At 43.6% G+C, this 233730-nt stretch overlaps 5 protein-coding genes and 2 long non-coding RNA genes across 16 annotated transcripts; 3 read left to right on the top strand and 4 right to left on the bottom strand.

Moving 5' to 3' along the window:
* Positions 1-35416: 35416 nt before the first annotated feature.
* LOC118399646 (ribosome biogenesis protein bop1-like) lies at positions 35417-123938 on the bottom strand. 2 transcript variants are annotated; one of them, XM_052472707.1, is made up of 16 exons: positions 123770-123938; positions 123108-123362; positions 112242-112382; positions 59445-59599; positions 59193-59310; positions 57129-57230; positions 54934-55146; positions 54494-54655; positions 54259-54339; positions 53488-53557; positions 40910-41042; positions 40348-40528; positions 37630-37921; positions 37249-37333; positions 36994-37101; positions 35417-36493 (listed from the first exon to the last, which is right to left on the bottom strand). In XM_052472707.1, exons 1-16 carry the CDS (start codon positions 123866-123868, stop codon positions 36340-36342), a joined length of 2349 nt encoding a protein of 782 aa, XP_052328667.1. In that variant the 5' UTR covers positions 123869-123938; the 3' UTR covers positions 35417-36339. The 2 variants fall into 2 exon arrangements, with proteins under 2 accessions (XP_052328667.1, XP_052328668.1); XM_052472708.1 differs by having other exon boundaries at positions 112242-112379.
* Positions 38631-39448, bottom strand: LOC127909963 (uncharacterized). 2 transcript variants are annotated; one of them, XR_008073167.1, is made up of 3 exons: positions 39120-39448; positions 38902-38974; positions 38631-38865 (listed from the first exon to the last, which is right to left on the bottom strand). It is a non-coding gene; the product is annotated as an uncharacterized LOC127909963 (long non-coding RNA). The 2 variants fall into 2 exon arrangements; XR_008073168.1 differs by having other exon boundaries at positions 39156-39448.
* Positions 88809-97496, top strand: LOC118399648 (basic helix-loop-helix transcription factor scleraxis-like). The gene is made up of 2 exons (XM_035795907.2): positions 88809-89857; positions 96727-97496. Exons 1-2 carry the CDS (start codon positions 89258-89260, stop codon positions 96760-96762), a joined length of 636 nt encoding a protein of 211 aa, XP_035651800.1. The 5' UTR covers positions 88809-89257; the 3' UTR covers positions 96763-97496.
* LOC127909962 (uncharacterized) lies at positions 117376-118218 on the top strand. Its single transcript, XR_008073166.1, has 3 exons — positions 117376-117731; positions 117909-117980; positions 118036-118218. It is a non-coding gene; the product is annotated as an uncharacterized LOC127909962 (long non-coding RNA).
* A 286-nt stretch (positions 123939-124224) lies between the features above and the next one.
* LOC118399647 (heat shock factor protein 1-like) lies at positions 124225-153732 on the top strand. 3 transcript variants are annotated; one of them, XM_052472710.1, is made up of 14 exons: positions 124225-124621; positions 127635-127743; positions 129183-129319; positions 129899-130023; positions 135505-135580; positions 142118-142179; positions 142271-142367; positions 142862-142998; positions 143090-143314; positions 144320-144394; positions 145094-145199; positions 145567-145620; positions 146941-147001; positions 150884-153732. In XM_052472710.1, the coding sequence occupies exons 1-14, from the start codon at positions 124496-124498 to the stop codon at positions 151069-151071; spliced, it is 1578 nt and encodes a 525-aa protein (XP_052328670.1). In that variant the 5' UTR covers positions 124225-124495; the 3' UTR covers positions 151072-153732. The 3 variants fall into 3 exon arrangements, with proteins under 3 accessions (XP_052328670.1, XP_052328669.1, XP_052328671.1); XM_052472709.1 differs by having other exon boundaries at positions 124226-124621; positions 150881-153732; XM_052472711.1 differs by lacking the exon at positions 144320-144394 and having other exon boundaries at positions 124226-124621; positions 150881-153732.
* A 21718-nt stretch (positions 153733-175450) lies between these two features.
* Positions 175451-190317, bottom strand: LOC118399079 (cylicin-2-like). The gene is made up of 5 exons (XM_035794840.2): positions 190160-190317; positions 182257-182318; positions 176621-176656; positions 176449-176502; positions 175451-176294 (listed from the first exon to the last, which is right to left on the bottom strand). Exons 1-5 carry the CDS (start codon positions 190168-190170, stop codon positions 175474-175476), a joined length of 984 nt encoding a protein of 327 aa, XP_035650733.2. The 5' UTR covers positions 190171-190317; the 3' UTR covers positions 175451-175473.
* Positions 190318-209932: 19615 nt separating this feature from the next.
* Positions 209933-221561, bottom strand: LOC118399004 (otolith matrix protein OMM-64-like). 6 transcript variants are annotated; one of them, XM_052472701.1, is made up of 20 exons: positions 221450-221561; positions 220594-220655; positions 220027-220050; positions 219514-219579; positions 219364-219405; positions 218263-218298; positions 218091-218144; positions 217238-217282; positions 215951-216064; positions 215125-215157; positions 214934-214999; positions 214765-214830; positions 213081-214583; positions 212649-212687; positions 212440-212496; positions 212265-212318; positions 212120-212179; positions 211566-211631; positions 210832-210913; positions 209933-210730 (listed from the first exon to the last, which is right to left on the bottom strand). In XM_052472701.1, exons 1-19 carry the CDS (start codon positions 221458-221460, stop codon positions 210885-210887), a joined length of 2427 nt encoding a protein of 808 aa, XP_052328661.1. In that variant the 5' UTR covers positions 221461-221561; the 3' UTR covers positions 209933-210730; positions 210832-210884. The 6 variants fall into 6 exon arrangements, with proteins under 6 accessions (XP_052328661.1, XP_052328663.1, XP_052328665.1 ...); XM_052472703.1 differs by having other exon boundaries at positions 212440-212490; XM_052472705.1 differs by having other exon boundaries at positions 213207-214583.
* Between the last annotated feature and the right edge of the window lie 12169 nt (positions 221562-233730).

Raw genomic sequence — 233730 nt, 5'->3', positions numbered from 1 at the left:
AACCGCTCTCCTTGATGATCCGATAAATGGTTGTTTTAGGTGCAATCTTACTGGCAGCAATATCCTTGCCTGTGAAGCCCTGTTTGTGCAAAGCAATGATGATGGCACGTGTTTCCTTGCAGGTAACCATGGTTGACAGAGGAAGAACAATGATTCCAAGCACCACCCTCCTTTTGAAGCTTCCAGTCTGTTATTCGAACTCAATCAGCATGACAGAGTAATCTCCAGCCTTGTCCTCGTTAACACTCACACCTGTGTTAACGAGAGAATCGCTGACATGATGTCAGCTGGTCCTTTTGTGGCAGGGCTGAAATGCAGTGGAAATGTTTTTGAGGGATTCAGTTCATTTGCATGGCAAAGAGGGACTTTGCAATTCATTACAATTCATCTGATCACTCTTCATAACATTCTGGAGTATATGCAAATTGCCATCATATAAACTGAGGCAGCAGACTTTGTGAAAATTAATATTTGTGTCATTCTCAAAAGCTTTAGGCCACGACTGTAGTGTTGGATTGGAGAAGTGGGTTTAAGGGCCAGAGAAGTGTTGTTGTTTTTTTAAACACATTTTACAGACCAGGGCCTGTATACAAAAAGTATCTCAAAGTAGGAGTGCTGTTCTAGGATCAGTTTTGCTTTTCTAAATCTTTCTCAAGGAATACGATTACTTAGACGAGACGGACCTGATCGTAGATCCGCACTCCTACGCCAAGATGCTTTATGAATATGGCCCCTGTTGATCACTGGCAGAATGCCTAGGGAAACTGGGTGGTGGAACGGTAGCTCTTTCCTGATGAGTTGGACCAGTTTGCGGGGATTCTTCTCATGGTAGGGCAGCTTCCCTGTGACCATGGCATACAGAAACACCCTTATGAATAGAAGAGACATGGGACCAACTAACTTCCAGTAAGCAGAAAATGGTTGTGTTCAAAACTATGACAGTGATATGTGATGCCCCTTTGCTGTGTTATTTATTGGTAACATGACTGTCAACATACACAGTAGGTAACTATTATACTGGTACACTGGGACCAATGAGTAGGCTAGTTCTGTAGAAGTCATTGGATGATACTCATTTAGCTATTTAATGAAGTGTGAGACTTGTTCTAGAATGTGTCCCAAATGCCCCTCCTATTACTTATAAAGTGCACTACTTTTTACAAGAGCCCTATAGGCCCAGGTCAAACGTAGTGCACTATATAGGGAATAGGGAGCCATTTGAGACCCACATCTCTGATGACTCACAGGCTCCACAGGTCAGCTTGTTCTTCGTTGTATTTGTGAGACAGCAGGATCTCTGGGGCAGTGTTGGCCACCGAGCCACAGAATGTGTTCATCAAGCACTCCTGTCTGTGTCGTGGTTGGCATAGCCAAAGTCTACCAGGCACAGCACAATCAGCATACACACACACACAGAGTCAGTGATGCACAGGGTTTACTATAAAATGGATTAAAAAACACTGTCTGATGAGGTGGGTAGTGGAATGCATAGTTATCTTACCAGTCAATTTCACAAATCCTTGCTCATCCAACAGTATGTTTTCACATTTTAAGTCTCTGGAAAGGAATAGGAAATACATGAAAAAATACAGGTGTTGTAAGCCATTGTGACTGCAAGAAATAGTGACTAATCTGGGTGTGGCAGGCAGCAACAGTGCTTGATTGATGTGGTATTACCTGTGTTTGGTTGCTGTGGTATTATTACCTGTGTTTAGTTGCTATGGTATTACTTGTATTTGGCTGTGGTATTACCTGTGTTTTGTTGTGGTATTACCTGTGTTTTTTTGCTGTGGTATTACCTGTGTTTGGTTGCTATGGTATTACCTGTGTTTGGTTGCTGTGGTATTACCTGTGTTTGGTTGCTGTGGTATTACCTGTGTTTGGTTGTGGTATTACTTGTGTTTTGTTGTGGTATTACCTGTGTTTGGTTGTGGTATTACCTGTGTTTTGTTGCTGTGGTATTACCTGTGTTTGGTTGCTATGGTATTACCTGTGTTTGGTTGCTGTGGTATTACCTGTGTTTGGTTGCTGTGGTATTACCTGTGTTTGGTTGCTATGGTATTACCTGTGTTTGGTTGCTGTATTATTACCTGTGTTTGGTTGTGGTATTACCTGTGTTTTGTTGCTGTGGTATTACCTGTGTTTGGTTGCTATGGTAATACCTGTGTTTGGTTGCTGCGGTATTACCTGTGTTTGGTTGCTATAGTATTACCTGTGTTTGGTTGCTGTGGTATTACCTGTGTTTGGTTGCTGTTGTATTACCTGCAAACTACAATGATTGTTGTGGTTTTACTCAACAACATATGATGCTGTTGGCATTACCTGTGATTTTGCAGATATAGAATCAGATTGTTGCAGCAACAGCAGTGAGGTGTTACCTGTCTACTATGTGGTTGTTATGATAGACAGTGAGGTGTTACCTGTCTACTATGTGGTTGTTATGACAGACAGTGAGGTGTTACCTGTCTACTATGTGGTTGTTATGACACACAGTGAGGTGTTACCTGTCTACTATGTGGTTGTTATGACAGACAGTGAAATATTACTTGTCTACTATGTGGTTGTTATGACAGACAGTGAAATATTACTTGTCTACTATGTGGTTGTTATGACAGACAGTGAAATGTTACTTGTCTACTATGTGGTTGTTATGACACACAGTGAAATGTTACTTGTCTACTATGTGGTTGTTATGACAGACAGTGAAATGTTACTTGTCTACTATGTGGTTGTTATGACACACAGTGAAATGTTACTTGTCTACTATGTGGTTGTTATGACAGACAGTGAAATGTTACTTGTCTACTATGTGGTTGTTATGACAGACAGTGAGGTGTTACCTGTCTACTATGTGGTTGTTATGACAGACAGTGAAATGTTACTTGTCTACTATGTGGTTGTTATGACAGACAGTGAAATGTTACTTGTCTACTATCTCCTCGTGGCCACATCTCTTTTCCTGTGCAGGTATTTGATATATATCCATGTAATATTTAGCTGTAAGCATGCCCACACTCAAGGTGTGAACTTGCTGAAATGATGACAATATATTTGGAACCTTCCCCATGACAACATGAATGACATTGTACAAACTAATTCTACAATAGAATGTTGAGGTGGTTCTCTTTGCTTCAACATGAATGGAATGGAACCATTTGCTGATAATCCATTGTTACAGGCTGGAGTGTAATATTTATTAGCTTATCATTATTTGCTGTCTAGCTACAGTACCGTAATTAAGGCTTTTACAGTGCATTCAGTGTATTCACAACTCAACATATTTTCCTTCCACTAATGATTTCATTCTCCTCGCCAAAAATAGCCAAATAGAGTGATGATTTAAAATGTGATGAATCAAAATGTCTGGCCAACAGGAGTGACGGACGACTCGTGAGACCAGCTCATTAGGAATGCATGACAAGGAAAACATGGGTCACGTCCCAAATGGCAACATATTCCCTTTATAGTGCACTACTTTTATCCAGGGCACATAGGGCTTTGGTCAAAAGTAGTGCACTATATAGGGAACAAGGTGCCATTTGGGATGCACACTTGGCCCAGGCCCACATTAATATACAGGGCTGAAAACAATTAAGAGTATGACATTGACTTAGTTATTCCCGCTGGAGAGGCCAGTTTGAGGAAGAGACACATCATAAGTGTAAGCGATATATCAATAGCTCATGGTTCACCATCCAGGCCAATTTAGTTTCAGCACTGCATACTTGGGCCAGTTGAAGTTAGCCTCGGAGGTGAATGCTGTTCTGGCCTATGTGATGTTGTGGCCATAATGCATTAGCCTTTTCATTTGTATAACTGCTAAGACGAATACTGATGTGCATATGGCCTGGCCAATAGAAGAGAAAATTGTCAAGTCAAATGGAATATAAAATGAGGTGAGCCAACTACTTTCTCAGATTGTGTTTATTTAAGGTTCTGATGCCAACTACTTTCTCAGATTGTGTTTATTTAAGGTTCTGATGCCAACTACTTTCTCAGATTGTGTTTATTTAAGGTTCTGATGCCAACTACTTTCTCAGATTGTGTTTATGTAAGGTTCTGATGCCATGATATATTGATCTATGATATATTCAATGTACAGGGTTTTTAATGCTCTTGCTCACAATAACATTCACAGACTTACAAAACATTTTTTATTGTCACGTGCAGTGAAATGTGATGTTTTACAGAGTCAGCCATAGTAGTACAGCGCCCCTGGAGCAAATTAGAGTTAAGTGCCTTGCTCAAGGGCACATCGACAGATTTGTATACCTTGTCGGCTTGCGTAATCAAAACAAGATATTTTTGGCTATTGTCCATACGCTCTAACCGCTAGTCTACCTGCCGTCCAAGTACGCTGACAAGTGTATATACAGTGCCTTGCGAAAGTATTCGGCCCCCTTGAACTCTGCGACCTTTTGCCACATTTCAGGCTTCAAACATAAAGATATAAAACTGTATTTTTTTGTGAAGAATCAACAACAAGTGGGACACAATCATGAAGTGGAACGACATTTATTGGATATTTAAAACTTTTTTAACAAATCAAAAACTGAAAAATTGGGCGTGCAAAATTATTCAGCCCCTTTACTTTCAGTGCAGCAAACTCTCTCCAGAAGTTCAGTGAGGATCTCTGAATGATCCAATGTTGACCAAAATGACTAATGATGATAAATACAATCCACCTGTGTGTAATCAAGTCTCCGTATAAATGCACCTGCACTGTGATAGTCTCAGAGGTCCGTTAAAAGCGCAGAGAGCATCATGAAGAACAAGGAACACACCAGGCAGGTCCGAGATACTGTTGTGAAGAAGTTTAAAGCCGGATTTGGATACAAAAAGATTTCCCAAGCTTTAAACATCCCAAGGAGCACTGTGCAAGCGATATTATTGAAATGGAAGGAGTATCAGACCACTGCAAATCTACCAAGACCTGGCCGTCCCTCTAAACTTTCAGCTCATACAAGGAGAAGACTGATCAGAGATGCAGCCAAGAGGCCCATGATCACTCTGGATGAACTGCAGAGATCTACAGCTGAGGTGGGACACTCTGTCCATAGGACAACAATCAGTCGTATATTGCACAAATCTGGCCTTTATGGAAGAGTGGCAAGAAGAAAGACATTTCTTAAAGATATCCATAAAAAGTGTTGTTTAAAGTTTGCCACAAGCCACCTGGGAGACACACCAAACATGTGGAAGAAGGTGCTCTGGTCAGATGAAACCAAAATTGAACTTTTTGGCAACAATGCAAAACGTTATGTTTGGCGTAAAAGCAACACAGCTCATCACCCTGAACACACCATCCCCACTGTCAAACATGGTGGTGGCAGCATCATGGTTTGGGCCTGCTTTTCTTCAGCAGGGACAGGGAAGATGGTTAAAATTGATGGGAAGATGGATGGAGCCAAATACAGGACCATTCTGGAAGAAAACCTGATGGAGTCTGCAAAAGACCTGAGACTGGGACGGAGATTTGTCTTTCAACAAGACAATGATCCAAAACATAAAGCAAAATTGACAATGGAATGGTTCAAAAATAAACATATCCAGGTGTTAGAATGGCCAAGTCAAAGTCCAGACCTGAATCCAATCGAGAATCTGTGGAAAGAACTGAAAACTGCTGTTCACAAATGCTCTCCATCCAACCTCACTAAGCTCGAGCTGTTTTGCAAGGAGGAATGGGAAAAAAATTCAGTCTCTCGATGTGCAAAACTGATAGAGACATACCCCAAGCGACTTACAGCTGTAATCGCAGCAAAAGGTGGCGCTACAAAGTATTAACTTAAGGGGGCTGAATAATTTTGCACGCCCAATTTTTCAGTTTTTGATTTGTTAAAAAAGTTTGAAATATCCAATAAATGTCGTTCCACTTCATGATTGTGTCCCACATGTTGTTGATTCTTCACAAAAAAAATACAGTTTTATATCTTTATGTTTGAAGCCTGAAATGTGGCAAAAGGTTGCAAAGTTCAAGGGGGCCGAATACTTTCGCAAGGCACTGTATATACAAGTATATTTAAGCAATAAGGCACAAGGGGTGTGGTATATGGCCAATATACCACGGATAAGGGCTGTTCTAATGCACGACGCAATGTGGAGTGCCTGGATACCACCATTAGCCGTGGTATATTGGCCATATACCACAAACCCCAGAGGTACCTTATTGCTATTATAAACAGATTACCAATGTAATTAGGGCAGTAAAAATACACATTTTGTCATAATCCTGGTATACGGTCTGATATACCACAGCTGTCAGCCAATCAGCATTCAGGGCTGTACTGACAAGTGTATACTGACAAGTGTATATCGCCATAGCTTGTGGTATATCACCCTCTTGTGGACAACTATGAAGTGATTTTATCTTACCAGCATGGACAGTGCATTCAGAAAGTATTCACACCCCTTGACTTTTTACACATTTTGTTGTGTAACAAAGTGGGATTCAAATGGATTTATTGTCATTATTGTCAATGATCTACACAAACTACACTGTAATGTCAAAGTGGAAGAAAATGTTTAACATTTGTAAAAAAAAAAAAAGTATGAATTAGCCTTTAAATAGCTTGTAAAATTCCAGAAAATGATGTCATGGCTTTAGAAGCTTCTGATAGGCTAATTGACATCATTTGAGTCAATTGGAGGTGTACCTGTGGATATATCTCAAGGCCTACCTTAAAACTCATTGCCTCTTTGCTTAAAATCAAAATAAATCATCCAATGCCTGAAGGTAACACGCTCATCTGTACAAACAATAGTACGCAAGTATAAACACCATGGGACCACGCAGCCGTTCTGTCTCCTTGAGATGAACGTACTTTGATGCGAAAGGGGCAAATCAATCCCAGAACAACAGCAAAGGACCTTGTGAAGATGCTAGAGGAAACAGGTACAAAAGTATCTATATCCACAGTACAACAAGTCCTATATCGACAGAATCTGAAAGGCTGCTCAGCAAGGAAGAAGCCACTGCTCCAAAACCGCCATAAAAAAGCCAGACTACGGTTTGCAACTGCACATGGGGACAAAGATTGTACTTTTTGGTGAAATGTCCTCCGGTCAGTTGAAAGTGTTTGGCCTTAATGGCCATCGTTATGTTTGGAGGAAAAAGGGGGAGGCTTGCAAGCAGAAGAACACCTTCACAACTGTGAAGCACGGGGGTTGTGGGGGTGTTTTTCTGCAGGAGGGACTGGTGCACTTCACAAAATAGATGGCATCATGAGGCAGGACAATTACGTGGATATATTGAGGCAACATCTCAAGACATCAGTCAGGAAGTTAAAGCTTGGTCGCAAATGGTCTTTCAAATGGACAATGACCCCAAGCATACTTCCAAAGTTGTGGCAAAATAGCTTAAGGACAACAAAGTCAAGGTATTGGAGTGGCCGTCACAAAGCCCTGACCTCATCCTATAAGGGCGGCAGGGTAGCCTAGTGGTTAGAGCGTTGGACTAGTAACCGGAAGGAAGGTCTGTCGTTCTGCCCCTGAACAGGCAGTTAACCCACTGTTCCTAGGCCGTCATTGAAAATAAGAATTTGTTCTTAACTGACTTGCCTAGTTAAATAAAGGTAAAATAAAATAGAACATTTGTGAGCAGAACTGAAAAAGAGTGTGCGAGCAAGGAGGCCTACAAACCTGACTCAGTTAGACCAGCTCTGTCAGGAGGAATGGCACAAAAATTCCCCCAACTTATTGTGGGAAGCTTGTGGGAGGCTACCCGAAACGTTTGACCCAAGTTAAACAATTTAAAGGCAATGCTACCAAATACTAATTGAGTGTATGTAAACTTCTGACCCACTGGGAATGTGATGAAAGAAATAAAAGCTGAAATAAATCATTCTCTCTACTATTATTCTGACATTTCACATTCTTAAAATAAAGTGGTGATCCAAACTGACCTAAGACAGGGAATTTTTACAAGGATTAAATGTCAGAAATTGTGAAAACTGAGTTTAAATGTATTTGGCTAAGGTGTATGTAAACTTCCGACTTCAACTGTGTATATATATATATTTTACTATTTGAAGCTGGTTGAGAGAATGCCAAGAGTGTGCAAAGCTGTCATCAAGGCAAAGGGTGGCTACTTTGAAAAACGATTTTTTAAAGTTAACACCTTTTTTGGTTACCACATGATTCCATATGTGTTATTTCATAGTTCTGATGTCTTCACTATTATTCTACAATATAGAAAATAGTACAAATAAAGAAAAACCCTTGAATGAGTAGGTGTGTCCAAACTTTTGATTGGTACTGTATATATAAATAAACAAATATTTTTAAAATATATTTTCCTTTATTCTTTTCCATTAACCCTGCCCACCCCTACCCTAATTGGAGTAAACTCATGAACACCAACTCTTAGGCTTCTACTTCCACCTTATACATACTATATACATTTTACGCACCCTCTTCAAAAGAGGTGCACTATATAGGGAATAGGGTGCCATTTGAGACGTACCAGTGGACAAGGAAGTAGAGCCGCAACACGTCACATCAGTACCGCAACTTTGGTTTTAGAAGTGGGGAGGGGGATAAACACTCCAAACAGCCTGCCTGACCGCTCATCCGAATGTGGGTTAAAACTGTTGGGGAATCCCCAGTGAAAGTTGCGTCTGCGTCACATTACTCTACTTTCACTATTGCTCTCCACACATCCTATTTCTCTTGGCTCCTTCAGGAGCTGGAAATGAAACTTTCTACTGTACTTAATAATACCCTGGTTTATCTTGGAGCCTTAATTGTTGAAACCGATGACCAGGAAGTAAATCTGGGTGTTTGTGTTCGACAGCGGGTTTTGATCAGTAGCTGCAGATTTACCATCACCTGAACATTAATGCTCTCAGAAGGAACTTGAAACCTTGAGAGGCTGGATTCCAGGGGAGAGACTAGTTGGAGATTTGGTTTTGATGGCATAAGAGTTCATCATGTGAACAGAAAGCGGGGTGACATTTTATTGGTGACTACGTGTATGTAGTATGGATGGAGCGCCCTGAGTCTATATGTACCATGCTAATGTCCTTATAGAAGAAAAGGTGTAGCTGGTTTGGGAATGATAGACTTATCTGTGCTAAACAGCAGTCTGTGGGCCTATCTGGTGTTGCAGCCAACAAGTCCTGTGTATAGAATAATTTGAAAGTAATCATTTGAAACTCCAAATACTGGACAGATTATTGAGAGGGGTAGGCCTAAAATCACTGGACAGATTATAGAGAGGGGTAGGCATAACATCTCTGACTATAGAGAGGGGCAGGCATAACATCTCTGATTATAGAGAGGGGTAGGCATAACATCTCTGATTATAGAGAGGAGTAGGTATAACATTACTGGACAGATTATAGAGAGGGGGATAGGCCTAACATTACTGGATAGATTACAGAGGGATAGGCCTAAAATTACTGGACAGATGACAGAAAGGGGTAGGCCTAACATCACTGGACAGATTATAGAGAGGGGTAGGCATAACATCTCTGACTATAGAGAGGGGCAGGCATAACATCTCTGATTATAGAGAGGGGTAGGCATAACATCTCTGATTATAGAGAGGGGTAGGCATAACATCTCTGATTATAGAGAGGAGTAGGCCTAAAATCACTGGACAGATTATAGAGAGGGGTAGGCATAACATCTCTGATTATAGAGAGGAGTAGGCCTAAAATCACTGGACAGATTATAGAGAGGGGTAGGCATAACATCTCTGATTATAGAGAGGAGTAGGCCTAAAATCACTGGACAGATTATAGAGAGGGGTAGGCATAACATCTCTGATTATAGAGAGGGGTAGGTATAACATCACTGATTACAGAGAGGGGTAGGTATAACATCACTGATTATAGAGAGGAGTAGGCCTAAAATCACTGGACAGATTATAGAGAGGAGTAGGCCTAAAATCACTGGACAGATTATAGAGAGGAGTAGGCATAACATTACTGGACAGATTATAGAGAGGGGGGTAGGCCTAACATTACTGGACAGATTATAGAGAGGGGGATAGGCCTAACATTACTGGACAGATTATAGAGAGGGGGATAGGCCTAAAATTACTGGACAGATTACAGAGGGATAGGCCAAACATTACTGGACAGATTACGGAGGGATAGGCCTAACATTACCGGACAGATTACAGATAGGGGGAGGTATAACATTACTGGATAGATTATAGAGAGGGCGTAGGCCTAAAATCACTAGACAGATTATAGAGAGGAGTAGGTATAACATTACTGGACAGATTATAGGGAGGGGGATAGGCCTAACATTACTGGATAGATTACAGAGGGATAGGCCTAAAATTACTGGACAGATGACAGAAAGGGGTAGGCCTAACATTACTGGATAGATTATAGAGGGATAGGCCTAACATTACCGGACAGATTATAGAGAGGAGTAGGCATAACATTACTGGACAGATTATAGAGCGGGGGATAGTCCTAACATTACTGGACAGATTATAGAGAGGAGTAGGCATAACATTACTGGACAGATTATAGAGAGGGGGATAGGCCTAACATTACTGGACAGATTATAGAGAGGAGTAGGCATAACATTACTGGACAGATTATAGAGAGGGGGATAGGCCTAACATTACTGGACAGATTATAGAGAGGGGGATAGGCCTAACATTACTGGACAGATTATAGAGAGGAGTAGGCATAACATTACTGGACAGATTATAGAGAGGGGGATAGGCCTAACATTACTGGACAGATTATAGAGAGGAGTAGGCATAACATTACTGGACAGATTATAGAGAGGGGGATAGGCCTAACATTACTGGACAGATTATAGAGAGGAGTAGGCATAACATTACTGGACAGATTATAGAGAGGGGGATAGGCCTAACATTACTGGACAGATTATAGAGAGGAGTAGGCATAACATTACTGGACAGATTACAGAGGGATAGGCCTAAAATTACTGGACAGATTACAGATAGGGGTAGGCCTAACATTACTGGATAGATTATAGAGAGGGGGTAGGCCTAAAATCACTAGACAGATTATAGAGAGGAGTAGGCCTAACATTACTGGACAGATGACAGAAAGGGGTAGGCCTAACATTACTGGATAGATTATAGAGGGATAGGCCTACCATTACTGGACAGATTACAGAGAGGGGTAGGACTAACATCACTGGACAGATTATAGAGAGTGGTAAGTAGGCCTAACATCATTGGACAAATTATAGAGAGGGGTAGGAATAACATCACTGGACAGATTATAGAGAGTGGTAAGTAGGCCTAACATCATTGGACAAATTATAGAGAGGGGTAGGAATAACATCACTGGACAGATTATAGAGAGGGGTAGGAATAACATCACTGGACAGATTATAGAGAGGGGCAAACCTAACATTACTGGACAGATTACAGAGAGGGGTAGGCCTAACATTACTGGACAGATTACAGAGAGGGGTAGGCCTAACATTACTGGACAGATTACAGAGAGGGGTAAACCTAACATTCCTGGACAGATTACAGAGAAGGGTAGGCCTAACATTACTGTATAGGTTATAAAGAGGGGTAGGCCAAACATCCCTGGACAGATTATAGGGAGGTGTAGGCCTAAAATAACTGGACAGATTGTAGAGAGGGGTAGGCCAAACAACATTGGATAGATTATAGAGAGGGGTAGGCCTAACAACATTGGACAGATTATAGAGAGGGGTAGGCCTAACAACATTGGACAGATTATAGAGAGTGGTAGGCCTAACATCACTGGACAGATTATAGAGAGGGGTAGATTTACATAACTGGACAGATTGTAGAGAGGAGTAGGCCTAACATTACATTGGACAGATTACAGAGAGGGGTAGGACTAACATTACTGGATAGATTATAGAGAGGGGTAGGCCTAACATTACTGGACAGATTACAGAGAGGGGTAGGACTAACATCACTGGACAGATTATAGAGAGTGGTAATTACTGGCCTAACATCATTGGACAGATTACAGAGAGGGGTAAACCTAACATTACTGGACAGATTACAGAGAAGGGTAGATTTACATTACTGTATAGGTTATACAGATTACAGATAGGGTAGGCCAAACATCCCTGGACAGATTATAGAGAGGGGGTAGGCCTAAAATCACTAGACAGATTATAGAGAGGAGTAGGTATAACATTACTGGACAGATTATAGAGAGGGGGTAGGCCTAACATTACTGGACAGATTATAGAGGGATAGGCCTAACATTACTGGACAGATGACAGAAAGGGGTAGGCCTAACATTACTGGATAGATTATAGAGGGGTAGGCCTAACATTACCGGACAGAATACAGAGAGGGGTAGGACTAACATTACTGGATAGATTATAGAGAGGGGGTAGGCCTAACATTACTGGACAGATTACAGAGAGGGGTAGGACTAACATCACTGGACAGATTATAGAGAGTGGTAAGTAGGCCTAACATCATTGGACAGATTACAGAGAGGGGTAAACCTAACATTACTGGACAGATTACAGAGAAGGGTAGATTTACATTACTGTATAGGTTATAAAGAGGGGTAGGCCAAACATCCCTGGACAGATTATAGGGAGGTGTAGGCCTAAAATAACTGGACAGATTACAGAGAGGGGTAGATTTACATAACTGGACAGATTATAGAGAGGGGTAGGCCAAACAACATTGGACAGATTATAGAGAGGGGTAGGCCTAACAACAAACAACATTGGACAGATTATAGAGAGGGGTAGGCCTAACAACATTGGACAGATTATAGAGAGGGGTAGGCCTAACAACATTGGACAGATTATAGAGAGGGGTAGGCCTAACATCACTGGACAGATTATAGCGGGGTAGGCCTAACATCACTGGACAGATTATAGAGGGGTAGGCCGAACAACATTGGACAGATTATAGAGAGGGGTAGGCCTAACATCACTGGACAGATTATAGAGGGGTAGGCCTAACATCACTGGACAGATTATAGAGAAGGGTAGGCCTAATATTACTGGGCAGATTTTAGAGACAGGTAGGCTTAACATCAGTAGACATATTATTGAGAGGGGTTGGCCTAACATCACTGGACAGATTATAGAGAGGGGTAGATTTACATAACTGGACAGATTGTAGAGAGGGGTAGGCCAAACAACATTGGACAGATTATAGAGAGGGGTAGGCCTAACAACATTGGACAGATTATAGAGAGTGGTAGGCCTAACATCACTGGACAGATTATAGAGAGGGGTAGGCCTAACATCACTGGACAGATTATAGAGAGGGGGATAGGCCAAACATTACTGGACAGATTATAGAGAGGAGTAGGCATAACATTACTGGACAGATTATAGAGAGGGGGATAGGCCTAACATTACTGGATAGATTACAGAGGGATAGGCCTAAAATTACTGGACAGATGACAGAAAGGGGTAGGCCTAACATTACTGGATAGATTATAGAGAGGGGGATAGGCATAACATTACCGGACAGATTATAGAGAGGAGTAGGCATAACATTACTGGAGAGATTACAGAGGGATAGGCCTACAATTACTCGACAGATTACAGATAGGGGTAGGCCTAACATTACTGGATAGATTATAGAGAGGGGGTAGGCCTAAAATCACTAGACAGATTATAGAGAGGAGTAGGTATAACATTACTGGACAGATTATAGAGAGGGGGTAGGCCTAACATTACTGGACAGATTATAGAGGGATAGGCCTAACATTACTGGACAGATGACAGAAAGGGGTAGGCCTAACATTACTGGATAGATTATAGAGGGGTAGGCCTAACATTACCGGACAGAATACAGAGAGGGGTAGGACTAACATTACTGGATAGATTATAGAGAGGGGGTAGGCCTAACATTACTGGACAGATTACAGAGAGGGGTAGGCCTAACAACATTGGACAGATTATAGAGAGGGGTAGGCCTAACAACATTGGACAGATTATAGAGAGGGGTAGGCCTAACATCACTGGACAGATTATAGAGGGGTAGGCCTAACATCACTGGACAGATTATAGAGGGGTAGGCCGAACAACATTGGACAGATTATAGAGAGGGGTAGGCCTAACATCACTGGACAGATTATAGAGGGGTAGGCCTAACATCACTGGACAGATTATAGAGAAGGGTAGGCCTAATATTACTGGGCAGATTTTAGAGACAGGTAGGCTTAACATCAGTAGACATATTATTGAGAGGGGTTGGCCTAACATCACTGGACAGATTATAGAGAGGGTTATTAATACATTTGGGCCAGATAACTCACACCAGAATCGGCCTGAGCTCAATCCCCGCATCCTACTCATAAGTAATAGTGCCGAAGGCGGGCCAGACTCTGGCCACATGACGTCGGCGATCAAGTGCCCCGACTCCCAGCCGGAATCGGCCAGATCCACTGTGCTACACCTAGGGCACAGAGTTTTTCAGTAACAGTGTACAACTGGGGCCCAGAGTGTTTCTGGGTCAAGACAGGTCACATAGTCAGGAGAAATTCCTGCCCTTATTTGTGATTCCACCCTGATAAAAAAAACAACTTTGTTTCGCATATAAATCATCAATACTATTAGGTTTTTCTAGGGACCCATTTTGAGCAGTCCCCATATTTTACAGTGAAATTGCAGTTTGATCAACTCTCCTCAACATAGGGCTATGGCAAAGAGTAGCGCCGTAGACCAAACAAATGTGGAGATGGAACAGGTGGTAAGAGTATTATCCAAAAAGAAGTCGGAAACCAGATGGACACACGCCACCAAAAACAATCTGCTCCGATTCATGCGGCAGGGTAAACGAGGAAGAATGACAAATGACATAAAGTAAGTCAAATCGGGTAGCTGCTGAAGTAAACATCTGATAGGATGAGCTTTTTAGCTTCTTTATTTATTTCAGGAGGGTTATGGAGGTGTAGGTTGTGATATTTCTGTTTTCCTTTGGTATGTACCCCCTCCACCCTGTCCCTCCCTCCCTCCCTCCCTCCCTGAAGACGGGTGGTATCAGTCACTCACACAGGAAGGCCTCTGAAATGCCATTTCAGTACCATTTTCATTTTAGGAATGCAATTTCAGTTCCATTTCAGAGTATGGTCAAAAGTTGTCATTTCAAAAGTAGTGCACTATATAGGGAATAGGATTGCCATTTCAGCTGCAGCCACAGGACCATCCCTGAGGGGGTGACCCAGATTGCTTCTCTGGAGAACATAGCTCAGGGGACGCTCTCAAAATATTTCTACTTCAAGATAAACAAACCGATAAACAGTGTAACAAAAATCCACTTTATGTTTGAGTGTGTGTGAGTGAGAGACGGGAACCGGGAGGGCTCATAGAAAGGGCCCACCAGGCCTCAGACCTCACCGCACGTCACTGCAAACAGGGTGTATGCAATAGAGAAAAAGCTCATTGACAAAGTAGCAAGCATCAAGGTTACATCAGGTCTGTTTGAACGAAGTCTGATTGACTCCAAGACCCAAATACTGATTGTTATGCTTCGGAAAACTGTGCCGTCCAATTTGAGCACCCTAACTGTGAACGTACACTGAGCAGAGGCAACGAGTGATATACTCCTGAAATTATCCTTCACCTTCTCATGAGTTGTGAACTAAATTTGACATATCATAAACCCTGTCCTTCCATAAATCTGAGGAACACCAGTGTTTGGGCCTTGCCTATAGAGCTCCTGTTTCTCCTAGAAACTCAGGCAGTGTCTTTCCTTGCCAAATGGCTCCAGACTGACTCAAGGCCACTTTCTGGCCAACTCACTGTGCATTGCACCACTAGTTCGGGGACTTAGATACCCTTTTTTACTGCACTATTTTACTACCTAATTGGGCTTTCTCTTATTGACCACAGAGAATGTATCTTTGTGTTTAAACAGCTGTTAACTACAATTCGCTATCTCTGGAGTACCGTCAACACTTTGTGAAAAACGGGGGTCCCACCCAGACCCAGTTCTCTCCCAGTTGCCTCACTACGTGATCCCTGCCAGTTCCCAAACCACTGAATTTCATCTTAAATATTTGTTATTCTGCAAATGAGCCACTGTTCCCACTCTGGTTAAATGTGTCAACTAAACTATAACCATAAATGACACAATCAGCCAGTAATGTCTGATCCTGGCCTGTCTAAAGTCTGAATGAAACATGCTGTGATGAGTAATAGTGTTTGGATAACCAAGCCCTTAATTGCCAGGTCAAAATGGGTCTTTGTGGCACTAAAAGGCATGGGACCCTACGACGTTCACAGAGTTCTTTGTACACCAAAATGTCTGTCGGAACCAGTCCAGAAACACTCAAAGTCCTTCATATAGGGGACGTACCATCTAAGAGGTTGAATCTCCAAAAGCAATAACTCATTCTTCCCCCTAACTTGAGGAAAGTAGTATATTTATATTGGTTACTAAAGGCCCTTAAAATGTACTGTTACTGATACCTTTGTCTTTAATTTCATTGTTTTACATAAAATGATATCTGGCAAACTCCATAAGAGGCTACTTCGGCCCGCATCTATCCAGCTGTATGGGCAGACAGGATGTTTATATATGAATTATTTATTTACCTATCACTGCATTAGAAAACATCGGATGGAGTTAGATTTCATTGTTAAACATAAAATAATATTTGGAAAACGCCATAGGAGGCCTGCGTCCATCCAGTTGTTTGGACAGACAGGTCGTTTATCTATTTATTCATTATTTATTTACCTATCACTAAGTTATTCCTATTGTTGCTGTCTGAAACGGTGAGCCATATTAAAGCCACATGTGTAGCTTATTAGCATGATATTAGGTCTGAGTCCTGAGTCACTCTGCTCTGTCGAGGTTCACTTCCTGATCTGCCTGCTCTCGCTGGCCTTTCGCCAGGGGTAAATGACAGTGACACAGCTGAGGGGTCTGCTACCTGGCTTGGCGAGGTCTCAGGTTCGACATCCTGTAGAGCTGTGAACGGACTGTGTCACAGAGGGCTGATCAAGATGGATAGAAGGTCCACAGTGGAGGGAGGGTCAGCGCCAGGGTTATTCCCTCATTATTATGGCCCAAAGTGCTCTAGATTAGAAGGGTCTGTGTACTGCACTCCGCTGCACGCTCCCTCTATGACACATTAAGATACACAGTGTTCTGCAGCTTTGACTCTGTGGCTTTGGTTTTCCGCTCCAAACACCATCTGATTACTTCAACGAGAGGCTGGAGGGAAGCTGGGGAGGGGCTTGGCAAGGGGGAGGCTGGGGAAAGCCTGGGGAGAGGCTGGGCCCGGGGAGAGGCTGGGGAGGGCCTAGGCCTGGGGAGAGGCTGGAGAGAGCCTGGGGAGAGGCAGGGCCCGGGGAGAGGCTGGGCAGAGCCTGGGCCTGGGGAGAGGCTGGAGAGAGGATGGGCCTTGGGAGAAGCTGGGCCTGGGGAGAGACTGGAGAGAGGATTGGCCTTGGGAGAGACTAGGCCTTGGGAGAGGATGGGCCTTGGGAGAGGATGGGCCTTGGGAGAGGATGGGCCTAGGTAGAGACTGGGCCTGGGGAGAGGATGGGCCTTGGGAGAGGATGGGCCTTGGGAGAGGATGGGCCTTGAGAGAGGCTGGAGAGAGGATGGGCCTTGGGAGAGGATTGGCCTTGGGAGAGGATGGGCCTTGGGAGAGGATGGGCCTTGGGAGAGGATGGGCCTTGGGAGAGGCTGGAGAGAGGATGGGCCTTGGGAGAGACTGGGCCTGGGGAGAGACTGGAGAGAGGATTGGCCTTGAGAGAGACTAGGCCTTGGGAGAGGATGGGCCTTGGGAGAGGATGGGCCTTGAGAGAGGCTGGAGAGAGGATGGGCCTTGGGAGAGGCTGGGCCTTGGGAGAGGATGGGCCTTGGAAGAGGATGGGCCTAGGTAGAGACTGGGCCTGGGGAGAGACTGAAAAGAGGATGGGCCTAGGGAGAGGCTGGGCCTAGGGAGAGGCTGGGCCTAGGGAGAAAAAGTCGGAGCTCTAGAAAGAGATCCCGAGTTCCCGACTTGGATTTTTTTTTCTGAGAGTTCCCAGTTGTCTTGAACACACTGATGTCGGAAGACTGAGATTTTTGAGTTTCCAGTTCCCAGTTGTCTTGAACTCACTGATGTCGGAAGACTGAGATTTTTGAGTTTCCAGTTCCCAGTTGTCTTGAACACACTGATGTCGGAAGACTGAGATTTTTGAGTTTCCAGTTCCCAGTTGTCTTGAACACGGCATTAATGCCCAGAGGGAGAGGGAATGGTGTTTATTCCCTTTGAGTCAGGAACCAAAACTCCTCCGTAGTGACGCATGAATGTATTCGGTCACATGACAGCTCGATCAGCTGTTCGATTTCACTTACGGGCATGTCAACTGAGCCAGGATCACATTCAAACGGATTGGAAATAGGTCCCAAAGTGCTCTTCCAAGCGTTGGAGGTGAGCAGTCATCACTGGTGTGGGACACTTACTGATGCTGTTTTCTGTTAGTAACATGCACAGCCGCGGTTGGCTTTTGAATGACTCTCTCTCCAATAAGAATGATTTCCTCAGAATCCACTGATTCGGTCACTCATCTGTAGATTGTTTTTGTATCCCCTGTATGCTTGTGTTCATTCCGTTTTCCAAATATGTCTGTTACGTAGGCAAGGACACACATTTTACATCCATTGTGAATGACAACAGTTCCTCTATCAATGTGAATAATCTTTCCAACACTCCCTCTCGATAACCACCAAGCCTTAGTGTGAAATAGAACATTGTCACGCTCTGATCCCGTATCTCCACATAGTTTAGTGAACAGGCGCACGCTCTGATCCCGTATGTCCACATAGTTCAGTGAACAGGCGTACGCTCTGATCCCGTATCTCCACATAGTTTAGTGAACATTGTCACGCTCTAATCCCGTATCTCCACATAGTTCAGTGAACATTGTCACGCTCTGATCCCGTATCTCCACATAGTTCAGTGAACATTGTCACGCTCTGATCCCGTATCTCCACATAGTTTAGTGAACAGGCGCACGCTCTGATCCCGTATCTCCACATAGTTTAGTGAACAGGCGCACGCTCTGATCCCGTATCTCCACATAGTTTAGTGAACAGGCGCACGCTCTGATCCCGTATCTCCACATAGTTTAGTGAACAGGCGCACGCTCTGATCCCGTATCTCCACATAGTTTAGTGAACAGGCGCACGCTCTGATCCCGTATCTCCACATAGTTTAGTGAACAGGCGCACGCTCTGATCCCGTATCTCCACATAGTTTTGTGAACAGGCGCACGCTCTGATCCCGTATCTCCACATAGTTTTGTGAACAGGCGCACGCTCTGATCCCGTATCTCCACATAGTTTTGTGAACAGGCGCACGCTCTGATCCCGTATCTCCACATAGTTTAGTGAACAGGCGCACGCTCTGATCCCGTATCTCCACATAGTTCAGTGAACATTGTCACGCTCTGATCCCGTATCTCCACATAGTTCAGTGAACATTGTCACGCTCTGATCCCGTATCTCCACATAGTTTTGTGAACAGGCGCACGCTCTGATCCCGTATCTCCACATAGTTTAGTGAACAGGCGCACGCTCTGGTCCCGTATCTCCACATAGTTTAGTGAACAGGCGCACGCTCTGATCCCGTATCTCCACATAGTTTAGTGAACAGGCGCACGCTCTGGTCCCGTATCTCCACATAGTTTTGTGAACAGGCGCACGCTCTGGTCCCGTATCTCCACATAGTTCAGTGAACATTGTCACGCTCTGATCCCGTATCTCCACATAGTTTAGTGAACAGGCGCACGCTCTGATCCCATATCTCCACATAGTTTAGTGAACAGGCGCACGCTCTGATCCCGTATCTCCACATAGTTTTGTGAACAGGCGCACGCTCTGATCCCGTATCTCCACATAGTTCAGTGAACATTGTCACGCTCTGATCCCGTATCTCCACATAGTTTTGTGAACAGGCGCACGCTCTGATCCCGTATCTCCACATAGTTCAGTGAACATTGTCACGCTCTGATCCCGTATCTCCACATAGTTTTGTGAACAGGCGCACGCTCTGATCCCGTATCTCCACATAGTTCAGTGAACATTGTCACGCTCTGATCCCATATCTCCACATAGTTCAGTGAACATTGTCACGCTCTGATCCCGTATCTCCACATAGTTTTGTGAACAGGCGCACGCTCTGATCCCGTATCTCCACATAGTTTTGTGAACAGGCGCACGCAGTAGATGTGATTTGATGTGGTTTACAATCAAAGTTACTTGCTGCAGTGTATCTCTGAGTTCTGTGCTCGGCTCTTTGTTTTCACCATATCAATTGCGACCAGTAATATCGACGTGTTCCGCGACCCCCTTTAGTTTGGGAACCACTGCTGTAAAGCAACATGTTACCGTCAGATCTTGTTGAAGGCAATCCCAGACATGTGTCCTGCACTTTCTCTTACAGTAAATACACAATGACAGACTCAAACTCAGCAAACTGCACTTTCTCTCATGACAGGCCATTTCACATTAGTGAAACAGTGACAATACCAATACCAGTGACAATATTGATGTTGTCAGAGCGGGCCCTCTCATCATGATGTCCTGTGGTCCTGCTATAACTGTGTAGACTACTCAGAGGGCCAGTCTGAGGAAGACAGCATCTGTCTCCCATTTAGCATCTGTCTCCCTCCTCCAGTACGATACATGCCCTTAACAGCCCCTCTGGAATCCCCCCTCCAGAGCCAGGCACGCTTCAGCGCCATCGCGCCCACATCTTATGGTGGCCAGATTAATTGCATTCGATATGAATTGTATTTCACTTAGCCCCTACATCAAGTGTTCGATTTACAGCCATTGTAAATGCATATAATTGTTGAGATTCTTTTTTTCTTCAAACACAGCCGTTGAGGTATCTTTTATACTGAACAAAAATATAAGCGCAACATGCAACAATTTCAACAATGTTACTGAGTTACAGTAAATCAGTCAATTGAAATTTTAAAAATTAGGTCCTAATCCATGGATTTCACTTGACTGGGCAGTGGAACAGCCATGGGTGTCAATCATAATGATTTTATCCCCACAAAAGGGCTTGATTACAGACAGAAATACTCCACAGTTTCATCAGCTGTCCGGGTAGCTGGTCTCAGACAATCCCACAGGTGAAGAAGCAGGATGTGGAGGTCCTGGGCTGGCGTGGTTACACATGGTCTGCGGTTATGAGGCCGGTTGGAATCTGATTGAATAATTGCGTTGGAGGCGGCTTATGGTAGAGAAATGAACGTTCAATTCTCTGGCAACAGCTCTGGTGGACATGCCTGCGGTCAGCATGCCAATTGCACGCTCCCTAAAAACTTGAGATATCTGTGGCATTGTGTTGTGTGACAAAATTGCACATTTTAGAGTGGCCTTTTATTGTCCCCAGCACGATGTGTACCTGTGTAATGATCATGCTGTTTAATCAGCTTCTTGATATGCCACACGTGTGAGGTGACTGGAGTATCTTGACAAAGTAAAAATACTCACAAACAGGGATGTAAACAAATTTGTGCACAAATTTTGAGAGAAAGAAGCATTTTGGGATCTTTTATTTCAGCTCATGAAACATGGGACCAACACTTTACATGTTGTGTTTATATTTTTGTTCAGTGTAAATCAGCCAAACCTCTTATGGAATAAACATTCAACATGATAAGACAGTAAAACTCAATCATACTGAAGAAATATAATTTTATGACAAATGCAGTAACACAATCCCTGGAGAGTGCTTTCTCATGAGAACCCTAGGTAATTGAGAAGTCTAGTAATGAAGAAATGAGGGGTTATTGGATGTAAGAGTATCCCATCATTACCCTGTTAACCCGTCCCTCTTTATTGGAGGGATCAGCCCGAGTCCTCTAAAGCTGTGTGGGGTCACACACACACACACACGCACACGCACACGCATGCACACACACACACACGCACACGCACACGCACGCACACGCATGCACACACCACACACAAACACATATTTTCTATCCTCGTGGGGACCTAAAATTGATTTCAATTCAAAATCTAACCCCTAACCCCTAACCCTAATTGTAACCTTACCCATACCTAGCTTAAAATATAATGGTCCTTGTTTTACTATCCTTGTGGGGGCTTTGAGGGATTTCAGATCCCCACAAGGATAGAAGAACCAACGGTAGGCATGATCCTTCTGCCTCACCCAAAGTAGAGCCCACCTAAAGCTGTGTCTGAAATGGCACCCTATATAGTGCACTACTTTTGCAGAAGAAGTGCTATATATAGCGAATAGGGTGCCATTTCAGACACATCCTCAGTCTTGCGCTGGCTACAAGTGTAACACCTGCCCTGGTATGGGACAGTTCAGTACTCTGTGACTTAGTCTGATGCTAGCTAGCTAAACAGGGGAATTGTCCTGCTCCATGCTCACATTCACTTAATTTCATACCAGCGAAAGAGCTGCTGTCCAACAAACACATGCTTCATTTTCAGTGATCCGCTACAGGTCGCGTGGGCACTCACCGGTAATTGACACCCAGCTCCAGACCTCCCTCTTCCCGCCCCCCTCTCTCTCCTCCCTGTGCACCAACCCTGGGCCCTGATCCCAGGACGAGCAGCGGGAGGGAGCGCTGGACAAACAAAAACAAACAAACAGAGAACCTGCTTCCTGTTCCTGTAAGCATCTCCTCACAAAACATTAAGAATCTAGACCAGCAGAGCAATAGGGAGCTCACTTACCCTGCAGGGACTTGGACCGGCTAGCCCAGCGCAGAGTGCAGTTAGCTAGCATCACCTAACTGAGAACAGAGCTCCACAAAGAAGACACCTTAAAAGAGTTCAGACAGACTGAGTCTGTCTGCTTTCCTGGGTATGAAAGATGCATTGTGTGTTTAAGAGGACAGGGGAACTAGCTCTCTCTCTCTCTCTCTGATGGTGTGATTCATTCAAAGGGCTAGCTCAGGCTCCATCTCCCACTTCCACCCCAGCCACCCCCAGTCTTCCTGAATCCTGCCTGAGGGGAGAGCACTTTCAGGGGGCTGTCCAGGTAAGGATTTAGGGTCTCTGATTTAAGGCCCTGGGGGGACCCCACAGCTGGGTTGGGGATTAGACCCAGGGCTGGGGAAGGAAGGTTTGGGAATGGTGGGGGGGGATAAATCAGGGACTTTTGTTCAAAACTCAAGGAGGGGATGATGAGAGGAAGGGAAGGGATGAGAGGACAAGAGAGTAAGAGAGAATTGACCAGGGTTAAAACCTACAATCAGAGAGTTGAATAAAGCCCTACAGGGGGTTTCTCTGTATTAGTTATTTCGAACCCCTTGTTCATTCGTCTTTTTTTGTGTGTAAAAAGACAACAAACTCAAACAGTCAAGGTCAGGGTTTCAAACCAAAACTGTGGTTGAGGCCTAGAGCCACACACACACACGCTCACACACGCTCTCTCTCTCTCACACACACACACACACACACACACACACACACACACACACACACACACACACACACACACACACACACACACACACACACACACACACACACACACACACACACACACACACACACACACACACACACACACACACACACACACACACACACACACACACACACACTCCCCCAAGTACTTAAACGTGTTGAGTCTCCGACAGAGACTGAGTGATGTTGCACACCGCCCCTGGAGGGCTGGAGAGACACCGCGGGGAGGGAAGGCTGATCCCCAAACCAGCCGCAGGCCCAGGGACAATATGACTACAACTGCTTTTCAAACAGAGATACATAATGATAGTTTTAACTATGCTACTTCCAGGGGAACAAATTGTTACTTTGATGGTGAAAAAATGACTACTTTTCAAAACCTTTTGAATACAGATCTCATAAAGTAACTATTTTTTAAAACTATTTGAATATAGATCTGAGAAAGCAACAACTTAAAAACAAGGAAGTGAAACTATTGTATTGGCTGCTCACATCAACAACAAATTAGAATGGTCCAAACACACCAAGACAGTCGTGAAGAGGGTACGACAAAGCCTATTCCCCCTCAGGAAACTAAAAAGATTTGGCATGGGTCCTGAGATCCTCAAAAGGTTCTACAGCTGCAACATCGAGAGTATCCTGACCGGTTGCATCACTGCCTGGTATGGCAATTGCTCGGCCTCTGACCGCAAGGCACTACAGAGGGTAGTGCGTACGGCCCAGTACATCACTGGGGCTAAGCTGCCTGCCATCCAGGACCTCTACACCAGGCGGTGTCAGAGGAAGGTCCTAAAAATTGTCAAAGACCCCAGCAACCCCAGTCATAGACTGTTCTCTCTACTACCGCATGGCAAGCGGTACCGGAGTGCCAAGTCTAGGACAAAAAGGCTTCTCTACAGTTTTTACCCCCAAGCCATAAGACTCCTGAACAGGTAATCAAATGGCTATCCGGACTATTTGCATTGTGTGCCCCTCCCAACCCCCCCAACCCTTATTTTTACACTGCTGCTACTCTCTGTTTCTCATATATGCATAGTCACTTTAACTATACATTCATGTACATACTACCTCAATTGGGCCGACCAACCAGTGCTCCTGCACATTGGCTAACCGGACTATCTGCATTGTGTCCCGCCACCCACTAACCCCTCTTTTACGCTACTGCTACTCTCTGTTCATCATATATGCGTCGTCACTTTAATGATACCTACATGTACATACAGTGAGGGAAACAAGTATTCGATCCCCTGCTGATTTTGTACGTTTGCCCACTGATAAAGAAATTATCAGTCTATAATTGTAATGGTAGGTTTATTTGAACTGTGAGAGACAGAATAACAACAAAAGAATCAAGAAAAACGCATGTCAAAAATGTTATAAATTGATATGCATTTTAATGAGGGAAATACTTATTTGACCCCTCTCAATCAGGGGTACACACTCTTAAAGGGAGTGCTGCTAAATCTCAGTTTGGTACCTGTATAAAAGACACCTCTCCACAGAAGCAATCATTCAATCAGATTCCAAACTCTCCACCATGGCCAAGACCAAATAGCTCTCCAAGGATGTCAGGGACAAGATTGTAGACCTACACAAGGCTGGAATGGGCTACAAGACCATCGCCAAGCAGCTTGGTGAGAAGGTGACAACAGTTGGTGCGATTATTTGCAAATGGAAGAAACACAAAAGAACTGTCAATCTCCCTCGGCCTGGGGATCCATGCAAGATCTCACCTCGTGGAGTTGCAAAGATCATGAGAACGGTGAGGAATCAGCCCAGAAATACATGGGAGGATCTTGACAATGATCTCAAGGCAGCTGGGACCATAGTCACAAAGAAAACAATTGGTGAAGGACTGAAATCCTGCAGCGCCCGCAATGTCCCCCTGCTCAAGAAAGCCCATATACATGTCCATCTGAAGTTTGCCATTGAACATCTGAATGATTCAGAGGACAACTGGGTGAAAGTGTTGTGGTCAGATGAGACCAAACTGGAGCTCTTTGGCTTCAACTCAACTCGCCGTGTTTGGAGGAAGAGGAATGCTGCCTATGACCCCAAGAACACCATCCCCACCGTCAAACATGGAGGTGGAAACATTATGGTTTGGGGGTGTTTTTCTGCTAAGGGGACAGGACAACTTCATCGCATCAAAAGGGACGATGGACGGGGCCATGTACCGTCAAATCTTGGGTGAGAACCTCCTTCCCTCAGCCAGGGCATTGAAAATAGGTCGTGGATGGGTATTCCATCATGACAATGACCCAAAACACACGGCCAAGGCAACAAAGGAGTGGCTCAAGAAGAAGCACATTAAGGTCCTGGAGTTGGCCTAGCCAGTCTCCAGACCTTAATCCCATAGAAAATCTGTGGAGGGAGTTGAAGGTTCGAGTTGCCAAACGTCAGCCTCGAAACCTTAATGACTTGGAGAAGATCTGCAAAGAGGAGTGGGACAAAATCCCTCCTGAGATGTGTGCAAACCTGGTGGCCAACTACAAGAAACGTCTGATGTCTGTGATTGCCAACAAGGGTTTTGCCACCAAGTACTAAGTCATGTTTTGCAGAGGGGTCAAATACTTATTTCCCTCATTAAAATGCAAATCAATTTCTAACATTTTTGACATGCGTTTTTCTGGATTTTTTTGTTGTTATTCTGTCTCTTCCTGTTCAAATAAACCTACCATTACAATTATAGAATTATATTATAAAAAAAAGTATACATACTGATAATTTCTTTGTCAGTTGGCAAACATACTTTTCCCCCTCACTGAACTACCTCGATCAGCCTAACTAACCGGTGTCTGTATGTAGCCTCGCTACTTTTATAGCCTCACTACTGTATATAGCCTGTCTTTTTACTTTTTTTTCTTTACTTACCTATTGTTCACCTAATACCTTTTTTTGCACAATTGGTTAGAGCCTGTAAGTAAGCATTTCCCTGTTGTTGTCGGCGCACGTGACAAATAAACTTTGATTTGATATTATGTTTGGGGCAAAGCCAATACAACCCATCGCGAAGTAACACTCTTTAAATTTTCAAGCATGGTGGTTGCCGCATCATGTTATGGGTATGCTTGTCATTGGCAAGAACTAGGGATGGCAAGGATAAAAAGAAACAGAATAGAGTTAAGCACAGGCAAAATCCTAGAGGAAAACCTGGTTCAGTCTTTCTGCCTCGAATTAGTCCTCTTGGAAGTTTTTTTCTTGGTGAGCCCTTCTCATGATTTTTTTGTCATTGTTGTTATGCATTCCTCCTGAAGCGTGAAGGTCCACCTGATCTATTACCTTCAAATATTATACGGGTGTCTGAGAGGTATTCAAAATAACCTTCTCTGAGACCTGTATTTCAATATCAAAGAAAATAGTTGCCTTTTAATTGAAGCTCTACATATACCATATTAGACTACCTTGAGTATTGGAAAAGTTGTTATTTTCAAATAAACTACAAAATACAACTACTTTCTGCCCAGGTCTGGTCTGAAATGTTCACTCATGACTGCACGGCCAGGCACGACTCCAACACCATCATTACATTTGCAGATGATCACCGACAACAACGAAACAGCCTATAGGGAGGAGGTCAGAGACTTGGCCGTGTGGTGCCAGGACAACAACCTCTCCCTCAATGTGATCAAGACAAAGGAGATGATTGTGGACTAGAGGAAAAACAGGAGCGAGCACACCCCCATTCTCATCGACGGGGCTGCAGTGGAGCAGGTCGAGAGCTTCAAGATCCTTGGTGTCCACATCACCAATAGACTAACATGGTCCAGCACACCATGACAGTCGTGAAGCAGGCGCAACAAAACCTATTCCCCCTCAAGAGACTGAAAAGATGGGTCCTCAGATCCTCAAAAGTTCTACAGTTGTACCATCGAGAGCATGGTTGCATCACCGCCTGGTTTGGTAACTGCTCAGCCTCCAACCGCAAGGCACTACAGAGGGTAGTGTGAACAGCCCAGTACATCACTGGGGCCAAGCTTCCTGCCATCCAGGACCTATATACCAGGCGGTGTCAGAGGAAGGCCTTGAAAATTGTCAAAGACTCCAGCCACCCTTGTCATAGACTGTTCTCTCTGCTACCACACGGCAAGCGGTACCGGCGCGCCAAGTCTAGGTCCTAGAGGCTCCTTTTTTTTGTTTTTTTTTTGTGAATTTTACCCCTTTTTCTCCCCAATTTCGTTTAGTAGCTACTATCTTGTCTCATCGCTACAACTCCCGTACGGGCTCGGGAGAGACGAAGGTTGAAAGTCATGCGTCCTCCGATACACAACCCAACCAAGCCGCACTGCTTCTTAACACATCGCCATCCACCCTGGAAGCAAACCGCACAAATGTGTCTGAGGAAACACCGTGCACCTGGCAACCTTGGTTAGCGCACACTGCGCTCGGCCCGCCACAGGAGTCGCTGGTGCGCGATGAGACAAGGATTTCCCTATCAGCCAAACCCTCCCTAACCCGGACGACGCTAGGCCAATTGTGCATCGCCCCACGGACCTCCCGGTCACGGCTGGTTACCACAGAGCCTGGGCGCAAACTCAGAGTCTCTGGCGCAGTGGTTAAGGGCGCTCTACTGCAGCGCCAGCTGCGCCAACAGAGACCGTGGGTTCGCGCCCAGGCTCTGTCGTAACCGCTGCAGTACAGCGCCCTTAACCACTGCGCCACCCAGGAGGCCCCCTAGAGGCTTCTAAACAGCTTCTACCCACAAGCCATAAGACCTCTGAACAGCTCATCAAATTGCTACCCAGACTATTCACATTGACCCCCCCTCCACACCACTGCCCCCCCCTTCCCCTCTCCACACCACTGCCACTCTCTGTTGTCATCTATGCATAGTCACTTTAATAACTCTACCTACATGTACATACTACCTCAATAACCGGTACACCCGCACATTGACACCCCCCTTCCCCTTCCCCTCTCCACACCACTGCCACTCTCTGTTGTCATCTATGCATAGTCACTTTAATAACTCTACCTACATGTACATACTACCTCAATAACCGGTACACCCGCACATTGACACCCCCTTCCCCTTCCCCTCTCCACACCACTGCCACTCTCTGTTGTCATCTATGCATAGTCACTTTAATGAACTCTACCTACATGTACATACTACCTCAATAACCGATGCCCCCGCACATTGACTCTGTACCAGCATCCCCCTGTATATATTGTTATTTTAATTACTTGTTACTTTTATCTTTTATTCTTATCTGTATTTTTGAAACTGCACTGTCGACTTGGGGCTCGTAAGTAAGCATTTCACTGTAAGGTCTGCACCTGTTGTATTCGGAGCATGTGACTAATACAATTTGATTTGATGTGGCGGCCCCAAATGGTCCAAAGTAGTGCACTATATAGGGAATAGGGCTCTGGTCTAAAGTAGTGCACTATATAGGGAATAGGGCTCTGGTCTAAAGTAGTGCACTATATAGGGAATAGGGAGCCATTTGGGATGTAATTTGGGGCTTCGGCCTGATTTTCCACCTTCTTCCCAACGTGTGCACTTGTGCACTTCTTGTGGATTTGAAACCACTTCCAGACAATTATTACACTAATCCAATGCTTTGACATCTAAGAGAGGAGAGAAGGGTGAAGGGTGGAGAATTAGGACGCAGCCTGGGACAACATGAATGGGACCCAAACAGGCTGCAGGCTTCTGATATACACAGAGCCATATAAGAACTGCCTGGTGAAAACTGGTAATCTGCTGGATTCATGAGTGCTATAGCTAAGCTAGTTACCCACATCCTGTTTTGAGAGAGATGCCGATGTCAATTTACGGAAGAATCATGGCCGTCATAGAGGGATCGTGCCCAGTAGTGGGTACCGAGGTATTTTTATGGTTGTCGGTTGGCTAATACTCCAGCTAACTCCTAATACTCCCCTAAAGCCACAACCCAGACTGTAACAGCCCTCCCTGTTCCTGCCTTCAAGATATGATGAAAGACCTAGAAGAGGTGAACTGTACTCTACCTTTTTTAATTTGACTAGCTAGTCCACATGTAATATCAATCTGTGACAATCAGGTTATCCCTCTAAATTACATAATTTCACTGGTATGAGATAAATACAATCATGGTTTCAAAACAACACCATAGAAAGGAACTAGTGACAGTTCCATATTTTGGGTAAGGGGGAGACAATTTGACATTGTAAAAATGAAAGTTAAAGTGTGGTTCCATCTTTTTTTAAATGAACAAAATACACTTTTGATACAGTATGTACATATGGTACAGTATAGGCCTACAGTACAATAACAGATTTGCTACCATATAGGAAACACTTAAAAGTGATCTGAAACCCCGTTGAGTTATACACATACACACACACACACACACACACACACACACACACACACACACACACACACACACACACACACACACACACACACACACACACACAAAACCCAGCCTGACGGATGCCAGTGTAGGTGTGAATGTCACCCAAGCTGCATCCCCATTTCTCCCTCTCTTCCTGTTCACCTCGGCTGCACTCCCCCTCAACCCCCTGGAGGAAGTCCTCTGTGTCCAGATAATAAAAGACTGCTGCTGGGTGCAGCCAGTCCTCGTTACTTTAATCCTTCTCACCCCCCTAAAAGATTTAGATGCACTATTGTAAAGTGGCTGTTCCACTGGATGTCATAAGGTGAATGCACCAATTTGTAAGTCGCTCTGGATAAGAGCGTCTGCTAAATGACTTAAATGTAAATGTAAATGTAAATGTTACTGGCACGCGGAGGGCAGGAGACTGCTGCTGGGTGCAGCCAGTCCTCGTTACTGGCAAGCGGAGGGCAGGAGACTGCTGCTGGGTGCCGCCAGTCCTCGTTACTGGCACACGGAGGGCAGGAGACTGCTGCTGGGTGCAGCCAGTCCTCGTTACTGGCAAGCGGAGGGCAGGAGACTGCTGCTGGGTGCCGCCAGTCCTCGTTACTGGCACGCGGAGGGCAGGGGACTGCTGCTGGGTGCAGCCAGTCCTCGTTACTGGCAAGCGGAGGGCAGGAGACTGCTGCTGGGTGCCGCCAGTCCTCGTTACTGGCACGCGGAGGGCAGGGGACTGCTGCTGGGTGCAGCCAGTCCTCGTTACTGGCAAGCGGAGGGCAGGAGACTGCTGCTGGGTGCAGCCAGTCCTCGTTACTGTCAAGCGGAGGGCAGGAGACTGCTGCTGGGTGCCGCCAGTCCTCGTTACTGGCACGCGGAGGGCAGGAGACTGCTGCTTCAGCTTGGGCCTGACCTGCCCTTCCTCCATATCAAATGTGGTGCTTAAAGTAACCAGAGAGTGGCCTTTTACTTTTCTTTAGATGAGCTCAGGCAACTAAATTTCACTGTGGTTTACTTCCACCACCGTCTGCACGGCTGGAGCACCATGATGTCATCGGGCCTGGGCTGTAGTAAGGACATGTGCAGGCAAGCAGAGCACAGAAAAAAGGTTAGCCCTATTTAGGGGTAATTTATAACAGATCTAAATTAAGCTGACTGCCAAGAGTTCACAGAGCTGTTTTCCCTCCAATTAAAGACTGTAAACTCCCAAAAGTTTGGATTTTGCAGGTGCCGCAAATTGGGGTCAAGGAGTATCAAATCTGGCCACTCTCTGTCTTTCGATGAAAGATAACCCGTTTCAACTGCCTGTGGGGGCTTTGGTTCCTCGCATGTTTTTTAGTAACCCCTCCCGCCCTAAGGAGAGAGAAAGAAAATAGCACAGGAATGTTTTTCACGCTACATCTGCCAAAGTCTTCAAAGTGGAAGAAGGGCTCCATTGTCAGCGAGGGAAAGCAGACAGACGAAACAAGATTGAAGACCTGTGAAAGAGAACGCCTTGGCCTGGCCTACTGTACACTGGCCTGGGCCTCAGAGCTCTGTGTGCCTCTCACTGTCTGTCTGTTGACTATTGTGTCACCAAGCCTCTGGGAAAGACCAGATCAACCTGTATGTGTGTGTGCGCATGCGTGCGTCCCATCCCTCTATGAGACCTTTGTTTATGAGGGAGTCTATTCCTGGTCCAGGGACACATGATAGATTAGGTCCATTTTGGGGCAGAATCTGTGATCAAATGTGCCCGTCGAAGTTAACAAAACTTAGTCGCTGCTATAGTAGCTAAAGACTTATTTTGTTGAGGTGAGTGGGTGCTATAATTAAAGGACTCTGCAGGACCCTGTATTGTTCATACATATTGTACCAATAGAGCTAGCTGAGTGTGGTGTATGTCATCGCAGACCTATGATAAAAAATTAACTCAGAGAGGAAGAAATGTGAGGCTCACCAAAAACCATTCAAAACCAAAAGTGGCTCATAGTTCCAATCCTAGAGATTCCAAAAGGAAAACCTCATCTCTTAGCGGTGGTCTTGATGAAGTAAAAAACAACGAAGGAAAAGACAGGGCCACAAACATCAAATGCGAGGAAAATATTAACGTGCCCTCATAATGTCAGTAATTTGTTTGGCTGCTACCGTTTGGAGTGACTCAATGTTTGAATAGCAAAGGCTCTTAAAAATCTGGATTTCAACCCTCTTTTTGCATTCTCTCTCTCTTTTCTGCATCTTTAGCTCATATTTTTCTTCCTGTCATGTACGTTCATCCCTCATCGTTGCTGGCTACCTCAGAGAGAGGACGAAGCCACTAAAAACACCCCAATAACTACAAATCACCACATTGTTCAACATCATTACACAGACGGTTCAAATCTTGCCTGTTCAGTGTAGACCACTTTGTAGTGAAGACGTGAATTCCAAAACGAGTTCATTATGACACTGTAATAACACATCAGTGTTCCATAGTTAGTCTGAATGGTAGCCAGCAATGGAATACCCACATGGGCAGCCTCGTCCAAAGCTGCTGACAATCACAGAAAACCCAGAGAGCCCATTGGGGCAACCAATCCCCAGAGCTACGAGGTTCCCAAATTAACTTTATGGAAGCGAGATCTCAAGGAGCCTCAGAACACAGGCAGGAGAGACTGGGGCTCAAATTTTTTCCACTTATCCTGGAATGTGACCTTCCCCAAGCCCAGTTTCTCTACACCGACCGCATATTTGCTGTTTGTTTTGATCACGCTCCCTTAGGGTGAAAAAAAACTGAAAAGGAGGAAGAGAAGGCAAGAAAGAGCGATGGAAACACTTGCCGTCTGCCAGAACTGCAGCAATTTATTTTAAAACTATTCAGAGTGATGCAATGGGAGTGTTATTGGGTTTCACTGACAGGAAAACCACAGGTACACACACACACAGCTCAGTGTTGTGGGTGAGACACACAGTAACAGACATCCAAGGCTTATCCAAAGAGTCTGTGCTTTTCAGACTGCTTCAGTGCCACCGTCTAGTCTTCCACAGAAACGGAGGAGAACCGTAATGACAGAACTACAGAGACACAGAGGGGCATTTATCTTACATAGGAAGCCACATACAACACAAAACATACACACATAATAATGGGCCATGACAAAACATTTAAAATGGAGGCTCTTGGTGGGGCCCCCATGCAGGCAGGGCTAGGTTCAAAGCTCCGTGGCAGTGGGGCCCCTGCTCAGAGTATGTGTGAGTGTAACGGTGGGGACTCTGGGCAGGGCTCAAAGTGGTGTGGCAGTGGTGAGTCAGAGGAACAGAGCAGAAAGTCATTAAAAGGTCATCAAGTCTTAAGTCTGACGTCATCTCAGAGTTTCAGACAGAGGTTTTCCCTTTGGAATTTGTCTCATGACATTTTCAGTTTTGATGTAGGTCGAGGAGGTGCCTCCCGCCGAACCCAGTCTTAGCCTTGAGGCCCTGCCTGGGCTGATGTTCTTACAGAGTTCCACCTGTCTCTCCGGGTACTGGCAACCGACCAGCAAATTATTATTTCATTTATTTTTCTCCCCAATTTCATGGTATCCAATTGGTAGTTACAGTCTTGTCCCATCGCAGCAACTCCCTATGGACTCGGGAGAGGCGAAGGTCGAGAGCCAAGCCTCACTGCTTCTTGACATACTGCTCAGCTTAACCCGGAAGCCAGCCGCACCAATGTGTTGGTGGGAACACCATCCAGCAGGCGACCAAGTCAGCTTGCAGGCCCCCTGCCCACCACAAGGAGTCGCTAGAGCGCGATGGGATAAGGAAATCCTGGCCGGTCAAAGCCTCCCCTAACCTGGATGACGCTGAGCCAAATGTGCACCGTCTACAGTGCCTTAGACCGCTGTGCCACTCGGGAGGCCCTACCCGTCAGCTAATAACATGCTCTGACTGAGCCCACATGGCCTTGTGAAACCCTCTGATTTTCTTATGCCATGTATGGAACCAATCCCTTTGCGTTGATATTTATTTTTATGCGTGTCCATTTCCTCTGTCCCGGTACAACTTGGGAGACCTGGGAAAAACAGGACTTCAAAACGGGGGCAGCTGCAATCAATATGATGGTTTCCCAGGCTACTGCCAGTGTTAATTGATAAATGTGGTAAAACGAACCAAGGCCAACATTTTCCTGCTTTGCTTTTTTTGAAAGTGGAAATTCAAGAGTGGAAACAGATTAAATGGTGAGGGAGAGACTGAAATACACTTTGAGGCATTGGAGTTGTTCACCAATCTCATGCATGTGTGCAATATCAAAGCCCTTCCATACTTACTCGGACTGCTCCTTAAATGGATCTTCTCATTTTTTGTTCCCCGTCAGCAACAAGAAGCTTCAGGGGGAAACTAATGTCACTGCCCTCTGAATGGGCTTTCGTGGCAACAGCTAAAGTTTTCCATCTCTTTAGCTCTAGCATGCTTTCCAGGACAAAGGGAATGAAGAAACTTCATCTAAACTAACACTAGAAAAACAACCTTATATTTGTCCTGTCAAACAGTTTTGTGGTTTAAAGTAGTTGGCTTTTATTTATTTCCATTTGGACCCTAATTGAGAGTTGATTTGAAGACCACCCGAGTCATTCTACATGTATATATGGTGTTCAGTGAAGAAACAAACTGCCATCTGTCAGAGCTGCTGTAGACAAGTGGTTTGAAGTGAACCAATTGCATTCTATTCCCCAAATCCATTAAAAGCCTCCTCCCCATTGTGAACATGCCAAGTGTGTTAAAAGCCTTACGGATCAATCAACTCTTTGAATATTAGCATAATATTGGCCAATGACTAGTATGAGTGTTAGTGATTTCAATACAAATCCTGGCACAATATTGGCCAAATCAATTGACGAGAGCAAACCTAACCCACAAACCAGGAAGAGGATATTCCAAAAACGGATTAGGTGTAAGAGGAAATGTAGGGTTAACGGCTAGAAATGCTAGACGGTTTATACAATGACCTGGCATTTGATTCATGGCCATACATTGTGATAAACAACATAACACTCTAACAGCTGAGGTACAAATATCTAGGGCCCAGGCTAGAACATAGACATTATCTAGAACATGAGTATCACTCAGCTGTACCGTCTACTTCTGATCCCCCACAGTCGCGGTTGTCATTGTTCGTATTGTAATCTAGAACATCGCATACAGCATTGCTTTGAAGACAATGTCAACACTTCTCAAATCACATTTCATTCACAATGCTTTCAGAGTCCGACCATAGCTAAAACATTGACCGTTTCTGAGCCAGAAACCTTCTGTGACCATGTACAGTGAAGCCATGAATGTTTAACCAGCTCAGACAGCAGTGCAGTACACTGTATCCACTGGACTGGGCTGAGACCCAAATGGCATCCTATTCCCTATATAGTGCAATACTTTTGACCAGAGCCCATTTGTCAAATGTCGTGCTTCAGAGACCTATGGGCCCTGGCCAAAAGTAGTGCACTACATAGGGAATAGAGTGTAATTTCAGGCAAAGGCTCTGATAGAGCGCTGTGTGATTGTGTGATAGAAACACAGGTGTGCAGTGTAGCACAGCACGGCCCTGACAGAGACTGATCTATAATCCACCACTTTGTGATGGCTCTCGTCTGGAGCCGAGATGAGCAGGAAAACTCACATCCATGGTTGCATTTATTTCAGAGGTTTTGAGTTCACCCTCCCTGACCTGGCGATGCAAAAGAGAATGAAGAGCGAGACTCGAACAAAACACACTTCAGACACCTCAGGGAACACCAGTTTTAATTATAAAGAAATACTTGTAGCAGACAAAGTTGTTGTGAAAAGCAGTCAGAAGGTTTTACAATTCAAACGAGGTTAAAAAAAGACTCATATATCATAACACTAGTCTGATGTCATTGACAGTAGTCCTCCGGAACCTCAACAGAACATTCACCCCAAACACTCAGAGAGATTTACACATATACTTATAGGACAGGGTCCTTCTGGGGGCCCACAACAGCTTTGTTCTCCATAGTTGTTTCTATTGGCAAGTTCCTTCTCTGGATATACAGTATATTTTGTCACATGGGATGTCTGAAGTGTCCAAGCATTAGTGGTTCCACTCTTATGCGCTGCTATGAGGCAGCTGTACAGAGCAGCTACAGAGATGGAAATGGGCTTTCCTGCCCAGTCCAGATGACATGATTTTACAGTCTCAGTTTCACTGAGAGAGAGAGAGAGAGAGAGAGAGAGAAATTATGGCTGTGTGGTTGGTGTTCTCTTAGCTTGGACAAATACTAACATGGCTACTAAACATGTGGATAATATGCATGAAATCAGGCACTTGTTTGAGTCTTCCCTCAGGGATAGCTATCAGAGGACAGGGGAGGAGTCTGGGAAGCATTTTAAATACACACATATCTCCAAATCAGCCTCTGTTGGTCATTTGTTTTCAGGTGAGGCTGCAGGTTAAAACAAGCTGCGGTCAGGTACTTCAATGTGGTCTGGCTCAAGTCACACCATGTTCCCTACATAGTGCTCCACCCACATAGGGGCCCTGTTCAAAAGTAGTGCACCGTCTCAGGAATAGGGTGCCATTTGAGATGTAACCAGAGGTATCCCTATTTCCTATATAGTGCACAGCTTTTGTCACTATATAGGGAATATGGAGTAATTTGACGTAACCAAGGTGACAGTAGAGATGGTTTAGGTGAAGAGGCGGATGGTGGCGTCAGCCCCTGAGGAGAACACCCAGGGCTGGGTGGGGTGGAAGGTCACGTCTAGGACCCCCAGGTCGTGGGTGATCTGGTGACCCTTGAGTACCTTGACTGGAACAATGAGAGGGTTCTGGAGCAGGTCACTGTGAGAGAAAGAGAGGTAGGGGAAGAGGGAGAGATAACAAAAGAAAGATAGATGGATAGAGATGAGTTATGACATCAGAACACTGCAGAAGATGGAACACAGCCGTTGTGGGTTATACTGTCTAAATAAAAAGGTAGAATACAGGTAACAGTCTGTACAAAAGGCATCGACATTTCGGCGAGTTGGAAACAGGCCAAAAAAAACATTCCATCTTTGGTTGTAATTTAAAGAGAACTAATTAGAGGGAGACTGGTGAAGGGGTTGGACCGAGAGATGTGTTGCCCTTACGGTACACGCTTCATTTCCCCTTACTAAAATAGATGTTTATGACCTAACTGGCTCTATGGTTGTGGATATGTGATGGAGGACAGTAAAAAATGGGTTCAGAGACATTGAGAGAGAGCGAGACTTGAGAGACAGACAGAAGAGAGAAGTGAGGAAGATTAAAGAGAGAGAGAAGAGGTAATATTGTATTGTACAGTAGGTGTGATGACTCACTTGTAGACCATGCCGTGACAGATGATCACACTGCCATCATCAGCACCAGAGGCGAATAGGGGGTAGTGTTTGTGATAGGCCACGCCCCTCAAAGCCTTCTTGTGGTGCCTGGGACAAAACAGACAAAAAAAACTTCAGAACCACTAAAACACAGATCTTACGAATAACCATCATTTAACAAAAACCCATGATCAGAAAATATGATTCATTGTCAATAACTCCAAATGAATAAGTGAATGGATGGTGTTCACTCACCGCAGCATCTTGTAGGGTTTGGTGGAGAGGTCCAGATCAAACCAGGCTAGTCTGCAGTCATAGCTGCCACAGATCAGGTTATCACCTGACCAGGAAGATTAAGGAGGGAAATGTAGAGATGGGTCAGAACAACTCAATATCCTGGATTCTCTAAGTAGCCGTAGATCAAAACGTATTTAAACAATTTGATCCAATATGACGGTGGTCCAGATATTCCACTCATCTCAGACTTCTCTATCGATCATATTAACACTTTGAATTCTTGAGAATGAACTTCAAATCAAACTTTATTGAAAGTGCATTTCACCTTCACTCCACACCCTTTCAGTACAACATAATTCTTCTCTGAGGGTGACCTGTGACCTCTGGCGCGGCACTAACCTCCAGGGTGAATGGCCATGCTGGAGATCCACTTGCAGTTGGTCATCAGCTTCTTGGTCAGCTCTTGCTTGATGAGGTTGTAGACGCGCACGTAGCGCTGCGTGGCCACGAAGAAGTAGGGCCGCAGTGGGTGGAAGGAGACGCACTGCACCAGGCCCTTGTTCTTGCGGAAGGGGTTCTGCGTCCGTCGCTTGCTCACCTGGTGGATGAGCACCTGCAGGTTGCTGCTGTTGTCAGGCATGACGCTGGCCAGGTAGTCACCCTTACCGTGCCAAACTACCTGCTTCACTGCCTGGAGGAGAGAGTAAAAAGGAGAGAGCGAGAGAGGGAAAAGGAGAGAGATAAGGAGAGAGAGGAGGAGAGAGGAGAAGAGAAGGAGAGAAAAGGAAGGAAGCAGGGAGGGAGAAAAAAGGAAGGAAGCAGGGAGGGAGAGAAAAGGAAGGAAGCAGGGAGGGAGAGAAAAGGAAGGAAGCAGGGAGGGAGAGAAAAGGAAGGACGCAGGGAGGGAGAGAAAAGGAAGGAAGCAGGGAGGGAGAGAAAAGGAAGGACGCAGGGAGGGAGAGAAAAGGAAGGAAGCAGGGAGGGGAAAAGGAAGGAAGCAGGGAGGGGAAAAGGAAGGAAGCAGGGAGGGGAAAAGGAAGAAAGGAAGCAGGGAGGGAGAGAGGGATAAAAAGAGAGCAGGAGGAGATATTACTACTTACTATACACTATTATAGTAACGCATTATAATACATGTTTTATAGTGCATCTAGGACGACAGCTAAGGTACATTAATCCAATGATAACCTCTCCAGACACTTTAAAATCTCCCTGCAGTTATTTTAGCTTCTATTAGTATTGTAGGCTTTCCAACTGCCATAAGCATTCTGTGACAATAAAATATATATTTGTTTTAATTGGGGGAAAAAAATAGAGAACTCTTATATTTCTTCCCATTTACTTGAGGAAAAAGGTTAACCACAATCTACTACGGTTTTGCCAATCCTGAAAGGCATCCAAGCTACAGCTCACATGTTAGAACGTTTGTGTCTTTACCCCCAGTAAACCTATGTCTGATCGTCATCACAGGGGTTCCCAGTATCTCCATTGGAATATGTTTCTATCTGGTATTCGGAGGTCCCTGTAAACCTTGGTCAGGTTCCTAGGGAGGTACTAAAGATAAACCTTGGTCAGGTTCCTAGGGAGGTACTAAGGATAAACCTTGGTCAGGTTCCTAGGGAGGTACTAAGGATAAACCTTGCTCAGGTTCCTAGGGAGGTACTAAAGATAAACCTTGGTCAGGTTCCTAGGGGAGGTACTAAGGATAAACCTTGGTCAGGTTCCTAGGGAGGTACTAAGGATAAACCTTGGTACTAGGGATAAACCTTGGTCAGGTTCCTAGGGAGGTACTAAAGATAAACCTTGGTCAGGTTCCTAGGGTCAGGTTCCTACTAAGGATAAACCTTGGTCAGGTTCCTAGGGAGGTACTTGGTCAGGTTCCTAGGATAAACCTTGGTCAGGTTCCTAGGGAGGTACTAAGGATAAACCTTGGTCAGGTTCCTAGGGAGGTACTAAGGATAAACCTTGGTCAGGTTCCTAGGGAGGTACTAAGGATAAACCTTGGTCAGGTTCCTAGGGAGGTACTAAGGATAAACCTTGGTCAGGTTCCTAGGGAGGTACTAAGGATAAACCTTGGTCAGGTTCCTAGGGAGGTACTAAGGATAAACCTTGGTCAGGTTCCTAGGGAGGTACTAAGGATAAACCTTGGTCAGGTTCCTAGGGAGGTACTAAAGATAAACCTTGGTCAGGTTCCTAGGGAGGTACTAAGGATAAACCTTGGTCAGGTTCCTAAACCTTGGGGTTCCTAGGTACTAAGGATAAACCTTGGTCAGGTTCCTAGGGAGGTACTAGGATAAACCGTGGGCAGGTTCCTACTAAGGATAAACCTTGGTCAGGTTCCTGGGGAGGTACTAAAGATAAACCTTGGTCAGGTTCCTAGGGAGGTACTAAGGATAAACCTTGGGCAGGTTCCTAGGGAGGTACTAGATAAACCTTGGGCAGGTTCCTAGGGAGGTGCTAAGGATAGCCTTTACCTTGAGGAAGGTTAGGGAAGGGTACTAACTTTAAAGCGATAAGGGTTGGGTGGGAGTGAATGAGTGAGGGTGAGTTGGTTTAGGTAGGGACTTAACATGGATCAGGAGTGTTTTGGGGCCTTACTTTGGGGTGGGTGAGGCAGGGCCTTCCTTCAGACAATGAGGACAGACTTTTTACTTGTCCCCAGAAGCTCAAGTAACACCATTTTCACATCATTGTATGGTGCAATGAACCCCTTAAAATGCATTACTATATTTTATAACATAAAGAATAAGACAAAATGTAGGCTAAACTCTGCCTTTAGGATCTTTGCATATTCAAGCCTGCCTCAAAATACAACACTGCCCCTTTAATAAGGCTCTCCTGGAGGATGGTTGGGCAGCCTATAAAATATTGTAACATTTACAACCAAAATTATTTTAATATCTTTATAACATAATTCCCTCCTGGGCTCAGAATTAATGGTGTCCAGTCGTCCTTTTTTGGGGTCTACGGGAAAAAACTGACTCAGATCCAAAATTCATACAAACACTGCACATAGGAAATGTGGGGTGGGGTGAGGGTTAGTCTGTGAGGGTAGGTTCAGGACTCTTACATTGGGGTGGGGTGAGGGTTAGTCTGTGAGGGTAGGTTCAGGACTCTTACCTTGGGGTGGGTGAGGGTGAGGCGGTGGCCATTGTCGTGCTCCGGGCCCTCAGACAGAGCCCACGTAACAGCCTGCTCCTTGTCCTCCTCTGGGGGCTCATAGGAGGTAATCAGCTGGTCTGTGGAGCTCACCACTAGCCTGTCTCCCAGACCTGGGTTCAACAGCAGCACTGTACTCTCACTGAGCGAGAGAGGGGGGAGGGAGTGATAGGGAGAAAGAGACCAAGAGAGAAAGAGTCAGAGTGACAGTGGACTATAGGACCCTACAGGGTTATCTAGAAGTTAGGTTGCTAAAGTCACGATAATGTCACAGCAGTAAAGAGGAAAAGTTCTCTCAATGTTTGTTGACAGGGGCATCAGTAGTACCACATACTAACAATTATAAACTGGTTGCAGTGGTTATTGGTTAACCTCTGAAACTACACTATGAAATCATTCGGTCTGTGAACACATACAAAGTATACTGTATGTTCAGTGATGAAGACACAGAGGAGAACTCGGGACATAGGAAAGAGTGGAGCAACCATTAGGAGGAAAGAGACTGTTGGAGGAGGAGGCTTACAAGCACACAGCCACCAGGCAGACGGCCGGGTTGGGGTTCCACGCCACGCTCTTCACAGCTCCGCCCACTTCCAGCGTCTTCATGCATCGCCCCGTGTTGACCTCCCAGAAGCGCACCGTACAGTCATCTGAGCCTGGAGGGAGAGAAAGGGGTCAAAGGTCAGACCACCAGAGACAACAGGGGGCCCATAACAGCAGTGTGTGTGACTGTGTGTGCCCTGGCAGAAAGTGTGGTCTCTGGACACCAGGCCTCGTTGAGTTACCACAGCGTGAAAGTGTTAAAGTAGCCTATAAATAAACCGGGAAAGCTCAGAGGCTAGCAGGCTGACTAACCTATATGAGAGGGGATCACAAAGTAATGGCACAGGGGTAGAGGGGGATTGGGCCTGGTTTGTGTCACAGCTTAGACAGGGGTTAGTTTATGGGAGACTAACTGGTATACTATTCCATACGTAGGGTACTACTTCAGACCCTATGGGCCCTGGTCAACAATAGTTCCCTATATAGAGAATAGGGTACCATTTGGGAAGCAGCCTGTGTTGATTAATAATAATTATAATGTGATACACAGTAATAGTAGGAGAAGTTCAGACATTACCTCAGGGTAAAAATAGAACGTACACCTCTTAAATACATTATCAATTAACTGTGTGTGTCTGTAAAGTTGTATGTTTGTGTGTGGTTCACATGCGTTCAAAAGTGATCCGTGTGTGTGTGTGTGTGTGTGTGTGTGTGTGTGTTTATAAGCAGCCATACAGAGGGATGGTACAGATTTCCTGGGCTGCCCGCTGCTCATCAGAGTGAAAACAGACGCTCTTCCTGAACGCAGCTCTCGCTCCCTCGCTCTGCCTCTCCTCTCCAACTGCCTGTGAAACCACCGCCGCTGCCTGACACATCATTGGCCGATCTGGACCCACTAAGGCCGCGCTCCAATTCCCTACATCGTACGACCGTATGGGCTGCTCTGGTAAAAAGTAGTGCACTATGTAGGGAATAGGATGCCATTTCGGACTAATGCCTTCTGGGAGTGTATGCAGTATCACTGGAGAGCACTGCCAAAAGATAATTTGCATTCAGGTTGACATGTTTTTCTTTGTCATAATGTGTCTACTAGCCATGGAGCAGTCATATTCAAATAGATCTTTCTAGAATCGTTGGCAACCTCCTGTACTGGTCTGCTTTTGCTGTTTGGTTTGCCACCACACCTCTGTTAGGAGCCAACGGAGCACTGACATTTCTAATATCCTTTTTCTTTGGACAATACTTTGGCATGAATGAACCCCTGCTTATGTTTGTCTCCCTTCTCCTGTTAGGGGGTTTGTTGAGAAAGAGTGAAAAAAGAGAGGTCCCAATCAATACCACATCTCTCCTTACTGCTGGCACACAATAAGGAAAACTGTGAACCCACAGGCACTACGCAAACCAACCACCTTCGATAACACCACAGACGCTATGCTACTCCAACATATGAGCAGGAGGCAGTAGAAGTCACATTATTTTTACTTGTATACCTGCATGCTCCATAAACAGGGGGAGGCTCCAGACCGGAGGGTGGAGTGTAATAACTCGAAAAACCATAATCACTTTTTAAGTACTGAGCCCTGCGGCAGCGACAGATATAGAACTGGAGGGACAGGCCCGACCCGGCCCGGCGGTAAGGTTGTGTCCAGCTTGCGGTTTAGAGAGAGAGAGTATGAGCGCGAGACCAGTCGTCTGGCAGCGCATAGCTGTGGTTCAGCCGGTGGATTGGCCGAAGGGTCGAGGGAGTCGCATGTGGACACATTGGAAACTCAACACTTGTGTTTGAGGAGAGGGAGAGGTCTAAGGCTGTAAAACTGGGTTAAAAAGGATCCTCTTCTTTTCTATTGAGGGGACTTCAATTATAGATCAATGTCAATGGTTTACTTTGAAAAACATAACTGGGGCAGATCCAAGAGTTTGGAGTGTGCTTACTCACCTACTTGAGAATACGACAAGGATATTTTTTCTTTGGGGGGCTATGGACATCAATCTGACATAAATACAAGGCTGTGTCACTGGGCAGGTTAAGAACATTTAGAAAAATTAGATGATAAAACTAAAACATACATATGTAACATCAGAGCACAGTGGACGAGTGCAAACCACAACGTAAGTCAACAGACAGGAGACGATCAACTGACTCCAGGCGGAGGGAATGATGGACGGAGGACTTTCTAGGGCACCTTGGTTTGAAAGCCATGTAGCACCAGCATTATTCTTCTACCGAGAATCAATATAGCGGATTTTTGACAGGGTCGTTAGCATTGGGGCGTCAGACTTTTTGTTGTTGCCCAAACCTAACTCAAATTCTTGATATCAGATTGAAACGAGGCTACAGTGTGACAATTAGGTTCATTTGGACTGAATGCATTTGTAGGGGCAAAAATGTATTCAATTCACAATGCATCACTCTCACTTACACGATGTGCTGACAACGCTAACATCTTCACAGACAAATCTTAAGCGCAACAGTAGCAGCTAGGCAGTAATACGTTAGAAGGCTAGTAGTAGTTATATATAACGTTATATGGCTATAGTAGGTTTAAATCAAAGCACAAACAAATATTTTTTTACCAAGCAAGAGAAATAAATGTTCAATCAGTACTGAGTGAATGAACAAACACTTTGTCATCACCGGACTGTCCATTTAAATAGTGTTAAAAGTAGACGTAGCCATAACATGGTTTGTAACGGTGAGCATCACCACCGTGGGTTCGTTAACCTGGCTACTTTGACCCCCGTTCCCGACACACACAGGCGCGCGCACATGCAAAAAAAAAAAAATGTAATGCACGGTCTGCACTTATTTTAATTTACTATGTGTCTCTTAAAAGTGTGGTGTGTACTAGTACGCACGTCTTGCTACTACGGAGAACAGTGGACACCAGCTCTCAAACTCTCAAGGAAGACGTTGTCCTCATCCGTCAGATACACACCATCCCTACGGTACAAATGCACGAGATAAATTGCACAGGTTGTAAACAATCCTTTTCAGGCGCCACTTTCTGTCATTTGAGAAGCTAAGAAACGTGTCAAGTTGGCCCAAGTGGAGCTGACAAACGACCTATGCTTATTAATAAGCACACAATACGTTGCACACTATCAGTATGTATGTATGTATGTATGTTCTGTTCCAAATCTGTGAGTACTCCCATCTGTTTTCATATTTGTACTGCCATTTGGGAATTTGGGCTGTTTTAGTGGAGTTGGACAGCTGTGGAAAGGGGGAGACCTAGTCAGTTGTACAACTGAATGCATTCAACTGAAATGTGTCTTCCGCATTTAACCCAACCCCTCTGAATCAGAGAGGTGCGGGGGGCTGCCTTAATCAACATCCACGCCATCCACGCCCAGGGAACACTGGGCTATCTGTCTTGCTCAGGGACATAACATATTTGTACTGTTACTGACCCTATGCTCCTACCCGCCAGGCTACCTGCCACTGTGTACAGCATTACTAAGCACGTTTGCAGATAAAGGATTTACAACACCTACCCATTGTCAGTTTTGTAAATATGTATTGTTTTGTACTTGTCTAATGACTTTATTAGTGTGTCACTAGTTACCAAAATTGCTATTGATGAGCCACAGGTTTATGCTGGATTTTTTTGTTCAAGTCCAGTGCGCTACCACACCTTATTCTACTACTCGGCGGTTCACCGAGACCTCGGCGGTTCACCGAGACCTCGGCTGGAAGAATCAACAAGTGGGACACAATCATGAAGTGGAACGACATTTATTGGATATTTCAAACTTTTTTAACAAATCAAAAACTGCAAAATTGGGCGTGCAAAATTATTCAGCCCCTTTACTTTCAGTGCAGTAAACTCTCCAGAAGTTCAGTAAGGATCTCTGAATGATCCAATGTTGACCTAAATGACTAACGATGATAAATACAATCCACCTGTGTGTAATCAAGTCTCCGTATAAATGCACCTGCACTGTGATAGTCTCCGAGTTCCGTTAAAAGCGCAGAGAGCATCATGAAGAACAAGGAACACACCAGGCAGGTCCGAGATACTGCTGTGAAGAAGTTTAAAGCCGGATTTGGATACAAAAAGATTTCCCAAGCTTTAAACATCCCAAGGAGCACTGTGCAAGCGATAATATTGAAATGGAAGGGGTATCAGACCACTGCAAATCTACCAAGACCTGACCGTCCCTCTAAACTTTCAGCTCATACAAGGAGAAGACTGATCAGAGATGCAGCCAAGAGGCCCATGATCACTCTGGATGAACTGCAGAGATCTACAGCTGAGTCGTATATATTGCACAAATCTGGCCTTTATGGAAGAGTGGCAAGAAGAAAGCCATTTCTTAAAGATATCCATAAAAAGTGTTGTTTAAAGTTTGCCACAAGCTACCTGGGAGACACACCAAACATGTGGAAGAAGGTGCTCTGGTCAGATGAAACCAAAATTGAACTTTTTGGCAACAATGCAAAACGTTATGTTTGGCGTAAAAGCAACACAGCTCATCACCCTGAACACACCATCCCCACTGTCAAACATGGTCGTGACAGCATCATGGTTTGGGCCTGCTTTTCTTCAGCAGGGACAGGGAAGATGGTTAAAATTGATGGGAAGATGGATGGAGCCAAATACAGGACCATTCTGGAAGAAAACCTGATGGAGTCTGCAAAAGACCTGAGACTGGGACGGAGATTTGTCTTCCAACAAGACAATGATCCAAAACATAAAGCAAAATTGACAATGGAATGGTTCAAAAATAAACATATCCAGGTGTTAGAATGGCCAAGTCAAAGTCCAGACCTGAATCCAATCGAGAATCTGTGGAAAGAACTGAAAACTGCTGTTCACAAATGCTCTCCATCCAACCTCACTGAGCTCGAGCTGTTTTGCAAGGAGGAATGGGAAAAAATTTCAGTCTCTCGATGTGCAAAACTGATAGAGACATACCCAAAGCGACTTACAGCTGTAATCGCAGCAAAAGATGGCGCTACAAAGTATTAACTTAAGGGGGCTGAATAATTTTGCATGCCCAATTTTTCAGTTTTTGATTTGTTAAAAAAAGTTTGAAATATCCAATAAATGTTGTTCCACTTCATGATTGTGTCCCACTTGTTGTTGATTCTTCACAAAAAAATACAGTTTTATATCTTTATGTTTGAAGCCTGAAATGTGGCAAAAGGTCGCAAAGTTCAAGGGGGCCGAATACTTTCGCAAGGCACTGTACCTCTTGTGTCTGAGCCGTTGAATTGAGATTCTACTTTGTCTCTGTACTGACGCTTAGCTTGTTTGATAGCCTTGCGGAGGGAATAGCTGCACTGTTTGTATTCGGTCATGTTACCAGTCACCTTGCCCTGATTAAAAGCAGTGGTTCGCGCTTTCAGTTTCACGCAGATGCTGCCATCAATCCACGGTTTCTGGTTAGGGAATGTTTTAATCGTTGCTATGGGAACGACATCTTCAATGCACGTTCTAATGAACTCGCACACCGAATCAGTGTATTCGTCAATGTTGTTATCTGACGCAATACGAAACATATCCCAGTCCACATGATGGAAGCAGTCTTGGAGTGTGGAATCAGCTTGGTCGGACCAGCGTTGGACAGACCTCAGCGTGGGAGCCTCCCGTTTTAGTTTCTGTCTGTAGGCAGGGATCAACAAAATGGAGTCGTGGTCAGCTTTTCCGAAAGGAGGGCGGGGCAGGGCCTTATATGCGTTGCGGAAGTTAGAGTAACAATGATCCAAGGTTTTTCCGGCACTGGTTGCGCAATCGATATGCTGATACAATTTAGGGAGTCTTGTTTTCAGATTAGCCTTGTTAAAATCCCCAGCTACAATGAATGCAGCCTCAGGATGTGTGGATTCCAGTTTGCAAAGAGTCAAATAAAGTTCGTTCAGAGCCATCGATGTGTCTGCTTGGGGGGGAATATATACGGCTGTGATTATAATCGAAGAGAATTCTCTTGGTAGATAATGCGGTCGACATTTGATTGTGAGGAATTCTAAATCAGGTGAACAGAAGGATTTGAGTTTCTGTATGTTTCTTTGATCACACCACGCCAGGGGCGTATGCCATAAGGCATACGCCCCCGCCCCTCTTCTTACCAGAAAGATGTTTGTTTCTGTCGGCGCGATGCGTGGAGAAACCCACTGGCTGCACCGCCTCCGATAGAGTCTCTCCAGTGAGCCATGTTTCCGTGAAGCAAAGAACGTTACAGTCTCTGATGTCCCTCTGGAATGCTACCCCTGCTCGGATTTCATCAACCTTGTTGTCAAGAGACTGGACATTGGCGAGAAGAATGCTAGGGAGTGGTGCACGATGTGCCCGTCTCCGGAGTCTGACCAGAAGACCGCCTCGTTTCCCTCTTTTAAGGAGTCGTTTTTTTGGGTCGCCGCATGGGATCCATTCCGTTGTACTGGTTGAAAGGCAGAACACAGGATCCGCGTCGCGAAAATCATATTCTTGGTCGTACTGATGGTGAGTTGACGCTGATCTTATATTCAGTAGTTCTTCTCGACTGTATGTAATGAAACCGAAGATGACCTGGGGTACTAATGTAAGAAATAACACGTAAAAAAACAAAAAACTGCATAGTTTCCTAGGAACGCGAAGCGAGGCGGCCATCTGTCGGCGCCTGTGGTGGACCCTTTGACCTTTTTCCACATTGTGACATTACAGATTTATTGTAAAATGTATTACATTGTTTTTTACCCCTCAAATCTTCACAATACCCCATAAAAAGATGTTCGATCGGGTTTAAGTCCGGGCTCACCTTAGGGATGGTGCCAGGTTTCCTCCAGACGTGATGCTGTGCGTTCAGGCCAAAGAGTTCAATCTTGGTTTCATCAGACCAGAGAATCTTGTTTCTCATGGTCTGAGACCCTTTAGGTGCCTTGTGGCAAACTCAGTGTGCTGTCATGTGCCTTTTACTGATGAGTGGCTTCCGTCTGGCCACTCTACAATAAAGGCCTAATCGGTGAAGTGCTGCAGAGATTCTTGTCCTTCTGGATGGTTCTCCTATCTCCACAGAGGAACTCTGGAGCTGTCAGAGTGACCATCGGGTTCTTGGTCACCTCCCCGACCAAGGCTCTTCTCCCCCGATTGCTTCTTCCATTTAAGAACGATGGAGGCCACTGTGCGCTTGGGGACCTTCAATGCTGCAGAAATGTGCTTGGTACCTTTCCCCAGATCTGTGCCTTGACACAATCCTGTCTCGGAGCTCTACGGAGAATTCCTTCGGCCTCATGTCTTGGTTTTTGCTCTGACATGCACTGTCAACTGAGGGATCTTTATATAGACAGGTGTGTGCCTTTCCAAATCATGTCCAATCAATTGAATTTACCACAGGTGGACTCCAATCAAGTTGTAGAAACATCAAGGATGATCAATGGAAATAGGATGCACCTGAGCACAATTTCAAGTCTCATAGCAAAGTGAATACTTATGTAAATAAGGTATTTTTCTTGTTTTTAATAAATTTGCTAATATCTGTTTTCGCTTTGTCATTTACTGATTGGCTTACATTTGTTTTGTTTACCTTTAAAATCAGTAGTTAATGAAATAAATACATATAACTACATTATTTCTGTTGCCATTTGTTGTATAATCCAGTTTTTTTCTGGATCAAAAAGGGCCTTAGGTGGTGGGCGGTGGCAGTGGGGGCAGCAGAACTTTTCCAACATTTTAGAGGCCACCCATATTTTAAAAAAAAAAGCCTTTATCAGTTGTATAGTACATTTCCTGAAATTCTACACATTCTACCACGTAGCCGCAATTCTATGCATTTTCCCATGGCTAATGCGGTGTTCTTTTGCTGAAACGTAAAAATCAACACGGTTAAATTAATTGTTTTTGGAATTTAATTCCCCTGATTGTTAAGCTTTTATTTTGGTGAATCTTATAAAACAATATATAGGTCCATTTTCTTTTCTACATACTTTTATTTGTTTTTTTGTCTTAAGTTAACACTGAAAGTGTTTTTCCATAACAATGTCGGCTTAGGCGGGCATCCCAATGGTTTATATGGCAGACAAATCCCTGGTATCATCACCTTCCAATGTAAAAACCATGGACATTAAAAACAGAAGTAGGCATTGGTCTGAAGCTGAAAAATAAAAGGACATTTTACATGAGCACCACCCATGTGCTACGAAAAGTTTTCAAAGACACAGCTTTGACCCACAGTAGCTATGTTGGTATATTGTACTTCCAACCATGTGTAGGCAGGTTCCTTTGGGTGGTGGACCATTCTTGATAGACATAAAAAAAACAGTAGCGTTGCAGTTCTTGACACAAACCGGTTCGCCTGGCACCTACTACCATACCCCATTCAAAGGCACTTAAATACATTTGTCTTGACCATTCACCCTTCATGTCTCAAGGCATACAAATATTTTCTTAACCTCTCTCCTCCCCTTCATCTAAACTGATTTGAGTGGATTTATCAAGTGACATAAGGGATCATAGCATTCACGTGGTCAGTCTGTCATAGAAAGCGCAAGTGTTCTTAATGTTTTGAACATCTCTGACAAGGACCCTCGCAGAAACAGTCAACTAACTCACAAAAACATGACAATCAGTTCGTTATGGTACCATCTTGGTAGTGGTGCCGCTGGTGGGTGTAATTTCCCTCTGGTTCTCAGGGCTGTGTTCTTCCTGTTGTGACCTCACAGAGGCCTCTGTCCCTGGGCTGCCCGCCTGGGACGGACCACTCACATGTCCACAACCAGCCCAGATAATTTGCAGTTGTGTTCCAAAGCAACACTTGTGTGTTCTTTTACAAGAATGACTAGCTATATTCAGCTGGGTTTGATGTTGTGGATAGGAGAAAGAGAGAGAAGGGGATTAACTAGAGGAGTTAACCTAACCTTAGTGTCTATGATGGCACAGGTCCTTCAAAACAAAATGTGAGGGGCCAGCTCTGGCCCAACCAGATGTGGTTAGTAAAAGGCAGGCTACATTTCTATGAGACAAACCTGTTCCATACATAGGATTCCGTAGTTCCATAAAAAGCCAGTGACATTCTAATCCCAACCCGACCAGCGTGTGGAGGAAGGCATTCCGTCCTTCCCGGTCATAACCACCAGGGAAGGGTTGAAGGTTGAGTGTTCAGCCCTATCCAGAGTTCAGAGGGAACGCCACCCGCAGGGCTGGAGCTGGAGGAGCTGCCACCACACCAAGTTACCCATTGTGGCCACATCATTAGTATGGAATGTGGAGCTGGGAACACCAGAACCCCAGTTTGTTTACTGCTGGGAGTGTGGGTGTGAATATACAGTACACAGAGTCAAGCCCGAGTCCAACCCAGGATGATGAGTACAATGTCCCACGTCTGTGTCTCATAACACTCTATTCCCTCCATCAGTGTTTCCCAACCCTGGTCCTCCAGTACCCCCAACACTGCACAGTTTCATTGTACCCCTTGACAAACACACCTCATTCAACTCACTGAAGGCTTGATAATTAGTTGACAAGTTCAATCAAGTGTGCTTGTCCAGGGTTACAATAAAAATGTGTACTGTTGAGGGTACTCAAGGACCAGTGTTGGGAAACAGTGCCCTACACAGTGCACTACTTTTGACCAAAGCCCTGTGGTTGGTACCTATGGGCCCTGGTAAAATGTAGTACACTATATAGGGAAGAGGATTCCACTTGGGACTGAGACTATAACGGTTGTAAGAGGTTCGGAATGCCTCTAACAACAGTTAAAAAACAATTGGCATACTTATAAAGTGTATAAAAGTCACTCCAGTCCTGAAAGAAGAGAGGGCATGCTGGGTGTGGGGTAGGTCATAGTCATGTTTTACAGTTTTGGACGTCTCCAGAAGAATGTATGACACAACCGACAAATGATTTCACAGCATTACTTTGGTTTCCTGTTACAAGTGGGGTTTTTTGTTGTTGATTTTTTATATATATTGTTTTACATGGGGACATTGTCTGGCTGTGTTTTTACTGCTGTTGGCCTAGGTAGCTTCTTCGTAATAGCATTTTCCAACTTTATCGTGGTTGAGTTAGTGAGCAGTGAGTACAGGCTTGGTGGGGTTGGCGTTAGCCCCCTGCGCTAGCTAGCACTACGCCAGACAGTCCCCTATTTGGAGACAGGGTGGGTCGAAGAAACAGCCATCATTAAAAAGCACCACACACAGATATGGAATGAATTATCTGTCAACCCTCACACAATAGGAAAACAAATTGAAGAAGGGGGGAGCTGCAATTCCTGGGAGGTTGTCAACTGCCATTTTTACTGTGGGAAAGAGGGTTTTACGACTGGTTTAATATATTTTACAGCAATACAAAAGAGTGCCGCTGACTGTAGTGGTTTTGCATATGGGTCTTTATGAATCCTTTATTATGGACGGCTTAACAGATATTGCCACTAAATTGCTGCCAGGCAGCCTCACTCACTCACTCTATCCTTCCTTCTTCACCTCCCTCTCCAGTCTTTCTCCGACTAGCCCACGTCACCCCTCTCCCACTCCTTCCTCGACTTGGAGGGCCTGGTACTAGTGTGAACGGAAACGTAATCAAAACAGGTGCTATTGCCACCATTTTGTATTCGTCCCTGTAGGCGACTGACCAGTCAATTCAGTGCTGATATTAAACTACATACCATACAGTAAAACATCCCTACAGTATGACTATGGCTTGGGGAATAGAGATTTCCATGGCTGTCATAGAAGAGTAAGGCCAGGGAATAAAGTTCTTAAACAACATGTAAAGGGTTGGTCTCTTGTTTCATGAACAGAAATAAAAGATCCCAGAAATGTTTCATATGCACAAAAAGCGTATCTCTCTCATTCTGTGCACACATTTGTTTGCCAAGATAATCCATCCACCTGACACGTGTGGCATATCAAGAAGCTGATTCAACACCATGATCATTACACAGCTGCACCTTGTGACGGGGACAATAAAAGGCCACTAAAATGTGTTGTGTGACAAAACTGCACAATGCCACAGATGTCTCAAGTTGAAGGAGCGTGTAATTGGAATGCTGAGTGCAGGAATGTCCACCAGAGCTGTTGCCAGAGAATTGAATGTTAATTTCTCTACCATAAGCCGCCTCCGTCATTTTAGAGAATTCGGCAGTACGTCCAACCGGCCTCACAACCACAGACCACGTGTATGGCGTTGTATGGGTGAGCGGTTTTCTGATGTCAATGTTGTGAACAGAGTGCCCCATGGTGGCGGTATGTTATGGGCAGGCATAAGCTGACAAGGAACACAATTGTATTTTATTGTTGGCAATTTGAATGCACAGAGATACCGTGACTCCGATACCGTGACTTTATTAACTGTAACTCAGTAAAATCTTTGAAATTGTTGCGTTTATATATTTGTTCAGTGTATTTCATAAATGTATATTTTTCTCAATACGTCCTGAACTTTTCATACTGCACAGTTACTACAATAATTTACCTATTCAGATCAAGTTACACTGGCCTTTGTCCTGGTGCTGAGTAAAGAGTTCAAATCTCCAGTCAGCAATACCTCATGACTGTGGAAAGACAAAGCCACCCTCATTTTATATGGCTGGGGCCCTTACTTCATATCTAACAGTGTCCCCCAGGCTCAGAACATATTAAACTGAGGGAAACTAGCCAACACTGAGTGAGTAATCTACAGACCCTCGTTCCCTCACCTCCATGTTATTAAATTCACATCCATGTCTATCAAGTGTTACTGCTTTGAAATCGTACGTTGTTTTCCTGGTAAGAATCTGTAGTCAATGTGTATAATTACATCTACCTCTAAAGGCTACTCTTCATCACCAAAAGGAGAACAATTAGGGATGAATTTCTACATCAGGGATCCTCAACTGGCGGCCCGTGGGCCAAACTGGTTTTCAGAGACAATACATAAGAGACTGTGAAATCAGCTGTAAGTGATTTTAATTTAGGAACACTTCCCAAGTAATCCCACGGATAATAGAGAGAAGTGATCGTAAACAAATGTAACCAAGGTATGACAAAAGATGATGTTTTATTATATCCGTTTGGGCTTCTTGCAGTCAATTTGCTTTCTAGAAATGATTTGCAATTATGTTCCAGCCCCAACCCCCCCGACCATCCGCCCAAGAAAAAAAATCGTCCCGCGGCTGAATCTAGTTGATCATCCCTGTTCTACATAGTACTAACATTCACAACCCAAGTAGCCTACTGTTCTCTGACTGACCGTGGAGAACAGCCAGCTAGCCAGAAGTTAGAAAAGACAAAGACTATTTAAGTCTAAGATGGATGAGGGGAAAAGGAGACCAGCTATAGGAAGCTATCTGTGATTGATTTATCCTTCTAGATGTGTGCCAGAAAGTAAGTATGGCCTGCCCCTCTCTCTCTCCCTCCCTCCCTCACTCACGGACACTTCCTGGAACACACAGTCATTATGACATCATGGCTCACACTTTCAGGACGATTTAAGCGGTCAGTTAACTACTGACTCAGAAACAGGCACAATAAAGAAATAGAGTGCCAGCAAGACAGTTTGCTACTGACTAAGAAAAAGGCAAACTGATGAGCTAGCCAAGCAGCAGCTGAGTCAGAGATGTTACTACATCAAAATGAAAGATGAATAGGGAGTTAACACTGACCTGAGACCAGCCATTGGCCAGTGGGAGATGCACTGATGGAACGCACCAGACTGCTGTGGCCAATGTACACCTGTTGAGAGGACACATCATTATGATTGGTACTGACTTAACTTACTTATTTCGGATCATCACCCCACCATGTGACATAGCAAGATTTTCTAACAAATACATGGAAGTCTTCCATCTCAGGTAACTCAAGCTAGCAGTAAAATCAGATTTAAAAAAAACATAAAACAACATCTCAAAGAGGACTATGAAAAGACACACACACACACACACACACACACACACACACACACACACACACACACACACACACACACACACACACACACACACACACACACACACACACACACACACACACACACACACACACACACACACACACACTACTCTTAGTAATGTAGTATTGTAATTGCGTAATGTAATAGTGGAGAAATGTACATTTGTATAATGCACATTGTTTTGTTTGATGTAATGTAGTTTCCTGTTTGGGTCCCAGGAAGAGGAGCTGCGGCCTTGGCAACAGCTAATGGGGATTCTAATAAAATAATAAATTATCCCGTATTTTAAGGCTTATCCAGAAATGACAATTAGACAAAACATGTAAAGCAATTTTCTGAGAATGGTGCTGGATCATTTGACATAAAGAAGGGGACAAGTTGATGAAAAAGCTTTAAACAAAAAAGGTTCAAATCCAGGCATGTCACATGATTGCGCAAAATACAGGACAAAATATATTCCCAGCAGTTCCAGTGGTTGACCTACCAGGGACATGGTGGTGGGGAAGGGCTGCAGGTCCTTGGGTTTGGGCAGCTTGGGGATCAGATCTTCTGGATTCACATTCACCTGTGGAGACCAAGTGAGGTGAATAGAGTTGAGAAACGTGTTGAGAACCACCGGACCATAGATGGGTCCTTCAAAATGAGCTGCTTTTCTTTATGAGCATCTTCAAATCAATGTCCTATTTATCCAGACATTCAGGCAGGGTCTGTAGTCTCACCCTCATCTTGCGTTGGCGGGGACACAGGTAGAGGTCGAGGCAGCGTTCAAATCGCTCGTGGATGAAGCGGGAGAAGGCGGGCACGGCCCTCAGACAGGAGTGTTTCTGGGGGAGGAACGGGAGCTTCCTGTCCTCTGCATCCTGCTGTTCCCACGCCATTCTCTGACATGGAGATAAAGAACAAATGGTGGGTGAGTATACTAATGACTGGCTTGTACACTGGTTAATGATTGGTCTGTGTACTGTGACTATAGTTACAAGGAGGGAACTCGGGACCAAAATGCTACAGTTGTTCTATGCTACCAATTGATCTGCTGCAGTACAATTTTAGCCAAATTACTAAGAGAATGAGGTCATTCATGATGTTGCAAAAAAAAACATCTGTCCAAGTATGTGTGTGCAGCAAATACTTTCATAATTAGGCATAATGAACTATTTACCTCTTCCTCTGTGAGCAGGTACTCAGGTGGAGGGTTGTAGGACTCCTCGTGTCCGGGCAGCCTCATCTTGGGGGCAGGGACGTGCATCTTGTGGCGTCCCAGGATGGCGTTGGGGTCCTCCTTGGCCCACAGGTCGTAGTACTGAGGGGTGGTCTCTTTGGGCTTACGGGGCTTGATCCAACCCATCTTTATGGCATGGACCAGCTTCGAAACCTGGGACAGAGAGAGAGGACAACAGTAGTGGTGAAACCTAAGTGTGTGTGTTCCCACAAATAATAATAATAATAATAATGTCAAAAAATGAATAGAAGGTATCGAAGGTATTTGGTTAATAAAGAGACAGTTTATAATGCAAGGGGAGTCTCTAATGTACTGGTGGGTTAATAATGCTACGGTTTATAATGCAAGGGGAGTCTAATGGTATTGGTGGGTTAATAAAGAGACAGTTTATAATGCAAGGGGAGTCTAATGGTATTGGTGGGTTGGTACTGGTGGGTTATTAAAGAGTTTATAATGCAAATGGGGGGGTCTCTAATGGTACTGGTGGGTTAATAATGCAAGGTTTATAATGCAAGGGTAGTCTCTAATGGTATTGGTGGGTTGGTACTGGTGGGTTAATAATGCTACAGTTTATAATGCAAGGGGAGTCTCTAATGGTATTGGTGGGTTAATAAAGAGACAGTTTATAATGCAAGGGGAGTCTCTAATGGTATTGGTGGGTTAATAATGCAAGGGGAGTCTAATGGTATTGGTGGGTTAATAATGCAAGGGGAGTCTCTAATGGTATTGGTGGGTTAATAATGCAAGGGGAGTCTAATGGTATTGGTGGGTTAATAATGCAAGGGGAGTCTAATGGTATTGGTGGGTTAATAATGCAAGGGGAGTCTCTAATGGTTTTGGTGGGTGAATAAAGAGACAGTTTATAATGCAAGGGGAGTCTCTAATGGTATTGGTGGGTTAATAATGAGATGGTTTATAATGCAAGGGGAGTCTCTAATGGTATTGGTGGGTTAATAATGCAAGGGGAGTCTCTAATGGTATTGGTGGGTTAATAATGCAAGGGGAGTCTAATGGTATTGGTGGGTTAATAATGCAAGGGGAGTCTCTAATGGTATTGGTGGGTTAATAATGCAAGGGGAGTCTCTAATGGTATTGGTGGGTTAATAATGCAAGGGGAGTCTCTAATGGTATTGGTGGGTTAATAATGCAAGGGGAGTCTAATGGTATTGGTGGGTTAATAATGAGATGGTTTATAATGCAAGGGGAGTCTCTAATGGTATTGGTGGGTTAATAATGAGATGGTTTATAATGCAAGGGGAGTCTCTAATGGTATTGGTGGGTTAATAATGCAAGGGGAGTCTCTAATGGTATTGGTGGGTTAATAATGCAAGGGGAGTCTAATGGTATTGGTGGGTTAATAATGCAAGGGGAGTCTCTAATGGTATTGGTGGGTTAATAATGCAAGGGGAGTCTCTAATGGTATTGGTGGGTTAATAATGCAAGGGGAGTCTCTAATGGTATTGGTGGGTTAATAATGCAAGGGGAGTCTCTAATGGTATTGGTGGGTTAATAATGCAAGGGGAGTCTCTAATGGTATTGGTGGGTTAATAATGCAAGGGGAGTCTAATGGTATTGGTGGGTTAATAATGCAAGGGGAGTCTCTAATGGTATTGGTGGGTTAATAATGAGACAGTTTATAATGCAAGGGGAGTCTCTAATGGTACTGGTGGGTTAATAATGAGACAGTTTATAATGCAAGCGTGGGGTCTGTAAGCCCCCAATTTCAGAATCCCCATTTTAACTAAATGTCACCTTTGCTTGCACTTCAACTGTGAGGGGATCATTACATTACAATGCCACATGTGGGTGCAGTTAGGAGTCAAACTAGAGGTAATGTGAGCATTTTAATTTTACTCCCACTATTTACTGTTAATATAAATACAGATTTACAGCATAAAACAAATATGTTGAGTGAGCAGAGAGAGAAGAACAGAGGGGTATTGAGGGGGGGGAGAGGGGGCACAGATAGACAGAGACAGAGAACAAGAGAGCGAGAGAGAACAAGAGAGCGAGAGAGAACAAGAGAGCGAGCGAGAGAGAACAAGAGAGAGAAAGAGAACAAGAGAGAAAGAGAACGAGAGAGAACAAGAGAGAGAACGAGGGAGAAGAGAGAAAGAGAACGAGCGAGAGAGAACCTTCTCCTTCTCTATGAGCGAGGGGATGAAGCTCCGTTTGTCCTGGGGCCTGTTGGTCACCGGATGGATCATGACCTCGTTGGTGAAGAAGTCCACTGACGGCTAAAAGAAAAACAGAGTTTATGAGAGCGAAAAGGAGAGAGATATACACTGCTCAAAAAAATAAAGGGAACACTTAAACAACACAATGTAACTCCAAGTCAATCACACTTCTGTGAAATCAAACTGTCCACTTAGGAAGCAACACTGAATGACAATACATTTCACATGCTGTTGTGCAAATGGAATAGACAACAGTTGGAAATTATAGGCAATTAGCAAGACACCCCCAATAAAGGAGTGGTTCTGCAGGTGGTGACCACAGACCACTTCTCAGTTCCTGTGCTTCCTGGCTGATGTTTTGGTCACTTTTGAATGCTGGCGGTGCTTTCACTCTAGTGGTAGCATGAGACGGAGTCTTACAACCCACACAAGTGGCTCAGGTAGTGCAGCTCATCCAGGATGGCACATCAATGCGAGCTGTGGCAAGAAGGTTTGCTGTGTCTGTCAGCGTAGTGTCCAGAGCATGGAGGCGCTACCAGCAGACAGGCCAGTACATGAGGAGACGTGGAGGAGGCCGTAGGAGGGCAACAACCCAGCAGCAGGACCGCTACCTCCGCCTTTGTGCAAGGAGGAGCAGGAGGAGCACTGCAAAATGACCTCCAGCAGGCCACAAATGTGCATGTATCTGCTCAAATGGTCAGAAACAGACTCCATGAGGGTGGTATGAGGGCCCGACGTCCACAGGTGGGGGTTGTGCTTACAGCCCAACACCGTGCAGGATGTTTGGCATTTGCCAGAGCACACCAAGATTGGCAAATTCGCCACTGGCGCCCTGTGATCTTCACAGATGTTCCCTTTATTTTTTTGAACAGTGTATATCACAAGCTGTGGGAAGTTTAATAGACAGCCCAATTGACCTAACTCGAATCATTGGACCACCAAAGGTTCAAGACAGGTAGCAGCTGATGACGACATGACTGACTGACAGCCTGAGATTTTTCTTTATTTTACAGTTCTGGTGTTAAAAGTTAAAAAACACTTGTTTTTTCTTACTGAAATGTTTTATTTTTTAACATTTGAGTTATTTTGCAAACGCTCTTATACAGAGTGACTTACAGTACTGAGTGCATACATTTTCATATATGTTTGTACAGGTCTCCCGAAGTGCCACGCTCTACCAACAGACACACGGGACCAAGTGACTCATCTGTCGCTTGCTTTGCAGTGATCGGTTTAGTTTACATGATTCTGTAATCCCACTGGCATTAACACGAGACAGAGAGCTGAGGCATTACATCCATGACACCATCTAGGTTCCAGACACTACAGCAGGGCCTTCACAATTCAGTGTGTGTGTGTGTGTGTGTGTGTGTGTGTGTGTGTGTGTGTGTGTGTGTAACCCAATTAAAACCTCTCCAGCAAACCCTGCTTATTGCAGTAAAGGACAACTCTTCCCTCTCCAGTTGTGGGTTCAAATACTACTTAAATTCTTTAACAGACACAAGCATTTGCGCCAGTCTGCCTGCAGTGCCAGGTGGACAGGGTTTACAATTGTGGGACACTTGAATTGGTTCCATTGCAACAAGCAAGCTCATTCAGGCACAGCTAAAGTACCTGAAATGTATTCAAATTGAATTTGAACCCATGTCTGCTTTCGAAGGACTTGTTCTAAGTGGTGAAGAGAGCAGGGAGTGCAGACGAGGTTTGGGTTACGTTGGGAACATAAGTGGTTAATGGACTGAGGTCTACTTTGCCCTCTCTAATGGCGGGTATGCTGTAGTCATTATCTGCTCAGTCATTGAACAGAGCCACCAGCCGCTGACACGTCAAGTCAAAACTGGGTCATATTCCCTACACACCAAACAGGTGACGGACGAACTGAAACAGGGAGGGAATACTTAAAACGTTATCCAATAAGAAGCGTTTGCCGTTGCAAAACATTTTGCTACGTTTGGCCCTGATGAATAGGACCGTGGTGCCGAGCAGACTTGAGAGCAGTCATAACATGACCCGAGTCTTTACCTCGTACTCATTGAAGTTGACGTCGCCGAACTGGCCCTTCTGAAGACGGTGCACCAGGTCCACCTGCTCGTCTGACAGACGGATGTCTGAGGCTGTCGTCTTGTCATGGACCGTACGCCTGGCGGGGAGGGAGGGAGAGAGGGACGGAGAGGGGGAGCGAGGGAGAAAGAGAGAGAAGCCAGGTCAGAAAACAGGTATACACATACGAGAGAGAGAGAGCTCATCTTCATCCTCTCCTCCTCCTCATCTCACCAGTAGTCTGGGTTCTCCATCTTGTCCAGGAACTCATCCAGCTCGTCTTTGTTCCTGATGGGCTTAAAGATCTTCTTCCCGTCCAGGTTATAGCCGATGTGAGGGTAGTCCTGGTACCACTCCATGGGAATGTTGCCCACAGTGTTACGAATGTCCTGGGAGAGAAAGGAGGGAGACAGAGAGAACCGTGTCAATAATCGTGTCGAAAAACACTTGAGGACTAAATGTTTGTCTTAGCATTAGACAAGCTTGCACAAGGGCTGTTTACAGTCCTTCATATCACTTTTCATAGAACCCCTCTGGCCTAGTGGAATACGGAGTGGATATTTGTACTCTGGGAATAGAGTTTTTCTTTACCCTCATGAATAGACCCTCAGGCTGGACTGGCCTGCAAACACTCTCACCCTCATCATCCTTTTCCTCCATTCTATGAATGCTATTGGCTGGATGAGGCCTGGGACGGTAAGGTGGATGGAGTACAGGGCCTGGCCTGGTGGGTGGAGTACAGGTGGAGTACAGAGCCTGGCCTGGTGGGTGGAGTACAGAGCCTGGCCTGGTGGGTGGAGTACAGAGCCTGGCCTGGTGGGTGGAGTACAGAGCAGGGCCTGGCCTGGTGGATGGAGTACAGAGCAGGGCCTGGCCTGGTGGATGGAGTACAGGGCCTGGTGGGGGGAGTACAGAGCCTGGCCTGGCGGGTGGAGTACATAGCAGGGCCTGGCCTGGTGGGTGGGTGGAGTACAGGGCCTGGTGGGTGGCGTACAGAGCAGGACCTGGCCTGGTGGGTGGAGTACAGATCAGGGCCTGGCCTGGTGGGTGGAGTACAGAGCAGGGCCTGGCCTGGTGGGTGGAGTACAGAGCCTGGCCTGGTGAGAAATCCAGCAGGTAAAATAACTCCGCTCATTCCACAACCTCATTATACGAGTTATTAAACCAAACGAGTACAGTCTGAAAATAGAGATTCCTTTGTATGAGGAATGACACACACATTACACACCCACACACGCGCTCGCTCGCACACACACACACGCTCGCACACACACACGCTCGCACACAGCTGAAAGCTCTCAGAAGTAGTGAGCCACTCTTTAATGTGGAGCCTGCACCTGTGAGTGATTTCAATAAAAACACCAGATCCAATTAGAAGGGATTGGGCAGAGGTGGCACGCTTTTTCTCACAGCAAGCTGGGGAGACCCTCCCACACACACACTGTCCATCCTCAAAGCCCCACTCAACAAACACACACACACACACACACACACACACACACACACACACACACACACACACACACACACACACACACCAACTCTAGCTCCAGGTAACCCTTGAGGGGTTGAGAAGGTTGTGTTGTTGCGACTACAGAAACGTGACAGTCAGGAAGCAGAAACAGAATAAATACTATTGTGATACTTCCTGTCTGGAAACACAATCTAACTGGCTGGTTGTTAATGGGTGACCTCTATAAAAGGTCACCCTGCCTTGCTAAGTCCAGACCTCTAGAGAGCTATCACACCACCTCTGGAGACAGAACTACATGCTACTGCAAAAACAAAACATGTAGAATGATTCCGTGTGGTGGTTCACTGACTGTATGCCTGACCTTAGCCCTTCACCTAGCCTCGTCTCACACATACAAAACTCCACACTCAAACATGCACACCCATTCTCCATATACACTGCTGCACTTCGTATGGGCTCCCGAGGGGCGCAGCGGTCTACGGTGATGCATGTCAGTGCTAGAGGCATCACTACAGACCCTGGTTCAATTCCAGGCTGTATCACAACCGGCCGTAATTGGGAGTTCCATAGGGAAGCACACAATTGGCCCAGTGTAGTCCGTGTTAGGGTTTGGCCGGGGTAGGTCGTCATTTTAAATAAGAATTTGTTCATAACTGACTTGCCTAGTTAAATATGGGTCAAACATTTTTTATATTTTTAAAATGTGTATTATTTACCCTGCTGACAGTCTTTGATATGAAATACTGCATTGTTGGGAAAGAGCTTGCAAGTCAGCATTTCACTGTACTGTTTACACCTGCTGTGTCCTGTGCATCTGATAAATACACTGATTTGATATACTGTGTGCACAAAACATTAGGTACACCTGCTCTTTCCATGACAGACTGACCAGGTGGAAGCTATGATCCCTTAATGATGTCACTTGTTAAACCCACTTCAAATCAGTGCAGATGAAAGGGAGGAGACACATTAAAGAAGGATCTTTAGGACCTCCCGGTCGCGGCCGGCTGCGACAGAGCCTGGGCGCGAACCCAGAGTCTCTGTTGGCAGAGCTAGCACTGTGATGCAGTGCCCTCGCCCACTGCGCCACCCGGGAGGCCCGTATGTCTGCTATTTATAGAGTGAAGTGTCTTTGAACAGGGTATGGTAGTAGAGGCCAGGTGCACTGGATCTGTGTCTACAACTGCAACAACGCTGCTGGGTTTGTCACGTGCAACAGCTTCTCAATATTAGGAAGTTGTTCCTAATGTTTTGTATATTCACTGTCTATCTCCCCAACCCTAGCCTGGATCAGTTTCAATCTCTATGCCTAACCATAACTTTCAAAACTGCCGGTCTAACATCCACATCTAACTGCATCCCTCACATTGACGTAGCCTGGTTAGCACTTAACCTGAACTTGTAGTACTAAGTACAACATGCTAAACTGCACGAGGCCCAGACCCTCCACTTTAAGCTACAGTCAACTGCTAAACTGTGCGAGGCCCAGACCCTCCACTTTAAGCTACAGTCAACTGCTAAACTGTACGAGGCCAAGACCCTCCACTTTAAGCTACAGTCAACTGCTAAACTGTGCGATGCCCAGACCCTCCACTTTAAGCTACAGTCAACTGCTAAACTGTACGAGGCCCAGACCCTCCACTTTAAGCTAAAGTCAACTGCTAAACTGTACGAGGCCCAGGCCCTCCACTTTAAGCTACAGTCAACTGCTAAACTGTACGAAGCCAAGACCCTCCACTTTAAGCTACAGTCAACTGCTAAACTGTGCGAGGCCCAGACCCTCCACTTTAAGCTACAGTCAACTGCTAAACTGTACGAGGCCCAGACCCTCCACTTTAAGCTACAGTCAACTGCTAAACTGTGCGAGGCCCAGACCCTCCACTTTAAGCTAAAGTCAACTGCTAAACTGTACGAGGCCCAGACCCTCCACTTTAAGCTAAAGTCAACTGCTAAACTGTGCGATGCCCAGGCCCTCCACTTTAAGCTACAGTCAACTGCTAAACTGTGCGATGCCCAGACCCTCCACTTTAAGCTACAGTCAACTGCTAAACTGTACGAGGCCCAGACCCTCCACTTTAAGCTACAGTCAACTGCTAAACTGTACGAGGCCCAGACCCTCCACTTTAAGCTAAAGTCAACTGCTAAACTGTACGAGGCCCAGACACTCCACTTTAAGCTACAGTCAACTGCTAAACTGTACGAGGCCCAGACCCTCCACTTTAAGCTACAGTCAACTGCTAAACTGTACGAGGCCCAGACCCTCCACTTTAAGCTACAGTCAACTGCTAAACTGTACGAGGCCAAGACCCTCCACTTTCAGCTACTAAACTGAGGAGAAGCGAATGAGAGAAGGATCAGTCAGCAAGCCCCCCCACCACGACACAGCCCGATGGTCAACTCCAACCAACTCCAGTCCCCCTGGCCTGTGTCACTGTCACCAATGCCTCCCTGCTTCACTGGGGCCTGGAAGACTGGAGGAAAGAGAGAGTTTAACGGGGTCAACGACAGACAAAATGTTCCATTTGACGAGCTCCAGAATCACACATTACTTCTGGGCAAGAGAGACAGTGTTTCGGTCCGGGGGATCGAGTTTCGCCAAAGAGTGGGCTCTCACCTCCAATGCACCGAGAGGAAGCCAGCGAAGCAAATGAGATTCAACAAGATGGGTTAGATTCGTGATTTATGCATCATTGTTTCCGACGTGTTGCCAGAATGTTAACTCCTGTTTTCTTAACCTCAACTTTCAAACGCAACCGTTTATTTTACTATGGTAAGGATGACTTCAATACATTGATATAACACTACAGGGACAAAGAAAAGCAAATATGACAACCCAATAGGATTCAGCTGGAAATAATAGATTTTAAATAGACTTAGAACAAAATTATTTGATCCCAGGGTTGACAAGAGACAAGAAGTTAGTACGCCAACAAGCAACGAGAATCAACAAAAAACACAGAAGAACTGAGATTGGATACTCTACCCTCACACAGTCATGTCGCCAAGAACTATTCTTATATTGACTGCCCAGGTTATTAGCTGGCTTTACTCAATGTTTTTTTTTTAGCACTTACAAAAGGCTGCCGGTTGTTGCCTGGCTGGCTGCTGTTAGGATGGGATTTCAGGACTGAGTGTCAGACTGTTCTGATGGGAGTAACTGCTGGACTGGTCACTGCTGTGGGCCCGAGAGGACTTTGACTGTCACAGCTGGACAGTGTGTGTATGTATGTATGTACAGTTGAAGTTGGAAGTTTACCCACACTTAAGTTGGAGTCATTAAAACTAATTTTTCAACCATTCCACAAATTTCTTGTTAACAAACTACAGTTTTGGCAAGTCGATTAGGACATCTACTTTGTGCACGTCACAAGGAATTGTTCCAACAATTGTTTAGAGAGATTATTTCACTTATAATTCACTGTGTCACAATTTCAGTGGGTCAGAAATGTACTAAGTTGACTGTGCCTTTAAACAGCTTGGAAAATTCCAGAAAATGATGTCATGGCTTTAGAAGCTTCTGATACGCTAATTGACATCATTTGAGTCAATTGGAGGTGTACTTGTGTATGTATTTCAAGGCCTACCTTCAAACGCAGTGCCTCTTTGCTTGACATCATAGGAAAATCTAAAGAAATCAGCCAAGACCTTCTCGCGTAATTTCCAAACGCGAGAAGGTACCACGGTAATCTGTACAAACAATAGTACGCAAGTATAAACACCATGGGACCACGCAGCCATCATACCGCTCAGGAAGGAGTCGCGTTCTGTCTCCTAGAGATGAACGTACTTTGATGCAAAAAGTGCAAATCAATCCCAGAACAACAGCAGAGGACCTTGAAGATGCTGGAGGAAACCGGTACAAAAGTATCTATATCCACAGAAAAAAAGAGGCCTATGTCGACAGAACCTGAAAGGCCGCTCAGCAAGGAAGAAGCCACTGCTCCAAAACCACCATAAAAAGCCAGACTCCGGTTTGCAACTGCACATGGGGACAAAGACCGTACTTTTTGAGAAATGTCCTCTAGTCTGATGAAACAACAATAGAACTGTTTGGCCATATCGACCATCGTTATGTTTTGAGGAAAAGGGGAGGCTTGCAAGCCGAAGAACACCATCCCAACCGTGAAGCACGGGGGTGGCAGCATCATGTTGTGGGGGTGCTTTGCTGCAGGAGGGACTGGTGCACTTCACAAAATAGGTTGCATCATGAGGAATTTAAAGTATGTGGATATATTGAAGCAACATCTCAAGACATCAGTCAGGAAGTTAAAGCTTGGTCGCAAATGGTCTTCCAAACATACAATGAACCCAAGCATACTTCCAAAGTTGACTTAAGGACAGGCTCTGTACACCACCCACCAGGCCAGGCCCTGTATTCCACCCACCATACTTCCAAATAACTTAAGGACAACAAAGTCAAGGTGTTGGAGTGGCCATCACAAAGCCCTGAGCTCAATCCTACAGGAAATTTGTGGGCAGAACTGAAAAAGCACATGGAGCAAGGAGGCCTACAAAACTGACTCAGTTACACCAGCTCTGTTAGGAGGAATTGGCCAAAATTCACCCAACTTATTGTGGGAAGCTTGTGGAAGGCTACCTGAAACGTTTGACCCAAATTAAACTATTTAAAAGCAATGCTACCAAATACTAATTGAGTGCATGTAAACTTCTGACCCACTGGGAATGTGATGAAAGAAATAAAAGCTGAAATAAATCATTCTCTCTACTATTATTCTGACATTCCACAGTCTTAAAATAAAGTGGTGATCCTATCTGACCTAAGACAGGGAATTCTTACAAGGATTAAATGTCAGGAATTGTAAATAAATAAAAACAGAGTTTAAATGTATTTGGCTAAGGTGTATGTAAGCATGTATGTATGTAAGCATGTATGTATGTATGTATGTATGTATGTATGTATGTATGTATGTATGTATGTATGTATGTATGTATGTATGTATGTATGCAACAAACAACAAACGTGTCACTGTCCCAATACTGTTGAAGCTCACTGTATTAAAACTTTAGAAATTTCCTCTCAGGTTGATTTATTCTTTACAACGTTTCAGCTAGTGTGTCATAGCCAGCCCAGCCAAACCAGTGTCTTAATGAGATGACAACATCAAAACAGCGTTCTCACAGATCTTACAATTGAGTGCAACTTGACACCCCTTGTTTTCAGTAAGACCTGCTCTTAAAGAGGTCCTTCTGACCCCCTTCCAGGGTGTATCCGTGTGTGTGTGTATGCGCATTTGTGTGACCACCTCCCTCAAGACTAGGGCCACACCATTTCTACCACAACACTGGTTAAGTCACCCAGCCTGATCACTGTACAATCATGACTATTATCAAGTCATCTACCAAACGAGAACAGAGAATGTTTAGCCACCTCTATCCGTAAAAACATGATGCCAACACTTCTCACGGGCCTATGGGGAGAGACACAACATGAAGACGGGTGATGACAACTTGAAATAAGATAGGAGCCAACGGGCCAATCATAACTGAATCATGACTTCTATGGTACTTGGTTCAGCTCCCAGTAATGGTATAGGGTGCTTCCAGGCAAACTGATGCATCCAGAACTCAGCTAAACCAATGGTTTTCAAAGACAGCAATATGTCTGAGGAATGCAGCACTACCATCCAGTGGTGTACTTGTATGTGTTTTGGTTTGAAACTTGTCTCAGGAAGTAAAGGAAAATCGTGAAACAAACAAACATCCAACTTAACCCATTCTGGGTTTAGAATAACAACGGCCAAGAACTTGAATGGGACAGCATTTCCCATAAGAAAAGCATTGTAGGCGTGCCTTCATCCACAGCGCCCGTTATGCTGACCATGATGCCAGGCCGCCAGGGCTCATGGGTGACATGGTGGGACAAAGCCTGCCATAGACAGGCCAACAGACTCTACTAGGTAGAGGTCGACTGATTAATCGGAATAGCCGATTAATTAGGGCAGATTAAAAATTTTCATAAATCGGTATTCGTTATTTTTGGACGCCGGTTTAAATATATATTTCTTTACAATTTTATTTAACAAGGCAAGTCAGTTAAGAACACATTCTTATTTTCAATGACGGCCTAGGAAAGGTGGGTTAACTGCCTTTTTCAGGGGCAGAACGACAAGATTTTTACCTTGTCAGCTCAGGGATTCAATCTTGCAACCTTACGGTTAACTAGTCCAACGCTCTAACCACCTGCCTCACGAGGAGCCTGCCTGTTACGCGTTAAACTTATTTAATAAAAAACAATAAATCATAATCACTAGTTAACTACACAAGGTTGATGATGTTACTAGTTTATTTAGCGTGTCCTGCGTTGCATATAATCAATGCGGTGAGCATTCGCGAAAAATAACTGTCATTGCTCCAACGTGTACCTAACCATAAACATCAATGCCTTTCTTAAAATCAATACACAGAAGTATATATTTTTAAACCTGCATATTTAGCTAGAAGAAAGGTTAGCAGGGAATATTAACCAGGTGAAATTGTGTCACTTCTCTCGTGTTCATTGCATGCAGAGTCAGGGTATATGCAACAGTTTGGGCCGCCTGGCTCATTGCGAACTAATTTGCCAGAATGTTACGTAATTATGACATAACATTGAAGGTTGTGTAATGTAACAGCAATATTTAGACTTAGGGATGACATCCGTTAGATAAAATACGGAACAGTTCCGTATTTCACTGAAATAATGATAGTTTCAGGATTCGACCATATTAAACCAAAGACTCATATTTCTGTGTGTTATTGTGTTATAACTAAGTCTATGATTTGATATTTGATAGAGCAGTCTGACTGAGCGGTGGTAGGCACCAGCAGGCTCGTAAGCATTCATTCAAAACAGCACTTTTGTGCGTTTTGCCAGCAGCTCTTCGCAATGCTTCGAGCCGTTTATTGAGCCGTTTATGACTTCAAGCCTATCAACTCCAGAGATTAGTCTGGTGTAATTGATGTGAAATGGCTAGCAAGTTAGCGGGGTACGCGCTAATAGCGTTTCAAACGTCACTCGCTCTGAGACTTGGAGTAGTTGTTCCCCTTGCTCTGCATGGGTAACGCTGCTTCGAGGGTGGCTGTTGTCGATGTGTTCCTGATTCGAGCCCAGGTAGGACCGAGGAGAGGGACGGAAGCTATACTGTTACACTGGCAATAGTAAAGTGCCTATAAGAACATCCAATAGTCAAAGGTTAATGAAATACAAATGGCATAGAGAGAAATAGTCCTATAATTCCTATAATAACTACAACCTAAAATGTCTTACCTGGGAATATTGAAGACTCACGTTTAAAAGGAACCACCGGCTTTCATATGTTCTCATGTTCTGAGCAAGGAACTCAAACGTTAGCTTTCTTACATGGCACATATTGCACTTTTACTTTCTTCTTCAACGCTTTGTTTTTGCATTATTTAAACCAAATTGAACATGTTTCATTTATTTGAGGCTGAAATGATTTTATTGATGTATTATATTAAGTTAAAATAAGTGTTCATTCAGTATTGTTGTAATTGTCATTATTACAAATAAATACCTTAAAAAATAAAAAAATAAAAATGGCTGATTAATCGGTATCGGCCTTTTTTTGGGTCCTCCAATAAATCGGTACCGGCGTTGAAAAATCATAATCGTCGACCTCTACTACTAGGTCCTAAAACCTCAACCATCAAATAAAGAGAGAAAAGGGAAGAGAGAAATAAAGATAGAGGGAAAGGGGAAAGAGACTGAAACAAAGACAGAGAAGACGCTGAAAGAGGGAGAGAATGAAAGAGAAAGAAATGATAATCATACACAGAGTCCCCTAATCTGTTCCCCCCAGCCTGCAGCTTTGGTTAGGGCCCCCAGCTTTGGAGGGGTAAGCTGGTGCTGCTGTCAGAGAGCAGACCAGCTGCAGTTGGTGGAGGAAAATCTCTCTCTCTCTCTCTAAGGAGGGAGCGAGTCTCACTTTTTCCACTCCTTTGTGCCGCTGACCTCTCCCTCCTCACAGTGGCTGGAATTCATTGGCTGCAGGAATAACAGGGGGATTGCAGCATGCAATGTGGGTAAGAGCATGACTTCATCCTTCATTACAAATAGAAAGATAAGCCTTCAGGTATTTTTTGATGGTCAAGGCACCTAAGATAAATTATCTCCCCTCACTGTTGCTTGTTATCCCAGTGGTGACATAGTGTAGCGCAGTCAGTGTGCATTTGAAGGTCACTGATGGACAGTGCTCTACAGATCAACACAAATGGACACAGAGGATGGCCAAAAAGCAACTGAAAGTCAAAGCTGGAAGGCAAAGTAAAATCACTATACAGTCCACCAATATTGGAATAGTCTAATATGACCCATTTCAGGAAGCTAGGCGTATGTCACATGTCACTACTTCACAGGAGGCATTTGGGGGAAAAAAATGTTTTAATCAAAATGGCAGAAATGTCTCCTGGAACATGCACACTTTGATGTGCCTTAATAAAAAATAAAAAACTTGTATTCCATCTGTAAATACAAATTATATGTTCAATTACGAGCCTTGTTGGTTTAGCCACAGAAAAAGACAGGAACCTTCCTGCTAGCCATGATTGAGATAATGGCTGGGCTGGAAATGCCAGGAGAGGAGTTTGGATTAGACTGCCATGTAGCATGCTTCTGTCTATCATGTGAGCTGCTCAGTACGTGTTGATAGTCCATTCTACTGCAGCATTTTTAAAAAGATATAACGTTAGCCATTGAGAACTACTAAAGCTACTTTTCTCAAAAACATAAATGCTCTGAATTTAGCAGGTGCTATCAACAGAGCAGTTGGAAAAGTTGTGATGGGCTACTTTCTCCACACCCCACGGTCAGTGTGAACTGGAGTGACTTGACAACACTGGCCCAACAAGATGCAGCTACAAACAACGCAGTGTTAAATGGTTCCAGTCTACCGTGAAGCGTTCATCCATGAAAACGGGTAAGAGGCTAGCTACATTTTCAAATAGTAAAAGTTTCTAATTTTGTCAGAAAGTTGTTTTCATGGCAAGTTAAAGCGTAGCGAACGTTAGCTTTCTGGCTTGCTAACTAAGGTTACATGTATGAGCCATGTTGTGATATGATTTGAATCAGACAGCCATTTGCATTGCTAGTTATAGACTAATGTTCACTAGATAACATTGAATGTAGGTGCTTATTTTTAGATAGCTGTAGTCCGAATCTGCAGGTATGACAATGTTTGTATTGGTAGTAGTAGGGATTATTCTGGTTCAATGTTTAGCTAGATAGCTACATGTCTAAACAAGAGACTCAACTTCACCGGATGATTACATCAAGTTAGCGAGGTGTGTCTGGAGGTGATTACATCCATCTATTGTATTTCATAAACATAAATGTCTAGAGACAATAGTGACCCATCCATTTAGCTAGATGTGGCTAGGGTATGTCAGAGACAATAGTGACCCATCCATTTAGCTAGATGTGGCTAGGGTATGTCAGAGACAATAGTGACCCATCCATTTAGCTAGATGTGGTTAGGGGTTGTCAGAGACAATAGTGATGTGGCTTGGGGTTGATTATAACATTTATTTCACATAACCCATCAATTTAAAAACAACTGTCTGGGTAAGCATCATCTAATAATAATAAAATATTTTGATCTGAACACGTTCAATTTTTTATATTGCTACCATCAGTGGTGTAAAGTACTTAAGTAGTACTTGAAAGTATTTTTACTTAAGTAGTATTTTGGGGTATCTGTACTTACCTATTTATATATTTTTGACTACTCTTACTTCACAACATTCCTTAAGAAAATATTTTACTTTTTTACTCCATATACTTTCCTTAACACCCAAAAGTACTCGTTACATTTTCAATGATTAGCAAAGTCACACACGTATCAATCGACCATCCCTGGTCATCTCTACTGCCGCCGATCTGCCGGGCTCACTAAACACACTTGGTTTGTAAATTACGAGTGTGTCAAATCAAAAGTCCCTGGCTTTCCGTAAATAAAATTATGGTTTTCTTAATATAAAAGGAATTTGAAATTATTTACACCAACTTTTGATAAAGTATATATTAAACCAAATACTTTGACTTTTACTCAAGCAGTACTTTAAATGAGTGACTTTTCCTTGAGTCATTTTCTATTAAGGCATATTTACTTTTACTCAAGTATGACAGTTGGGTACTTTTCCACCACTGGCTACTATGCAAGTAAACATTTCACTGTACCGTTCACAACTTCTGAATCCTGTGCATGTGACAATTACATTTAGATTTGATATCAAATCAAATTTTATTTGTCACATACACATGGTTAGTAGATGTTAATGCGAGTGTAGAGAAATGCTTGTGCTTCTAGTTCCGACAATGCAGTAATAACCAACGATTAATCTAACAATTTCACAACAACTACACAACAACTACTTTATACACATCAATTTTTCCATTATTAAAGTGGCTGGAGTTGAGTCAGTATGTTGGCAGCAGCCACGCTGTCTGTGTGGGTGGACAAATTCATTTTGTCCGTGATGTGTACGCAGAGGAACTTAAAACTTACTACCCTCTCCACTACTGTCCCATCGATGTGGATAGGGGGTGCTCCCTCTGCTGTATCCTGAAGTCCACAATCATCTCCTTAGTTTTGTTGACGTTGAGTGTGAGGTTATTTTCCTGACACCACACACCGAGGGCCCTCACCTCTTCCCTGTAGGCCGTTTCATCGTTGTTGGTAATCAAGCCTACCACTGTAGTGTCGTCTGCAAACTTGATGATTGAGTTGGAGGCGTGCATGGCCAAGCAGTCGTGGGTGAACAGGGAGTACAGGAGAGGGCTCAGAACGCACCCTTGTGGGGCCCCAGTGTTGAGGATCAGCGGGGTGGAGATGTTGTTACCTTCCCTCAACACCTGGGGGCGGCCTGTCAGGAAGTCCAGTACCCAGTTGCACAGGGTGGGGTCGAGACCCAGGGTCTTGAGCTTGATGACGAGGTTAGAGGATAATATGGTGTTGAATGCTGAGCTGTAGTCGATGAACAGCATTCTCACATAGGTATTCCTCTTGTCCAGATGGGTTAGGGCAGTGTGGTTGAGATTGTGTCGTCTGTCGACCTATTGGGGCGGTAAGCAAATTAGAGTGGGTCTAGGGTGTCAGGTAGGGTGGAGGTGATATGGTCCTTGACTAGTCTCTCAAAGCACTTCATGATGACGGAAGTGAGTGCTACGGGGCGGTAGTCGTTTAGCTCAGTTACCTTGGCTTGCTTGGGATCAGGAACAATGGTGGCCCTCTTGAAGCATGTGGGAACAGCAGACTGGGATAAGGATTGATTGAATATGTCCGTAAACACACCAGTCAGCTGGTATGCGCATGCTCGGAGGACGCGGCTGGAGATGCAGTCTGGGCTTGCAGCCTTGCGAGGGTTAACAAGTTTAAATGTTTTACTCACGTCAGCTGCAGTGAAGGAGAGTCCGCAGGTTTTGGAAGCGGGCCGTGTCAGTGGCACTGTATTGTCCTCAAGCGGAGCAAAGAAGTTGTTTAGTCTGTCTGGGAGCAAGACATCCTGGTCCGCGACGGGGCTGGTTTTCTTTTTGTAATCCGTGATACCTCACCATTCCCTAGCATACTACTCGCCAATGTCCAGTCACTTGACAACAAGGTTGATGAAATCCGAGCACGGGTAGCATTCCAGAGAGACATCAGAGACTAACGTTCTTTGCTTCACGGAAACATGGCATGAGTGAGGGAGCTTCCTGTTTTAGTCTCTGTCAATAGGCAGGGAGCAACAAAATGGAGTCGTGGTCAGCTTTTCCCGAAAGGAGGGCGGGGGAGGGCCTTATATGCGTCGCGGAAGTTAGAATAACAATAATCCAGGGTTTTTACCAGCCCTGGTAGCACAACTGATAAACAGATATAATTTAGGGAGTCTTGTCTTCAGATTAGCCTTGTTAAAATCCCCAGCTACAATGAATGCAGCCTCAGGATATGTGGTTTCCAGTTTACATAGAGTCAAATAAAGTTAGTTCAGGGCCATCAATGTGTCTGCTTGGGGGGGGAATATATGCGGCTGTGATTATAATCGAAGAGTATTCCCTTGGTAGATTATGCGGTCAACATTTGATTGTGAGGAATTCTAAGTCAGGTGAACAGAAGTACTTGAGTTCCTGTATGTTATGATCACACCGCGTCTCGTTAATCATAAGGCATATCCCCCCACCCCTCTAGTGTGTGTTTACCAGAGATGGTAATGTGAACAACAACATGACCTGCACCAAAGTCAGATTAGGATATAGGCCAAGGACTAGATACAGTGTATTTTTATTATAGACTACTACTTTTACCACTTTGTCTTGAAACCTTTGGTTGTTTACTACACTCTGTTCACTCTGTTTAGCACAAGGCCTCACATGTGAAACCTTAAAGAGATGGGTGGGGCTTAAGAGGGGGTGAACTACACGGAATGGGTGTAGACAAAGAGCTCTTTAGTAGGTATACCAAAACATTCAAGGGGGCAATAATTACTTTCCCATTGTTCCTCACCTGCAGTGTATGATATACCATCTATAGCTCAGAGTCTCTACTTTTATACAATGTAGAAAATAATATTTTAAATTTTGCTACATAAGACCGAATCCAGTAGGTGGGTCACAAATAAAAAGGTGGGCACATAGAGCTGCCATTTTAGAAGGGGAGTGGATGGAACAGGGGCCTAGGGAGTTCTTAGAAAAATGAGAAATGGGGCATCTGAACAAACAGAATACAAAGTATGAGGACCAACATGATGGGACAATTTATAATAACAGTACCCAGGCTTCCTCCCAGTCTGTCTTGCTGATAAACAAGAACACATTTGGTTTGTATCCGTTCTTGATGACTTAATGAGGGCTCATTCCCACCGTCGCCATTTTCCTGTTGGTCTAAAACAAAAAGATGACTGAACTTACATTACATTTAAGTCATTTAGCAGACGCTCTTATCCAGAGCGACTTACAAATTGGTGCATTCACCTTATGACATCCAGTGGAACAGCCACTTTACAATAGTGCATCTAAATCTTTTAAGGGGGGGGACTGCAACATGAAACAATTTCAACTGTGTTACATTTCATATAAGGAAATAGGTCAATTGAAATAAATTCATTAGGCCTCATCCATGGATTTCACATGACTGGGCAGGGGCGCAGCCATTGGTGGGCATAGGCCCACCCACTGGGGAGCCAGGCCCAGCCAATCAGAATGGGTTTCCTCCACAAAGGGGCTTTATTAGACATGAAACTGAGGAGTATTTCTCAGCTGTCCAGGGGATTGGTCTCAGACAATCCTGCAGGTGAAGAAGCCATGTGGTCTGCTGTTGTGAGGCTGGTTGGACATACTGCCAAATTCCCTAAAATGTCATTGGTGGCAGCTTATGGTAGACAAATGAACATGCAATTTTCTGTCATCAGTTCTGGTGGACATTCCTGCAGTCAGCATGCCAATTGCATGCTCCGTCAAAACTTAAGACATCTGTGGAATTGTGTTGTGTGACAAAACTGCACATTTTAGAGTGGCCTTTTTTTGTCCCTAGCACAAGGTGCAGCTGTGTAATGATCATAATGATCAGCTTCTTGATATGCCACACCTGTCAAGTGGATGGATTATCTTGGCAAAGGAGAAATGCTCACTAACGGGGATGGAAACAAATGTTAGCACAGAATTTGAGAGAAATATGCTTTTTGTGCATATGAAACATTTCTGGGGTCTTTTATTTCAGCTCATGAAACACGGGACCAACACTACATGTTGCGTTTATATTGTTGTTCAGTATAGATTAACACTAGAGAATCACCGAATACAACAGGTGTAGACTAACATAAAATGCTTACTTACATGCCCCTTCCCTATAACGCAGAGTTAAAATGTCAATCATATTTGCTAAGGAGAGTGGGTGTGGGGTGATTGATTTAGGATTTACAGTAGGAGAAGATGTGTGTCTGATTTAGACACTAGAGAAGCAGAGTGTGTGTGTGTGTGTGTGAGATTTAGATTACACCAGATGACGAGGAGACTTTTCTATGCATTCTTGACTAAATCCCAGGGTTCCTTTCCTCTAGTCAGACAGAAATGACATCACTAATGTACCCATTATTCCACTAGGCAGAGGGAGAAAAAAACTCCATATTGCTCACTCACAACCACTTATTTAAATGGACTATAACCTGAGTCTGTCTAGACAGAGGGGGGAAGCAGACTGGCTCACTGCTACCAAATGCATCAAAGTGCTCCAATGAGCCTCTCTCTTCACGCCTACTAGTGCTTTCCAGAGTGAGCACAGCTCCAAGCCAGAGTGAAGCTGAAGGGCCCTTTGAAAAACAAAAACAGCTATAGCAACTTTTACATATACTGAACAAAAGCATAACTGCAACAATTTAAGTTTTTACCGAGTTACAGTTCATATAAGGAAGTCCGTCAATTGAAATAAATTCAAAAGGACCTAATCTATGGATTTCACATGACAGGGAATACAGATATGTATCTGTTGGTCACAGATACATTTGTCATTTTTTTTAAAGTAGGGGTGTGGATCAGAAAATCAGTCAGTATCTGGTGTGACCACCATTTTCCTCATGCAGTGCGACACATCTCCTTTGCATAGAGCTGATCAGGCTGTTTATTTTGGCTTGTGGAATGTTGTCCCACTCTTCAATGGCTGTGTGAAGTTGCTGGATTTTGGCGGGAAATGGAACACGCAGGCGATCCAAAGCATGCCAAACACGCTCAATGGGTGACAAGTCTGGTGAGTATGCAGGCCATGGAAGAACTGGGCCATTTTTCAGCTTCCAGGAATTGTGTACATATCCTTGTGAGATGGGGCAGTGCAGTATTATGCTGAAACATGAGGCGATGGCAGCAGATGAATGGCAGGAAAATGGGCCAGGATCTCATCACGGTATCTGAAATTGAAGTCAATAAAATAGCTTATGCCTGCCCATACAATAACCCCATCACCACCATAGGGTACTCTGTTCACAATGTTGACATCAGTAAACCACTTGCCCACATGACACCACACACACGTGGTCTGCGGTTACAAGTCTGGTTGGACGCACTGCCAAATTCTCTAAAACAACTTTTGGAGGCGGCTTGTGGAAAATAAATGAACATTCAATTCTCTGGTGGACATACCTGCAGTCAGCATGCCAATTGCACGCTCTCTCAAAACTTTAGACCGCTGTAGCATTCTGTTGTGTGACAAAACTGCACATTTTAGAGTGGCCTTTTATTGTCCCCAGCACAAGGTACACCTGTGTAATGATCATAATGATCAGCTTCTTGATATGCCACACCAGTCAGGTGGATGGATTATCTTGGCAAAGGAGAAATGCTCACTAACAGGGAAATAAACACATTTGTGCACAACATTTTAGAGAAATAACCTTTTTGATCATATGTAAAATTTCTGGGATTTTTTTTACATTTCAGCTCATGAAAACACGGGACCAACACTACACATGTTGTGTTTATATTTTTGTTCAGTGTAGTAGTTTATAGTGTTATCACAATCAAAAGCAGTAGAGCTAGTAGAGCAGATACAGACTAGTAGACCAACATGATTATCTGTTCTATCGTGTAAACAATTACATTTAACTGTATTGATCCTTAGAGGGAAATTAAGTGGTCTGTGGTGCCATCCTGAATCAGACAGAGGTGAATTTGATGTCAGAGGGGGTCATGACCTTTAGGCTCTCATTTATCTCTGCAATGGGAAGACACTCCACACACTCCACACACCACACACACACACAGTAATATTGTTGTATGGTGGTATTATACATTTTGTATTGTAGATATGTTGTGGTGTAATACATGTTATATGATGTATATGATGTACTGTTTTATTTTTGTTTTATGTGTAATCTAAGTACCTTCATGTGTTAGGGCCCCAGGAAGAGTAACTTCGCAGCTAATGGCGAACCCTAATAAAGACAAAAATACTAGCCTATTACTCTCACCTTCTCTGGTTCTCTCTCTGCGATGGTAAGACACTAGCCTATTACTCTCAACTTCTCTGGTTCTCTCTCTGCGATGGAAAGACACTAGCCTATTACTCTCAACTTCTCTGGTTCTCTCTCTGCGATGGAAAGACACTAGCCTATTACTCTCAACTTCTCTGGTTCTCTCTCTGCGATGGAAAGACACTAGCCTATTACTCTCACCTTCTCTGGTTCTCTCTCTGCGATGGAAAGACACTAGCCTATTACTCTCAACTTCTCTGGTTCTCTCTCTGCGATGGAAAGACACTAGCCTATTACTCTCAACTTCTCTGGTTCTCTCTCTGCGATGGAAAGACACTAGCCTATTACTCTCACCTTCTCTGGTTCTCTCTCTGCGATGGAAAGACACTAGCTTATCACTCGTCTGAAAGAAGGAATGACAATCTAAGGTCACAGGGATGGCTGATGTCTCCGTCCAGTCAGTCCACTGTGTGTCATAGGGAATGAATCAGCCCCATACCCAATGACTCAGTGGAACCAGCAAATCATCAACACATGTATGTGACTGTCCGTTAGAAATATCTCAGTCTGAAGACTCATTCAACATTACTGTTCAGTCTAGCTCGGGTTGCACAATTCTGGCTAGAGGTTTCCTGATTTCACACTGAATCCCCCCTGATTCCAGGAATCCTAAGGCCAGGATTTCATGAAAATCTTGTAATTTTGGAATAAATGTTGAACTACCTCTAGCCTACATACTATGTCTAGTGAAGAACAAAGGTCTATGTCTATCAATGAGACGGAGGTCAGAGGGATAGTGTTTCTGTCTGCAACAGAGCCACATCACTAGACAGAAGAAAATTCCCTTTACCGTATGACCCGAAACCAACAAACCTCTTTAGCTACCCTCCTCTCCCTCCCTCGCCAGGCTGCTGTCACTTGGGACCACTAGTCTGGAAGTTGTTTTTGGACCAGGAGCCACATTCCTGGAACACGTGCAGCATTCCCGGCAAGGCTAAATCCTGGAAGCTGAATTTTTTTGGTTGAGAATTCTCAAAAATAGCTTCCCTAAAAATAAAGTGACTGGACTGTAGGTAACTGAGACAAACTGGTGAACAAACTCTGGATGGGCACAATAGTTCCCGCTTGACATCACTTCTTCCCAACAACTCACCCAAGTAAAAGTACATTTCTCCTTTTGGATCCTGTAGGCTGTAGCCAGACCTGCTGAGTATAGCAGAGTAGAGGAGCCTGGATTTTAGACGAGTGGCTCTGCATATGAGAGATGCTTCTGCTGGTCCCTAGAGAAAAGTCTAAGGATTCTCCCGGGGGTGTCCCATCCCCTCCCTCCACCCCTTCGCACCTTCCCAAGTCTCTCCCCTAAGATGATGTAGCTGTGTAGCCGAAGCAGGTTTAGCCATACGCTTTGCTCTGCTCCAAGACGTTCCCTCTGTCACAGCCCTCTGGACCACTGTCTGTCCGTCGCAGTCAGAAACACGTCTGAACATGCAACAGGTCTGTTTGATTTCTCTCTCCACTATGTGATTTCAGACCCGCCTCAAAGTCATTGTGCAACCCAGTGACACTGCCCAGATTACTTATTCACAATAAAAACACCACTCAGCAAGTGGATCCATTGGTTCCCCAAGTTTTTAGTTTTTTTTTTTTGGACATAATTATTTAAAAAAAACTTTATTTCAACAGAGATGTCAGAGACTAACGTCGGTCTATTTTGAAAGCGAGCCCTGCACAATAAAACAACTAACATCAATTGGCAAGTATAGATAAATATACCATCCTCTCAATTTAAAAAAATGGTCCTGCAGCTGAATTTAGTTGATGATCCATTAGTCTAGGGGATCCATTCATAAAACATTAAATTGACAAAACTTTGTTCTTGTTATGCTGACTTGAACTACCATGGAACTCAACTGATCCTGCAGACAGTTTCTCAAGTCCAACCCACTGGTCAGTGTTTCTGCACTAGAAAAAAGTTCTGGACCAACTGGCGTCGTGGTTCTGGACCAACTGGCATCGTGGTTCTGGACCAACTGGCATCGTGGTTCTGGACCAACTGACGTCGTGGTTCTGGACCAACTGACGTCGTGGTTCTGGACCAACTGACGTCGTGGTTCTGGACCAACTGACGTCGTGGTTCCCCAATAACGACAGGGGCACATCATGATAACCCAGATAATTTAGTTCTCAGAACATCCATCTTATCCCATGAGAGTTTGTAAAACTAAGCTGGTTTCCTAATTGAACAGGTAAAAAAAGGAGAAAAAAGGGATAGATAGGGTGGAGGGGGCCCATATGAAAGACAACAGGAATCAGGACCAGACCCCTAGCTGGCTAATGCTTTCACCAGCTGACGAGAGGGTGGATGTGCCGGTTTGTGTTGCAGGTTTTGTGGTCCGGGTTCCCTGGGCCCTGCACAACCACAGAAGTCTATTAGCAAAGTGTGTTTGATATTTCGGACGTTTATGTCGGTCTCTGAGGCTGAGGAGAACGAGACCCTCCGGGGAACAGAGGAGAACAGACCCTCCGGGGAACAGACAGAGCTGCTGTCTTACTGGTTGTCAAGTGACAGACAGTTACTATAGAAGACAGACAACCATAGAGAAAAGCAAGTCAACAACATTAAATCATATCCACATTATTTTTAAAAGACAAAAAGCAATAATTTAGAAGAAACGACTGGTCTAGTACTGTAGAAATGTTACATTAAGCCCTAATCCTGTAAAAATCAGCGAGGCAATCTTTTTGTGAGGAATTACACTGAAAACATGTATAAAGTATTAATAAACAAACGCTCGCTAAAGATTAGGGACAGCAAAAATACATTAATAATTAGTAAATGGTTCATAAACATGAGAATGATGATTAATTAATGGTGAAAACTATTTATAAATGTCATATAAAATGGTATATTAAGGACCCTTAAAATAAAGTTTTCCTTCAACTGATCAAACAATAATGAAATCCCCGCTCCGCAATGCTACGCTGGCCTGATATAAAACCAACCACACATTTCTGCTCATTTTCTTTTCAACGACTGAGACAACTTTATTAGATGGGGAGGATTTGTTTATTCAAAGCCACTGTTTCAAATGGTCATAAGGTGTATGCACCAATTTGTAAGTCGCTCTGGATAAGAGCGTCTGCTAAATGACTTAAATGTAAATGTAAATGTCACAAATGTCCCCTTTTATTTGTATTTTAACTGGGACATCAGTTAAAAGGGGACATCATCGCATGCATTCCTCTTTAGTCTTCCGATCACGCTCCTGTGGCCTTTTGATGAGAACCATGACCATCAGTCTCCACCTCGACTGCACCTGTGACCATGTTATCCAAGCATTCAGGATTAACCGGAATTACCTTGAATATGGTCTCTATGTATTTTTAGTCTCCTGATCTGCCTGTGCGTTCTGTCATTAATATGCTTTTGCTTCTTAAACAACCAAGACTTGAGGCTGTCATGACCATGACACATTTAAACTTGTATTGCCTATTGTGAATAACAGCCAGTAGGCTATGCTCCACAGTCACATGCAACAGTTCTCTGACTGCAGTGTCTGTAATATAAAGAAAGCCCTGTATGAGCAACTTTAAATTGAGATTGGATGGATTAGAGCATAACTATTGAGGGGGTTTGAACTTCGAAAAATTGCTCTGCTTGCATGGAGCGGTTGGCCATCTTGTTCACACACACACACACACACACACACACACACACACACACACACACACACACACACACACACACACACACACACACACACACACACACACACACACACACACACACACACAGTAAATGAAAGGAACTACATTTAATGATTTATTGGGGCAAATTATATTGTATAAGCAATATGAGAGTACAGAGCTTTAAAGTTTGCAAAGTGTTAGAAAACTTAAAGTCCTGACATTTTCAGATATGATTTATAATTGTGTCTGCGGCCTCCATGTTTTTTTCCCTTCCCAGTTGCTGAAATGGGCCTAATTATACGGGCACTGCCAGGCTGGTTGGTTTGGGCAGGTCCTCTTTGGTCAGTTCAATTGACGTCACACATACAGTAGCCATCTATGGAAATGCATTGAAGCTGAAGATTATGTACATTCATGGTTACTTGGTTTAGCTACTCAGAGATATGGCTGGTTTTCTGCCTGGACGCAGATTGAGCCTAGTCTTGGACTGAAAAGCAAATGGAAAAGCTCCATTAAAAAGTTCACTTAAAAATGGGTAGCAGTTGGAGCCTGGCTACTTTAGATGGGCGCTTTCTGAAGCCCATTCTTCAGAATATAGCTAGATCTAGTCACTGGGAACAGGCATGTGCAGACACAGCAGCCTGCCTCAGCCTCCTCCTTCCACAAATGTAGGTTTGCATTTCCCTCTAATGGGATCATTTATAATCCCAGTAATCTCTACTAAAGGAATCTAACCACCCCTACACTTTCCACTCAGCCCATCCAGAACAGGAGGATGCGCCTGCTGAAAGAACATGTGCAAACGCGTGTTACTGTGTGTGTGTGTGTGTTACTGGTGTGTACGATGTGGCTGTGTGTATTATAATGTGTGTGGAGTGCGCCTGTGCGATGTGTGTTATAGAATGCGAGTGTGTGTGTTGCATGTGAGCGAGCGAGCGTGTGTGTGTGTGGCTTCTGTGAGTGGCAGCAGCACGCAGCCCATTAGAGTTGTCGCTTACAGCCACCACTAACAGCCTCTGGAAAAATGAAACTGGAAAATGACCATAGAATAATATCCAAAACCCAAGAAGTATGCATGAATAATATGTGAAAATCAACACGGGCCTAGAACACTCCAGGGGGAAAAGATTCACATTACAACTACTTCAGGTCCATTTAAGGGTCTGGTGCTTGCAGCAAGCAAGATCCTTCTGGTAAGAGATATGCTGCTGTAGTTTAGACAGAAGAACAGTGATGCTACCTACATGCATCACTGAAATATGAAAACCTCCATCATAATTCATCTCAACGACTGAGACATTCAACTGTGCTTGGAGAGTTTGTTTCAATTTACTCTTGAGATCTCCACAATATATTTTGCAGAGGAAAATGAATGAATTTTGACTTTGGGTCCTTGAAAAGGCGCTATAAAAAAATGTGTTACTCTTATTAGCCTTATCTTAATTGAATAAATGTAATTCCTCGGTATGATATCTCATAAATACAACTAAATAAAGCCAACCTACGGTTAAAAAGATACTCTTGATCATTAAACTGTAACAGGGTAGATTGATCCATGGGTGACTGGACAGAACACATCAAGACGATTAGGTCCAAATGTGGTCCCCTCTTCTCCAGCTCTCCACCTCTCATTATTACTAGACCTTTGGACCAACAGAACTGAGCAGTATTGCTCTGGTTCCCTTGTATTTCCAGCCTGTTTATATGCTTAATGGATTGTAAATGTACCCGAGAGAAAACACGCCATAAAAGAAAAAGGGTCAGAAGAGAACACTTTAACGACGGAAAAGCAGGAGTAAGAACCATTTCAAACTCGAGAACAAAAGGTCCGACCTAATTGCATTTTTTAAGCAATTTTTTTTTCCAGGGGTTTGAACTTACCTCGTCCCCATTGAATAAATGAATTGAAGTCATGGTTTGTTGTGACCCTAACAGGTCCTCTGCCGTCCCACTCTGTACTTTATTTTATAAGCGCAGCTGCTCTCGCCGCTATGTCGTCTGGGTTACATTAGGAGCAGTACTGAGGCTGAATGTGATACAGGCCCTTTACTCGGCTCTGGCCCGTCCAGACCAGACAGACACCCACAGGTCCAGCAGCCCACAAGAGAGCGATAGAGGAAAGAGACAGCACGTCGCACCGGGCAGCAGCCTAAGCCTCCTCTCTGATGGGCCGTTTGGGGCCAGCTGTGGTCAGGCACGGGGGAGAGTGGGAGTCGTATCCGACTCCTGACAGGACTCTGGCCTGAGACAAACCCACGCGAGGGGGCTGGTGTCTGGCTAGAGGGAGGGAGGAAGGGGGGTCTGTGGCAGGGGGAATGGAGGAGGTTGAGAGTGCTTTCAACAGATGGGGGACTGGATTAGATGTCGCACCGTGGAAGAGGAGGTTATGGAGCTAATGACTGTCAGATGGCAGACTGACTGCATTTCCCCTTTAAGGGGGAAGGAAAGAGTGGGAGGGCCACTCTGTGACAGGGAGATAATAAGCATTGTCATTTGTTACTCCGCATGTCAGCATTTATGAGGTAACAAAACGAGACATCTGAAGAAGAGGACCTAAGTAGGGCTGCAGAGCCTCAATGAATGCCGTCACGTTATGAGACGATTCCTTCCCTTGTTAATTGAGTGCTGCCAGATAAATGGCCCTCTGTCTGTGAGGGGGGGGGTGCATTAGCTCAACCCTAAAAAGAGATCATGGATTGTATTGGTCAAATGAGAAACTTCTGAACTTAGTTACTCGAACTGAATCATATGCTACATATATGACTGCAGTCAGACCACATGCATTTGATCTGATGTTGGTCATCGATGGCCAATTTCAAGCACTATGAATCCATCAAGAGGATTAAAAGATGCATTCAGCATTCTCAATAAATGGTGCCCATTTCTCTTTACTGTAAAAACGATCATAAATATTTAGTGCTGAAAATTTGGAGTGAAAAACATTCACGATTTACGACCTTGCTTGTTTGGGGACCCACTGTTAGACATATCTCTGTCAAAATAAATTGCAACGAACAAGGGACAAATAAGTATATAAAAATACCTCAATTGTCATTGACTTATAGCCTACTTAACTTCATGGAATAAGACTAATACTGTATTTCAGCCTATGAGGGCAAATTGATACTTTTTAGTCTGCGGAGAGCATTATAAAACATTGACTGTTAAATCCATTCTATTTCAAAATTGGTTTCACAGGGAAATAAAAAAACGAAATCAGACAACTCAAGATTCTATTCCAATTGCTTTGACTCAAAAAAAAAATGTGTATTTGGAACAAGATGTCCCCCGGTTAGCCCATCTGGTTCCAAACATGTCCTCCGGTTAGCCCATCTGGTTCCAAACATGTCCTCCGGTTAGCCCATCTGGTTCCAAACATGTCCTCCGGTTAGCCCATCTGGTTCCAAACATGTCCTCCGGTTAGCCCATCTGGTTCCAAACATGTCCTCCGGTTAGCCCATCTGGTTCCAAACATGTCCTCCGGTTAGCCCATCTGGTTCCAAACATGTCCTCCGGTTAGCCCATCTGGTTCCAAACATGTCCTCCGGTTAGCCCATCTGGTTCCAAACATGTCCTCCGGTTAGCCCATCTGGTTCCAAACATGTCCTCCGGTTAGCCCATCTGGTTCCAAACATGTCCTCCGGTTAGCCCATCTGGTTCCAAACATGTCCTCCGGTTAGCCCATCTGGTTCCAAACATGTCCTCCGGTTAGCCCATCTTGTTCCAAAGAATGGCTAATCGGAGGACATGTTTCAACACGAGGAAAGTGTTTATTTACTGCTGCAAATATAACACAAGCATCCCTTCTTTAATAACACGACAACTTTTTCTTCCAAACATTACAATAGACAACATCGCTCTATTGAATTCAGGAGTGGATATAAATATGAAATCTAGAAATGCCATTTTTATGTCCCAACCTTGTTAAAACAAGTTCACTTAGCAGTGACATTGACAAAACGATAAACATCTTACCTAAAGTGCTAATGAAATGTAGAAAATAGGACTTAAAGTGGACAGCAGGCTACATTGTATGTTCAGTAGTAGAAGCCAGAAAGGGATTGTCCCTGGTAGAACTAGATTAATACAAAGAATTATACAAAAGGAGCGTCACCATCCTTCCTGGAAATGACCTGTCCTCTATGGGCCAGCAGCCCGGTTAGACTCCAAGTCACATCAGGAAGAGGCTGACGGCACAGGCTTGGTCGGCTCAGACCAAGGGGGAACGAACCAGACTTGCCATTTAAGTGGATTTACGGCAATCCCAAAACCAGAATGGCTTTGGGTTTAAGGTTTTTTTGAATCACCATTATTAAATTGAATATCAAAGCCATCAATTTGTGAAGAATTGTTAAGACAGACGAAGAGACACCACATCATTAAAAAGGACTAGTCAGACTAGCCGTCTAGCCCTGAACCGACGGACCGGAATAAAGGATATGAATTATAAGGACAAAGAGGGGAGAGGGCTGGTCACAAACTTTAGAATATTCAGACAAGATTAGAATGTATGGTTTTGTCACTTGAAGGACTTCCTTAATAATTTGACCAGTGAAATTAATTTTATATTCTTTCAACTGACACAATTGAAAGCAGTTGGATGATACCCCTGTGAAAGAGTTAGAAAGTACTGGGCACATCCGAAGTTAATGTTTGTTACCAAACATTTCGTAACCCTATGAGAATGACCCCGTCAACCCTTACAATCTGTCCCAGTCTGTGTGTAAACATTACGTATAGTACTGTGAGTAATTGAGAATTTTCACGCAACAAGAACAATCTGTTTAATGCCCGTCTGGTGTCAGGCAACAGGAAAATATCTCTGGGGCTTCTGGAACATTAAGACGTAGTCTACATGAGTTCAAATTGCTTTCAGTAATGAGGAAACATAACCATCCTCAATGTTTCAACGTCCAATCACACAAACCGCAGGGTCGACATCTGTCATATACAGTAGATTCGGAAAGTATTCAAGACCCCTCAACTTCTTCCACATTTTGTTATGTTATAGTCTTATTCTAAAATTGTTACAGCCTTGTTAAATAAAATATCTATACACAATACCCCATAATGACAAGTGAATACAGCTTTTTAGACATTTTTGCAAATGTATTAAAAATAAAACACAGAAATACCTTATTTACCTTAGTAATCAGACCCTTTGCTATGAGACTCAAATTGAGCTCAGATGCATCCTGTTTCCATTGATCATCCTTGATATGTTTCTACAACTTGGAGTCCACCTGTGGTGAATTCAATTGATTAGACATGATTTGGAAAGGAACACACCTGTCTATATAAGGTCCCACAGTTGACAATATGTCAGAGCGTGCACTGTCAAGTCTCTGAATGTCCTTGAGTGGCCTAGCCCAAGCTCGGACTTGAATCCGATCGAACAACTCTGGGGAGACCTGAAAATAGCTGTGCAGCGACGCTCCCCATCCAGCCTGACAGAGCTTGAAAGGATCTGCAGAGAATAATGGGAAACTCCTCAATTACTGGTGTGCCAAGCTTGTAGCGTCATACCCAAGAAGACTTTAGGCTTCATTCGCTGCCAAAGGTGCTTCAACAAAGTACAGAGTAAAAGGTCTGAATACTGTATTTAAAATAAAAACCTGAAATCACATTTACATTTGCAAAAAAATATATCTAAAAACCTGTCTAAAAACAATATATATAAAAAAATAATCAATTTTAGATTACAGCTGTAATGTAACAAAGTATTGAAAGTCAAGGGGTCTGAATACTTTCCGAATGCACTGTATTTGTGCAAACCTAACAATGAGTCTTTAAAACGGTTCTTCCATTCGTCTTTCTGCCACGGGATGATTCAGTGACAAACAGGTGTGCTAGACAAACTACCTGACCTATAGTCCCTCTGGACCAGATTGTATATTTTTGCTTCAAGCAGCATGACTAAATGGATCCAGTCCGAGTTAACGGAGGAACTCATAAATGAGAAACAACTCACTCCCACCCCAGTGTGGTGGAACCAGTATAGACACAGTAACAGCATCAGTCTTGTGGGGGTTGGACCTAAACTAGAGGAGCTGTGTAGACACGGTGACAGCATCGGGTCTTTACAGTGGGAGTAAAGTCCTTTCACTACCTAAATAAAACACCAAAACAAATCACTCTGTCATAGGGAGGAAAACATTGATGGAGGAAGAGATGTAGTTGAATGATGAAAATTGTCTAGCTAAGTAAGAGGTTTCAACTCCCGGCTTGACTGCATTGGGGGTAATTTAGGGGCTATGCCCCAAATTTAGGGAAAGAAAAAAAGATGAGGAAAGGGGTTCCCACTTTGAACCGCTGACATTTAATCCATCTTGAACTTTGCAGGATTTTTATGGGCTTCTTATGAGACACCCGGTGTGTGTCCAGCTCTCACACACAATCTGTCAGTAACAGAGAAAGCCCAGAGCAGCCGTTCCTCAACGAAACAACCTGACGCCCTCGCTCAAGCACTGGTTTCAGGAAGATTTGTATTCATTTCTTATTTTTTTAACAGGGCGTTTCCCAAGAAAATCCAATCAGGAAGATCCAGTATTGGAAGGGTTCAATCAGGAAGATCCAGTATTGGAAGGGTTCAATCAGGAAGATCCAGTATTGGAAGGGTTCAATCAGGAAGATCCAGTATTGGAAGGGTTCAATCAGGAAGATCCAGTATTGGATGGGTTCAATCAGGAAGATCCAGTATTGGAATGGCTAAAGCTGCATTATGTAACATTTTGGCCAACCTGACCAAATTCACATAGAAATGTGATATTAGGAAGTATCCATACCCCTCGACTTATTCCACATTGTTGTGTTACAGTATGAATTCAAAATGGATTCAATTGATTTCTCGCTCTCACCCATCTATACCCATAACGACAAAGTGAAAACTTGTTTTTCTAAATTTAAGAAAATGTATTGAAAATGAAATGCATAAATATCTCATTTACTTAAGTATTCACAACCCGGAGTCAATACATGTTAGAATCACCTTTAGCAGCGATTACAGCTGTGAGTCTTTTTAGGTAAGGCTCTAAGAGCTTTCCACACCAGGATTGTACAGTATTTGCACATTATTGCTAGGCAGCCATGTTCAAGTCTTGCCATAGATTTTCAAGGCGATTTAAGTCAAAACCGTAACTAGGCCACTCAGAAACATTCAATTTTGCCTTGGTAAGCAACTCCAGTGTATATTTGGCCTTGTGTTTTAAGTTATTGTCCTGAGGAAAGGTGAATTTGTCTCCCAGTGTCTGTTGGAAAGCAGACAACCAGGTTTTCCTGATTTTGCCTGTGCTTAGCTGTATTATGTTTATTTTTTTTATCCTTGCAATACCTAGTCCTTGCCGATGATAAGCATACACATAACATGATGCAGCAACCACCGTGCTTAAAAATATGAAGAGTGGTACTTCGTGATGTGTTGGATTTGCCCCAAACATAATGCGTTGTATTCAGGACATAGTAAATTACTTTGACACATTTTTTCAGTTTTACTTTAGTGCCTTATTGCAAACAAGATGCATGTTTTAGAATATGTTTTATTCTGAACAGGCTTCCTTCTTTTCACGCTGTCATTTAGGTTAATATTGTGGATTAACTACAATGTTGTTGATCCATCCTCAGTTTTCTCCTATCACAGGTTTTAAAGTCACCATTGGTAACATGGTGAAATTCCTGAGCAGTTTCCTTTCATCTCCAGCAATGGAGTTAAGAAGGATGCCTGTATCTTTGTAGTAACTGGGTGTATTGATACATCAAAGTGTCATTTTTACACATCTACCAATAAGTGCCCTTTGTGAGGCATTGGAAACCTCCCTGGTCTTTGTGGTCAAATATTTGATTAAAATATACTGCTCAACTGAGGGACCTTACAGATAATTGCATGTCTGGGGTACAGAGATGAGGTAGTAATACAAAAATCAACACAGAGTGAGAGTCCATGCAAATAGTTTACACTCCTGAATTATTTAGGCTTGCCACAACAAAGGGGTTGAATACCTATTGTATCGGTCATTAAAATCAAGTCTAAGAAGTGGTAAATATGTTGTGTGTGTGCTATTTCTATGCTTCCCATTTTTACGTTTCATTTTTATGTCTTTTCCATTCAGTGTTGTACACCAGCTTCAAACAGCTGAAAATACAATATTTTTGGTTATTGAAATGATATCTCACAGTGGTAAAACAATTCTCTACATTTCTTGTACTGTCACAAACTGAAATTAGGCAAAATTTCAGAATTTGGTGCAGTGATTTCTGCATATTGCGCCTTTAAATATGGAAGATCCAGTATTGGAAGGGTTAAATAAGGAAGCAGAAAGTTGCAGATAGTAGATCCACACTGTGCTGGACTCCCTCCCAAAGCTCCCACAGCCAGCTGGGACATTTGCATACGGAGTGAAGGAGGGAGAGAAAGAGGGAAGAGGGAGGTTGCACCAGACACTCCCACTGGCTATAAAGCCCAACCATACTGAAACGCTCAGACAAAAACCACACGTGGATCTGAGCACTGGGAGAAAGGGAGAGAGAGCAGGAGGGAGGGTAAGAGAAAGCGCGAGGGACAGATGTGGAACTGAGTTGAGGGAAACAGACGATCTGAGAGGAGAGAGCAAGAGAGAAATAAAGACCAACCATATCCTAAGAGGACCTGAGAAAGACACAGTGGAACCTGCCATTCAGCCATTTGGTTTCGTTTTTCCCACCAAAGGAAAAGTCCAAACTCTACATGGGACTTTAATGACAGAGGAGCCTGTGATACTGGACTGTAGTGCACTGGCAGCTAAGGACTTAGAAAAGTATACCGAGGTAAAACTGTGCTATCATTTAACTATCCATGCATGTGTGAGCAGCAGTGGGGAGTCCAGGTGTCACAGTAGTAAACAAAGCCCAGAGCAGAGTTAGCTAATTGGTGTAACAGCAGAGCACGGTAACGTTGACGATGTCCTTCGCCATGGTGCGGCCAGCGCCCAACCGGTACCTGTACTCCGACATCTCCATGCTGTCCGAGGACGAAGAGAACGGCAACGAGAGCTCGGGCTCCGACGAACGCTCCTTCCGGCTGGACGCCAGAGGTTATGACATAAAGGTCGGGGGGCGCAAAAGGAAGCCTGGAAGCGTCGGAGGGGGCCGTCTGGGAGGGGGCCAGCTCCCGCCCCAGATGTCACACCTCCAGGTCTCAGACGGATCCATCTCTCCGACGAGCGGGCTGCCACGGCAGCGCAACGCAGCTAACGCTCGGGAGCGGGACCGCACCAACAGTGTGAACACAGCCTTCACCGCCCTGAGGACCCTTATCCCCACTGAACCGGCCGACAGGAAGCTGTCCAAGATCGAGACACTGCGGCTGGCGTCCAGCTACATCTCCCATCTGGGCAATGTGCTGCTGGTTGGGGAGATGTGTGGGGATGGGCAGCCCTGCCACAGTGGAGCAACCTCCTCTGCTCACTACCTAAATCACCATGGATCGCCAGGCCGCGACGCAGAGAACTCCCAGCCCAAACAGATCTGCACCTTCTGCCTCAGCAACCAGAGGAAAATGGTGAGTTGAGTTTGGCTGTAGATGTCCCATCTGTCCTCACCATGCATTTGCCATCGTGTCACAACTAGGACAACAAAACACCACACAACTCCAATCTCTTCAGGGCAGTAATATCCAGCAAGTGGGAGTCTTACTTATGACGCTTCATGGTTTAGTGAATGGTTGTTCCTATTTGATTCTTTAAAAACATTTCAGACTAAAAAATGGCTTTCAAACTTACTCGAAGACAAGCAACCTTTAGAAAATTCCACCCACAAAAAATAAACCTTTTCAAAATGTGAATTTATAGAGTATCATATGGTCTCTGCTGTCCCAAAGTGTAAGAGAACAGCCCCTCAATACTCAGAGACAGTGAGATGAGGAGGCTCAGTAGGCAAGCTTCAACTAAACCTCCTAACAGTAAGACCCTAATCCCCAACTCCGAGACGATTCTCCCAGACATCTCAATTTGGTGCCGGCATTCAGTAGCACTTCCCATTGTCTCTTTGGTCTGAGTAGCGAGAGACCGACTGAACCAAGGCCAACGGAAAACAAGGAACTGTCACAGCGAACACAAACACATCCATCTCTCTTCCTCAGCATTCGCCTGGGCAGACTCTGGCTCATAAAGCCAACACCACGCCGAATTCAAAATCAAACCCTAAATCACAGCATGGGAAACGCAATAACCAAAACCAAAAACAGAAGGGGAAACTGTCATTTCAACTCACAAGAGCAAAGCAGCTTTCAAACTTGAAATACACCATACGCCCAAAATAATTAGAGTCAACCATGACACTGGAACATTTTTGGTTAGGTATATAACCACCACAATATGTATTCTATCCTCAAACTTGAAGCAGGTCCAAAACCCATTTCATTGAAAAAAGCACAGAGGAAAATGCCTGGAGTGTACAATGTATTTAGAGCTGAATGTGGTTTGAGTGATTTGTTAGGCCTCTAAAATGACAAATAGCCTAAACTTAAAAAAGAAGACACTTGACATTCCTTTTGGCTCCTGGTGGAGCAAAGTCACAACATAAGATTATGGTTAAGCGCTTACCAAGAGGTAGATCGCCAGTCCAAAGCATTCTGGGAACATCTGCTGTATTCCCAAATCTGCCAGTGAGCCATCCTGAGCGATTTATACACACATCCTGTTTTGACCTAATGCTCTTCTTAGGTGTCCAATTAATAACAATGTTAACAACCCCCCCTCCGGCTTCCTAAATAAATAATGATGAAGACTATAATGACTTGTCATTCTGGACAACACCACCAACTCACTAGAGATGTTCATTTGCACATCCACAGAACCCTACAGTATTCTTCACTGATTCATGTATTGAAATGTGCTGGGAATTAGCCATCTATTTTATGATGAAAAAAAGTGATAAGTCACAACTCCTGACCCCAGACAAATCTAATGTAATAGCACAAGTGTAATAGCACAAGTGTAATAGCACTAGTGTATGACACGTGTAATAGCACTAGTGTATATCACACGTGTAATAGCACTAGTGTAATAGCACAAGTGTAATAGCACTAGTGTATATCACACGTGTAATAGCACTAGTGTAATAGCACACGTGTAATAGCACTAGTGTAATAGCACAAGTGTAATAGCACTAGTGTATGACAAGTGTAATAGCACTAGTGTATATCACACGTGTAATAGCACTAGTGTATATCACACGTGTAATAGCACTAGTGTATATCACAAGTGTAATAGCACTAGTGTATATCACACGTGTAATAGCACTAGTGTATATCACAAGTGTAATAGCACTAGTGTATATCACACGTGTAATAGCACTAGTGTATATCACAAGTGTAATAGCACTAGTGTATATCACAAGTGTAATAGCACTAGTGTATATCACACGTGTAATAGCACTAGTGTATATCACACGTGTAATAGCACTAGTGTAATAGCACAAGTGTAATAGCACTAGTGTAATATCACAAGTGTAATAGCACTAGTGTATATCACACGTGTAATAGCACTAGTGTATATCACACGTGTAATAGCACTAGTGTATATCACACGTGTAATAGCACTAGTGTATATCACACGTGTAATAGCACTAGTGTATATCACACGTGTAATAGCACTAGTGTATATCACAAGTGTAATAGCACTAGTGTATATCACAAGTGTAATAGCACTAGTGTATATCACAAGTGTAATAGCACTAGTGTATATCACAAGTGTAATAGCACTAGTGTAATATCACAAGTGTAATAGCACTAGTGTATATCACAAGTGTAATAGCACTAGTGTATATCACAAGTGTAATAGCACTAGTGTATATCACAAGTGTAATAGCACTAGTGTATATCACACGTGTAATAGCACTAGTGTATATCACAAGTGTAATAGCACTAGTGTATATCACAAGTGTAATAGCACTAGTGTATATCACAAGTGTAATAGCACTAGTGTATATCACAAGTGTAATAGCACTAGTGTATATCACAAGTGTAATAGCACTAGTGTATATCACACGTGTAATAGCACTAGTGTATATCACAAGTGTAATAGCACTAGTGTATATCACAAGTGTAATAGCACTAGTGTATATCACACGTGTAATAGCACTAGTGTATATCACACGTGTAATAGCACTAGTGTATATCACAAGTGTAATAGCACAAGCTCGCTCCACCGTGAACCATATCTGGATCAACCTAGTTACAGTGTCACCAAGGAGTGAATAATAAATCAATCCAAACTAATTCAAGTTAAAGCCAACTATTAATGTAATGCTCTGCAGACTCCTTCCAGTTTATTCACTGCTATAAAAGGCCTTTAAAAAGAGCATGGAAGCAGAGATGCAAGAGTCACACAATTAATAAAATAAAAACTAATGGACAACATTCGCCTTGACTGGAAGCAATTCTATTCCTCCATTTCATTGATTTCAGTGAGGCAGAACAAAGCAGCACATGAGATAATGGCAGTTTAAGAGTTTTCTGAATTAGAGGCATGTCTATAGGAGGGCTGAGCCGGGACGATATTTGAAACAGATTGGGCCTCAGCTTTGTAGTTGAGGCTTAAGAATCGAAGCGACCTGCTCCAAACCGCACTGCTCTCTTTACCCGTACTTAGCGCTCATTACCCGGGGAAAGGCATTGCTCTTTACCCGTACTTAGCGCTCATTACCCGGGGAAAGGCATTGCTCTTTACCCGTACTTAGCGCTCATTACCCGGGGAAAGGCATTGCTCTTTACCCGTACTTAGCGCTCATTACCCGGGGAAAGGCATTGCTCTTTACCCGTACTTAGCGCTCATTACCCGGTGAAAGGCATTGCTCTTTACCCGTACTTAGCGCCCATTACTCCGTGAAACGCATTGCTCTTTACCCGTACTTAGCGCTCATTACCCGGTGAAACACATGGCTCTTTACCCGTACTTAGCGCTCATTACCCGGTGAAACACATTGCTCTTTACCCGTACTTAGCGCTCATTACTCATTACTCCGTGAAACACATTGCTCTTTACCCGTACTTAGCGCTCATTACCCGGTGAAACACATGGCTCTTTACCCGTACTTAGCACTCATTACCCGGTGAAACACATGGCTCTTTACCCGTACTTAGCGCTCATTACTCATTACTCCGTGAAACACATTGCTCTTTACCCGTACTTAGCGCTCATTACTCATTACTCCGTGAAACACATTGCTCTTTACCCGTACTTAGCGCTCATTACTCCGTGAAACACATTGCTCTTTACCCGTACTTAGCGCTCATTACTCCGTGAAACACATGGCTCTTTACCCGTACTTAGCGCTCATTACTCTGAAAGGCATTGCTCTTTACCCGTACTTAGCTCTCATTACTCAATTCTCCGTGAAACACATAGCTCTTTACCCGTACTTAGCACTCATTACCCGGTGAAACACATTGCTCTTTACCCGTACTTAGCGCTCATTACTCATTACTCCGTGAAACACATTGCTCTTTACCCGTACTTAGCGCTCATTACTCTGAAACGCATTGCTCTTTACCCGTACTTAGCGCTCATTACGCATTACCCGGTGAAACACATTGCTCTTTACCCGTACTTAGCGCTCATTACGCCGTGAAACACATGGCTCTTTACCCGTACTTAGCACTCATTACTCTGAAAGGCATTTCTCGGCCAACACATTTCTTTATAGTTTCTAAAGAAAGATGAAAATAAAATAAAGAGGAACCCATTGAGGTACTGTGGAACAAGTTAAAATAGACGGAACGATATGTTGCCAAAACAGTTTCTCAATTCTGACAGAACAAATTGAGGACAGGATGGTGAAAAAGTACACAACTCCAGAGTTGTCTGATCTAGAAGATGCTAAAATGCTTCATTAATAAATGAGCATACTGTTCGGCTTTCACCTGTTAGTGTTTTGGACTCAACGTGCTCCCAATGTGGTCTTTTATAATCTACTCCTCGGATCAGCCGTCATATCAAACATTTTATATCAACAGAGAGACACAAAGTCATACGTTCACACTGAATGATAGAAGCTTTTTCCTGCCCCAGAAGTCAAAGGCAAATTTGTGTCAAAAATACACACACAGTTATCAATTAGTGGCTAACAGATGTGTGTTTGTAATCTTATCAGATACAATGTTTTCCAGTCCAAAATGTTATCCATCTGGCACAGATTTGACTTGCTTGGAATATATAAATTTGTCTAACATAGATGAGCTAAATATCTTGTGCTTACACACACACACACACACACACACACACACACACACACACACACACACACACACACAATGAGTCAGACCATCAAAACATTTGACATCTTCCATTTCTATTGACAGCTAATTAATTGTGTAAAAGCACATTTCAACTACAGCCCCCATAAGTAGACAGTCAGAAATTCACCAAAATTGAGGCTGTGTTTCTCCCCCACCCCCTCTTTCTTTGGGGGCTGCAAAGCACAGTCCGTTAGAAAAAAGGGAGCATTCCTTCTCCCTAATAGCTGTAGCAGGTGAAGACAGGGGTTATGAAGGACGACGAGGGGATTGCATAACGGGACACACAGGGGCAGACAAACCCTAGTCAAATGGACGGTACGTGCGCAGGAACGGTTTCGAGGAGTGCAGGGGAAAGGACTTGGTGAGTTCTCTCTGTGTACTGGGACTGGGGGTAACCCAATGGATTACTAATTGAGCATAGTCAGTCAGCCTCAGAGTCCACTCCCAAAGCGATGCGCTAGCCTAGCAGCCCAAGGCTCATATATACTGTAATTATCTCGAGTTCCTTCATTACAGCCATATGGAAGTTATTAGAGCAGCGTTTCTCCCTGCAACAGGAGCCAATCAGTGTGAACATGTAACACATTATGAAATTATCTAGTGTGAACCAAACAGTGGACTGAGGAGTAAGCCAGAACAAAAAGAGCACTTGAAGTTGAATAGTGTGTAAACTAAATATTTCATCTTCAATCTACCGGTCCAACTGTAAAATAATCCCATGTGATAATAAAAATGGACACTTTCACTCTGTCACCCACCCACACACCCACAAACACCTGTCCAACAAGTTGTTCAATAACACGCAATATCACGTCCAACTTTTGTCCAAAGACAAAACAGAGGGTGTAAAGAACCCACACTCAGAATAGTTAGGATGAACAGAAGGGGGCTGCGTTTAATAACCCAAACAGATGAATCGTCTGTTAGGGCTTGAGTTACATGTCTGAAAATCTACACACCCACACGCAGGCCAGCAGTAAGAGCAGCTGACAAGTGCCTCCATTGTAATCTTGAACCAATCTGCCAACGTTACCCGTCAGACGGAGACCAAACCAAATATTTGCCTAAAGAATGAAGCCTGGGGTGACAACTGAGGAGAGAAAAAAACAGATCGGCTTCTCTGTCTGTGGAAATGTAATATGTTGTGTTGCTTGTATTCGTGAAAACAACAAAACCTTCCCATGCCATTAGAGACTGTATAAACAAAGTGGAAGCCTTTTAAAAATAGGAGAGAGAAAAAGCTGCAAGTTCAATCAACAAAGCCCCACGCTTCAGCTGCTGCGGCAGAATTAACCCTTATACATCTTTACAATGTGTTACACAGGATATGAAAAACAAATGTTAAACAAAAATCCTATTAGTTGGGTGTAAGTGATCCCTGGAGCTGAAGAAATTGCGACTTTAAAGTGGCACTAAAAAATAAAATAGAAAAAAAAGCTCCTGGTTCGTTTGTTTTCAAATGCCTGACCTCATCAATCCGATAGTTGACTGCGAGTGCCCGGGCCCGCCTACGTCAGATGTAGCCGTGGAAACGGTTGCATTCCATGGTCTCCGTGAGCCAGGTGTGCTAATGCTAGTGCTGCCACTCAGTATATGGTGAGAGGAGGAAAACATGAACCAAGGCAATGCTACAGCCCCAGACCAGCAAATATCCCCAGTTCACACAGCCCCACAGGCAGCCTCCACAGCAGCCTGGACCAGTGGGCATCATCCAGATCATCCAGGCTGTATTACATCCGGTTGTGATTGGGAGTCCCATAGGGCGGCACATAATTGGCCCAGGGTCGTCCGGGTTTGGCCGTCATTGTAAATAAGAATTTGTTCTTCACGGACTTGCCTAGTTAAATAAAAGGTAAAATAAATAAACACATTTTTAAAAAACACATTGTGGGTTAGACTAGAACTAGGCCAGACTGACAGTAGCGAGCCGTGCACTCACTCAAAGGACCATCGGACTTTATACAAAATAAATTCAACCATTTATTTTCTTTTACTTACCTCAACAATAACTGTATTGTAAAATTGTTAGGAGTTAGAATCAATCCAGGAAATGTATTCTTCACATCAGTGTTTGCATTGTTGACTATAAAGAGCCGATGAGAAATTGTAACCGTTTGTCTTCTTCCTTTCAGAGCAAAGACCGGCAAAAAAATGCTCTAAGAAGTTAATATCTGGAGGACGAGAATATGGACCAGAACTGTGGACAAAACAACTTGACACACTTAAGGTGTACATAAATATCAAAATCGGTATTTAATTATATGCCCCCCAAAAAACAGAAAAAAATTATAATTCAGGACTGCTAAGTTTAGTTTCTGAAGAGGTAATCATGTTTGATTGAAAGAGACGGTGGGACTTCTTGGACGGTGGAAGCATGCCCTGACTCAAAGGAAGTATGAAGAATAATTTCTTCTAAAAAAACGTTCTACACTTCTGATTCCATGACCTCACAAAGACTTGAAGAGAACACCAAAAAGAGGTCTTGTTTTTTCTTTACCTGAGAACGTCTGCATACGCAGACTGATAATGCTGAAACTTTAGAACCACAACAGCCTCTGCACGAGACGGACTCTGAGAAGCGCCAGTTACTTAGAGGTGTGGTAAGGAGGGACTTCAAGGACAAGGACAGGCCAAACAGGAACTGATGATTGGTCATTTTTCAGAAAGTAACCTGATAGCCAAACTGTTCCAACAAGCCAAATATATAACAGCTTTCACTTGATATTTGTTCTGGACAGTGAGTTTCTACACCCGTGGACAACTGCCTTTCTCCTGAAGAAGATAGGACAACATGCAGCGGCTTGATGCTATTTCATATGCTGTTCAATGATGTTTGTTAAAATTCATGTTAATAAATAAATATGCTTGTGAATTAATTACGTTTATTTCAGACATGTAAGTTTCCTTTATTTGATTGTAATTTTGCAAAACCCCAAATTACATTTCTAGATATTTGAAGTCTGGCCCTTAAGGTGATAAATCTTTTTTGCCGATGGGTTTGACGACATACTGTATGGAACACTAGTAAGGGTCAAAACAAACAACAAATCAGGTCAAGAGGATCTTATAGCACTACAAACAGCTATAAAAACAGTGACGTGATAAGGAAGGAACCACAACCTTCTCTTCTCTCGCTCTCCCTCTCCAGCTAGATTACTGTCTTTCCCACACCTCACCACTCACGCACACAGCTGTTCACTCAAGCCCTTATTATACTGGAGAGAGACCTGAAATGGGACTGGGATTTTTTAAAGACCACATCTAGCTTCTTCAACAAAAATATCATATTGCAAATATTGAAAACTACACTGGCCAGTAAAGGCGTCAACAACTGAATCAAACAGAACTTTTGTTTTTCGAATCAGCCAGGTGATTTGTCCAGCCTTCTCTTAGTCCGTAGAGACAGGAGTAAGCTACTGTCTCTACAGACTAACACACTAAGGAGGGAGGGCTATGAGGTGCTGCAGCCCCGGTTGCTCGGGCCTTTTAAGGGTCAGCTGTGTGGGTTAGCGGGGGATGATTGGATCTGCAGGTACAGGGTCCTGGCTGCTTGCCACAGCCCCTACACTGTCCCCCAGTCCATTCCTCCCTTGCACCCACCAGTGTTCATTATGGAACTCTTTAAAAAAAAGGATTTACTCTAGTCTAAATCATTTTGACTGAAATGCAATTAAGTCTTAGGTCACATTTTTGCTATTTCAACAATGACAGTCTAGTTATTGGCAAAATGATGAAGACAGTGGGCCATGTGTGTCAACTTAATGTCCTTTCATTTTTGTCATCACATTTGTATTGCCTCATGAACCTATAGTAAACATAAAATCACAGACTTTTATGTGCACAAAGATATGCCCTACCAACATATTTTCCTGAATAAGATCCTATTCTTCCCAATAGCAGAAACATGTAGGAAGAATATTATAGGAGAATTATCTGGCCATGTGAATTCCTAATTTTGGCCCACATCACATAAATAAAAAACAAACATACAGAGCGAGGGCATGCGAGAGAGCAAAGTAGTATGGGTTGCACCTCCAGCACTCAGTTGCGTCATTGCCATTGTTACCTATGTTACCCAGACGCTGCAGCTACATTTACATCCACAAGTAGGCCCAGGAGCTAAATGGCTCAACAGGAGCTAATGGCTCATCAGGAGCTAAAGGCTCATCAGGAGCTAAAGGCTCATCAGGAGCTAAAGCTAAAGGCTCATCAGGAGCTAAAGGCTCATCAGGAGCTAAAGGCTGCTTTGCCCTTTGATTTAGTCAAGTCACTAAAACTTAAATCGGGTCCCAAGTCCCTGCGCCTGAGTCCGAGTCCCTATGGCTGCAGTCTGAGTCACTCTGCTGGAATCCTGGTCCAAGTGCTCAACTCTGAGTCACTGGTTCCACATGAACTGAAAATAAAGTTATTTTCCGAGTCAGATAAAGTGTAGAGGCAAGGGGAATTTAGTGAAATTGTTGACTATACATTTTCATTTCTTTCTGCGCCACCAAGTGTTTGCACATAGACTACTGGTAATGTTACCAGGCCACGCTCAGTTACAAAACATTATTGAACGTTGCAGATAGAATTTCTATGAATTTATTCCATACTCACCATTTCAGAAAGAAATATTCTATGTAGAGCAAACATGCCTATCTGAACGATCCAAAACGATGCATCCTGCTGAACGCGCCCCCTGGTTGTTAGTTATAGCTAGATAATGAGGTAACATAATTGAAGGTTACCGATCCGGTCTGAACGATCCAAGACGATGCATCCTGCTGAACGCGCCCCCTGGTTGTTAGTTAAAGCTAGATAATGAGGTAACATGACTGAAGGTTACCGATCCGGTCTGAACGATCCAAAACGATGCATCCTGCTGAACGCGCCCCCTGGTTGTTAGTTACAGCTAGATAATGAGGTAACATGATTGAAGGTTACCGATCCGATCCACAAGTAGCCTACTTTTAGAACGGCCCGTGATACAGTTCAGGAATTTAAAATGCAGCCGCCAATGTAAGATAGAACAAAACGTAGCGTCGGTATTACGGGTCATGTCTTTTGAACGGTGCAATCAAGACATTTCCTCTGAGGAAAAAGAGTGCGTCTTGGCTACAGAACCAGTATATGAAATGCAGGGGGTGGAAGTGTTGTGCAAGAATACAAATTCAAAACTTTTGATTTACTTTTCTATGGCCTACTCAAGGGAGACAAAAACATAGCTAGACTGTTGTTTTACTTTTAAACTCAAAGCTGCTATTGTTTTTTACTTTTGTAAAGCAGCTCGTGTTTCTTAACCAGGCCCAGGGTTGATAACTAGGCCGGTGGTGAATGTGTAGGCTAGAATTGGAGGCAGAGCCGGTCTGCCTACACTCATGGCTTCCTCACAGCTCACGAGCTGAGTAGGCTGTTCTCCGGACACGTCCTTGCCACTGCAGAACAGAACTGCGCTGTGCATCTGTGCCGCTGAAAAGCTCTCAATCTCTACAAAAATGTCTAGTCCATTTAGTAGTCAGATTTTAGTCACAGAGATCATTTTGTCTCGTCTCATTTTAGTAAAATGAAATAAAAAACATTTAATTGAATTCTTTTTTTTTATGGGTCTATTTAGTCACTTATCGTCTCATCAATAAATAAAAAAAACGAATTGAGTCGCTATTTTGAGTCGCTATTTTTGTTGACGAAATTAACACTGGCATCCACACTGTCCCCCAGCACAGACCATGCCATCTGTATGTAAAGGAAGCCTGCACACGTCTGGAATTCCTTCCCCTTTTCTCCACGCCCCTAAAAAAAAACACCCCTTCTCCCCAGCTAATCCAAAAGGTTTGTCTCCCAATCTGTCTCTCTCAGTCTGTCGGTCTCACCAGAAAAAGCTGTGTGTCCCCTACTCCCTGACCTCAAGGCCACCCTCTGCTCCCTCCTGTCTTTCTCCCCCACCAGGGCTGCCACCCGCTGGGGCCTGGCCTCTTGGTTGACCCCTGCTGTCACTCTCACCCATCAGCCCTGTCACAGTCAGCGGTGGAAACTAAATGTGGAAATGTTCACGACCGCTGGGAGCCAGGTTAGCTGCTCTTTTTCCGTTCATTCATGACAATCTGGACGAGCCCACTAACCATCTGTGTACGTGTGCACATTTTCTAATGGCAACTAAAATAAATATTTGCAAAGTAATGTTTAAAAGGCACACTATGACCATAGATTCAAATGTTATGTTGGAAAGGAAGAAAAACAAAATCTCTCAGTTCTTTTATCTTTGCAAAAATTCTCCCTCGCCCTCTCACTTTATTAGTCAACTTAGCACAACGTCCAACCACATATACGGGTATTGGAGAGATGCGGGGGGGCTGCCACTCTGGGCGCCCAGGGAGTTGTTGTTGTAGGGGGTTAAGTGCCTTGCTCAAGGGCACAGCGGAAGGCAATAGCATCTAGGATTTGATACCAGCAACCCCCCCTTTGCCAGTTCAATTCCCAACAAATTGTTCCTGTTGACCCGGGATTCGAACTGGCAACCCTTCAGCTCCTGGCACGCCTCTCTAATCGCTAGGCTACCTGCTGCCAAGATGCATACAGGATGTGCGTTAAAAGCTGACATTGACATTAAGAACATGACACTAACCACGTTTCCATGGTGGGCTCTCTTTGAGTCTGTAAAATGATTTATGCAAGAAATGGTGGTGGAAACGACATGATTTGCAAATATTGATATACTAACCATCATTTCGAACACAATGAACTTTGAATTTTCATTCGGTACATGCTAAAATGAAGTGAATGGTACATTGTGTGTGGACCATATCATCACGCACTGGTTTTTATCCACAACAAGTCCGTTTGGTGGGAAATGCACACATTTTCTTGATGCATATTTTTTTATATTTGCATTCAAATCTGTTGCCAATTGGATGGAAACCTAGCTACTGTTCCTTTGTGTAGAGTAATCTAGAGATCACTTCAGCCCATGTTGTGGCACCAACACTGGAAAGCCATTGCAAATGTACTGGGTGGCGGAATTTACTACTTCAAGTTTAAAGTACATGGGTTTCACCTGTTACACTTCCAAGTAAAACACACGCTACTCCTGTTCCTCAGTCTCCTGCTATAGAGACAGAAAGACAAAATAATCTGTGGTAAAATACTGTCTCTTCTCCTGTTCCTCTGCCTCCTGGTGTAGAGACGCTTCAAAGAGACGGAGTACAGGACAGAAGTAATCAGACAACAAGTGAAGCCCCCCAGACAGATGAACACCAGAGAGTACTGTCTCTGCATGGCGTTGATGACAGTTAGGAAGCTTACTCTGATTCAACATATGGGGTTGGAAATGGTGCCGCTGGTTGGTCTGTCTCTTCTAAGTCCCCATGCGTCCCAATCTGGCATAGGGAATGGTTAGCAGTTAGCAGCCAGCCCATTGAGACTCATGTCTAAAGACTGTAGAAGCTCTGTTCAACATCAGCCGGCTCCTCTCCAGCCAAAGCCCACTGAGAGGATGACCGTGAGAGAGGCCAGGGGTGGAGGCTTACCCTACACAGGGCTAGGGATAACCACAGGGGGTGTAGGAACCCAGACTTACCCTACACAGGGCTAGGGATAACCACAGGGGGCGTAGGAACCCAGACTTACCCTACACAGGGCTAGGGATAACCACAGGGGGTGTAGGAACCCAGACTTACCCTACACAGGGCTAGGGATAACCACAGGGGGTGTAGGAACCCAGACTTACCCTACACAGGGCTAGGGATAACCACAGGGGGTGTAGGAACCCAGACTTACCCTACACAGGGCTATGGATAACCACAGGGGGGTGTAGGAACCAAGACTTACCCTACACAGGGCTAGGGATAACCACAGGGGGGTGTAGGAACCCAGACTTAGCGACGCAGAAGGCCCTTAGCTCCGCCAGACGAATCCCCTCATCAGACACTGCAGCTGCAGACCAGGAGTCCCAACCTCCTCCTCCCACTTTTCATTTCCAACGTCTTATACTATACGGTCGTACTGTAGGAACCGGGGCCTATAAAAATGTATCTGTTCATTATTTCGCAAAATAGCAAAACCACAATTTCAGAGGTCACGGCGAGGTCAGGCACTCATTCATAGTGAGGCTGAGTCTAGTCGCTGCTTGCAGAGGCTGTTGAGCCAGGCCACTGTGAGGACCACACGACACGCTGACTTGATAAACACTCTGGAGGATCCTCGTACACGCCGTTTAACCTTGGAGTGTGTACGGCATGTGGAAACTTCGCATTCCGACTGAGCCTGTCCAGGTTGATTTGAAAATGGTTTTTCCACCTGGGGGAAAGCGTCCGGTACATCATTCAGAGAAAGTAGTTATTTATTGGGAATTAAATATCTAATGACGCCCTGAAGCTTCCCTTTCCCCTCCACTCTGTTAAAGCTTGCAGTTATGACAGAAGAGAAAAACATTGGGTAAAAAGAGAACCAGGCGATCCCTCGCTTGCCTCTGAGAACGCAGATTTCCCAACTAACCATAAACTCCAATATCCCAGTGATGTCAATTCCATTCACTTTCGCCACGGCAGCCACCACCATAGGTTTCAATGGCACAAACGCATATTTTCAGGTAAAAATGAGGGCCGTTGCCAGAGTACATAGATAGAGGGAAGACTTCTTACGAGAGGAAAAGAGGGAGATGGGATAAAGACAGAAGGGAGTCTAGGTGGGGACAGCTTTTCAGCCACACTACGCTCTTCCTCGCCCAGAGCCGCCGTAATAGATTTTTACAACCCCAGTCTCTGTGTAGAAACTCTGCAGCTCTGAGAGGGGGGGAGCCAACATGGTGTAAATGAAAAATAAAGCAGTCTTGACAGCTCATCGCTCAGCTGTGCAGAAGATGAGAGCTTCAAGCTTTCAGCTTGCCCCCCCCCTCCCTCTTCACTCAAACCCTGTCCCCCGCTTCCCACTCCAGGGTTTCGCCTCACAATCCCACCCCTCCATCTCGGAACTTCCCCCTTCTAACTGAAACACATGGCAGCCCCCGCTGGCAGTTGGTTTCAATCAGGCCTTCTGGCAACAGGACACACACTGGGCCAACTGGGAGCCGTGCTGAAGACCGGATGAAAAGGAAGTCCTAAAAACTACGGAACGACAGGTGGCTGCTCTGGCAAGCCCCACATTCACACACCCCCCACCTCCGCGCACCTGCAAGGGTCCGACGCGCCACGGCCCAGGTTTAGACTCTGAGCAGCACGCGATTCACCCAGCCACTTCTCAAGACCCCCCCCCATCCACCCAGACTCTGGATCAACATCCCCGCCTTCGACTTTGAAAAACACAGCCCTGCGTCTCCTTAAATAGACTATTAAAAAGAGATTTCCTGCTGACAGTGCAGTGACAGGCCAAGATTACACATCATTTACTACCTGTCTGTTCATTTTATCACCATATTGATTTCAGTAGTGTAGTGGAGTTTCAATGCAAATCTTTGTGTCCCTAGGACAGGAACGGTTTGTTAAGTAGTTTATCCTGGGCCAATACAAATGGCAGACCTGGTCCTCTCCTCTGAGACCTCTCACGGCCCTTTGTTTGGCCCGGGGGCAGCACAGCGTTGACTGAACAATATTAGACTGTTTGAGGAGACACAGAATGAATCTTCTAGGTAACCTGCTAAGGTGACTCCATCAATCATGACATTGTTTCAGGGTCCATATCAAAACACGTCAGCACCAACCGTAGGGCTAGCTGCATTCAGATGACCACACCGAGTCTCCCGAGTGGCAAGGTGGTCTAAGGCACTGAATCTCAGTGCTAGAGGCGTCACTACAGACCCTGGTTTGATTCCAGGCTGTATCACAACCGGCCGTGATTGGGTATCTCATAGGGTTGCGCACAATTGGCCCAGCGTCGTCCGGGTTAGGGTTTGGCCGAGGTAGGCCGTCAACTGACTTGCCTACTTAAAAAATAAAAAAAAGTGGATGGACATAAATTCCATACTGGCTGGGTATGGGCTAACTATTGTAGGAGGTAAACTGAGACCAAGTGGCTGGGAGGAGGTCTAGACTTCAGATCATTTCCAACAAGTCTATGGACGGGAAACCATTTGAGTCAATGACAAAAATTTGTGTCAAAAATGAGTTGTACCAAGTGGAAATATCTCCGTCACAGATAGGTATGGAAGATTCTTTACCCGGGTAACAATTCTCAAATGGGTTGGATTGGAAAATTTACTCTACTTCAGTATAGTTGGCTTCATAATATATTAAGATATATTAAGAGAGAAATATTGGTTATGACAGCCATCTGGATGGCAACAGTATGAGAGAGGTAGTCAGAGGGGTCTATATGGCTCCTTATCAATATTCTACTGTCTAATGCTGGTTAACAGATCACCGTTCTATTAGGTTACATTGGATCAAAGGTTAAGAATGGATTCTAGAACAAAACCACTCTAGCGCCGCAGCAGACATTACATAAAAACCATGGCCGTATCTCCCGAAGCACAAAATATACTCCTCATTTGTTTCTCTCCCACGAAAATGTCATCCAAATGGCTGAGGGACAAAAAAGCGAAACAAAAGATCCTATACTCTATTTAAATGTCAGGTCTGGTTGTTCCTCTAATAAAATGAGAAGAAAAAAACAAGGGAATAATCCACTAAGCGAATAAGCGGTGGGTTTCAGTTGAAATCAGACGCAGATATTGGAAAAGTAGGGTTGATTATGTCTTTGGGTTAAGGCGTAACCAACCAACGGCACTTCCACCATTCCTGTCGGCTACATCGACTTCCATAAAGGAAGTTTTAGTGGCCGCTGAGGGCTGGCAATGGTTATTTCATTTCAGCCGTCGAACGCAAGGCCCCATTCTCCGACCGCTGCTGATGTACCTAACTGGCGGTGTATGGCCATAACTCCTTTGCGGCAACATGGACATTACTGCTTGTAAAAATATAAAAATACTTAATATTTGGGGAGAGAGGGAGGTTGGTTGGAGTGAAATTAATTGAATGAACAGGAGTGGGGGTAAAGAATCATAGTTCAACACTGTAGACTAGAAGTCTGTACAGGGCATGGGGCTATCCGTTTAACCACAGCATGACCAGACCAGCGTTGAAGTCTGTACAGGGCATGGGGCTATCCGTTTAACCACGGCATGACCAGACCAGCATTGAAGTCTGTACAGGGCATGGGGCTATCCGTTTAACCACGGCATGACCAGACCAGCGTTGAAGTCTGTACAGGGCATGGGGCTATCCGTTTAACCACGGCATGACCAGACCAGCGTTGAAGTCTGTACAGGGCATGGGGCAATCCGTTTAACCACGGCATGACCAGACCAGCGTTGAAGTCTGTACAGGGCATGGGGCTATCCGTTTAACCACGGCATGACCAGACCAGCGTTGAAGTCTGTACAGGGCATGGGGCTATCCGTTTAACCACGGCATGACCAGACCAGTGTTGAAGTCTGTACAGCGCATGGGGCAATCCGTTTAACCACGGCATGACCAGACCAGCGTTGAAGTCTGTACAGGGCATGGGGCTATCCGTTTAACCACAGCATGACCAGACCAGCGTTGAAACAACCTCTCCATACATGCATACATACATAGATGAAACATGTCCTCCAGTCTCACACATGTATGGGCCCTCTGCTTTCCCCAATGAAAAAAGCCGCACTCACACCCAGGCTATAGGTGCTGGTCTTCAGGAACATTTAGGACAGATAATAGAAGTAATATATAATAATAATATATGCCATTTAGCAGACGCTTTTATCCAAAGCGACTTACAGTCATGTGTGCATACATTCTATGTATGGGTGGTCCCGGGAATCGAACCCACTACCCTGGCGTTACAAGCGCCATGCTCTACCAACTGTGCTACAGAAGGACCACTCCCAGTAGATATATTGGAGGGGGGCCCGCTCCTCAGGCCCTTTCCTGGGCTAAGGTTGTGTTGAAATAGACCCCCCTAGTCCACGTTCCCTTAATCGATTCAATTTCATGGCTGGAACGCAGCGACACGACCAGAGGAAACCATGGACCGCCTTCAATGAAAGCTTTTAACTCAATAATGGGGAAGAAGGACCTGGGAGAAGCTATGGAGGGACTAAGACCAATGCCCATGGCCTCAGTTTAGCCAATACAAACAGCCAGCAAACTCTGCTGAAGCACTGATAGCTAAACATGCCTCTGAGCCTCTCCTGAAATCAGAGTTGATATCCGGTTCTCTTTTTCCTAATCCACACAGGCAGGTTTTTGTTACGTTTTACCACAGCTACTACACCCAGGAGGAACCTGAATAAATGTATTTTGACTGCTTTAGGTAACAAGCTGTTCCCAATGAGACTCTGGCTCAATCAGCGCATTGTGGCTGAGCACGGAGGACAGAGGGAGGGAAGAAAAGAGCGAGGGAGTGATAAAGTGAGAGGGAGGAGAGATGGAGACAGAGTGACAGAGAGGGAAAAGCGGAGAGAGACAAAGGAGAGAGTTTGACCTCCTCAGTCAAAGGGACACTGGGTCCAGATCACACCGTGTCCTGTCCTCTCGAGCTGGGCCCAGATGTCAACACTGGAAATAGAACCACTCTCTCCCTGTCTGCTGTCAATCAGAGGTGCTAATAAAAACAGAGAGGAGGACGCTGTGGTCTGGTCTCCCTCATCCAGTCAGAGAGCCGCCAGTCCCAGTCCGAAAGAAAGTCTGAAAATCCCTGCTTTAAAAGAAATTAACTGCCATCACGAATTGGACTGGGATTGTGGTGGATACCATCTGGAAGGCATTAGAAACCACCACCTGGAGACATCCCAATCACAAAATTAAACTTTGGGATTACTAACATTTTGCGGAAGAAAAAAACCCTCACTTCCAGTACCTCTATTTCCAACCCCCTTTTCAAAATCTGGTTTCATCAGATTTTCGAGAGGGTGGAGGAGGACGTGAAGGAGAATACGAGTCTGGTCTCTTAGCTCATGGTTAAACGGGACACCCAACACGTCACAACGCAGAGAGCCTATTTGTTATGGTTGGTAATGAAATGAAAATAAGCCTCCTCCTACAGGCTGCTTGCTACTGAGCACCTGAGAGTTCTGACAGAGGAACAGCCTTCCTGAAACAGATAGGTTCACACAATTAAAGCCAGTCCACACAATTAAAGCCAGTCCACATCTGAATCATCCTATCGTTGATTAGGCTGAAATAACAGGGGGGGGGGTCAAGGGCTTCAGGAAAACTTTTTTTTTTAAAAGGTAGACCGTCTCAGCACATGCCGGAGAAGCCAGAGGAAGATAACTAACATATCCTAGACGTTAGACGTAGGCTGGCGATTCAAGGAACTTCTATCTTGAGGTTGTGAAAAAAAGGTTTGATTTGACCAAAACATGGTGAAGAAACTTTTCAGCAATGATGAAGTATTATTATTTATTTATTTATTTTTATTCCCAGCACAGCACACGTGATGGTGTGCCGTGCGTGTTGATACGAATTCACTCTCAGGAAACTCACATCTTGGCATGGATGTTGCTTCTACACCGAATGGTGCACTCAAAAGCCTGGCTGAACTGTGTTCTGTTCCTGTGGACCTGCTGGTAAGTCAGGCAGCACAGCCTTGCAGGGTAATCTAAGGTTGTCAGGCGGAGAGTTTAAATGGCTGCCAAGTATGCATCTCCATCTCCCCTGTCTGCTCCGTCAGTAATGCGCACACTAAAATTGATATTATGCCATGTCAAAGAGTTGAGTGCACCAAACACGGAAATGTTGTGATGTAAATGTACCCTTGAGCCGGTCTCACAAAAACAGCTTTACAGAGAGAAACCAAAAATAATAATACTGATTTCATCATGTCTACAGTCTACTACGAGCACCACAAGAGCTCAGGTATGCAAGAGGCCCACCATGCTGGAGTTTTCATCATAGGGGAAGCTTGGCAGGGGTACCCAAACTAAGTAGACAGGATCTGGGATGGGGAGTGTAGAGGTGGGGGCCTACATCATGGATGTCCTAAATATCAATGCAGCCTTCAAGAGAGCCGTTAAAGTGTCTGCCTAAGGACCCACACATTTTAGGTTTGTCTGTGGTCCACCAAATTCCCGGGTGAGTGCCTTGTCGTTTGAAAGAGCTCTAACTTCCCGTGCCGAGCTTAAAAAGAACAGCCAACCAACCAGGAGGCTACTCTGTGAGCACAGCCACAAGAACAACCAACCAGGTGGCTACGCAGTAGGCTTGGGCGGTTATGGGTATTTAGAAAAAGACACAGGATGGTTTTTCAATACCATCAAAACAATACAATTTTTTATCAAATGTCAATATTTGTAGTGAAGACCTGCAGTCAACTTATTCAATAGGTTAGGAGATAAAGAAGATGGCGTTCTTCATTTCAACTTTCACAATTTGTCATTATGAAGCTTATTGGTAGTCCCCAGTCACATGGTGTTTGTTTACAAGCAGACAGACGGGAGGGAGCCTTGTGAGTCACTCACTGTCATTCACCAAGTGACCTAGTTACAGTATGGAATTAACAATTAAATGTTTGCCTGCTAGATATGTTCTGAACTATTAAAGGTACCAGTCTAAAATGTGATAAATGCTCTGCATTCGCTAATTTAGTAGCAAGTTACTTCTTCCAAAATCAACCATTCACTTGGTAACAGTACAGTATTCCCTCCTGGATCAAGAGCCTTGCTGTTTGATATTTGGTTTGTGTGTGTAGCAAACTGGGACTTGTATAGTTTAGGTCCGAGACTGTTTAAAATATGTTCGCAATGCGCTCTTTGGCATTTAGTTAGCATTCTTTATCGGATTTTACATGTACTTATTAGGACTGCCAACCTTCAATTTACTGAGTATTAGTGGGGTTTGAAAACAGCGTCCCTTGTGTTCAGTGCCGGTATTACTGAATATCCCGGTATGGCACAAGGTCGGTATGATGGTTTGACCATCTGGATACCGCACAAGCCTACTACGCAGTGAGCACAGCCACAAGCCTACTACGCAGTGAGCACAGCCACAAGCCTACTACGCAGTGAGCACAGCCACAAGCCTACTACGCAGTGAGCACAGCCACAAGCCTACTACGCAGTGAGCACAGCCACAAGCCTACTACACAGTGAGCACATCCACAAGAGCACATCCACAAGCCTACTACACAGTGAGCACATCCACAAGCCTACTACACAGTGAGCACAAGGCAGGGGAGCACCACATACTACACAGTGAGCACTCCACAAGCCTACTACACAGTGAGCCAGCAGCCTGTTAACACTCCCAGCCTTTGAGCAGCCCTGCCAACCCTGTTTGCCAATCTCCCAATTGAGCATTTACCCCTGAGCTCCCCGTCCCTCACTCACTCGCACATGCACACCCTTCCCGGTCTAGTGTGCTACCGAATTGAGTTCTCCTGCATTGTGCACAGGTCCCGTTGAGCAGTAGCTATGCAGAGGCAGGAAGAAGGAGGCGTAGTGGGGATCCAGGGTTCTCTCTCCCTCTCTTCCCCCCTCCATTCCACAATGTGTCTTCATTCATCTCAAAGAGCACATGGAAAAGCAATTGCGGGAGAAAAAGCTCCTTCCTGCCGGGCGAGGAGGCCTCGGACAGGCCCTGCTGCAGTCTCACATATTCCCCCTTCACTCCGCGAAACAGGAAATAGCCCTTTATTACAAAAGGAAGGAGAAGAAGAATAAACTAGCAACATTTATGACCATCCGCCGGTTTGTTTGTAGACAACAGGCTGCCTGCAACAGGCCGGCGAGGAGGAATCTCCTGTTCCCAGGCAGGGGACTAACTTAACGCAGGCCAAATGGGCCAGGACCACCGTGGTTCCACTCATGTGGGGCAGCAGCAACACAGTGACCACACCGACTAGGGTCAGGCCGGCCAGTCTAGGGTCAGGCCGGCCAGTCTAGGGTCAGGCCGGCCAGTCTAGGGTCAGGCCGGCCAGTCTAGGGTCAGGCCGGCCAGTCTAGGGTCAGGCCGGCCAGTCTAGGGTCAGGCCGGCCAGTCTAGGGTCAGGCCGGCCAGTCTAGGGTCAGGCCGGCCAGTCTAGGGTCAGGCCGGCCAGTCTAGGGTCAGGCCGGCTACTGGAGGAAATGATCAGAATGACAAGATGGAACCGGTGATGTTTTCCATTTCCTCCGTCCTCTCGTCGGACGGTCTGTAAACCCTAAACTCTAACAAGGGTTGAAGACAGTAGATCCTTAAATAAGGGGAACTTAAGTTGAGGGAGGGGAACACAAGGAACATCTGTTTAATTGAAATAAGAGACTCATTCCATCTCGCCACAGAGGACTATTCTGACACTGTTAGACTGTGTAGGGGAGGATAATGCCATCAGTGGAAGGATCAGGTTTAGGGTGGGATGAGTTTCTGCCCCTCTGGAACACCTCTTCTTGACTCCCTCACCCATTACACACTCTCTCTCCCTCCTCTTCACCCCCGACCCCCCCTTCCTCTCCACACACACCGCCCACCCCCGACCCCTGTCATAGTACCACAGACACCTGTGGGCTCCGGCTCGCACACATGATGCCCCCCCACTATGGACAAAGTGACTTGAATCTGAAACACCTCTGTTTAAACAAGCCCCGGGTCTCTTAAAAAGCCCTCAGCTTTCAAAAGCTCTGCTGAAGTCTCTTTAGAAACTAAATCAAGTAAGCAGTTTTGATTCCAGTTGTGTCCTATATTATTTCACAGGGCATTAAACCCACCTCACTCTCTTTTAAAAGCAAAGCCCTTCCCAAGAACAATATGGCCCCTTCACTAGCTACAACACATTCCTCATCCCAGAGCCAAGTGCCAGAAACAGTGTTGGATGGCTGACAGTTTCAAGGTTGTATGGCCTGGCAAATGATCTAAACCACAGGGTTCAACGCTTCTCAACGGACCCTGTAAATTAAATAGAAGAGTACAAAAAAAAAGGCTTTAATAGGCCAACATGCAAATAAGGGAAAAAAATCTCCGTCCTGCAGATCTCCCGCTTGGTTGCGGTGGCATGAAGCACACGACTACATCACCATACGCTGCTTCTGAGCTCACTTGAAAAGCAACACCATAAAAAGTACTGTGTCTGTTTAACCCAGAAGCCAATCTGTTGAGTCTCTGACTACAGACAGACTGGAGGACATGTTCACCAGACTGCAGGGATCAGAACAACGGTGTATTAGGAAGCACTACAGCAGGAACACATGAGATGGTTCATCACCTTGTACTATAGCTACAACAATGCATGGTGGTTAGTGCGTTTCACTACAATCTGCTAAATCTATTCATTCAAATCAATTAAATTGTCCCTTGTTCTTTTCTATTCTGTTTGAGCCACAGACAGAATGCATCTTATTTCTAGAGTATAGGACATTAGAAAATATATGTGTGTGTGTGTGTTCTCACTGGTGGACATTCCATGGACCAAATATCCGTACAAACTTTGAAGACAATTAATATGCGATGGTTGTGAAAAAAGCACATTACTCCAACGAACTCTGTACTGGGTAGGTAAAGAACAGCAGTTCATGGCCTTCAGTGTAAATTATCCGCTTATTTGTACACCAAATCCCCAACATGTTAGGCATCCAAATAGATCCAGAAATACTAGTCAAATGACTACTCAAATACAAAGGAGGCCCAGTGGAAGAAAACAAATTGAGTGACGAATGCAGGGCTTGTCTCAGCAGCATTTTCATGATTGGGTATCAAGTTGACTGATGTTAAAACAATGACCTTACCTCTTCATCGGAGGTGTCGTGTTCATACTCGTCCCCATGCCGGGTGGTGATCAGGCCCTTCTCTCCTCCGTCGTCCATGGCGACTCCCTCACCTTTTTTCATCTTCATCTTCTGCTTTGGTGCAGTTTTAACGTCTGGCTGCTATGAAAACAAGACACCAAGGATTGACATTTAGAGTTCATAGCAACCGGTTGCTATGCGAACAAGTTCTGGTACATTTCTTAAGTTTGGGGGGGGGGATTACTTCCCTGCTTGGTGCCGTGAAAGGCATTTTTGTCTAATTATCAACAAATAAAAAAAGTTACGCGTGACAGCCAATCAACTCTGTCAGACCTGTAAGTAAAATAGAAACAGTTTTAGGAAATAAAACTTCCTGCAGGCTTGAAGAGACGACCGATTATTTGATGCCCTTAAATGGCTCAATGACAGTTTCCATGTTTTAGGATTCCCATTTATTTACACAGCTTCCTTTGCATGATTGTCTCACACTCACACACGAGGAGCAGTCACCAGAAAGGCACATCCTGTGTGAGTGGAAGGCCAGCGAGGATGAAAGGATCCAAGGACCCACCACTAGACGTGCTTTACTGTGAGCCATCAGTCACACAGACGCAGAGCCGTCAAAGGCTCTCTTAACAGGAATGAAGGGATAGAGGGATGTAAGGGAGGGCGGGATGGATGCATGGAGGAAGGGGGGTGGATGGATGCATGGAGGAAGGGGGAATGAACTGTTTGAGACAAGGAGATAGAGGTATAGAGGGAGGGAGAGAGAGAGAGAAGTTCTTTGAGGTTGCAGTCTCATTTCCCTAGAGGCAGTGACAGGCAGGTGAGTAACCTGCTATGATTTATGCCTCCTATGGGTCCCGGTATCTTTTGGCCTGCAGCTCTAAGTGAAACACTTCCTCCCTGATGCCTAGTTAAATCCCCATCAAGACAGAGCTGCCTGGGCCCAGTTTTAATACTAAATGCATTTTTACACTCCCAGGGGATTTCAGTCAGACCTGAGTTTCGCTCTGCTGTAGCCTCCTCTTGAACTGAACAAACAAGGTGAAGTGGGGTTTGAGTAGGAGGCTGTTTAAGAAAGCCAAGAGGGAACCTTGTTTACTTCACAACACAGAAGCCAACGCTTGTAAAATAGCAGACCAGATAGAAGAGTGGGTCTTCTGGCTACGCTACAAGTCTGATGGAGGATGGCCAAGCTAATCTGTTTACTGTTACAGGGATGAGGAGATTGCGGGGCAGGGGTGGAAGGAGAGAGTGAGACCACGACAGATTACTTGTCCAGATGATGTGCGACAGATCAGCCAAAAGAGCAGAGTGGATCATACAGCTTGAAAACAAGCAGTGGGCTGGACTTCCAGCTGAGCTTGGCCCAGAGCCCATGTGACCACAACCGCCGACGAGGATAAAATGTCAGAGAGAGGCTGTGGACGGGAAGGCACTGCACAGAGTCAGTCAGGAGAGAGAGAGGCTGGGAAGGCACTGCACAGAGTCAGTCAGGAGAGAGAGAGGCTGAGGACTGGAAGATACTGCACAGTCAGTCAGGAGAGAGGGCTGGGAAGGCACTGCAGAGAGTCAGTCAGGAGAGAGAGAGGCTGAGGACTGGAAGATACTGCACAGAGTCAGTCAGGAGAGAGAGAGGCTGGGAAGGCACTGCACAGAGTCAGTCAGGAGAGAGAGAGGCTGAGGACTGGAAGATACTGCACAGTCAGTCAGGAGAGAGAGGCTGGGAAGGCACTGCACAGAGTCAGTCAGGAGAGAGAGAGGCTGGGAAGGCACTGCACAGAGTCAGTCAGGAGAGAGAGAGGCTGGGAAGGCACTGCACAGAGTCAGTCAGGAGAGAGAGGCTGGGAAGGCACTGCACAGAGTCAGTCAGGAGAGAGAGAGGCTGGGAAGGCACTGCACAGAGTCAGTCAGGAGAGAGAGAGAGGCTGGGAAGGCACTGCACAGAGTCAGTCAGGAGAGAGAGAGAGGCTGGGAAGGCACTGCACAGAGTCAGTCAGGAGAGAGAGGCTGGGAAGGCACTGCACAGAGTCAGTCAGGAGAGAGAGAGGCTGGGAAGGCACTGCACAGAGTCAGTCAGGAGAGAGAGAGAGGCTGGGAAGGCACTGCACAGAGTCAGTCAGGAGAGAGAGGCTGAGGACTGGAAGGCACTGCACAGAGTCAGTCAGGAGAGAGAGAGAGGCTGAGGACTGGAAGGCACTGCACAGAGTCAGTCAGGAGAGAGAGAGGCTGAGGACTGGAAGGCACTGCACAGTCAGTCAGGAGAGAGAGAGAGGCTGGGAAGGAACTGCACAGAGTCAGTCAGGAGAGAGAGAGGCTGAGGACTGGAAGGCACTGCACAGAGTCAGTCAGGAGAGAGAGAGAGGCTGGGAAGGCACTGCACAGAGTCAGTCAGGAGAGAGAGAGGCTGAGGACTGGAAGGCACTGCACAGAGTCAGTCAGGAGAGAGAGAGAGGCTGAGGACTGGAAGGCACTGCACAGAGTCAGTCAGGAGAGAGAGAGGCTGAGGACTGGAAGGCACTGCACAGAGTCAGTCAGGAGAGAGAGAGGCTGAGGACTGGAAGGCACTGCACAGAGTCAGTCAGGAGAGAGAGAGGCTGAGGACTGGAAGGCACTGCACAGAGTCAGTCAGGAGAGAGAGGCTGGGAAGGCACTGCACAGAGTCAGTCAGGAGAGAGAGAGGCTGGGAAGGCACTGCAGAGAGTCAGTCAGGAGAGAGAGAGAGGCTGGGAAGGCACTGCACAGAGTCAGTCAGGAGAGAGAGGCTGGGAAGGCACTGCAGTCAGGAGAGAGAGAGGCTGAGGACTAGAAGGCACTGCACAGAGTCATTTAGGAGAGAGAGAGGCTGGGAAGGCACTGCAGTCAGGAGAGAGAGAGGCTGAGGACTAGAAGGCACTGCACAGAGTCATTTAGGAGAAGCCAAATGCAAAGGCCATTATTTTCCCCCATAATTAATGCTCTTAGTAGGGACATTCAAATGAACGTCTTGATACTCCAAATATATTGGCGTATAAAGCCAAATATACAGCCATTACCAGGGTTATAGCTGGTAATGTACAAAATCTGTGAAATTAATAATTTCTGGCTTGAACCGCCTGCAGGCCGTTTGGTTCCGAGCATATTCACACACACTCACGTGTAAGCCAACACACAGTGGTTCAAACACACACACACTCTCCACACATTGGCCAACAACTTGTTTTTAATGCTCCAAAGCGGACGCAAGCAGGCCCCAGGTTCCCCAATACCATGCTGCATCCTTTGAGTTACAGGGTGAAGCCTGAATGGATCTATCAGAAGGACTTCACGTTGCATTCACACTTCCACTTAATTGGGAGCAAAACCCAAACGATAAGCCCACCTAGGCTCCCGGTCCCTGGTTTGGCCTGCTGCAGCACCTCCATCTAGAGAGAGGGGTCATCCTGGGGTGAACTCTGCTACACAACCCTCACACAGGGCCCAGGGAAAAATGGAAAAACACAGCGGGGTGGGAGTTGTATTAGTGGGGGTGGGAGTTGTATTAGTGGGGGTGGGAGTTGTATTAGTGGGGGTGGGAGTTGTATTAGTGGGGGTGGGAGTTGTATTAGTGGGGGTGGGAGTTGTATTAGTGGGGGTGGGAGTTGTATTAGTGGGGGTGGGAGTTGTATTAGTGGGGTGGGAGTTGTATTAGTGGGGTGGGAGTTGTATTAGTGGGGGTGGGAGTTGTATTAGTGGGGGTGGGAGTTGTATTAGTGGGGGTGGGAGTTGTATTAGTGGGGTGGGAGTTGTATTAGTGGGGTGGGAGTTGTATTAGTGGGGTGGGAGTTAAGTGTTTTAAGGGACTAAAGTCGAGTAAACAAAGGGGATGCACTTTGTCTTGTTGTCTGGGATACCATTCCCCCATGTCCACAATCATTTTGACCCCTGTCCTCACATCGCTCCACATCTCCAAAACTTTAACGGCTGGTGGATGGAGGAGACATGTGTAACCCACAGTGGAAGTGGCCCAGACACATCTGAAGACCAGAGCTCCTGCGTGGGTGCATTAGGAGCAAAGCCTTCCTGGTTACTGTAAGATGAGCCCCCCCAGTCAAAGTCTACCCTTTCCTCCCCCACTCTAATCGGCATCTCCCACCCACTCACACGCCGAGAGCGCGGATCGGCCGGCCGGCCAACGGCAGAGCTGGCTGGCCCGATCGAAGTGAGCTGGCCGCAGCCGGCCGTTGCACCAGGGGACTCTCCCAGGGACCATAAAGCCTCCAGCAGCCACATTAACTTCTGCCTGGTGTGTTGAAGGCCCAGATTCTTTATTCACAAGAACAGGGAGGAGAAAAGAGAAAAAAACAATGAGTCTGGATGGATTAGAAGGCTGCAGCGGGGAACAGATGTGCCTCCCGCTACCAGACAACAGCACATGATGATTTCAAGGTTTCAAATTTGCAAAATTGCCTTTGCAATAACATAATACCATTTTTTTTTGCTTAAACTTTGTTTGCATCTCTTGGCATTGCCAGACTTACTTTAAGGACTGCCCACTTAAAAACAGCCAAGACCAGTGTTTGATTTGAGTGATGCGTGTGGTGCTAAAATCCACATGGCAGTAATAAAATAAAAGTCAACAGTAAACATGTTGTCCCTGATGAATGATGCAAGGCCCCTCGTAATACCAATCACTGTTATTTTGTAAAATGACGGCTCTCTTTTGCAAGACGTACCATTCACCCAAGTTGTCAAAATTGAGCCAGTGACGTAATACAACGAAGGTATTGGGAGGATAAGCTGACGTAATACAGCGAAGGTATTGGGAGGATAAGCTGACGTAATACAACGAAGGTATTGGGAGGATAAGCTGACGTAATACAACGAAGGTATTGGGAGGATAAGCTGACGTAATACAGCGAAGGTATTGGGAGGATAAGCTGACGTAATACAGCGAAGGTATTGGGAGGATAAGCTGACGTAATACAGCGAAGGTATTGGGAGGATAAGCTGACGTAATACAGCGAAGGTATTGGGAGGATAAGCTGACGTAATACAACGAAGGTATTGGGAGGATAAGCTGACGTAATACAACGAAGGTATTGGGAGGATAAGCTGACGTAATACAACGAAGGTGTTGGGAGGATAAGCTGACGTAATACAACGAAGGTGTTGGAGAGGATAAGCTGACGTAATACAACGAAGGTGTTGGAGAGGATAAGCTGACGTAATACAACGAAGGTGTTGGAGAGGATAAGCTGACGTAATACAACGAAGGTGTTGGAGAGGATAAGCTGACGTAATACAACGAAGGTGTTGGAGAGGATAAGCTGACGTAATACAACGAAGGTGTTGGAGAGGATAAGCTGACGTAATACAACGAAGGTGTTGGAGAGGATAAGCTGACGTAATACAACGAAGGTGTTGGAGAGGATAAGCTGACGTAATACAACGAAGGTGTTGGAGAGGATAAGCTGACGTAATACAACGAAGGTGTTGGAGAGGATAAGCTGACGTAATACAACGAAGGTGTTGGAGAGGATAAGCTGACGTAATACAACGAATGTGTTGAGAGGATAAGCTGACGTAATACAACGAAGGTGTTGGGAGGATAAGCTGACGTAATACAATGAAGGTGTTGGGAGGATAAGCTGACGTAATACAATGAAGGTGTTGGGGAGGATAAGCTGACGTAATACAACGAAGGTGTTGGAGAGGATAAGCTGACGTAATACAACGAAGGTGTTGGAGAGGATAAGCTGACGTAATACAACGAAGGTGTTGGGAGGATAAGAGAGGTGTTGGGAGGATAAGCTGACGTAATACAACGAAGGTGTTGGAGAGGATAAGCTGACGTAATACAACGAAGGTGTTGGAGAGGATAAGCTGACGTAATACAACGAAGGTGTTGGAGAGGATAAGCTGACGTAATACAACGAAGGTGTTGGAGAGGATAAGCTGACGTAATACAACGAAGGTGTTGGAGAGGATAAGCTGACGTAATACAACGAAGGTGTTGGAGAGGATAAGCTGACGTAATACAATGAAGGTGTTGGGAGGATAAGCTGACGTAATACAATGAAGGTGTTGGGAGGATAAGCTGACGTAATACAATGAAGGTGTTGGGAGGATAAGCTGACGTAATACAATGAAGGTGTTGGGAGGATAAGCTGACGTAATACAACGAAGGTGTTGGAGAGGATAAGCTGACGTAATACAATGAAGGTGTTGGGAGGATAAGCTGACGTAATACAATGAAGGTGTTGGGAGGATAAGCTGACGTAATACAACGAAGGTGTTGGGAGGACAAGCTGACATAATACAATTAAGTCATTCCCAGCCGTTTGCATGACAGTTGGAGATTTTTGAACACACCAGACAGAACAATGAGCTTAACATTGGCTGATAAATATAGCAACTATCCCAGGAAGTACCAGACACCTGCCCCCTACCTATTAATCCTATCCATTTCCCCTCCCATAGTTGGAGTGGCTACATCTCAATTTGCAAACCACTTCTGACAGAGGACTTTCTGCATTTGAAGATGGAGTCAGAAGGAGGGTAGATGGTACTATGGCAGATGTAGGCTTTACTGTAGACTGGCAAGAGAATAGAGACCAATAGACACTTGCCTGTTCCTGATTCCAAAGAATGTAATAAATACAACTTCCACTACGGGGTAGTAAAGAGTAATATCTATTAAATCCACACAAACTGATAGATCTTTCATCCAAGGTTGTTTCAAGGACAGCTTTTTTCCAGCTACGTAACATTGCAAAAATCTGAAACTTTCCGTCCAAAAATGATGCAGAAAAATTAATCCATGCTTTTGTTACTTCTAGGTTAGACTACTGCAATGCTCTATTTTCCGGCTACCCAGATAAAGCACTAAATAAACTTCAGTTAGTGCTAAATACGGCTTCTAGAATCCTGACTAGAACCCCAAAAAATGTTTGATCATATTGCTCCAGTGCTAGCCTCCCTACACTGGCTTCCTGTCAAGGCAAGGGCTGATTTCAAGGTTTTACTGCTAACCTACAAAGCATTACATATCGTTCTGATTTGGTCCTGCCATACATACCTACACGTACACTACGGTCACAAGATGCAGGCCTCCTAATTGTCCCTAGAATTTCTAAGCAAACAGCTGAAGGCAGGGCTTTCTCCTATAGAGCTCCATTTTTATGGAATGGTCTGCCTACCCATGTGAGAGACGCAAACTCGGTCTCAACCTTTACAAGACTCATCTCTTCAGTGGGTCATATGATTGAGTGTAGTCTGGCCCAGGAGTGTGCAGGTGAATGGAAAGACTCTAGAGCAACGAACAGTCCTTGCTGTCTCTGCCAGGCCGGTTCCCCCCTCTCCACTGGGATTCTCTGCCACTAACCCTATTACAGGGGCTGAGTCACTGGCTTACTGGTGCTCTTCCATGCCATCCCTAGGAGGGGTGCGTCACTTGAGTGGGTTGAGTCACTGACGTGATCTTCCTGTTTGGGTTGTGCCCCCCCTTGGGTTGTACCGTGGCAGAGATCTTTGTGGGCTATACTCGGCCTTCTCTCAGGAAAGTAAGTTGGTGGTTGAAGATATCCCTCTAGTGGTGTGGGGGCTGTGCTTTCGCAAAGTGGGTGGGGTTACATCCTTCCTGTTTGGCCCTGTCCGGGGGTATCATCGGATGGGGCCACAGTGTCTCCTGACCCCTCCTGCCTCAGCCTCCAATTTTTATGCTGCAGAAGTTTGTGTGTCGGGGGGCTTCGGTCAGTTTGTTATATCTGGAGTACTTCTCCTGTCTTATCCGGTGTCCTGTGTGAATTTAAGTATGCTCTCTCTAATTCTCTCTTTCTCTCGGAGGACCTGAGTCCTAGGACCATGCATCAGGAGTACCTGGCAAGATGACTCCTTGCTGTCCCCAGTCCACCTGGCCGTGCTGCTGCTCCAGTTTCAACTGTTCTGCCTGCGGCTATGGAACCCTGACCTGTTCACCGGACGTGCTACCTGTCCCAGACCTGCTGTTTTCAACTCTCTAGAGACAGCAGGCGTGGTAGAGATACTCTTAATGATCGGCTATGAAAAGCCAACTGACATTTACTCCTGATGTTCTGACTTGAACATCTTGGCCATGTTCTGTTATAATCTCCACCCGGTACAGCCAGAAGAGGACTGACCACCCCACATAGCCTGGTTCCTCTAAGTTTCTTCCTAGGTTTTGGCCTTTCTAGGGAGTTTTTCCTAGCCACCGTGCTTCTACACCTGCATTGCTTGCTGTTTGGGGTTTTAGGCTGGGTTTCTGTACAGCACTTTGAGATATTAGTTGATGTACGAATGGCTATATAAATACATTTGATTTGATTTAAAGGGATATCAACCAGATTCCTTTTCCTATGGCTTCCCCATGGTGTGAACAGTCTTTAGACATAGTTTCAGGCTTTTATTTTGAAAAATGAGCGAGAAAGATCACATCGCGTCATTGTATGGCTGGGTGCCAGCAGCGTTTTGTATGCAACAACAGCTTGGGGCAGCCATTTTCTCTCTCCTATTGAAGAAGCCAAGTTCCCAGTTGATATATTATCGATTATATATTGTAAAAACAACCTGAGGATTGATTAGAAAAAACGTTTGAAATGTTTCTACGAACATTACGGATACTATTTGGAATTTGTCTGCGATGTCGTGACTGTGGATTTCTGAACATAACGCGCCAACCAAATGGAGGTATTTTGGATAGAAAAATAATCTTTATGGAACAAAAGGAACATTTGTGTAACTGGGAGTCTCGTGAGTGCAAACAGCTGAAGATCAAAGGTAAGCAATTTCATTTATTGCTTTTCTGACTTTCGTAAACAATCTACTTGGCTGCTAGCTGTTTGTAATATTTTGTCTACTGAGAGAGATGTCCTTACATAAACGCTTGGTATGCTTTCGCCGAAAAGCTTTATTGAAATATGTCACACCAGGTGGATTAACAACAAGCTAAGCTGTGTTAGAATATACTGCACTTGTGATTTCATAAAAATTACATATTTTTTGTCATTTAATTTGAATTTGGTGCTCTGCAATTCAGCGGTGGTTGACGAAAATGATCCCGCTAACGGGATGGGTGCATCAAGAAGTTAAGAAGCTTTTCAGATAATGGTACAGATGTATAGTTCTCTGTGGTGATATTTCACGTTTGAGTAGCAATTTACAGCTGTAATAAAGAATGTATACACTGAACAAAAATAAAAACAACATAACGATGTCAAAGATTTACATTTAAGTCATTTAGCAGACGCTCTTATCCAGAGCGACTTACAAATTTTACCAGGTTAGTTCATGTAAGGAAATCAGTCTTATTTAAATAAATTCCTTAGCCCCTAATCTATGGATTTCATGACTGGGAATACAGATATGCATTGGTTGGTCAGAGATACCTTAAATAAATAAAAAAGTAGGGTCAAATATAAGAAAATCAGTCAGTATCTGGTGTGACCACCATTTGCCTCATGCAGCGTGACATCTCCTTCACAGAGTTGACCAAGCTGTTGATTGTTGTCTTTGGAATGGTGTCCCACTCCTCCTCAATGGCTGTGCGAAACTGCTGGATATTGGCAGGAACATGCTGTCGTACACGTCGATCCAGAGCATCCCAAACATGCCTAGTCAGTATGCAGGCCATGGAAGAAGTGGGACATTTTCAGCTTCTAGGTGTGTACAGATTCTTGCAACACGGGGCCATGCATTATTATGCTGAAACATGATGTGATGGTGGCGGATAAATGGCACAACAATGGGCCTCAGGATCTCATCACGGTATTTCTGTGCATTCAAATTTCCATTGATAAAAATGCAACTGTGTTTGTTGTCCGTAGTTTATGCCTGCCCATACCATAACCCCACCATGGCGCACTGTTCACAACGTCGATCTCAGCAAACCACTCGCTCACCCACCATACATACACACACACTGTCTGCCATCTGCCCGGTACAGCTGAAACCAGCCCACTTCTCCAGCGGCCATCGACGGTGTGCATTTGCCCACTGAAGTCAGTTACAACCCTGGTGAGGACGACAAGCACACAGATGAGCTTCCCTGAGATGGTTTCTGACAGTTTGTGCAGAAACTCTTCGGTTATACAAACCCACAGTTTGATCAGCTGTCCGGGTGGCTGGTCTCAGACAAACCCACAGTTGAAGAAGACTGATTTGGAGGTCCTGGGCTGGCTGATTACACATGGTCTGTGGATATACTGCCAAATTCTCTAAAACGACATTGGAGGTGGCTTATAGGAGAGAAATTAACATTAAATTCACAAGCAAAAGCTCTGGTGGACATTCCTGCAGTCAGCATGGCAAATGCACGTTCCCTCAAAACTTGAGACACCTGCGGCATTGTTGTGTGACAAAACAGCACATTTTAGAGTGGCCTTTTGACCTGTGTAATGATCACACTTCTTGATATGCCACACCGGTCAGGTGGATGGATTATCTTGGCAAAGGAGAAATGCTCACTGAGATGTAGACAAATTTGAGCACAATATTCAAGAGAAGCTTTTTATGCATATGTAACATTTCTGGGATCTTTTATTTCAACTCATGAAACATGGGACCAACACTTGTTGCTTTTATATTTTTGTTCAGTCTAGATGTATTTTACAAGCATACAAATATGTCACCTTGTTGAGTCCAGAGCAGCCAAGGTACAAAAAGTAAAGTCACAAAATTAAATAGATTCCTGCACACTGTTGAATGCTATCACAGTTTATTAAGTGCAAGGTCTGATAAAGTCAAGACCTTTAGGTCAAAACGTTTGCACTCAATCAAACTGCCTTTAACTAGCCTAACGTTTTTCCTGGCGAGGTCACGTGGGCAGGAAAAACTCTGGGCCCTACTATATTGCTTCTATAAAAGAAATAAGACTTCCATATTCACCGTGGGTGTATTCTTATCTGTTGCAGGCGCTTCAGTAGCTGTTTCAACACCACTACTCTTCGTCAGAATCTCATCAAGAATTACAGCATCATCATCTTCTTCATCATCCCCTTCTTCAGCATCCTCTTCTTCATCGTGGCTGTCACTCCCAGAGTCTTCCAGTCCAGAGAACACACTCTCCTCGCTATCTGAGAGGTCTGCATCGTCCTCCTCCCCAGCCTTCTTCTCAGTGACATCTTGGTCAAATATGGGAAGCTGAAATATCAGAGACAGAAAAACAGACACATACAGATTTGATGGGCGAAACATGAATGAGTAAGCACTTTAACGGACACAAAATGAATATAGAATCTTCGAACGTGAGCTAGTTACCTGACCGAAGTGATACATTGGCAATAGCACAGGGATGCTTGCTAACTGATCAAGGTGACAGACAATTAGCTAGTTACTATCTATACAAAAACATCCGTACTTATTTTATTACCAAATACATCAGGGGGATGTGATTAACACACAAAAGTTAGTTAGAAAAAAAACGGCAGTGTTTTAGCCTGCACTTACATATTTTCCTGCATAGCCAACGTGTTAGCCGAGCTAGCCTAGCTATGTTTTAGCTAACGTTACCCTTTTACCACATATACATTTCAAAAATACTTTCGTACCTGGTCATCGTCCTCTTCAACAACTCTTTTCTTCGCACTCTTTTCTTTAGCTTTACTCATGGTGCTGTTTTTCTGTGATTCAAGATTCACCGTATGCATGCTTCTTGAACGTCAACAGCCGACCATGTGGGACTCCGGTAAGAGGTCAAAGTTGAAAGTTGAACGTCTGTTTTAAAACTGCGGTTTCCTAGCACGATTATAAAAATATAGATGATATGATTTTTTTTGTACATAACAACATAATTTTATACCTAAAGCGATTCAGTCTAAATACGTTGCAAATTGTTAATTGAGGTCAAAGTAAAACATGTAAAAAATAGTTTTGGTGTATTTTATATTTTATCGTTGCATCGTGTGTTATATTATTTTATAAATACTATACGTTAACTATATAATATTTTGGCATTTAATTCATGACATTTTAGTTGTGACTTGTGGATATATTAATATTGTTCTTCCTCTTGATGATGTCACACAATGGCGACCACCATGCGCCTGTGCAATGGCCTTTTTCTACGCACTTTGTAGCTGTGTCTTGTTGATGGAAATTTCCGTTCATAATAGTTTCTGAATTATAAGTCATATATTCACTCGTTTCCGTCATTGCCAAACGGAATTATAGAATTGTTACAGCAAATATCGAACTGTCAAGAGCACTGGACGTCTTTCCCTTGTGCTATTTTTTTTTAAGTTGATCAACTTTTGAAGTTATTATTTTTCGTTGATATGGAGTTCCACGGTGGTGGGTCTGGTGGGGTCGTGGTCAGTGGCAGTAACGTACCTGCATTTCTTACGAAACTTTGGACTCTTATTGAGGATCCGGACACCGATCCTCTGATCTGCTGGAGCCCAGTGAGTTAGCATTAGTAGCTAGCAAACTAGTTATCTAACCTGCTAGCTAGCTGCTGGACATCTAAGTAAATTAACATAGACTTGGTTCGCTTTATAGACAGTTTGTCAATCAAGATGGTTTCACATTTCATATGTGATGTTAGCGGGGCATCACTTATATATAGTTAACGTTAGTTATATGATAAAACCTACAGTAAACTAACGTTAACTAGATTATCTAGCGTTAGCTAACTTCCTAACCAGATTATACAAGTAACGAACTCTTGAGTCCGAAAGATGTAGCTAGGTTAGCTAGCTAACTAGACAATTTAGCTAATTTGGTCAATCGTGAAGGCGATACATTTATTCAGCTGCAATTAATCAGCGAAAAAAACTAGGCCAAGGGCCGGGGAGCTTCGTGGCGGAAGGTTTTGTTAGTCCACGCGTCAGCTGTTCCTGGGTGTCAATGATCATTTTCTAGCTATGTTAGCAAGCCACCTGTCTGCAGCTAACTACTTAATTTGGTTAACTGTGAGTGTAGACAGTATGTAGCTGTATGTGTGTCCAAAAAGCCATGCAAAAAAAAAAAAATTGAAACTCGCTAACGTTAGCTACAGCATTGTAATGAGAAAAGGGGGTGTGTGAAAAGGGGTGTGTGGCTGTGTAAACAATTTGACAGCCTTTTCCTTTTGCTAGCCGTAATGTTGGAATTCTCAGTAGCCAATACATTGATGTTACTCTAAGTTGTACAGCTAACGCCGGGTCATTATGTCTAAAAACAAATCTTATCATTTATGTTCACAAATCATTTTTTTTTGTCACATGCTTCATAAACCACAGCTGTAGACTAAAAGTTAAATACTTTCCGGCTCTTCCCAACAATGAATAGAAAAAAGATGAATAACACCAGGAATAAATACACAATGAGTAACGATAACTTGGTACCAGTATCGAGTCGATGTGCAGGGGTACGAGGTAATTGAGGTAGACATGTATGTACAGTGCATTTGGAAATAATTCAGACCCCTTGACTTTTCCACATTTGGTTATGTTGAAGCCTTAATCTAAAACAACAGTTGATAAATGAAAGGTTTGAAATTTGCCAGTTTAAAAAATAAATGGAAATATCAAATTTACATAAGTATTCAGACCCTTTACTCAGGACTTTGTTGAAGCACCTTTGGCAGTGATTACAGCCTTGAGTCTTGGGTATGATGCTACAAGCTTGCCATGTCTATTTGGGGAGCTTGTCCCATTCTCTGACAGTCCTCTCAAGCTCTGTCAGGTTGGATGGGTTGCTGCACAAATATTAACAGGTCTCTCCAGAGATTTTTGATTGGGTTCGAGTCGGTGCGCTGGCTGGGAAACTCGAGGACATTCAGTCTTGTCCCGAATCCACTCCTGTGTTGTCTTGGTTGTGTGCTTAGGGTCAGTGTCCTGTTGGAAGGTGAACATTCACATCAGTCTGAGGTTCTGAGCACTCAGGAGCATGTTTTCATCAAGGATCTCTGTATTTTGCTCAGCTCCTCTTTCCCTCGATCCTGACAAGTCTCCCACTCCCTGCCGCTGAAAAACATCCCCACAGCATGATGCTGCCACCACCATGCTTCACCATAGAGATGGTGCCAGGTTTTTTCCAGATGTGACGCTTGGCATTCATGCCAAAGAGTTCCATCTTGGTTTCATCAGACGTGAGTCTTGTTTCTCATGGTCTGAGAGTGATCCGTGGAGTACTGCAGAGATGGGAGAACCTTTCAGAAGGACAACCATCTCCATAGAAGAACTCTGGAGCTCTGTCAGAGTGACCGTTAGGTTTTTGGTCACCTCCCTGACCAAGGCACTTCTCTCCTGATTGCTCAGTTTGGCCCAGGCAGCCAGCTCTAGGAAGAGAGTCTTGGTGGTTCCAAACTTTTGCCATTTTTAAGAATGATGGTGGCCACTGTGTTCTTGGGGATCTTCAATGGTGCAGACATTTTTGTTTACCCTTCCCCAGATCTGTGATTTGACAATCCTGTCAAAGGAGGGTTTGTCATACACCGGATAGGTGTTGTGAAATGTGTTGTTTTGTGGAACAAATTAGGATTAAGTGCCTTGCTCAAGGACACATCGACAAATTTAGTTTTACCTTGTTGGTTAATGTCCCAACGCTCAAACAGCTAGGCTACCTGCCAATTTATTATTCTTATTTTATTAAATGTCAAATTATGTTGCTGACTAGTAAGGAATGATCTGGCCTCTACCTTTTGCACTCATTGACCCTGAGGGTGAAAGTATAGACAGTCATAATTATGTTTTCTCTTACTACTGGGTAGGAGACAATCCTGTGTGTGTTGATGCGCTGTCTATCCAAGGGCATCCTCTGTTTATGGACTCTGGTCCAAACAGCGGACTTCTATCTGTGCATCCTTTACCCTGAAAGTGAATAAATAGCAAAATAACTGACAAACATTCAGACAAAACACTTCTATTGCGCTTTGGCACTGGATCATTTTAGCCGTCATTGCACAGGAATTGCTTCACAATGGTGAAGTTGTAGGAGGTTTTGTGTGTGTGAACTAACCCCAGAATATTGAGATTATGTACAAGCAAATATACTAATTAGGACATTTTCTTAACTGATTTTATTAATTTTTTAGGATGCATTGCCGTTAGCGGCCGGCGTCATTGTTTTCTCTTTAACCTACATAATCAGTAAGTTCTTGCGTCATGATCCAACTTGTCCATTGCCTTAGACTTCACACCATTCTCTACCTTCCATAATCAGTGTAAGTAGAGCCTTTATCAGACCCAAAGTAGTGAATTAGTTTAGCTTTGTCGTAGGCCAGCCAAAGCAGCTTAACTTGATTCTTACTTTAGTCCATTTTTATTTTGCCAGGGAGTCATGTTGAGACCAATGTCTCTTTTACAAATGAGCAGTGGTTATAATTATAGGCCTAGCCAAGGTAAACGGGTTGTGCACTATTTATTTAAAGGGATAGAGTAGATAAAGGTCTTTATGCCAAAATAATTTACTGTTCTTTCTCTTCCTTTACAGAATGGCAACAGCTTCCATGTGTTTGATCAGGGCCAATTCTCCAAGGACGTGCTTCCCAAGTATTTCAAACACAATAACATGACCAGCTTTGTACGCCAGCTCAATATGTGTGAGTTGTCATTTATGTATTTAACATGTTAGGCATGGCAATGCCAAGGAATTCAAACGTGCCGTCATAATCATATATGCAATATCGTTTAGATGAGAGGCTCCTGTATAGTTTGAATTGCTGTCCTTATTTTGTTTGTAATATATAATAATAATATAATAATATATGCCATTTAGCAGACGCTTTTATCCAAAGCGACTTACAGTCATGTGTGCATACATTCTACGTATGGGTGGTCCCGGGAATCGAACCCACTATCCTGGCGTTACAAGCGCCATGCTCTACCAACTGCGCTACATATACTATGGTATTTATGGTATGACACATGACATAGTAATTGCCACATCCCACACAAGGCTAAAGTAAGTATAGTGTAAACCGAAAAGTAGAAAATCTTATGTTGAAGAGAGATTTTACTACTGTAAATCCACACTTCTACTTTTACATTTGCCTCCAGCATCTACACTGATTGGTTCTGGGTGTTTTGGTAGATTCTACCTAATTATTTGCTTATATTATGATGAGCCTTTAAACCAGCGGTGTCAAACTAATGTTTCCCCAGGGGCTGCATTCGGTCTTCAACGAGGTCCAGAGGGCCGCACCAAAAATTGGTTATGTTTCCTTGCAGTCAAAGTTGGGGGGGGAAAGTCCTCTATCCGTAATTGTTTTAATTTCCGATGCTCCCTAATTGTAGTGATTTAAAAACTATATGACTATAGGTCCATTATCCTTACTCCACAGTTTCCATTTGGTTTAAGTAATTTTACTGGTTTATATTGAGTTAGTTTTTACTCAAACTGCCCATCGGCCAGATTAGACCCCTTGGGCGGTATCCGGCCCGCTGGTCCCTGCTTTAATTAGACTCAACGGAGGACCTTTTTTAATAGATGCTATTTCTCTGAAGTTGGGGTAGATGTTAAAATGTATTTCTCATACTGTGAAAGCCTTGTGCTTTTTGTTTGTCTCTTTAAGCAATAAGGTTCGGGGGGTGTAGTATATGGCCAATATACCACAGCTAAGGGATGTTCTTAAACATGATGCAACGCGGAGTGCCTGGATACAGCATTTAGCCGTGATATATTTGCCCTATACCACACCCCCTTGTGCCTTAGTGCTATTATAAACTGGTTACCAACGAAATTAGAGCAATAAAAATAAATGTTTTGTCATACCCGTTGTATACGGTCTGATATATCACGGCTTTCAGCCAATCAGCATTCAAGGCTCGAACCACCTAATTTATAATTGGTTATATAATCCACTTACGTTATTTATTAAGACTGAGAAGACTTGGAAGAGGAAGATATAATTGCATGCAATGACCTAGAAACCAGGCACATTTTAGAAACAGTAAATACAGGCAAGGTAATTGCCACGTATCTAGAAATTGAATGGTAGTGCCATAGTCAACTGTAAGTTGTTGTTATAACTTTCTACAGACGGCTTCCGCAAAGTAGTCCACATTGAGCAGGGCGGTCTGGTGAAGCCTGAGAAGGACGACATGGAATTCCAGCATCCCTACTTCATCCGCGGACAGGAGCCTCTACTTGAAAATATAAAACGGAAAGTTACCAATGTAAGTGCAAAATGATGAGATGGCATCGTGTGACATGTGTCTGGAATCGCCTATCAAACCTTTCTTCATACTGGGCTTGACATAGCCTAGGCAGTATTACCAATATATAAAATGTATAGTCGGGCTCCTCAGACAGACAGCATGTCAGACAGCATGTGCTCCAAGTTCTTGGCCTGCTCTTCTGCTCTCCTCCCAGGCCAGATTGAGCTGATCTAGGGGCCTCTGGAGCCAGACAGCTGAGGATGGGAGGATTAGAGAAGGCAGGCCAGGGAGATGGTAATCTGATGTTGCCTGACACAGCCACTTTCTACTCTGCTCAGTCTGTTTATTTACAGCCGCTTCCATCTGCACCTTGATATAGTCTGCCTCGGGCCAACTGATCAGTTCAGGCTAAAAACTGATAACCAAATCATACTCTTTTCATTGTGTTTCCAGTCTATCCCTCAGGGTTCCAGTCGGGGCCAAGGCCTACACTGAAGGCTCGTTTTTATCTCTTTCCCTCCTCACTTTAATACTTTTCTTTTGCTTTAGCAGTTTTCTTTGCTTTAACCATTTCGTCATGTTCTCTCTCCCTTTCAGGTGTCCAATGTTAAACATGAAGACCTCAAGATGAGCTCAGACGATGTCTCGAAAATCCTGACCAACGTGCAGAACATAAAGGGCAAGCAGGAGACCATAGACTCCCAAATCATCGCCATGAAGCAGTAAGTGAAACGTTGAGGTATATTCTGATTCAATCTCATGCATATTAGACGGTCGACTCAGCTTAACTAATACATTGAAGGGAACCAAATCAAACAATGTCTAACAAACCATAGTACAAAGTACAAACCCCCAAGTCCAGAACTCCACATAGATGCAAGATTCAAAAACAGTTTCAGAATTGACTGCCCCTTGAATGAGCCAAAAACACTCTTCACCAGCTTACCCTTTAAGTTCTACACAATTAGATACCCCCCCCACCCCCTTGCTGCCGTGTTGCTATATTAGCAAGTATGCATACTGTGTGTCCCTATAGTGCTGCAGTAGCCTACCATGCTGCATTAAGGCGGTGTAAGCCAGTTTATTTAAAGCTGATGATTAGGCTGCATGAGGCAGGATTCCGAAAGGCCTGTCATAGGCTGAAGTACTGTATACACACACTACGTTACAAAACGTATGTGGACACCTGCTCGTCTAACATCTCATTACAAAATCATGGGCATTAATGTGGAGTTGCAGAACAGTTCTTGTGCTGACGTTGCTTCCAGATGCAGGTTGGAACTCGGTGGTGAGTGTTGCAACCGAGGACAGGCAATTTTATGCGCTAAGCATTTCAGCACTCGGCGGTCCGGGTCTGTGAGCTTGTGAGGCCTACCACTTCACGGCTGAGCTGTTGTTGCTCCTAAACGGTTCCACTTGACAATAACAGCACTTAGTTAACCAGGGCAGAAATTTGATGAACTGACTTGCATCTGATAATGCCACATTGAATGTCTGTCACGTAGAGTAGGCCAGAAGGCTATACTGGAAAACCTAACCTCTGTCAAAATAAAAAGATGGCGGAGCCGCAAATGTTCTTCTGTGCTTCAGGGTGTTTATTTACATAGTGATTCTGGAACAAAAACAGTACTGCCATCAAACGTATAGCTTATGGGACAGCTAAAAACAATGCTGCCCCATTCACAGTACTGCCATCAAACGTATAGCTTATGGGACAGCTAAACACAATGCTGCCCCATTCACAGTACTGCCATCAAACATATACCTTATGGGACAGCTAAACACAATGCTGCCCCATTCACAGTACTGCCATCAAACATATACCTTATGGGACAGCTAAACACAATGCTGCCCCATTCACAGTACTGCCATCAAACATATACCTTATGGGACAGCTAAACACAATGCTGCCCCATTCACAGTACTGCCATCAAACATATACCTTATGGGACAGCTAAACACAATGCTGCCCCATTCACAGTACTGCCATCAAACATATACCTTATGGGACAGCTAAACACAATGCTGCCCCATTCACAGTACTGCCATCAAACATATACCTTATGGGACAGCTAAACACAATGCTGCCCCATCCACAGCTCAATCCAAAATGCCTCCCCATGAACTGAAAGAGAGACTCCTTTTCTAGGGCTAGCCCCTCCCCTCAGAACAATTAACACCAATTAATTAAGCAATTAACTCGTCAAACCTACATTTGCCATTAACTAAACATACCAAAGTATATAAATTGCAACATGTTTATCAAAAAATATCACAACATAACAGTTGATGACCAGGTGGCGAATCGCATCTCTGCATGTCTGGCAGACATATCAGTGTGGATGACGGATCACCACCTCAAGCTGAACCTCAGCAAGACGGAGCTCCTCTTCCTCCCGGGGAAGGACTGCCCGTTCCATGATCTCGCCATCACGGTTGACAACTCCATTGTGTCCTCCTCCCAGAGCGCTAAGAACCTTGGCGTGATCCTGGAAACACCCTGAAACTAACATCAAGGCGGTGTCCCGTTCCTGTAGGTTCATGCTCTACAACATCCGCAGAGTCCCTGCCTCACACAGGAAGCGGCGCAGGTCCTAATCCAGGCACTTGTCATCTCCCGTCTTGATTACTGCAACTCGCTGTTGGCTGGGCTCCCTGCCTGTGCCATTAAACCCCTACAACTCATCCAGAACGCCGCAGCCCGTCTGGTGTTCAACCTTCCCAAGTTCTCTCACGTCACCCCGCTCCTCCGCTCTCTCCACTGGCTTCCAGTTGAAGCTCGCATCCGCTACAAGACCATGGTGCTCGCCTACGGAGCTGTGAGGGGGAACGGCACCTCAGTACCTCCAGGCTCTGATCAGGCCCTACACCCAAACAAGGGCACTGCGTTCATCCACCTCTGGCCTGCTCGCCTCCCTACCACTGAGGAAGTACAGTTCCCGCTCAGCCCAGTCAAAACTGTTCGCTGCTCTGGCCCCCAATGGTGGAACAAACTCCCTCACGACGCCAGGACAGCGGAGTCAATCACCACCTTCCGGAGACACCTGAAACCCCACCTCTTCAAGGAATACCTAGGATAGGGTAAGTAAGGGTAAGTAATCCTTCTCACCCCCTTCTCCCCCAACAAGATTTAGATGCAAGTGGCTGTTCCACTGGTTGTCATAGGTGTTTGCACCAATTTGTAAGTCGCTCTGGATAAGAGCGTCTGCTAAATGACTTAAATGTAAATGTAAATAAAATGACATTACTACTGACAGTGTCTTTCAATATGCACATTTACATTAATGAGCCATTTGGGACAGGCACTACAAAGTCAGCCCAATTCCCTTAGCTCGGGTCCTTACCCAGCATACCCGGAAGATACAGAGATAGAGAGGAACAGAACAAACAAACAAACAAAGCGCTCATCCACATCATAGATAAGTATAATACATATTGCTTATATTAACTATGAACATTGACATAAGTATGAAATGTATGTACGAAGACAGAGAAGTTAACTTGTGTGTCGACCCACATTGTTAACTTATCTGATAACGGAGCAGGGAGGAGTGATGAATGTGTGTGTGCGTTAAAGAACCAAATGCTGTCCGCGGCCAGTGACTGACTTCTACATCACAGTCATTGAGCTCTTCAGTAAGGCCATTCTACTGCCAATGTTTGTCTATAGAGATTGCATGGCTATGTCCTCAATTTTTCTGCTGGAATAGCCGAATCCACTAATGCTGGCACCTGACTATGTCCGTGTGCTGTTTAAATCTACAGAGCTATCATAAATTATAGCTTTCAAAACATCTTTCACCAGCTTTAAACAATTATTAATAGAGTATGTCTATTGATATACATTCTTATGGTGGTAGAACATAAAACCAATATTTAAAAATGCTAAATTACTTATTTAATCTACAAAACAAAAAACATTAAATTGAGAGTTGGACCTGGTCTGTTTCCATGTTGTGATCAACTGTGTGTCCAGGTTTGGTTTGAATTAGGTTCAGGGTTTGTTTTGTGTGGTCTTTTTCTGGATGACTTGATCAGACTGAGTTCCATGTTTTGTAGCAGTAATGATGTGGATACTGACAACTCAGCCTGGTTAGTTATTGGTTATAATGTCTTCATCAGATGTGGTTTCAATGTGGAGAGTTCCCATTTTGTAGCAGTTATGTGGGATAACCCATTGGGTTGTGTCAGTGTGCCCCACTCTGGGACAATATAATGGTGGCTCATCTTTCAGGACACCACGTTGCCATTCTAAAAGCATGAGGTTCTTCTCAAGCAGCTGGGATGATGTGGGTGTGCTGTTCACCAGCTGCCTGTAGCCCGTCCGGGTGCATGTCAGAACCCACATCATTATTACAATCCTTCCTACACGCGCACACAGGCGCGCTTGGGTTCTCCAGCTGGACCTCACCCTTGGACTCTTCATTGCCACCGAGGCCTTTCTCTCCAGTCCCAAACAGGTTAATAAACCAGACTTTTTCTGCATGGTACCATGATGCAATACGCACAGCAGATTTAATTGTGACCTCATTCATCGTGTCCATCGGCACAGCATGACAGTCTCTCACCATGTCTTAGAGTAGATGGGGTTATTTACCTTGTTTTATCCAGTTTGCCTGTTTGATTAAGATATGTTACTCAAAGAATGATGGCTGTCCATCACCCGAGGTGGGTGGCTCTCACGCTTTCTTAGGGAGAAAAAAAACCTGTATTGTTCTCTATTACCACATTCCACCTCCCCTCTGACCCTTGAACAAATCTGACGCGCCAAAAAGTAATAGGTATGTTTCCAATTATCTGATCCCGTTCACATGTCAAATAATCCCTCAGTATTGGTTAGAATGGTCTTCTGGGTTGGGGCCTATGGTGAGGAATCCACACCTGACCCTATAAATCCCTGTTCGTCTGCCCCACAGGGAGGTCAGCACAGATGGTGGGCTTTTACAGGGCAGAGTGGGTTTACAAGGCAACAGAGACCGCTGATAAAGGACCTCTCTTTCCCACACTGGAAGTATGGGGGCCCTGTAGCACTCCGATGGCACCCCAGTACTCATGTCCTTCAACCCTGGTTTGGTCGCGGTTTTAATATCACATCAGTGTGCTGGAGGTTCTTAAGGTTAACGTGCGTTACTCTGTAACAATGCCAGGATGTAAGGCCTAAGCTTTGATTATCAGCAAATGTATTTTTCATTTTGTCCTCGAAGCTAGGCCTAATGTTTTTTTCAGATTGCAGAATCTGAGAGTAACCTTAGTAAAGACATAAGACTAAAATGCTAAACAAACTCTGAAATATCTAAAAATGTGTGTTCTGTTTATTGTGGCAGCACCATTTCACCAGGTCAAATTCTTGGAACATGTTGATGTACTTTGCAAATAAAGATTTTGATTCTTAAATATTTTATGATGGAGCCTGAAGACTCGATCTGACATATTTCACCAAGGTATTATCTAGCCTGGTTCTGGCCTGGTTCTATAACTGCTTACTCTGTTTGATAACTCCAGTGGGACTGAGACCATAGGAGATTGCAGGACAGCACAAATAGATGTGGGACTGGGCTAGGTGTTGTCTGAGTCCAGGGCATGTAATTTAATGTGAGACATGTGTATGGTTGAATCAGGCCCATGAGCACACCTTCAAAGTATCTGAACCAGAGTCTGAGGAGCCAGGCTTTAAGAGCCAGGTGGAGTGGCAGGGTCTTTATAGACTGCACTAAAAAAGCTGAATAAACACATCGCGCTAAGATCTTTCAATAGCCATTAACTTAACAAAATAAACTGCCTCAACTATTCTTCCCATCTTTACCAGCGCAGTAAAAAATCTGCTGCGCCTTGATAGGTGTTCCACAGTATGGGTGGGTCTTAAAGATGAGAGCCTAAGCCCCCCCACCTTGGCTACATGTACTGTGGAGATTTAGGTCCGTTAGGGATGACCTGCTGTTCTGAGATTTTTACTTTCTGATCTATTTCAAATATGCTTTGCAACGGGTTATTAGGCTATTCAACTTTAACGTAGGAAACAACATCACAATGTCAAGGACTGCTGTCATTACAGCAAGCATCCATGACATACCCATACCTTAGAGGATGTCATGGGATTGGGAATGAAAGGGAAATGTACTGTCCCTGTATTCCATTTAAAGTTCAATGGATTTGTTATGTGTGGTTTATTTATCTGTAAACGAGTATCCCCTTTGTCTTTCCAGTGAGAATGAAACTCTGTGGAGAGAGGTGGCCAGCCTCCGACAGAAACACGTCCAGCAACAGAAAGTCGTCAACAAGGTAAAAGATGGTTGCGTTTACCTGCCTCTTCTCTGACCACCCAGAACAAGTAGGCTCTTCTATGTTTAACATAGTAGTTCATGTGAATGAATGGGAATGACGTTCACTATGGAAATAAGGATTTATTTCTTCTCATAAAACATGGGACCAACACTTGTTGTGTTTTTTTATATTTTTGTTCAGTGTAAATCAACAAATATTTGCCTGTTAACTAGAGCTGGGACCATAAACTGAACATTATCAACACAGACCATACCAACCAATTATCGAGTCTGTTTTATTGATATCGGAAATCACGATAAGTAGCCTGTACTAGAGAAATGTGATAGTAACAACTGTTAAGTTCATGTTTTAAGTATCCCTATAGTTCTGTTATTATGGTGCTATCACCCTGATATTAGTACGCCTGCCCAGTAGTCTGACTAGATGGACCTGGCCTGAGTGTGATGGCAACTATGTACTAGGGTGAAGTAAACATTGTTAAACTAGAACCTAGTTGTTGTGTCATTTTGAGTTAACATTGGTAGCAGAGGATGGCTAATAACTACAATGTGCCACCACACTTCGATGAGAAGAGGTCGTATGAAAGTTAGAAAAATTAACTTGGAATCTGGACACAGGTTACTAATCTGGATGACAGAAAGCAAGCACTTGCAGTGGTATTATCACTTGAGGGAAGAGTGAAACACACAGCACTGGAAATATCGGTGGAGGATTTGAAGGATGACGGTATGGTCACTTTGATCAAGGCACTGGATTCTGTGTTTGCAATGACAGACTACATAATTGATTTCGAATGGACTACATCATTTATTTTGTACTTGAGCAATAGGATGCGCAAGTACGACATGATTCTCTCGGATGCCGTGTTGGCTTTCAAGTTGCTATATTCTGCCTTTCTGGATGGGAGCGAGAAACATTTGTCTTTGACTGCTTGTACTGTGCTGACTTGCGTCATTCAAGTCAGCACTAAAAATTATTTTTGTTGAGACGACTTGTCACGCCAATAACTGATGGAATGCAAGTGAGTGACGCGGCATATTACACTGAGCAGCAGAGAAAAGGCATTAAAACATTCGCAAGACAACCAGACGAGCGCGCCATTGCCCAACAAATCCACTGGACAGGTATGGAAGGAGATCAACATGTGGTATTTGTCAAAGCACATACCATTGGGTTAAAGACTGTCCTTATACAAATGAACAGGTTAAACTAACAGGAAATATGAACACAGATGGAGCAGTGTAACATTGCACTGTTTTCAAATGAATCTGCTTCTGATACTGAGATCTTTATAGTTGAATCCTTATGATCTGCAGTTATTGATACTGTATGTACACACAGTGTGTGGTGCAAAATGTCTTGATAGTTATGAAAGTGAACTAAATATGAAGTACAAAATATAATTGACACAACAGAGCTTTCATATTTGGAGATGGGGGAGTCTGTGTAAGAATACCATTCTGACGGGGCACATGGAGATTCTGAGGGACACTGAGCACATGGAGATTCTGAGGGACACTGAGCACATGGAGATTCTGAGGGACACTGAGCACATGGAGATTCTGAGGGACACTGAGCACATGGAGATTCTGAGGGACACTGAGCACATGGAGATTCTGAGGGACACTGAGCACATGGAGATTCTGAGGGACACTGAGCACATGGAGATTCTGAGGGACACTGAGCACATGGAGATTCTGAGGGACACTGAGCACATGGAGATTCTGAGGGACACTGAGCACATGGAGATTCTGAGGGACACTGAGCACATGGAGATTCTGAGGGACACTGAGCACATGGAGATTCTGAGGGACACTGAGCACATGGAGATTCTGAGGGACACTGAGCACATGGAGATTCTGAGGGACACTGAGCACATGGAGATTCTGAGGGACACTGAGCACATGGAGATTCTGAGGGACACTGAGCACATGGAGATTCTGAGGGACACTGAGCACATGGAGATTCTGAGGGACACTGAGCACATGGAGATTCTGAGGGACACTGAGCACATGGAGATTCTGAGGGACACTGAGCACATGGAGATTCTGAGGGACACGGAGCACATGGAGATTCTGAGGGACACGGAGCACGTGGAGATTCTGAGGGACACGGAGCTGAGGGACGTGGAGATTCTGAGGGACACGGAGCACATGGAGATTCTGAGGGACACGGAGCACATGGAGATTCTGAGGACACGGAGCACATGGAGATTCTGAGGGACACTGAGCACATGGAGATTCTGAGGGACACGGAGCACATGGAGATTCTGAGGGACACTGAGCACATGGAGATTCTGAGGGACACTGAGCACATGGAGATTCTGAGGGACACTGAGCACATGGAGATTCTGAGGGACACTGAGCACATGGAGATTCTGAGGGACACTGAGCACATGGAGATTCTGAGGGACACTGAGCACATGGAGATTCTGAGGGACACGGAGCACATGGAGATTCTGAGGGACACGGAGCACATGGAGATTCTGAGGGACACTGAGCACATGGCCACAGAAGAAAAACAAAGTATTGTTAACTTCACATACATTTTGGACATGCTACAGTTGACAGACTTCAGAAGTTACTCAGCAGTTTTGGGAATAATAATGATGATGAGAGTACTTCCATTCTATGGCAAATAGTTAACAGTTTTGAGACATGCCAGAAATACAGCAAACCTAAGCCCAGACCAGCTGTTGGTTTGCCACTGGCTTCCAAATACAATGAGCCAGTGGCTGTAGATCTACATGAGTTGGGACCAAGTGTGTGGAACCTTCACATAATCAACCACTTCACACGCTTCAGCACTGGGAGCATTGTGAATAAACCACTTCACACACTTCAGCACTGGGAGCATTGTGAATAAACCACTTAACACACTTCAGCGCTGGAAGTATTGTGAATAAAAAGAAACTCAGTGAAATCTTCAAGCACTTCATTCATTCCTGGATATGTGTGCATGGCCCACCCCAGAAATTGTACAGTGACAATGGAGAATTCAATAATAATGAAATAAGAGAAATGGCTGAGAAATTCAACATGGAAGTAAAGACAACTGCTGCATACAGTCTATGGAGCAATGGACTTGTGGAGAGACACAATCAAACACTCACAGAGATCATGCTGAAAATGAAGCAAGACAATGGGTGTGACTGGAAAACCGTCCTAGATTGGGCTTTGATGGCCATAAACTCAATGTTCATAGTTACAGCTCATACCAACTAGTGTTCGGGCAGAACCCTAATCTTCCCTCTGTACTGGTTGACAAGCTACCACCACTAGAAGGGACCAGTGTGAGTGCATGGATGGGACAGCATCTCTTCAGAACTACATGCAGTGACAAAAGCATTCACTGAAGCAGTGTGTTCAGAGGGCAGGGCTCTGCGTCAACTGCTTCGATCCACAGATAAAAAGTGCGAGACTGGAAACAAAGTGTACTACAAACGAGTTGACTGTCAAGAGTGGAAAGGACCCAGAGTAGTCATTGGCCAAGATGGTGTGGTGATATTTGTGAGGCACGGAGGCACCAGTGTCCTGGTGCATCACTCACGATTGCTGTTGCTGAGAATCCGCTTCCTACTGAAAATGACAACGACACATTATCAGACACAAACCTATTAGATGTCGCATCCAATGATATGGAAACTGACACAGGAAATGGAGCAGAGACCTTCAACCATGATACAGGTAATATTGTTGAGGATTCAAATTAGGAAACCGTTCAACAGTTACATGGTGGTTCCAATCTAAAAACGGGACAAACTGTTAAATACATGGACAGAGAAAGTGGTATTCAGTCATTGGACGAGCAGGAAAATCCAAAGGAAAACACCGGAACTGGTACAGCTTAGAGTACTCTGAACCAGCTACACTTTCTGGTACAACGGGGTCAGCTGACCTGTCACTTGTAGACCATCTCAGAATTGAACCAATGGAAAATCGAGAAAAGTAGAATGACATTCAAAATTACATACTTGAAACCAAGGATGTGTCATTTGACTCCGCTAAACTAGATGAGCTGAGTAATTGGAGGAAAAAATTAGTGTTTGTGGAAGTCAGGCATTGGCCAAAAATGTGACTCCTCAAGATGGGCTTGCACCCTTAAAGAATCCTTGACTGGAATTGTGCAAAAAACATGTCTAGTGGCTAGAGGTTTTGATGCGCTGGCTGCTAATGGACTCCCAAAAGACTCACTGACATGCGCCTCAGAATCACTCCAATTGCTGCCGACGATGATCTGCCAGAATAAATGGAAACTTCATTCCACAGACATCAAATCTGCAGTTTTGCAGGGAACAGATCTGTCAAGGGAAATTCACATTAACTTCCGCTGAAAGCTAAGCGCGGAGGAACACTGTGGAAACAAAAAAAGTGTGTGTGTGGGGCCTGGCAGATGAATCACTCTACTGGTACAACAAAGTCGAGGCAACAAGGCTGAGTACAGGTGGGAAAATGCCACAGGTGGATCCTGCAGTCTTCTATTGGCTTGATCAAGACTGCAATGTGACTGAAGTATTTGCCTGTCATGTTGATGACTTCATCTGGGGTGGCGCAACAGACCTTTGCCACAACTGTGATTCCACACCTCAAAGCTGTTTTCTAGGTCGGCTGTGAGGATCATCATAGTTTTTATGTTGGCATAGAGTTTATTACAGTTGACTAAACTATACTGATGCAACAGGAAAGCTATGTCAAGAATCTTCAACCCATCCACATGGATACTTCAAGAGCCGTACAAAGGAATTCCCCTCTCTGTGGAATTGAAGCTGATCGAGGTCAAATTCTATGGGTTGCGAGACAGAGTAGATCTCATGTAATAATTGACTGCAACTTGGCAGCCAACACAACACCCCACTGTACAAACTATCCATGGAGCAAACAAAGTTGTTCATAAACTGAAATCACAACAAGTGACTGAAGTTTCAGCATGTTGGAAAAGATGACTCTGAAACTAGTTGTCTTTAGTGATGCTTCCCTAGGGAACCTTACAGATGGAGGCACACAAGGTGGACATATAATCGTGTTAATGGAGGAAGTTTCTCACCTATCTGTTAGCAGTCAACAGAAGGGTTGTCCGAAGCACACTTGCTGGAAAAACTCTTGTTCTTGCGGATGGAATTGGCTATGCCATCTTTTTGACACATCTGTTCTCAACTGTAGTTTGTCACTGGCAACTTACTACTCTCACTAGTTGATGCTGTCAAGTCAACCAAGTCTGTCACAGACAAACGACTTCGTCTTGAAATTAGCACCATCGATGAACTAATTCAAACATAGAGAATCAAACAGATTCTGCGGTCAGACACAAAGGAACAGCTTGGTGGCTGTCTGACTAAAAAGCGAGCAGCCGGTCTTGTGTTTCTAAAGGCGTGTAATAATGGAAAGTGGCAGCTTGAGTAATAGAAATAACAGAAATACTAAAAATATTTAATGTTCAGGAAATCACAAGTGCAATATACCAAAACACAGTTTAACTTGTTGTTAATCCAGCCGGCGTGTCAGATTTCAAAAAGGCTTTACGGTGATGGCAAACCATGTGATTGTGAGGACAGCTCTCAGCAGACAAAACATTACAAACAGCTAGCAGCAAAGTAGATTGGTCAGAAAAGCAATAAAATGAATCACTTACCTTTGATCTTCGTATGTTTTCACTCACGAGACTCCCTGTTGCACAATAAATGTTTGTTTTATTCGATAAAGATTCTCTTTATATCCAAAAACCTCCATTTGGTTGGTGCGTTTTGTTCAGTAATCCACAGGCTTGTGCGGTCACGACGGGCAGACGAAAATTCCAAATACTATCCGTAAAGTTCGTAGAAACATATCAAATGTTTTTTATAATCAATCCTCAGGTTGTTTTTACAATAAATAATCGATAATATTTCAACCGGACGGTAGCCTTTTCAACAGAAGAGAAAGAAAAGGCCTCGCTCCAGGTGCGCACGCATGCACAAATCTGAGGACATCTGACTATCCACTGACGCGATGTGATCATTCTCGCTCATTTTTCAGAATAAAGGCCTGAAACTGTCTAAAGACTGTTCACACCTTGTGGAAGCCATAGGGAAAGGAATCTGGTTGATATCCCTTTAAATGGAGGATAGGCTTGCAATGGAAAAGAGTAGTTCCTGGGTGGATTTCTCAGGTTTTCGCCTGCCATATCAGTTCTGTTATACTCAGAGACAATATTTTGACAGTTTTGTAAACTTTTGAGTTTCCTATCATAATCTGCCAATTATATGCATATTCTAGCTTCTGGGCCTGAGAAATAGGCAGTTTACTTTGGACACGTTTTTTTATCCAAACATCAAAATACTGCCCGCTAGCCTAAAGAGGTTTTAACAACCATATTCAAAGGTGGTGGTTGTACTATGGTTACAGTAATATACACAAGTAGCCTACTCAGTTCACATTCATGTTATAAACCTAATATTATATTTATCATTATTGTGATAATCCAGTAAATGTATTGTGAAATGTATTTTTTGTCCATATCACCCTGTTCAACTGCTTACTGTGCTAATGTCTCCCCCAGCTCATCCAGTTCCTAGTGACCCTGGTGCAGTCCAACAGAGTCCTGGGGATGAAGAGAAAAATGCAAGTCATTTAGAATAGCAACCTCTCATTCACTCATAATGGTCTATTTTTATTTGTCTGACTCTTGTCTGGTCTCTCTATGGTACTACAGTCCCCTGATGCTGAACGACAGCAGCTCCGCCCACTCCATGCCCAAGTACAGCAGGCAGTACTCTCTGGAACACCTTCAGGCCTCGTCCTCTATCTCTGTGAGTTCACCTTCTCCTGGAACCTAGCCTAGATTGGCACCTTCCGGTGGTAGAAATGGAACAGGCCTGCACTCTTGAAATACTGTAGTAATATCAGATAGAAAGCACTCTTCTTGTATTGTGAGTTTGGAGGGGGGTCAGGCTGATTTGAATCCACAGTAATATATTTAGGCCAAATTATGCTATTGATACAGCTGTACTTTACAATTTAAGGGATTTGTAAGGCATGTTTTGATGTAGGCTAGTGAAGTTACCAAGAAGTGTGACGCTCCCCAGGAAAGATGAACAACTCCTATCTCAGACATGAGAATGTAGCTACTGTAAGTCACTTTTTTTTTCAGGCTCTTAACCAGCCAGAGGTAATGCATTCCGAGAGGTGTGGTTGCTGGAGCTCCACTAAGGTGTAATGTTATTTAAGCCTGTGTTACATAACTGATCTTGTTAGGATGTCAGGGCAGATTTAGTATTCTTATGAACGTGTGTCCTACTCCCAGCCCTCGGGCTCCCCATTCACCAGTACAGGTCTCTTCACGGCGGAGTCGTCACTTAACAACGGCCCCATTATCTCAGATGTCACTGACCTGGCTCAGGCCAGCCATGTGGAGGTCACCAATGAGTGGATGGAGGAAAGGTTAGTGACTGTTAAAATTCAGGAACAACTCCTGACCCTATACCAAATATACACAAATTAAAAAAATGCCAATTTCTCTTCCTGTCTTCAGCACGAGCCCATTGGTCCACATAAAGGAGGAGCCGTCCAGTCACATGTTGGAGGAGGTGTGTCCTGCTGAGGTTGTGATCGGGGGGGCAGGGATCCAGGTTGACACGCCTCTGTCCCCCATCAACTTCATCAACTCCATCCTGCAGGAGAGCAACGAGCCTAATGCGGCCCCCGCCCCCACGACCCCTACGGAGCAGAAGTGTCTCAGCCTCGCCTGTCTAGACAAGTGAGTAATCCCCAGATTATGTCACCGTGTCCAGGTTCCACTGCCAGTCTGTCCCTCAGCCCCTCCTACCGAACACCTAGCAACAGATTACCACAACGAGCCTGGTTCTCTACCCTAAAAGGTTTTTTTTTTTTTTTTTTTTCACTTTTATTTCAAATTTGCTCAACACACTGCGGCAACAGCAAGTGATAGGAACTCCACCCGGCGCATTTAACCGTTGGTCGTCGCGGGGTGTGTACATCGCTTACGATCCACTTGCATCACACTAGCCTTTCATTATCTTTTATATTCTGTTGTCCCATGCCAGTCGACGTCTGCAGCCAGCCTAATGCCCTAGGTTTCTCCCCATGCGCCACCATCTCTGTGTATCACGTCACATTGCATCAGGAGGATGTGCTAGCGACGCAAAGCAGCTCTCCACTGATAAATAGGGCCGCTGTTAGCACTTTATGCTAGTTTAATAAGCGCCGTCGTTCAACAAGCTCTACATAAACAAACCCACTGGCTTGTCCCGAGTGTTGTAAACATAGTTCTGTTTATTTGTTGCATTTCATCTTGGCATTTTAGTTGTAGGATCCTGGCTGTTGCTACTAACGGTACATAATAAACTGCTCAATGTTTAATCAAACTAATGCATACTGGATATCTTAATCTACTCTATCTTTATGTAGATGGGTTTACGGGGGGGGGTTGTTGTCTGTCAATGACTTGTACAGTTTTGGTGTCACTGCTGAAATGAAAGTGTTTGTTTTATTGAAATCGTACTCTGATAAAATACATGTATCCTAGACTGTCCGTACATTTTTGTTTTTTATTACAGGATTCCTTTTTAAACCAGCTGTGAATTCTGTTCCTGTGCCCCCAATGCCCATTATTTTAATTTTCAGCCAATGAGAAGCCGCGTAGCCTATGTAATCCCCACCCCTGGGCTTTAGTCAACCTATGGGGTGCCGTGTGTAGTAGTATGCTCTCCTCTTTCCAGCTGTTGTTCTTTTATCTTTTCAGTTCTACACAGAAGTCAGAGGTCTCCCGCCTCTTCCCCTGCCCCTCCTCGTCTCTACACCTCAGACCTATCCCAGGGTTAGCATTTCAGTTGGCCCACAAACACTGTTGTTGTCATCTCCCAGAATGTTTGATTGACGCTGCTGTACCTGGCATTGCCACCAGCAACAAGCCCAGAAAACGAACTGTCAAACCTGTGTGGTCTGTAGTAAGATAAATAAACAAAGTGATTTGTGTATCTATTGAGCAAATATATATCGAATCATTATTGAGGCTTGTATCATTTCTAATGGTTTACCATATCCCTGGATGTAACAACCTTTTCCCTGGGTCTACAAGCGGATCGTGCTTCTCAGTATTTGGCACCAACTTGTGTCATTGTTGATTATTAACAATGTTTTGAACACACATGGGCTTGAAAAAATGGCTGATTTTAGCATGGTTTGTCCAAATGTTAATCTAACTGCATACGGCTCAACCGCATAGGCAACCCTCCATTTAGGTCAAACTGCAATCATTCTGTGAGTGGTTTTAATGTGACATGCCCAGTGAATTATAGGCAAACCATTCCACTTTCTGGGCATCAGGTTCACAACTCAGTGATTGTGTGGCCCACTCATTGCTTTTCCAATGGCTTCTGCAGCTCAAATGAAACGAGTTGTTGGTTGATTTAACTACCATTCGTTTTAAGCAGCTAATTTGCTTTAATGCGTGTGCTTAGTCAGGGAGATGTTCAATGATGAATATGAACCATGTTGATTTCTCTTTTTGGTGTAGGAGTGAGCTCAGTGACCATTTGGACAGCATCGACAATGGCCTGGAAAACCTCCAGACTATCCTGAATGCACAGTCCATCAATTTTGAGTCCTCACCCTTCTTTGAAGTAAGTTTAGCCTTTTTCTTTGCCTGATCCCAGATCTGTTTGTGGGACCAGATCGACATCGGGCTACTATATTCTGTCCCAACAACAGTATGCGGGGGCGTTTCCTATGTGGAACGCTAACTGGTCAGATTAGATATTTGTAGCTGCTGGGCAATTCTAGGTGTGTTTTTAAAGGGACGGTGGCTTTGTGAAGGATGATGCTAGGTGGTCAACCTGGTGTGAGTGAGGACAATAACTAGATGAAACCAACAAGAGTTCGTTATGGTTCATGTCTATTTTCTAATTCCTCCGGTGTCTTGTTTTCGTTAATCTGCTTCATCTGAACCCCATGGGATAATAATGTTTTCTACCACTACTTGTCTTTCAGTTCTTCAGTTCTTCCCTGCCTGGCTCTGAATTCGACCTGGAGAGCCTTGACAGTGTAAGTTAGACAGAATCAAGATCACCTTTATTCGCCAAATACATTTGCATGTACAGGAATTTGACTCTGTGAAATGGTGCTGCGACAATGAACAGAATATACAGACATAATTTACACAATCCACTTTATGTACACAATGAACATCAGGCTAAAATCTACAGACAACACTATAAGCTGCATTATGAGTTGCGCATATAGATGTATACATAGTGTACAAAACATTATGACCACCTGCTCTTTCCATGACAGACTGACCAGGTGAAAGCTATGATCCCTTATTGATGTCACTTCAATCAGTGTAGATGAAGGGGAGGAGACAGGTTGAAGATGGATTTTTAAGCCTTGAGACAACTGAGACATGGATTGTGTATGTGTGCCATTGAGGGTGAATGGGCAAGACAAATTACGTGCCTTTGAACAGGGTATGGTATTAGGTGCCCGGCACACTGATTTGTGTTTAGAATTGCAATGCTGCTGGGTTTTTCACGCTCAACAGTTTCCTGTGTGTATCAAGAATGGTCCACCACCCAAAAAGACTTCCAGCCATCTTGACACAACTATGAAGAGCATTGGAGTCAACATGAGCCAGCATCGCTGTGGAATGCTTTAGACGCCTTGTGGAGTCCATGCCCTGTCAAATTTAGGCTGTTCTGAGGGAAAAACGGGGGAGGTGCAACTCAATATTAGCATGGTTCTTCAAATTTGACTGTGTAAATAAAGCACTTTACAGCATGGTAAATAAGGTTCAAGGCAAAGGGCATGATAGCTTGGTGTTCATTGTGTACATACAATCTGGATTGGATCAATTCTGAGCGCAAAGGACAATGTGCAGTTCCTTGAATTGTTTTTATTGACCTTTTTAATTTAACTAGACAAGTCAGTTGAGAACAAATTCTTATTTACCATGACTGGTTACCCCAGCCAAACCCTGGGCCAATTGTGCACCGCCCTATGGGACTCCCGATCACAACCGGTTGTGATGCAGCCCGGGATCGAACCAGGGTCTGTAGTGACACCTCTAGCTGAGATGCAGTGCCTTACACCACTGCGCTACTCAGGATGCATAGTCAGTGGATGAATAGTAAACTGTACTCCATGAATGAGAAGATCACTGTGGCCCGGTTGGTAAGGGCCACTATACAAGGGAAGAACCTGTTCTGGTGGTGGGAGGTTTTGGTTGTGATTGACCTGAGGTGGTGGAAGAGGTATGGATACAGACCCTCTGCTTTGGCAGGGTAAGATGATTTTGTCTTTAGCTGTTTACTGCTTTTGTTTTGTTCATGAAATAAGTTAGTCTCACTGTGGCCCCCGTTGTTCTAGATCCAGGACTTGCTTTCATCGGATCCACCTAAAGGGGCTGAGAGAAGTGACAACTACACCGGTAAGAACTCCTAATATACTGTATATCATGCTGAATATCCATTTCATTTTTATGTGATGTTTTATGGGAGTGACCGTGTGCTGCTAGTACCGCTGCTGCCACTTCTACCGCTGCTGCCACTTCTGCTGCTGCTGCTAGTACCACTGCTGCCACTTCTACTGCTGCTGATAGTACTGCTGCTGCCACTTCTGCTGCTGCTGATAGTACCGCTGCTGCCACTTCTGCTGCTGCTGATAGTACCGCTGCTGCCACTTCTACTACTGCTGAGTACCGCTGCTGCCACTTCTACTGCTGCTGATAGCTGCTACCGCCACTTCTACTGCTGCTGCCGCTAGTACCGCTGCTGCCACTTCTACTGCTGCTGCTGCTATAGTGCTGCTACCGCTGCTGCCACTTCTGCTGCTAGTACCGCTGCTGCTGCTGCTAGTACCGCTGCTGCCACTTCTACTACTGCTGCTAGTACCGCTGCTGCTGCCACTTCTACTGCTGCTGCTAGTACCGCTGCTGCCACTTCTACTGCTGCTGCTAGTACCGCTGCTGCCACTTCTACTGTGCTGCTACCGCTGCTGCCACTTCTACTACTGCTGCTGTACCGCTGCTGCCACTTCTACTGTGCTGCTAGTACCGCTGCTGCCACTTCTACTGCTGCTGCTAGTACCGCTGCTGCCACTTCTACTGCTGCTGCTAGTACCGCTGCTGCCACTTCTGCTGCTGCTGCTGCCACTTCTGCTGCTGCTGATAGTACCGCTGCTGCCACTTCTACTACTGCTGATAGTACCGCTGCTGCCACTTCTGCTGCTGCTGCTAGTACCGCTGCTGCCACTTCTACTGCTGCTGATAGTACCGCTGCTGCCACTTCTACTACTGCTGATAGTACCGCTGCTGCCACTTCTACTGCTGCTGCTAGTACCGCTGCTGCCACTTCTACTGCTGCTGATAGTACCGCTGCTGCCACTTCTACTGCTGCTGATAGTACCGCTGCTGCCACTGCTGCTGATAGTACCGCTTCTACTGCTGCTGCTAGTACTGCTGCCACTTCTACTGCTGCTGCCGCTGCTGCCACTTCTACTACTGCTGATAGTACCGCTGCTGCCACTTCTACTACTGCTGACTGCTGCCACTGCTGCCACTTCTGCTGCTGCTGATAGTACCGCTGCTGCCACTTCTACTACTGCTGCCACTTCTACTGCTGCTGATAGTACCGCTGCTGCCACTTCTACTGCTGCTGATAGTACCGCTGCTGCCACTTCTACTGCTGCTGATAGTACCGCTGCTGCCACTTCTACTGCTGCTGATAGTACCGCTGCTGCCACTTCTACTGCTGCTGATAGTACTGCTGCTGCCACTTCTACTGCTGCTGCTAGTACTGCTGCTGCCACTTCTACTGCTGCTGATAGTACCGCTGCTGCCACTTCTACTGCTGCTGATAGTACCGCTGCTGCCACTTCTACTGCTGCTGCCACTTCTGCTGCTGCTGCTAGTACCGCTGCTGCCACTTCTACTACTGCTGCCACTTCTGCTGCTGCTGATAGTACCGCTGCTGCCACTTCTACTACTGCTGCCACTTCTACTGCTGCTGATAGTACCGCTGCTGCCACTTCTACTGCTGCTGATAGTACTGCTGCCACTAGCTACTTCTGCTGCTGCCACCGCTGCTGCCACTTCTACTGCTGCTGATGCTGCCACTTCTACTACTGCTGCTAGTACCGCTGCTGCCACTTCTACTGCTGCTGCTGCTGCTAGTACCGCTGCTGCCACTTCTACTGCTGCTGAGTAGCTGCTGCCACTTCTACTGCTGCTGATAGTACCGCTGCTGCCACTTCTACTGCTGCTGATAGTACCGCTGCTGCCACTTCTACTGCTGCTGCTAGTACCGCTGCTGCCACTTCTACTGCTGCTGATAGTACCGCTGCTGCCACTTCTACTGCTGCTGATAGTACCGCTGCTGCCACTTCTACTGCTGCTGCCACTTCTACTGCTGCTGCCACTTCTACTGCTGCTGATACCGCTGCTGCCACTTCTACTGCTGCTGATAGTACCGCTGCTGCCACTTCTACTGCTGCTGATAGTACCGCTGCTGCCACTTCTACTGCTGCTGCTACTGCTGCTGCTAGTGCCGCTGCCACTTCTACTGCTGCTGATAGTGCTGCCACTTCTACTGCTGCTGATAGTGCTGCCACTTCTACTGCTGCTGATAGTACTGCCACTTCTACTGCTGCTGATAGTACTGCCACTTCTACTGCTGCTGCCACTTCTACTGCTGCTGATAGTGCTGCCACTTCTACTGCTGCTGATAGTGCTGCCACTTCTACTGCTGCTGATAGTGCTGCCACTTCTACTGCTGCTGATAGTACTGCCACTTCTACTGCTGCTGATAGTACTGCCACTTCTACTGCTGCTGATAGTACTGCCACTTCTACTGCTGCTGATAGTACTGCCACTTCTACTGCTGCTGATAGTACGGCCACTTCTACCGCTGCTGCTACTACCATCATGGAGTCAAATTCAACACCATTTGATCCCACCCCCATTTTAGTCAACTACTCTGGTTTCAGTTTAGTGTTTTAAATAAACTCATGTCATTTTAGATTTTTCTGTGTTTTGAATAATCAACTCAATTGGAGTACATTTCCACTTTAGTAGATTACCTTTTTTAACACTGTAGGGAGTAAAGCCTAATTAGCATATTTCCCACTGCTATTTGAATGAATGAATTTTTTCACCTTTATTTAACCAGGTAGGCAAGTTGAGAACAAGTTCTCATTTACAATTGCGACCTGGCCAAGATAAAGCAAAGCAGTTCGACACCTACAACAACACAGAGTTACACATGGAGTAAAACAAACGTACAGTCAATAATACAGTATAAACAAGTGATCAGGTTACCACCAATTACTGTGACATCTAATTCCTTATGGAATCCAACCAGAAGGACATCCAACAATCGTAACTTTACATCCACCACAACCGGCTGTTAGTGATTGCCAGACTGAAAGGTGTAAATTTAAATGACTACCTAGAACAGGTATACTAACGGCTGCAATAATTCCAACCACTTAAAAATTGGTTTAGTTTAGATAAATGTGTATATATATATATATATCTTTGTATACCATAAGGTTAATAATGAACAAAAACAAACCATTTAAAAAAAATCTACCTGCAAAAGAGCATGCTGGGAATTTGCTCCCAACATTTCCTGGTTGCTAAAAATTCTCAACTGTTCACCTAATTTAAGTTTGTGACAGAACAAGCAGTGCAGAGAATCATTGTATCATTTAAACCACTGTGAAATATGTTTTCAATAACCAAAAATATTGTATTATCAGCTGTTTGAAGCCGAGGAAAAACCCTTCAGCTGTGAAAAATGAAACTTAAGAATGGGTAGCAGGCACATGAAACGTGTAGAATGGAGGTGCCGCTTCTCCGAGTTGCTTTAAATGAGAGACTGACGTATAACTCACATTTCTATCTGAATTTGGTCAGGTCGCCCAAAAAGCAACATACTCCGCACATAATACATACTGCCAAACGGTTGAATCAACTCTGAAAATGTGCAGCTTAAACTTCTTGCTGTATTCTCCAAAGATGTGTGAAGGGGCTGTGGATACTCACCCCATGGATATCTCTCCCTGTCTCTGGTTACTCTTATGGAGTTAAACGTACTCCTCTCAATCAACTCCAATTATCAACACTAACTCCAGCAAGCGTATCACTGTCAAGGGATTACGTTAACTCCAGTAGTCAATAGAATAAACTACACTGTGCTTCCAATTTTCCTTGATTTATATTATACAATGCTCAGCCATTATATTTAATTATGCTCAGTTTCCTTTGCAAAAAATGATGATCTCATGTGTTTTCATATGTTGATTAAAGCAGGGAAGCAGCTTGTCCAGTACACCACCCAGCCAATGCTACTGACTGACCCATTGACCAATGAGAACGGGGGGCCGGACCTCCCCACTCTGCTGGAGGGGGACTTGTATTTCAGCCAGGACCCTGAAGAGGAACCTACCATCTCACTCACCTCTGACATAGCAGCACCAGACAATCCCAAATTATCCTGAAGAAACTTTATAAAAAGGGATGTACTAGTATGGTTAATTTTATTTTGTCGTGTTCATGTGCAGATGACGACAAATCAACCCGGTTGAATCCAAATGATGGTTTTTCACTATTCTCTGAGCTATTGAGCTTCATTCATTTCAAGGCTTAAACTTCCTCGTGAAAGAATTTAGCTTTAGATTAATCGAAACAGAAGTTCGATTTAAATTACTGCAATGGTTTGTTCAGCTCTTGGAAATGACTTCCAGGGTTGAATTATCTGTGGTCTTATTGGCGGGCCTTAAATAAAACTCCCTAAAAGCTTAATCATTACCAGGTCAAGTTTTAAGCATTGATCACCAAGTTCCTTTAATGAATAAAAGTATTCAGAATAATTGTTGTAACACAGGGCATAGATCCAGTACATTACTGTTTCTAGGGAAAAAACACAATCTTTTTGTTTCAATTTTTTCTGGAGAGGGGGGGGGGGGTATTTTCTTTTACCTATTGATATAATGGTAGTACCTTTATAATTTTAAGTGTTTTTAAATATTTGTACTGCACCATTATCTTGATATCTTGTGTTTTCTTTGACATGTTTTCATTGCATAATTCATAATGGAATGCTGTTGGTATTTCAGCACCTTTAAAGTTATTGAAGGTTTAATGATAGAATCCTTTAGTTGCTACATCTAAGCATTCTAGAAGAATATAACTTAGAAATGCCTCATGAGCTTAGTTCAACTGCCGTTCCCCATCAGAACCCCAAATTAAAATCTTGTTTTGTTTGTAAACAATGTATACTGAACCAAAATATAAATGCAACAGTTTCAAAGATTTTATTGGTTACAGTTCATATAAGGGAGCCACTCAATTGGAATTAATTAGGCCTTAATCTAAGGATTTCACATGACTGGGCAGGGGTGTAGCCGTGAATGGGCCTTGGAGAGTGTAGAGGCCCACCAGAATATGTTTTTTTCCCCCAAACGGGCTTTATTAGACAGAAATACTCCTTAGTTTCATCGGCTGTCTGGGGGACTGGTCTCAGACAAGAAGCCAGACGTGGAGGTCCTGGGCTAGCCTGGTTACACGTGGTCTGCTTTAGTGAGGCCGGTTGTACGTACTGCCAAATTCTCTAAAATTACTTTGGAGGTGGCTTATGGTACAGAAATTAACATTCGATTATCTTGCAGAAGCTCTGGTGGACATTCCTGCATTCAGCATGCCAATTGCAGACTCCCTTAAAAGTTGATACACTTGTGGCATTGTGTTGTGACAAAACTGCCCGTGTTAAAGTGGCATTTTATCACCAGCACAAGTTGGACATGTATAATGTTCATGCTGTTTAAGCAGCTTCTTGATATTCAACACCTGTCAGGTGGATGGAATATCTTGGCAATGGAGAAATACAGGGATGTAAACAAATTTGTGCAGAAAATGAGAAAAATAAGCTTTTTGTGTATATGGAACATTTCTGGGAAATGTAATCTCATTCAACATGGGACCAACTCTTTACGTATTGTGTTTATATTGTTGTTCAGTGTAAATGTAAACAAACACTATATAGCCTCAAAACATGGTTGGGTTGTGTTTCGGGGGATGCATGGCTCTCGACCTTTGACTCCCGAGTCCGTACGGGAGTCACAGCAATGAGACTGTAATTACCAATTGGATACCACGAAATTGGGGGGAATAACTTAAATGAGATCTCTAATTGGGGTCCTTGCATCTTCATCTCTATGAAGTTGAGAGGTTACATTTCTCTAGGCCTATACCTCAGCATTTTACCAATACAGAATCTGGAGGGGGGGGGGCGGCTTTATTGTTTTGATTAAGGACTCTAGCTTTAAAGTGTATATACAACCACTGGCCAGTTTATTAGGTACATCTAATACCTAGGTCGGACCATGCGAGCCCCAACAGCACACCTGATTCAACTTGCCAACTAACCATCAAGTCCTCTGTGTTGAATGAGGTGAGATTCTCTGGAGCAAACGTGTGTGTGGGTGGTACTGGAGTTGGGGAACACTGTTCTAGTGCAGGGAATCAGCAGTTCTAGGGCAAATACCAAAATGGGGGGTGGGTCAGGAATGCGTTTGAACCCTGTTTTAGTGGATAACCCTTTTGTTCACAGCAAGTATTCATGTCTTGAAATCAAATCCATCTAATTAAGACTGCTTTTAGGACGCTTTCTGTCTATGACAAGAGACGGACATAATATCCCCGAGTGAATTATTTGCGAGCCAGAACATCCCATTATGAGTTGCTTTTTGGAAAATAGTTTAAGGCAGGATTACATGTTTATCCTCCCTCAATGTCTACTCAGTCATATGGTCCTTATTTGGAAGCCTGTTTCCTTCAGGATTTCTTCTTTCTTTTTTTGTCAAATCCTTTTCTAGGAAAACAATTAAATCTTGGTTCAAGTGTGAGGAACTTTGTGAAATGTTACTTTTACTCCCCCCGGAGGTCATTGAGTCTGTTCAAACTAGTTTGTTTTTTGATTAATGGCCATTGAGACGGAGAAGGGGGAATTATTGGAGTGTATTGATGTGCGGAATTTTGTGTTAAGAACTTTTACCAATTTTACCGTAGCACAATGTCACAGCCGGAGAATCCCAAATTACGCATGAGAACAATATTTTGTATATGGTATGTTTCAAATAAAATAAATGAATTGTACATTATCTGCTGCATTTAAGGTGATATTGTAGTTGCAATTGATTGAGTAATCTGTTGAACAGGCAATTGGAGAACAAACAGTGCTCCCCCTTCAGAACATGACAAATATGGAGACGGTTTAATGGTCAAAAATAGATGTTACTTTTAATGTAGAGTTTACTTTCAAGTAACATACATTTAGCAATGTACCGTTTCTGACAGTGGAGATGAATATTTCTCACATTTTCTATAATCTGAAGTACAGTACTTGCTGAAATTCCAAAATAACAAACCTTCATAAAGATTGAGTATATTGTTTGAGCTTTTGTACAATTTTCACAGGGATTAAAACACTGATGATCTGTATTCATCTGAATCCGTTTTTGGTAGCCTCTTGTCTTTCTTGTTTATGCAACGAATAAAATACAACGTACAGGATAACTTGTATATAATTGCGCAAAAAGTTTACATACAGTGTAATCTTTAAGTTTAAATAGACCAACACAAACAACTAGATTTGCTAGTGGGCTTGATCACTGTCTCTCTCTGCCCTGCCGACTGGTCAGTACACTGAAATCTGTAGCGTAGAAACTTGACACAAGGTTTCATACGGAAGTCAGCAGGTGTCCTCCAGTTCCACATTTTCTGCACCTTCAGAAGTGAAGATACATTTTAGTCTGACTGACACCTGCAATTCAACTACCTTCAAATGCTGATTAAAGGAATAATTCAACCAAACAACAAAATCACATTTCTTTCATTACCCTGTAAGCAGTCTATGGACAAGACAGCAAACTATCAGGGCCCGCCACCAAAACCTGCGGACTCTCCTTCACTGCAGTCGGTGTGAGTAAAACATTTAAATGTGTAAACCCTCGCAAGGCTGCAGGCCCAGACGGCATCCCCGGCCGTGTCCTCAGAGAGCATGCGCAGACCAGCTGACTGGTGTGTTTATAGACATATTCAATCCATCCTTATCCCAGTCTGCTGTCCCCACATGCTTCAAGAGGGCCACCATTGTTCCTGTTCCCAAGAAAGCTAAGGTAACTGAGCTTAATAATATGCATATATTAGAAACAGACTGAGGAGCAGCCCATTTACTTTTGGCAATTTATTAATCCAAGATACTCAATACTTCCCCCCCCCAGCCATAAGAAGATTTAACAAACTATAGTTTTGGCAAGTTGGTTTGTAATTGTGTTGACATAATTGTTTACTGACAGATTATTTCACGTATAATTAACTGTATCACAATTCCAGTGGGTCAGACGTTTACATACACTAAGTTGACTGTACCTTTTAAACAGCTTGGAAAATTCCAGAAAATTATGTCATGGCTTTAGAAGCTTCTGATAGGCTAATTGACGTGATTTGAGTCAATTGGAGGTGTACCTGTGGATGTATTTCAAGGCTTACCTTCACACTCAGTGCCTCTTCGCTTCACATCATGGGAAAATCAAAATAAATCAGCCAAGACCTCAGAAACAAAAATGTAGACCTCCACAAGTCTGGTTCAGCCTTGGGAGCAATTTCCAAACACCTGAAGGTACTATGTTCATCTGTACAAACAATAGTACACACGTATAAACACCATGGGACCACGCAGCCGTCATACCGCTCAGTCAGTCTCCTAGAGATGAACGTACTTTGGTTATGAAAAGTGCAAATCAATCTCAGAATAACAGCAAAGGACCTTGTGAAGATGCTGGAGGAAACAGGTACAAAAGTGTCTATATCCACAGTAAAACGAGTCCTATATCGACATAACCTGAAAGGCCGCTCAGCAAGGATGAAGCCATTGCTCAAAAACCACCATAAAAAAGCCAGACTACGGTTTGCAACTGCACATGGGGACAAAGATCATACTTTTTGGAGAAATGTCCTCTGGTCTCATGACACAAAAATAGAACTGTTTGGCCATAATGACCATCGTTACGTTTGGAGGAAAAAGGGGGAGGTTTGCAAGCCAAAGAACACCATCCCAACCGTGAAGCACAGGGGTGGCAGCATCATGTTGTGGGGGTGTTTTGCTGCAGGTGGGACTGGTGCACTTAACAAAATAGATGGCATCATGAGGATGGAAAATTATGTGGATATATTGAAGCAATATCAGTCAGGAAGTTAAAGCTTGGTCGCAAATGGGTCTTCCAAATGGACAATGTCCCCAAGCATACTTCCAAACTTGTGGCAAAATGGCTTAAGGACAACAAAGTCAAGGTATTGGAGTGGCCATCACAAAGCCCTGACCTCAATCCTATAGAACATTTGTGGGCAGAACTGAAAAAGCGAGCAAGGAGGCCTACAAACCTGACTCAGTTACACCAGTTCGTTCAGGAGGAATGGGTTAAATTTCACCCAACTTATTGTGGGGAGCTTGTGGAAGGCTACCCGAAACATTTGACCCAAGTTTTAAACAATTCAAGGCAGTGCTTCCAAATACTAATTTAGTGTATGTAATCTTCTGACCCACTGGGAATGTGATGAAAGAAATAAAAGCTTAAATAAATAATTCTCTCTACTATTATTCTGACATTTCACATTCTTAAAATAAAGTGATGATCCTAACTGACCTAAGACGGGTCATTTGTACTAGGATTAAATGTCAGGAATTGTGAAAAACAGAGTTTAAATGTATTTGGCTAAGGTGTATGTAAACTTCCAACTTCAACTGTATATGAGACAGCAAACACATTGGCCACTTTCATATAAATTGGCATTGTTTACATTGTTACCAAGCAACGCACTACCACTACTACAACTACTAGTCTTACCACCTAACTCGTCATAGATGATTTTAAAGTTACTTTTGATTTGTTTTATCCACTAATGTTTAATGAATGGTTCCAACAAGAAGAGGAGGAGGAGGATTTTTGCTATAGACAACTTTGAAAGAAAAGGAGAAAATTAAGAAGCTAGCTACATCAAGACAAACCAACTGGGCAGTGAAGTGCTTTCTGGAATGGCTGTTAGAAACGGGGATAAACATCAATCTGGCAACTGTTTCAAAACAGGAGAAGGGTAATATTCTCCGGAATGTCTAGCCACCTACTAAATAAGGTGTGGTTTGATTTGCAGTTGCGCTTTGGCCGAAGTGGCAAAGAAGGAAATCGCAAACTGCAGCCAGACTCATTTGTAATAAAAAATTGTTTTAAAAAATGAAGAAATGAAGAACCACAAAAATCCAATGGAAAGAGACAGAGAGAATCGTTGTGGCTGCGTGTATGAGTCCCTAGGGAAAGAGCTCTGCCCTGTGGAAATGTGCAATTCAGTATCGAAAATACATAGCAGTCACTGATGTGACATTGTGGTTTCTATTCTGATCTGTTGTATCAATGTCTTTGCTACAATGTTTCAGTGCTGTTTTCAGAACCATGGACAGTGTTCCTAGAAACCAAGGTTCTGGAACTATTTTTTAATTTTTTTAATTTTACCTTTATTTATTATTTAGGCAAGTCAGTTAAGAACACATTCTTATTTTCAATGACGGCCTGGTGGGTTAACTGCCTGTTCAGGGGCAGAACGACAGATTTGTACCTTGTCAGCTCGGGGGTTTGAACTCGCAACCTTCCGGTTACTAACCACTAGGCTACCCTGCCGCCCCGGCCAGCTCTGGGTAGTTTTGCTTTATATGGCAGTTAATACGAATAGCGCTAACGACAATAGAACGCCTAAATGTCACTTGACAACAAGTCTTAGTGAATGTAGCATCACGTGTTGTTGAAAAATGGATGGTTTTGAAAATAATCTTGTTTTTTAATGCTGGTAACCTGTTGTATAAAACCAATAATACACTCATGTCCATGTGTTATGGCATTTTTTATCATGGCTGTGATGTGGTCATAGCCACGAGGTGAAGCTGTGAGGCTGTATGTAGTGAATGATACCTGCAGGCTGTATGTAGTGGATGAGTCTCATATATGATGAAGAGAGTGGAGCTCCCTCCTGCTTGTTCCATTGAGCCTATAAGGTAAACACATTGAATATGATATGAAGTTAATCTGCAAGGGACCATTGAGATATGCTTATACAAATGCACTGCTCCAAAAAATAAAGGGAACACTTAAACAACACAATGTAACTCCAAGTCAATCACACTTCTGTGAAATCAAACTGTCCACTTAGGAAGCAACACTGAATGACAATACATTTCACATGCTGTTGTGCAAATGGAATTGACAACAAGTGGAAATTATAGGCAATTAGCAAGACACCCCCAATAAAGGAGTGGTTCTGCAGGTGGTGACCACAGACCATTTCTCAGTTTTTATGCTTCCTGGCTGATGTTTTGGTCCCTTTTGAATGCTGGCGGTGCTTTCACTCTAGTGGTAGCATGAGACGGAGTCTACAACCCACACAAGTGGCTCAGGTAGTGCAGCTCATCCAGGATGGCACATCAATGTGAGCTGTGGCAAGAAGGTTTGCTGTGTCTGTCAGCGTAGTGTCCAGAGCATGGAGGCGCTACCAGGAGACAGGCCAGTACATCAGGAGACGTGGAGGAGGCCGTATGAGGGCAACAACCCAGCAGCAGGACCGCTACCTCCGCCTTTGTACAAGAAGGAGCACTGCCAGAGCCCTGCAAAATGACCTCCAGTAGGCCACAAATGTGCATGTGTCTGCTCAAACGGTCAGAAACAGATTCCATGAGGGCCCGATGTCCACAGGTGGGGTTTGTGCTTACAGCCCAACACCGTGCAGGACGTTTGGCATTTGTCAGAGAACACCAAGATTGGCAAATTCGCCACTGGCGCCCTGTGCTCTTCACAGATGAATGCAGGTTCACACTGAGCACGTGACAGACGAGACAGAGTCTGGAGACACCGTGGAGAACGTTCTGCTGCCTGACCGGTTGACCGGTTTTGCGGTGGGTCAGTCATGGTGTGGGGTGGCATTTCTTTGGGGGGCCGCACAGCCCTCCATGTGCTTGCCAGAGGTAGCCTGACTGCCATTAGGTACCGAGATGAGATCCTCAGACCCCCTGTGAGACCATATGCTGGTCCGGTTGGCCCTGGGTTCCTCCTAATGCAAGACAATGCTCATGTGGCTGGAGTGTGTCAGCAGTTCCTGCAAGAGGAAGTCATTGATGCTATGGACTGGCCCGCCCGTTCCCCAGACCTGAATCCAATTGAGCACATCTGGGACATGTCTCGCTCCATCCACCAACGCCACGTTGCACCACAGACTGTCCAGGAGTTGGCGGATGCTTTAGTCCAGGTCTGGGAGGAGATCCCTCAGGAGACCATCCACCACCTCATCAGGAGCATGTCCAGGCGTTGTAGGGAGGTCATACAGGCACGTGGAGGCCAGACACACTACTGGGCCTCATTTTGACTTGTTTTAAGGACATTACATCAAAGTTGGATCAGCCTGTAGTGTGGTATTCCACTTTAATTTTGAGTGTGACTCCAAATCCAGACCTCCATGGGTTGATAAATTTGATTTCCATTGATAATTTTTGTCAGCACATTCAACTATGTAAAGAAAAAAGTATTTAATAAGAATATTTCATTCATTCAGATCTAGGATGTGTTATTTTAGTGTTGCATTTAGACAGATATGACTTATTCCTGAGTGGAAAACTCCTGTTTCTGGGTGGACAACCGATGTTCCTGGATGGACAACCACTGTTCTTGGGTGGACAACCCCTGTTACTGAGAAGACAACCACTGTTCTTGGGTGGACAACCACTGTTCTTGGGTGGACAACCCCTGTTCTTGGGTGGACAACCCCTGGTCCTGAGAGGACAACCACTGTTCTTGGGTGGACAACCACTGTTCCTAAAATAAGTTTCTGATTCCTTTTGGTCTACTGTCAATACAATTTATCCAGGATTTATGTAATGCATTATTGGACTATTGTTATAGAGGTGTAATGCTGAGCAGATCTAATTGAACCAAGGCAAGGCAGAGAGATTTCCTAGGGCTTGCACGTGTGACACTGAACTGGCATGATTCCCTGCACTTACTAAGAGATTGTTAGTTCAATCTCTTGAATAGAGGCAAACCACAGCCATTCAGACAGAGCTTGTAAAACAACCTGGTGAAATCACTAATCATTATAGGACTTGATTAATTAAGGTAATTGTGTGATAATTAACCATGAATATAGATTTGAAATGCTAAAAATAACAATTAAACACAAATTCTTAATTTGCTGAAATTGGGCTGTAATTAAAGATTTTTTTTATACCAAAAGCATTACCACAATATTGACATCCTGATTTTTAAAAAAAAGTAATATTTAGCAACATCTATTCAATTGATAAGACACACTTTCTTTCTTTGACCTTGTTTTAACATAGAATTGTTGCTTTTAACTGTAATAGATGATGTAATTAAAAAGAAAAAGTTTTACAAAAAGTTAACTAGAGTTAACTGATAAACTCCGATAGCCCTAACAGTTAATAATAAGTCATTTTACCTGCAATACTGGTATCTAAAGAGGAACCTGCATGTGCAGGCAAAGAAGCATCTGATAGACAGGGGAGGTTAAGAGGTCAGTAAAAACAGATTGTTTAAATGAAACTCCTCATAGCACTTAACATGACAGCCTAGAATAAAGTGATAATAACATGGTGATAGTCAGTAGATGACAGAACAAGGCTTTACCATGGGAGTTGGGGTCAGAGGGTGAAGCATGTGAATCTCCTCCACCTCTTCCATCACCTTCTCTTACACCACCATTACCACTTCCTCTTACACCACATCACCCACCACCACCTCCTCCTCCACTTCCTCATCCTCCTTGGTTCTAACGTTATAGGTCTGAGTGGTGGAAATTGGTCGTAACGTTATAGGTCTGAGTGGTGGAAATTGCTTCTATCATTATAGGCCTGAGTGGTGGAAATTGGTTCTAACGTTATAGGCCTGAGTGGTGGAAATTGGTCCTAACGTTATAGGTCTGAGCGATGGAAATTGGTTCTAACGTTATAGGTCTGAGCGATGGAAATTGCTTCTATCATTATAGGCCTGAGTGGTGGAAATTGGTTCTAACGTTATAGGCCTGAGTGGTGGAAATTGGTCCTAACGTTATAGGTCTGAGCGATGGAAATTGGTTCTAACGTTATAGGTCTGAGCGATGGAAATTGGTTCTAACGTTATAGGTCTGAGCGATGGAAATTGGTTTTAATGTTATAGGTCTGGGCGGTGGAAATTGGTCGTAACGTTATAGGTCTGAGTGGTGGAAATTGGTTCTAACGTTATAGGCCTGAGTGGTGGAAATTGGTCTTAATGTTATAGGTCTGAGCGATGGAAATTGGCCCTAACGTTATAGGTCTGAGTGGTACCCTACAAAAATAACTTTATAGTTTATTTTAAAGAGGGTTAGTCCTTTTTTATTAGTTGCATATCATTTATTTAGTTATATTAGAGATTTCTACGCTCTGTGTATTCTTTACCTCATTTTATTCAGAAAAGTCCGGCATTTATCTTTATTTTGACCTCTGTTAGTCATGGGGGCGAAAGGCACCATTTTAGTTTTTTAATAGCATTACAATGTCGCATTTAGCCTAGGCCCGTCTAGCATTTTCCTCGTCGCACCAGCACTGGCTTAACCTAAGGTACACATGACTCTAACCCCCCGACCCCTTTCCTCCTTCCCATCATTTCTCCTTTCCTTCCTCCCTCCCTCCCTCCCTCCCTCCCTCCCTCCCTCCCTCACTCCCTTCCCTCCATCCCATCTTCTCCTCTTCTTCTGAGAGTTCCTCTTCACCATCCTCTATCTCAATCTCTGTCTTCTCCGGCTTTTTCTCTGAAGAAAGAAGGTATTTAGTTGATTATCTGTTCAAATATTGAAATTGAAATTGTTGTTGACAAAAAGACAACCACAGAAGTAATTAAATATCTCTGCAGATAAAGATATATATCAAAAGATGGAGGGATGTATAAGTGTATATCAACCGTTTAATATCAAGGATCAATTATATTCCTTCTCCAATCTGAAGTGTATGATTTAAATTGAAATACAGTTTTGCAGGTGGAAGTGAAGTTTCATTATGGATTGATAAATTTGCCATAAACCTACAGTACATCCATGTCATATTTATGTCCTCAGTGCATACATATGAGATGTCACTAGGGCGCAGTATTCCAAAGCAATCATATCAATTGTATGACATTAAGAGGAAGAATCAAGAAAGAGGGCCAAATCAAGCCAATAAAGCCAAGACTAGAACTGAGAATCAGAGTCATCTATTTTTATCAGATATGATGTCATCTTCAACAACAATACCAACAGCAAAAATGGATTTAGGTTTTATCAATTATTTCTCAAGCGCCTGAAAACCAACTACCTCAATAATATGAAATGTCAATGCATTACTAGTAAATTGTTCATTGTGTGGATGGATACCATCCCAGAGAGGCAAATCATACATTGATCAATTACATCAGCATTACAGAACAATAATCATATTCAAGGCCTAATCTCATGCTTTGAACAAAACAAAACAATAAGCCTGGACCAATATGCAATCTTTCATTACCAATATGACCAATTACAGGATTCATTATATGCAACATTTGCAGCTATTCATTGTTTACTCACCGTGGCAACATGTTTTGTAAAGGTCAATGTGGATAACACAGGAGCAGAAATATAGAGCAGGTAACTGTAGCACACGGGTTTTTAGAGTTCCTTAAGCTTGACTGGGCACCGCTATATGTTTTAAACCCTCTCATCCCCCCTTCTTGGGAAGGGGCAGGACTTGTGGGATAACCCCAGCCCCTACCAATTGAGCTCAGCTACACCTTAGCTAGGTGTCACATCTGCTCTTGCTACGCCCTCTGGTGCTCATCCGGTGTCTTCTTGACCTGCAGTTACTCCCCTTGTACTCTCTCTCTCTCTCCCTCTCCCTCTCTGTGTGGTTGGAGACAGGTGTGCTGGAGTCAGAGCAGATCCCTACCAGCTGCAACTCGTTCCATAATCAAGACCTCTACAAATACTCAGTCCTGTCAATTCCACTCTGCCAGATTGTAATCTCTGCTCAGTCAGTTCATGATTCTAGCCATTTATGATTACTCCAGATCCTGTTACTCTGCTGTGCATGTTTCCCTGCCTGACACCGTTTATCCTCTCCTCAGTGCATACATATGAGGGAGAGAGAGAGTGTGTACTCATATTCCATATTACACCACCCAACTACCTTGCTCTGGATTTTACTCGCCACCCCTACCTTGGATTCCCCTCAGGACCTGTTTACCCAATTTTACTCAGCCAACTCCAACCTCAGTCTCCACATCTGTTTTTTCTACAACTCATCCAAGCTTCCCCGGATCTGCACTCCATATCTCCCTGTGTAACAATAAATATGTTTAGACTGAAAAACAGCTTCTATCTCAAGGCCATCAGACTGTTAAACAGCCACCACTAACATTGAGTGGCTGCTGCCAACACACTGTCATTGACACTGACCCAACTCCAGCCACTTTAATAATGGGATTGATGGGAAATTGTGTAAATATATCACTAGCCACTTTAAACAATGCTACCTTATATAATGTTACTTACCCTACATTATTCATCTCATAGTAAGGTGAATTAACAGTTTTTCAGGCTAGGAAAAGGGTTATGGTAAGAGTTAGCTGTAATGCAAAAACAAAACAACTTTTGAAGTCAATTTGACAGACGTTGTATTCCATCTAGACATGGCTAGAGATCTTATTAAATTTGAAACCCTCAAAGTTCCAGAATGGAGTGAAAATGGAAGCTATTGTGGTCAGGGAGAAATCCAAACCAGTCTGGAATGAATATGCAGTAAAGGCATAGGTGATGCACTTCTTCCTTTTTACTTACGCAGGAAAACAAAAATGAAGGCATATGATATATTAGAAATTTAATATAAGTATTGTCAACCTAAACTATAATCATAATTATAAATACAGTTTTATACAATTTTCTGTATAAATAGCCTATAACATAAACGTAGATCTCCACCCTCTCCGAGTTGGGCATCTCCGGCGCGGCCCACGCATTGCGTCCTACCTGACAGGTCGCTCCTACCAGGTGCGTGGCGAAACTGTCTCCTCACCAATATGCTCATCATTGTCCCCCAGGGCTCTGTTCTAGGCCCTCTCCTATTCTGCTATACACCAAGTCATTCTTGTATAACCTCACATGGTCTCTCCTATCATTGTATGCAGACGACACACAATTAATCTTCTCCTTTCCCCCTTCTGATGACCAGGTGGCGAATATCTCTTGCATGTCTGGCAGACATATCAGTGTGGATGACGGATCACCACCTCATCCTGAACCTCGGCAAGACGGAGCTGCTCTTCCTCCCGGGGAAGGACTGCCCGATGATCTCGCCATCACGGTTGACAACTCCATTGTCCTCCTCCCAGAGCGCTAAGAACCTTGATCCTGGACAACACCCTGTCTTCTCAACCATCAAGGCGGTGGCCCCCTGTAGGTTCATGCTCTACAACATCCGCAGAGTCTCCCTGCCTCTGTGGAAGTGGCGCAGGTCCTAATCCAGGCACTTGTCATCTTGGATTACTGCAACTCGCTGTTGGCTGGGCTCCCTGCCTGTCCATTAAACCCTACAACTCATCCAGAACGCCGCAGCCATCTGGTGTTCAACCTTCCCAAGTTCTCTCACGATCCCGCCCTCCGCTGTCTCCACTGGCTTCCAGTTGAACTCGCATCCGCTCAAGACCATGGTGCTTGCCTACGGAGCTGTGAGGGGAAGGTGTACCTCAGTACCTCCAGGCTCTGACACCCTAATACCCCAAACAAGGGCACTGCGTTCATCCACCTCTGGCCTGCATACCACTGAGGAAGTACAGTTCCCGCTCAGCCCAGTCAAAACTGTTCGCTGCTCTGGCCCCCAATGGTGGAACAAACTCCCTCACGAGCCAGGACAGCGGATCAATCACCATCTTCCGGAGACACCTGAAACCCCACCTCTTTAAGGAATACCTAGGATAGTATAAAGTAATCCTTCTCACCCCCACTTAAAAGATTTAGATGCACTATTGTAAAGTGGCTGTTCCACTGGATGTCATAAGGTGAATGCAAATTTGTAAGTCGCTCTGGATAAGAGCGTCTGCTAAATGACTTAAATGTAAAAATGTAAATGTAAATATGCATACGTATATACTGTACTCTACATCATCGACTGCATCCTTATGTAATACATGTATCACTAGCCACTTTAACTATGCCACTTTGTTTACTTTGTCTACATACTCATCTCATATGTATATACTGTACTCGATACCATCTACTGTATGCTGCTCTGTACCATCACTCATTCATATATCCTTATGTACATATTCTTTATCCCCTTACACTGTGTATAAGGCAGTAGTTTTGGAATTGTTAGTTAGATTACTTGTTGGTTATCACTGCATTGTCGGAACTAGAAGCACAAGCATTTCGCTACACTCGCATTAACATCTGCTAACCATGTGTATGTGACAAATAAAATTGGATTTGATTTGATTTATTTTGGTTCATTCATCCCTGTTTCCTCATCTGAGTCTGTTCTTGGATTCCCTTGTGTCGCTCCGCTTAACACTAGGTGTTTTTTCTTACAGGTGAACATACTAATAAAACACATTAACATTAGAGAGAAAAATAGTTAATTCCAACATGAGCATTCAATTTATTCAAACCCTGAGTCTGGCAGTCTCTATCTTGCTGAGAGAGAGACCTGATGTGGACAGATCTGGACAGTGGAGAAGAGTAAGCCTAGTTAGGGGAGAGAACGGGCCAGGTTGCTCAACCATCTTGCCTTACTTGAATCCCCCTGACATGAGCTGTAACCTCTATACCTCTAGTCTAACCTCTCAGCTCTGAGATCAACAGTTAAACTGCTCTGACAGTGGGGGCCACAGCCACCCTTCTGACAGTGGAGGCCACAGCCACCCTTCTGACAGTGGAGGTCACAGCCACCCTTCTGACAGTGGAGGTCACAGCCACCCTTCTGACAGTGGAGGTCACAGCCACCCTTCTGACAGTGGAGGCCACAGCCACCCTTCTGACAGTGGAGGCTACAGCCACCCTTCTGACAGTGGAGGTCACATCCACCCTTCTGACAGTGGGGGCCACAGCCACCCTTCTGACAGTGGAGGCCACAGCCACCCTTCTGACAGTAGAGGTCACAGCCACCCTTCTGCCAGTAGAGGTCACAGCCACCCTTCTGCCAGTAGAGGTCACAGCCACCCTTCTGCCAGTAGAGGTCACAGCCACCCTTCTGCCAGTAGAGGTCACAGCCACCCTTCTGACAGTGGAGGCCACAGTCACCCTTCTGACAGTAGAGGTCACAGCCACCCTTCTGACAGTGGAGGCCACAGTCACCCTTCTGACCGTGGAGGCTACAGCCACTCTTCTGACAGTAGAGGTCACAGCCACCCTTCTGACAGTAGAGGTCACAGCCACCCTTCTGACAGTGGAGGTCACAGCCACTCTTCTGACAGTAGAGGTCACAGCCACCCTTCTGACAGTAGAGGTCACAGCCACCCTTCTGACAGTAGAGGTCACAGCCACCCTTCTGACAGTAGGGGTCACAGCCACTCTTCTGACAGTAGGGGTCACAGCCACCCTTCTGACAGTGGAGGCCACAGCCACTCTTCTGACAGTGGAATTAAAAAGGGTGGCCTTCTGCATTCTATTCTCATTTCCTGTTTGTTGACAGACAGGAGAGTTGAAAAGTGCAGCAGTGGTGTGAGGACGGGATTGTGGATTGTTTGCAGTTAGAACTTGTGTCTCCCCTGCTGAAAATGGAATGAGCTGGTGATACTCATCTGTAGAGACTGGTACTCCTGAGCCACTGAGACAGACACTCAGATGGGGTTTTCTGTGGCCTCCTGTCCCCTCTCCTCCACTCCCCTCTCCTTCCCTTCTTCTCCCTTCCCCTCCCCACCTCTCCTCTTCTCCCCTCGTCTCCTCTCAGCCTCCCCACCACCCCCATCCTCTCCCCACCTCTCCCCTCCCCATCTCTCCTCTCTGCCTCCCCACCCCACCTCTCTTCTCCTCCACATCTATCCTCCTCTCCACTCCCCACCTCTCCTCTCCGCCTCCCCACCACTCCCCCCTCCCCTCTTTGATTATGGGCTAGGCTAGTTGACGTTGGTAATACTTTATGCTCCGTTGCCATTAGTTGTGCTACGTTTCAAGGCCCAAGAAGACCTTCGATTTGAGTCAAACTTGCTACGATGCTTTCCCCCAGAAAATATAGCCTACCTCCAACCCACATAAAGAGAACTCAAAGCCATTTGATCCATTTCTCCCAGGTTTGCCATGGTCAGAGGATAGTCATTATTTAAAAATAAAAACATTATAATAAACGTTCTTCCTATTAAACTACAGAATATTAGTTATTGCACTGTTTAGTCCCTCTGTCGGCCAACTAGAATAGTACATTAAACCCAATGGTGTCCAGAGTTGTTAATTCACTGTTAATTCATCCCTCTTCTCCAGTATTGGATGATTGCAATACACACACACACACACACACACACACACCTCGTGTTACAATGCCATGCCATTTCAAATTGATCTCAAATCCTGTGAAGGCTTTTTGTCCTGGTGATCACGAGCCACCTCTGATCCTCCTTAAGGAGTCATTCTCTGTAGTAATGGGATATGATGAGATGTTTTGAAAATTACTTGAGGTGGAGTAGAGTTGCTCTCACTTGGTCATATATCAGTCTATAATTAATCTCAATAGGAGGAATGAAATTCAAATCAAACTTTAATTAAAGTGCCGTAAAGCATTAAAATAAAGTAGATCAGAAAGCGATAAAAGAGATTAATAAAAGAACATAACACAAAAACGATATCTAAAATAATACAAAGAACAGCTAGGGACAAACTAACTCAAACAAACACTCCCACGGTAGCTTTCTTTTCAGATAATCTCAGTAGAACCACCTCACAACATTCTGACCTTAACATCTCTAGGCTGCAGACTCTAGTATTGTTCTTATACAGTGCCTTCAGAAAGTACTCACACCCCTTCACTTTTTCCACAGTTTGTTAGGTTACAGCCTTATTCTAAAATGTTCCCTGATCAATCTACACACAATACCCCATAATGACAAAGCAAAAACAGGTTTTTGACATTTTTTCAAATTATTTCAAATAAAAAACTGAAGCGTCACATTTACAGAAGTATTCAGACCCTTTACGCATTACTTTGTTGAAGCACCTTTGGCAGTGATTACAGCCTCTAGTCTTCTTGGGTATGACGCTACAAGCTTGTCACACCTGTATTTGGGGAGTTTCTTCCATTCTTCTCTGCAGATCCTCTCAAGCTCTGTCAGGTTGGATGGGGAGCATCACTGCACAGCTATTTTCAGGTCTCTCCAGAGATTTTTAATGGGGTTCAAGTCTGGGCTCCTGCTGGGCCACTCAATGACATTTAGAGACTTCTCTGAAGCCACTCCTGCGTTGTCTTGACTGTGCACTTACTATTCAACTTGACATGTGTCTGTATTTCAATTGTCAACGTATCACAATGTAACTCCATTGATTATTATTATGACATTATATTTTGTTTGTTCATTGTATTATCATATTATTTATAGTTGATATTATTGTAATGTCCTGGTAGTCAGTGAGTAGGCTTCTTACTTGCTTCTTGTTTCATCAGCACATCCTTTACACATTCACAAAAAGACACACATGCTGCTTTTAGCCCCCCCCAAAATTCTGACAACTCTATCTTTATTAGATTTCCCCCCTGTGTACATACTGAAATTACATTTTTATTATGTCTATATAATTGTTATTTTACCATTCTTCCAACCGATGTAGATTATACCTAATCAAAAAGTTTTGATAATGACACAAATATTAATTTTCACAAAGTCTGCTGCCTCAGTTTTTAAAATGGCAATTTGCATATAATCCAGAATGTTATGAAGAGTGATCAAATGAATTCCCTCTTTGCCATGCAAATTACCTGAATCCCCCCCCAAAAATTCCACTGCATTTCAGCACTGCCACAAAAGGACCAGCTGACATCATGTCAGTGATTCTCTCGTTAACACAGGTGTGAGTGTTGACGAGGACAAGGCAGTAGATCACTCTGTTATGCTGATTGAGTTTGAATAACAGACTGGAAGCTTCAAAAGGAGGGTGGTGCTTGGAATCATTGTTCTTCCTCTGTCAATCATGGTTACCTACAAGGAAACACATGCCGTCATCATTGCTTTGCACAGAAAGGGCCTCACAGGCAAGGATATTGCTGCCAGTAAGATTGCACCTAAATCAAACATTTATCGGATCATTAAGAACTTCAAGGAGAGTGGTTTAATTGTTGTGAAGAAGGCTTCAGGGTGCCCAAGAAAGTCCAGCAAGCGCTGGGAACGTCTCCTAAAGTTGATTCAGCTGTGGGATCGGGGCACCACCAGTACAGAGCTTGCTCAGGAATGGCAGCAGGCAGGTGTGAGTGCATCTGCACGCACAGTGAGGTGAAGACTTTTGGAGGATGGCCTGGTGTCAAGAAGGGCAGCAAAGAAGCCACTTCTCTCCAGGAAAAACATCAGGGACAGACTGCTATTCTGCAAAAGGTACAAAAGGATTGGACTGCTGAGGACTGGGGTAAAGTTGTTTTCTCTGATGAATCCCCTTTCCGATTGTTTGGGGCATCTGGAAAAAAGCTTGTCCGGAGAAGAAAGGTGAGCGCTACCATCAGTCCTGTGTCATGCCAACAGTAAAGCATCCTGAGACCATTCATGTGCGGGGTTGCTTCTCAGACAAGGGAGTGGGCTCACTCACAATGTTGCTGTTACGGTTTTCTTCTGGTGAAAGAGAGGCGGACCAAAACGCAGCGTGGTTGAAGTTCATGGTTTTTTTAATAAGAAAAACTACAAAAACAAGAAACGTGTAAACCCGAAACAGTCCTAACTGGTGCAAAACACAGAGACAGGAGACAATCACCCACAAGAGACCTAAAGAATATGGCTGCCTAAATATGGTTCCCAATCAGAGACAACGATATAACCACCTGCCTCTGATTGAGAACCACTCCAGGCAACCATAGACTTACCTAGAATACTTAACTAAACACAATCCCATAAACTACAAAACCCCTAGACAAAACAAACCACATAAATCACCCATGTCACACCCTGGCCTAACCAAAATAATAAAGAGAACACAGAATACTAAGACCAGGGCGTGACAGTTGCCTCAGAACACAACCATGAATAAAGAATGGTACCAACACATCCTCCGAGAGCAACTTCTCCCAACCATCTAGGAACAGTTTGGTGACGAACAATGCCTTTTCCAGCATGATGGAGCACCTTACCATAAGGCAAAAGTGATAACTAAGTGGCTCGGGGAACAAAACATCTATATTTTGGGTCCATGGCCAGGAAACTCCCCAGACCTTAATCCCATTGAGAACTTGTGGTCAATCCTCAAGAGGTGGGTGGACAAACAAAAACCCACAAATTCTGACAAACTCCAAGCATTAATTTTGCAAGAATGGGCTGTCATCAGTCAGGATGTGGCCCAGAAGTTAATTGACAGTATGCCAGGGCGGATTGCAGAGGTCTTGAAAAAGAAGGGTCAACACTGCAAATATTGACTCTTTGCATCAACTTCATGTAACTTCAGTGGTCCTTCTGTGGCTCAGTTGGTAGAGCATGGCGCTTGTAACGCCAGGGTAGTGGGTTCGATTCCCGGGACCACCCATACGTAGAATGTATGCACACATGACTGTAAGTCGCTTTGGATAAAAGCGTCAGCTAAATGGCATATATTATTATTATTATTATTATTATTAATTGTCAATAAAAGCCTTTGACACTTATGAAATGCTTGTAATTATACTTCAGTATCCATAGTAACATCTGAAAAAGTTATCTAAAGACACTGAAGCAGCAAACTTTGTGAAAATCAATATTTGTGTCATTCTCAAAACTTTTGGCCACAACACTTCATTTTGTATTAAGGACCTTTTGAGAAACATAACTTAAAAATGAATGTTGAACTGAGCCAGTAGAGTTATTTTTCAGATGTAGCAGCCGTGATCGGTTAGAAGAACAAAATGCCAATTGAGCTTTCTGTCAAGGACTAAGACAGCAATGCATCATATGAAAGCGAGAGGAAAACTGAAGTAACCCACAACCTTCAGAAACCTAGCAAACCTTCAACAACTGAATGCTATCTTAACGGTCCAATGGTAACGTTTTTATCTCAATATCAAATCATTTCTGGGCAACAATAAAGTACCTTACTGTTGTTGTTTTCAATTTAAATGGTTAAAAGAAACAAAAATAGTTTCTTAGCAAAGAGCCATTTCTCAAGCAAGAATTTTGCTACACTCTTGGGAAAAAAGTACTATCTAGAACCTAAAAGGGTTCTTCGGCTGTCCTCATAGGATAACTCTTTGAAGAACACTTTTTGGTTCCAGGTAGAACCATTTTGATTCCAGGTAGAACCCATTTGGGTTCCATGTTGAACCATTTCTACATGTTTCTATATGGAACCAAAAAGGGTTCTACGTGGAACCAAAAACTGTTCTCCCTGGAACCCCCAGGTTCTCCTATGGGGACAGCCGAAGAACCCTTTTTGGGAGCCATTTTTCTGAGAGTGTAGGACTGTCTGGGAGTGTCATGCCCTGACCATAGTAAGCTGTTTATTCTCTGTGTTGGTTGGGGCATGATAGTGACTTGGGTGGGTCATCTAGGTGAATTTGTATGTCTATGGTGACCTAATATGGTTCCCAATCAGAGGCAGCTGTTTATCGTTGTCTCTGATTGGGGATCATATTTAGGTATCCATTTCCCCATGGTTATTTGTTGGATCTTGTCTACAGTTAGTTGCCTGTGTGTACACCAGTAGCTTCACATTTTGTTTGTGCTTTATTGTTCTGTTTGATGAGTTTCGTTTTATTAAAAATATGTGGAACTCTACGCAGGCTGCGCCTTGGTCCAATCATTATGATGAACGTGACAGGGAGGAGAAAACTGAAAACTATTAACTCATTTACCACCTAGTGATGTCCCCAAGCAGGCAAAATCTCCATCCCACGAAAACAGACTGAAATTTCAGGTGACATTATTATTTTAAACAATTTCACAGTATTATTCAGTATTATTAATACAGTATTATTCAGTATTATTAATACAGTATTATTATGTCACGTTCGTTGTATGGAGTAGACCAAGGTGCAGCATGGTAAGCGTACATTCTTCTTTATTTAACGAATGAACACTGAACAAAACGAACAAAATAACAAAACGAACCGTGATGCTAATATGGCGAGTGCAGACAGGCAAATAAACATATAATAGAACCCACAAAACCAAAAGGAAAATGGCAACCAAAATAGGATCCCCAATCAGAGACAACGATAAACAGCTGCCTATGATTGGGAACCATTTCAGGCCACCATAGACAAACAATTACCTAGACTTACAAAACCCCTAGATATACAAAACCCCTAGACAAGACAAACCAAGCATACCCACCCTCGTCACACTCTGACCTAACCAAAATAATAATGAAAACAGAGAACTAAGGTCAGGGCGTGACATATTACTACAGTATTATTCAGTATTATTAATATACAGTATTATTCAGTATTATTAATACAGTATTATTCAGTATTATTAATATACAGTATTATTCAGTATTATTAATACAGTATTATTCAGTATTATTAAAATACAGTATTATTCAGTATTATTAATACAGTATTATTCAGTATTATTAATACAGTATTATTCAGTATTATTAATACAGTATTATTCAGTATTATTAATACAGTATTATACCTGTATTATTAATACAGTATTATTCAGTATTATTAATACAGTATTATTCAGTATTATTAATACAGTATTATTCAGTATTATTAATTAATTTTTAATTCCGTATTATTAATCAGTATTATACAGTATTAATAAGTATTATTCAGTATTATTAATACAGTATTATTCAGTATTATTAATACAGTATTATTCAGTATTTTAATTAATTAATTCAGTATTATTCAGTATTATTAATACAGTATTATTCAGTATTATTAATACAGTATTATTCAGTATTATTAATACAGTATTATTCAGTATTATTAATACAGTATTATTCAGTATTATTAATACAGTATTATTCCAACTTCGTAGTGTGGAAATACACTGAGAATACAAAACACCTGCTCTTTCCATGACACAGACTGACCAGGTGAATCCAGGTGAAAGCTGTGGTCTCTTATTGATGTCACTTGTTAAATCCACTTCAATCAGTGTAGATGAAGGGAAGGAGACATGTTAAAGAAGGATTTTTAAGCCTTGAGACAATTGAGACATGGATTGTGTTACGTGTGCCATTCAGAGGGTGAATGGACAAGACAAATTCATTAATTGCCTTTGAACCGGGTATGGTAGTAGGTGCCAGGCGCACCGGTTTGTTTCAAGAACTGTAACGCTGCTGGGTTTTTCACACTCAACAGTTTCCCGTGTGTATCAAGAATGGTCCACCAAGGACATTCAGCCAACTTGACACAACTGTGGGAAGCCTTGGAGTCAACATGGGCCAGCATCCTTGTCGAAAGCTTTCGAAGCCTTGTAGAGTCCATGCCCCGACGAATTTAGGTTGTTCTGAGGGAAAAAGCAAGGGGGAGGGGTTCCTAAATGATTTGATATACTCTCTGTATAAATAAAACACAGTCATTTCACTAGGCCAGCTAAGGGAAAAGAGTGACCATCAACACGCTAATTAAAAGGACAGGGGTGTAACTTGTATAATGTTGATGTCACAACTTAAATAAACTGTCTTTAACAAAAACAAAGTTTGATTCTCCATGATCAAATAATAAAATACCTTTGAGATGGTTGAGAATAATTTATTTGTTCAAGGTTTGGAAAATGCCGGATACAAGGATAAGGCAAACAGATTATATATTTTTAACTGTTTACTCGACAAATATACGTATGGGGAAACAGGCAGGTTCCTTGGAAGGTTCAAAATCATCATTACAAAGTCATCCTATCACTGTTTGCTCTCCAAGTACCTAGACCCTGGTCAAAACATTTAGTCAATGTTGTCCACCCTCTTGGTCACAAAATACCGTATATTAGATATATCTATCACTTGAAACTACCTATAGCTGAATTACAGCCATTGGCCTTTGAACTCAGGTGGGTCACCTAGGATACATTGGGGAGATCTCAATTGCACACTCCTCATGTCCTCTCCTCTCTTTCCTCGTCTCCTTCACAAAACCCATTGGATAAGAAAGCCAGAGGCACCTCCCCTCTGACCTAATCCTCCAATGGGTTTTTGAGAAGAAAACTCCTGACCTAAGAGAGGTTAACCAAATTTAAGGGGCACCAAGAATTTTGAATCCAACATCCCATACTTTTCTTCAGTGGATTGACAGACGTGCCTCTTCATCCAGCACTGTAACGGGGCACATCTTGCAGTGGGAGAGCAAACAGTCTTCCATGAACCAAAATGTACTGAACAGGCATAAAATTATCTGTATAGCAGAAGGGGAAATCCTGAACAGCATAAACAATCAATAAACAACCATAAACAAAAAAACATGTTACCTGTCAATCGTTCTTATCTTAAGTGTTACAACTTTGATTGTCATAAGTGATTATATTGAATAAATGCAACATACTAAGTATCTCAAAACAAAGAGAACCGAGAAATCAAAATAAACTCAAAGTAAAGCAGTGAACTTCATTATAAAATGTGATTTTATACCATAAAACCCATAATAAACGTGACAGAGGCCTTCTTCTGAAGGGGTAGAGGCTTAGCCCTGGAGGTTGTGCATAGTGGCAAAAATCCACATCACAGAAATGATTCTTTATTGAACATCTCACGCATCATGTACTCACTATCATTGGAATTGGATACATTTCTTGTCAGTATTGCAGCGACACATTACTTCTCATACATTGTCATTCTGTATATTACTGCTAGCATTGATTTCACCAATCAGACCCTTATGTCCTGTAAACACTAGAGAGGATCTCAAAACATCAGGAAGTTAAAAACAACAACAATACAGTCAAAAAGTGGGGAAAAATGTTATGCACATCAAAACAGCATAATAATTCAATTGTATCTCTGTAGACACCTTCCCCATTTTGAGGGCCAAGGGAGGGCTAAGGAACTTAAGAGCAATGTTAGACTACACTCACACTTACTGTCTTTTACTTTCCCTCTTACCGTCTCCCTTACTGTCTCCCTTACTGTCCCCCTTACTGTCTCCCTTACTAACCCCCTTACTGTCCCCCTTACTGTCTCCCTTACTAACCCCCTTACTGTCCCCCTTACTGTCCTCCTTACTTTCCCCCTTACTGTCTCCCTTACTAACCCCCTTACTGTCCTCCTTACTGTCTCCCTTACTGTCCCCCTTACTGTCCCCCTTACTGTCTCCCTTACTAACCCCCTTACTGTCCCCCTTACTGTCCCCCTTACTGTCTCCCTTACTAACCCCCTTACTGTCCCCCTTACTGTCTCCCTTACTAACCCCCTTACTGTCCCCCTTACTGTCCTCCTTACTGTCCCCCTTACTGTCCCCCTTACTGTCTCCCTTACTAACCCCCTTACTGTCCCCCTTACTGTCCTCCTTACTGTCTCCCTTACTGTCCCCCTTACTGTCTCCCTTACTAACCCCCTTACTGTCCCCCTTACTCTCCTCCTTACTGTCCCCCTTACTGTCTCCCTTACTAACCCCCTTACTGTCCCCCTTACTGTCTCCCTTACTAACCCCCTTACTAACCCCCTTACTGTCCCCCTTACTGTCCCCCTTACTGTCCTCCTTACTGTCCTCCTTACTGTCCCCCTTACTGTATCCCCTTACTGTCTCCCTTACTGTCCCCCTTACTGTCTCCCTTACTGTCTCCCTTACTGTCTCCCTTACTGTCCCCCTTACTGTATCCCTTACTGTCTCCCTTACTGTCACCCTTACTGTCTCCCTTATTGTCTCTCTTATCGACTTCCGTACCGTCCCTCTGACTGTCCCCCTTATCGACTTCCTCACTGTCTCCCTTACTGTCTCCCTTACTGTCTCCCTTACTGTCCCCCTTACTGTCTCCCTTACTGTCTCCCTTACTGTCACCCTTATTGTCCCCCTTACTGTCTCCCTTATTGTCTCTCTTATCGACTTCCGTACCGTCCCTCTGACTGTCCCCCTTATCGACTTCCCCACTGTCCCCCTTATTGTCTCCCTTATCGACTTCCTTACCGTCCCTCTTACTGTCCTCCTTACTGTCTCCCTTACCGTCTCCCTTACTGTCCTCCTTACTGTCTCCCTTACCGTCTCCCTTACCGTCCCTCTTACTGTCCTCAGTGTCTCCCTTACTGTCTCCCTTACCGTCCCTCTTACTGTCCTCCTTACTGTCTCCCTTACCGTCTCCCTTACTGTCCTCCTTACTGTCTCCCTTACTGTCCTCATTAACGTCCCCCTTACCGTCCTCTTTAATGTCCCCCTTACTGTTGCACACCTTTGACAAATCCTGTGTACAGGGCTCCATACAGAGATCCATATAGGGCTCCATACATTCCTTCCAACATGCCTCCATACAGGGCACCCAACAACCTTGGCTCCCGACATGGCTGCTTTCCTCGATGCAGTCTTCAGTACAGCACAGCATGCAGAACTTGCCTGTGAGAAAATATTCTACTGCATTAAATTGAAATACAAATTGCCATGCATCCTCATAACTAATCGTAATAACTACATCCTGCACTCGAATGATTTCGACCTTTGGCCTTAACCCTTATCTTTGACCTTTGTGTATTTTACTCCTAGGCCTCACCTGGGGCATCAGGGGCATCAGGACTGCCTGTGGTTTCCACGCTGGTATCTCCATCTAGAAGACAAGGACGGGTGACTTTGATACTGTTATTGAAGTCACCATTACTGTAATTATCAGGAAATCCCCAGTAGTCAGTGTGCTTCATTTCCATTCAAATCAATTGGTGACTCACTGCTTGTGTCTGTGGATGTATCACTGCTACTCACATCTGATAAATGAAGAAGAAAACATTGAAAACAAAGTATTAACTTAAGGGGGCTGAATAATTTTGCACGCCCAATTTTTCCGTTTTTGATTTGTTAAAAAAGTTTGAAATATCCAATAATTGTCGTTCCACTTCATGATTGTGTCCCACTTGTTGTTGATTCTTCACAAAAAAATACAGTTTTATATCTTTATGTTTGAAGCCTAAAATGTGGCAAAAGGTCGCAAAGTTCAAGGGGGCCGAATACTTTCGCAAGGCACTGTATATATATACACAGTTGAAGTTGTAAGTTTACATACACTCATTTTTCAACCACTCCACAAATTTCTTGTTAGCAAACTATAGTTTTGGCAAGTTGGTTAGAACATCAAGTAATTTTTCCAACAATTGTTTACAGGCAGATTATTTCACTGTATCACAATTCCAGGGGGTCAGACATTTACATACACTAAATTGATTGTGACTTTAAACAGGTTGGAAAATTCCAGAAAATTATGTCATTGCTTTAGAAGCTTCTGATATGCTAATTGACATCATTTGAGTCAATTGGAGGTGTACCTGTGGATCTATTTCAAGGCCTACCTACCAAACTTGGTGCCTCTTTGCTTGACATCATGGGAAAATCAAAAGAAATCAGCCAAGACATCAGATTTTTTTTTAGACCTCCACAAGTCTGGTTCAGCCTTGGGAGCAATTTCCAAATGCCTGGAGGTACCATGTTCATCTGTACAAACAATAGTACAAAGTATAAGCACCATGGTAAAACGCAGCCGTCATACCGCTCAGGAAGGAGATGCGTTCTGTCTCCTAGAGAATAACGTACTTTGGTGCGAAAAATGCAAATCAATCCCAGAACAACAGCAAAGGACCCTGTGAAGATGCTGGAGGAAACAGGTACAAAAGTATCTATATCCACAGTAAATCGAGTCCTGTATCGACATAACCTGAAAGGCCGTTCAGCAAGGAAGAAGCCACTGCTCCAAAACCGACATAAAAAAAGCCAGAGAACGGTTTGCAACTGCACATGGGGACGAAGATCGTACTTTTTGGATAAATGTCCTCTGATGAAACAAAAATAGAACTGTTTGGTCATAATGACCATCGTTATGTTTGGAGGAAAAAGGGGGAGGCTTGCAAGCCGAAGAACACCATCCCAACCGTGAAGCATGGGGGTGACAGCATCATGGTGTGGGGGTGCTTTGCTGCAGGAGGGACTGGTGCACTTCACAAAATAGATGGACATTTTTATGGATATATTGAAGCGACATCTCAAGTCATCAATATGGTAGTTAAAGCTTGGTCGCAAATGGGTCTTCCAAATGGACAATGACCCCAAGCATACTTGCAAAGTTGTGGCAAAATGGCTTAAGGATAACAAAGTCAAGGTATTGGAGTGGCCATCACAAAGCCCTGACCTTCATCCTATAGAAAATTTGTGGGCAGAACTGAAAAAGCGTGTGCGAGCAAGGAGGCCTACAATGCTGACTGAGTTACACCAGCTCTGTCAGGAGGAATGGGCCAAAATTCACGCAACTTATTGTGGGAAGGCTACCTGAAACATTTGACCCAAGTGAAACAATTTAAAGGCAATGCTACTAAATACTCATTGAGTATATGTAAACTTCTGACCCACTGGGAATGTGACGAAATCAATAAAAGCTGAAACAAATAATTTTCGCTCCTATTATTCTGTGATCCTAACTGACCTAAGACCTAACTGTGTGTATATATATACCGTGGGGCAAAAAAGTATTTAGTCAGCCACCAATTGTGCAAGTTCTCCCACTTAAAAAGATGAGAGAGGCCTGTAATTTTCATCATAGGTACACTTCAACTATGACGGACAAAATGAGAAAAAATCCAAAAAATCACATTGTAGAATTTTTAATGAATTTATTTGCAAATTATGGTGGAAAATAAGTATTTGGTCCATAACAAAAGTTTATCTCAATACTTTGTTATATACGCTTTGTTGGCAATGACAGAGGTCAAATGTTTTCTGTAAGTCTTCACAAGGTTTTCACACACTGTTGCTGGTATTTTGGCCCATTCCTCCATGTAGATCTCCTCTAGAGCAGTGATGTTTTGGGGCTGTTGCTGGACAACACAGACTTTCAACTCCCTCCAAAGATTTTCTATGGGGTTGAGATCTGGAGACTGGCTAGGCCACTCCAGGACCTTGAAATGCTTCTTACGAAGCCACTCCTTCGTTGCCCGGGCAGTGTGTTTGGGATCATTGTCATGCTGAAAGACTCAGCCACGTTTCATCTTCAATGCCCTTGCTGATGGAAGGAAGTTTTCACTCAAAATCTCACGATACATGGCCCCATTCATTCTTTCCTTTACACGGATCAGTCGTCCTGGTCCCTTTGCAGACAAACAGCCCCAAAGCATGATGTTTCCACCCCCATGCTTCACAGTAGGTATGGTGTTCTTTGGATGCAACTCAGCATTCTTTGTCCTCCAAACACGACGAGTTATAGTTATAAAAGTTATATTTTGGTTTCATCTGACCATATGACATTCTCCCAATCTTCTTCTGGATCATCCAAATGCTCTCTAGCAAACTTCAGACGGGCCTGGATATGTACTGGCTTAAGCAGGGGGACACGTCTGGCACTGCAGGATTTGAGTCCCTGGCAGTGTAGTGTGTTACTGATGGTAGGCTTTGTTACTTTGGTCCCAGCTCTCTGCAGGTCATTCACTAGGTCCCACGGTGTGGTTCTGGGATTTTTGCTCACCGTTCTTGTGATCATTTTGACCCCACGGGGTGAGATCTTGCGTGGAGCCCCAGATCGAGGGAGATTATCAGTGGTCTTGTATGTCTTCCATTTCCTAATAATTGCTCCCACAGTTGATTTCTTCAAACCAAGCTGCTTACCTATTGCAGATTCAGTCTTCCCAGCCTGGTGCAGGTCTACAATTTTGTTTCTGGTGTCCTTAGACAGCTCTTTGGTCTTGGCCATAGTGGAGTTTGGAGTGTGACTGTTTGAGGTTGTGGACAGGTGTCTTTTATACTGATAACAAGTTCAAACAGGTGCCATTAATACAGGTAACGAGTGGAGGACAGAGGAGCCTCTTAAAGAAGAAGTTACAGGAATAGTATAATAGAATAATAGTGAGGTATAGAATAATAGTTACAGGTATAGTATAATAGAATAATAGTGAGGACATCAACACTGTAAAATAACTAATATGTAATCATGTCGTAAGCAAAAAAGTGTTAAACAAATCAAATACATTTTATATTTTATATTCTTCAATGTAGCCACCCTTCGCCTTGATGACAGCTTTGCACACGCTTGGCATTCTCTCAACCAGCTTCATGAGGTATTCACCTGGAATGCATTTCAATTAACAGGTGTGCCTTCTTAAAAGTTAAATAGTGGAAATTATTTCCTTCCTAATGTGTTTGAGCCAATCAGTTGTGTTGTGACAAGGTAGGGGTGGTATACAGAGGATAGCCCTATTTGGACCAAGACCAAGTCCATATTATGGCAAGAATAGCTCAAATAAGCAAAGAGAAAGGACAGTCCATCATTACTTTAAGACATGAAGGTCCGTTAATGCGGAAAATCTCAAGAACTTTGAACATTTCTTCAATTGCAGTCGCAAAACACATCAAGCGCTATGACAACTGGCTCTCATGAGGACCGTCACAGGAAAGGAAGATCCAGGAAAGGAAGATAACGCCACCTCAGATCGCAACCCAAATAAATTTTACACAGAGTTCAAGTAACAGACACATCTCAACATCAACTGTTCAGAGGAGACTGCGTGAATCAGGCCTTCATGGTCGTCGAATTGCTGCAAAGAAACTACTACTAAAGAACACCAATAATAAGAAGAGACTTGCCTGGGCCAAGAAACATGAGCAATGGATGGATATTAGATTGGTGGAAATCTGTCCTTTGGTTCTGATGAGTCCAAATTTGAGATTTTTGGATCCAACCACCATGTCTTTGTAATACGCAAAGTAGGTGAACGGATGATCTTTGCATGGCACACATGAAGAAAAAGCAGCCAACAAGTGCTCAGCATATGTGGGAACTCCTTCAAGACTGTTGGAAAAGCATTCCTTATGAAACTGGTTGAGAGAATGGCAAGAGTCTGCAAAGCTGTCATCTGGGCAAAGGGTGGCTACTTTGAAGAATGTAAAATCTAAAATATATTTTGATTTGTTAAACACTTTTTTGGTTACTACATGATTCCATATGTTAATTAATAGTCTTCACTCTTCTTTTTTCTACAATGTAGAAAATAGTACAAATAAAGAAAAACCCTTGAATGAGTAGGTGTGTTCAAACGTTTGACTGGTACTGTATATTTACACACAATACACCATAATGACAAAGGGAAAACATGTCTTTAGAAATGTTAGCACATTTATTGAAAATGAAATACAGAAATATCTCACACCCCTGAGTCAATATTTTGTAGAAGAACCTTTGGCAGTGATTACAGCTGTGAGTCTTTGTGGGCAAGTCTCTAAGAGCTTTCCACACCTGAATTGTGCAACATTCTTCAAGCTCTGTCAAGTTGGTTGTTGATCATTGCTAGACAACTATTTTCAGGTCTGTCAAGTTGGTTGTTGATCATTGCTAGACAACTATTTTCAGGTAGTTCTAAGTCAAAACTGTAATTCGGTCACTCAGGAACATTCACTGTCTCTTGGTAAGCAACTGCAGTGTAGATTTGGCCTTGTGTTTTAGGTTATTGTCCTGCAGAAATGTGAATTCATCTCCCGGTGTCTGGTGGAAAGCAGGTAGAATTTTGCCTCTGCTTCGCTCCATTCTGTTTCTTTTTTTATCTTGAAAAACTCCCCAGTCCTTAACCATTACAAGCACACTAATAACATGGTGCAGCCACCACTCTGCTTGAAAATATGGAGAGTGGTACTCAGTAACGTGTTGTATTGGATTTGCCCCAAACATAACACTTTGTATTCAAGACAAAAAGTGAACTGCTTTGTGTGGGGTAAAGAGATGAGGTGTTCATTAACAAAAATCATGTTAAACACTATTCTTTCACACATGCATCTTATTATGTGACTTGTTCCGTAAAGTCTTACTCCTAAACTTATTTACAGTTGCCATAACAAAGGGGTTGAATACTTATTGAATCAAGACATTTCAGCTTTTCATTTTGTATTAATTAGTCAAACAAAATGAACACATTTCACTGTGACATTATGGGACAAGAAAAATCCATCGAATCCATTTGAAATCCAGTCTGTTAGACAACAAAATGTGGAAAAAGTAAAGGTGTTTATATACAGGTTTATGTGAGTATCCGACATTGCAGTTCTTCTATATGGGTTAGTTAAGTGTCTCCATGACAGTTTCATATTCCCTCTCTTAATGTTTGTAGTGTAGTTTAGAGACTGGATAACTAGAAAGGTGAAGCAGGAAATCCGTAATGCATTGTTTTGTCATTGCGCTGAACCTGATATCAAACTAAAATGGAAACCATTGTCCCTAGACAACATATTGTGCACATATTATAAAAATTGACATTATTGTTAAACTGTAGTTACTGATGGAAGTGTTCTAAATTCACCCACATTTATAAGATGTATAAGGTTTAATTTAATGTTTTCTTACCAATAACGTGGCCTGAGAGAGCAAGACCAGCCAGAGCAAAGATCAAATGAACAGTCAGCTTTCTGTTAGAATAAAGAACACAGAGATAGAACTGGTCACACCACTTTTAAAACTTAAGGTTACTTGTGTAACCCCAGTTCTCTGATAATAGAGGTGTCTCACAATGGGAATTAGTTAAATAAGCAATTCACTACGGAAGATCCAATCACACAGCGTCTGTCGTGGACAGATAAGTCACGTGGCCAATGAGGAGGGGATCCTCCTCAATAAAAAGTGCCATGGAGCTGCTCTCTGGTCATTCTAAAGCATGTCCCTCTTCCTTGCGCTCTTGCAAGCAGGGAACTGCAGTGAGATACTCACTCAGAGAACCGGGGTTACATAAGTAATAATAGTTTGCCACCTCACAATGGGATGTAGCCAACTCCCATATGCTCTCCAAAGCCAGGATAGTCGGACAGATTCATCCCTCAGAGGCCCAGACCTTCTGTGAAAATCAGGGGTATATAAAGCCATAGAAAACCAGTGTCTGAAATAGAGGTCGACTGATTAATCGGAATGGCCGGATAATTAGGGCCGATATCAAGTTTTCATAACAATCGGAAATCTGTTTTTTTCACCTTGTCAGCTCGGGGGATTCAATCTTGCAACCTTACAGTTAACTAGTCCAAAGCAATAACGACCTGCCTCTCTCGTTGCACTCCACAAGGAGACTCTGCCTGTTACGCGAATGCAGTAAGCCAAGGTAAGTTGCTAGCTAGCATTAAACTTATTTGATAAAAAACAAGCAATCATAATCACTAGTTAACTACACATGGGGCGGCAGGGTAGCCTAGTGGTTAGAGCGTTGGACTAGTAACCGAAAGGTTGAAAGTTCGAATCCCAGAGCTGACAAGGTACAAATCTGTCGTTCTGCCCCTGAACAGGCAGTTAACCCACTGTTCCTAGGCCGTCATTGAAAATAAGAATTTGTTCTTTACTGACTTGCCTAGTAAAATAAAAAATATTACTGGATATTATCTAGCGTGTCCTGCGTTGCATATAATCTGACTGAGCATATAAATTTCTAAGTATCTGACTGAGTGGTGGTAGGCAGAAGCAGGCACGTTAACACTCATTCAAACAGCACTTTCATGTGTTTTTCCAGCAGCTCTTCCTTGTGCATCAAGCATTGCGTTCTTTATGACTTCAAGCCTATCAACTCCAGAGATGAGGCTGGTGTAACCAAAATTAAATGGCTAGCTAGTTAGCGCGCGCTAATAGCGTTTCAAACGTCACTCGCTCTGAGCCTTGCAGTGGTTGTTTCCCTTGCTCTGCATGGGTAAAGTTGTGTTGCTTACACTGGCAATACTAAAGTGCCTATAAGAACATCCAATAGTCAAAGTTTAATGAAATACAAATGGTATAGAAGGAAATAGTCCTATAATTCCTATAATAACTACAACCTAAAACTTCTTACCTGGGAATATTGAAGACTCATGTTAAAAGGAATCACCAGCTTTCATATGTTCTCATGTTCTGAGCAAGGAACTGAAACGTTAGCTTTCTTACATGGCACATATTGCACTTTTATTTTCTTCTCTAACACTTTGTTTTTGCATTATTTAAACCAAATTTAACTTGTTTCATTATTTACTTGAGGCTAAATGGATTTTATTGATGTATTATATTAAGTTCAAATAAGTGTTCATTCAGTATTGTTGTAATTGTCATTATTACAAATAAGTAAATAAAAATTGGCCGATTAATCGGTATCGACTTTTTGGGCCCTCCAATAATCGGTATCGGCGTTGAAAAATCATAATCGGTCGACCTCTAGTCTGAAAAGAGTTGCCTTAGCGTCATGCCTATGAAGTAAACACTTGGACATAAATGATGGAGACACTTCCTCCCTCTAAACTTGGATTAGCTAACACAACGTGCCATTGGAACACAGGAGTGATGGTTGCTGATAATGGGCCTCTGTACGTTTATGTAGATATTCAATAAAGAATCTGCCATTTCCAACTATAATAGTCATTTACAACATGAACAATGTCTACACTGTATTTCTGATCAATTTGATGTTTTTTAATGGACAAAAGATGTGCTTTTCTTTCAAAAACAAGGACATTTCTAAGTGACCCCAAACATTTGAATAGTAGTGTATACACTACATGACCAAAAGTATGTAGACACCTACTTGTCGAACATCTCATTCTAAAATCATGGGTATTAATATGGAGTTGGTCCCCCCCTTTGCTGCTAAAACCGCCTCCACTCTTCTGGGTAGGCTTTCCCCTAGACGTTGGAACATTGCTGCGGGGACTTGCTTCCATTCAGCCATAAAAGCATTCGTGAGGTCAGGCACTGATGTTGGACGATTAGGCCTGGCTCGTAGTTGGCGTTCCAATTCATCTCAAAGGTGTTCGATGGGGTTGAGGTCAGGGCTCTATGTGTAACAGAATAACTTTACGTCCGTCCCCTCGCCCATACCCGGGCGGGAACCAGGGACCCTCTGCACACATCGACAACAGTCACCCTCGAAGCATCGTTACCCATCGCTCCACAAAAGCCACAGCCCTTGCAGAGCAAGGGGAACTACTACTTCAAGGTCTCAGAGCAAGTGACGTCACCGATTTAAACGCTATTTAGCGCACACCGCTAACTAAGCTCGCCGTTTCACATCCGTTACATATGGATGCCAGTCAAGTTCTTCCATACCGATCTCGAAAAAGCATTTACACTGTGTGCATGGTGGCATTGTCATGCTGAAACAGGAAAGGGCTTCGCCAAACTGTTGCCAAAAAGTTGGAAGCTCAGAATCGTCTAGAATATCATTGTATGCTGTAGCATTAAGATTTCCCTTCACTAGAACTAAGAGGCCTAGCCGGAACCATGAAAAACAGCCCCAGACCATTATTCCTCCTCCACCAAACTTTACAGCTGACTGTATGCATTCGGGCAGGTAGCCTTCTCCTTGCATCCGCCAAACCCAGATTCTTGTATCGCACTGCCAGATGGTGAAGCGTGATTAATCACTCCAGAGAACGTGTGTCCACTGCTCCAGAGGCCAATGGTGGTGGGCTTTAAACCACTCCGGCCGATGCTTGGCATTGCGCATGGTGATCTAAGGGTTGTGTGCGGCTGCTTGACCATGGAAACCTATTTTATTAAGCTCCCGAAGAACAGTTATTGTGCTAATGTTGCTTCCAGAGGCAGTTTGGAACTCAGTTGTGAGTGTTGCAACTGAGGACAGACACATTTTACGAGCTTCAGCACTCGGCGGTCCCATTCTGTGAGCTTGTGTGGCCTACCACTTTGTGGATAAGCCGTTTTTGCTCTTAGATGTTTCCACTTCACAATACACCAATTACAGTTGACCGGGGCAGATATATATATATATATATAAAATATACTCAGCAAAAAAAGAAACGTCCTCTTACTGTCAACTGTGTTTATTTTCAGCAAACCTAACGTGTAAGTATGTGTATGAACATAAGATTCAACAACTGAGACATAAACTGAACAAGTTCCACAGACATGTGACTAACAGAAATGGAATAAGGTGTCCCTGGACATAGGGGGGTCAAAAACAAAAGTAACAGTCAGTATTTGGTGTGGTCACCAGCTGCATTAATTACTGCAGTGCATCTCCTCCTCGTGGACTGCACCAGATTTGCCAGTTATTGCTGTGTCATGTTACCCCACCCTTCCACCAAGGCATCTATAAGTTCCCGGACATTTCTGGGGGGAATGGCCCTAGCCCTCACCCTCTGATCCAACAGGTCCCAGACGTGCTCAATGGGATTGAGATCCGGGCTCTTTGCTGGCCATGGCAGAACACTGACATTCCTGTCTTTCAGGAAATCACGCACAGAACGAGCAATATGGCTGGTGGCATTGTCATGCTGGAGGGTCATGTCAGGATGAGCCTGCAGGAAGGGTATCACATGAGGGAGGAGGATGTCTTCCCTGTAAAGCACAGCGGTGAGATTGCCTGCAATGACAACAAGCTCAGACCGATGATGCGTCTCACAGTACGGACATTGCTATTTATTGCTCTGGCCACATCTGCAGTCCTCATGCCTCCTTGCAGCATGCCTAAGGCACGTTCACACAGATGAGCAGGGACCCTGTGCATGTTTCTTTTGGTGTTTTTCAGAGTCAGTAGAAAGGCCTCTTTAGTGTCTCTTTAGTTTTCATAACTGTGACCTTAATTGTCTGTAAGCTGTTAGTGTCTTAACGACCGTTCCACAGGTGCCTGTTCATTAATTGTTTATGGTTCATTGAACAAGCATGGGAAACAGTGTTTAAACCCTTTACAATGAAGATCTGTGAAGTTATTTGGATTTTTACGAACTATCTTTGAAAGACAGGGTCCTGAAAAAGGGATGTTTCTTTTTTTGCTGAGTTTATATATATATATATATATATATACAGTGGGGCAAAAAAGTATTTAGTCAGCCACCATTTGTGCAAGTTCTTCCACTTAAAAAGATGAGAGGCCTGTACTTTTCATCATAGGTACACTTCAACTATGACAGACAAAATGAGAAAAAAAATCCAGAAAATCACATTGTAGGATTTTCTATGAATTTATTTGCCAATTATGGTGGAAAATAAGTATTTGGTCACCTACAAACAAGCAAGATTTCTGTCTCTCACAGACCTGTAACTTATTCTTTAAGAGGCTCCTCTGTCCTCCACTCGTTACCTGTATTAATGGCACCTGTTGGAACTTGTTATCAGTATAAAAGACACCTGTCCACAACCTCAAACAGTCACACTCCAAACTCCACTATGGCCAAGACCAAAGAGCAGTCAAAGGACACCAGAAACAAAATTGTAGACCTGCACCAGGCTGGGAAGACTGAATCTGCAATAGGTAAGCAGCTTGGTTTGAAGAAATCAACTGTGGGAGCAATTATTAGGAAATGGAAGACATACAAGACCACTGATAATCTCCCTCGATCTGGGGCTCCACGCAAGATCTCACCCCGTGGGGTCAAAATGATCACAAGAACGGTGAGCAAAAATCCCAGAACCACAAGGTGGGACTTAATGAATGACCTGCAGAGAGCTGGGACCAAAGTAACAAAGCCTGCTTTGGGGCTGTTTTTCTGCAAAGGGACCAGGACGACTGATCCATGTAAAGGAAAGAATGAATGGGGCCATGTATCGAGAGATTTTGAGTGAAAACCTCCTTCCATCAGCAAGGGCATTGAAGATGAAACGTGGCTGGGTCATTCAGCATGACAATGATCCTAAACACACAGCCCGGGCAACGAAGGAGTGGCTTCGTAAGAAGCAGTTCAAGGTCCTGGAGTGGCCTAGCCAGTCTCCAGATCTCAACCCCATAGAAAATCTTTGGAGGGAGTTGAAAGTCCGTGTTGCCCAGCAACAGCCCCAAAACATCACTGCTCTAGAGGAGATCTGCATGGAGGAATGGGCCAAAATACCAGCAACAGTGTGTGAAAACCTTGTGATGACTTACAGAAAACCTTTGACCTCTGTCATTGCCAACAAAGGGTATATAACAAAGTATTGAGATAAACTTTAGTTATTGACCAAATACTTATTTTCCACCATAATTTGCAAATAAATTCATTAAAAATACTACAACGTGATTTTCTGGATTTTTTCTCATTTTGTCCGTCATAGTTGAAGTGTACCTATGATGAAAATTACAGGCCTCCCTCATCTTTTTAAGTAGGAGAACTTGCACAATTGGTGGCTGACTAAATACTTTTTTGCCCCACTGTATATATAGAGGTTGAGGTCCTATGTTCGGTAGCATTAACCTCGTGGTGAAGACAGGGACCAAGTCATGCTGAGGAGAGCTTAGAGTGTAATGATCTTTGCTAGAAAGAGACAAATACCGTGGCACCTTTTCATATTTAAAACATCAAATCAAATTTTAATGGTCACATACACATAGTTAACAGATGTTATTGGTCACATACACATAGTTAACAGATGTTATTGGTCACATACACATAGTTAACAGATGTTATTGGTCACATACACATAGTTAACAGATGTTATTGGTCACATACACACAGTGAACAGATGTTATTGGTCACATACACATAGTGAACAGATGTTATTGGTCACATACACATAGTTAACAGATGTTATTGGTCACATACACATAGTTAACAGATGTTATTGGTCACATACACATAGTTAACAGATGTTATTGGTCACATACACATAGTTAACAGATGTTATTGGTCACATACACATAGTTAACAGATGTTATTGGTCACATACACATAGTTAACAGATGTTATTGGTCACATACACATAGTTAACAGATGTTATTGGTCACATACACATAGTTAACAGATGTTAATGGTCACATACACATAGTTAACAGATGTTATTGGTCACATACACATAGTTAACAGATGTTATTGGTCACATACACATAGTTAACAGATGTTATTGGTCACATACACATAGTTAACAGATGTTAATGTGAGTGTAGCGAAATGCTTGTGCTTCTAGTTCCAACCATGCAGTAATATCTAACAGATAATCTAACAATTTCACAACAACTACCTTATACACACAAGTGTAAAGGAATGAATAAGAATATGTACATATAAATATATGGATGAGCGATGGCCGAACGGCATAGGCAAGATGCAGTAGATGATATAGAGTACAGTATATACATATGAGATGAGTAATGTAAGGTATGTAAACATTATATAAAGTGGCATTGATTAAAGTGACTAGTGATACATTTATTACATCCTATTTTTTATTATTAAAGTGGCTAGAGATTTGTGGCAGCAGCTACTCAATGTTAGTGATGGCTGTTTAACAGTCTGATGGCCTTGACATAGAAGCTGACAGACCTGAGCACTGGGGTTTCCTGTTTTAGTTTCTGTCTATAGGCTAAAACATACAATATACTTGCTGTGAAGCCGCTCAACAACTACATTATATTAGTCATCTAACAGACTCCGATTCAGAGCGACACACAGAGGCAACCAGGGTCAACGCCCTGCTCAAGGGCACGTTGACAGATCTCCCACAAGGTAAAAAACGGGGACACGGACCAGCGATCCATCGGCCACCGGCCCAAGCTCACAACCGCCAGGCCACCAGCCCTCCCAGATCCCCCCCACAGTTCCCCAAGAGCTGCCCCTCAAACATCCGAGAAAATAAGATTGATAAGAGAACCGTAATTTTGTCAAACAGATAATGACTTCTCCTAGAAAGCATCTTAGGGTAGTTAGTGGTAGTGGAAAATGCAAAGCAAATAGGACTAAGCAAAAAGACAATTGTTTTTTTCCTGCTCATTACATTATAATAAGAATATGTGTAACTTGCAGCAATGTATCTTATGGATGTTCTTATGTTCAATATATATTATGGATAATGAATTATCAATGAAATGTTGGTACATTATACAATTCATCTTTGTAATATAATGAAAAATCAAAAACAAAGGATGTTTATTAAACATTTTGACTAAGAGTTGAGCATTTTCCCAAATTCCCTAAATCTTTTTGAAGACTATTTAGAGTCCCATCACTTTATCTTGTACCAGTATCATCATTGATATCAGTTGTAAATCTATTGTTATTGAAGTTTAGGATTGAACAAGAAAAAAGGAAGTCTGTAATAACAAAAATGACACACACATTGCCAAGCTATTGTGATCACACACAAAAACCCACACAAAAACAATTAATTCAACTGTTCACCACTCTCTATCATTGAAGTACCCCCAGCAGCTGTAAACATCTTTAGTTTCATTCTATAGGTAGACTGACTAATAAACTTCCTCCAAGAATACAGGTGTCCAAAAATGTCAAATAGATTGTGTCATTTTAAAATTTCCCGTACACGCATGTAAGTCAAAAATAAATACCCAAAAGTGGCAACCCTTGTGTTAGTGTTCGCTTACCGTGACAGCATTGTGACGGGATAGTTTAGCCAGTGGGGCGACACTCAGGTGTCTATAGTTTCCAGTAAGTCTACAGTCTGGCTGGAGGGAGCCCAAGAGGTTTTATACGTTCACCACTCCCTCTGCTCCTAGGGGGGCACAGAGACACACTGAGAGACAGAAAGATAGACAGAGGCACTGCAGAAGAACAGCTAGCATTAAACTAGTTTAAAACAGGGTTGAGCGTGAGGCTCTCACACCTTTGTGTTTTCAAACAGCTCATGTTCTAAAGTACCCTCTGATCTGAATCTACCCCCATATCTCCTTTTAAAAACCCTCAGCCCCTCACACACACTCATAGCTTACACACTAACCCTGTCCCCCTCTGATCTGAATCTACCCCCATATCTCCCATTAAAAACCCTCAGCCCCTCACACACATAGCTCATAGCTTCTGACACACTAAAAACCTGTCCCCACACACTGATCTGAATCTACCCCCATACTGAATCTCCTTTTTTAAAACCCTCAGCCCCTCACACACACTCATAGCTTACACACTAACCCTGTCCCCCTCTGATCTGAATCTACCCCCATATCTCCTTTAAAACCCTCAGCCCCTCACACACACTCATAGCTTACACACTAACCCTGTCCCCCTTTGATCTGAATCTACCCCCATACCTCCTTTTAAAAACCCTCAGCCCCTCACACACACTCATAGCTTACACACTAACCCTGTCCCCCTTTGATCTGAATCTACCCCCATATCTCCCTTTAAAAACCCTCAGCCCCTCACACACACTCATAGCTTACACACTAACCCTGTCCCCCTCTGATCTGAATCTACCCCCATATCTCCCTTTAAAAACCCTCAGCCCTTCACACACACTCATAGCTTACACACTAACCCTGTCCCCCTCTGATCTGAATGTACCCCCATATCTCCTTTTAAAAACCCTCAGCCCCTCACACACACTCATAAATTACACACTAACCCGTCCCCCTCTGATCTGAATCTACCCCCTGATTCTAATAAACTGGAAGCTATAAAAATAAATAAAGAGAGTCACACACTATATATATATATAAACTCCCAGTAATTTATTGGGTAAAACACCAACGTTTCGGCATCACTGTGCCTTCAGGTTTACCCAATAAATTACTGGCAGTTTATATATAGAGTGCAATACTCACTTTATTTTGTTTAATATATTCCCCTTTCTGTAATACACATGATTTCCAGTTGACTTTGAGACACTCATTTGTGTCTGGGTTGATGGTCACTAGACTTGATACTGAATGTTATGGATTGTTCTCATGTCTGTTGATAGTGGTTGACGCCAGACTCTAGGAACAAGAACCAAGGACACTGATTGTTATTATATTCTGTGACCCTGTGTAATTCTGTAGCAGCTGATGTTGTGACTTCCTGCAAGACTCTCGGTGGGTGTTTATGGAATATTAAAATATAAGGGCCTGCTTAGAGAGGGCGAGTTAGACTTTTTCTCATGCTGGACGTTGTCTCCCTGTTGCAACTTGTTATAAACCACATTGATTTAATTGTATTAAACCAGATTAATTTTGATTTACTATTTGCAACTTTTCTTTTATTCACCTTGAAAATTCCTATTACAGTGTCCACAAAATGTTTTGCATAAACTAGAGGTAAAGAAATGACATGATACAGATATTTCCAGGAGCTCCAGGGGAGGGGGGGTGAGATGGGGGTGGAGTGACGCGGTTACCGACGGATCCACAGTCTCGGCCTTTGCTAAAAACTTACTATAATCTCAAGGTTTCAAGGCGGTGGTTTACCTTTAGTATCTGTTTGAGGGCGGATAGTGTGAAAGTCATAATTATGCTCTAAAAGCTGATATACTGCAAAATTAGCGTAGCCTACTGAGCGAACCCCCAAACTGTGGCGCATCATCGTCGCTTCACACATTCAGTCGTGAAATGAACATCGTGGCAAATTAAATATAGCCTAAACAATTTTGTATTTTGCTAAATCTAGTACAACTACAGTACATTGTAAAAAGTGATCCCTCTAATCCCTAGTAAAACCTTGCATCATTGATTCCATTATTGTAGGACTAGGGTTACAACATTCCGGTAACATTCTCCAAATTCAGTTTATCCAGAAACCCCTATTCGAAGATTCCCAGAATCAGGAAGACCAGGGGATTTTGGTAAATTTGCCGTAATTTTGCAACCCTACATATCTTAATTTGATCACTCTTTTGTTGCTGATCATTTTACTACACCGCAGGAAATCCCAATGAGCTTTGTGTTTTACATAAACACACTAAAACACGGTTATATTAACAGTATTTCACTTTTAATGTAGCCTACTTTTGGCCAGCTAATAGCCTAACCACCGATCAAGTAACACTATGGACTAAAAATTCAAATCCTGTTGCTGCAGGATTATTTTTGCTGTGACAATATAGGCTAAATTAAGATCCTAAACCTGTAAGTATGACCCACCTGTCATGTTGTCGTGATGAAAGACGAGGCCATGTTCACCAGCAGGAAAGGGATGAAGAAAAACTTACCGGTGAGTGGTGATGGCTAACACTCTGACAGATAGACATTCTGGGAATTTTCATCCCTAGACTGTTTTTTAAAAAACCCTAAAAGCACCAACAGGGTCATTTTAGACCCTAAATAAATGGTAAATTGTTTAAATTCCTCAAAATATCATATATTCTAAAAATCTCACACAATTATAGTCAAATTTGATGTTTCAAACAAATTGTTGTTGAATGTTTTTAACAAATATTTTGATACATTTCCTCCATAGCGACTTGCAGAAACTATTACACTCAACGGAACGACTTGATTAGTGTAGTGTCAACAACGCAGCTACTGCCAGCTAGCCTACTTCAGCAGTACTGTATCATTTTAATCATTTTAGTCAATAAGATTCTTGCTACGTAAGCTTAACTTTCTGAACATTCGAGACGTGTAGTCCACTTGTCATTCCAATCTCCTTTGCATTAGCGTAGCCTCTTCTGTAGCCTGTCAACTATGTGTCGGTCTATCCCTGTTCTCTCCTCTCTGCACAGACCATACAAACGCTCCACACCACGTGGCCGCGGCCACCCTAATCTGGTGGTCCCAGCGCGCACGACCCACGTGGAGTTCCAGGTCTCCGGTAGCCTCTGGAACTGCCGATCTGCGGCCAACAAGGCAGAGTTCATCTCAGCCTATGCCTCCCTCCAGTCCCTCGACTTCTTGGCACTGACGGAAACATGGATCACCACAGACAACACTGCTACTCCTACTGCTCTCTCTTCGTCCGCCCACGTGTTCTCACACACCCCGAGAGCTTCTGGTCAGCGGGGTGGTGGCACCGGGATCCTCATCTCTCCCAAGTGGTCATTCTCTTTTCTCCCCTCACCCATCTGTCTATCGCCTCCTTTGAATTCCATGCTGTCACAGTTACCAGCCCTTTCAAGCTTAACATCCTTATCATTTATCGCCCTCCAGGTTCCTCGGAGAGTTCATCAATGAGCTTGATACCTTGATAAGCTCCTTTCCTGAGGACGGCTCACCTCTCACAGTGCTGGGCGACTTTAACCTCCCCACATCTACCTTTGACTCATTCCTCTCTGCCTCCTTCTTTCCACTCCTCTCCTCTTTGACCTCACCCTCTCACCTTCCCCCTACTCACAAGGCAGGCAATACGCTCGACCTCATCTTTACTAGATGCTGTTCTTCCACTAACCTCATTGCAACTCCCCTCCAAGTCTCCGACCACTACCTTGTATCCTTTTCCCTCTCGCTCTCATCTAACACCTCCCACACTGCCCCTACTGGATGGTATCGCGCCGTCCCAACCTTCGCTCTCTCTCCCCCGCTACTCTCTCCTCTTCCATCCTATCATCTCTTCCCTCTGCTCATACCTTCTCCAACCTATCTCCTGATTCTGCCTCCTCAACCCTCCTCTCCTCCCTTTCTGCATCCTTTGACTCTCTATGTCCCCTATCCTCCAGGCCGGCGCGGTCCTCCCTCCCGCCCCCATGGCTCGACGACTCATTGCGAGCTCACAGAACAGGGCTCCGGGCAGCTGAGCGGAAATGGAGTAAAACTCGCCTCCCTGCGGACCTGGCATCCTTTCACTCCCTCCTCTCTACATTTTCCTCCTCTGTCTCTGCTGCTAAAGCCATTTTCTACCACTCTAAATTCCAAGCATCTGCCTCTAACCCTAGGAAGCTCTTTGCCACCTTCTCCTCACTCCTGAATCCTCCTCCCCCCTCCTCCCTCTCTGCAGATGACTTCGTCAACCATTTTGAAAAGAAGGTCGACGACATCCGATCCTCGTTTGCTAAGTCAAACGGCACCGCTGGTTCTGCTCACACTGCCCTACCCTGTGCTCTGACCTCTTTCTCCCCTCTCTCTCCAGATGAAATCTCGCGTCTTGTGACGGCCGGCCGCCCAACAACCTGCCCGCTTGACCCTATCCCCTCCTCTCTTCTCCAGACCATTTCCGGAGACCTTCTCCCTTACCTCACCTCCCTCATCAACTCATCCCTGACCGCTGGCTACGTCCCTTCCGTCCTCAAGAGAGCGAGAGTTGCACCCCTTCTGAAAAAACCTACACTCAATCCCTCCGATGTCAACAACTACAGACCAGTATCCCTTCTTTCTTTTCTCTCCAAAACTCTTGAACGTGCCGTCCTTGGCCAGCTCTCCCGCTATCTCTCTCTGAATGACCTTCTTGATCCAAATCAGTCAGGTTTCAAGACTAGTCATTCAACTGAGACTGCTCTTCTCTGTATCACGGAGGCGCTCCGCACCGCTAAAGCTAACTCTCTCTCCTCTGCTCTCATCCTTCTAGACCTATCGGCTGCCTTCGATACTGTGAACCATCAGATCCTCCTCTCCACCCTCTCCGAGTTGGGCATCTCCGGCGCGGCCCACGCTTGATTGCGTCCTACCTGACAGGTCGCTCCTACCAGGTGGCGTGGCGAGAATCTGTCTCCTCACCACGCGCTCTCACCACTGGTGTCCCCAGGGCTCTGTTCTAGGCCCTCTCCTATTCTCGCTATACACCAAGTCACTTGGCTCTGTCATAACCTCACATGGTCTCTCCTATCATTGCTATGCAGACGACACACAATTAATCTTCTCCTTTCCCCTTCTGATGACCAGGTGGCGAATCGCATCTCTGCATGTCTGGCAGACATATCAGTGTGGATGACGGATCACCACCTCAAGCTGAACCTCGGCAAGACGGAGCTGCTCTTCCTCCCGGGGAAGGACTGCCCGTTCCATGATCTCGCCATCACGGTTGACAACTCCATTGTGTCCTCCTCCCAGAGCGCTAAGAACCTTGGCGTGATCCTGGACAACACCCTGTCGTTCTCAACTAACATCAAGGCGGTGGCCCGTTCCTGTAGGTTCATGCTCTACAACATCCGCAGAGTACGACCCTGCCTCACACAGGAAGCGGTGCAGGTCCTAATCCAGGCACTTGTCATCTCCCGTCTGGGCTACTGCAACTCGCTGTTGGCTGGGCTCCCTGCCTGTGCCATTAAACCCCTACAACTCATCCAGAACGCCGCAGCCCGTCTGGTGTTCAACCTTCCCAAGTTCTCTCACGTCACCCCGCTCCTCCGCTCTCTCCACTGGCTTCCAGTTGAATGGTGCTTGCCTACGGAGCTGTGAGGGGAACGGCACCTCAGTACCTCCAGGCTCTGATCAGGCCCTACACCCAAACAAGGGCACTGCGTTCATCCACCTCTGGCCTGCTCGCCTCCCTACCACTGAGGAAGTACAGTTCCCGCTCAGCCCAGTCAAAACTGCTGCTGCTCTGGCCCCCCAATGGTGGAACAAACTCCCTCACGACGCCAGGACAGCGGAGTCAATCACCACCTTCCGGAGACTCCTGAAACCCCACCTCTTTAAGGAATACCTAGGATAGGATAAGTAATCCTTCTCACTCCCCCCCCTTTAAGATTTAGATGCACTATTGTAAAGTGACTATTCTACTGGATGTCATAAGGTGTATGCACCAATTTGTAAGTCGCTCTGGATAAGAGCGTCTGCTAAATGACTTAAATGTAATGTAAATGTTATGAACATTTGTCTGTTATTCAATCAAAGTGTTGTGTTTCTGTGATACTCAGAAGCTAAGAAATTTGTGAGCTAATCTTACATACCTGATTTAGGAGATATGGGTGCCAGTGCCATCACTCTTTTAGCTTTAACTTTGGAACGCTATGGGCTATCAACTCAGTTCTGAATGATGAGACTCTAGACTTGGTGTGTAGACATTGTCTGGAAGCTACATATGTATTTAAATTGTCATTTTTTGGGGTATTTATATTTTAGACTACTTTTACTTTTACTCCACTAGATTCCTATAGAAAATCTGTACTTTTTACTCCATTCAATTTCCCTGACACACAAAAGTAGTAGTTCCATTTAGAATGCTCAGGAAGGACAACAATACGGTCTGATTCACACACCTTTCAATATAATGCATTGTCATCACTACTGCCTCTGACCTGTCTGATATAACACTGACAAAAATATGTTTTTAAACAGGAAAATACTAAACTGTTTGACTATTTCATCACACTTTCAAAAAAAGGGATACATTTCTGCCACTTCAAAGGAACTAACGGCTTTGTCACTGGTGTGGCAAATTTGTACCATATTATCATATTTACCAGCATGCTCTACTGCAGGTTGTTTATATAAATAATAATACCTGTGTTTTTGCATGTACATTGGTTGATTTAATATTATGCAACACAAAGATACATGACATATTTTTCTAAACTAATCCAATCAGTTAGATTTTTTGCACCCGTTACTGAAATCCCATTGGGCAAAAACTGGTTGAATCAACATTGAGTCCATGTAATTTCAACTGTACCTGTTGAATCTAATTGAGAAGTCATTCCAGTGTCATCTATTAATAGAACAAAGTTGGTTAGATGTTTCTGATTGAACAAAGAAAAACAGATTCTTTATAGTAACACCATCAGTGTTACTTATGGGTGGTCAGCAAAGACTCAACAGAAAGCAGACACAGAAAGGCTATTACGACAAACCCACCTGAGATGTCAATATGGATGTCAGGACCATAAGGATCCTCCACACTATCTGAAAAGACAGACAGTTGATGAAGAACCAACTTTAAGCACCTTAAAAGAAAAGTCAACAATAAGTTCACACAAAAACTCACCTATTACACCAATGAGGAAGTTGTGCCTCGATAATACTTGAATGAGAATACACAATTAAGTGAAGAAATGATGGAGAAGCAAGTGAATATACCAGACAGGTGTGAAACATAGCACCCTCACCTGGACACTCACCTGTATAGTCCAGGTGAGAACACTCACCTGTATAGTCCAGGTGAGAACACTCATCTGTATAGTCCAGGTGAGAACACTCATCTGTATAGTCCAGGTGAGAACACTCACCTGTATAGTCCAGGTGAGAACACTCACCTGTGTAGTCCAGGTGAGAACACTCATCTGTATAGTCCAGGTGAGAACACTCATCTGTATAGTCCAGGTGAGAACACTCATCTGTATAGTCCAGGTGAGAACACTCACCTGTATAGTCCAGGTGAGAAGACTCATCTGTATAGTCCAGGTGAGAACACTCATCTGTATAGTCCAGGTGAGAACACTCACCTGTATAGTCCAGGTGAGAACACTCATCTGTATAGTCCAGGTGAGAACACTCATCTGTATAGTCCAGGTGAGAACACTCATCTGTATAGTCCAGGTGAGAACACTCACTGTATGAGAACACTCCAGTCCAGTGAGAACACTCACCTGTATAGTCCAGGTGAGAACACTCACCTGTATAGTCCAGGTGAGAACACTCATCTGTATAGTCCAGGTGAGAACACTCATCTGTATAGTCCAGGTGAGAACACTCATCTGTATAGTCCAGGTGAGAACACTCACCTGTATAGTCCAGGTGAGAACACTCATCTGTATAGTCCAGGTGAGAACACTCATCTGTATAGTCCAGGTGAGAACACTCATTTGTATAGTCCAGGTGAGAAGACTCACCTGTATAGTCCAGGTGAGAACACTCATCTGTATAGTCCAGGTGAGAACACTCATTTGTATAGTCCAGGTGAGAACACTCACCTGTATAGTCCAGGTGAGAAGACTCATCCCCATACTGTATTTATTTATCTTGCTCCTTTGCACCCCAGTATCTCAACTTGCACATTCATCTTCTGCACATCCTACCATTCCAGTGTTTAATTGCTATATTGTAATTAATTTGCCACCATAGCCTATTTATTACCTTACCTCTTATCCTACCTCATTTGCACATGCTGTGTATAGATTTTCTATTGCATTATTGATTGTATGTTTGTTTATTCCATGTGTAACTCTGTGTTGTTGTATGTGTCGAACTGCTTTGCTTTTTCTTGGCCAGGTTGCAGTTGCAAATGAGAACTTGTTCTCAACTAGCCTACCTGGTTAAATAAAGGTGAAATAAATCAAATAAAGATTCAGCCTACACATAATGTCCATATGTAACCTGATACACTACCAATTTACAGCCAATACTATTACCAAACCAGGAAAGGAAGTGAATGGGTTCCTAGAAAATATTTTTAAATGTACAAATTGTATTTGGATTGAGTGTTATAAAGGAAATCCTCTCTTAGCACCTTAACGAGGTGTCAGGCTGAGCGCTTATACCTACAGGGAAACCAGCCTTTAAGTCTAGACAACCTTATTTAACAGTCCATTAAAAACATTTCAATACATTCACTTACAAATATATATCCTGTATTGTAAGACTGAAACATATTACAGACTTCTGCAGTGAGTTTAACTCACAATGTAAGATCTGTTTTTGATGGAAGAAAGCCTCAAATAAAATGTCTCAAAGGGAAATAGTTTCCCTTCCAAATTGTTTGAATTAAGTATGTTAAAAAGCAGATCTTCTGTGCAACAGAACAGTGTGGGCGTACGCACCCCAACAATAGAATGGTGTGGGTGCATACCGGTCAGTAAAAATATTCATGTGAGTTGACTGCTGATTGGCCAGCTCAGCCAATGAGCCAACATGACAACATGTTCAATGAGGAAACGGTCTGTTTGAGACACAACTTTGAGGTGGGAATTATTAGGTGTCAGTGAGTCACAAACCAGGAAAATACATAGAGCCAGGTCGCTCTCTTTCATGGTCCTTAGAGACAAATTTGTGACTTTGCTGACACCACTTCAGTATGGAGGCCCACAGAGACCACACAAGGTATTTTCCACACTGCCCCCCTGCAGTGCAGTGGAGTATGGCTTAGGGGTATCCAGTGAACTACTACGATGTGGATTATACCCCCTCTCTGGAGCAACGCCTGCCTACAATGCAGCATGGACCCTGTGGCCCCTCTCCTCCATCTGTGGGATATTACTCGGCACCAGATGGGGCTGCATCCTCAACAACCCAGCATGGGGATTGTTCTTATACGTTTGGATACCAGGGAGTTGCAGCGCAGTGGACATTGCCGCAGATGTCATACGGAGTACAGGACGCTCATGTTGCCCATATTGAGCAGAATATACAGTCTTCTTGGACGTATGCAACAGAAGACCAGATCCCGGTCTTCCTCCTGTCAGGGGAGCCCTCTCCATCAGGCTGTCTTTGGCATGGCACCGTTGCCAGGTGTGACTGTGACCATCGGGTGTGACTACATTGCCTCTCCAGTATGGAACGCCTTTTGGGTCTTTGCGTGTCAAAAAATATACACGTCAAATAAGCTTTTAATTTGGCACGTCAAATAACACAATTCTATTGTAGAATGTTGTGTGTGCTGAATTTGCACTTGCAAGCTAAGCGCTATCATTACTATCAGTAGCACTGTCAAAGTTGTACAAAGTCTGCAAACAAGCATAAGCCGGCCACGAACGATGTATTTACAATACCGCGTTGGTAATAAGCCATTATTTGTTCGACCGAATGGGAAAACTTCGGTGTAAGCTTTTGATATAAGATCAGGAGGATCAAACAAGCAAGATAAAAAAAATGCAAATATCTTTCATACTGATGTTATTAGCAATTTCTGGGGTAGCTAGCTAGCTTTAGCTTGGTACCTAGCTAGCACCAATGCAAACACCCTGAAAACAATGATCAGTATAAACTGCAGTCATTTAGAATATTATTAGCAATGATTTAGGAATCAATGTGAGTAAGTATTCGCTAGGTAGCCACTTGCTGTTCGCCTATTGAAATTGAACTTCAATTCATGAAAATAACTATGCCAGTCATCTACTCAAAGCTGTTGAACAAAACTAACGTTATAATCAGCCAATTAACTTCAACTGGCTAGTTCATCTTGACTGGACCAGGTTATGTATTGTGAAGCTAGCCACAATAAGGATTAGCCACAATGGTCGAATTTTCGGTTCGCATTCAAAATAAAAGACCCTCTTTGAAAGTGACGCAGAAGGTTACAATTGGTGTAATCATGCCATATTTAGACTAGATCATGTTAAACAAGGTTGGAATGTGGAGCAATGAAATGGTTTATCTATCTACTCGGTGACACCCATAGAACACAACTGTGAAGAGTTTACACAAGTATTATCGTTGTAGCTCTTATCGCGGGACTGAGACTATGTGAAATCACCTCCCCAGTCAGCCTATTGTGCATATTGACATTCATATTGCAATACACAGCTTTACCTAAGGATTGGGGATGAATGAAATGGGGTATCAGTCTACTCAGTCCCCAAGTACTTTTTTCCCAAAGTCCTCCTCAGAGTTATCAGTCTCCAAAACATTCATGTTGTATTGTTTTTCCTCTGGAATAGTGTTCATAGGTGAGGCTGTACAGTGAAATAAGTATGCCACCAATGCATTTCTTAAGTGTTGTACATCCAGTGTGATTTCAACCAATTTTTGTCAAATTAACAAATTATTGTATTTTTATATAACAACATTCCAGCCTCATTTAGCATGATCTATTAAATTATGGCATAATTCCATGTTTTGTATTAATTTGAATCACTGTCAATTACAGACTTTTATTCTGAAGGCTAACGGTAAATTCCACTAATCCTTATTGTAGCTAGCTTCACATAGATGGGTCCGACCACCATTAATCAAATAAAAACTGTTTTAGATGATGACAGCTAGCTAGTTAACTACAGCTACTGATACATATGTTCGTTTTGCTATGTTTTTGGGGAAGAACATTGTTTGCATACATGAGCTAGCTAGCTTTTGTTTATGACCAGCACTGTCCAGAGCTTGGGGAAGGGCAGGCGCGCGAAACAAAACTTTACCAGCATCATAGCATGCCTATCGATTAATCGTTGTGACATATGACATACGAGTGATAGTGTAATCAATGTGTAATAACTAAAATGTGTGTAGGTTCTGATTGGCCAACAAGCTTATCTGACACGTCAAATAGCACGTCAAAGACTCAAACCACGGTCCATACTCCAGCCCCTGCACCCTTGTCGGGCACCGCTGCGACTGAGACCAGGCGGGTACACTCCTTACTGAGCGATATCGATCACCCACACGCTCGTGGCTTCAGCCAACCAGACTCTGTCCATGCACTGATCACGCATTCTCTGATTGGTCAGATGCTCATAGTTATCCTTTTTATTATATTTTTTAATTATTATTAACAACAAATCAATACAGAAAGTACATGAGGGAACACAACTCATAGTTAGCCCTTCACCACATAGGGACTCATATGATTACATCTTTATCAGTTTAAAAAACAAACAAAAAACATTATGGTATAATACTCTATTGGAGAGGAATGTGATTAATGACAGTTTTTTTTTACCAAGAATATGTGATACTTTACTTTAAATGTACTCTTATTTCCTGTTTTGTAACTTTATCATATTCAGATTTAAATTTTTATATTTTGTTTGTTGTTGGGATTATTGAGGACACCATTTTAGTTTGTTAATAGCATTAAAATGTCGCATTTAGCATAGCATTATCCTCGTCTCACCAGCACTGGCTGGTCCTGTGGTATCCTGACACAACTATCTGCCTTCTCCTTCTCCCTCCCTCCCTTCCCATCTCATACCCCTTCTTCTGAGAGTTCCACTTCACCCTCCTCTACTTCAATCTCTATCTTCTCCGGCTTTTTCTCTAAAGAAAGAAGGTATTAAGTTGATTATCTGTTCAAATATCACAATGAATACTAATACAACTTTAATTCAATGAGCTTCTTCCATACCTTCCACGGGAGCAGTTGAAATTGTTGTTGCCAAAAAGACAACCACAGAAGTAATTAAAATATTTCTGCAGATAAAGAAGATGTATATCAAAAGATGGAGAGATGTATATGTGTATATCAACAATTTAATATCAAGGATCAATTATATTCCTTCTCCAATCTGAAGTGTATGATTTAAATTGAAATACAGTTTTTCAGATGGAAGTGAAGTTTCATTGTGGTTGATAAATTTGCCATAAACCTACAGTACATCCATGTCATATTTATGTCCTCACTGCCTCACATATGAGATGTCACTAGGGCGCAGTATTCCAAAGCAATCATATCAATTGTATGACATTAAGAGGAAGAATCAAGAAAGAGGGCCAAATCAAGCCAATAAAGCCAAGACTAGAACTGAGAATCAGAGTCATCTATTTTTATCAGATATGATGTCATCTTCAACAACAATACCAACAGCAAAAATGGATTTAGGTTTTATCAATTATTTCTCAAGCACCTGAAAACCAACTACCTCAATAATATGAAATGTCAATGCATTACTAGTAAATTGTTCATTGTGTGGATGGATACCATCCCAGAGAGGCAAATCATACATTGATCAATTACATCAGCATTACAGAACAATAATCATATTCAAGGCCTAATCTCATGCTTTGAACAAAACAAAACAATAAGCCTGGACCAATATGCAATCTTTCATTACCAATATGACCAATTACAGGATTCATTATATGCAACATTTGCAGCTATTCATTGTTTACTCACCGTGGCAACATGTTTTGTAAAGGTCTATGTGGGAAACACAGAAGCATCAAGTGGTTGTTTTAAGCAACAGAATAGAGTATTCTTAACTATTGTGTGTGTGTTCTACTGAGGATGGGCCTCTGGGAGAAAACACTGACAGGAGATTTGATGTATTTTTGGGTGATAAAACCTATAGAGCATTCCAGAGCATGAGTTAATGTTTCTGTTCTATACAGGGCCAGACACGGGTCTCTACACAATGAAAACTGTTGACACAGCAGATACGGTCTGCTATGGATTATAGGTATCTTTCATATAAATCTTGACCTTGTGACCCATTCTATATATCTGTTGTTCATCATGTCGGTTGAAAGGGGTGTATCTTGGCCATAAAATACATTTGTACTTTTGTCTCGGGGCTCTCAACGAATCATCTGAGCGTGAATTGTCGACCAGCCATGACCAGCCATCATTATCGTAGAGCACTCAATCGATTCAATTTATATGTGTGCGTTGTATTGACCTGCTCCCTTATTAATAAGTGATTAAAGATTTTGTTTAGTATAACTCTGACTTGTGTGATAAGTTTGTCTCTCCTCATTCCATAGTAAAGACATTAACCACCATGGCAGGTAACTGTAGCACACAGGGTTTTAGACTTCCTTAAGCTTGACTGGGCACCGCTATATGTTGTAACCCCTCTCATCCCCCCCTTCTTGGAAAGGGGCAGGACTTTTTATTTATTTATTTTTTATTTTATTTCACCTTTATTTAACCAGGTAGGCTAGTTGAGAACAAGTTCTCATTTGCAACTGCGTCCTGGCCAAGATAAAGCATAGCAGTGTGAATTTGTGGGATAACCCCCTGACAATTGAGCTCAGCTATTCCCTAGCTAGGTTTCTTTCCTTACAGGTGAACATACTACTAAAACACATTAACATTAGAGCTAGAGATACAAACAGGAAAAAAAAGAAAGGTAATTCCAATATGAGCATTCAATTCATTCAAACAAACCCTGAGGCAGGCAGTCTCTAACTGATGGATCTTGCTGAGAGTGAGACTGTGGACAGATCTGGACAGTGATGAAGAGTACCAGTCTCTGTAGATAACATTCCAGTCCTTGTCACTCCTTGTCATTGCCAAAGGGGCGGCAGTGGTTAGAGTGTTGGACTAGTAACTGAAAGGTTGCAAGTTCAAATCCCCGACCAGACAAGGTACAAATCTGTCGTTCTGCCCCTGAACAGGCAGTTAACCCACTGTTCCTAGGCTGTCATTGAAAATAAGAATTTATTCTTAACTGACTTGCCTTTGAGATTGCTAAAATGCCAATATCTTTTTTTTTTTTTTAACCTTTTATTTATCTCAAAGTTCAATATGCAGCCAGATATTCTAGATTAAGCCTAGTTAGGGGAGAGAACGGGCCAGGTTGCTCAACCATCTTGCCTTCCTTGAATCCCCCTGACATGAGCTGTAACCTCTATACCTCTAGTCTAACCTCTCAGCACTGAGATCAACATTAAGAGTACCCTTCTGCCAGTGGAGGGCACAGTCACCCTTCTGACAGTAGAGGTCACAGCCACCCTTCTGACAGTAGAGGTCACAGTCACCCTTCTGACAGTAGAGGTCACATCCACCCTTCTGACAGTAGAGGCCACAGCCACCCTTCTGACAGTGGAGGCCACAGCCACCCTTCTGACAGTGGAAGCCACATCCACCCTTCTGACAGTGGAGGCCACAGCCACCCTTCTGACAGTGGAGGCCACAGCCACCCTTCTGACAGTGGAGGTCACAGCCACTCTTCTGACAGTGGAGGTCACAGCCACCCTTCTGACAGTGGAGGCCACAGCCACTCTTCTGACAGTGGAGGCCACATCCACCCTTCTGACAGTGGAGGCTACAGCCACCCTTCTGACAGTGGAGGGCACAGCCACCCTTCTGACAGTGGGGGCCACAGCCACTCTTCTGACAGTGGAGGCCACATCCACCCTTCTGACAGTGGAGGCTACAGCCACCCTTCTGACAGTGGAGGCTACAGCCACCCTTCTGACAGTAGAGGCCACAGCCACCCTTCTGACAGTGGAAGCCACATCCACCCTTCTGACAGTGGAGGCCACAGCCACCCTTCTGACAGTGGAGGCCACAGCCACCCTTCTGACAGTGGAGGTCACAGCCACCCTTCTGACAGTGGAGGCCACAGCCACCTTTCTGACAGTGGAGGCCACAGCCACCTTTCTGACAGTGGAGGCTACAGCCACCCTTCTGACAGTGGAGGCCACAGCCACCCTTCTGACAGTGGAGGCCACAGCCACCTTTCTGACAGTGGAGGCTACAGCCACCCTTCTGACAGTGGAGGCCACAGCCACCCTTCTGACAGTGGAGGCCACAGTCACCCTTCTGACAGTGGAGGCTACAGCCACCCTTCTGACAGTGGAGGCTACAGCCACTCTTCTTATGAAATGAAAAAGAGCAGCCTTCTGCATTCAGTGGTGTTTCTGAGGACGGGATTATTAAGAACAGTCCTTAGCCGTGGTATATTGGCCATATAACACAACCCCCTGATGTGCCTTTTGCTATTATAAAATGGTTACCAAAGTAAATAGAACAGTAGAAGAAATGTTGTGGTCATGACCTTGGTATATGGTCTGATATACCAGGGCTTTCAGCCAATCAGCATTCAGGGCTCAAACCACCCAGTTTATAATGAAGCAATTTTTATTTAACCTTTATTTAACTAGTCAGGAACAAATTCTTATTTACAATGGCGGTCTACCACAGCCAAACCTGGACGACACTGGGCCAATTGTGCACTGCCCTATGGGACTCCCAGGCACGACCGGAAGTGATTCCACCTGGATTTGAACCAAGGACTGCAGTGTCGCCTCTTGCACAGAGATGCAGTGCCTTAGACCGCTGTGCCACTCGGGAGCCTGAGGCACATTGGGTGTGGTATATGGCCAATATACCACGGCTAACAGCACACTGCTGTTTAGCCCCTCCTCTGTCTGCCAACTAGAATAGTACATTACACCCAATGGGGTCCAGAGAGCCACTGTTAATTCATCCCTCTTCTCCAGTATTGGGTGATTGCATTCCTGCTGAGCTTGCTAATTCACATCAGTACCAGCCCAGGTCAACGCCAGCCGACAGACTGTTTTATACTGTCATTAATATCTCGAGGCTCAGAGACTTATTGGTTTAATACATTCTTCCTGATAAACTGGATAAATATATCTTTCATAACAAAAGTAATTACCTCTGCCATTAAAACAGACCGCTGCTGTTGTCCACTGAAATATAAGACCAAATGTTCCCTTGATCAACCCAATAACTTTAACTCTATAGACTTCAGTGGCACAGAGAAACTTCATCTGTATACATTGATTCATATCTTTTTTACACGTTTCTAAATCAATCGCTCCGTTACTTGAAATGTTGATTTAGCAACAACCGTGACTTTACTTTTTCTAATTCTGACAGTGGAGGGCACAGCCACCCTATTAGCCACCCTATTTAGCCACCTAATAGCCACCCTATTTTCTAATTTAACTGAACAGAACCAGCACTATGGCCTAATTCTCTTTAGAACGTTTGGGACTGACTGGTACTGGGAGGAAGTGTGTCTGCAGGACATGCGACCCTTCCTCCCTTTGGATATCAAAATAACAGGGTTGATGGGGAGAACATATAGAAAGGCTGCCGTATTATAATAGTATTATAGTGTTACATGCTGACTGTACTGGGTGTGTGCCATCGCGTGCATGTTGATTTTGTCCACCCGCACCAGACACCATCAGAACATACAGGTTGAAATATCAAAACGAACCCTGAACCAACTATATTAATTTGTGGACAGGTCGAAAAGCATTAAACATTTATGGCAATTTAGCTAGCTATTACCACCACCAACTGGATTGGAGTGTGGACCTCAGTTGTCTTTCAATCACCCACGTGGGTATATGCTCCTAAAACCTAATGAGTAGATGGGAGAGGCGGATCTTGCAGTGCATCATGTGTCACAAACAGAAAAAAGTTATATTTTAGTGCCTGGCTACGCAGACGCTCATTGACGTGCACAAGGAGTGTGGATGCAATGATTGAATAACATCTATGTGTACATTTATTTCGCCATGTTCACACACGCAACGTAGGTGGTGTGGTCAGCATGTTATGGACCCTGTCAGCCTTTTGCCAAGATTCCTCTTAGCTAGATCCATGTCCCACCTCCCCACATCATGTGACCGCTAGGCTCCTTGGGCTGGGACAATGGGTTCCTGTTGTGGGCTGAAAGTGACCTTGGAGCCAAGCTTGGTCAACGGCTGAGATTAGAGGCCTGACGGGCTGGTGGATTGATCCAGCATCACCCTCAAAGGTTAACCAGTGGAGATGTAGTCTGTCTTTACAGGTGTAGTCCCCATTGTACTCTCCAGTACCACCACCACTCTCTGTTTCATCAACCAGAACATCACTCAGGTTAGAGGTGACCAGCCATTCACACAGAGGAAAATATGTAGCCTCTACTTCGTCTTCTGGCAGGGCACATACCCTTTGTTCTGAGCTGTTTGGAGCCTTTTGTCTTTGGTTCACTTCCCCTCACCTCCTCTTCCATCTCTTCCTATCAGGTATCAAGGTAAGACCCAGATGCAGACCGTGTCGGAGTAACAATGTTTATTAAAGCAACAGGGGTAAAGGTACAGGACGGCAGGCAGGCTCAGGGTCAGGTCAGGCAGAGGTTGGTAAGCTAGAGGTGGGGCAAAGTCCAGGACGGCAGGCACGCTCAGGGTCAGGGTCAGGCACAGTGGTCAGGTGGGTGGGTACAGGGTCAGGACATGCAAGGGTAAAAAACCAGGAGGATGAGAAAAGAGAGATTTGGGGAAAGCGGGCGCTGACACAAAAATGCTGGTTAGCTTGACAAACAAGATTAACTGGAAACAGACAAACAGAGAACACAGGTATAAATACACAGGGGGTAATGGGGAAGATGGGTCACACCTGGAGAGGGGTGGAGACAATCACAAAGACAGGTGAAACAGATCAGTGTGTGACACCTCCTCTTTCTCCTCCTCTTCCTCCGTCTCCATGCAGGCTGGGTCCTGTCTGGACCACCAGGTTTGGTTTATTTGTAATGTGAGAAGACCCCCAGGTTTCAGGGGCCCAAACATCTGAAAAAGCCTCACCGAAGTCCAACACTGACAAAACATCACAAAATAGGGGCCTCCCCAAGGTACTGCATCGCCGTACTTGTAGTGTCACTACAGATCCAAGTTCGATCCCGGGCTGTGTCGCAGCCGGCCGCAACCGGGAGACCCATGAGGCAGCGCACAAGTGGCCCAGCGTCATCCGGGTTAGGGAACGGTTTGGATGTCCTTGTCCCATCGTGCTCTAGCGACTCTTGTGGCGGGCCGGGCACATGCATGCTGACATGCTCACCAGTTGTACGGTGTTTCCTGCAACACGTTGGTGCGGTTGGGTTAAGTGAGCAGTGTGTCAAGAAGCAGTGCAGCTTGGCAGGGTCGTGTTTCAGAGGACGCATGGCTCTCGACCTTCAGCTCTCCCGACTCCCCACGGGAGTTGCAGTGATGGGACAAGACTGTAACTATGAATTGGGGAGAAAAAAGGGATCATAAAAATATAAATCAACGTCGTCATAATATATGCACAAACTCCTACGAATTGCTTCGGTTGGGAAGCATGCAGATGCCTTGAGTCTATTGTCCTGCTGCCGAAAGGTGACTTCACAACTACAGTATGTGTTAGGGACCAGGTTGCCAGAGAACAGAGTCAGCTGACCTGGTCCCTGAACTCTTTTGTTGTCTCAAGGACAGGTTGAAATAACCTCAAGAAATTCCTGTCCTCTACCTCAACTCACATCCACATGTACAATGCTTCTTCTGGATTCCCTGACTGGTATTTAGGGCATATTTGACCGTAAATCTCTTACACTACAACACTTTCACTTCCACCTAGTCCACATCCTGTTTGCTGTGTGTGTGTGTGCATGTCTTGAGTGTTGCAATAAACGTGCGTTCTGTACATCTGTCTCTTACTGGTCATTTCCATCCTCTTACCGGGATGCTGGGACAGTTGCGACACTTTCAGAAACCACCACAAAGTGGCTCACTTTGTCAAACAGGGCCAAGGAACGAGGAAATAAGCAATGCCATGATGCTTTCTTATAAGACAAAAGCCACAGTGACACTGTTGGATTGAAAGAAAAGAAGGCCAAAGGAATATCATTACCTGGAAATACTCATCCATCCACAATGAAAGGTTTGTCAGAAATAGGAGTGTTGAACAGCATATACTGGAAGACATGAAAAACAATTGATGGATTGTTGTATCTCAAGATACCATTTAGGAGAAATGTGTGGCACCAGGCCCTGACTTACCTGTAGCTATACAGTGTTTGCTACCAGGCCAGTGCACTTAACACCTCTTCTTCATGTCATCATTGGCATAATCTCTTTTATTACAGTGTTGTTATTCAGTGTTGTTGTAGTGTTACAATGTCTGAAAAGGTTATCTGCTGTGTTGGTTACTAATGTGGTATATTATCCCAGACCCTGGATGTAGGACTTTGTATGCTAGTATTGAACTTGACATGTGTCTGTATTTCAATTGTCAATGTATCACAATGTAACTCCATTGATTATTATTATGACATTATATTTTGTTTGTTCATTGTATTATCATATTATTTATAGTTGATATTATTGTAATGTCCTGGTAGTCAGTGAGTAGGCTTCTTACTTGCTTCTTGTTTCATCAGCACATCCTTTACACATTCACAAAAACACACACATACTGCTTTTTATCCCAACAAACTCGCCCCCCCAAAATGATCTGACAACTCAATATTTATTAGATTTTCCCCCTGTGTGCATACAGTTATGAAATTAAATTCTCATTATGTCTATGCAATTGTTATTTTACCATTTGTCTAACCAATGTAGATTATACTTAATCAAAGACATTGTATGTACACTTCTTTTTTTTAATAAAGAACCTTATGTTACTCATAACTTTAAAATGAATGTTGAACTGAGCCAGTAGGAATTATTTTTCAAATGTAGCAGCCGTTATCGGTTAAGGAAAAAGTGCCAATTCAGCTTTCTGTCAAGGACTGAGACAGCAATGCATCACATGAAAGCAAGAGGAAAACTGTAGTAACCCACAACCTGCAGAAACCTAGCAAACCTACAATGACTGAATGCTATCTTAAAAAAACAGGATTCTGTTTTTTTCAAGGGCATTGTAAGGGAACATGTTGACCATTTTATCAACACGCTAGTTGATAAGACAGGGGTGTAACATGTATAATGATGATGTCACAACTTAAATAAACTGTCTTTAACAAAAAACAAAGTTGAAAAAATATATATTCTCCATGATCAAATATTAAATTACCCTTGAGATGCCAAAAAAAACAACAATGCAGTCAAAAAGTAATGTAATGTAAAAATGTAATGTACACCAAAACAGTAGAATAATTTAATTGTATCCCCGTAGACACCTTCACCATATTGAGTGGCACGAGAGGGTTAAGGAACGTAAGGAACGTAAGTTTCGTTTACGCTGTTTGTTGTCATGACTACAGGAGGACTTGTTGGTTTTAAGTGGTATTCACCATGATGGGACTGCAATGAAAAGAGATGGAATGAAGTCAAAAAATTATTCAATGTACAATGTACCTCTCCTCTTATAGTAAGTACAAATCAATGGATATGGCTTTAGCTACCTATCAAACTGTCTGATTCCATTCACAGCGTCATGTGGCCTCAACCCACAGGGCTAAGACTGGGCTGCCGGTGCATCAGCGCCTGTAAACAAAATGAGATATACAGTACATAGAAGTGAATACAATCTGAAAGCATCATACAGTCTAATGGATCCCCTCCATCTCTCTCTATGTCAGAGAGTGACAGACGGATTAAATACGCATGAAACGGATGTAAGATGTACACAAGTCAAATGTTAGCACACATGACTGTAAGTCAAATCAAATTGTATTTGCGCCGAATACAACAGGTGTAGGTAGACCTTTCTGTGATATGCTGATTTACAAGCCCTTAACTAACAATGCAGTTTGAAGAAAAATAAGAGTTAAGAAAAATATTTACTAAATAAACTCAAGTAAAAATTAATAGAACACTAATAAAATAACAATAACGAGGCTATATACGGGATGGCAGGTAGCCTAGTGGTTAAGAGCATTGGGCCAGTAACCGAAACGTTGCTAGATTGAATCGCAGAGCTGACAAGGTAAAAATCTGCCGTTCTGCCCCTGAACAAGCAGTTAACCCACAAACCCACCCGTCATTGTAAATAAGAATTTGTTCTTAACTGACTTGCCTAGTTAAATAAAAAAATCCTGGAAGTTATCTGAGGAAAATAATTGTCTGCTAAATTGCATATATGATATGTTAATGTGCTGATGTGGCTTGGTGTGTCATAGTGTTCTGCTGACATTACCGTGAGAGGCACCCTGTGTCATGTAATCCTGTTGGTCTGGTTGGTCCAGGATGTCAGCTGGAACAGCTGAGGGAGAAAGGGATGTTTATTCCAATCCACACTGTTCCCAGTAAAGCTCTGTTAAGTGCTCCCAGTATGCAGGTTTATATGTATTTTTTTAACGTTCTTTCATCCTTGTGTTGTTCTCTTCCTCATACTTGTCATTGTACCTCATGTGTTTGGATAAATTAGTCAGATAACTCCCTGCACAGTGCTAAGAGTGGTGTGGTGTGGTGTGGTGTGTGTGTGTGTGTGTGTGTGTGTGTGTGTGTGTGTGTGTGTGTGTGTGTGTGTTTGTGTCTGCATAATGTTGTGAGATGTAATCTCTGTTCAAACAAACAGACATCTGATCAGAGAAGTCACAGGGACAAAAGATATGTTTACTTCATGGCACATTGACTGAGTTGGTTGGTGCACACACATGCACTGTTTCCTCCCCTGGTTGAGGAAGCCTTAGAATGATGGGGCCTTTCATTGGTAACTACCCAAAGATGTAAGTCAGTTTTGGTCCTTACCTTCTGAATCTGGAGCCATTGTTTCTGCCCCATCCATGTCATCATCATCCATATCGTCATCTGAGGGGAAAAAACACGAAACCGACTTTATTTTACTATTTCAATTATTCAAATGTGAACGTTTGTTTGTATGGCTTTGACTAACCTTTCACCATGGACTCTGACACATCATGGGAATCCTCGTCGGTCTCATCCTCATCTAAAGACCAGATTAATATACATGATGTTGACCCACAATAATTAATTAGAACGTTACAACAGCTAAAGACCAAGCCATTTGAAAGCACAGGTGATATGATTCAGGATAAGAGGAAACAAACCTTTGTGTGAATCTGTGCCTGGCTCTGCATCAGATTCAGATTTGTCATCGTCTGAGTCTATGAAAAGAAAATGTGCATAACATCGAGAAATCGTATGAAATGATGGAACGTTTGATACAAATTACTCCAGGCTCTTTGATTCAGTGCTGCATGGATCAGCTGATTAACAAGCAAGGGGATCAAGTGACATGCAAGATAGATTGACATACCAGAGGCATCCTTGTCATCTTTGTCAGCATCATCAGAATCTGTATCAGAAAGCGGTGTTTCAGTTATCACAATATGGTACCATTATCACTCACAATATAGTACTTAGTGCTTTTATATTTTTTTAATTGAACCTTTATTTAACTTGGCAAGTCAGTTAATAACAAATTGTTATTTACAATGATGGCCTACCCCGGCCAAACCCGGACGACGCTGAGCCAATTGTGCGCTGTCCTATGGGACTCCCAATCGCGGCCGGTTGTGATACAGTCTGGAATCTAACCAGGGTCTGTAGTGACATCTCTAGCACTGAGATGCAGTGCCTTAGACCGCTGGGCCACTAGGGAGCCCATTTTACAGGGAATCACATATGTACATTTCATTATGGCCTAATTATTAGCTACATTTCTATGGTTTAGTAGTGGTAACCGCACCTTTGGGCTCCTTCATCATGCTATCATTAGTGTCCTCTTCACTGTTGGAGTCTGCGTCAGCCTCAGTCTTATCCTCACTCTCATCCTTAATCTCATTCTTACTGTCATCCTTACTGTCCTCCTTACTGTCGGACTCTGTTGTGTCTAGGTTCATCTCCGCATCCAGCTCCTCCTCCTCCTTCTCCGCCTCCTCCAGCTTCCCCTCCTCCTTTGACTCCATCTCCGCCTCCTCCTCCGAATCCTGTAGAGGCTCAAAGTCTTGGCTCCCTAAAGGGCTTCCCTCCTTGATGTTGTCTTCAGGGCTGGCCTGCTCTTCCCCCACGTCACCTCCCTCCTTCATGTCCATTTCCTGCTGCTTTGGTTTCTCCTCCGAGACCTGGACATCCTCTTCGCTGCTGTCTTTGCTGTTGTCTGAGCTGTCGCTGTCTTTCTCATCTTCTTTGTCTGGCTTGTCGTTTTCGTCTGAGCTGTCGCTGTCTCTCTCATCTTCTTTGTCTGGCTTGTCGTTTTCGTCTGAGCTGTCGCTGTCCCTCTCATCTTCTTTGTCTGGCTTGTCGTTTTCGTCTGAGCTGTCGCTGTCTCTCTCATCTTCTTTGTCTGGCTTGTCGTTTTCGTCTGAGCTGTCGCTGTCTCTCTCATCTTCTTTGTCTGGCTTGTCGTTTTCGTCTGAGCTGTCGCTGTCTCTCTCATCTTCTTTGTCTGGCTTGTCGTTTTCGTCTGAGCTGTCGCTGTCTCTCTCATCTTCTTTGTCTGGCTTGTCATTTTCGTCTGAGCTGTCGCTGTCTCTCTCATCTTCTTTGTCTGGCTTGTCGTTTTCGTCTGAGCTGTCGCTGTCTCTCTCATCTTCTTTGTCTGGCTTGTGGTTTTCGTCTGAGCTGTCGCTGTCTTTCTCATCTTCTTTGTCTGGCTTGTCGTTTTCTTCTGAGCTGTCGCTGTCTCTCTCATCTTCTTTGTCTGGCTTGTCGTTTTCGTCTGAGCTGTCGCTGTCTTTCGCATCTTCTTTGTCTGGCTTGTCGTTTTCTTCTGAGCTGTCGCTGTCTCTCTCATCTTCTTTGTCTGGCTTGTGGTTTTCGTCTGAGCTGTCGCTGTCTTTCTCATCTTCTTTGTCTGGCTTGTCGTTTTCTTCTGAGCTGTCGCTGTCTCTCTCATCTTCTTTGTCTGGCTTGTCGTTTTCGTCTGAGCTGTCCTGTTGGCTCTCTCTGTCCTTTTCTTCTATTTCCTGGTGCTCTGGTTCCTCCTCCGGAACCTGGGCCTCTTCTTCGCTGCTGTCTTTGCGGTCGTCTGAGCTGTCGCTGTCTTTGCTGTCATCTGTGCTGTCTTTCTTGTCGTCTTTGTCTGGCTTGTCATCCTTAGTGTCTGAGTCTGCGTCGTCTTGTTTGCTGTCGCTGTCCGTCGCTTCCTCTGTCTCTGTGTCTTCTGCGCTGTCCTTCTCTTCTGCAGGAGACTTACCATCTAGTTCAATGTCCTTATCCTCATCACTATCGTCGTTGTCTGTGGCAGCATCTGCAGAAAAGTGACAGTGTTTAGACATTCTGGTAATTAATTATTATGGTATATGACGTAGAATATGTAGTTCTGAACCAATTGAGAACAAGAGAGGTCATGGGGGACACCGGTAGAGAGACCTTCCCTATAATGACCCTTTGTGGGTGAGAGATGCACAACCTTCAATGAGCAGACTCACCTGCAGAGTCATTATCTAACATTTCTTCTTCACCTGCAGTATCCTTCCCATCTGCATCCTCTTGAGCTGAAGAAAACAACAGGTTTATGACCAACTGATGGGTAGAATGGCTCAAATGACAGTTTCCCAGACAATGAATATCCAGTTCAGAAATGTCAATTTAGCACACCTGAGTCACTCTTGTCGTCATCTTTGTCTGTCTCCATGGCCTGCTCCGTGTCATCACTGGTCACGTCTACAATCACACATGATTTATGTCATCAAACTTTCGCAACCTATTATTTGATGTCGTTGTATTGCCAATGAACCTGTCTAGTACAACATTATGATGAAAACCTTGACGTTGTTCTTCATACTTACCAGAGTCAGCTTGCACATCTGTCAACACTTCATCTTAAAAAGAAACACAAAGTTCATTGTGTGTTTTATTATGAGTACCTAATCATGTTTTCATTAGACAGGGTCATGTATTGTCTATTTATCAATGCTTTGAGGGGTGGGGGGCGTACAGTATTAACGACGGTATTTACAGCATCGTCCCTGTCGTCCTTGTCTGTGGAATGACAGAGGATGACCTACTGCACTGTGACCATTCTAGTTCTTCACGACCAAAACAAAGGAACTTTTTTTTACTGCCAGCGCTTCCTATTGAAAATACTGTGAAGATAACTATGTTTTGTCTTTCTCAGCAAGGAGTTCACCTGCCTCATGTTATGATTAGTTAATGTCAGAATCCAAGTATTCATTTTTGTAGATACATAATCCAAGTCTTTAGTCCCTTATCCTCAGAGGCATCATCTCACTGTTTTTCTTCTTTATTGCCATCTAATGCAGTTTCCCAACTCCAGTCCTCTAGTACCCCGAAGAACACAGTTTTGGTGTAGCCCCAGACAAGCACACCTGATTCAACGTGTCAACTTGTGTTTCATCAAGACCTCAATGAGTTGAATCAACGTGTACTGTTGGGGGTACTTGGGGACTGGAGTTGGGAAACACTGATCTGATGGACAAAGAAAAATACTCTTAGATTTGTATCTCCAACGTTAATGTTGGGTACTGTGCACTTTTCCACATTATACTGTCCTCGTATTTTTGGCATGTTTTTCATCTGTCTTTATCTTCACCAGCTGCCATGTACTTTAACTTACAGATTTTGGTTTTGAATCAGTCTGTTTTTAACACTTACCTGTGGAGTCACTGTCAGGAGACTCTGTGGAGTCACTGTCAGGAGACTCTGTGGAATCACTTTCTGGAGACTCTGTGGAGTCATCTTCTGGAGACTTTTCCACATCTGCTGATTCTGAAATCATAATTTAAAGCAACATAGATTTATTATATATTTTAAGTCTGCCTGTTGATGTTTATAGCAATGTTTATTACACTGATGATGTTTGTTACAGTTATAATGATACTATGTTCTGATGATCAGTGAAATCAGAGCTTGGTTATTGAACAAGGAATTCAGAGAGAAAATCTCTTACCCAAAACCTCTGCTGACACCTTCTCACTGTCATCATGTCTATGTCCCGGGATTTTTTGTTTGTTACTTACAACCTCATGCTAATCACATTAGTCTACATTAGCTCAACCGTCCCATAGAGGTTAAAGACTTATCCAAAAAGACTCACAGGTGTAATCGGTGAGCTTCTACAAAGTATTGACTCAGGGTATGAGTACTTATGTAAGTTAGATATTTCTGTATTACATTTTCAATAAATTTACAACATTTTCTAAAAACATGTTTTCACTTTTGTCATTATGTGTAGCTGGGTGAGAAAAAAATAAACAAATCAATTTTGAATTCAGGCTGTAACATAACAACATTTGGAACAAGTATGACAACTTTCTGAAGACACTAAGTATAATACTGAAAGGCACAATTTATAGTACAATATTTACACATGTATCAGGGAAGGGGGAATTGGGGATCCAAGCGTCACCTCTAACTACCATTTTGTACAATGTATTATAACTCTAGAAGAATTTGTGTTTCACTTTGTATCTTTGTTTTGACTAAAGTAGCTGTTGTACCCAGCTGTGCTTAGACTTTCTGGGGGTAAAAGTAGCTATTGTACACAAAAGAACGAGGAAGCTGTGGCCTTGGGTGGCAAGAACATCTCTCAAAACGTATCGCTTCCCTCACCAGATGCATCTTAACATAATGACATTATCGCTTCCCTCACCAGCTGCATCTTAACATAATGACATTATCGCTTCCCCTCACCAGCTGCATCTTAACATAATGACATTATCGCTTCCCTCACCGGCTGCATCTTAACATAATGACATTATCGCTTCCCTCACCAGCTGCATCTTAACATAATGACATTATCGCTTCACTCACCAGCTGCATCAGCTGCATCTTAACATAATGACATTATCGCTTCACTCACCAACTGCATCTTAACATAATGACATTATCGCTTCACTCACCAGCTGCATCTTAACATAATGACATTATCGCTTCACTCACCAGCTGCATCAGTTGTATCTAGGCTGCCTGCTGCTTCAGCTGCATCTTTACATAATAACATTAGTGTTATTGGAAGGCTTGAAAATACTTTTGTAATTTCTTACCTTGTTATTGATTATACAACTATACAACATTTTGGCCATTGTTTTTGTTGACAGTAGATATGAGGCTAAAGTTTGTGTCTCACAGCTTTGTCCAATTCAGAGTGACTTGAAAGTGGACATGCAGATGAAGTATACAGTATATACACTACCGTTCAAAAGTTTGGGGTCACTTAGAAATGTCCTTGTTCGATGTTATTTTAATGGGCAACATTTGTTGCTTTTCTTCCAAAAACAAGAACATTTCTAAGTGAATGGTAATGTATATATTTTATGTGCCCTTCAAGGCACAGCACGTGACAGCATGCCGCACTCGCTTGGGCAAAAAATATTTTACTGCATGAATTGAAATAACAAATCCTCATCATCAACAGGAACTTTCACAGATTTTGACCAGCTGGTTAGCATTTTTCGTGATGAATCTTGTTCTGGAGGCAGCTCTGCAGAATAGTCACTAGCTGGCAGAGCAACAAAGTCATAAAATCTGATTTGAACTCTAACCCTAACCTTAACCACAATGAAAACTCTGATGCATAACCCTAACCTGAAATTAAGACCATTCATTTGTACAATATAGCCAATTTTGACTTTGCAGCTTGCCAATCTAAGGGGGAATTTCTCAGTTCCTCCAGGACAAGACTCATGACAATAAACATCAACCGGCTCATTCTTATTGAATGATTTCGACCTTTGGCCATAACCCTTATCTTTGACATCATTTGACCTTTGTGTATTTTACTCCTAGGCCTCACCTGGGGCATCAGGGGCATCAGGACTGCCTGTGGTTTCCACGCTGGTATCTCCATCTGGAAGACAAGGACGGGTGACTTTGATGCTGTTATTGAAGTCACCATTACTGTAATTATCAGGAAATCCCCAGTAGTCAGTGTGCTTCATTTCCATTCAAATCAATTGGTGACTCACTGCCTGTGTCTGTGGATGTATCACTGCTACTCACATCTGATAAATGAAGAAGAAAACATTGGGTGAGTTGGAGTTTGTCGTCTGGCCATTGAACTTGTTTTAGCCATGGACTCTTCAGTAATAAAATTGGTCTGGACAAGATCAATATTACTACATTTTTTAATTGGTAAATGGTTTTGATTGGACTTACTGTCTTTCAAATAGTGTTTATAGTGGATGTTATAGAATGTGTGTTTGAAGAAGCTGGTAAGTAAAATGTTTTATGGCATGAAAAGGTTTGGGGAATTTATATAACTTTGGCTTGGATTTGAGAAGCCTTTGGTTTATTCTGTCATCTGTCTAAACCTTCAGCATGACCCCACAGCAAATAGTCAGACTGACACATTTATGGGGCATGATGAGGTAGGACCCAGGAGCAGAGAAGAGAACCAATCGAGGAACCCTTGGTTTAGAAGAAATGTAAATACTTTACTGGGAAACATTCAACAGTAGGTACCATGTAAAACTGGGAAAACAACAAACACTAAGACTCGATAACTACTAAGGAGACAACGCACACAGAAAACAAATCAAGCTTCTGCAAAGGGTAACACACCTCACTTAAAAGGGAATCATAGTTATTAACAGAAAACACCTGAGTGTCATAATAGTCTCTAGGGCGGTCTCTGCTGCTCTCTGAGGACAGGTGAAACTATGACAATTTACTCATGTCTGGTCTAGAAAGCATTTGTCTAGATATGTTTCATGGGTACTGTTGTTATAGTGTATACATACAGGTTTATGTGAGTGTCCAATATTACAGTTCCTCTATAGAGGATAGTTAAGTGTCTCCATGATAGTCTCAAAGCAGGCCCATGTTGTCTGCTACCTAAAAACAAATTAGTGTCACGATCAACAGCTCAGTTTTTAATTCTCTCATGTTGAACGTCCTTCACTGGTACTGTGAAGTTAACGTTTTTACTTTCAGGGGGAATCACCATCCTAATTATTGTTCTAATCTACAGAGTTGGTTTCCTTGAGAGTTGAGTTGATTCTACGTCATACACTTCTTCCTTGATAGAAAGACAGATTCCCCCAGTCCCCAAACCCAGCCACTCATACCTCCAGCCAGCTCTTTACTAGAGTCAGTCCCATCTGTGGTCCCTGTGAACAACAGAGGTTTTCTGTTTAGTTTCCGTCGGTATGAAATGGTACATACCTGGTGTGTTTAACTAGGTATTGGGTAGGAGATACATTGGAGTCAATACAAACCTACAGAGTCTCCAGCTGCTGCTGCAACTACCGGGCTGCCAGTGGGGCCTTCGCCATCTTTGACACCTGAGACCAGAAAAGTATCATAGCACCCATTTTGTCAGTTGCCAATGATCACCCAGCTAAGCCAATACCAAACTATAAAACTCAATATCTTAATGTATCCAATCATGCAACACTGGTTTCAGTCCAGTGTTTTGAAAATGAATGTAAATGAAATCAGAAGACAAAGCACATATCGGAAGCGATCCATATGTGACCTATGTGTGTAGGCTTTGACTGGAGGGCTTGTCAGTGTGCTTAACATTAAGGTGCTCTAGCAGAGCAGCAGCTCTCTCTGAAACACAGCACAATGAATGGTGTCATTGTTCCATCATAAACATTACTTCTGACTAAATACAAAATACATTCATGTGTATACACTACTTATAATTAACAAAGATTATTAGCCTGTAATTTTCTAACTGTTGTGGTAATTATGAACGTCATGATAAAACACAAATGACACGTTACCATCATTATCTCCCTCTGTTCCATCTGCAAATGAAAGATGCATAGGGGAGCATGATTAGTGGTTTGGGGATTTATCTCCATTTGAATAGACCATATGTAAGGCCCACCCTACTTCTCTCTCTATCCCACAACAGGCACAAGAGAACAGACCTCTTTTGTGTCTCCACAGAGTGACCTGGGTTCTGATTACACTACCGTTGTGGAGAAGCAGAGGACTCCCATTGTGATTCAATGGTTTGGATGGAGGTCGTCGTATACATTGCAAAGGCCTCCTTAAACATAATGTAATGGTCATTTTGGTTGATATGTTTGCTCATTTGATGTTTGCAGTGTAGTTTAGAGTAGCTTATAGTAGTTTACAGACTGGATAACTGGAAAGGTGAAGCATGTTTTGTCATTGCGTTGAAACTTAAATTAAACTAAAATGGAAACCGTCGTCTCTCGACATCTTGTTCACCTATTATAAAAAATGTACATTATTATTAAGCTGTAGTTACTGATGGAAATATTCTAAATTCCCCAACATTTATAAGATTTAACAGAAGGTTTAATTTAATGTTTTCTTACCAGTAATGGGGGCCGAGAGAGCAAGACCAGCCAAAGCAAAGATCAAAGGAACAAACAACGTTCTGTTAGAATGAAGAACACAGAGATAGAACTGGTCAGTACACTTTTAAAACAATACTTTAGTCAAACAGATGTAATGACTTCTCCCAGAAGCCATCTTAAGGTCATAGTGGCAGTGGAAAAGGAAAAAGAGTATTTGAATGGAAGCAGGTAGGAGGAACTGTGTTTTTCCTGCTCATTACATTATAATAAGAATATGTGTAACTTGCAGCAATGCCAAGTATCTTATGGATGTTCTTATGTTCAATATATATTATGGATAATGAATTATCAATGAAAAGTTCATAAAAAAATGAATCAATGATATGTTGGTACATTATATACTTTTCATCTTTTAATATCATGAAAAGTCAAATAAAGGATTATTGTGAACTATTTTGACTTTAAAGGTAAATTCCCAAAATCTTTTTGAAGACTATTTAGAGTCCCATCACTTTATCTTGTACCAGTATCAACATTGATATCAGTTGTAAATCTATTGTTATTGAAGTTTAGGATTGAACAAGAAAAAAGGAAGTCTGTAATAACAAAAATGACACACACATTGCCAAGCTATTGGGATCCCACAAAAACAATGAATTAAACAGTTCGCCTCTCTCTCTCATTGAAATACCCTCAGCAGGTCTAAACGTCTCAAGTTTCCTTATACAGGTAGACTAACAAATACACTTCCCCCAAGAATACAGCTGTCCAAATATGCCAAATAGATTGTGTCATTTTAAAAGTTCCAGTACACACACATTAGTCAAAAACCAAATACCCAATGCAAGCCACCCTTGTGTTAGTGCTCACTTACCGTGACAGCATTGTGACGGGATAGTTTAGCTAGTGGGGCGAAACTCAGGTGTCTCTATAGTTTCCAGTAGGTCTACAGTCTGGCTGGAGGGAGCCCAAGAGGTTTTATACTTTCACGACCCCCTCTGCTCCTAGGGGGCAGAGCCTGTGAGCCACAGATACACACTGACAGACAGAGAACACACTGGAATGCTAGTTGGCCCTAAACAGAAAGTACACAGAATACCTGACCACTGTGACTGACCCAAAATTAGGAAAAGCTTTGACTATTTACAGACTCAGTGAGTGTGGCCTTGCTATTGAGAGAGGTCGCCGTAGGCAGACCTGGCTCTCAAGAGAAGACAGGCCATGTGCACACTGCCCACAAAATGAGATGGAAACCAAGCTGCACTTTCTAACCTCCTGGCAAATGTACGACCATATTAGAGACACATTGTCACACCCTGACCGTAGAGAGCATTTTATGTCTCTATTTTCGTTTGGTCAGGGTGTGATTTGGGTGGGCAGTCTATGTTCTATGTTATATGATTTTCTATTTCTATGTGTTTGGCCGGGTGTGGTTCTCAATCAGAGGCAGCTGTCTATCGTTGTCTCTGATTGAGAACCATACTTAGGTACCCTTTTCCCCCACGTGTTTTGTGGGAAGTTAACTTTGACTTTGTTCAGGGCACATAGCCCAAAGCTTCAGGGTTTGGTTTTGTTCTTTGTTTTGTCGGCGTCATTTTTAATAAAGAGGAAATGTACGCTTACCATGCTGCACCTTGGTCCCGTCCTTCAGCCAGCCGTGACACACATATTTCACCCAGATTACACAGACCCACAAAGAAGAATAATACAAATTTTAAAAATCTTGATAAACTCTCATATCTACTGGGTGAAATACCAGTGTGCCATCACGGCAGCAGTATTTGTGACCTGTTGCCACAAGAAAAGAGCAACAAGTGAAGAACAAACACCAATGTAAATACAACCCATATTTATGTTTATTTATTTTAACTTTCAAACTATTTGCACATCGTTATAACACTGTACATAGCGATAATATGACATTTGAAACGTTTATATTCTTTTAAAACTTTTGTGAGTAACGTTTACTGTTAATGTTAATTAACAGTAAATTAACTGTTAATTGTTTATTTCCCTTATTTTATTGTCAATTTCACTTGCTTTGGCATTGGCATATTTTTATGTTTACATTCCCGTGCCAATAAAGCCCTTTGAATTGAATTGACAGAGGCGTTGCAGAAGAACAGCTAGCATTAAACTAGTTTAAAACAGGGTTGAGCGTGAGGCTCTCACACCTTTGTGTTTTCAAACAGCTCATGTTCTAAAGTACCCTCTGATCTGAATCTACCCCCATATCTCCTTTTAAAAACCCTCAGCCCCTCACACACACTCATAGCTTACACACTAACCCTGTCCCCCTCTGATCTGAATCTACCCCCATATCTCCTTTTAAAAACCCTCAGCCCCTCACACACACTCATAGCTTACACACTAACCCTGTCCCCCTTTGATCTGAATCTACCCCCATATCTCCTTTTAAAAACCCTCAGCCCCTCACACACACTCATAGCTTACACACTAACCCCGCCCCCTCTGATCTGAATCTACCCCCATATCTCCCATTAAAAACCCTCAGCCCCTCACACACACTCATAGCTTACACACTAACCCTGTCCCCCTCTGATCTGAATCTACCCCCATATCTCCTTTTAAAAACCCTCAGCCCCTCACACACACTCATAGCTTAAACACTAACCCTGTCCCCCTCTGATCTGAATCTACCCCCATATCTCCCATTAAAAACCCTCAGCCCATTCACACACACTCATAGCTTACACACTAACCCGTCCCCCTCTGATCTGAATCTACCCCCATATCTCCTTTTAAAAACCCTCAGCCCCTCACACACACTCATAGCTTACACACTAACCCTGTCCCCCTCTGATCTGAATCTACCCCCATATCTCCCATTAAAAACCCTCAGCCCCTCACACACACTCATAGCTTACACACTAACCCGTCCCCCTCTGATCTGAGAGTTCATAGCAGTAGAGGAACAGGCTATTTATGAAGTTTATGGAACGAACAATGGCACAGGATTCATGACTTTAATTTAATATACATGGAGCATACCAAACATTAGGAACACCTTCCTAAAATTGAGTCGCACCTCCTTTTGCCCTCAGAACAGCCTCAATTCATTGGCGCATGGACTCAACAAGGTGTCGAAAGTGTTCCACAGGGTTACTGGCCCATGTTGACTCCAATGCATCCCACAGTTGTGTCAAGTTGGCTGGATGTCCATTGGGTAGTGGACCATTCTTGATACACATGGAAAACTATTGAGCGTGAAGTTCTTGATACAAGCCGGTGTGCCTGGCACCTACTACAATACCCCATTCAAATGCTCTTACATGTTTGGTCTTGCCCATTCGCCCTCTAAATGGCACACATACACAATCCAATTCTCAATTGTTCAAATAATTAAAAATCCTTCTTTAACTTGTCTCCTCCCCTTCATCTACACAGATTGCAGTGGATTTAACAAGTGACATCAATAAGGGATCATAGGTTTCACCTGGATTCACCTGGTCAGTCTGTCATGGAAAGAACTAGTGTTCTTAATGTTTGTATACTCAGTGTTTGTGTTGAACGAGTTGCTTCAACAACAACAAAAAAGACTTCCTCAAATCCTGTGTTGGGAAAATGATATTGTTGAGAAACCTTCAGTCTTTCTTCGTTTTCCTAAAGCAGTAGAGAGAATCTGTTCATGAGGTTTATAATGGTTGAAACAGAGAACATGACACAGACATCAAGGCATATATTGTGCCTTGATGTTTCCATGTTTACGAGCTTTCTGACATGTTTAAAGCTTTGTAAGGTTTGAATGAAGACTTCTAACAGTCGTTATGCTCCTCTGTGATAGTCTGTGACTTTATTCCCCCCACTCAACTCTCACTTCATTAGTGATGATTATGATTCAGTGTGCTACGTTTTAAGACTTTGATGTAAAGATAAACACGGAGAGCTTTAGTATTATCCTTATGGACAAACAGTTGTTACATTATCAACCTAATCATTTCACACCAAACAAGTTGCATCAGAGACTTACACTCACACTCTGAGGCAACTTTTATAAGCCGCATTTGAAGAGAACGAACCAACCGAAACTGTTCTTGCATTCTTGTCAGAACGTTTATTTGTTACAACTAAAAAACTCTTCTACTAACCTGATGAAAACAGTCAGATATGACATTTTCACATGCAAGAGACCACACTGGCAGGATTATAATGGGTCTTTTCTGGTCAGATTAAACTCTTTTGAGGATTGGGGATTGACTGTTTCAGACGCTAATCTGATGCTAATGCTAACCGTTTGTATGGTAAATGGGTGAATAGGTGATCACTGAGATAAAGATAATAGATTACTGGTTTAACAGAATAATAGATTATTAGCTAGCTTCCACTGATATTAAACCCCTGCTGTTAGCTTCATTTGGGTCTTCAGTTTAGCATTGTGTTGGCAACGGCCCACAATGAGTCCTCCATATCTGACTAAGAAGGGTCTTTCCATCCTATACTAGTGGGCCTAAGTTGCAGACAATTCAAAAGAGCTATAGTCAGGTTGTAGAGGCTCATTTAAATGACTCAGTACCATTAATAAGCTTGGTACAGATGCTATCTTTCAGAAGGGGCTTTTCCACCTTATAATGGGCGGTAGGACTAAGCTTTTCGACACAGTCAATTAGTTAGCCTGTGTAACAAATAAGCATTTGATATCTTTCTCTTTCTCCTTTGCTTCTTCCTGATTCTCGATGCCTGGAAACCCCCGGGAGATTTCTCAGAACACCTCAATAGTCCTCATTCCTTGTTATTTTCAGTCACACAACATTTCAGTGAATGAACATGGGAGTGAACTCAGGTTTTTGCTTACCAGGTTGCTTGCTTGGCATTTCAAACGAATTGCATCGTATTACAATTCAATCTATTGAAATCTCTCGGAAAAAAGCTTAACTGTAAATAAGGGAGGTAGCAGACCCAGTGAAACGTCTTTGTTTAATGTTCAGTTTTGATAGAACAAGCTGATCTGTTGAGGAGGGATGCTGTTGTATAATGACGACATAGAGTCTGTTGGACTCTTGTGATTAGACAAAACAGAGCAATGAAGATACTGTGGTAGAATGGATTAAATTGGGTTTCAATATCAATGGTGTCAGATTACATATTTATCCATATTCAGTGGTTCACTAGTTGGCTTTTGAAAGGTCCTCAACAATACAATTTGAAATAACAGATAACTTCCCAACATGGGTGTGGACTATCAAGTGTGAGGTATGACCTTACACAATTTCAACATTCAAATTTCAAAATCTGACCACGACTCCAATTTGTTGCTCCCAGAAACTGAAACAAGAAGCGCCCATGCTCAGGTCTGTTCAACGCTGGTCCGACCAATCAGATTCCACGCTTCAAGATTGCTTCTATCACGTGGACTGGGATATGTTCCGGATAGCGTCAGACAATGACATTGATGAATACGCTGATTCGGTGAGCGAGTTTATTAGCAAGTGCATCGGTGATGTTATACCCACAGCCTCTATTAAAACCTTCCCCAACCAGAAACCGTTGATTGATGGCAGCATTTGGGCAAAACTGAAAGTACAAACCACTGCTTTTAATCAGGGCAAGGTGACCGGAAACATGACCGAAAACAAACAGTAGCTATTCCCTCCGCAAGGCAATCAAACAAGCTAAGCGTCAGTATAGAGACAAAGTAGAGTCGCAATTCTACGGCTCAGACATGAGAGGTATGTGGCAGGGTCTACAGTCAATCACGGACTACAAAAAGAAAACCAGCCCCGTCACGGACCACGATGTCTTGCTCCCAGACAAACTAAAAAACTTATTTGCTCACTTTGAGGACAATACAGTGCCACTGACACGCCCCACTACCAAAACCTGCGGGCTCTCCTTCTCTGCAGCAAACGTGAGTAAAACATTTAAACGTGTTAACCCTCGCAAGGCTGCCGGGCCCAGACGGCATCCCCAGCCGGGTCCTCAGAGCATGCGCAGACCAGCTGGCTGGTGTGTTTACGTACATATTCAATTAATCCTTATCCCAGTCTGCTGTTCCCACATACTTCAAGAGGGCCACCATTGTTCTTGTTCCCAAGAAAGCTAAGGTAACTGAGCTAAATGACTATCACCCCGTAGCACTCACTTTTGTCATCATGAAGTGCATTTAGAGACTAGTCAAGGAACATTATGACACCCCCACCCTACCTGACACCCTAGACGCACTCCAATTTGCTTACCACCCCAGTAGGTCAACAGACGACGCAATCACACTGCTCACTGTCTAACCCATCTGAACAAGATAAATACATATGTAAGAATGCTGTTCATCAACTACAGCTCAGCATTCAACACCGTAGTACCCTCCAAACTCGTCATTAATCTTGAGACCCTGGGTCTCGGCCCCGCTCTGTGCAACTGGGTCCTGGACTTCCTGACGGGCCGCCCCCAGGTGGTGAGGGTAGGAAACAACATCACTCCGCTGATCCTCAACACTGGGGCCCCACAAGGGTGCTTTCTCAGCCCCCTTAATCAGAGGCAACAAAGAGACCAACGAGAACCCTGAAGGAGCTGCAAAGCTCCACAGCGGAGATTGGAGTATCTGTCCATAGGATCACTTTAAGCAGTACACTCCACAGAGTTGGGCTTCACAGAAGAGTGGCCAGAAAAAAGCCATTGCTTAAAGAAAAAAATAAGCAAACACGTTTGGTATTCGCCAGAAAGCTTGTGGGAGACTCCCCAAACATATGGAAGAAGGTACTCTGGTTAGATGAGACTAAAATTGAGCTTTTTGGCCATCAAGTAAAACTCTATGTCTGGCGCAAACCCAACACCTCTCATCACCCTGAGAAAACCATCCCACAATGAAGCTTGGTGGCAGCATCATGCTGTAGGTATGTTTTTCATCGGCAGGGACTGGAAAACTGGTCAGAATTGAAGGAGTGATGGATGGCGCTACATACAGGGAAATTCTTGAGGGAAACCTGTTTCAGTCTTCAAGAGATTTGAGACTGGGACGGAGGTTCACCTTCCAGCAGGACAATGACCCTAAGCATACTGATAAAGCAACACCTGAGTGGTTTAAGGGGAAACATTTAAATGTCTTGGAATGGCCTAGTCAAAGCCCAGATCTCAATCCAATTGAGAATCTGTGGTATGAATTAAAGATTAACGTACACCAGCGGAACCCATCCAACTTGAAGGAGCTGGAGCAGTTTTGCCTTGAAGAATGGGCAAAAATATCAGTGCTTAGATGTGCCAAGCTTATAGAGACATACCCCAAGAGACTTGAAGCTGTAAATACTGCAAAAGGTGGCTCTACAAAGTATTGACTTTGGGGGGGTGTATAGTTATGCACGCTGAAGTTTTCTGTTTTTTTGTCTTATTTCTTGTTTGTTTCACAATTAAAAATATTTTGCATCTCTAAAGTGGTAGGCATGTTGTGTAAATCAAATGATACAAACCCCCCAATAATCCATTTTAATTCCAGGGACTTCCTGGTTAGGCAACAAAATAGGAAAAATGCCAAGGGGGGTGAATACTTTCGCAAGCCATTGTAATGTGCTGTCAGACAATAATAATAATAATAATAAATAATCTCTGTCAGACAATAATTGACTATGTCAAGGGACTTCCTGGTTAGGCAAGTGTTGACTGGAAATAGAGAGGAACATGCCAGATGGTATCTATTTTGTGACATTTTCAAATATATTGTTGTAATGTCATCAAAAAGGAAACACATTTACTCATTGCAGCTTTATCACCACCTATTTTGCATTGAATGCAAAGTATTGACGTTTGAGTCAGCACTCTTGAAGTATAGCTCTTTGCAATGAATGCAGTGTATTTCCTTAAGCATCAATACTGTTGAAGCATACCTTTTTGCATTGAATTCAATATATTTACTTTGTATTAATAATGTATTGACAGACGTCAATTTGATTGAGTTGTCAACTAAAGTATATTCAAAGTGAAATCGACCACCATGTGAACCATGTCATTGGATTTCGGTTCAAAGTTGGGTGAATAAAAAGCAAAAATGCAAAAACATCCTTTACGATAATTATTATTTTTTTTTGCAAATCCAATTCTTTTTCCATGTTTTTTCAATGTCCTAAGAATGAAAAACATACATTTTTTTCTTTGTTGAAAAGACGTGGTAAGAACATTGTTTGTGTCCATTTGGAAGGGCCATACCAGATATTTTATCACATTTAAAAATAACACTGTGGCCTATGGAGGGTGGCTGTTTTTATGGAATTCATTATGTATTGTCATGGTTCTCTCTGTGATCATGGCTGAAACCAGGAACAAATGATAAATGTGCATATATACGTGAGCTGTAGAAATCCCTCTTTTGAAAACCAGTCCTGTATAGCTAATCCCTCTTTGGAAACAGAGTCCTTGCCTGTGAATGTGCAGCGTCATAAGGAAAGGCTTGTTCCTTTAGCTGACTGCTTGCACGCCATACCCTTCAGTAGCCATGCCCTATAAAGCTACAGTCACAGGCCTGGAAATAGACAACAACAAAGTGAGGTTAAATGAGAGATCCACTAAAAAAGAGAAAGGTAAATCTCGAAGACAGACACCTCTGTTAGAAGATGGAGAACATTCAGTGAAAGCACAAGCTAGCCAGCCAAACTCTTTTCATTGCTCGGTTTCCTCAACTGTTTTCTTCACAGTTGGAAGCCAGTGGTATGCATGCAAACTGCTCTTAATGAGAGTAAGAGAGATTACTCAGGACTTGGAAACCCCAGATCCCGCAGAAGAGTTAACATAATAAATGGTATTGGTTAACAAGAGTCCCACCTCTTTCTATATAGGCCTAACTGACTGGGACATGGTCGAAATCCCACTACTATACTACACCTTACCCCTGTTCTTGTTGTTGGGTGTCCATAGCAACCGTGTTGGGTGGTTGAGGTATGCCTCCAGCCTGAGAGAAAATAAGTTACCAGTTAGTTCTGACTAATGCCCCCCTCCCAGGCACTAATCGTAACTACCTCAGTGTCTGTGTTTAATGATGGTGAAGTCACGCAGAGAGAAACTGGTTTGCCTTTTCATATGTTACAGCCCTCAGTGAGCAATAAACTTTTCTGAAGTTTGTGTTTGGCCTGGTCTCTAAGAAGGCCTAATACAAATTTAAAAACAGTAGTTCTTCATTTGATTTATTATGTGTGATTATGATATTAGTTCTTCACCCTTGTTTAATTTGTATTCACTGTGGTTTGTCTTGTGAAAAGTTAGGACAACAAATGCCATCTTACTAAATTCAGGGGAAAGAATCAATGGAATCACTTTATCTTATCGGCTTTCTATTCCGCAACAAAGCCTCCTTCACTCACGCTGCCAAGCTTACCCTAGTAAAACTGACTATCCTACCGATCCTCGACTTCGGCGATGTCATCTACAAAATGGCTTCCAACACTCTACTCAGCAAACTGGATGCAGTCTATCACAGTGCCATCCGTTTTGTCACTAAAGCACCTTATACCACCCACCACTGCGACTTGTATGCTCTAGTCGGCTGGCCCTCACTACATATTCGTCTCGCCAGACCCACTGGCTCAGGTCATCTACAAGTCCATGCTAGGTAAAGCTCCGCCTTATCTCAGTTCACTGGTCACGATGGCAACACCCATCCGTAGCACGCGCTCCAGCAGGTGTATCTCACTGATCATCCCTAAAGCCAACACCTCATTTGGCCGCCTTTCGTTCCAGTACTCTGCTGCCTGTGACTGGAACGAATCAAAAATCGCTGAAGTTGGAGACTTTTATCTCCCTCACCAACTTCAAACATCAGCTATCCGAGCAGCTAACCGATCGCTGCAGCTGTACATAGTCTATTGGTAAATAGCTCACCCTTTTCACCTACCTCATTCCCATACTGTTTTTATACTGTTTTATTTATTTACTTTTCTGCTCTTTTGCACACCAATATCTCTACCTGTACATGCCCATCTGATCATTTATCACCAGTGTTAATCTGCAAAATTGTATTATTCGCCTACCTCCTCATGCCTTTTGCACACATTGTATATAGACTGCCCATTTTTTTCTACTGTGTTATTGACTTGCTAAATTGTTTACTCCATGTGTAACTCTGTGTTGTCTGTTCACACTGCTATGCTTTATCTTGGCCAGGTCGCAGTTGCAAATGAGAACTTGTTCTCAACTAGCCTACCTGGTTAAATAAAGGTGAAATAAAATAAAATAAAAATCTTACTTGTCAGCAATACTTCCCAGGAGCAGCAGGGGGCAGCAGTGATGCCCCCACCTGATGAACTGTGCACGGATGGGCTTACTCAAACTTCATATGGGACATACAAGCTGAACTTTATAGTAGCTACATCCTTTTCTGAATTCAGTTCAGAATTGGGTCCCTACAAAAACCTTGGACAAAATACAAACATGCAGGAGATATTTCTATGATCCTGTGTCAGTTTGAAATGTAATACTTCAGGGAGCATGTTCATGTTTAACATATACTTTTTCATTTGATCCTTTTTCATGTGAGTTAAGTGAAAGACTAGAGCAACAGAGCATATTTGTCTTTCTGCCACCTAGTGCATGTTAGGAAGGTTTTTGAATGACAGCACATCAGAGAAAGGAGAGATGGAGCTTTAAACCACTTTAAAGTTGTTGTGTTCAGAGTCTGTGCTGAGTTTATTTGATGCTGCTGTAACTTTAGCTAGTCAGTTCACCTTTAAAGCTGTTTTAGGATGTAACATATTAATCCAAGTCATGGCAACAATAGACAGTTGAATTGTTCCTATATTGATTTGGGAGCTCTTCTCAGATTTCCTTTGTCACATATACTGTAGGTACAGAGGAAGGGATTCTATGAAGGACCGCCAATCTAAACGGCCGACGTGAGGAGTTTGTCAATGGGCACAAAGAGAACACAGGCAGGGGTGTAATGGAGGGTAAATGCAAGTAAACACAGTTTACCCACTTTTTGTTTTGCCCAACAGTTTACCCACCTTTTGCAGAAAAATGCATTGAAAGTAGAGGAAGCCTTACTTTTTTCACAGAGACCGGCGATTAGAGTTTACCCACCATTTTATTTAAACCGCTATACCATTCCACACAGGCTGCTGTTGGGCTAGAGCTCCTTTGCACAACTCTAAGGGAGTGTACAGTGCATTCTGAAAGTATTCAGACCCCGTGACTTTTTCCACATTTTGTTACGTTACAGCCTTGTTCTAAAATTGATTAAAATGTTGTTTTTCCTCATCAATCTACACACAATACCCCATAATGATAAAGCAAAATATTTTTGGGGAAATAAATACTTTGTTGAAGCACCTTTGGTAGAAATTACAGCCTCAAGTCTTCTTTGGTACAAGTTTGGCACACCTGTATTTGAGGAGTTTCTCCTAATCTTCTCTGCAGATCCGATCAAGCTCTGTCAGGTTGGATTGGGAACGTCGCTGCACAGCTATTTTCAGGTCTCTCCAGAGATGTTAGATCGGGTTCAAGTCCGGGCTCTGGCTGGGCAACTCAAGACCATTCAGAGACTTGTCGAGAAGCCACTCCTGCATTTTCTTGGCTGTGTGCTTTGTCCTGTTGGAAGGTGAATCTTCGCCCCAGTCTGAGGTCCTGAGCACCCTGGAGCAGGTTTTCATCAAGGATCTCTGTACTTTGCTCATTTCATCTGTCTCTTGATCCTGACTAGTCTCCCAGTCCCTGCCGCTGAAAAACAAGATGGTGCCAGATTTCCTCCAGAAGTGACGCTTGTCATTCAGGCGAAAGAGTTTAATCTTGGTTTCATCAGACCAGAGAATCTTGTTTCTCATGGTCTGAGTCCTTTAGGTGCCTTTTGGTAAACTCCAAGCAGACTATCATGTGCCTTTTACTGAGGAGTGGCTTCTGGCCACTCTGCCATAAAGGCCTGATTGGTGGAGTGCTGCGGAGATGGTTGTCCTTCTGGAAAGTTCTCCCATCTCCACAGAGGTACTCTGGAGCTCTGTCAGAGTGACCATCGGGTTCTTGGTTATCTCCCTGACGAAGGCCCTTCTCTGACGATTGCTTCGTTTGGCAGGGTGGCCAGCTTTGGAAGAGTCTTGGTGGTTCCAAACTTCTTCCATTTAAGAATGATGGAGGCCACTGTGTTCTTGGGGACCTTCAATGCTGCATACATGTTTTTGTACCCTTCCCTAGACCTGTACTTCAACACAATCCTGTCTCACTCTGCGGACAATTCCTTCGACCTCATGACTTGGTTTTTGCTCTGACATGCACTGTCAAACGTGGGAACTTATATGTGTGCCTTTCCAAATCATGTCCAATCAGTTGAATTTACCACAGGTGGACTCCAATGAAGTTGTAGAAACATCTCAAGGACGATCAATGGAAACAGGATGCACCTGAGCTCAATTTCGAGTCTCATAGCTAAAGGGTCTGAATACTTAGGTAAATTAGTTACTTCTGTTTTAAATTTTTAATACATTTGCAAGAATTTCAAAAATACTGTTTTCGCTGTGCCATTATGGGGTATTATGTTTAGATTGATGACAAACATTTTTTATTTAATCCATTTTAGAATAAGGATGTAACATAACAAAATGTGGGAAAAAAATCAAGGGGTCTGAATATTTTCCAAATGCACTGTGTAAATCGCTCTGGATAAGAGTGTCTGCTAAATGACTTAAATGTAAATGTAAGGCAGGATAGGTTTGTCGTTAACCTCTTTCAAATATTGCAAACCTTTACAACCTTTCATGAAACATTCTAACACAACCAAGAAGCACACTGAGGTGGTACAGAGAGATAAACATAGAGCCTTCTCCTCACTGAGATATACCTGCAACACAGGCCATTTTGTGGTCGCAGCGAAGCGGGGGGAAACCCAGCAAAGGAAGGTGACACCGGAGACCAGTGACCCATAAAAGGTCGACAGAATCTGGAGGAACCGGGCTGAGTGTTGTTTTGTCCTGCCGGTGTGTGTTTGTGTGTCACTTTAGAAGTCAAACCCCTCAAAGAAAATATAAGATCTGGGAGGATGGAGTGAAGGATGGGCAGTGGAGGTAGTCTTAATGTCTCATAAGATAGGCTTGTCCTCTTAAACCTTCTTGCATGGTGGTGTGGGATTCGGCTGAGAGAGAAAGTAGACCCTGGTTGCCCCTCTCTGAGGAGGGGCCGGATCCAGGGGCTTATCCATCCGAAAAGGGCTCATGCCGGCACCAGAAGTTGAACGTA

The sequence above is a fragment of the Oncorhynchus keta genome, chromosome 20 (assembly GCF_023373465.1).
Source record: "Oncorhynchus keta strain PuntledgeMale-10-30-2019 chromosome 20, Oket_V2, whole genome shotgun sequence".
NCBI lineage: Eukaryota > Metazoa > Chordata > Actinopteri > Salmoniformes > Salmonidae > Oncorhynchus > Oncorhynchus keta.
Note: the sequence above shows the minus strand (reverse complement) of the source record. Positions and strands in the feature narration are given on the sequence as shown.

Coding starts and splice junctions, on each gene's coding strand:
- LOC118399004 (XM_052472701.1), bottom strand. Junction 220,051..220,593: donor TCTCTCGGCCCCCATTACTG/GTAAGAAAACAT, acceptor TTTCATTTGCAG/ATGGAACAGAGGGAGATAAT. Junction 210,914..211,565: donor GACACAGGGTGCCTCTCACG/GTAATGTCAGCA, acceptor TTTTGTTTACAG/GCGCTGATGCACCGGCAGCC.
- LOC118399646 (XM_052472707.1), bottom strand. CDS start 123,868: ATGCATACGGTGAATCTTGAATCACAGAAAAACAGCACCATGAGTAAA. Junction 112,383..123,107: donor CAGATAAGAATACACCCACG/GTGAATATGGAA, acceptor TTGTTTTCATAG/CAGCCAGACGTTAAAACTGC. Junction 54,340..54,493: donor CCCGCCAACGCAAGATGAGG/GTGAGACTACAG, acceptor TGGTCTCCACAG/GTGAATGTGAATCCAGAAGA.
- LOC118399647 (XM_052472709.1), top strand. CDS start 124,496: ATGGAGTTCCACGGTGGTGGGTCTGGTGGGGTCGTGGTCAGTGGCAGT. Junction 142,180..142,270: donor CTGGGGATGAAGAGAAAAAT/GCAAGTCATTTA, acceptor ATGGTACTACAG/TCCCCTGATGCTGAACGACA. Junction 143,315..144,319: donor AGCCTCGCCTGTCTAGACAA/GTGAGTAATCCC, acceptor TTATCTTTTCAG/TTCTACACAGAAGTCAGAGG.
- LOC118399648 (XM_035795907.2), top strand. CDS start 89,258: ATGTCCTTCGCCATGGTGCGGCCAGCGCCCAACCGGTACCTGTACTCC. Junction 89,858..96,726: donor TCAGCAACCAGAGGAAAATG/GTGAGTTGAGTT, acceptor TCTTCCTTTCAG/AGCAAAGACCGGCAAAAAAA.
- LOC118399079 (XM_035794840.2), bottom strand. Junction 176,657..182,256: donor TCTCTCAGGCCACGTTATTG/GTAAGAAAACAT, acceptor TTCATTTATCAG/ATGTGAGTAGCAGTGATACA. Junction 176,295..176,448: donor TGATGCCCCTGATGCCCCAG/GTGAGGCCTAGG, acceptor ATTTTCTCACAG/GCAAGTTCTGCATGCTGTGC.